At 42.0% G+C, this 213,333-nt stretch overlaps 10 protein-coding genes and 1 long non-coding RNA gene across 24 annotated transcripts; 6 read left to right on the forward strand and 5 right to left on the reverse strand.

Annotated features, from left to right (window-relative positions):
- Positions 1-7,746: 7,746 nt before the first annotated feature.
- Positions 7,747-11,301, reverse strand: mibp (muscle-specific beta 1 integrin binding protein). The gene is made up of 8 exons (XM_086223400.1): positions 11,088-11,301; positions 10,211-10,301; positions 9,645-9,693; positions 9,329-9,503; positions 8,789-8,860; positions 8,317-8,423; positions 8,143-8,228; positions 7,747-8,047 (listed from the first exon to the last, which is right to left on the reverse strand). The coding sequence occupies exons 1-7, from the start codon at positions 11,111-11,113 to the stop codon at positions 8,143-8,145; spliced, it is 606 nt and encodes a 201-aa protein (XP_086079526.1). The 5' UTR covers positions 11,114-11,301; the 3' UTR covers positions 7,747-8,047.
- Positions 11,302-13,564: 2,263 nt separating this feature from the next.
- On the reverse strand, positions 13,565-28,145 carry atcaya (ATCAY kinesin light chain interacting caytaxin a). 3 transcript variants are annotated; one of them, XM_086223248.1, is made up of 14 exons: positions 27,906-28,145; positions 25,565-25,719; positions 24,124-24,223; positions 22,421-22,479; positions 22,094-22,342; positions 20,327-20,500; positions 20,050-20,152; positions 19,833-19,964; positions 19,488-19,574; positions 18,873-18,971; positions 18,668-18,703; positions 18,389-18,457; positions 18,209-18,267; positions 13,565-16,307 (listed from the first exon to the last, which is right to left on the reverse strand). In XM_086223248.1, the coding sequence occupies exons 3-13, from the start codon at positions 24,198-24,200 to the stop codon at positions 18,234-18,236; spliced, it is 1,119 nt and encodes a 372-aa protein (XP_086079374.1). In that variant the 5' UTR covers positions 24,201-24,223; positions 25,565-25,719; positions 27,906-28,145; the 3' UTR covers positions 13,565-16,307; positions 18,209-18,233. The 3 variants fall into 3 exon arrangements, with proteins under 3 accessions (XP_086079374.1, XP_086079376.1, XP_086079375.1); XM_086223249.1 differs by lacking the exons at positions 13,565-16,307; positions 27,906-28,145 and adding an exon at positions 16,336-17,393 and having other exon boundaries at positions 25,565-25,818; XM_086223250.1 differs by lacking the exons at positions 24,124-24,223; positions 25,565-25,719; positions 27,906-28,145 and adding an exon at positions 23,448-24,102.
- zfr2 (zinc finger RNA binding protein 2) lies at positions 27,332-44,292 on the forward strand. Of its 5 annotated transcripts, none has more exons than XM_086223243.1 (19): positions 27,332-27,432; positions 30,864-31,119; positions 31,247-31,364; positions 31,615-31,860; positions 32,316-32,641; positions 32,822-33,010; positions 33,181-33,421; positions 33,513-33,700; positions 34,812-34,931; positions 35,398-35,543; positions 35,729-35,855; positions 35,944-36,149; positions 36,459-36,627; positions 37,846-38,020; positions 41,057-41,145; positions 41,321-41,416; positions 41,838-41,964; positions 42,517-42,614; positions 42,737-44,292. In XM_086223243.1, the coding sequence occupies exons 1-19, from the start codon at positions 27,380-27,382 to the stop codon at positions 42,908-42,910; spliced, it is 3,144 nt and encodes a 1,047-aa protein (XP_086079369.1). In that variant the 5' UTR covers positions 27,332-27,379; the 3' UTR covers positions 42,911-44,292. The 5 variants fall into 5 exon arrangements, with proteins under 5 accessions (XP_086079369.1, XP_086079370.1, XP_086079371.1 ...); XM_086223244.1 differs by having other exon boundaries at positions 41,838-41,949; XM_086223245.1 differs by having other exon boundaries at positions 31,633-31,860.
- Positions 44,293-54,905: 10,613 nt separating this feature from the next.
- On the forward strand, positions 54,906-64,042 carry rx1 (retinal homeobox gene 1). Its single transcript, XM_086224316.1, has 4 exons — positions 54,906-55,152; positions 56,216-56,554; positions 60,279-60,532; positions 61,341-64,042. Exons 2-4 carry the CDS (start codon positions 56,242-56,244, stop codon positions 61,797-61,799), a joined length of 1,026 nt encoding a protein of 341 aa, XP_086080442.1. The 5' UTR covers positions 54,906-55,152; positions 56,216-56,241; the 3' UTR covers positions 61,800-64,042.
- A 4,593-nt stretch (positions 64,043-68,635) lies between these two features.
- On the forward strand, positions 68,636-74,335 carry LOC147249832 (fizzy-related protein homolog). Of its 4 annotated transcripts, XM_086223411.1 has the most exons (15): positions 68,636-68,814; positions 69,648-69,714; positions 69,891-70,009; positions 70,103-70,225; positions 70,477-70,540; positions 71,052-71,185; positions 71,322-71,404; positions 71,492-71,675; positions 71,829-71,894; positions 71,974-72,076; positions 72,189-72,373; positions 72,451-72,684; positions 73,293-73,397; positions 73,487-73,579; positions 73,673-74,335. In XM_086223411.1, the coding sequence occupies exons 3-15, from the start codon at positions 69,941-69,943 to the stop codon at positions 73,712-73,714; spliced, it is 1,485 nt and encodes a 494-aa protein (XP_086079537.1). In that variant the 5' UTR covers positions 68,636-68,814; positions 69,648-69,714; positions 69,891-69,940; the 3' UTR covers positions 73,715-74,335. The 4 variants fall into 4 exon arrangements, with proteins under 4 accessions (XP_086079537.1, XP_086079536.1, XP_086079539.1 ...); XM_086223410.1 differs by lacking the exon at positions 69,648-69,714; XM_086223413.1 differs by lacking the exon at positions 69,648-69,714 and having other exon boundaries at positions 68,637-68,814; positions 71,055-71,185.
- A 530-nt stretch (positions 74,336-74,865) lies between these two features.
- haus5 (HAUS augmin-like complex, subunit 5) lies at positions 74,866-83,274 on the forward strand. Of its 3 annotated transcripts, none has more exons than XM_086223534.1 (20): positions 74,869-75,021; positions 75,104-75,231; positions 75,304-75,366; positions 75,916-75,948; positions 76,357-76,381; positions 76,488-76,620; positions 76,829-76,988; positions 77,075-77,171; positions 77,563-77,654; positions 77,758-77,812; positions 77,904-78,031; positions 78,111-78,192; positions 78,305-78,459; positions 79,388-79,550; positions 79,760-79,840; positions 79,997-80,142; positions 80,368-80,464; positions 81,417-81,555; positions 81,694-81,826; positions 83,014-83,274. In XM_086223534.1, exons 2-20 carry the CDS (start codon positions 75,134-75,136, stop codon positions 83,114-83,116), a joined length of 1,983 nt encoding a protein of 660 aa, XP_086079660.1. In that variant the 5' UTR covers positions 74,869-75,021; positions 75,104-75,133; the 3' UTR covers positions 83,117-83,274. The 3 variants fall into 3 exon arrangements, with proteins under 3 accessions (XP_086079659.1, XP_086079660.1, XP_086079661.1); XM_086223535.1 differs by having other exon boundaries at positions 74,873-74,918; XM_086223533.1 differs by having other exon boundaries at positions 74,866-75,231.
- On the reverse strand, positions 79,060-84,598 carry LOC147249834 (uncharacterized). Its single transcript, XR_015119160.1, has 3 exons — positions 84,372-84,598; positions 83,043-83,182; positions 79,060-81,823 (listed from the first exon to the last, which is right to left on the reverse strand). It is a non-coding gene; the product is annotated as an uncharacterized LOC147249834 (long non-coding RNA).
- sin3b (SIN3 transcription regulator family member B) lies at positions 83,585-97,589 on the forward strand. Of its 2 annotated transcripts, none has more exons than XM_086223530.1 (19): positions 83,585-84,058; positions 85,190-85,296; positions 85,663-85,816; positions 86,987-87,352; positions 87,879-88,034; positions 88,337-88,465; positions 88,605-88,694; positions 88,828-88,946; positions 89,025-89,238; positions 89,370-89,486; positions 89,610-89,848; positions 90,330-90,513; positions 91,998-92,925; positions 93,226-93,395; positions 93,630-93,803; positions 94,040-94,132; positions 94,251-94,345; positions 95,940-96,138; positions 96,217-97,588. In XM_086223530.1, the coding sequence occupies exons 1-19, from the start codon at positions 83,948-83,950 to the stop codon at positions 96,451-96,453; spliced, it is 3,882 nt and encodes a 1,293-aa protein (XP_086079656.1). In that variant the 5' UTR covers positions 83,585-83,947; the 3' UTR covers positions 96,454-97,588. The 2 variants fall into 2 exon arrangements, with proteins under 2 accessions (XP_086079656.1, XP_086079657.1); XM_086223531.1 differs by lacking the exon at positions 83,585-84,058 and adding an exon at positions 84,252-84,496 and having other exon boundaries at positions 96,217-97,589.
- A 940-nt stretch (positions 97,590-98,529) lies between these two features.
- Positions 98,530-163,408, reverse strand: xpr1a (xenotropic and polytropic retrovirus receptor 1a). Its single transcript, XM_086224949.1, has 16 exons — positions 163,354-163,408; positions 161,904-162,511; positions 155,384-155,435; positions 117,409-117,510; positions 114,281-114,501; positions 113,957-114,106; positions 113,793-113,876; positions 112,572-112,653; positions 112,243-112,430; positions 111,961-112,140; positions 109,199-109,367; positions 108,276-108,476; positions 103,221-103,387; positions 102,952-103,091; positions 102,611-102,835; positions 98,530-102,038 (listed from the first exon to the last, which is right to left on the reverse strand). Exons 2-16 carry the CDS (start codon positions 161,970-161,972, stop codon positions 101,981-101,983), a joined length of 2,088 nt encoding a protein of 695 aa, XP_086081075.1. The 5' UTR covers positions 161,973-162,511; positions 163,354-163,408; the 3' UTR covers positions 98,530-101,980.
- A 247-nt stretch (positions 163,409-163,655) lies between these two features.
- Positions 163,656-192,194, forward strand: acbd6 (acyl-CoA binding domain containing 6). The gene is made up of 8 exons (XM_086223781.1): positions 163,656-164,132; positions 164,291-164,355; positions 164,737-164,833; positions 167,409-167,485; positions 171,871-171,976; positions 174,648-174,737; positions 189,576-189,606; positions 191,416-192,194. Exons 1-8 carry the CDS (start codon positions 163,845-163,847, stop codon positions 191,568-191,570), a joined length of 909 nt encoding a protein of 302 aa, XP_086079907.1. The 5' UTR covers positions 163,656-163,844; the 3' UTR covers positions 191,571-192,194.
- Positions 192,195-197,687: 5,493 nt separating this feature from the next.
- lhx4 (LIM homeobox 4) lies at positions 197,688-210,365 on the reverse strand. 2 transcript variants are annotated; one of them, XM_086225016.1, is made up of 7 exons: positions 210,116-210,365; positions 207,100-207,555; positions 203,672-203,843; positions 201,832-202,034; positions 201,132-201,286; positions 200,524-200,698; positions 197,688-199,789 (listed from the first exon to the last, which is right to left on the reverse strand). In XM_086225016.1, the coding sequence occupies exons 2-7, from the start codon at positions 207,176-207,178 to the stop codon at positions 199,401-199,403; spliced, it is 1,173 nt and encodes a 390-aa protein (XP_086081142.1). In that variant the 5' UTR covers positions 207,179-207,555; positions 210,116-210,365; the 3' UTR covers positions 197,688-199,400. The 2 variants fall into 2 exon arrangements, with proteins under 2 accessions (XP_086081142.1, XP_086081143.1); XM_086225017.1 differs by lacking the exon at positions 210,116-210,365 and adding an exon at positions 208,073-208,170.
- Positions 210,366-213,333: the final 2,968 nt, after the last annotated feature.

The raw sequence follows: 213,333 nt of genomic DNA on the forward strand, positions 1-213,333 counted from the left end.
GTGGCGCTGGACGTTGTCTGCCCTTCATCCGTCCTTAATTTCTGAGTAACCCAAAACCTCAGGTTGGTCTTGAGGGAATTCAGTCCGACAGCTCCTTCAGTTTTGACACATTCCTAGTCTAATGAGCTGAAAAGATTTCTGAAGTGCTGGAACTCTGGGAAGAGATTTCTTCAGATACGGTACAAATATTCACTTGTAATCAAAGATTAAACAAATTGATTTTAATGAGCAAAGGTCAAAGAAACTGGCCACGACTTTAAACAGAATTTTCCACAATTAGATAGTAACATGAAACAATGACATGAAGCCAATTTGTATCTAAAAGGTCAAAGGTTAAATTCATTGAAACTTCTGGTTTCTCAGTGTATTGTTAGTCAATACAGACATGAATAAAAACTTTTTCAAAATAAAGCTTTTTCTAATTGGGTGTGTGGTGTACACAGATACAAATTATCAACGCAATTAACTGGTGGTCACAGGTGCATCCTGGTCTTAATTCTGCCCCGACGCCTGTCAAACAAAACCATGTACTAGTTGCACTAAACAACCAAATAACAAGAAAATGGTTACATTGAAATCTAAATGTTAAAAATAGAATAGAAACAGAGAAACCAAGAGTTGCTTCTCAAAATGGGGTGATAAGACGAAGTTCATGTAACACTTCTTCTGTCAAAGCAGTCACTTATGATTGCCTGAAATGTGACATTCAAAGTCTTTTTCTTTCTTTGAAGACCCAGTCATTTGTGTAAAGTGAAGATTCTGTGTGTGTGTGTGTGTGTGTGTGTGTGTGTGTGTGTGCGCGCGCACGTGTGTGTTTGTATAAATGAATGAGCAGGCCAGCAGAAAGTCTTCATTGCCCTCTTGTGTTGATGTTTTATAATAAAAAGTGATATGACATCATTCCAGTTCTGCCAACAACAACTGGTCATGAATCTCAACATCCATCCATCCATTTTCTACCTCTTATCCTGTTCAGGGTCGCGGGGGGCTGGAGCCTATCCCAGCGGCTTTTGGGCGAGAGGCGGGGTTCACCCTGGACGGGTCACCAGTCCATCAGGGCCAACACATAGAGACAGACAACCATTCACACTCACAGTCACACCTACAGTCAATTTAGAGTATCAATCAGCCTCGTCCCCTCTTGATGTCTTTGGACTGTGGGAGGAAGCTGGAGTACCAGAGAGAACCCACACAGGAACAGGGAGAACATGGAGACTCCAAACAGAAAGACCCTGTGCCCAAGCCGGGACTGGAACCCGGAACCTTCTTGCTGTGAGGTGACAGTGCTGACCACTGCACCACCGTGCCACCACTAATCTCAACTTGTTAATGGAATGAAATTCTCTCAGGAAGTACAGGTTTGCATTGAGGTTAATGGTGACTGATTCTGATACGTTAAAAATAGGACCGTCATCTGTTCCTGTCCCTGCAGAGTTTGCAGTCGGTCCTGGATGAGTATCATTGACTTAACGGAAGACACAAAAAAATAAACTTAATTCCCCAAGCAACCCTTATACATCATCCTTCTGGAACTTATATTTATATTTGTGACCTATTTTTACTTTCAAACGACAGCCAGAAATCAAAAGTTAGTTAAATGTGCATTAATGATCATCATCCTTAAAGACGTGTTAACTAAAAATGCAACATCCTGGTCATGTGCTTGTGACTTTGACCTTTGACCTTTGACTAATGGTACAGTGACAAAAAAAAAGTAATTTAAAAATATGTTTCCAAAAGAAAACTGTTGGTGTTTCTGTAAGTAAAATTCCTGTATATATGGATTTAGTCTGTGGAAAATGATGATGTATCTGTTTTATTCACATTTGACATGAAAAGGTTTGATCTTACTTGGAACAATGATCTTGGCAAATTTGTGTGTGTGTGTGTGTGTGCGCGTGTGTGTGTGTGTGTGCACCTGGTGAGGAAATGCTTCTCTTCACAGGCCCGCTAATATCAAGCCTGCATGTCCTTCTCAAGTGACCTCCTCAGTGACATGTGACAACATGATCTGATAGCACACACACATGCGCACACACATTTAATTCAAATACTACATTGAACTTGATAGTCACACGTTCCCTAAGCTCCAAAACAACAGTAATAACAGTAACCAAAAAAAAGAAATAGCAAAACACAAGAGAACATGAGTAAAATAATTCTGTTTTTTACAGTGTAGATTAAACATAAAAACATTACAAAAATTGATGACACTCTTCATCCGCACAAACAACTCAGTTTAAAATCTAAATTCAGTGAGAGCGAGAAGGCCTCACCTTTGCCCTTCTTTGGCCCATTCATTCTCTGACGCAGCATTTGGCTGCAGGGACGTGAGGACTGACTGGTAGCAAGAAGCATGGTGTCAATCCCGAGGGCACGCTGACAAAGACAATGAGGACTAACAGAGGTCAGTAAACCCTCCAGAGTTTGCTCCAGCACCAACACCACAAAACCCATCTCTATGTACCCCTACACCCGGGCAAGCACTCTGAGTCTCTCAGTAATCTACGAGTATAAAACCAAGAGTAAGTGTGAGAAACAGGAGTAGGGAAGTGTGTGTGAGTGTGAGTGTGTGTTCTCTATTAGAATCAGTGGGTCCGTGCAAACCAGGTCTTGTTGGCTCAGGCAGGCTGTAACCGGATGGATGTCATTCCTCCAGTATCAGGTGGTCTCTCACTGTGTAAGCTCTTCAGATCTCTGAGCCAGCACCGCATCTCTGTCCTTAACTTGTTGACACATGATGTAAAATCCCTCCTGGCACCAATGTCCTGCATGTGGGCTCCGACACCGTCAATGAAATGCCTACATGAACCAGGAGATACTGAGAAAATTGAATGAAGGTAATCAACCCCAAATCTGATCCATATCTAGCATCTGATAGTGGTTGGTAGGTAGGTTGGATAGTGGTGATAGTGGTGTAGTTATGTCAGACATATGTATCACTGAACACGGAGTCGTTTCCTCGTGTGTCATCGTCTCCAGGATTTGACTTGTAGAACACAGAAAACCTTCAACCTGAATACAAAACAGGATCCAGCTCCCAGCTCGTCCGGGTCTGTTGTTCAATGTGGTGGCCAACATCAGTGATGACATCATACAGTATGACATCCATAGTATAATAGTATTTATTTCTATATAATTATGTATATATTTCATCACACTGGCATCAGACCAATACTCAGTATTCTATCTACCTGTCATTGCATCGTATTTGGAAGTAAAGCATCTGGATTCTCCTAGGAATAATTATATGAAACAGTCATAGGTTTCAAATGTAATTGCACTCTGAAAAGGAGCTATTTGTTGGCTGTACTGGCAAAATTGTTCAAACCACTTGCTCTTTGTTGTCAGGCACACAAATTATAACCAGGTGTTCTCTGATTACTTTACTGGGGCTGCAAAATATGCAAGTGTTTATTCATTGATGATTCATTTTCCTAATTATTGTAAAAGGGGAACAGGTACAGCGACAGGTTGTTACTGCAGCATTTACTTTGCAGTTCAGACATTTCCCTTAAATACTTTTAACGTGATACAGACAAGTTGTTGCAACATACGGGTGACTAAGATATTTCTGAATCATATTTAAGACCAAAGGCCAAAATTTAGATCGGATTTAAGACTTTTAAAGACCCTAAATGAAGACGAAACAAATGTAAATATTCTTCATGATGTTTGTGTGCTTGGGAGCGTTCAATAATAGATCCACTGACCCACAGAGATATGCTAAAGTGGTATGTGTTCCAGTTATGCTGCTCAGGTTTGTCCTTTTGACATTGGCAGGCTTCAAATATTAAAGCCCACAACAGATGGGTTCAGATAAACAAAGCAAAAAGTCCCTTAAAATGCAAATACTCAAGTGAGATACCTCCACAGTGTTTTCACAAATCAGTGCAGTATTTGAGTAAAAATAGTTACTTAACAACACTATCTTCATACACAAAACAATAAGAACTACACTGGCCCTCTAAGACGGGTCTGAATGTGAATACGTGCACAATAAACTCATGATTACATGTTACAGTGTTGATTGACAGGTTTCTCATATGGGTAACAAACCTCAACGTCCCATGATGCACCTTTGGAGGAGACCTGTTAACCCAGAACAAATGTCAGACTTACTCATTTACCCAAAACATACATGTAAAATCTAAATATACTGTCTGAGCAACTAAAACGTGAAATACATGTGAGGTCAAAAATCCTATGTGTCTGAAATGCAGTGGTGCGTTACTGTGAAGCAGAAACAGTCCAAGTACCGCAGAATTGTTCTCAAGGACAGTGCTTGAATGATTTGCTGATCTTATTTCCACTGCACGCACACACAAACATACGTTTCAATGTACTGAATATTCTTCTCATGCTCGCACGCACTCTGAAGGTCAGCTTAGCGGTTAGACGTGCTCGTCTGAGCGAGATGTGCACTTATCCTAAACATGCCGCTCTGCATCGAGTTTACCTGCCATCACAGACGTCAGGGAGGCAGAGGGAGGGGCTTCAGTCACATGGGTCCTGGAGTAATGAAGTCAGGTCTCTCCAGGAAAATGTCTAGACTGGATTTATTTTTACTGTAAAGCAACTTGGGATAATGTCCCCTTGTTTCACACTTATGTGTGTGTGGTCAAACATGAATGTACACATGAACCCGATGCAGCTGACACACACGAGCTGTAACTGAATATCTACAGTGTTCTGTGTGTGTGTGTGTGGGGGGGGGGGGGGTGAATGTGTGCGAGTGTGACGACCAGATCCACCTGTGTGCTTGCGTCCATTGCCGTCACACACACTGTTGTCAGTTTTAGCACCGGGAGTCCAGGTCGGTGTGTTTTCATCCACATCCATCTGTTAGAGCGTCACAACAATCAGTTTGTCACTCCATTTCCACAAGACATGCACTTGTCAGGTTACATCTCCCCACAGCTGATGTCATGAGGAAGCAAAGGACTGGCTGTTCCTGTAATGTGTCAATATAACACAGCTTTAATGAGTTTATGAGTGTGATTTTCACAGAAACATTTATGAATAGTGAATAATTGGATGCTGCGCACATTGAAAGCAGCTCAGACTTAATTTAAACTGTATCGTTCAATCAAATTTAGGTTGAAGGGAAACTTCACCCTTCACCAAGATGTTTTTTCTCCACTTCATCATTTCTTCATGACTCCAGAATGCAGAAAGATCCAGACATGTATATTTAGCTCGAAGCAATGATGGCCCATAACCCATGTCTTCTTTAAAAAGCTGTGTGCTAAAAAAAAAAATAAAAAATTCTTTAAAAAACAACACACAACATAATGGGTGAACAGGTGGGGTTTTAGTGTATCTTTGAATTTAGCTCAAATCAAGGTGTTGGTAAGGGGATACTTTCGTTATTGTTGGAGGTCAGTCTCCATTAGCTTTGTGCTAAATATATTTGTGTGGGCGGCAGGGCTCAGGGGCAGAGTGGCTGTCGAGCAACCAAAGGGTCGCTGGTTCGATTTTCGATCCAGGTAACCATGTCTTGAGCAAGATACTGAACCCATAATTGCTACTGATGAGTAGGTTGGTGCCTTGCATGGCAGCCTTCGCCATCAGCGTGTGAGTGTGTGTGTGAACGGGTGAACGAGATGACACTGTATAGCGTTTTGAGTGCCGCTAAGGTAGAAAAGTGCTATATAAATTGAGTCCATTTTCCATTTTTTTGTCGGCTTTTTCTGCGTTCTGGAAATACAACGAAGTGATGCGGTCGTGTGAAAATGAGTTTGTGCACTCAAGCTGCCTATTTCTGAGTATTCACAGACAAAATACGCTTTTTAGCTCAAGTATCACTTCAACTTTTGTTGTCTGAGCCTTTCTAAAGTTTCCTCAAGAGGGCTTGTGACCTAAATCACATCTGGCTGCCTACGAGCAGTCACATGCCTCATAGGTTAAAAACACTCTGATTTTGATTCCTCTCAGTAAACAGGTCTTTGTTTTAATCCACTTCGCAACAGATAACCCCTAAATACACACACTCTCACCTGACCTTGGTCTATATTTACCTGCGGTGTGATGACAGGATATTCAGAGTGTGACAGGACGGGGTATTCCCTCTGAGGAAATGAGAATTTATTTTTATATGTGGAAACAAAGGTGACAGCAGCACATGCTTCAGGGTTCCTGTGCAGTAACCCGGTGCTAATAAGGCTAAATCTAGCAGTTTGTGACCTGCTCCGACAAGCGGAGTTATTTCAGTGTTGAGACAAAAAAAAAAAAAAAAGCAAGGACAGATAGAGGCATTGATCCTTTCCTGCTCAGAAAATATGTGGGTCATGTGCATTGTTTCATGCTGTACGTTAGTGATTCACTTGTGTTATGTTTAGCATGTCCTGTTGAATTTAGGTTACGTGTGATCCAAGAATGGCCCAGTTTTCAATCTCGACAAAAATAGTCTCCCTGTCACTCACTGGTTCCCAATATTTTAAAGCTTCGAAAGATCTGCTCTCAACACCGAGATTCTCCTGAGTCGACACAAATCAGCGCCTCAGATGAACCGGCCAGGTCAAAGAGCGGGACGCCCCGCTCCTCTCAGATGGACTCAAGTCATCAGAGGAAAATGTAGCACTTAAAAAAAAAAAAAAAAATTCTGGACAAAAAAAAAAAAAGTGGCGTAAATATGGACAGATTTCTTTCCTTTCCTGTAATGTTGAGACTACAGGACTTCTTCTGCCCTCATTGTTTTCCTACAGAGAGGAAGTTCCCCTGATAGCTATTCACAACTCATCGCTCACGTTTTTGTACCTTTTGTAACTGGCAAACACCCAGACTTTAGTGTTGCAAGAGGTACACAACAAAGGCTGTCATGGCTTTGCTTCCTGTCTGTAAGAATAATTTAGAGCTTAAAAAAAAAGTGTGTCCAAAAACATGAGTAGAGGCTGATTGTTAGGGTTGATAGAATGAAAAACTAAACAGCTAGAAATTAAAATTCATAGCCTGTTTAAACTGCAGTTGTCGCTGTTTTGATGTACTGAGATATCAGACACACCAGTACAGGTCTCGTTTATAAAATAGTATGGATGCGTCACCTGAAGCAAGATGGAGCCCGCAGATGACAATGACAGTAGCTGTGCGCCCCCCCATCCCTTTACAGTCGCAGGTTAGTGACATCCCCCACTTGTTTATCATTGGTTTCAGAACAGTTGAAAATTAACCAGCTGGCTCAAACTGGCACATTTATACAAAAAACAAATACAATGATATAACAGAGCTTAAACACAGCCTTAGCATGAACCTTCACTGCTGTGAGTTACACCACCGTTTGAGATCCATGCTGCACGACCCTTGGGACCAACTGCAGTTCTCTACTGTTGCCTTGGTCAGGGGGCCTGACCTGGTTACCAATTTACTAACATAAATCTGGTTGATGGTGGGTGGAAATCAGAACACAAGCAGGAAACTCACCAGACAGGACCTGGGATGGTTGCCTCAAACCCTCTTGCTGTGGTAACAGACCGGACCAAACCAGGCCACCCCGAAGGAGGGTTGGTGAGGACCGCCTGGATATTTTCAATTTAAATTCATAAAATTAACAAGGGAGGCCACTTAAGAACATACAGGCTTAAATCAGCACCTGCTAAATGATGCAAACATGTATCAAGAGGCTTCAGTCACCAGCCAAACAAACCATTTCACCAGTAAAATTTTATGTCAAATGACATCATGGGACAAACTCCCAGCTCTGATCCAAAGATGCTGTTGCTCAGGGCAGCAACACAACACAACACACAGAAACCACAATGAAGTTTAATGTTGGGTATGTCAACAACAATTCATGTATTTATTATTGGAAGAATGCAAATGGCAGACAAATGGTCCAGTATAAGCCAGTGGCTCAACACGATAATACAGCAACAATCGGCATCAGGCCAAAAGAAAAGTACTGATCATCAGAAGATGATGGGAGACAATTATAAATTATGTTGCTTCACTCTATGTACAAAAAAATAAAATTAAAAAAATGCCCTTAAAAAAAGAATCCTCTGTACTATTTACACATCAGACTGTACAGGTGCGGAGAGGAGTCTTCCTGCTGCAAGACACAGAAACAGACAGTTAGCATTCCCTCCGATGCACGTTTCCTAAAATATATTTCAGAAAACAAATTAAAAGAGGCATAATTCTCACCTATAAACGGTTAAGAAGGTTGTTCTGAATATCCTCATACACCTGGTTGTAGATCTCCTCTTTCGATTTTAATCCGTCCAGATACTCTGCGGATACACACAGTTCATCAAAATCTTTCACTCAAATGTTTCAAGCAACATCCTGCGAGGTTAAATCCTCTGAGCAGCTACGTACCAAAGTCCAAGCAGCTCTGCTCCATCTCTGTCCTGTGTTTGAGGTACATTGGCCAAACGTGGCCCTCGAACAGGCCGGGCGGGTCGGGCACAGTGTACTGCCTTGTACTGAAATCAAAAATGTTGATTTTTTTTTTTTGTTAACTGTCTCACCTTGAAGTAGGATGAATTGGAACTTTTTGAAGTGTGAATGGAGGTGAAAAAATATTAATTGTGAAAAAGATTCACTGGCTTGGAGGAATGTGACAGTCAGCAACCAATAAATGACAGAAGACTGTTTTCATGCATTTTGAAATAATTGAATACAGCAATATTAAGCTATAATTTTTACCATATTATAAAAAAGGTACAAATCTAAGTGAAAAGGGGCCTCTTATTCTAAACCTAACCCTTAGTCGAGGGGCCACCATGCCAGACTTTGAAACCCCCGCCTGAGGTTATGGGTGTTAACCTGAATGTGTGCACCTGCTCACCTCCTCCTTTTCTTGCATTCCTCACGGGGGATGGAGATGTAGTAGCGCTTGTTGAAAGCGTCCAGCAGCGGACTGAAGGGGAACAAGAAGAACGACACCTGTACATTAAATGCATGAAAATGACAGGAGTAGTTATGTCACTGCACGTGAAATCTTATCGGCAGCTCTGCAGCAGGCCTGGCACTCATACTTGAGTGCCGCCCCGCCACCTAGCCTTGAGGACAACTCAGAGAGCCCCCTCCTGCTGAAACTCTTATCTCCAACTGCAGGACCAGCCCAAGTCTGTCTGCAGGGCCATGTGCTCCTATAGTAAGCGTGTATAATGACCACATGGTGCCACCCCTCTGCCAATCTTGTTTTTCCAGGAATTGGGAGAATTTCTTAGAATTTTAAAGATGGCTTCATGTGACGGTGACATTCAGGTCAACACTACAGTCAACACTACAACAAAAAGCCAGGTGGTTATCAGTGTGTCTAAATCTATTTATAACCAAGGTTAAACGAGGAAACAACAACTTCTTTGGGGTAAAGAGATCTTACGGGTAGTTGTAGAGCAGGAAGCCTTCGACGATCAGGATGTGGATCTGCTCGTCGGGGTTCGCCACATCAGATGTGGACGACAACGTCACGCCATGAGAACGGGCAAATTTCACCGGGTTCTCAATCCAGCCTTTTATCGTGTTCATCATGGCCTCCATGTCCAAGGCTGTGATCACTGTGGGACAAGATTGGTAGAAGTAGACAGAGGAAGCAGTGGAATGTTAGAACAGACCAGAATGTAATGAAAAAAAGGGGAGTTGGGGTGGTATGGTGGGTCTGGTATGTGAATATCAGGTGGTCTCCAGTGATATCTTACCATCCCATTGTTTAAAGCCGTCCTCCCCGACTTCTATCTGATCGGGTTTCTGAAATAACAGTCACCAATAAAACATTGCTGCAACCTCACAGCCACTTAAAAGATCCCACTCACATGCCAGAGAAAGACCAAACACAACAGAGGAGGCACACAACAGGACAAAGGCACAAAATAAAACGGGCAAAAATCGACTGATTAAAGTCGGCAAAGAAGGGACATTTAGATTTGCGTGCGTTAATGGAGTTGAAGCAGATGCAGTTTTGTCCGAGGTAATAACTTAAGACTCTGAGGACCTGGAGTAAGTCACCTCTCTGTACATAAGAGAAATTATAAGAAGTCAGAATAAGACGCAAGAAAAGGAGAAGCAGGCTGGAAAGACCTCTGTATAAGACGTAAAAAATGAATTTCCGTATGTATGAGGTGAGCAGTGTGTGGGGGTGGGGAGCAGCCATAGCTGTGCTAACATGCAGTACTCAAGCAGGATAGAAATAAACAAAAACAACGAAATTTTTTTTTTTAAAAAAAGAGGCAAAAATGTAACCAAATAACACAGTACACACTCTCACCTTGAAGAAGTCGTCTTGGTGCACAACACAGCAGTTGGGCAAAGTCTTGATCAGTTTATTGGTCAGGGTGGTTTTGCCACCATTGGTGACTCTAAAAGAAAAAAAAAAAAAAGGAAAATTTAAACATTCTACATCAGTTGTTATCTCTATTTCAAGATTATTATTTAAACGGAAATATTTAGATTAGAGATGAAGCAGCCCTGTTGTTTAAGATAAAAGACGTGGTGTAAATTGCAACTTTTAATATTAAGTTGAAATGGTAAGCGGGACACACTGTTAAATACACGAATGGCAATGGAACATGGCGGCAGTGAACGCAGCACTGGGTAGGTAAACAAAAGGCGCTGCCGCCATAAAACAACCAAGTCAAAATCGCAGAAAATTAACTTGAATCAAACCGTGTCACGTCCTCCCTTCGAACAACGTACACGTCGCTGAAGAGAGTGGCGTTTCTGTTTGGAGCGACACTTGTGCTCCATCTCCCTCCACTTTCGAACGCGGTGTGGCGGTGAAATTTCAAATGTCCCGCTCGATTCACCACAACAGTCCAGCGCTACCGGACGTGACTTTAAACCGGTTTTACAACCGGTATAACATTTTTGGCGGGTTGTTGAGGGAACATGTTGGTCAAAGAATGACTTAAAAAAAAAAAAGAAAATCAGACGGGCACAACATCAGAGTATAAAACCCAATCCAAGCATATTGTCCCTCAGGATACACCCACACCTGCTGACACACACCAGTCGGTTTTAGTCTCGTACGAACTCTGTGCATTCATGTCAAATTACAAGATAACTTAATGTTTTGTGAGGATTTTATGTCACCTCCTGACGAGTTAGAAAATAGAGAGCTGTTCATATAATTTTTAAAAACTTACCCGCCAATTCCTATGATATATTTCATCTTCTCTTCTCTTCTCGGTGGTTCTTCTCGGAGGAAACAAACGTGGAGGTTATTTTAGTTTTTTTAGTTTGTCCTGAACACGAAGTTACAAATCCAACAAAAGAAAAAGTGGTTTAATTTAATCGCCGACTATCTGCTTCTCCTCTTACTGCTCCATTGACAGTGCGCGTGGACCCACTGCACTTTATAGGCGACTCGCGTCGTTCTGCGTCACCGCTGACGTAGACACAGGGCGGTCTCGTGCTCCACCGTGCTCGTGCTCCTCTCGACGCGGGCTACGTGCCTCTCGTCGCCAGCCAATCATCTCCCGCGGAGCCGGAGCCGTCAGCCAATCACAGCCCGCAAACTTTTACATACGTACATCTCCGTCTGCACCTGCTCGTGTCCATCTCGGTGACGAGGACCAACTCGGACTTTTCCGTCCGGCCGTTAATCCACCTGAGGACATGGTGGAAAACTACGTCCCGATTCATTAGGGACATTAATAGAAAAGCTCTTACCTGTTTTAAATAATCAGTAAACTCACAATGGTGGTTGATTGAACAGGAACACCGCCATCAAATAAGGGAACGAACATAATAACTGTGAATTTGTATTCGTAGGCATATTTATGTAACTGCAAATGTCAGATATTTTAGCGACTATTATTGCTGTCTATAAATACATGTATTAATGGGGATACTAAGAAAGAATTACATAACACATTAAGTAAAACAATGTCGTTATGTAAGCATGATTGATCGTCCGATAAAACTTGAAACAAATAGAATTATTAATATGAAAAATATAAATAAATGCAACCTATACAGTGTTTCCCTCTGAAATCATATTGCTTCAGAAAAACATAAACAAGATACAATAAATGAATGAAATGAAAAGTCAATGTTTGAATCCTACCTTGGTAGCAGTACTTGAGGAAATATACCATTCAGTATAATTTTTATTTAGTCACTATGATATGACCTATGTGGAAATGATGAAAACTCCCTCCTGATTTAAGTTTTCATTTTCTTTATGTCATTGATATTTGTTTTCATGGATATCTCGTCAATATAATACATCATTTTGAAGGTTTACTTAGAGAGCCATGCCATCTTAAGCTCATAAAAGGTTTAGTTTTCTGTAAGTTCACATGGCTTCAGTGTAATGGCAGCAATGTCGACTTTCATACTTCTTTAAACTAATAACCACACACTTTACATAATAACGATTACGTATTTTTCTATACAAATAAACATTCTGAATAGATAAATGAATACATATATTTTCAATATAACTGAGGATTTTGCGGTGTAACTGTGACAGATGGAGGTCAAAGTTGATTTTGCTCCGATTACAGGTTTGACTTTGTTCACAGACGGTTGCTGACTGTGTGTGTGCGCGTGTGACAAGCATGTTTCTATTTGTGTGTATGTGTCAATTTGCCAAGTTGATTCTGTCGCAGCAGTCCAGGTCAAAAGTCAGGAGTCGGGGGCTCTCTCTCTCAGTTTCTGTGTAAGGGAGAAGGGCATGATGGCCGACTCATGTGACGATCTTATGGTTGCAGTGACGACACAGGACTCCCCTCATCCAAGAAAAGACAGACGCAGTTCTTGTTCGGAGTGCTCTGGAGCCAAACATGGGTGGCTGAGGAGCTGAAGGTAGCACGGGTGATCTACCCGTCAGAGAGGTGGTTTGACCTGGCCTCTCCTGCAGACATCTTGAGTACTGAACCTCACGTTTGCTTGTAATAATAGAAATAATCCGGCTATGCAACCAGCAAAACATACTTTAAAGATTTCTTGATTAAGTTTTGATTGTATTCAAGTGATACTTCACCCCAAAAAGAATCCTTTGCCTTACACGTTCTCACAAATAGGTGTTTTAATCAGTCAGGAACAACTGAGCAAACCTGCTTGTCACACTCAGTCTTACCGTAAAAGAGTGCTGAGCTGCAGGTGTTATACAATCAAAGTGTAAGTGGATTATAGAAGATACGGCTGGATGAAGAGGTCATGGATGATGAGCTTAAGAGTTTGTGAACTGACATTTTTGGACAGTTTTTCTGTTACTTTGTTGCTGTAGCTGTTATTAGCTGTAAGTCGTCGTTTGCGTCAACATATTGATGTTTTCTGGAGTCACAAAGAAGTGCTGTGGGAGGATGAAGGATTTTTGAATCCCTTAGACGCTAAATTAATTTTTTGGGGGAGAAACATGATCTGAGTTGTCTTACTTAAACTACTTGATAAGTGCATCTTAACTTATACGACTAAGGCAGTTTTCCATCCTCCAGACAAGAAGATAGATTTTTCTTTCATCTGTGCATTTTGTAGGGAGCTGAGACCCACAGAGATGTCTGATGACCTGCTGGAAAATACATTATTTCACTCTATTTAGGTTTGGTTTCTGAGTCCAACAAAAGTAAATTTGAATGGTCGTTGGCTCTTAAATCATTTAGAACCTGAAGAGCACAAGAGGTGTAAGAACAAAAATACAAAATGGGTTTTAGACGGAACTATTTATTCAGGTATATTTACACGACAGACACAATCATGGACATCTATATCAGACACCAGAGCTGTGAATAACAGATGTTATCCAGTTTTTATCTGAGCAAATATTTTACAGCAGACAAATGGTAAGACACTGCTTTGCTATCATGTATTGTGCTTTTGTAGTCAAAATGAAACTTTTCATTTTGGGAAGGTTATATCAGTATGTATGTCTTGATTTGACATCACATTCCTTCACTTTTTTTTTCTCGGAATGACGTATCATCATTTGATGTGATTATAGGCACTCTGCAAAGCCAACAAACCTGAAACAGAAAAATTCTTCATACTAAGGATTAAATGTGGTTACTGAGATGAAATTGTTCCATTGAGTTTGACGGAACTGCTCAGGTTCGGTTTATTGGCATGAAAATGGTCACTTAAACGGTTTAAACTACTCCTGCGTTATACAAATTGCCCCTGAAAATAGCGTTGAGATGGCACTAAAAAACACAAACAGGCATTTCACAAGTCTCATTTGTCTGCACCACAGAAGCATAACATCTCTGACCTGCCCTCAAATACACAGCTGCACGGCTACAGTCGTGCTGCTATGAAACAAAACAGAAAATACATGATGGGAAGCCTTTTAACCTCTCATCAATCATAAGCTATTCAGAAACCATTCAGAGGTTCTGTGTCCAACGAATGCAGTCGTGCAAAACAATATCAAATGTATACAGGCAATACAATGATGCAGCTTCTACAAAAGTAAAAACTCTTCCCCTCTGCCCTCCTGCTACCCTAAATGCCTTTTTCTTTTACAAATGGAAGACGAGGAAAAACCCAATGATCTTCAGGAAACGTCATATCTATAATCCATCTTTAATAAAAGGCTAAACTTCTGTTTTATGTTGCCTAACTGTCCATCAGAAGCAACCACACCCAGAGGTACAGAGGAGGCTATAAACTGAAACAACAGCTACGCTAAACTAGCGTTTATCAACCTGACATATATGTTCACATGTCAAAAACCGCTTCACTGGGATATTATAACCGGTTTTCTTGCGTGGAAAGATTTAGAAGAGTTATAGAAATGTGCAAATTCATTGCTGAACATATGTGCAATATTTGTGTCTTTTGTCTTGATCGTGGCTGCTCTGATGCATTTTCCCCTTGGTGTTACTGTATATGTTTTGAATGATGGGCTACTACTTTAAAACTACATTGAGTAATGTGTACAGATAATATACTAAATATAAAGCAAGTTTGTTTAATCCCGTAATAAATTTGCCTATGAGACCTTGTTACTTAAATCAATAATCACAGGTGCTTTATAGACTTTGTATCACCTTGTTGACCACCATGACAAAGATGGCAGTGGACGATGTTGATTTAAAAGGTGCAGTTAATGATCGTTTTGTGGTATTTGTGCTCATTAAAACATTGAAAGGCTTAAAGACTTTAAACACACAAACATTTTGGGAAATATTCTTATTTGCCATCTTGTCCAGAGCCAAACAAGAGGCTTCTCTGTGTGCAAAGCTAATTAGCAATGACTTCAGCTATAAGTAAACTGGCATACGGTCTCAGCTCCCCTCTGCGTGCACAGAAGACAGAGGGGTATGTGTTTTATTATACAACTCAAGGAAGGAAGGTTATTAAGCACATTTCTCAAAAATGTAGCATGTTCCATTGAAGCAGTTCACTTATTTTTGTTATAATGACCTTTTTGTTTACCCGGCACAAAAGGGGATATGAATAAGAACAAGAAACCTATTGGTATCAGACATCAGACAATTTTCCACATCAGTGTCAACCCAGATTTGAACAATCGTTGCAGCCAAATGGACAAGTAGTACAAACATTTACAAACATTTACACTACATATAGTTCATGAGTTATTCTCTTCCCGCATTTTACACTGAAGACTGAGGCACATCAAAAGACGAAGTAACGCACAGATGAAGAGCAGAGCAAACCTCACAGAGTTGAACCCTGCATCACTGGATGTTAGTGCACATGGACATTCTCCCGAGTCAGTATAGCACAGAGAGAGCTTAAAAAGGCCTTAAAATACAGCAGTTATGGAGGAAAAATCAAGATGAAGGCAATGATATTTACAATATATCCAGCTTCTGTTACCGCTGAGAAGCTGTTTGTTCCACATCTCAGGTCTGATTAAGAGTTAAATCCTCCATAACACATGTAAACATTACTGTTCTCTTGTGATGAGATCTTCAGGAACACCCTGAGTGAACAATTCTGCATTTATCTAAATACTCAATATTTTAAGAGTTGCAGAAATGTATCACCCACAGAAAATCAAATTACTCTGCCGACAGGGTCAGTGTGTGTCATTTTCGAGTCCTCTCTCCCCCACAGGTCCTGGCCTTGCAGTGTCCCATGATGATATATCAATATGAGCATCTTAAAGATCACACTGCAGATTAATTAATCTGAGAAACAGGAAACTGTTTAAGGAGTCCAAAAGAACACCAACTTCCTTTGTTTATGTTTGATTTGTGATACGAACCCCTCCAGGCCCAAGGGGGGAGGATGTTCCGGCTGGGGGGGGGTATGAGACGGAGCATTCACCATCTTGATAAGAAAATGACGATGGCAACTGCATGTTGATCTTACAGGGAAGCAGATGTAGATTTGTTGGATAGCTGCTTCTTAGGGATACAGTATAAATTAAAAGATTCATGCTCCATGTTTCTCTGCAAAAAAAAAAAGAAAGGAAATATTTGCAATTGATTGTGTAACAAGACCATTCAAAAATATTTTTGCTGCTCAAAAAAAAAAATCACTCAAGTGCAACACCTACACTTTTAAATCAGTTCTATGTATTTCAATGCATTGCATGTTTTACTGTGTATTATTTGTATTTCATCATCTGTGTTTTAGAGTCAAGCATCTCATTGGAGTGACAAGACAGATGGCTACATGCACTCTTGCATGTCTCAACATCAGGCTCTGAATGCGGCTGTGGATTTGACCTGTTCTGTGGAAGTCTCTTTTTGATTTGTAGACTTCGTTTTGCTTCAGATGGCGGAGATTGACACTATTCATACCTTACATCGGCTGTTATAAGGGAATTCATGCAAAAGCTCCTGTCCTGAGTTTTAAAGAAATGTGCAAACTTTTTGGAAATGCAATTTTTTGATATCTTCTCCTGAGCCAGAGAAGAAAATAGATACTCATTACACCTCTGTGCATGCAATAGAGAGCTGAAACCCAAAACTGCTAGTTAGCTTAGCACAATGAACGGTACTGGATAGGTATGCATCGCATAGACCTGTTAAAAGTTGTTCACTGACTATCTTTGCCTGCATCATGGTAAGTAACATTGTAGCGATGTTTTTCAAAAAAAAAAAAGTTAAGCCATTAAGCACCAAATACATTGCCGGAACTACTTTTCTGAGGGGGCTCAGTGACAATGCCAAAGTGAAAATGAGAAAAAAAAACGTCTATCATCCGTTTTAAATGTAACAGAATAAAATCAAATAAAAACTATACATTTTTTGGTTAATTACTGTCCTTTGTTTGTTGCAATAAAGCGATCACTAAAGAAAGTGATATAAATATACAGTCAAAGGAGTGAGCCTCCATTTTAATGGAGACGACCTTATACAGTATAAGCTGTCATGAGCACACTGATAAGAAGAAGGCATCCTAACAAACAACAAACTAGAACACAAAGCGATTTTTCAGCAATTTCTTTTCAAAGTCTGTTTTTGAACTCCTGCAAGTATCCTGAATAACAACGGAGGACTTCAGTCAACTGGCAGAACATCCAAATGTCACTGAAGGTTAAAACAAAAAGAGAATGGTTAAGCACCCAACAAGTCAACTCTACCCTGCACAGGCAAGTTTAGAACCTTCCCCCTCAAATCCCCCCTGTCTGCACCTTTGCCCTGCAAGACACATCAAAACAACCTGACATCAAGAGTTGTTTTTCTTTACCTTCATGCTGTTGTGCTCAAGTAAATGTGTCTACACCGACGGCACAGCAGATTCACAAAATTCCCGGTTGCTGTATATATCCATAGACTTAAAATATTTAGTTCCGTGATAACTTTTGCTCTAATTAATGCATGTATTTTCCTTGTTATTTGTTGGTTTATTTCTTGTCTCTATGGCCTCAGCATGTACAATTCTGTCAATTTCAAGGATTTTAAACAGTTTCTTTTGTCCACAATGTGCCATAGCTGATTGAGTATACAATGAACGGAGTCTAAACCTTTTTCTATCTGCATTAAGTGTAGTGGGCCAATAGATAGTGAGCACATCTAGTATAATATTGGATTCTGATCTCATTCGAATATAATCTCACTTGCCAGTTGGAGGTTTTCATACTATTAAGGTGACAGTTATTCCTATTTGGTCAAAATATTAGGAACACTGCTCAGGAAGTCACAATTTACAGCCACTAACAAAGATCAGCATACTGCCATCTTCATTAAAGGAGGTTTTATTATTTTACTGCATTATTTATATTTAAGTCTACCGAGTACATTGTCATGTAAGTGTTCAGTATATGTTACTGGAGTATGTGTGTGGTGTGGCTGATCTATTTCAAATCACCCTAAGGATGAAATACAGCATCAGTTTCTGTTACCTTCAGCTCAAAAGCTCTGTCCTTCTCATAATCCTTGATCTACAAGCATGGACTTTGGCCTGGAATGAAGGGAGAAGACGTACTTTAGATACTTTTTAATGTAAAAATAATGAAGAGGAATGTCACAGATTACTGTTTAGAGCAGTCAAGTAGATTTTAACATCCGAAGGGGACCAGTACCTCTCAGAACTTTTAACTGGTTCCTGTGGGCCTGACTGCTGCTCCTGCTGTCTTTGCTCCTGTTCCATCCTACAAACACACACACACACACACACACACACACACACACACACACACACACACACACACACACACACACACACACACACACCAGTGTTGAAGGCCAATGGCTATTTGGTGCAGAATCTAAAACTAATCCATTGATTCGTTCAAAATTCTGTGGAGGCAACATACGAAGGAATTAAGATTGCAAATTGAAACAAAAAATAACAGTGATACCTTTCCCTCCGGGCTTTAATCCTCTCCTCATCAAATCTGAAAGGATTAGCATTCAGTTAGTCCTGACAAGTCATTTTCAATATATGGAGAACTAATCTTATTTCACATTTATTCAGCTTGGAGGACGTCAAACGTAGTCTATGCCTGCAGGTTCAGAGCCACTGCTGCAGCTCTTTTACTCTATCTAGTGGTCAAAAATACTTACTGCACAACACACTCGGGTACGTGGACGTGCTCCATAGGGACAATTTCTGCTAGTTCATCCAGGCTGTGAACGTACTGGATCTTATTCATGAACTTCACACTGCAGATGACAACATGACAACAGCCATTATAGCGGTTGACTGATCGTCTGTGCCCCTTGAGTGTGGCACTCCCCCACTCATATTGGAATTTGTGGCTGCTTAAAAGCCAACTCTTAAGGGAGCACTCTGTGTTTGTAATGCCTTTTGCAATCAACAAGCAGCTGTCTTTTAAAATATGCAGAAATTTCCTGTCTGCATGATTTATCCCTTGTCAGTGAACCCCTATTATGAGCATGTCTTTATTTGTCTGTGAATCTATCAACAGCTTAACAGGACCAATTCATTTAAAAGTTAGTGGGCAGACACATTGTTGCTGAGGACAAACCCGTTAAATTTTAAGGAAGATCAGCAGTAAAGCCAACATTTTTTTCCCTTTAACATTGCAAGATTATTATCTATTTTTCAGGAAATAGCACAAAAAAATCTATGGTGGAAAAAGAACCTGTGTGTGTGTGTGTGTGTGTGTGTGTGTGTGTGTGTGTGTGTGTGTGTGTGTGTGTGTGTGTGTGTGTTACCTGATAAAGGGCCTGGATATAGCCAGGACAGTGCGTATGAACCAGGTGGGATGAGCAATGACCAGAGACTTCAAGTTCTTTCTCAATCTGCCATCAAAACACAAATAAAAAGATCAAGTCAGGGTCATTTTAAAGCTTCTGTTGAATTAGAAATGCAACTGCAAAGTAACATCAGCTTTTTACATCATGAGCCAAATCAAAGTCCCTGACTGACAGCAAGCAACTAAGTTCCATCAGTCTGCTGTCCAGATCTGTCAATGTTAAAATGATCCGTATCTGTTTGCTGGATGGTGAGCAGATGGAAGCAGCTATAAACAGAAAAGCAGGTCACACTATCTTTCCAACCTTCTGTCAATCATTTGGTAACATTTCTTGAGCCAGCTGATCCCGGGCATCTTGCTGCGAGGAGTGGCTCCATTCATGTAGATGATCAGGTAATCCTCAGCCACCAGCATCTCAAGACTGCTCACGACATAGCTGCAGGAGCAGGGAGTTGTATCAGAAACCTCAGAGCAGGTGTAAACATAACAGGTGCACTCATCAGAAAAAGAGTCAGACTCACAGAAAGAGGTTTTCCATGATGTAGTGATAGTCTGGACAGCTGCTGTCAGGCAGGTAGCAGGCAGAGAATACAATGATGGCGTTGAGGCCTTCGCCATAATAACCTGAGGGGACACACAGGTTTATAGTTAATTATTCTGTCACACATCTAAGAACCTTTCTGACTCACACTGTGCTTTTTTATTTTCACATGTTATACGTTTTAACACTGAAAGCTCTTAATGTTTTTGCAAACTTTAAACCCCGCCGGACTGATTTGATTGGTTACTGTCACCAACCTCCATGTGTGATGACTCGGAGGTAGGGTCTGATGACCTGCATGTCGATGCGGTGCTCCTGTTCTCCAATGATCACCGTCCTCCAGAGGCGTCCATTGTTGGCATTCCCATCCTCGTCTACTTCTCCTGAGTCACCAGCAGGACCTGCTTTGGCTGAGGCAACCGGTGTGTCATCTGGACGCGCGCGCACACACACGCGCGTGCACACACACACACACACACACACACACACAGATTTTTTCTCTTTATCCTGCATAAACAAAACTAGTTTGCAAAGAAGCATCTGTGTATGTGAAGAAGTTGGTTTTTGTCCAAATCAAAGTGGGAGAGATTTGGACACCTCTCCAAGATCAACAATCATGACAGAATACTGGGACGACTTATTATCCACAAGTTTGATGATAACAGGGGGGAATTATAAGTCACTGATATGCTGATAAGTTAGCAAAGCCCAAATCACATTTTCATTTTGCTTCATTTTTCGTAAAATATAACAACACAAATTAAGTTTTCGATTTGGAATCTTTGAAAGCAATTTGCCAATTTACTTTCTAGATTAGGTACTTCTCATTTACAATTTGCCAAAATTTCTGGTTTTCATTGTATCAATTTATTTAATTTTGTTTTGAGCTACCTGACTAAGGGACTGGCTCTGTTAAATGAGTTAATGACAATAAAGGACTGAACCAACTGCTTTGGTTGAAAGGGGGTCATCTAAATCTTGTGTTTCATTGTGTTTGCCCAGTTAGTATATTAGCTGCCCTCAGCTCTCATTTTGGTTGGACTGATAAATGACATTTTAAGACTTGTTTTTCAGTGTTGTTATAAATAGCTGACTCTTTGGTGTCAGTTATTTCCTTGCTAATTAGTGTCAGATCCATCTATTATTTTGAGCTTTAATTCTGCGTCCTTGTGCCTTGATTATTTGCTCCAGAAGAAACTATGAAAAGATCTTCAGCGAATCAAATTATCTTAAACAAAGCGACACATATTTTTAATCTTGAAGAAGGCTTGAGGGCCCAAACAATATCAAAATAAAGATAAATGCAGATGGAACTGGAGCGTATAATACTTTTTCCTTCTCTGAAATCTACTCACAGTAATTAGCAAGACATTCCATAACATCACCAGAAAAAAAAGACCAAACAAACTCTGTACGGTCCTTGCACAAAATTATTTTAGGTAAAGCTATTGAACAACTTCAGGGGACTCAAACAAAAACAAATCATATTCATAATTTGCTCAACACTTCCTCATTTATAAGGAGTTTCATCTGGTGTCCTCTGTTTGAACTTTCTTGGTCTTCATCCTTGTAATTCCTCATTAAGGTGAAGAGCTGATCTGACCCCGGGCCTCGATCTGGGGCTGGGAGTGAACCTGTGGTGTCTTCCAAGAATTCATTTATAATCAGAACTTTGTTGTTGGAACACTTTCTGATGGTAAAGCCAGCATTGTCCAGATGCACAGCTGTGTTAGACTATGTGAAAGGTTTTTGTATGATGTTCCAGTGAGGTGTTACTGGTAGTGCCCGACGTTAATATTATGACGGTTTATAAGGGGTGGGACTCAGATGTTCGGGGGGAGCTGACTCAACCTCATCCCACATCATCTCTTGAACATCTGTTATGGACGTCCAGTACAGTGTCCAGTGTAGGCCATCTCTGAGTCTCCAGCCTATTCCTTGTGTCCAATGAATTCTTTCATCACATTAAATTCCTCTACACTCATCTACTCTGAATAACTGGGTCAGACTTCATTCATTTTTACCTTCCCACTCCAGGTCATTGCCATTGGTGATGAATTCCAGTGAGTCCGTCTCATCTGGCGTATCGATATCATCGACATTGATGTCCAGGTCGTCAGGTGTATCCAGGAGGTCATCGGACAGCAAAGAACCTTCACTTTGATCCAGCGACAGGTTCATGTCCGGCGCAACCAAAGTACGGCGTTTACGATGCGTTGAAGAGACACCGGCGCTTCCTCCAGGCGGGCTCACGTTCAGGGAGTTTGGAGGAGCTACAGCCAAGAAAGGGGAGGAGAGTTATGGTCTTTAAATAAATGGTCATAGATCCTCCACTTCCCAATGGTACTCACAGGCCCTGTTGTCTGCAAGACCACAGGAGGGGTCCATGTCTCCGTATTCTGGTAGTGGTCTAATAGAGCACACACACACACACACACACACACACACACACACACACACACACACACACACACACACACACACACACACACACACAGATTAGCAGTTACTGCTGAGTTTAGGGAGAATAAATGCGATGGCAGAATATTCAACCAAAGCTCTCGTGCCACAATCAAAAGCATTTTTAACGACATTAACTCTTCTCTGCACCAGGATTGTGATTAATGTGGCGTTCAGTGGACCACTCAAGGCGTAGGTGTTGTCACTAATCTGGCTGAGCACTAAAAAGGGGCGCAAGCAGAGGAGGCTAGAGATGGTAATTAACTTCTCTCTGGGGAGAGATGAAGATTAAAGGGCTGCCAGGCAACGCATGAAGCAGAGCAGAGAGGAATGGGTGGAGAGATCAAACAGAAAAGAGGCCAGAGAAGGAAGATGTGGAGTTTTACACTACTGCCTCCACCCAGGAGGAGCAGACCTGAGGGGGGGAATCTTGCATTTTTTGCAGGATTGTGGAAAACTGCATTAAACCAGATGTGTGTTTGCCTCATCAGCAACAAAAGTCAGAACAACCCTGAACCAAGAAGAGGATGATGCAGAGTGCTACTACGCAGTGTTGTTCAGGGTATTAGCATCTCTACATGCTGCATTCCTGTGAAATCCTGCTGCTGTTGTTGCTGCTGCTGCTGCTGCTTCACCATCAGGACAGTGCATGACTGTCCTTTTCCAGGGCTCCAAAAACACTAGCTTCTGCTCAGGACAACTGGTGAATGGTCTGCTTTGCTATCCCCTTGAGGACCCCTGCAGTGACTCGCAGTCTAACACTGCCTTTGTCCCTTTTTATAAACATGTTAACAGATTTATGAAAGTGATTTCCTTTTAACAAAAGCAAGGCAATGTCTTTGTTCCAGTGAGTGGTAGCTATTCCCTCCAGCTACAACAGCTCAAACATCAATATCATTATAAACCGATGATGCTTACCTTTTTCTGGAGGGGCGGGTTTGTCAAAGCTTGTGGATTTCACACTCCTTTCTATTCAATATGCTTATTCATTCCCTGTCCTCGATCATCAACAGTGTAGGGCACAGCATCCCTCAGAGGCTGCCTCGATGATAGATTTATTGCTGGTTAATCCTCCTCAGCTTTTTCTCCTGAACCAAAACCTGCCACCATTTTCCTGGCGATGCTGTGTTGTGCTGTTGCGTCACATGACGTAGCCCGAGACCATTTACAGAGAGAGCTGCACCTGCTCCCTGGCTTCCTGCCTCTGACAGCAGAGGGAGGAGGAGGAAGGGAGGAGGAATCCAGGGATTGCTCTCATCACACCTTTTGTTCACATTCAGTTTTGCATCCCCTCCTGAGACATCCCCCCTTTTTAACTTGGTTACTCAATTGCCTCCTCCGATGAACGTGATGTCACGTGTCAAATCTTCCCTGAATCAGCACATTTTTTTTCATGTTATGTCAAGACAACAACCGATAACCACCAGCAACAGCAGAGCAAAAACAAGAGAAAGTGACAATCTCTATTGAATCAATGTATATCATTACTACATATCAATAACAAGCAAAACTTGCATTAGTATGTGTATTTGTATGTGTACATGTATATGTATATGTACGTGTATATGTATACGTATATGTATCAAGATCTCACCTGGGGAAGTCTTCATCCTGCCACTCATCTTTCACCTCCATGTTCTCCATTCTTAGCGTAGCCTCAGTGGTGCCCATCCCTCAGAGAGGACAGCAGGGGCCTACACATGTGACACCACACATTTATTTATCAGTAACAGAGGAGAGCATCAAAACTAAATAGACAGTCAAGAGCATGTGTTTGACTTAAACTGTAAGAGAGTCAGAGTTCTGGGAGGATTTTGGCTGAATAATTATTATCATTACAGTTTGGGGGCTGAAACCAGTTTAGGTCACATGGTTTTTATCCCCATGCCCACAAGAGCACATGTGAGGGGCATGTGACTCGAACAGAGCCCGTTTTCTGAGCTCAGCTCTGCTCAAAGTCAAGTCTTTTGGGGTGAACTTCCTCCTGCGTGGAATTCAAGAGGTCATTGTTGAGGACAAGAAGTTAATTCTCCCTCAGTGCTTTCCGATTCGACTGATGTGCCAGCTACTGTTGCAACTGCTAAAATAATATTTCCCATGAAATGTTCTTAATTTGTGCTCGAGTGAAAGAAACTTAACCAGATAAATGGTTCCTGATATCATAGAATTATCAATGAAAGCACAATCACAGAGTAATCACAGGTCTGTTTTGTTGGGTAAATTGCATGAAACTAATACAATGTTGACATCGAATTGCTGTTGGCTTTGTTTTTCTCCACTCAAGTATGAAATCCAAAGTGCCTGAGCAGGTTCTGCTTAAGTGACAGAGGATTCAAAAGTATGTGTTACAGTCTGAGGGAAAAAAGAGAGTTCAGAGAATATTCCTACAGTGCAAAATCTTGAGAATAAGTACTTTAATTATGTTGATGACCATAAAAATAATCCATTAGCCTCCAGCATCATGAGAGTAGGAGGAGTGGAGAGGTTTTGTGGTTTTGGCAGCAACTCTTGTGGCTGTGCAGTTACTGGAATGGCGCCACATCTCACACTGGGGAAATAATTAATTTCTACAGTTCATACACGACAGGAACAAAGCAACGAGATGGAGTCACATTAACATAACATATGAAGCAGGTCAAATGCTCAAATGTGACAAAATTTCAAAAGAAGAAAGTGGTGGTGCATGGTTCCTGTTTGGGAAGAAAATAACTCGAGCCACATTGGGCTTGGCCATGTTGGAAAAACTGGGAAATTTCATTATAATGCTTAGTTAAACCATTGCAATGCTATATGGAGGTACCGGCTGTTACCTTTAGATTGCAGCATGATAAAAGCTAATTGTTGCAAGATCACTTTGCAATAAAAATACAAAACAATTTGCCACTAAATGAGAGGGACATTGCGATCACTGAATAGAATTGCCCTGTAGCGTGTCTAGTTCATCCCATGGTGCATATTCATGCGAGGTCAGTGCAAGCGTCTGCCATGTGCAGCAATCAGAAGCTGAAAAGCATTATGTCAGGGACGATACTCACATGAGACGAGCAGGATCCCCTTCAAAACCTCTCAGTGGTCTGTGCCTGTGTGTCCTCCCTCCTCCTCGTCACAGATGCAAAGATTTGCAGGGAGTAAGTCCTGCTCCTCCACACCATGCATGGGTCAGGCTGCAGTCTCTCCTCTTTCTCTTTCACTAATTCTCATGCATAAACACACACGCTCGTGCACAGTCATACAGTGTCTTCGATGTCACCGCAAGCCAGCAGCAGCAGGTGCCTGGAGACAGGGGGCACCTCTGTGCTGGACACCCCCCTCCCCCCTCCCCTCCGCCTGTGTCCACCTTTGTTGGGGAAAGACTGACCGTGAAGAGCAAGCTGACAGGCTGCCTCTCAGCTCCTATGTCCGATCCGAGACACAAAATTTCTTTAATCAGAATGCATCTGCTCTGGAATCATATTCTCTCTCCATCACCATCCTTCTCTCTGCTTGTTGTGGCTCCAAAATACCTATTCCACTCCCAAACGTCAATTCCAACCCTGCTTTAGGTGTGTGTATCCCAATTCCTCCATGGAAGCGGCTTATTTATTCCTACAGCAACTTGGATAAAAATGAGCAGCAGTCTCTGTGTGTCTTTACTCCATTAGATAATCCTGCTGTTGTTTTCAGTGGTTCTCTATGTGGCTGCTGTTCCCTGGCAACAGCATCTCTCTCCATCCATAGTCTCTCCCCTCCCTCTCTGTCTCTTTCACACCACTATCCCCTGACTCCCAGAGCCCTTCCACACACATAAATTATTCAGCCCCTTACTTCGCTGACATCCAGCCAATCATATATCACTCATGGACAGTACGCCGCTGACTGCAGATACTTTACATGCTCTTGTTCAATAATGTGGGGATTATGTGCTTCTGGTTGTTCTGCAAATCTCAATAATAATGCATTGTCATACATCTATAGCCATCTGATTTTCATTCCCTCTCTTCAATTGTGTTGCTCTTGAGGGTCCTCTCTGCATTTATTTATATATATATATATATATATATATATATAAACTTTTTCTAGGTAGCTGCCTGGCCGGCACTTTGACTGTCTGTATTAGAAGTGTGTTCAAATACTCAGCTGAAGCGTGACTGACAGACACAAGAGACAGTCCGCAGACACCGCGCCAGGCTGAACCAACGAAGCAAGACGGTTCACTTCAGTCCACTTCCGCCAAACCCCGGGTGGCATCTCTCACTGTCATCTAGGAATTCTTCCACGCAGGATGATGTTTGACTTCAATAATGTTTGACTTCAATAATATTTCTTGTTATTTTAAATGACACCAGCCAAACAAGCTTAGGTCAATGTGTCATGGATAAAAAATAAATAAATACATTAAGTAGTTAACGCTTTACCGCATTCAATTTTATTAATTAATTGTCTTGTCAACCAGATTAATAAAAATTAAAAAGTTTCAAAATAATTTTGACTTAAAATTTTCCGACATCAATTATATTTCTTAACAATTAATGTCCGTCTCGTGCCCTTACATTACTATATCATTTCATTGTGCCGTCATCTTTTTTTGACGCGCATGCGTAATACAGTTATATGGAAAATCGGGCATTAATGTTAAAATTAAACTAATAAATGTTAAAATATCTCAATAAAATGAGAGTTTGTCTTGAATAGACATGGTATTTTTCGTGTGTTCACTAACGGTACGATTATGTGTCAAATGAAGGTACTAAGCAGCTGGGACGAGATGTTGGGTAGAAGGGACGGGCGGGGTGGTGGGGGGGAATTATCTCGCCGCACACTTTCAGTGTTTCGGTACCGACTGTCAGCGCTGTACTGTACTGGATGCCAAGATGGCTGCAAGCAATTATTTCGGCTTCACACATGGTGCCGGTCCGCAGTACAGGTAATTCAAGTGATGCGGGTTGGTGCCAGCATGACTTTGGGGCCGTTTAATAAGTGGTCGGTGTGTTTTGCCAGAGATAAAGCTACCGCTGGAATTGTCGCTCCGTGGCGTTGCGGACATAAGCTAGCTTGACCTGCTAGTTAGCTGATGCTAGCTAGCATGGGCTCGCAGGCGTCCCGACTTGCTGCTTGACATCAGGCGAAACTCGGTTAGGTTACAGTCATCCCCGGCAAGGAATTGGATACGGATGTTTATCATATTGCTGAGTTACAGCCATCCTGACTATCTGAATGCATCACGTTAGCACCGGTCTGAATCTGCATACATAGCATCAGCGTTTGGGATTATGGTGGGCTAAATGGTTTGGCTTGGTTACTCGAGTTACGTGTGTGTCACAAACAGTGTATTTTATGTGGTTGTGAAATGGTGACATACTGCCACAAGTATACAAACAAAATGTTATATACACTCACCTTATTATGTTATTCTTGTATGTATGGTGTTGATCCTGACTGCATTCTACTGTCAGGTGTTGCCACTCTTTAGGTCACTATGTTGACATACACAAGACTGGCAGATTATTATTAACACTACACAAATGGGACATATTATCTAACTTCCCCAGTTCAGTAGTCAATTTTGGAGATGTATTAACCAAAATTAGCTCGTATGAATGGTTTAAAAGCTCCTAGTTACATCTCTACAGGTCATGACACCAGCCAGTATTGTCAGTCTGTCAGAAACAGGCTGTTCGGGCACCTGCCCCTCTCTGATAATCTCTCCCTGTTGTGATTGGGCATCTGTTTCGATGGGTCGGTAAAGCCACGCCCCTTACTATAGCCAGAGTTCATCTCTTGAGCCTTACATTTAAACAACTTTGTTGGAGGAGCATGCATATAGAAAGCTTCAGCGGTGCCCCTTGTGATGCACCGTGCCAGCGTGGTGCAGGATCTTAATTTGGACCTTTTGAGGCAGTTTGGCCTCCAAATGAAAAAAAAGAGAAAATTACAGTATATAAAAAAAGGGGGTGGACAAAAAAACGCCATCTGAAAATTTGCCTCGATGCAACTAGGTATTCAGGGAACACAACAAACTTGCAAACTCAGCTGTAAAGACCCTACTTGTTTCTGTTGAGTATCATGATACTATCGTATCGTGACCCAAATATTGTGATAATTATTGCATCTTGAGGTCCTTGCCAACACCTCACCCTGATGTTTACAGGAGGAAACCATCATGAGCAAATTGTGAAGACTTCCTTTCTTATCTGAATTTTATTTTACTGACCAAACCTGAAAAACACAGTGGTATAGCTATTAATGCTGACCAGTATGAGGTTTAGTATGTTCAATGGAACTGGAGACAGTAATTGCAGAGAAGCAGGAAGATTATCCCGTCTGAGTCTAGGTTATCACTTCATGACCAAAGATATTGAGTTTGCTTTTATAAAACAGAATGGGGACAAATCAGCAAATCCTCCCTTTTAAGAAGTTCAAACTAATATCTTTTGCATTTTTCTTTAAAAAGAGCAGAAATGACTAATAATTTAACAAAATCAGTTTACCCATGCTGCTCTTAATCCTGTTTATATGCAAGCTTTGTCTCAACACGTCAGTGTAATGCACATAAGAAAAACAGTAAAGACTGATTATACTTAATTTGTTTTAGCTATGTGTACCTAATAAGCAGGAAGACACATGGGTACTTCCCGTGATCTGAATTTGTTGGATGACTTTTGTGTTATGTGCTCTTATTTTCAGGATGACCTCATAGATGAAACACACTGAGACTCAGTGTGTGTCAATAGCTTGTGGCTGTAGATGTTGTCATTTTATGGTGATGATGTGATCATGTCTTTGGTATTTCCAGAAGTGAGAGAGCATATTAAGTGTTGCTCTCATTAAGAGTCTATGTGCTTTAGTGTTTTGAAGCACAGGCATCGTCTCCTGAACACTGGACTGAATGGACAAAATCAGCTGAGTGTTAAACTAAATGTATGAACTGGCCCATCCATCCATCCATTTTCTTCCGCTTATTCCCATTCGCGGTCGCGGGGAGGCAGGAGCCTATCCCAGCAGCTACGGGCGAGAGGCAGGGTTCACCCTGGACAGGTCACCAGTCCATCACAGGGCCAACACATAGAGACAGACAACCATTCACACTCACAGTCACACCTACAGTCAATTTAGAGTATCAATCAGCCTCGTCCCCTCTTGATGTCTTTGGACTGTGGGAGGAAGCTGGAGTACCAGAGAGAACCCACACAGGCACAGGAAGAACATGGAGACTCCACACAGAAAGATCCCGTGCCCAAGTTGGGACTCGAACCCGGAACCTTCTTGCTGTGAGGTGACAGTGCGAACCACTGCACCACCGTGCAGCCTGTATGAACTGGTTTTCTACTTAATTGAAATGATGAAATATCTGGATGAGAATGGTCTGAAATGTTAACATAAGAATCACTGCCAAGTACAAGTTGTACAATCTAGAAACTAGGTTTTAATATTTCATTCATGCTTCTTTAATCATTTCCACAGTAAGGGATAATATCTGAAGAACATGTTTTTGCACAATCCCTTCCTCAAAATGTCTGTATGCAAGTTAGAACAAAAGATGGGATTTTTTTTTTACTGTTCTTGATCAAGAGTTGTTAGCTGTGTGCTAATTAAACAAGCTTAGAGAATATTTTGCAGAAGACTATATGAATTTAATTTTATTGATGTCATTTATTTGTCTGAACTGATTTATGGGAAATGTTTCCTCTCACAAAATGCTTGCATTTAGTCTATACATAGAGAATGATTTTATAGAATATAGGAAAAAGGTAAAATATGATCTATAATGTCTTGCTTACAGCCGCTGGTTGCGACCAGGGCTCGAGTGGGTGCGGTCCTGCTGGGATTGGCTCAAGCATGGCTGAAACTATTTCAGCATGAACTCTACTATATAAGATACATCATTTGTAGTATCTGCAAAGCGTTACTGTTATACCTGTCTGAAGTACTGGCACTGGTCGTGAATAAGGGAGTATTAAAAAGTAGTGTTTGTAGTATTGGCGGCACAGTGGTGCAGTGGTCAGCACTGTCGCCTCACAGCAGGAAGGTTCCGGGTTCCAGTCCTGGCTCGAGCACGGGATCTTTCTGTGTGGAGTCTCCATGTTCTCCCTGTTCCTGTGTGGGTTCTCTCTGGTACTCCAGCTTCCTCCCACAGTCCAAAGACATCAAGAGGGGACGAGGATGATTGATACTCTAAATTGACCGTAGGTGTGACTGTGAGTGTGAGTGGTTGTCTGTCTCTATGAGTTGGTCCTGAGATGGACTGGTGACCTGTCCAGGGTGAACCCTGCCTCTTGCCCGTAGCTGCTGGCATAGGCATCTATGGGTGTGAATGTTCTTCCAGAGCAACTGAAGTTTACCCCCCCTCTGCTCCAGTACCCAGCCTCCACCAGCCTACTCCCATCCCTCCTCGGCCAGTTACAGTGTTCAGCAGGCTCCAGCTGTGGCTCATGCGGTGACAGCATCCTACGCTCCAGCTCCAGTCCAGGCTGCCCGACCTGTGGTCACTGCACCTTACCCTGCATACCAGAGCCACCAGGCACCACCAGACTATGCCTACAGGCAACCTGACCCCCCGGCTCCCCCACAGCCCACCACCACCCCACAGACGTACCAGGTGTACACAGAGACAGTGAGTCCTGTTGTGCCTCTCTGCTGCATACAGACACATCAAAACACTAGTGAACCGTATCATCTCCATGACCTTCAAGGTATATGTGCTTATGTGAATATTTTGGCTTTGACATTGTAAACTGCAGCAGGACAACTACAACTATGGGCGACCTGCTGTCGTGACCACCTATGACAATAAGCAGTACTACCAGACAAGTATAGCATCAGCTCAGAGGACGCCCACGGAAAACTACTACCAAACCAGTAAGTCACTTTATTTACAATTCACAGCTATTGTTTAGTGTCTTGTTGTCTTGATTGCATTGATAATTTCCACTAATTGGCTTAGCAAGTTACTGTTTCATTAACCCTGAATGTTTGCAATGTTATTTGATTCTTGTAAAAGGGGCTGGTTCCCATTTAACTAGTGAAATGAGGATCTTGCTTGCTCTGCCAAAAGTTTGTCCCACAAGATACAATGGTTGTATCAGTTCTCCTCCTCTTTGCCTCTCAGTTCCCCTTTCTGTATCAGTAGGGGTGAAGAGCGCGTACAGTCCAGCCCCCTCCACCGTGTACAGCCAGCTGCCTCCTCCCCAGAGGCAGGTAACGGCCCTAAAACCACTGGCCCCCTGCAGCTCTGTGTCCACCAGCTACAACATCTACCCAGTGTCCACCAGTGTCCAGCAGCCTCCCACTCCCATTTCCTCCTACACCCTTGGCTCCTCATTCAGCTCCACTGCTTCAGCCAACTCCTACTCAGGTAAGCTAACATTCTCCCTAAGATGCATGCAGACTAAAATGAATACACATGGACGCTGCGTCCGAAATTCCATACTTCCACCCTCTTGAGTGCGCCAAAACATTAGTATGTGAGATTTTTGAGCATGTCCAAAACATTAGTATGTACCCAATAGTATGCACTATCTATACTTATTCTGGAGAAATGTCTTAGTGTGGTTTGATGGACACTAGCCAAACACAAGTTTGAGTAGTACGCCCAAATTGATGCGTACTTTTGACATTTACACAAAACTGTGCCGAACTTAAGTATACTTTTTGAGTATAAAGTGTTTCGTATGCCATTTTGGACGGTGAGACAGTGAGAGTATCTTCTTTGTTTGGATTTGGGATTGCTGTTATATTTGACCAATATCCTGCTTTCCCCTGTAATAACACTTGTCTGTTCTCTTCTTCCTCCTTCTCGCTCACCCTCAGGCATCAGCTACTCCAGTTATGATTCAACTGGCTATACCTCTACATCCACCCCCTCCTATTATCAGCCTGCCCAGCAGAATCTCACCCAGCCCCAGCCACAGCCGCCGCCTCACCAGCCACAACAGCCCCAACAGCCACAGCTCCCGAAACAGCTGACAAGCTCCTCCTGGAGTAACTCGGGTAGCAACATGGTGACGGCCCCATCTGGAAACACCTACAAAAAGCCAACATTTCACCAGAACAAGTTGCAGAAACCCAAAGGACCTCCCAAGCAGCCTCAACTCCATTACTGTGACATTTGTAAGATCAGCTGTGCAGGCCCTCAGGTAAAAATGTATAATGGCAAGACTTTTCAACTGAGAGGCTTCTTTGTGTGGTGCATTAAAGGAAAGAAATGAATTTATAAAAAAGGTATATTTATAAAAGACAGAACTGTAAGTGTATGCCTTAGAAAATGAAGACATGTTTTGGTTTCTTTCAACTGACTATCTTACTTTGTGTATCAGACATACCGGGAGCACCTAGAGGGTCAAAAACATAAGAAAAAGGAGGCAGCCCTGAAATCCGGGGGGCAGACCGGAACTAGCAATGGGCCCAGGGGGGTCCAGACTCAGTTACGCTGTGAATTATGTGACGTGTCCTGCACTGGAGTGGATGCCTACGCTGCTCACATCCGTGGAGCCAAACACCAGAAGGTTTGCACAGCTGTGATGCTTTTGTCTTGATGTCTTTGAGTATTTGTTGTTGTTTTAGATCCGAAGGTCCTGACATGAAATACCTTCTTTATTAGACACAGAAACTTGTGGAACAAAACATTCCCCAGTGATTTAGATCGTATCTTTCTGTGTCTATCAACCTTGGGAAGGTGGTGAAACTTCACACCAAGCTGGGAAAACCTATCCCCTCCACTGAGCCTGTGTTGGTGAATTCTTCTCCAGTTATCACAACCTCAACAGCTGGGAAACCTCTGACCTCATCCTCCGCTCCCATCTCAGTCTCAACCACTTCAACTTCCACTGCTGCACCTAAACAGGTGGCTGTAAATGCCACAGTTAAAACGATAGCACCGGTCAAGAAACCAGCCCCAGCTAAAATCACTGTCATTTGTAAGTTAATGGACTCAAAGGCTTTTTATATACCGATTGAAAGGTGGCGTGAATACGTGCTTTTAACAGAGACGTGTCTCCTGCTTCACAGCCAATAAACCAGCCAGCGCTCTCACAGCAGTGACAGCAGCACCGCAGGTGGTGGCGCCTGTGAAGGTGGAGGAGCCCATGCAACAAGCATCCATTCAGAAGATGGAGCCTCACAGTGAGGATGAGGATGGTGACAGGGCCGGGGCTCAGGGAGACATCCAGCCAGTTGGACATGACTATGTAGAGGAGGTAAGCAGGAAGGAGAGGAGGTTGGATCCTGATGCAGTAAAAATAAATATTACCATGATTATTCACTCTATGGAGCAGTTTCTGTTGTATGGTGCTCATGAGTTATTTACACTGTTATTCTGTGTCAGTGGAATATTACCCCATGTTCACCAGCCATTCCCATTCTTAAGAATCTTATTCTGTTGATTGTATCAAAAGATGCTCAGTGTTTTGATTAATACAGTCTGTTTAGTCTCTAAGAAGCTTAGCATGCAGTTTGAGTGGTTTTACCAGGTTTGGGGGTACAAATAAAGAGAGCTAGCAGTGTCCAGAATACCAGGAGACTGATGGGATGGTTGTCTAGTCTCACACCGTCCCAGTCAACACGAGTCCTTGTTGTTGTTCTCACCAATGTATTGGTTTTGGTGATGCACTTTTGAAGTTGATCCGATAGCAACAGCTTTCAATTACCATTAAGTCACTGCTTATGAATGCTTTCCCTGCCACTGACAAGTTACTGGGTCCGATTAAATCATGTTGCACATATCAGATATTAGGATGTTCTTGATCAAGAAAATACGTGATAAATTAAGAGTAACCAATAAATTCCCTTGCTTTGTGGTATTAGCTGTGATTGCTTTTTTAAATGCAAATCATTAGTTAAAATGTGATGATTGATTATGTTAAGGCGGCACGGTGGTGCAGTAGTTAGCACTGTTGCCTCAGAGCAAGAAGGTTACAGGTTTGAGTCCCAGCTCGGGTACAGAATCTTTCTGTGTGGAGTTTGCATGTTCTCTCTGGTACTCCGGCTTCCTCCCACAAAGACCTCAAGAGGGGAAGAGGCTGATTGAATACTCTAAATTAACTGTAGGTATGAGTGAGTCTGACCCATCCAGGGTGAATCCCACCTCTCACCCGAAAGCCGCTGGGATAGGCTCCAGCCCCCCCATGACCCTTAAGAGGATAAGTGGAAGAAGATGGATTGATGATTATTTTAAATTTAGTGAGTGTTACACCTGTGGTTCCCTCATGGCCCACCAGGGGGCTGCAACTCACACTTTGGGAATCAAAAAGAACACAATTAGTATCAAAGTGGTTCTTACTGTGCATTCATCTTAACTATGTCTTTCAGGTCCGTAACGTTGATGGCAAAGTGATTCGATTCCACTGTAAATTATGTGAGTGCAGCTTCAATGACCCCAATGCGAAAGATATGCACCTGAAAGGAAGACGGCACAGACTTCAGTACAAGGTAGGAACGGTAAAGCATCACTGAGCCCATTCCTGTCTGACTGGTTATCTGATACAGTTCAGCTGTAAAGGATCAAAAGGTATTATGGATTATGGGGACTTAAATCAGACTTTGTATAACACTGTTCATACAAATACAACACAAAGTGTCCAATATAAATAGAAACAAGCCATACGTTTCATCACATCTGAGATACTTTGCTTGAAGTATCAACTGCTCTTGTCTTTCAACTCTTGTTTTTTTTTATAATAACTTTTTCTTCCCCACTTTTCAAATGAGTTCACAAAATTCTAATAAAGCCTGTCACAGCTACACAAATCTCTCACAGGATACTGAGTTCCTAAATCAGCTGCTCGCTAGCACAGGCCTGCACTGCCGCTGACACACTGGTGCAGCATGACATGTGCACTGACTCTGGAGCTTACATTCTCCTTGCATGTCTTCCTGTTGCTCTCTCTCTCTGTAGAAGAAAGTGAACCCGGAGCTTCCTGTGGAGATCAAGCCCAGTAACCGAGCCAGGAAGCTGCAGGAGAGCAAGCTCAAGAAGCAGAAGCAGAAAGCGGTGCTGAAGAGACAGAGAGATGATGAGCAGCGCTGGCACATGGAGATGAGGTTAGATAGATGTCCGGCTTCAGATTCTGCTAAAGCATTGCATTACACTTGAGCTATTTTCCTTCATCTGAATCAGTCATGACATTTCCTCAGCACCATAATTATGTTATGCATATTTAATTGCTTTCCACTGTGTGAATAAAAGACTTACCCTCTGCTGACATATGCATCTTGCTCTTCTGCAGGCGATATGAGGAGGACATGTACTGGAGAAGGATGGAGGAGGAGCAGATGTACTGGGGGGAGCAGAGACGCAGGATGGCTCCCCCACCTCTGATGAGCCGCCCGGGTATGCCTGTACCCCCTCTACTGGTGAGTTTTATAACTTACAAAATATAGAAGTAGAGGGAAATCTAATGTATAACACTGTATTTCATTGCCACTTACCTTTTCCATGAAGACGTGTGTGCGTCGTCCCGACTCCCCTGATGACCGTCACATCATGGCTAAGCACTCCACCATCTACCCAGTGGAGGAGGAGCTGCAGGCTGTTCAGAGGATTGTCTCCCACTCTGAAAGGGCCCTGAAGCTGGTGTCAGACTCCCTGCTGGAGAAGGACACTCCACCTGTTGTAACTGCTGCTAGTGAAAGTGGAGACGAAAAGGGGTAAAAATTTAAGCTTATTTGATTTGAATGAAAATGCAGATGAAATAAGTTGGTGCCATAAACAGAAGCGCCGCTACATCAAGTGTATTTAAGTACAATTTGGTCTAAATTAAAAGCAATGTATTAATAACATTTTTATTGTTATTCTGCTGCAGTTTAACATGCAGTTACTGCAAAAGAAAAAACACTCAAGCAAGCTTTATGTCGGGTATATATTCAGCCCAGCAGACCGAGGAGAGATTTACGAAGGGTCTGCTGAGGTCCAGAATTTATTGTGAGTGAACCTGGTCCTTCTCCATCTTCTGACAGTACTGAAAACTCAGCACGTCTGCTCAAAGGCGTGATGAGGGTGGGCATCCTGGCCAAAGGCCTGCTGCTTCGCGGGGACAGAAATGTTGAACTCATTTTGCTGACCGCTAAAAAACCCACCATCTCCTTACTGAAGAGCATCGCCAAGCAGCTTCCCAGGGAGCTGGCGGTAAGAAAACCTCATCAGTACATTTGTAGTGAAGTGCTTCATTGCAGAAAGGACTTTTAAGCCAGGACTTTGTCTGCTGTGCATAAGGCTGAGGGAGAGAAGAAATGTTTTAAATTTGGAATTTTTCAACCTTGAATGATTATTGTTCTCTTATGGGCTCATGTAGAGGAACTATAAATGCAGTCCTGACAAATAATGGGTGTAAAAAGGCTCCCTTTGCTGTTTTTTTGCAATTTTTTTTTTTTTAAACAAGAGAAGGAAGCCTTTGCTGGATTTCTCCATATTATGATGTCAGGTGCAGTAGGTTTTTAAAATGAAGATACTCTATTTGTCATCCTCTTGTACTTTGACTTGTGTCTGAAGATCAGAGGGACCTAAAGATTACTAAGTCAAATGGGGACAAATATGTTTCATTTAAAGTTGATTTGTTCAGAACAAGAAACACTTATTATTATTAATCATTTTAGATACAAAAATGTAAGTATTCCACTGCAAAAACATTCAAGATGGGTTTTTCTCATATCCCTGAGCAGTTAACTGTTCCTTAGTGAAAATCTGTACAGCCAGAAACACGAGAGCAGGTAACTTTACATCATTTATTTTAATGATCTAAGAAGTGAGAAACAGATTTGCTGCTCTGTGGTTATACATCATGTTGAATTTGGTGGCCAACTGGAATTAGTCTGCTCTCTCGTCATTGTTAGAGGCTGTACATTGTGTTAACTCTCCACCTTTAGAACAAGGCTGATCTTTACAAACAACCAAACCGCCTTCAGGCTAAAGAGAAAACCCCATATGAATGATCTGAATGACTGACACCTCTATCCAAGGATTGGTACCCAGTACAGCCAGGATGGCAGCGTGAAGATGGTGATGTGTTGTAATACTTCCCTCTTGCTCCCTGCTGCTGCTGTAGCTGTAACGAGTGTTTCATTAAAGGTGCTTTTCACTGATCTTTAGATTCACTGCCTGGTTATGACACCTGAATCCTACAGAGTGAGATGGGGCTTTACGACATAAATTATCCACTTTCCTCCCCTAAACGATATTCTTACAAAGATATTGTTGATGACCAGAGAGAAATGTAATCCCAGTAACCTTTGAAAAAAAAAAAAAACAATACGGCTGCGCTGAAACTTTGCCAAATAAGCATATTCTTTGCCCCTACACCCCACCTCCTCTGTAGTGAGTAATTCCAAGTGTCCTTTTAACCGGCAGACATTTTCTGAAGATCAGTATGAGGTGCAGGCTCACCCTGAGGAGGCGAACATCGTGATATTATCAAGCAAGGAGCCAAAAATGCAGGTGACCATTTCTCTCACCTCGCCGCTGATGAGGGAGGACCCTGCTACTGAGAAGGACAAGCAGGCAGGAGGAAAAGCGGCTGAGAAAGGTTAGAGAAGCCACAGCTTTCAGTACCAGAGAACCAAATGTTAGCGCTGTGTGTAATTACACTGATATATTTATATATATTTATATATATATATATATATATATACCCCCTACCCCCCGCTCCACCCTCCCACCTGTAGGCAGCCTCCATTATAGGCTGAGAAGAATTACACAACGAGAGGTGGGACTTTAAGCAAGCCCACATTCAAGTTTTCTCCTTAAAAACCCTAAAATAAGAAAATAACTCTCACATTCATGTGTCCCACTGTTTTTGTTCCCTCCCTTTTTTTTGCAGTTACACTAGCCCCCAATTTCTTTATTTCTTTTCCACAAACATGGGAATCAAAAGCCGGGCTCTCCGACCTTTCTGTGCCACTAGGGTGTGTGTTTATCATGTGAACACACACTCAGAATAACACCTGTGGTAAACTATAAGTGATGATCTCTGTTCAGATAATGCCCTGGGATGAAAATGCATTGAATAGTGATATTGCCCAATGAATCGTACCTTTTTTTGAGGCTTGTCTTTTAGGCCTCTTGATATATTTTTCAAACCATGAGGGGATTTTTGTGGTCCAGTGACTCCCCCTTTCCCTTTGCTCTCATCTGTGCATCATAATGTGGCATTATCAAATAGCAAGGTGATGGAGTGTCATTTTATCGCCTCACAATGATCTGTACTGCAATAATAAGATGATACCATTATCATTACCCTCCTCCCACCCCCACATTCAAGATCATTGTGTTGCAAACACTCCTCCACCTGCTTCAACAACTGTCAGCATTTGAATGTCTTGTTCCCATTCAGAAAACATGCTCCGAATGTTTTCTGTGGCTGCTGTCTTTTGTTTTCAAGTTTTGTTTGGGTTTGTTGATCCCTGATCTTGTATCAGCAGACTCAGACAAACCCACCTGAAGACCACACATACTGCTAAGAATGGTCAAATGAATAAAAGCAGGACAAGCCTCTTGTTCCATTGTCAGAGGTGTCAAGCTGCAAAATGAAAAGCGCCGTGTCATTCGGTCGTAGAGGTGCAGTAGCTCAGACAGCTAATGTCCTCTCTTGTTGCCACAGCTCTGGTGAACACAGAAGCGTCAGAAGGCTGACATATATAATATGTTACCTTGTTGCAGACATACCGATGTCCGTCCATACCGAACCATCGTTTTTCATTTGACCAGTCTTGGAAATGTGTCTTAAAGCTCTGTCCACAAACCAGTTACTACTTCATAAATGTCTGAATCAGACACAAGCATGTTTTTTTAAACAAACGTACCTTTGTCCTACAGTTTTTCTACTACTAATTAAGTCCATCTTTGTCATATTGTGTTTATTTGACTTAATTTAAGTTGAATTGGCTTTTTTTGATGTTGTTACCTTTAAAATCCTCACACATTTACCTGAAATGTTTCCTTTTAAACATGACAGATGTTTGCATGTCAAAGCAGGAAAAGCACGTCATCAGTGTTGGCTGAATCACATGTAGTCTCCGATACTCAGGACCCTGCTGGGGCTTTAACGATCAGCTGAAGTTCTACCTGCTCGTCATCTACTCTACCGACATGCATTTGATTGATAACTATACAAACTATGGACATGGCAGATTTGCATGGGTTGACAGTTGCAGATGACCTCCAAAAAAGGCACCAAATTGAAAAACAAAAATGTGTGTAATTTCAGAAGGGGATTATTCTTTCCAAAATGAAATAAATCTGCAGAGTCAGAAATTAAACACCAAAGATCAACAAGGTGGCTGCATGGCCGCTACATACCGACTTTAACCCTGATAGAAGTAAATGATCTCAATAATAGAAACAGGTCTGCCTGTGGGTTTCCCAGCCCCTGAGTCATGGATTTGTCCTGGAATGCAGTTGAGAGGGAACTTGTAACGCCAGCGATTGTCCAACCCAGCTGATCTGAACTGGCCATCTGACCCTGGTGTAGCTCATCTTATGTCTTCCTTTCAGTGTGCTTTCCCTGTTGTGACATGTCAAAAATGGCTGCTTCAGAGGATTAATGGATACCATCTCTATCTATGTCAAGTAGGGCATCTAAAAACATACAGGTATTGAATGTAAAACCAAAATTGAGTCTTCTGTAAGGAGATGACGTGTATGTTTCTGTTGTCTAATGCTCCCAGATGACAGACTTTGTTTGAAATAACATGTTTGTGGCTGTCAGGCCCTCCTGCAAAGCTGGTGATCAAATGCAAAAGCACAGGAAATCCAAAACACTTAAACTCTGACACGTATTTACTGCTGAAGTATTAAAGGGCATATTTTTAGAAAGCTTCCCAAACAAAGGTTGCAATCGGTAAACATGCTGAATATCATTGCCTGTTTTTGGAAATACTTGAGGGCTGAAACTTCAGAGTGAGACATAAGTAATTGTGAAAAAACAATGAGGAACCTTTCTCATCGAGGACATTTTGGCTTGTCAACAGGAGAAGTTCACGTTGGGTAAAATCTCTAATAGCTGTTCTTTAAACACCTCACAAAGCCGTGAAGGAGAGACGACCTGCTCAGTAAGATGAACATGAATAATGTTATTTGTTACCTCTGTGTTTTACAAGTGAAATGCCTCTTCAGAGAAAGGTGTAAAGGAGCAGTGTGTAGGATTTAAGAGGGATCTAACTAGATCATACACCTTGAACTAGAGATTTAGTGACTACAATTCTTCTCTCTGAATGTCTTGGATTTCCCTTTTTGCATGTGCCTATTACCCTCCAAAGAACACATTGGTGCTTTTTTTTGCTATTTATTTTTATATTTCTTCCATCTGGAAAATATCTGAAAGCATCAATCCTGTTTGGTGGTCAGATTCTTGCGTGGTCTTACATAACTACTCTCATTACTTTTTCACCAAACACACTGAAACAAACCACAGAATGTATAGGGATTCAAGGAAATGTTCTGTCACATCAGTTTAAAGGTTTTTGTTTTGTCATCCCTGGTTCAGCAACTACATCAAGAGTTGAGACTAATTGTCTTTTGGGTTTAGTATTACTCTTGAGCCGTTACCTGTTTTTTCCCCCAGGTGTGGTTGAGAAAGACCCTCCAGATCTTCTGAACAAAAGGAAATGTCTGGAATACCTGGCTGCTCTCCGTCACGCCAAATGGTTTCAGGTGCCTTTATCTTGCTTTGATTTTGCGTCACAAATCTCCACATTTTGCCAGTAACAACCAAATTTTATGTTGAACTAAAAAGCTGTCGGATATTTAGCCATTTTAATCTAAAGAATTGTGTTATGTCCACAATCCTTTCTCATTTTGTGATTTTTTTTTTCTTTTCCTTGTGAAGGCTCGCGCCAACGGGCTGCAGTCCTGTGTGATCATTATTCGAGTGCTGAGAGACTTGTGTCAGCGGGTGCCCACCTGGGGAAAGATGCCAGGCTGGGTTGGTGGTTTCCTCTTTCTTTTATAGTGACGTAAAGTATAGAAATTATCATGTAACACTCCTATCAGTTGAGTTTTTGACATAATTGATTATCCATCCATCCATCCATCCATGTATCCATACCACTTATCCTGTTAACCAGACTCCACACAGAAAGACGCCGTGCCCGTGCCGAGGCTCGACCCAGAACCTCCTTGCTCTGAGGCGACTGTACTAAGCACCGTACCACCATGCCGCCCCACATTTAATTATATGTAATCATAAGCTAAACATAATCTCAAATACAATACTCATAGCTCTCGGTCGTATCTCAAAGTTAGCTTGCAGCACTGGGGAGGTAAAAGCATTCATGCATCCACCGGGGTTCTTTTATCCTGTTGGGAGGTGGTCTCTCACCATCTTCCTGTGTTTCTTCCTTCAGGCGATGGAGCTCCTGGTGGAGAAAGTCATCAGCAGCGCTACAGGGCCGCTCAGCCCAGGCGAAGCCCTGCGCAGGGTGCTGGAGTGTATCTCCACCGGCATTTTGCTGCCAGGTCCGGTGAACATATGTATGTTAATAACATATCGATAAAGCCCCTTTCCCACTGGTCAGAAAAAAAACCTGCCAGCACCTGGCTTTTGTGTGCAGTGGGAACAGCTCACATTGGCATTCACTCCTGGGTCAAATTGTTTGTGGGAGCTGCACTACCAGCGATGTACACAGAGGCAATTACAGCTTGTCGCCTCCACTGATTACTTCTACACACTAACATCGTTCAGTTGATGTTGAGTTCGGAAAAAACAAACCGGAGCAAAAAATGCAACTTGACCACTGTCACTGTCCTCCTTGTACACAATCCAAAGATACTCACTCAGGTGCTGTTGAGGACTCCTTTTCTTTTCCCCTGGTGCTGGGGCTGTCGTACCCAAACCCAGACCCCCCCCCCCCCCCCAAAAAGTACAGGAATAATTGGCTTTTTGAAGCAGGTTTCTAAAGAAACCTCATGTACAGGTCTCTGCAGTGGGAGAAGGGTTTAAGTTTTCTTTGGATCAGGAAATCTCTCCTGTCGTTTGACCATTTAATGTTTCTGTCTCTGGTCTTTTCTGCTTCTCCCTCACAGATGGACCAGGTTTGCTTGATCCCTGTGAGAAAGAGCCAACAGATGCTTTGGAGAGTATGATGCTTCAAGCAAGAGAGGACATTACTGCCAGTGCACAGGTGTGCCATCAAAAAAAACAACAACAACCCCAATCAGCATCTTCATCATTTTCAGTGAATAAGAAGCTTTTGTCTATAAATCTGCTTAAAACTCTCTAACCTTTCATGTCTCTTTGTTCCAGCACGCTCTACGACTCCTCGCTTTCCGCCAGATCCACAAAGTTCTCGGCATGGACTCCTTGCCTGCATCCAAGGCAAGCGCCCGCAACCGCAAGCGACGACGGGACGTCAGCGACACAGGCGAAGGAGAGGGCGAGGGTAAAAAAGACAAGAAGGAGGAAGCGGAGAGTGCTTGACCTCTGCCTCCGGAACAGGGGGCGTGTACTAGCGTAGAGACTGGTAGAATGTCACCACTTTCTTACCTTGAAAACAATCTTAACACGCAGCTAAACACGTATGAATATAACTGACTTTACATGTTACATGTCTACCCTTAAACAAAGAGGAGGAGACTGAAGTGTTATAAACTGCACTGCTTCTCCCAAAATGATCCTACTGATGTAGCACATGTAAAAGTGCGCAAATTGGCTCAGTGAAAAAGCTCACTAAAGTTTCAGATTGCATCATTCCATCTCAGTATGTTTGCACACTAATTGCTGACCCTCCTGGTCCGGATTATACGCACTAGTTACACTCACCTAAAGTCACTTTGTTTATAAAGTCAGAGGCCAGTTGACCATCTTCACTCAGTTGCTGTCGGTGCATGACATATGTATACCGAAACGTTTTCATTCTGTTCTTTTAGAAGGTTTAAGTTGCTAAAACTGTGAGATCAGAGACGACTGACAGAAGGCTCTACATACAGTACTGTGATTCTGATTGTGCCTAAAATGACATTAGTAATAACATTCGTGTGGCGCTGTTGAGCCAACTCTTCCGGAACTCTTGCGTCTCCTAGAAAGCTGTCTATATTTCCCTCGTAATACATTTTAAAAAGGAGATAAAAGAGTTTTAAAATCCAACCAAAGGTCCTGCATCAATAAAAACAAGCCTATACACAGAAATAACTTGAGTATGGAACAGGTTTGTCACAGAGACTCTCTGTGGATGTGGAGGGGAACGCCGTTTTATGTCGCACAGTCTGTAGCATGCTGAGGGACTGAAGCACTTACTGTATGCAGCCATAATCATCTAAATATGCCTCATAATCTTTTTTTTTTCTTTTTTTTTCTAGAGTACGGTTAGCAGAGGAAATAAGCTTTAGCCAGAAAAAAAGTCCGACTGAATATCTACTGTATCGATCAAGTGGTTCCTAGTCTCTTCTTCCTTGTGCCTGCATCATGTGGTGTGTTAAAGAACACTGAGTGAGGGGAACATTTAGGGTAATGTAATCTTACAGACGTTCGGACACAGAAGGGTCAATTGCACAACTGTTTGGCTGAAAAGAAGCGTGAGGTAATTATCGTGCAGTTTGAGTTCATTCACGAGCATCATGTTTTGTCTCTGAAGGATGTTGGTATATATTTTGTATTGTTAAAAAGGAAAGTGTGGAGGTTGCTGTCATATTATTTGAATGTCGTTGTAGTGTTGCCTAAATTCAAGGGGGAGATATTAAAATCTTTTAAGCCACTTTGTCTCCTGGATTGTTTTGTAGTACATTAATTAATTTTGTAAACTGATTCTGTAAAATGTGTCTTAGATAGGCCTGAAAATGTGAAATACCAATTCTAATAAATCATTGGCACTCATTTTAACAAGCATTACATTTCATTCCTCATCGTTTCGGCACTGTCTTTGAAAATATTGTCTATTTTTATGAAACTACACCTAAGGGAGTTTTTTTTTGTCTCCTAAAACATCCTTAAATACTCCAGAAACAACAAAAACTCTAAATAAAAACAGAATCAATGTGATAAAACCTGGCACAACAGCTCGTACTCCTTAAAATAGCTCCCTTAGAAGGGTTCAAGAATGGAAAATATGGATTGTTGATTGGATGTGATGGAAAATGGTTGACCTGTGACTCGAAGTAGCCTGGATGAAGGTGCTTTGACACATAAACTCAATGTACGCAATTGGCAAAGCAGTGAGTAAGCATTGATGGTTTCAGAGATAAAGTAGTGCTTCAAAAATCAGGGAGTGGGGTGTTTTGGCCTGTGGGAATCAGGTTTTTACTGCTTTCATCAGTCTGAGAAATCTCAGTGTGGTGATTGTAGAAGTGTGTAAAAGTTGTGGCCGGGTATGATAGGTTTGTATTTCTCCTCACACCGTGGGAGAAAATATTGGTGGTGCGTTCATGGATTTTTATCCACTTGTGTCTCAACCTTCTCTATAAAAGGTTCCAACAGACTCTCAATAAGTATCCAAAAAGAAGCGACGCATTAGTTATCGAGGATGTAGTGTAACGCGATTGGGACTGTTGCCTCCGTCCGGCCGTTCATGAAGCAGAGGCGCATGAGCCAGAGGGTGGCAGTAAACACCATCGAGTGTGATGTCACATCTCAGGCAGGAGAGCGCGGTGATGGCGTGAGTCTGAGTGTGTTTCTACAAGTGATGACGTTCAGCTGGAGGTGAAAGCAACGCAAAGACACCTACACGATAGTCATTGATTCGTATCGATATTGGTCTGATCGGTATTGATGATTATTTTTCTGGTCATTGAAAATGTGGACATTTGATAAATGTAACTTTAAAACATGCAAGTTTGATTGTCATCAAAAAATCTTTTCAGAAGAATTAGATTCAAACTCTTTCACAGGTGCATGTTTAACTGGATTTTCAATTGACTATTCACTTCCTACAAGTTGTAAAGTACCTAAAGGTTTCTCTTTCAAATCCACAATATTTACATGTACTTATCAGTTGAATATCATAGGTTTTTTGGGGGGGGGGTCTTATTGACATCAGTAAACAAGAGCTATTGGCCGAATAAATGTTCCTATGGGTACATCACTATCCTAACAGCCAGTAAGAGAAGTTTTTAAAATACAAATGACCAAATAACAGATATAGAAAAATCAAGTCACATCAAATTGGAGCAGAAAATCACACATATTCACCTTATTTGAGGAAAAACAATAACAGGTGTCAGAAAGAGTCTTTAATGGCGATTCGGTTCATTTCTGGGGTCTGAATTTCTTATCAAATGGTTTGATGGAATTTCACACTGTGTTAATTCAGTAGAAAAAGCTTTTGTTCTTCTGGCTTGATTAGTTCATCTTAGTCCAACTTGGGGAGGCTTGGTAGCTCTTCAGAGAGAGACAGAGAAAGACTTCAGTTCCATCCCGATAAACTTTAATGATCCCAGTTCATGGATGAGCAGAGGCCACTGGTTTGGAGTGTGTGTTGATGCACGCATCCTCTACCGCTCACCCATGGGAAATGTCAAGAATGGCAACGGCTCTTTACTGAAGGACGTATGACATCATCAACCCAGGACCTAGAAAGACAATAATTAGAAGAGAAGACTTGCATCTCAGAGGGGAACTTAGTGTCTTCATCATCTTCCGTGCTAGCTTTGAACGTCCACGCCTGGACAGGTTTTTGACCCCCTCCTGGACCCAGGTCAACCACCATCACAACTTCAGAGCAGTGGCCCAGATTAGGATCCGTCACTGCCTCTAAGTAGGTCGGTGGATAAATGCAAGGTTACGTCAGGAGCCATAAGCAGTGGGTTTACCATCAAGAGGACCCCTCTAAGAGTGCTGACGTCCTACAACTTACAGGAGGTGGCATTAATAACCCGACTGTGTCCTTCTTTTACTTCAATATTTGATCTTCGTATGAGTCGGTGGTGGGTAGTCGAGTCTCCGTTTTGCGTTTAAAATATTTTTGTGAGCGGCATTTGTAAACAAATCATACTGCAAAAAGTGCTGCGTATGTTTTTATGAAATGACGTGCGCTGAAAATGATACAGAAATTAGTGTGTGTGTTCAATTTGGTTTTGCTTGGTAAAAGCAATTAACACTGATAATATTTTCGAATATTGTCCCAGTAAAAACCAATTCGCTCTCAATTTAATAGATCCCTTAATTTTTTTTTATTAAGAGCTTCATTTAGAAATTTCAGATTTTCTCCAGAATCCAAGTAAATCTCCATTGACATAAATTTATATTGCATATTGTGTATAAGTTCATTTACTGTTCATACCTTGAAGTAGAAACAGGAAGTAATAACAGACATGTTTAAAAAGTTCATTTTTAACTTTACCAGACATTTATTAGCATGTTATTTTCCCCTTATTTGTATTAATTCTTTGCTTGTATTTATCTCCTTTTAATTTCTTTTCATTATATTTCAAATTAAATTTTAAAACCCAAACCATAAGAGAATACCTGATACTAGCTTTTGGAGAGTTAGAGCTACATGCTACTTTTTGAATGTTATTTATGTATTTGTAGGTGTTGTGTTTGCTCTGAGTCTATCAGACAATGACTCAGTAACTCAGTTATCCGAGTTACCAGCATGATGAACCCAGAGCATGCTGACGCTGTAATGAGAGACATTATGCTACTTAAACGCAGCTCCACCTGACGCACTCGTCTCTGTCAGGTCGTTTCTGCCCTCTTAGGATTTGCATCTTGGCCGGCAGTTCAGTGAGGACAGCAGGATCAGGCGGTGTTGAGCGCAATGTGGGTTAGACTTTGTGACCTTAATGTGTCTTCTGCACCATACATCAGGTGGTGTCTTTTTAAATGCTGATAATTACCTCCTAATTACTGCCTGTTTAACATATACGCACTTTGATTTATTTTGGTCAAGTTGGCAGACGGCGCGTGTGTGTGGGTGTGTGTGGGTGTGGGTGTGTGTTTGTTTGGCCTCATTTAACTTTTTAAAACCGGAAGCTCAATGTACTACGTTATTGTGGAGCTTAAACGGTGAAGCCCAGGATGTTTAAGCGCCTGTTTGAGGGTTTAGACTTGGTAAACAGGTCAAGTTATGGCCAGGGTGGAGTTAAAGGTGCAGCAAGACGGACAGAGTGAAAGAGAGCTTGAAAAGTAACTTCGGTCTCCCCGTCCTCCCACTCCGCAGTAAAAAGAAAATCCATCTGTGGAATCCTCTCTTCTGATTGGCAGAAGGAGGGAACAGGATATTGTGAACTGCAGAGTTAAAGAAACCACATTCCTGACAAAAGACTGTACATGAGTCGTGGTTCTCATGACCAACATGAAAATTTTTTTTCATTCACTCGTAGCATGTTTAAGTGCTGGGTCGTCATCACTTTTGGAAACACAAACCAGATGTTAATTGTCCATATTGATACAAAGTTTGTCATTTTGGGGTTAGTGGTTAAGGTTAGTGTACTCCTTCACTTTAGTCTGGATAAACACTGATGGCCGCCGCTGCACCGGACTCTCAGAGAAGGATTGTCCACCTGGTGTTTACTCCTCGATGAGGATTTTCAGGGAGAACGCTGGGGGCCTGGTACGGACAAATTAAAGGGAGACATTTGAACAAGGAACCTGGAATCTGGGTCAGAGCATCAGGATGGAATCAGGTCTTGATCTTTTTAGTAAATCTGTAAAATGTTTGAGTAACGGCCAGTTATCCACAAGTGGAGGGTCTGGGGGGGCGTCAACGTTCTCATCACTTTTATCACAGCCAAATGTCAAAGATGGACTTTTTGATATATTTGAATCAATACTTTTTTTCAACCCCCCCCCCCACCCAAAAAAAACCTTTTTTAGTCACTTTTGTGGTCAACATAAGTGAATTTTGATGCAATTTGTTCAAACTGAATTTGCTTTTATGACACAAAATATCATTTTTAAGTGCTTTCGCTCCCATCTTTATTAGGATTTTGAGATTAAGATTAGATGAGTATGTGCTCCAGGGATTGCAGGCTTTTTGTAGGTTCAGAATGATTTATCTTCTCTTAAAGATTTACGTATGTGTTCTATTTATTACAGTACATGATTTTGCCGTGAATGAAACAGCTTTTTTTTTTTTTTTTTTTTAGCATTTACAATTCAATGATATTTTTTTTCAGATGATACAAAAACATTCTCACTTCAGACGTAGCGAATGAAGTCTATTTTCTAGGATTGTTGTCACATGAATACAAGACTAAATTGAAGATGTCATCAGCGTTAAGTCTGTGTAAGCCCGGTATTTGTCTCTCTGTCCCAGGAGATGGAGCCCAAATTGAGGCTTCATCCTCCGTGTCTTGTTATCACACAGTATGAGCGAGGGTCGTCAGCCATTTGTTCAATCTGCTGTGTGTTTTCCTCTAATGAGATGAGCAGCAATTTTCAGCAGAGGGATTTACAGACCAACCACATGAAAAAAATAAATAAATAATAAAAGATTTGCTGTTTTTGAAGGGGATGATTTGTATGTTGTCGAGTTCTCTGACTGGTGAATATGTTCTTTCCATGTTCTTTTTTTTGTAAAGCTAAAGTGTCCATACGCGATGAGGCTGAGCTCTCGTGATGCTTTTGTCGTATTTCTTTAGGGAAACGCTGATGTGCTGACAGACGATGACTTCTCAGCTCTTTATTAAAGAGGAGAGACAACATCTGCCAAGGTGACATGAAAGGATGGCTTCTCCTCTTTTGAGCTTAGAACCAAGTCATTATTTTTACAGGTCCCAAGTAAGTTTACAGCCAAGTCTCCAGCAAGTCACAAGTCTGAAGTCCAGTTCCTTGCAGAGGTAATCCATTTCAATAGTTTAGAGCCAACAGAATCTCTGTTGGGGGGGGGGGGGGGGGGGGGGACTGGAGCCTGTCCCTGCTGACATTGGGTGAGAGGCGGGGTTCACCCTGAATGGGTTACCAGTCTATCGCAGGGCCATCCATCCATCCATCCATCCTGTCATCCATCCATTGTACAGCTCATCCTGTTAAAGGTTGTGGGGGGGCTGGAGCCTATCTCAGCGGCTTTCAGGTGAGAGGGGGGGTTCACCCTGGACAGGTCACCAGTCCATCTCAGGACCATCACATGTAGACAGACAACCATTCACACTCACAGTCACACCTACGGTCAATTTAGAGTATCAATCAGCCTCGTCCCCTCTTGATGTCTTTGGACTGTGGGAGGAAGCTGGAGTACCAGAGAGAACCCACACAGGCACAGGGAGAACAGGGAGACTCCACACAGAAAGATCCTGTGCTGGAGCCGGGACTGGAACCTGGAACCTTCTTGCTGACAGTGCTGACCACTGCACCACTGTGCCGCCCTATTGTAGGGCCATCAGGAGCAATTAGGGGTTCAGTATCTTGCTCAAGGATACTTCCACATGGTCATCGGGGAAAGTGAGGCCATCGATCCAGCGGTTGCCAGATGACCACTCCACCTCCAAGCCATGCAGCCCCTCCAACAAAATCATAGTTACTCAAATAGAACATGTATGGCGAGAAAGGCACTTCTGGATATTTCCCATTTGACGGTAAAACCCCCCACCAAGTTTAGCCATAATCAGTGTCGTACTTTTTCATAATCCTGTCAACAATCACAATCAAAGACAAGCAAAGTCATTACCTCTTTGGTGAAGGTAAAGATCCTGAATTATTCATAAAGGAGTTCAATTGTTTCTTTTTGTCTCTTTTTTACATTTTCAATCACCAGCAGCTCTCTCTTTATTAGCTTTACGCGATCGAATCTTTAGGTATCAATTATGTTGAGCACTGCTGTCCCAGACTCCCATTAAACACAAACTCCACTGATCGTTATTTTTATAAAGTAAGGTAAACAAAGAAATGTGATGATGGATTTTGTCTTTATAAAATAAATTGGTCTTTTTTTCTTTTTTTTTTTGCTCTCCTACTAAGAAGATCTCTGGTCAAGAGCAAAGCAGCGGACCAGCCTTCTGAGCCAATGTGGGTATTACATATAACATGCTCGCCTGCTGACTGTTGGTTGTGATAATATTTCACCCCACCCCCTGCATTATATTGCAACCCCCCCCCTGATGTTTTGTCATGGTGGAGCTCTGACCTCCCTCCTAACCTAACATAATGTATTTTTAGACTCACCTTTGGTCAGGAGTTCATTTGGATCAATAGTCTGGCCAGTAGTCAACAGCTTCTTTGCCAACTTAACTCCCCTAAGAACAATATGAGTTATGTTTAGCCAGCGACACGCTGCACCGCACCTAAGCAGGTCAGCACAATGCGCAAGAGGCATGGATTTACAGTGTTAGTCTAGTCTGTTTTTAAACTTTCCTCTCTGTTTTGTACTGACATCTTTTGACTTCCTACTTATTTAAAAATACTAGTAATTACTAGACATAATTACTATGGCCACTAGATGGCATCTGTCATCACCTATCTAGGTCAATTTCACCTCATTTGCTTATTCTTGTGGGAAGAACATGCAAAAAAAAAAAATCTGAAATCTTTGTTTTAGTGTCACTGAAGCAGCTACAGAAAGTACGTTACGTTTTTTAAGATTTGGGACGTTAATGTGCCGGTTTTATGGAAACACTTAAAAAAAATGTAGCTTAATGTTTATTTTTTTCTTGGATCCCCATAACCATGCAAATGTTTCAGATTTAAAGCACGACAGGGTTAAAACAATGTATAGTTGGCACCTAAATCACACAACTCAGTACAAACAGGGAAAATGTTACACTTTTACATGCAACCTTCCAAGTTCCACTTGATATTAAATGTGATATGAAGTTGGGGATATCGACCATCCTACAGATGGTAACTTTATTCGTGTAGAGTATGGGAGACAATTTTTATATGTTTAGAAGCAACGCCTTGAACTACAAAAAGTGGCATTTAGCTGGCAGGATGATAGTGCTGACTATTTTGGCTAGCCAGCTAAGTTAGACCATCACGGTCACGCTATCAACTGTGATGGTTTTGGCTAAAGCTACACGCTACCTAGCGAGCGCTTGATACATGGAGGCCTGATGGTCCAAATGCTGTGGCCTTTAGTCATATAACAGGCTGATGGGAATTCAAGAGTTGAAGACTGTACATGGAGATGGTGTCAATGCTGCAACTTAACTTTGCATTTTGATTATATTTCTCAACCTGCTATCAGCCTACATCCAGGTTTAGACATACAATCAGCCCCCCCATACAATAAAAGCACTATACATTTGAAATAGACTTACATCATCAATCAAAATACCCCCAAAAGGGACTCAGGAAAGTATGACACAGATGTCCAGAATCGCACGATTCACATGATCGCAGCTACACCTCCTCACTCTTCCCTTCCTCCTCACCCTTTCTCCTCCCTCCTGCCTGCCCCTCTGATTCTCCCTCATCCCCCCTGACTTGTCTGTCCACCTCCCTCAGTAAGCTGACACTGCGCATTTACACGTTAGCTGCTTTTACCTTTAATAGGATTAGGGGGACTTAGGTTGTCATCTGATAAAACTAAGCAGCTTGATAACTACACCGCTCCCTCTTAACCAATTTATGCTCAGCACATCAGATGAACAGGAGAGGGACAAAAATACATTAACAAAATTATGAGGGGATAAACAAGCACCTTAGACTATCATGATTGTGTAAGCTTGTTGGCAGTGACAGGGATTACACCAACAGGCTGGTAACTCTAAATGGAAATTAGACACAATAATTAGTCATTGCAGCTGCGATTTAATGAGGTTATGTTGTCCTGAACTCGAATTGATACATTGAAACGAGGTTGCAATAAACCACTGAATCATCACGTTGTCTGTTATGCATCTCCCCCCAAAAAATGACATCCCTTTACAACAAAACTGAATTCTCGATGGTATTTTGAGTCAAAGTTATTCAGGCTCAAGTGCATAGGGGCAGTGTGAAGGTCTGTAAGGAGGCAGGTTGTGGAGGGGTTGAACACTGGACTTTAACGATAGAACAGCCCTGTGTCATGCACACATTTGTAACATCGAGTGAAAAGTGTGTTTGAGACAGAGCACGCAAGTGTTTCCTTAAATCTGTTACAGTGAACACAGCTGGTGAACTAGTTAACATCCATGGTAAGATGGAAAGACTTTATGATAAAGTTAACTATCTAACTAACTAGGATAATGCTTATACATGAAGAGTGTTGAATTACTGAAGCATATTTAACCATTTACAAATACTTTGCTGTACTTTGCGATAATAAGTAAAGTTACCATGAACACCATTAGTAGATGATGATTGGACACATTCGTAGGTTACTAAGCATTACTCACAGGTAACTAAGTATTAAGGATAACTAACCATTATCAATTTAAACTTTTGGTCAACTGCTACCAAATAAATTTTGTCTAGTACAACGGAAAACAAAGGTCTTCTCTGCCCCTCCTGCTTTTCCCATGCTGCCAACAGCAAGCAAGTAGATACCTACACAATGAAACTGACTAAGATTTTGATTGTAAAATAGGTCGGGCCTATTTAGTTTAGTTAGTTAGTTAGTTAGTTTTTTAGTTTATTTATTTAGTAATTGAATTGAAGAGGTGTAAAGGCAGAAACAAAGGGGAATATATTGATATGGTTTCCAAATAGAACATGATTTACCCCCAAAGTTATACTGCAAGAGTCCTGTTGCCGCATGCTGGTCCCACAATGATTATGATAGGCTGCCAGAATGTAAACAGGGCTGCTAACAGGTTGCTAATTTTTCCCCGCTTTTTTTGTTTTTTTAATAAAATGTTCAGATTTGGCTTCAAATCTACTGTTTATAGCAACAACAACAACAAAAAAGTCAGTTGTCTCTGATTTAACAATGCTGCAGGACAGGTGAAAAGAATATTTACAGTGAATACAGACCAACATCACATCATGGAGGGGAGGGAATCAGCTCATGTTTACATCATCGCCACCCGCCAGTGGAGCAGATAAATCTGTGACTACAGCAAAACCATCAATCATTTGATGCTGGAACAAAGGCCAGCTGTATCCTTTCCAACTGAAGACAAGAGACAAATATAAGTGTATTATTTATCCACTGTTGTACTGGTATAAGAAAAATGAAGTACAAGAAGTCAGTATAATCAGACTTACATCAGTGCAGTCGTTCCCTGCAGACCATAAAGGAAGACAGCAGAACCAAAGGGTAGGTTAGGCTGCAATGAAAAGCATCTCAAGGTGCTGACTGACCGCCACTTTCGTATTTCTAGCCACTCTGGGACCGTGTCGTTTTAAATTATTTTTTCACGAAACTTATCTTTAGATATGTTTGTTTGAGGTCACAGGAAATCTCTTTAGCATCTTTGGAGCTATGGGTGATTTTTGTGACACTAAGCTAAGGTGAACTTCGGACTCTGAGACCTCCACACACGCACATGTTATACACACACACACACACACACACACACACACACACACACACACACACGTGTACACATGCTAACGAACTGATTGAATAATGAAATGTTTCTATATTATGAACTGAATAATATCTCCTGACATTAACATTTTGGATTGCATTTTATTTGCGAATAATACCATTTGCCTAATTTATTGTGTAAACATCTCAGTGCATACTCCACATTATAAATAATAAGAAGAAAAAAACTTTTCATACTTTCACTTAGACAAATATTGCAGCTCTCGTCTTTAGAAAAAACAGAAAATAACATTAAAACATGTTAAAAGAACTTTAAAACAGTGAAAATAAAAGAGAATATAGAGAAGAGAATAGAACCAGGATGCATATGAAGAAGGGAAAATAGAATCACAGTAGAAATATTAAAAAAAAGACTAAAACACATAGAGTTCTTCATGCAGGCTTATTAAAAGCTAAAGATAAGACATATGTTTAAAGCTTTCTTTTGACAACATCTGGTGTGCTGGCTTCCCTGATACCTGCAGGTTTTGTCTTCCAGAGTTTTAGGGGTTTTTAGACCAAAGCTGCATCACTGATCTTCCTCCTCCTGCTGCTGCTGGAAACTTCTAATAATCCAGCAGCTGATGACCACAATGTTCTTGGTGGCACAGCTAGGGAGTTAACAATGTCATCAGAAACTGACAGTTATTTATAGTGTGTGTGTGTGTGTGTGTGTGTGTGTGTGTGTGTGTGTGTGTGTGTGTGTGTGTGTGTGTGTGTGTGTGTGTGTGGAACCCCATAGTTTCCTGGGGTCTGGGGTTGTGCAGAATGAAAACTTTCAGCGAGTCTTTTGTCTTTAAAACAATGAATTTATAAAAGAAAGTCTTCCTCAGGCTTCATTAGTCCGGGGCCTCCTCCTGTGGCTGTGAATGAAATTGACATTTAATACAATTACTTGACCAGAAAACAGCTGCCAATCACTCTTAAAGGGGAAGGATTCCAATTAATAACCCTCTCTTAATCCCCTTGTTTCACCCCCCCCCCCCACACACACACACACACCAACCAACCACCCCCCCCCCCCCCCCCCTTCAGCTTTGTCCACCTCTTTGCCTCTCTCCTCTTCCACTCTCCTCTCTGAGCTGCAGTGTGTGGCGTCTGAACTCAGTTGTGTTTCTACTTGGCGTCTCTCTTTTAGGAACTCCCTTTTTTTGGAAGTTTGTTTGTCACAAAAGAGAGAGAGATGATGATGATTTAGAGGGGTGCAAGAAGGTGAGCAGAGCGAGTGACTGCTAACGGTGCACACCACAGCGGATCTGGGAAGAGTGAATGTGGAGGAAGAGGTGGAACTCTGGCATCAGTAACCTCAACAGTTCTGCACATTGACTTCCAGGAGGTAGGCTCTGACACGGCTGCACTTTACTGGACTGAAGTTTGTCTTCATTACCTGCTATGTGGCTTTCTATTCAATCCGCTATATAATTGTTGGTACAAGTATTACCCTCCCATTTGAATCTTGATTTGTACTTCATTTTACTGGCTACTTTATCTATCAGGGACCTTCAGTATGATGCACTGTATATACGTAAAGTGATTTGATATTAAAGCTGCTGATAGGGATGTTTATCGCCATCAACCCCCAGGAAAACGTTTTCTACAAGACTGTGATTATTGTCCTAAATAACAGGTGTGTAAACTGCTGCAACAGAAGCAAATGTGTTAGAAACTTTACATAACAGTTTCATGAATAGTCTGCACGTCATACATGGAGGAGGGAAACAGTCTGAGCTGTGGTTATGAAATATAAAATGTATTAATGTAGCTATTTAATCATTCTCGGAACTCCACAAACGCAAACTTAAAGGTTGCGATATGTTCATGATTTTTATAAATATCTATTTGTGACATCAGTTTGCCAAATTTAGTGAAACAGGCACGTTTTCATCTACAGACTTTTCACGTTTTGGAGTATTTTTTTTCCAATACTGTTCTTCAACAACTTGTAACTTTACTCAAGGATTATACAACCGTGTAACCAGTCGATTAAAAAGGGCTTTCTGGCACCTTAGCTATTTCACTCCAGTTAAAACCTGTACCAAACAAGCATGATTCTGACAGCACAGGTACTCAGATTTTGTAGTGTGGCGCTCCAAAACGTCAAAAATGCCAATACAGAGTTAACAGTTACAACATGTTTCCCTTTACATCTGCATTGTAAAACATTTTTAAAAAATGCATTTTATCCACATCACTAGATAAGGTCAGAGTATAGACTCCCATGCACACATTATTTACTGTAGTCTTTAAAGTCTAAGGGATAGGCTCTGGACCCCCTGTAACTCTGCATGAGATAAGCTGGTTTAGATGTACCAGGATGGCAGAGTCATCTAAGGTAACCAGGTAATCTCTGACCTCCAACTGTACCTTAAATTCTTCAGACCTCCTTCCTCTCACTGCAGGACCGGGTGAGTGCCCAGACGCTCGAATGCATTTATCACTGGATACCATGAGCATGGTGGACGACAGCTGCCTCTCACCCAGCAACTTCCACGAAATGGGAAAAGGTGGGGGCGTTGGGGGCCGCGTCCACAGCATTGATGTCATTCTGGGTTTCAGCAAAGACCAGGATTCTCTCCTCAGTCCAACGGGGGGGCCGGGGCCTCATAAAGTGGACATAGATGGCCTAGCAGAGGCTGGGAAGCAGCAGGAGCCCTCATCACACCCGTCCTACAGTGGGCACCTTTCCTCGCTTAGAAATGGCAGCTCAGAGCAGCAGCAGCAGCAGCAGTACCACCACGGTGAGTCGAGCTGCTGGTGCTGGTCACAGAGCTGTAAAACACACGTCACCTGCTATTCACTTTGCTTGCAATGAACAACCTGTTTTTGAGGGAGTTAAGACAGAAAATAATATTGATTACACAACAGCGTCTCTGCAGTTGGAGGGCTGGCCTTGTGTGTTTGGTGTGATAAGATACAATTTGCTGCACGGATGCAAGAATGTTGATGCGCCTGAGCAAACATCATCTCACTATGTAATCACACTTCATTCTTTCAAGCAAAACTCATTCTAGAGCATGAAAACTGTCAAGATGAATACAAACTTGTGTTTTCAGACATTGTTTCCCAAAACACTGATATTTTACAACTGATTTTGCCATGTGATTAAGATAACTTTACTTGATATTCCCATTTTCTTGCTTACTGAAAACTACATGTAAACATCATGAATTTAAAAAAGTAACCTTACTCTTTATTTCTGACATATTTGGACAAGCCAATAATTTATAAAGATTGAGATACTTGAGCATACTTATTTAAATAAATGACCATCTGCCAATACCGATGACATGCTGATACTATTACACGTCTCCATCTCCAGAAAAACAGGATGAATTACACAATATGCAATAAAGTACTCGCTTTAAACATAAGAAGCTCAACAAAACTGTCCAGAGATTTCACAAAAAATTAATCTGGAACAAAATCATTCATAAAACATATGAGATTCCAATTTTTGTTTTTTGTTTTTTGCTGATGGTTGATATATGATGACATTTCAAATCGAAATGTCAATTACAAAGGCAATAAACTCAAAATTTCATGCTAATTATTTAACAAATGTTGGTACATCAATGCTATTCTCGATATTCTTTGTGGATTTTGTTGTTTGAACCATGAAGACGAGTAGTAGGAGTGGTGTCACTCGCTCTGGATCTTCCATGCAGCTTTTCTCCATCTGAAATATTCACAGGAAAATTTATAATCAATATGTTAGACGCTGTTGGCGTGTAGAGCCTGTTGCATTAACGGAACTGTGTAGGCTGAGATTGAAAGATAAATCACAGAACAAGATGGTGCAGGGGGTTTATGTCCCTGAGGCCAATCCCATCCCCTTATGGAATTCCCCTAATCTTCTCTTCTGTGCAGATTAGATTGTACAGTCGTTCATTCTGGTTTTATTGCTATTGCTCCCAAATTTAATCTGAAGCTATTTTCACTTGCAGGGTCTGACAGGTGGTTGATTTTGTGGTGGGAACAAAAAATAAAAGATTTCCATGACTTGTAGATGAATATATTGTTCTGGAAATGATCAGGATTGAGATTCAGTCACTGTATCCAGGAAGACATGAGTTTTTGTTAGATTAATGTGCATCAACACCAATGACATCACTCTTTTGTCAGTAACCATCCTGTGAAGTCAGCCAAGTTCCCCCTGAATGCGCAACTTTGCTGTGTTCGGTTTGGCTCAGCCCCTCTCTCTCTCCCTCTCTCTCTGGGCTGGAGATGTTGTGCTGGCTGGTAAACAGTGGGCAGCCTTCAGACTGCTGGTTGTGATGGGCTGACAGGCCAAGAGCTGGTCACTGAACCAGACCTGACCTCTGCCTTTGTCGGAGCCTGGCCTTTGTCATAGCTGCTTAATGAGAGGTGGATAAATGAACCCCGAAATCCAGCTTTGCCTTTGCCTCTGCTCCCATTTGCCAGTTGAAAGAGCACGATGACCCCCTCCTTTATCTCCATCAACACATCTCATTCACAGCAACAAGCTCACAATTACATGATGCACTAAGGTTTCGAGGCATTTAATGGACGGTGACGTTGTACAAGACAGACTATGAACAGAAACATTTAGTCATACTGTCGTTAAATGTGACCTTTTTGACTTTTTGCACGATCAATATGACATTGCGATGTTAAAATTTAGCTGGAAGTAAAAATCAGGTTGACTTGGTGAGGACGTTCATATTATGACATTTAGCAGACATTTGGCCTCTTTCATGAAATGTTCTTGCGCACAAATTTGTTGTTACACTTGAAAGGACTTTAAAACCCTGAGTTTAGTCCTAAAGAGATGAAGAAAAGCCTGATGGTTTATAGCATCTCCTTGTTCCTCTTATATACCGTGTTTTCAAAGTGATAAACAGTTACAAGAGATACACAAAGAGATCAAGACCAACAAGTTACCAGCAGCTAGAATTTACTTCCTGTCTGTAAGACTAAACTCAAAGGTTTTATAAAAAAAAGAAAAAGAGAAAAAGTTCAATATTGCACCAGAAAAAAAAAATCTGTGCGTAAGAGCATGAATGAGACCTCAGATGTTGTTGGCATGAGAGGTTTAGAGGATGGTTACTTAACGCTATTACACATTTATGTTGGCAGTAAATGTCCTGATATTGGATTATGGTCCCCTGTCTCAGCTCAACCACTTATCAGACGAGGAAGTGAACTTAGGGAGTGACAATGTGGGTGCAGGTGACAGAAGCAGCACCAAAAACAGCAGAGCAGGGCTGTTTGTTTGCTTTTCAACTGAGAAGTAAATTTATTGTTTTTTATGGAAATTCATTTCCTAATTATATTAACTTTCCAATGAGTCACAGGCCAAATCTGAGCCATATGATTGTTTCAGGTTACATAAATCTGCAGGTTATACACGCAGTTCTGGGTTAATTTGAAGGAACAAATCAGTTAGAACAATTCTTTTAAGTCCAATACTTACATGACATGACACAGACCTTTTGCGTGCAACTCAGACCGCTTCACACCCTCTCCTTGTTGGTTACTGTGTCCTCTGCCACCATGAAGGTGACAAGCAGGACAACATGAATGTGTGAGTCAATTGGAAACACTGATCACATGATGAATGAACCCTACTTTCAACCTAAAACATCAAAATAAGACAAATTATAAGCGTACATGAGGATACATTAGTATTAGAATAAGTATTTTAACCTTTGTTACATCTTTCTGGGATGTACAACTTGTTGTGCACAACCTGGCAAACATGAACTAGAGTAACTGTCTCACAACTGATTGTCATTGTCATCAATTAATTGCAGGTTAGGTAACTTGCTCACGACATTGTTAAGGACTTTGTTATTTGTGTTGTAGGTAATATATAAGGGTATTAGTCAGTCGAGAGGAAAGGAAGAGGCGGAAGAACAACTGAGAAAAAAAGGTTAAGTGGAAACAGAGGGCACTTGGTTTGAGAAGTTGGGATGACTTGTAGTTTATTGGTGTGATATCAAATGCTGACAGGACTGTGGACAAGATCCTGTTTAAGGTGTAATTGAAGTTCATATATTTGGAAGCAGAAGGAGTTGTCCACCATCGCTAATTACTGTTACACATCCTATTGTGTAAGCTACAGTGAGAAAGGCTAATGTGATTCACAATGCAGCCCATAAAAATTAAGGTAAGGCTTTTGTTACCCAACACCTTTGTGACGACAGTTTACGTCTAGAGAAGATAAACCCGGGAAACAAGTTTTATAAATCCGATTAGAAGTGTTTTTGAGCTCCATCGAAGTTTGGGGGATTGCCTGCTTGAATGATCTACAGTAGCCTATTGTTGCAGGTGTCAAACTAATGTCTGCTCTACTGGAAAGTCTGCACTCTTCTCTTCATTCAGCTCACTTTTCTCCTGTTGTTTTCTTTTTATGTTTGATTTATAACACAACGTATGCCTACATGTGAATACTGTGTTCATAATCAGAACTCCTACTTTTCTATCTCCTCTACTGAACAGATACCAGCTTGTTCACCAACAAGTGTGAGGAAGAACTGATTGAACTGAGGAAGAGCGTCGAGAGTGACGAGGGCAAGTCACCGGAACCTTGCAAGGACGATCAGCCCAAGAAAAAACACAGGCGCAACCGCACCACCTTCACTACCTACCAGCTGCATGAGCTGGAGCGTGCCTTCGAGAAGTCCCACTACCCAGATGTGTACAGCCGAGAGGAGCTCGCCATGAAGGTGAACCTCCCAGAAGTCCGAGTTCAGGTAGGACTGACACAAATCTTTAAATACATTATATCATATTAAGTTATAGCAGCACAATAATCTGACAGTTATAGTTGAAATGGCTTTATGGTATCAGGTGATAAACTTCACTGGCTGGAGAGGGTTAAATTGGAACACGTCCTAATCTTGGAGGTGCTCATGAGGACAAGCACAGCATGCCAAAGACACTCATAAGGACAAAAGCGTGCCAACTGGCCTTGTTTGTCAAGTCAGGAGACTATACTTACTAGATAGTTATGCAAAGCAGCGTGTGTGGTTCCAAACAAACATACTATAGAGGGCACTTTGAGGAGGGAGGGAGATGCAAGGACAGAGGCTTCACAAGAGGAGCAAAAGGGACAAATGAAGACGAGAAGCAGAGGAAATGGAAGGTTGAATTGTGGGTGCGCATGAGAGGAATAGGGTCCTCAGGATCTGTGGTAAATATTCTCAGTACATGTACACACAAATATACATCATTGGTGCAGTATAAGAGGTCAGAGGTACTCTTTATTAGTGAACAACAGTAAATAAGTGTTTCTGTCATTGCACTGGCCTGAAAATGTGATTTAGTTTGATTGTTGTTTACTAGTAGAAAGTAATTATGTAGACAGTTATTAGCTTACAGTTATGCTCAACGATAGCAAGCAACACGTCAGGTGAAGAATATTTCAGAACATGCCGATTCTTTTTCTTCTACTTTGTATGTATCTGCAATCTGGAAATCCTTGTATGACTTGTGAGTAAATCTCGGGTTTGATCAAATTAACTTTCTAAGCATGGATAACATCTACATTTTGTCCTCCAGGTGTGGTTTCAGAACCGAAGAGCTAAATGGCGCCGACAGGAGAAGATGGATGCCAGCACCATGAAGCTTCATGATTCACCAATGCTGTCCTTCAACCGCCCAGCACCTGTTCACACCAGCATGGGACCCATGACTAACTCTCTCCCCTTGGATCCCTGGCTGACCTCTCCCTTGTCCAGCGCTACACCGGTCCACAGCATTCCAGGCTTCATGGGTCCAGCTCAGGGTCTGCAGCCCACCTACCCCAGCCACAGTTTCCTCAACCCCAACCCCCATCCTCACCCACCCATGGGTCAGGGAATGCAGAGTATGGCTCCCCCTCCTTACCAATGTCCCGCATCATACCCTGAAAAATACCCTCTGGAGGACATGGACCAGCGCAGTTCCAGTATTGCTGCACTGAGAATGAAAGCCAAGGAACACATCCAGTCTATGGATAAGACCTGGCAACCCATGTGACTAAACCTGGCCGTCCATGTGAGTGACACTGGAGGACAGAGAAAGGAAGAGGAAGTTGGTCCTTACAGGGCAGGTTGACAGACATTCAGCGCAAGGAACCTCACTCATGACATGTTCTTATGCAAAAGGACCTTTTTTAGCCCCCATTGTTGTCCTACAGACGGGAAGCAAAGTGTTTACCTTTTGTAACTTTCAATCAGCCAGAATAAACTTAAATGCTATAACACAAAAGATCTCAAGAGCAGGGAGAACACATTTGTGTGTAAGAACATTTCATGAATGAGGCCCATGGTGAGTAAAGATGGAGCAACGTGTCTGTTACCCACAGTGCAGAGTGAAAGAGACGGTGGATTTTGAACTGTGGATTTTATGACTTTTCTTGGACACTTTTTGGACATTTTGTTTTTTATTTTCCCTCATCTCAAGGACATGAAGGGTAATTGTAAACCACCAGTCCTCCTCTAAGCTGTAGGTTTACCGTTTGGGGGGGGGGGCCTGCTCTGATCTAAGCATGGACCTCAAGTGGCTGCTGAACATGAATCTGTTCTCAAATCAGCCTCTTTACTGTTACTGCAATAATGTAAAGCTCCCTTCAGTTAAATGCGTGGGTCAAGCCAGGTCCAACCGCCTGCATGATGAACACCGGTCCCCAACAGACACATGCAATTTCAACAAGTTGCATCATCAAAATGAGCCGTTTTCTTGTTCCACTCAAAAACGTTTCCATTTATTTGAATTGACTGTCAGATTTGATTGAACCTTCTGCTGTTCACTCTTCCCATTTTCTTCATTAAGTTTGTGTTTTTACTAATGAATCCAATTGTTGAATTTTCATGGGTCAGCTAAGCGGAGTGTAAAGATACTTAGTGAATGAAGGTCCGGTCTTAGTTTAAAATGAGAGCAGCTTTTAAAAATCCACCATGTTTCTGACTGTAAATGCACATCTCTCTGATCGCTCCTCAGGCTGCTCTATTGGATTTAATTTGAGACTGTGGCTTCAATAGAACATGGTAAGACTGGAAGGACGCCGCCACTGATCTCAGTTCGAGCTCCCCCCCCCCCCCCCCCAAAAAAAAATCCCCCCCAAAAAATCAACAAGCTGTATAGTAGTTTGGAGGGAAAGTAGACGGCACCTTCTGAGTGGGAATATACCAAAAATAATGATGCACAACATTTCATACGTTTTAATGATTTGTGCTGTTATGCTTTAAAGGACAGAGGGAAGTGTAAAGAAAGGCGGGTTGGTAAGCAAAATAACCCTGTTTTTGCTTGAGTGGCTGTTGGAGGAGAAAACCTGTTGGCAGCTCAGTGTTGGGTGGTTGTGTGTACGTGCAGGGCAGCAGAAAGAGCCCTGTGTGATGCGTCACCCCACATAGTTTAGTCTTTGTTCAGCACAATCGATCCAAGTGTATCCTCTTTGTCTGGAACTGAAGGGGGAAACGGTCTCAGGCTGCGCTAAATAGGCCCTTGTAACCATTTAGGGTTTGGTGTTTTGTTTTTTTTCTTTCTTCAATCAGAGAAGGAGAAACATTGATTGTAGCTGCTTTGGTCATTAGTGACACAATATTGGTTTTGGCCATCTGTTAGAGAGTTAAGCTCCAATTGTCTGAAAAAACAAACACTTTTATTTCATTTGATTTGGTCAACTGGTATCATTTTACAGAAGTGAATATGTGAAAAGTGAAAATAATCATCAGGAAGTGCAATTTTATTATATACATTTGTAAAAAAGGATCTCCCCCTTCTGGTTGTGGTAATCAATTTTGATGAAATAATGTGAAAAGTTTAGTTTTGAGTCAAGACAATATTTAGTCTGGTTCATTTTGAATGCTCCGAGCATAAAACACAGTGTTAGATCTGCCGCTCCTTGTCTCTCATTACGTTGTCTAGTGTTTTTATGTTGTTGGTTTTTGTTTAGAACTGCCAGGACCTCGCATCGTAGGCAAAATGAGGATTACCTTGCACATTTGGGAGCTTTTCCACGATGTTACATACGTGTGATTTACAATCGAGACTAAGCCAAAGGTTATGGACAAAACTGCACTAGATATTTGACAGTTTTTTAAATGTGAAAACGCGCAGGGTTGTTTGTCCTGTAATGCTGTTTTGTTTCTTACGTGTCCTAGTTCTTATATGTCTTAGTGATAAAATTCTGTTCTTTCTTTCTGTCTGGAACACTGATGTTCGTATTTTTTGGAAAGAAATGAATGAACTTCGACTGAAAATAAATATAGTTTAATAGAAAATGCTTCCAGTGTTCTCACAGCGGTGCTTTCATGTTGACCTGTGCACTCATTCCCACACATTTTTTTACCTCACTAAGTCTAAAGAGCGATCCAAGATTACAACAGTATAATCGTTATCATCTGACATACATGGGCACAGACATTTTTCTCTCTTTTCCTTGTGCTTGTCACTTGTGCTCTCTCTGTCTCCCAGTCACCCCTCCCGATCCTCTCTGCTGCTCCATAGTTTGATGGCAGGGTGCCAGCCTGTTAGGAAGATGAGACTCCAATCAATCAGGGTTTCCCAGGGGGGCCTCTGGCCGCAGCTCCCGGCTCCCTAATTGCCCCCAGGCAGGCAGGCAGGCCGGCCGGCTCAGCCGCTGCAACACATGTTCACAGAGGGACCGGTGCCGCCGCGCTAACTGGCCTCCTCAGCATGTGAATCACTTTCTTAGACAGATGGGGAACCATATGGGTAGGCCAGGGGACGAACTGTAACAGGGAAATGTTTTTAATGTTTGTCTTTGCATGTCCTTGAAGACATTAGCCAGTGTGTTACGCACTAGCGACCTGGTGGTGGTGGTTTGCCACTACGCCTCTTGTGTCGGGCTACATTATATCTCAGTCTCAGGGAGACTTTGTCAGTTTGAAACATAAAGTTTCAGAACCCTCACCACTGCTCTGGAGGTATTACTAGAAATAATAATAATAATAATAACAATGATAAATAGTACAAAAACTATCAAAACTTCTGCACAATAAAGGCGTTTCAACATATATGTTCTTTTTCCTTGATCTACAATTTGAACGAGAACCCATTTAAAAAAAAAATCAACATACCAATGTTTCTCTTCAATAATATACATTTTGACTGAAAACAAAAGAATTTATGAAAGTTTCACAGGAGAACCTCAAATAACAGAATTTTTTTTTGGCCAAGATGGTTGAAAGAGTTGTTGATGATTTTGGAAACACCTTCTGAACAAAGGGTGTGACTCAAATGTCTGTGCTTTCTTGAGGAAACATTTCAGTGACTCTGAAATCAACCTAGTTGCTATTAAGCAGAAATAAATCACGGGACATAAATTGAAGAAGAATCAACTCAACTCGAGCCTGAATGAAAATAAAAATGGGATCAACTCAAAAAAGTTGAAGTAATCGATCACACAGCGTATTCTATGTTGACTCCATGTGAGTCGGCGCCAGATATTTCCTTCAGTTATGTCAATTTAAGTTGGTCCAAAATGCTTCCTGTTTTTTCTCAGTGCACTTCTTGCTGAATGTAACAGATGACGTGGAGCACTTTCACTACTTTTGCATGTTGATGTTTGTCTGTGGGGTCACATCTCACTGGTGTTCTCAAAGAGAGCGTCAAGCAAGAGCTGCAGCAAGGGTAGAGCGAAAAAAAATCTTATGATGAGAAAGATAAAAGAGAGTTTGAGGATGTCAGAGTGGGAGAAAAGAAAAAAGTTGGAAACATTAAGAAAGAGATTAAGAGTGTGGGAGTGAGAGAGAGGGAGTAAGCGTGGAGAGGAAGAGGGAGAGGGGAGGGTGGGGTGCCTGCTCATCAGAGTTAATGATGGAGAAAATCCCCCAATTAGAGCGTTTTCCTGTGTTGCAGGATGAGTTCAGAGCAGGGTCCTCTGACAGCCGGGGATTAGTACCCAGGCCGAGCCGGGCCAGGCCGGGCTGGGCCTGAACAGACACTAACTAACTGCTGGACAACTTGGCACTGCTCAGCTGGGGCCGGGTCGGGGCTACGGCTGCAGCCAGGGTCCTGGGTAGGCATGCGTTGAGCCGAAGTGAGTGGCACAAAGAAAAGCATGGGAAAAGAGCAGCAGTGGATCAACCTGGCCCACAAACTCTCAGCTGCAAACTTCTCTATATGATACAAAGTCTCATACAACCATTATTGTGCTGTAATGTTCCTCTGTTCTCTTAAAAGCCTGAATGTATCCAAGTCTTGCTTATTTTCTAACACCGATGAATATTTGTTGAGGGTTGGGTAGAAACAGAGCTATTCCTTCTTGTTGTTTGATTATTAATGTTCCCATTTGCACATCATGGCTGACTCGTCTAATTCACCACTCATCCAGAGCATGACTTCATCTAATCTAAACTTAGTTTGTAGAGAAAATCACTCCATCGCATATATTGCTTGATGTCCAACAGTACAGAGGATAAAATATGTATTTAAGTGCATAGACACATGGTCAAGCTGGTACATGGGACAAATACTCTACATATTTTCTCACATAGTCAAAAAAGCTGACCAAAATGTTGTCTGCCTTCAAACATAAAGCTTTTTGAATCCCTAACTGACTGTTATTGTGTTTATTAAGAACAACTAAGTCACTAATTACTAATTGATTAATTGCGTTGTCCATTATTTCGCTCCTGCGCCCTGGTAGATCTGAAAGAGCCGCGGGTGGAGTTAACAGTCTTATTGGAAGGACGCGCTCCTCGCAAAGGATAATAAGGGAAAATAGCGGAATTAATTGGGTTTGATTAAGAGAGCTTTTCAATGGGACACAGCTTTTTCGCATGACATAATTAGAGGTCAGTTAAGGGGGGGGCAGATTTGCTGGTTGGCGCCAGTGTTTCGTGGGTGTGTCTGTGAGAGAGGCAGACAGGCAGAAGGAGAGAGAGAGAGAGAGAGAGAGAGAGAGAGAGATGCTTCCTTCACACTTGTAGAACTATGTTGTGTGTCTCATTTCTATAGGCTCACTCACCAGAAAACACACAGTGATGTTCACAGGGGGGCCCTTTGTGCCATCAGTGTGTGATTATTATCACTACACTTGCCAGCATTAATCTTTTGTTATAGCTACATGGTCATTAGTAGTGCATGTTAAGGACTATTGTGTAGAATATGTTAGTGGCTGAACTTTTTCCTGCACCAGCTGTGTTTTCACATGATAAACCATAGAATTAAACTTGGCGCATAGTCAAACACACACACACACACACACACACACACACACACACACACACATATTAGGAATGTGTGATTTTGTTATGCTCTAATCTAGAACAGGAAGGGGCTAGTGCGTCTAAAAATACCTCAGAAATGTCAGGAACCAAAATCAGGCTTGACACTTGATTAGATTATCAAATATTTCATCACAAGTTCACATCTGCAGTTTTTCCCCTCAGTTTTAGTAGGATTTGAGCTCAAAGTGTTCCGTGGATGTTTAATCCCTCAACAATTCACCCCACTGAAGTGAAATGTTACAATAAAGTCTACAGTCTGACAATGTTGGATGAAAACTTCTGTCATACACTGTAGTTGTTGTACAAATCACTCTTATTTTCCACGCACCTTTGTCTTGGTTTGTACTCATAAACATAAGCACATATGTAAATACATGTACAATCATGACATAAGGATATAACTGAGCTCATATTTAGAATGTATCATATCAGATTTTTGAAGCATAAATACAAGCTGTAATGTTGTTGTGCTGTAAGCAGATACCTGTTGCTGTTCTAGGTATCTGTATAAAAATAAACTATAAATAGAAATATCCACAACTTGATGCTGATGTATTAACATTCAATGTAACAGTTATAATCATAAAATATATACCCATACTGGTTGTGTACACAAATACAGTGCACTCTGAAATACTTTTTTTCTCTTAAATTACAACAATATTCCAGTGTGTTATCACCTTAACAATTATATTGTATTTATAAATGCTATGATATGGAGGGAGGAATTTTAATAAAGGTAACTGGACTAAAATAAATGAACCAGGACAATTTACTTCTCCACTGCCGTGCTGTTAGCCTTCGCCAGGTATTTACATCAGAGCTGGGTTAGGACGCCATCTGTGTTTGGGACTTAGACATGACAAGAAGTTCATGTCAACTGGTTACTTAACGACACTACTGCCTTTATGTTAGGTTTGTTAGGCATTTTTAACAGTCACAAGTTTCACTCAGTTAGATCAATTTCAAATTATTATTTTACCGTAAATAGAATTTTAACGTAACAGTTGGGATTTTACCATAAAGTGAAGTCCTAAGAAAAAATCCAGAAGGCTTCACAAATTTGGCTCCGAGATAATTTAGTCCATATGTTTCCTGTCAGAGTTTGGATCAGGTCTAAATGTGTTCTCCCTGTGTGTGTGTGTGTGTGTGTGTGTGTGGGGGGGGGGGGGGTGCTTCCTTATTTGCATTTTCACAAGTAGAACTAAGCCTTCATAAATTTTAAACCATGTTCCTCAGAAATTTGAACCGTGCAGGGTTAACCTGGTCATGATTTCGCCTGTCATGGATATAGAGGATTTTTAAAAAGACCTGGGTCCAATGTGGTCTAAATCTGAAAAAAAAAAAAAAAAATAAAAATAAATAAATGAAAGAAAAAATAAGCAGGGAAACCTCGAAGTCTTTGCATTTTCTTTAATGAAATAAAGGTTTCAGAATCCGAAGCTGTTATTTACAGAAGCTGTAGCCTTTCTGCTATAAATCAGTCCACATCTAACCAGTGTAGTAGTTAATGGTAGTTTCTGACCTGGACCTGCTCCATTGTGGTCTCTCTGTGTCAGAAGGATCAGGGAAACCTCCCACTGTAATCAAATGTAGTATTTCCGTGTTTTGATTTGAGACGGCTACGTCACGGGGCTGACTAATATCCCACAATGCAACTTCCTTCTCGCCTCAGCTAAACTGTTATATTCCCGTTTGAGATTGAATTATTCAGATTATATCATTGATCCCAAATCCGCGTCCAGAGCTGATCCGGGTGTGAGTGTCGGTCTTCATCGGCTGACACGTCGCTGCAGGTTTGTTGCCTTTAGCCTGATGAGTAGATTAGCTACTAGCTAGCTTAGCTAATGCTAGTTTCATGCCTTGTAACACAAAAATGACGTTAAAAAAAAAACTACCCATCTGATGACATTCATGAAAGAACAACGCTTTGAACGAGAGACTTTAGTTTCTACGAGCTGATCTAAAGTTGTCCTTGACTTCTCGAAGTTAACTCAGTTCATGTGTCAGCCCACATTCGCCTCAACTCACATCATGAGGAACAACATTCCATGATTTTCACGGGTCAAAACTAGCAGGTAGGCTGTTAGATGAATGCCACTGTTTTAGTATAAAAAAAATAATTCTAACGCGGCGTGTGCTCCTTCCTCTTACATCCTGATTCGCACTCTTACTTTGTGTTTTCATGCACTGTCTTCTTAGTTAATTGTTTATTGTGAATCTTTAAACCAAGACAGCTGTCTATCATTTTGAGGACACATGTTGTTGTTTTGTTTTGATTTTTATGTTGTATCCTAACAAGCGACGGTTAAAGAATAAAACGTAAACCATCACTTCTGGTTTGTTTCACAGGTTAAATTCAGATTTACCAGATTGCTTTGTACTTTTTAAATGTAGCTTAATATGAGTCCCCATAACACTGAGAAACGGCAACAGAACCAAAAAAAAACCCCAAAACAAAACAGAATTATGACAATCAAAAAAAAAAAATACCAAGACCAGCATTGACATCATGATAACACAGGCAGTGGTCGTGTTTACATCATTATTCTCATTCTTTTATTGAAAAACCCATCGAAATGTTGATACAGTGACTTTTGCAGGGATCTTAATAATATATTTTTCCCAGGATTTTGGAAGATAGGGTCTGACCCCCTCTCTCCGTGGCTCTGCTTGGCGCCGTAGGAGATGATGATGTGTGTAGGCAGGACATCTCTGCAACACAACAATATTTAATTTAATATGGTATTTTGATGCACAGCTAGCCTTAAAAAATATTGCACTATCAGACTGCAGTGGGCCATACTATGATTTGTGACTAATGTGGGTTAAACAACATTTAGAGTTCCAAGTATTTTCTTGTATTGACCAGGTCAGCATACCTTAAGCTTGAGGCTGTGGGATCAGGATAACGGCCGTAAAATGGATCCAGAATATGAAAACCGTCTTCTCCGACAAATCAGCCCTGAAAATGACAACTTGAACCTTGTTGTGAGTTTTTTTGGGTCTTTGGTGTTTTGAGTTAGTTCAGGTTTGATTGGATGTTGGTACATGTATTAAATATTCAATTATTGAATTTTTCAGAGAACAGCTCTGCGTTGTTGGACACCGACCAGTTCACCGTTAACCTCCCCCAGTAAGATCGGAGACAGATTCATTCCCACCAGAGCGGGAGCCAACTGGAACATCAACTTCCATCGCATCCATGTATGAGCGGGCACGTGTGTGTGTGTGTGTGTGTGTGTGTGTGTGTGTGTGTGTGTGTGTGTGTGTGTGTGTGTGTGTGTGTGTGTGTGTGTGTGTGTGTGTGTGTGTGTGTGTGTGTGCGCGCGCGCACGCATGCGTGTTTTGAGGGAACCTGCTGAGGAGTGTGTTTGTACTGTTGTCAGAGAAAAGCAGTGTGTTCGTCACATGTACCATGACTGGTCATTGACAGCATCCATGTGATCTTGAAACAGGAACATGAGAAGTCGCCAAGTCAAAACAGAAAAACCAAAGAAGCTTCTTCTGATAATATCAAAGGTAAATCTTTTTTTGTACACTATACCTCAAATTAGGGATGCACAGATATACACGCCAGGCATCAGTATCGGCTGATGTTTGCCTTGTTGACCTTTGACCATCAGAACATAACCTGGCCTTCACAGATGACATGTTGGTCGTTTGGTGATCTTAAACTTGGATTCAGTTGTGTTCTATTGAATTAATGTTTGAAGATTATGTGATTAAGAGCTTTACGATAGTCTCGTTACTTTGTGTGATCGATTCTTTTGTTTACCAAACTGATCTGTATCGCTGTCAGCTGTTGGCCAGATTTAATATTGGTATCGGTATCGGCCCCATAGCTTAACAATCAGTGCATCCCTGCTTAGCAATTTCAAATAACTGAAATTCTGTTGTTGTTCAGGTGCTTGCAAAGACTCTATTTGATAAAAAAAACTTTGGTGAAATAAACCCTTATTTATTCTAGAAATTCTATTCCTTGGGAAACAGTTGAGTATGTCTCATGAATGAGATGATATCTGTGTGTCAGTAGCAGACGGACTGGCCTACTCTGCTCTGCTAAAGAACGAGCTGCTGGGTGCCGGAATAGAAAAGATCCAGGACCCACAGACGGAGGACAGGCGTCTCCAGCCAGCGACCCCTGAGAGGAGGGGTCTCTTCACTGTATGAACACTTAACCTCATACATAGGAAGTATAAAACTGTGAAGATGTTGACATATCAAGCTGCACACATACATTCTGCTCCCTCAGTGGGCTGAAATATATAGAAAGGCTTCATTCTCTGTTTGCTCCTTGCAGTACTCACTTAATGTCAAAAGGGAATCGCCAGACGACAGTACCAACATCTCCCCCTATTCTTTATCACCTGTCAGCAACAAAAGGTAGAATATTATTCTTAAAACTTTTGTTATTGTTTTATGTCTTAACATCCAGGTGACGAGAAAATGTCTGTCTTTGTCCTGTCGCAGTCAGAAATTGTTGAGATCACCAAGAAAACCAACTCGTAAGATTTCCAAGATTCCATTTAAGGTCTTGGATGCTCCAGAGCTGCAGGATGACTTCTACCTCAATTTGGTGGACTGGTCGTCTCTCAACGTGCTCAGTGTCGGCCTTGGAACGTGTGTTTACCTGTGGAGCGCCTGCACTAGCCAGGTGCTGTAGTCTGTGTGTGTGTGTGTGTGTGTGTGTGTCAGTGAGAGAGAGAGAGAGAGAATTTTAGCTATTTGACCTGTGAAAATGTTTCTTTGCAGCATTCCTGAGTATGCTTTGCCCCATTGAATCTCTGGCTGAACTGTTTTTCTTCAGGTAACGAGGCTGTGTGATTTATCAGTGGAGGGAGACTCGGTCACATCAGTCGGGTGGTCTGAAAGGGTGAGAAGATTACTGCCTTCAGGAGACTCATTTTCTTTGAGTGGGTTCTTGCTAACGAGAGGATTCTTCATGTTTTCAGGGTAACCTGGTTGCTGTGGGGACTCATAAAGGCTACATTCAGATATGGGATGCTGGTGCTGGGAAAAAGCTCTTTGCCCTGGAAGGACACGCAGCCAGAGTTGGTAAGAACATCTACAGGAACAAGATGAGTTTTTGGGGAAGATGCCTATTTTCCATCCTCCCTAGAGCCCAAATGACCAAGCATGAGTGAAATTTTATTGCGTCTTCTGACAGGAGCGCTAGCGTGGAATGCAGACCAGTTGTCTTCAGGGAGCCGCGATCGCATGATCCTTCAAAGAGATGTTCGGACACCTCCGCTCCAGTCAGAGAGACGACTGCAAGGTCACCGGCAGGAAGTGTGCGGCCTGAAGTGGAGCACTGACCATCAGCTGCTGGCGTCAGGTGGCAACGACAACAAGGTAGAGTTTTTATTTTTATTAAACCTTCCTTCTTTTTTTTTTGTGAATTCACTTAATGACTTCATTCATCATTTCAGCTGCTTGTTTGGAACCACTCCTCGCTGAGCCCCGTGCAAACATACGTAGATCACCTGGCTGCAGTGAAAGCCATCGCCTGGTCTCCCCACCAGCACGGCCTGCTTGCCTCTGGGGGCGGCACAGCTGACCGCTGCATACGATTTTGGAACACTTTGACGTCCCAGCCGCTGCAGTGTATGGACACCGGCTCACAGGTCTGCAACCTGGCTTGGTCCAAGCATGCCAATGAACTGGTAAGTGTCTTTAGATACACACTGTTCATAACTGTACTTTTAAAATACACCATAAATAAGAATATCATCATGATGGCACCTGCTGTGAGATTTAGTTGTAATGCGCCAGCGATCCTGACTTATCGTAGGTGTCTGATAGTAAATAAATGACTAAATATTTCTCTTTAATATCACTTATACCCAATTAGTTGATTTGTGTAAGAAAGACGCCTGTTCCACTGACGCAGTTATTCCTGCCTTATCCACTCAAATCAACCTGGAAAGAAATTGAACATGAAAAGTTCCAAGGGGTGAAATATTCCTGGAGGCATTTCTTTGGCTCGTAATTGACATTAACACGTAAAGCCACGGTTCAGACAATTGATCAACAATTGTCTCTATCTAGCAGTGGTGTTTCTAAAAAGAAGAACCTTTTGAATCCAAGCGATATGGATCTTTATTCATTACGAAATATTTAAAAGCTGGTTTGCACCGGTAGAAGTGGACCCTCTTAATGCTTCATCCCTTTTGCAAATGAATGCACTCACAAGACCAGTTGAACTGTCTTTGCAGCTATTACTAAATGCTATTTTTAGGGTTTTATTTTTAAAATACTAACTGTTTTCCAGGTTAGCACCCACGGTTACTCTCAAAACCAGATCTTGGTGTGGAAATATCCAGCGCTCACTCAAGTTGCCAAACTCACAGGACACTCCTACCGAGTTCTCTACCTGGTCAGTTAATATGTTTTCATTCTGTTCTTCGAGCCATTTTGAGTTGTTATCGTTAAAAAATGATAAAAGCTTGATGTTTTAAATTTTAGGCCATGTCTCCAGACGGTGAAGCGATAGTCACGGGAGCGGGAGATGAGACTCTACGGTTCTGGAATGTATTTAGTAAGACAAGGTCAACAAAGGTGAGCAAGCAGTGGGTGCTTACTTGTTTCAGACCCCCCCCCCCCCTCATATCTGGCACATAATTAACCTACTTCTTCTTCCTTTTTTCCCAGGAATCTGTATCTGTTTTGAATCTTTTTACCAGGATACGATGACTTTGAACAAATCTGAAAACTCTAGTGACAGATCAGAGTCAGCATGGTGTAAGAACTGACTGAACAACATAAGGATTCTCACGACATTTTTTCACAGAGAAAATGAGCACGAGAGCAAGTTTTTGTGAAGCAGACAGTTTGTTTTTCTTTAATTCTTTCTGAATTGTGTGCTAGCATTCTGAATGGTTTACTTTTTAAAAATGACATAAGAAGTTTGATTTATTTTGAATTTTTGTATTCACAACTAAAAAGCCTTACTTAAAATTTTGTGATTCCTTCTTCACTGTCGTGAATTGTGGAGAGATCCTTTTAGTTTTTGTAAACTCAGGTCTAATTTATTTAACACACTTGTAATATGAGAGAAGAATGAACCAAGTTGTCATCTTTCACAGACATCCTGGGGATTGTTTCAAGAAAAATGCAATTATATATGGGGATTTATACATGAAAGTAAGCATAATCACTTACCGAGGCCTTTACAGTATGTGCATCTTGTTTACTATTATCCTGAAGACAATAAAATTGCAGTAATGCAGTCTGCTTTGCTTCTATGGATGGGAAGTCTAATGCTGTGCATTTAGACATCTACAATGTAGTCGGTTCTTTGTAGTAAACAAAAAATAAAAGATGTTTGCACTGAACAAATAACATACTGTCTGTTTCTTATTCCCAATTGTTTCATTAGATAGGGTTCATCTAAAAGAAATGCGGAGTTCACAATATTAAATGTGAGTAAACATGTACTAACCACCTTTTTAACCCACTGGGAAACTCTTTCAGGCATAGAAAACGCTTATGATAGATATGACACACGAAAGAATTGAAATAATACTGCATGGTTGAAAACATGCATACATTCTTCTAAGTAGCTCCTCAACCCAACACGCTTTGGTTGTTATAATTCTTCAATGTATTTTTTTGTTATTAATTGTTTTGAAGAGGTTATTCAGTTCAAAATTCTGCATATTGATTGAGTACAACCCCTAATCTGCTGCATAAATGCAGACAAAGCTGTCATAAACGGAGGGTGGAAAAAATTGAAACCATCCTAAACATAAAAATACTCGGATATTACTTTGATAATACACTTTTTATTTGTGTAGAAAATCTTGAGTATGTGTGTCTCAATTTAGGTGCGAAGGCGACCAGAGGCGGCGCCACCTTAACGGAAGTGCAACCCGGAAATAGCGTGAACGGGCGGGAGGTTGAAAGTTTCAATATTTGAGGTCAAAATTTGTCATAGAAATGTACTTGTAGTTACGTTTTCATTTTTTCCTCCATAACAGCGTATATGCAGAAATACTACGGTACTAACCAGATTAACAAACTAAATTCAATGAACAACTAAAGCTAGCTATTTGAGCTAACGTTAGCTTGTCGTCTTGCTAGCTTGCTCGTTGTTTACTTTCTGTTGGGAGGATGGCGGACAGGAATCTTGTTCAGGAGTTGAAGCGTTGGGCGACAGATGAGTTTAGTCTTCCTCCGGAGAGCCTCCCAAATGACAGCTACTTCAAAACGTCAGTATCTGTTTGTTGTCTTTATCCTCTTGTCTTTATCCTGAAGTATATTAATGTTACTTTGCTCTCCAGGCTGTGTGTTGGGACGGGAAAGTCCATTTGGAAATACGTCATTCAACACATCTTTCAACAAAGGTTCGTCTTTATACTGTTTTATTATTAAAACAAATGGCAACTGCGTGTAGTAATGGTGGATGGATGATCCTAGTCTAGATCAAACTGAATCGACATAATGTTACTTCAGTATTATTGAAGCTAGTCTTGGCTTGTTTTCTGAGCAATGGGTACACTTTTTACTCCCTTAACCCTCAAGATTACTCCTTAATTACATTTGCCTTAAACAAGTGCATTACAGTATTATTTTTTATTAAAATCATCATAGATTTTTTTTATGTTCACAAAAGTGTAAAGTGAAAAAGAAATTCAGCAATTGTTGATGATTTTAATTTGTTATTTTTTGGTTCCAAAATACATGTGAGTGGTTTAACATTAAAACTTCTTTAAGTTCCCCACCTACATCAGTCGTTAAATGAATGTATTAGCTAGAGTGAAGGGTGTTGTTGCATGATGTGTCTGTTAAACCTTGTGGTCTTATAAACTACAGTCTCTGTCTCTGCACAGTGTCGGACAACTAAAACAAAATGATATGCAGCTTCTTAACCTGTCTCTTCTGTATCCTTCCAGGAATGTGAGGATCATGCGAGGCAATCTTCAATGGTATCTTTTTGACTCTGGTGTTCTTGTCATAGGCACGAGAGCCATTATTTTCATATTTAATGCTCAGGTTGATCTACTGACTCTGCAAACACTTGATTACTGTGGGTCTGCTCATTACATTATATGTCAAAGGAGACATAACTGCAGTGTAGGCTTTCATTTATCTGTCCCTGGGCATCATCATACGTATATGTAACCACAGCATTTTTTTGTTTTAATCCTGCTTAAGACCTCATTTTTGTATAGTACTTTCAGTTTAGCTATCTCTGTAAACATGTTTTAATTATGATTCGAAAATTATTGAAAACATAATTCTCACTAGATAGACTAGTTTGCATAAACTATACCTCAGTTTTTTTTCCACCATGACCATTTTTTTCTATTATGTTCTTTGACATTAACGTCAAGGTACAAAGTGCTTCAAGACAAAGAGGTAAGATATATTTTATCATCTCCAGAATAACATTTTTATTTTATAATCTCCAGCTCAGTTTTTACCTTGTTCGCGACATGCATGGATTAAAAATATGCATCCTCAGTTGAAGCAGACGGAGGGCCAGAGTGTTGCTGCCAAGAAGAGTGAACTTCAGAGGAAGATTGAGCAGCTTAGAGCTGAGATCAGTCACCTGGACTCTCAGCTCAGTGGAGCAGAGGAACAGCTGATAACTCAAGGTCCCCTCATATGCAGCCGGTGCTGTTTGCTATTTGTTTTGGATACATGCAAATGTTTCAGCCCAATGTAGCTATTGGATTCTGTTGACAGACTATTGAGGTATCCCTGTAAAAATCTCTGAATCCCAGAAGAGCTCCTTAAAGCAGTGATGCATGATATGGACCAATATTTGCACCCACACCTGTGTTTCTTACTTGTCACTAACAGAGCAGTCCATCGGCGGTACCTGGGCTCAGGTAGAGGACAGTCAACGCCGAAAGCTTCTTCTACAGGCCTTCAGGCAGCGCAGCATCTCTGGTCGTAGGGCGCTCTCTGATGACATACAAGAGGTCAGTGGGCACTGCCAGGAACTGGAGCAGATGGCCGGGTAAGGCACAGAGAACATTCACACTTGCATAATCATAATGTAGGACATTGGATCTGAAAACCTAATTGTGGTATTTTGTATTGCAGAAAAGCAGAGATTGAAGTGTTGTTTGAAAATAATTCGTCTGGTAGCTGCGACGATGACAACCTCAACTCCAAAGCTGCAGCAGAGGCACAGGTCTTGGTGAGAGCCGCCAAATTCAGTTTTAGTTGTAACTGAAAAGTGATCTTGCAGAAATAAAATAAAAAAGGAGACTATAGAGAGAGACAATAGTGGTGTGGAGGTTTGAACCTAATGAGCATGTTCCCTTGTGTAGGAAGTGATTTATTGGCCAGGGTAGTGGTCACTAATGAAAACATTTCAACTCCTGGGATTAAGATATTGAACTTGGCCATATTGTAAGTTTGATTAATTATGCAGCACTAATTTTTATAGCTTTATGGCTGATAATGATAAAGGCATTTCATTTTCTTTTGCTCACAAGTTTGAGATATGAAACCTGTAAACACTACATCACATCAAATCAGACAGCTGCTGAAAGAATCAAATTTTTCCTTTCAACCTCATCTATTAGCGTGAGGTGAGAGAGCTGTGTAACGACAGGATCCGCTTCTATCAGTCATTACAAGAGAGTGAACTGAAAATAACAGACACTGCAGCCACACGGTAAGCACTGCAGTGGAGACGATCAACAAGTCAGTCTTTCTTTTCGTTAACCATCAACTGCTTTTTTACTTTGATTAATTTCTTCTACTTGTTTTTTTGTCAGTATGACCTGTGAACAGAGGACTGCAGTGTTTCAGTACTGGTTAAGTGCTGTGGAGGTTTGTGCCTTTATTAAAACAATGTCTCGACTTGTGGCGTGTCTTAAAAAGTCACACTAGAATTACTTGTTGCGACTTGTCTTGTGTTTAGGAGCTGTTGTCTGGTTCTCCTCCCACCCATGTCCTCTCTGCATTGCAAAACTTGGCTTTCAGAGAACAGAAGGAACTGGAGGAGAAACTCTCCTCTCTGAATGTGACACGGGATGTGACAGCTCTACAGTAGGCAAATGCTACCTTTATCATATTTGATTTATAACTTCTTTTTTTTAATGGTATTTTGTTTGCCATTTCACTCCAGGTTCCGCTATGAGAGCAACCACCTTCTGGACATTTCAGCACAAGAGGATAATGAGTTGCCACCTGTTAAGACTCTCTTAGAGGTGCTGCAAACAAACACACATCCATGCTCAACACACACCTTGATAGAAAAAATAAAAGTTTGGGATGAAAAGGATGAAAAATAACTTGCAGTGTGTTTGTGTGTGGTTCCAGGATGCATGGCAAGAGGTGGAGCAGACTTTTGTTGAATTAGCTCAGACCCGCTCCAGAGTGCATCATCTTCGGAACCAGCTGCTTGCCCGCAAAAAGGAAGCTGAGCAGGAGGTGTCAGGTTTAGCAGATGAGCTCCACAACGATTCCCTGGCATTGTAAGTCTACTGGTTTTGGAAAATCTAATTTATAGAATTCAAGGCAAATCATGAAAAAAACAACAACTTTTCTACATCGTTGCAGTAGGACACCTAATAAAAATGATTTGATAAAATAACTTCTTTATGGAGGGTGGTGCAGTGGTCAGCACTGTTGCCTCACGGCAAGAAGGTTCCAGGTTCGAACCCCGTCTTGAGCATGTGATCTTTCTGTGTGGAGTCTCCATGTTCTCCCTGTTCCTGCGTGGGTTCTCTCTGGTACTCCAGCTTCCTCCCACAGTCCAAAGACATCAAGAGGGGACGAGGCTGATTGATACTCTAAATTGACTGTAGGTGTGACTGTGAGTGTGAGTGGTTGTCTGTCTCTATGTGTTGGTCCTGAGATGGACTGGCGACCTGTCCAGGGTGAACCCTGCCTCTCGCCCGAAAGTGTCTGGGATAGGCTCCAGCCCCCCGCGACCCTTAACAGGAATAAGCGGAAGAAAATGGATGGACTTCTTTATGAACGCATTTATTCAACAAATAAGACTTTGGTCTGAGAAATGTCTTATATAAATAGTTCTCATTTCAGAGCAGTGGAGAAACTTAATGTTAACTAAAACTTGGCACACATGGCAGGAGTTTTAAAATTTTGATAAATCTGGTGGTATCACACATTTTAGGACAATCATGAACAATATTCTTCCTTCTAATCTCAAATATACATTACAAGACCTGAAAATAATGCCTCACGCACACTCCAGGATCTTATCAGAATACTCACGCCAGAAGGGGAAGTGCACCGTCTCACATGATCTCATGAGGAAGCAGTTTTACTATAAAGCCAAAAAAAACTATTATCCTGTTGTGTGAGGCTGGGTTAATCATGGCAAATATCAAGATTTTGTTTAAATAATGTTTAATACCCTGGATTCTTTATTGTTGTCAGGTCAGCTCTTGATCTAGAGCTGCAGTGTGTGATGCAGGCAGCCGCCAGGGATCATATAAGAGACTTCTGTGTCCAGCTTGACCAGCATGCTAGAAGCCGACAGGAGGTGCTCCGGAACCTCCGCAACCAGTGGCAGCGTATTATGGACTTCCGACAACTAGTGGTGAGAGTGAATAGACAATATTGAGTTTGTCCCTTTTGAATCAAGTTTCTTTTATTTTCAGTTGTGTCAGCACTTTTGGAGTAGAGGAATGATTTATGCACCCTGTTACAATTTTGGAGACAAACCTGTCCATGAACTGACGTCACTGTGCCATCTGTCTTTTCTGCCACATGTATCCTTAAACATGTTGTGTTTGTGTGTTGCTCCAGACCCTCAGACAGGATCATATCAGAAGTCTGATAAAGGGGAACTCAACAGCTAAGACAGAATTGATCCATCTGCACAGAGAGGTGGGGATGTTCTCCATGTGTGACAATGAAGTTCAGATCACTTTTTTCAAAGGCTTGCTTCATGCTCTGCTGAGAGAACCAGTTTGGTCGTTTTCAAAGGTACAAAGGGGACAATATATGAACAATCAACCCTTCTTTCTGCCTGTCTGTGTTCAGTTACAGGACTTCCTGCAGGGCAAGCTGGTGCCACAGTTTGAAGATGTCACCAGTGCCGCCAAGAATCTAAGGAACGCCATTTCAAAGGAAGCCAGACAGTTGGGAACGATTTCACTTTATGCTCTGGATCACAGGATTGTTGAAGGGTAAGAAGTTGTGTTGGCTTCTATTACACATTCACAGCAGGAGACAGATGTGAAAATATTAATATTTGCTTGGAAATGAGCCTATTTCTACAACGACCCACCTGTGGCGTCAGCTGCTGGGGACTAAAGCGTCTGACTCACTAAGACATGTTTAATCATACTCCTATCAAGTGGTGATGATTGCCAAACCAAAATAGAAACGTGACTGAATGTCTGTTGTGTCAGAGCACAGAGAATCCCGGCATCATGGTTGTCTATCCGTCGCTTGCAGTCCCCGACCTTCAGCAGCTTGTGTCAGAGTTTGGCTTTCCCACTCTACAGGGTGAGTGTTGGCATGTAAATAGTTCTATATGTTGTCACCAAAGTGAGAACTTTGTTTTCCTCTGTGGCACAATACTCAAGCCATGTGTCTCTGATTGCTTTCAATTGGATCAATGACATTTTAGTTCCATATATTTAATGCTAAAATGAAAAAAATCTCAATTATGACCTTTTTTTTTTTGGTAGCAATTTGTCCAAAAAGTGTATTTTGCCTTTTAAATTACACACAAATGTGTTCTGAGACATTTTTTTCACTCCCTCTTCATTTTGAGACTCCAGAATTCAGAAAGAGCCACGTACATTCAACTCGAAATGAACGAATCCACACAGCCTCCAAGTACAAACAGCAGCAAACTGTCCAAAATCATAAGTTTATAAACTGTCTACAGTAAATCTAGAATCCACGTCGTTGAAATCAGCTGCATCCAAAAACACGAGTGTGTTTGCAAACATGTAAACAGTGAAGAGACAAACTCCTGCAGTCACTTATTGCTGGAATATGTATTTACACTATGTTTGAATATGTTCAAATTAAGTGCATTGCTCCTTATCTCTTCCTCTCCGAGACACATGATGACACAGTTGCACTACAAGGAGTAACTTTCAGAAAAACATGGCAGCGTTGCTAAAAGGAATTGATAAGCTTGGAGGCATACTATGTTGGCTCTCAGATTTGACGACACAGATTCTGGTGATTCCAGTTCTCTCCTCTCCTCATTTTCTTCCATTGAAGTTTTAAATTTTCCTTGAGCTGTCAGTCTCATTGCTCAAACCCTTCTGTTTGAGTAGTAAAGCTGATAAAAATGTCTTTCTGCTAAGATACCAACAGCTTTGCATTGGGTTTTGTTTTTTGGGGGGTTTTTTTGGACTGAAATCTGTCAAGTTGTGCAAATATTTCCCCTGCTGCTGTCTTCAACTCTGACAGAATTAACATTTGTCTCTACTTTCTTAAGGCTCCAGAAGATTTGTGTTCCCAGGCGCGTAACAAACAGCTGGAGTTGCGATTTCTCCGTCAGTTACTGCAGCTTCACTCTGTCACTCTGCAGAAGACACAGAAGGACACAGAGCTGCTGCCTGCATCTGATCAGAAAGGTGATCAAAGTACAGCAAAGAGAGTGAATCTTTATAATCTTTTCAGAGGAACAGCAAAAAGTGTTGTGTTTGGCTGGTTGTACACATGCGGGCGCTGATGTGGAATTTGTTTCTTCTGATCTTCACTGTGCTTCTCAGCCTTGCTGTCCAGAATCATGGAGGAGGACCAGAAGCTCCTGAAGTCTCTGATTCCCAGAGTGCGAGGCCTCACCCAACGTTGTGCGCAGGGTCTTTCTTGTGGGGATCAAGTCAAAACTGCCATCTCCTACTGGTGAGACAGATTTTGGAAGTATACAACTTACCAATGTGTAGAATGTCCTCTCAGTATTTTTTAATAAAAGATAATCATTTTTGATTAGATATTTGCAGGCTGGCCATATTTCAGAAATTTGTAAAGTTAAAGTAGAAATTAAATCTTAACGGACATTAGGGAGCCTGTCTTTTTTTACTCACTTCACTGTGTGAAGGTAGGATGGGAGTGCTGACTTGTTCATGTGTAAGGACCCTCTTCATAATCAGGTCCAAACCCTAATAATGGTCGCCACAAGGCAGGACTTCAATATGGCCCTGAGTCTGCAGAGTTTCACCTCTACTGGTGATGGAGACCTTTTTAACCTACTAGTTTCAGTACTGACAATAGGGGTTAGTTTGTTATGTGCCTTAAAAATTGCAGTTGTTAACAACTGTCAAAACAAGACTGCAGAGGTTGTCACAGACGTTGAACGTCATCATGCACAGAACCGATGTACTAAGCAGTGACTTTAAAGTAATGAATCCACAGTGTCGTCCACTGACAGCATAATAAGCTTTTTAAAAATAGTGAATGAATTCACTCTTCAAATATCGTAAAAGCGGTGTTCATTTGTGAAGATTATCTTTCAAAACAAAACATTGAAGTTCCAAACCTTGTTTGCTAAAGAGATTGTTTTCAGCAGTAATCCCTCATCCACTGTAAAAATCCCTTTGGTTCTTAGTCGAGAGAGCCTATGGCAACGCAAAAACTCTGGGATGTCCACAAAAAATGCCATCCTTGCGGCACTCTACTTACATAATATATGTAATACTATGTTGAAATTTCAGTATTTTACTCTACATGTACAATTTTAGTATTGATACATAAAATAATCTAATATTGTGAATGGTCAAACTCTATCCTGAGTAAATGTTATCATACATGGATGATGACCAGGAATTTGAATGTAGCAAAAGTAAACGTGGGAGCACAATTTCAATCCTTGAATTGCCTTAATGGCACAAGGCTACAATCTGTCCTTGTGAAAAGAAGAAGCTCTCAGTACCCTTTGTGTTCTTTTAATTAAGTGGGTAGCAAACATTGCCTGCCTTTTAGCAATGTGCTTTCATCAGCATTGTCAAGAATATGACTGAAATGGATTTGTTGGTATCAGACTGCTTCGATAGCACATTATATCTTGTGTTTTTGTGTTTTCATTCATGTAGGTGGGATCAACCAGGGCAGCATGTTTTACCTGAGGTCAGTAAAGGAGGATTGACTTATCAACAGTGGCTACAAAGGTGGAAACTGGCTGCCGCAGCCTCCTAGAGGATGCATCAAAGTTGAGAGGAGAAGAAGATAAAGGATATCCCTCCCAGCATCTGAACCACCAGGCTGCATTAGAAAGGAAATGCAGTACAAAGCACCATCACTACTCTGTTTCACGTTTTACTCTAAATTCTCTAACAAATAAATCATTTCATTTTAAAAGCAATTGTCATTTCTGTTTTCTGTGAATAGCACTCAAAATGTCAATGGAAAGTTGCTCCATGAATGAAGGGAAATAAACTAAATGTCCTATTGGAGATGTAAAATTGATATAATGTCTACTCATGGGAACAGATTGGGGTGTCCTGCTACGGTTTTACATGGAACAACGTTGCTCCTTTGTAGCAATGAGGGGGGAGTGGAGCAATCTGATTCTTGTGAACTCAGCTCCTCCCACCTTTGCGGCTGCGCAGTTCAATTTTTCACTTTTTTTTCCTCCAATTTTTCACTCCTACTCTGGCTTCCGGACGCCAAGACACACCGCTGCCGCCGAATTTAAAGAGACAGACGATAGTTATTTTAAATAGGATAAACGGCAACCATTGTCCCTTAGCTTATTTCCCGATGTCTCGGCGTGTTTAATTCGATGGGGATGTTGAGTTAAAGTCGCAGCTAGTAGCAGCTTTTCTGTCACCACCCTCCACTCTGCTGGATTTCCCGTCCTTTCGCGCTGTGCCGAGACTGTCCAGCCAGGCAAAGTAGGGTTGCTCGCTGGCAGGCTGGCTTCCCGACCGAGAGGAAGGTTTGTCGGCTAGCCAACAACTGGAGGTACAACCGAAGCTTCCCTCTCAAGTTGTGATAGTGGCTTTCGAGCCTCCTGTCGCCGGGATAATGGCGAAGATTCAGGCGCACAGCACGGCCAAGCAAATAAACCAAATTCAAGACAAGCCTTACGTTATAACACAAAAGCAAGTGCAGCAGCAGCACTTCCAGAAACTCAAGGTAAGAGGACAACGGCAGAGGGAAAAGTCCCTCAGAGTCAGAACCATTTTGTTCAGTCGGATCATTGGATTTGAGGCTTTTCTGTCTCCTCTAACGTCGAGTTAGTGAAAGCGACGGCTGGCTAACATTAGTTAGCTCGCTGGCCTATTAAAAGTAACGTTAATTCATTGCTCAGCAGCCGGACATTGACATTTCAAGTTAAATGTAGAAGCTGTGTTTTAATAATGCACGTTTGAGTGACAGTCGAACGACACAGTTAGCCGTAGTTTCTTATTTACGGTGTCAATAGCAGCTACTGGGAGCAAACTCAAACCTCGGTTGTGGGAAGTTCCTCCTTGTTCGTTTTTTTCAGCCACCCTGAACAAAGTGGAGGTCGTCAGGCAGGCTAGCCAAGAACGGCTGTTTCAGATGATTAGCAGCTTCATTAGACATTTCTTTGTAATGTTTGGATTTTTCTTTGTCGCACTATTGTTGCCAACACGGCACTGTTGGCGAGGGCTGAGCAGTGACTAACCGTATTGTATAAATGTGTATGTGGGTAGTAAGTGTTAGGGGAGTTATTATTGTCAGTTGGCTAACGTTAGCTAGGAGCAGCCCTCTAAAGATGTGGACCATTTGTGATAATGCTTTGTGTGAACACATTATTATCGTAACCTAACCTGGCTGGTGAATAAAGAAAAGCGGTGATCTAGTGAACAACAACAAAAAAGCTGCTCGGTGTTTTTATTCAGGCGTGTATTTATTCACTCGTACACGCCGTACTGCTAACTAGTACATTTGTTGATATAGCACTTGAGTTGGACAATGAAGATGCCAAATAGGAACCCGTTTACGTAGCTTTCAGAATCTACAAATAGCTTTAAGGAAATTCCGCAGTACAGATATGTGTTTGTTTGTCGCACTGCTTGAAATTTGATAGGACGATTTGATTGTTCAGCTCGTTTTTTAACAGGGGAGCCAGTTCAGTCATTGACGTTCTTGCAAGCCATTGTTGTGTTAAACAAGTTAATGCTAATTTAGAGCTGATTTAACAGGATCCTACTACGTTAACAGCAACAGAGGGTGATTGTCTAAACGCTTTTCCAGGCAGTGCTTCATGATCCTTTTTTTCCCCCTCTTCCCGTGTTTCAGGTTGAAGATGCCTTGTCATATCTGGACCAAGTCAAAATTCGTTTTGCAAACGATCCTGGTATATACAACAAGTTCCTTGACATCATGAAAGAGTTCAAGTCACAGAGGTACCTATGAGCATTTATGCATCTATTTAAAAAAAAAAACAAAAAAAAAACAAAACAACACATGGTTAAGGATGCTGCTCGCTACTATCCGTACCTTAAGAGTAACCACTTAGTGATGCATTTTTGATGAGATGATTCATCATATAAATTCTTGATGATGTTTGGAATGTGATTACTTTGCAACACTTACGTTTCTTAGGGATTTGCAACAGATTTTAAGGCTCCTGTTATCAAACTTCATGTGCCATGTTACTGTTATTATTGATCAGTTGATACCCTTGAGAGTGGGATTCATTATGACTGATTTGACGTGATAATATTTTTATATACGTATATATATGTCTGTTTGTCTGATTTTCTCAACAGTATTGACACTCCGGGGGTCATCAACCGTGTGTCACAACTCTTCCATGGTCACCCTGACTTAGTCTTGGGCTTCAATGCCTTCCTACCCCCGGGGTACCGGATAGAGGTACCCAAGAATGGAATGGCTTTCCTCCAGTCTCCATTCTCCACACAGGTGAGACCCTGACCCCAAACCTGACCCTGTACACCTCTTAGCTGTTTGAAGTACCTTTGTAAAGATTTTATAGTTTACAGATATACATCTATACCATTATGAAGCATAAAAATACTTACTTCGTATGGCACACACAAATATGTGGGGTTCTATTCCTGGCAGATAATTGGAAGAGTAATTATCCTGGACACTTTGTCTACAGTATTAAGAGTATTAATGGAAGATTTTGACACAAACTCGACAAGACATCACAGTTAAGTAGGATTTTTTTTTAATGTACTTAAAACACAAGACTTCAATTTTGACTGCAACTAAACAAAACAAAAAAACTAAACAAAAATATGTTTGTTTGTTTTTTTTAAATTTCAAGTATTAGCCAAGAATTAAGTGTGAGATTTTTGTGTTGAAGTAGAAGTGTAATGGTGATACTGGACTAACAGACGTTCATGTCATATACGGGTTCAAATGAGTGAACATAAGTGACTTTTGCATCATGAGCAATGAGCAATGTCCGACATCCTTGTCTATCCACCTATCCATGAGCTATTTACCAGTTTATCTTTCATTCTGATTTTTTTTCCTGTACACTGATGAATTTAAGTCTTGATAGCTCTGGTTTGGTTTCTTCATTTGTGGCTCTTAAGCTGCTAAGAGATCGGCTATTTGCTTGCTTGTGGTTTGTTGCTGATAGGGTTGTTTACACTTGAGTTTTCAGAGCCTTTTCATGGAACTCGACACTATGAGAGCTGTCGGAGTAAAACAGAACAGTAAAGCTATGCTCAGCCTTATAGTGAGCTGTAAGTCACTGTAAGGCCGGAAAGATGCAGAGTCAGGTAAAAAGGCTTGAGGGCTCATCACCCCGAGCGACACCTGACAATGCATGTGGTTGATTCTTTTATTGTTATAAAGATTATCAATAAGAGTTAACGTCCCTATGAATAATACATTTGTTCATTTATATGTTTTTGAATAATTGACCTTATATTGCAGCTATTAAAATGCCACATCTGTGTTTAGATGTCCGTTTAAGACTGGTGTAAGAACAAGGGTTGAATATTATTGTGGCAACTTGAATATTGAAAGAATTTATCACCAAATTTTAACCTGATATTTACTGGCAAATGTGTTCATCCAAAATCTATACTTTTCACACATTTGTCCTGTACTCAGGTATCAGCGGGCCAGCAGGAGAAGAGTGTCACCACCTCCACAGTTTCTGCAACCTCAGGTAGTGCCTCTGCCACCAGCACTGACGCTGGACCAGCCCAGACCGGCGACGTCAAGGCAGCCTCAGCAGAGTCGCTATCTTCGTCAACTTCAGTAGGACCTCCCGAAACTCCGAGCAGACTTTCTCTTCCCTTGACGAGCAGAGAGAGCCAGAATCAGGCCACCACCTCATCTGTGTCCCCGCCTGCCTCAGAGACCAGCCCCGTAGAGTTCGACAGTGCCATCAGCTACGTAAACAAGATTAAAAACCGCTTTCTGGACCATCCAGAGATCTACAGAGCCTTCCTGGAGATTCTTCATACGTATCAGGTTGTGTCTTACTTTTTTTTTTTTGCATGCGCCTCAAAGATTATCGATGCATTTCGGTCAAACTCTGGCGTAAGAATTTTTGTTTTCCGTGTGTTCAACTGATGTCTCTTTACTCAGAATCTCAGTTAATTTACAATCCCTGAGTTTTCATACCGTCTTAAGCACCTATGTCATAACAGTATCAAATGAAATCAGTTGTAAACACGGTACTGTTCATCCTCAATCTATAAATGTTTGCTATGGCATTTGTGTGCACCAAATACTGCATATTGTTGTTATCAAGTAGTGTTATTAACTACTGAGTCGTTTTCTTCTGCAAGAACACAGTCAAGTTGGTTGTGAGCGTTTGACTGCTTAATACTGCTAAGTTTTAGGAGTGCAGGTCTGTCATTCCTGTGGCTATCTGACTCCTTTAGCTGGTTAATGACATTTTAACAAGCAAAAAAGCTTCGAGGTGAGGCTTATTGTGAAGTATTGAATCTCCCTACACCTTTAGAACGTCATCTTACTCCTGTTTACCTCTTAGAAGGAGCAGCTGGAAGTGAAGGAGAGCCGCGGCAGTCGAGGCACCAGTGGTATGACGGAAGATGAGGTGTTTTCTAAGGTTGCCAGTCTCTTCAAGGGACAAGAGGACCTGCTGGCTGAGTTTGGGCAGTTCTTGCCTGATGCCAAGAGATCACTGGTCAGTCGCATGGTAGACAGATATCAAAAGTTTCCAAACTCAAAATGTGTTTGTTAAACAAGTAGCAATCAGTCTTGTCACCAGCCCTGGAATTGTTGTATGTTTTTTTTCTTTTTTTTTCTGTCGCCTTACAAATGAACTGCTACTGATCTTTTCATTTCCATGCTGCTGATCAGAAATGTCACTTAGATAATGTGATTGTTAAATGGTGACACGATATACCCTGCAAGCAGTAATTGAAAGCACATCAAAGCGTTATAGGTCAGTGCAGTGAACTTTTATCAATGTTCTCCCTCGTGTAGTTCACCGGAAGCTCCCTGACAGGAGGGAAAGAGCAGCTGAAGAGACCGGAGGAAGACGACTCCATATCCAAACAGAACAAGAAGAGACCCAGACCCATACTACTGCAGCACATGTCTCCACTACTCAAGGTACCGCAGTGACAGAGAAAAGGTTCAATTTAGAATTAATGAACTAATCAATTCCAGAGCATTTCTTGTGGTTTCCAAAGCAACAACTCAAATGGTTCATTCATTACTTATCAATATCTTCCTCTTTATTTTTTACTAGAAAAAAATGAAGTATTCTTGTACCAAAGATCAGTCCTTTGCTTCTGTCAGCAAACATGGAGTGTTACGAGAATTCTCCTTCTTTGATAAGGTGAGGCAGCAATGTTGAATTCCCCTTTTCCTGTTGCTCATCCTGACACACTGTCACTCCACTTTCTGTCCGTCTGTTTGTCACATATCTTCTTGATTTGTTTAATTTCTTTGTCAACCCCATTGACCCTCAGGTTCGCCGCCTGTTTAAAAGCCAGGAAGTGTATGAGAACTTCCTTCGCTGCATTGCCTTGTTTAACCAGGAAGTCGTTTCGGGAGCTGAGCTGCTCCAGCTAGTCACTCCTTTCCTGGGGTAAGTAGATGGAACAAGATAAATGTGTGAACTGGCCTGATTTGTCTGTCACTCATGATTTCATCCATCTCCTTCCAGGAAGTTTCCCGAACTGTACACACAGTTCAAGTCATTTCTGGGGGACAAAGAGCTCTCTCATGCTGTGTCAGGGCTGTCGGATCGCTACATGGAGGGAGGAGGGGGCAGGGAGGTGGATTACGCCTCTTGCAAACGCCTGGGGTCCAGCTACAGAGCTCTGCCCAAGACCTACCAGCAACCGAAATGCAGCGGGCGGACGGCCCTATGCAAGGAGGTAGTTCCATTTTAGGAGTTGCAACTGGATCAGTGATATGCCTGATTAAGTTTGGAAGGCAAATAAGTAATACATCCCTTGTTATTAGACCCTTCTTATAGATTGTTTGCTGCGTGTGTGTCTGTGTGTAGGTTTTGAATGATACCTGGGTGTCATTCCCCTCCTGGTCAGAAGACTCCACCTTTGTCAGCTCAAAGAAAACCCCTTATGAGGAGCAGTTACACCGCTGCGAGGATGAAAGATTTGAGGTGCTCATTTACAAACCCGTCATAGGGAATGTTTTTGCATCTTTACAGCTCTCGACAGAATTTTTTTTTTTTTTTTAAATAATCCTGCTCCGTTCATCTTGTTCCATGACTCTCCACCCCTAGTTGGACGTGGTTCTGGAGACAAACTTGGCCACCATCAGGGTACTAGAGAGCGTCCAAAAGAAGCTGTCCCGCCTTTCGCCTGAGGACCAGGACAGATTCAGATTAGACGACTGCCTGGGTGGAACATCTGAAGTCATCCAACGCCGTGCTGTTTATCGGATCTATGGCGACAAGGCCCCTGAAATCATTGAGGGGCTGAAGAGGAGTCCTGCTACCGCTGTGCCTGTGGTGCTCAAAAGGTCAGAGGCCAATTTAGTGAAGCATCATTACAAATTTGGAAGTCCACATGCAGTCATCATATGCTAGTGTTTATGTACACACATTCATCTTATATCAATTCAGCACCTCCATAAAATGCCTTAATGATTTGATTAAAAATATAAATATGCTTGCACTCAAGACACCACATTCATAAATGATACAAAAAACACAGTCATTGTTTTCATTGAAACGATGTGTGGACTTTGCAAGACTGTACGAACATGCTATGATCTTGACTTGTCCTGTCAACAAAGGCAAACCAGTAACAGCCATGTTTAAAACAAACAAACAAACAAAAAGATTGTATGTTGAATACTTAGACCCTCATGCATTCTGAAAAGCTGACATATTCCCCTCCATAACTTCTTAAGTCCTTCTTATCACAGTAATTATCGCAAGTTGATAAACGTGGCCGTCTTTTGTGAAGCATGAAAAATGAATGTGTGTCATCTTCTACAGGTTGAAAGCCAAGGAAGAGGAGTGGAGAGAGGCCCAGCAGGGTTTCAATAAGATATGGAGGGAGCAGTATGAGAAGGCCTACCTCAAGTCCCTCGACCACCAAGGGGTCAACTTCAAACAGAATGACATGAAGGCCCTGCGCTCAAAGAGTCTTCTCAATGAGATTGAAAGTGTCTACGATGAGGTAAAAACTTTCCTCTGGTCTCTCTGCTAATAACCAGAAATGCTTAGTTGGCTCGGACCGTTAAAGGAAGTCTGTACAATTATAGCATCAGTTGAACACAATTATATGTTATACTATGAATTATTACTTTGCGCTACAAGATAAACCAGTTCAACCTCTCAACTTACATCCTACCATATCCACAAATGATTAACGACACAAAGTAGCATTTATTTCATGGGATGTGCACTGGTCTGTGGAAGAGATTGGAATAAAGCCAGGCATGGAAGTCGTTTTAACATAGTTGCAAAACTGTGGAATTATATAGAAAAATGTACTTTTTATCAGTAACTTATTGTGAGAGAGGCTATAAAATGGTGTATTTTTTTTAACATCACAGCACCCAAGTAAGAACAAAATGATCAGTTTGTTTGGATAGTCCTAGTCCAGGTAGCTAAGCCAGCAGGTAGCTCAGCTAGCCAGCAGCTCCGCTAGCATGTAGCTCTACTGCACTAAAAGCATACAATGCAGAAGACTAGATGTCACTTGTTTTGGGCTTCACGCACCACTGAGCAACTTTTATACGAGTCCCTGATGCTGTATACTAGTTCTCTTTATACATCAATGCTCAAAACATTTGCTACCAGGGTCATGATGATTCAGCATAAAAAAACAGACTGTGATTAAACAGATTTGGTTTTTGGAAATTTAGGTTTTAATTACATTCAACCTGGCATAGTCTGTTCTGCATTTCCCCTCATCCCCATCTTCCGCCCTCGAACACGCTGATGGTTCCCATTGGTTTTTAATAAAAGGTCAATGAGTTTCATCGAGTTCCTTGTATTTACTGTTGCATGACCGTATGCTTTAGTCAGAGGGAGTGAATGAAAGGAAATTTGCAGAGAAGGAAAGCTAATTGAAAGCATAAAGCGCCTGTCTCCATGATATGATGGTCTAAATGTCTGTTAGCTATTTATTTCTGCTTGACAATTTAGTAGTTATGCAACAACAGTGGTTTTCTTTTTAAAAGTTTATTTTGTGTCACGCACATAATTCCACTTTCTCTTTCTCCTTCGTTTTAAAGTGAACAAATGACAAGAAATGTCTCATCATATTTTTGATAAATCAATAGAACAAGGAAGTACACAAGTTGAGGCAGCTGCACTGTCAGTCTGTAATCAATCAGCGGTGCTCATCCCTGCAAACCATACCTTTTTAAATATCTAAGAGAATGGAAAGCAGTACTATATGACTTCTATTTGCAGCGATGAGAACTATATGTAATCTCTGCAGATTCTTGACTTGTTAGATGTTTTAGTTCCTTGGATGTTTTATAGAAATTTAAAAAAAAAATTGTTTCTCCCTTTCACCTTAGTTTTAGATTTCCTCTACAACCCTGACCTGAAGTGTCACGTCAGTGTTGATCTTTTCCAGTTAATGTTGGTTTCAGGACATTTATGTCTGAGGTCAGTTCAAAAACTAAGATTTTCTCATCTTTGTTTCAGCGTCAGGAACAGAGCACAGAGGAGGGTGGCGTGGGCCAGCAGGGTCGCAATGGCTCTAGTTCGGCCTCACAGAGTGAACCTCACATGGTGTTTACATATGAGGACAAGCAGATCCTGGAGGACGCTGCCTCTCTCATCATCTACCATGTCAAACGCCAGCCCACCATCCACAAAGATGACAAGGACCACATCAAGCGCATTATCCAGCACTTTGTCCCCGACTTGTTTTTCTCCCGACGCGGCGAACTCAGCGACACTGAAGACTGGACGGACGAGGAGGCCGAGCCGGAGGATGGAGGAGAGAGAGGAGAGAGAGGAGAGAGAGGAGTGGGAGGAGGAGCAGCAGCAGCAACAGCTGCAGCAGCAGCAGCAGCAGCAGCAGCAGCAGCAGCAGGAGGAGGAGGAAACGGTAATGCTACGAATGCATCAGGAACAGCAGCAGCTACAGGTAGTCAGTCTCAAGCCCAGCCTACTCAGACCCAGTCCCAGGCCCAACCCCAGCAGCAACTCAACAGTGAGTCCAGGCGGAGGCGCTGCAGCCCATCTCAACCTGCACCAGACACTGATGCCTCCAGCACTTCAGGCAGCGTGAGCCAGACAGCACCGACCGCTGGATCCACCCCGGGATCTACACCTCTGGAGGCAGGTTCAGGTGTAGTCGGGGAGAAGGTGGACCTGCGTGACCCTGAAGCAGAGCACCAAAAGGAGCTTGATGGTGTCTACAATCTTTTCTTCGTCAACAACAACTGGTACTTCTTCTTGCGGCTGCACCAGACCCTGTGTTCACGGCTGCTGCGAGTTTATCGACAGGCAGAACGCCAGCTGCTGGAGCACAGAGCTGAACAGAGCCGGGAGAGGCTGCTGATGGCCGAGGGAAGGAGGGAAAAAGCCTGTGACCTCGCCATGGAGCTCCGCCTCAAACAGCCCAGTGAGTTCAGCTGCGTGTTGGTTATGCTATTTTTTTTTTTTTTTTTTTGAAGGAGTCTTGGTCAGCAGCTACACAAGTCATTTGTTTAACAGAAGATGAAAATATAATGATCAGTTCTTTGGCTGGATTCTAATGAAATAGTACAACTGCATTTCTGCAGGTTGAATTGATATACTCACTGACCACTGCATTTATTCATATATTTTCATGGTAAGCCTTCCTTCACAACAGATTGCCAGACATACTTAACATCATAAAACCTGGTTTTGTAACTAATGTGACATCTGTTTGCATCCCCAGGTGAGGTGGAGTTAGAGGAGTACTACCCGGCCTTCTTGGATATGGTGCGCAGCCTGCTTGACGGCAACCTGGATTCAACACAGTATGAAGACACGCTGAGAGAAATGTTCACCATTCATGCCTACATCGGTTTCACCATCGACAAGGTCATTCACAACATCATTCGGCAGGTAAGGACTTCCACAGTAACGGATAATTTCTGGCTGTGATCTCTGATGGGTTTGCAAAGCTCCTCCAGACAAAATGAGCCTCTCACCTCGTCTAATCAGTGGCCGTACGCCAGGATATTATAGGAACTCCAGACATTCATATGTGGAAATGTGATGTATGCCCACACAAAATGCTGCAAAGTGTTAATGCATACTGCTTGTATATTTCTTTGCTCCCTCCTTGTGTTATTGCAGCTGCAGCACCTGGTGAGCGATGAGGTGTGTCTGCAGGTGGTAGATCTGTACCTGGCTGAGAGGAAAAGGGGGGCTGCAGGCGGGAATCTGTCCTCGCAGTGTGTCAGAGCGGCTTGGGAGACCAGCTACCAGTGGAAGGCTGAGAGAGTCATGGCTGAGGAGAACTGCTTCAAGGTTGGTGCATGTAGCGCTGCACAAACATGTTAGCGCTTGAAGCAGTGAATTATTTTGTGTCATCAACGTTTATTTTTGCTGCACTGGAAGTAAGCAGTTGACACTCGTGCAGCACCAGCGGGAGACGGTATATGCGTCCACAATTGGAATCTGACTGTTTCCTTGAGCCTGTTTTTGTGTTGTTATAATCAGAAATAGATTTGTTTGATAAGTGTTGCTTTGCGTTGCTTCATCAGGTGATGTTCATTCAAAATAAGGGTCATGTGACAATGACCATCGAGCTGCTGGACACAGAGGAGGCCCAGGCTGATGACCCCTTAGATGTACAGGTGGATATATATTCTGGACCCTTTAAAAAAGACCTTTCCACTGAGACTATTAAATATCACTGTGATTAATGGGATCAATTTGATTAATCTTGATGTGTATGTGGTCGTCCCTTCCCAGTGTTTGTCCAGCTACATGGAACAGTTCGTAGGAACCGAGTCCAGCCTGTGTTCTCAAGCAGAGGGCTACTTCTTCAAACCCGTATTTCTTCCCAGGTACGATTTCTTCTTCTCCACAGTTCTATTTCAGTGCCTCGTTTTCTTTTTAATACTTGTGACAAACCTATTGAGAACAATAACCTGGCTTGTCTTTAGCTATGTAGTGAGTTTCAGCTCACTGCTTTGCTGTCAGGCTCTTACTGTTACGGTTGAGTCTCAGCTCATCTCAGTGGAGATGTGCTCTCTTTGATTTTTTTTTTTCCAGCTTATTTGCAACTGATAATTACTTTCTTCTCCTGGGCAATACCAATTATTAATTTCACATTTTAGTATTTTAAAAACACATTTATCACTTGTTGATAAACTACTGAGGGTAAGAAAGGCCCAGCTGGAGAGAGCAAAAATGGGTGATTTAATAGCTCTGACCAAATATAACTGATAGCACTTTTGTTAAACTCAACAAAAACTCAATACTTGTGACTTTTCTATCTACTTTTCCTTCGTCACCACACTCAGTTTTTGTGTCAATCTGTTAATGCTGGTGCTCTGTATTTTGTTCAACACGTCTTCGTTGCCATGACGACCTTTCAGTGGACTTATACAATTTGTTATGTTAAAACTCTTTTGTAGACTTTTCCCCTCCTCAGGGAAACCTTGAACCACGTTTTCCAAGCAACCATCTCGTTTTTTTTTTTTTTTTTTATCTCTACTTCAGGTGCAGCAGTTTTATTTAATGAACCAAATTACCTCCCCTTTCTTCTTTAGGTTTGATTGTGGGCAGCAACCTGATCATTTCATTATTGGAATTATACAGTTCGTAAGAGTAAAGAATTCCCATTATCTATTAATGATTTATCAAGAAAGATGTATGCACCCTGCAACCTCATCTTTTAGAAAAAAAACTGGCTCAGTCACATTTATTGACTCGCTGGTGAACTTGGAGCAGCTTTGGCAGCAGAAGAGACGGATATTTCACTTTGGTCTTATAGAAAGTCTTTCATGTATCTAAAGGGTATTGAATGTCCAGACAGTCACCAGGTGGAGGGACACATGACTCCAAATTAACAATAATGTTGGTTTGCCACCTCTGGATGCTTAAATAAAGGTACTTCATAGCAATGTCAAAGGTGAAGAGTTCATCTTCTGCTCACAGGAGATATCTGCTGCCCCCAAGTGGTCTTAAATGCAGTTACTTCAGGTTCCAACAGGCTGTCTCATTTGAGTTTGTTCATCTCTGAATAATCCATGTGTGACCTCTTTATTTACTTATTCAGCCTCTTTCAGCAGAATGATAAATGAATAACGCTCACTCCAACATGCTGTCCTGACCAATGTAACATTTCCTTGAATGAAATGCCTCGATGAGCACTAACTTTAGAATGAACAGAAACCAGCAGTGAATGGCCAGTGTAACTCTTAAGCTCAGTGCAGCTTTTATATGTTCATAAGAATGCCTCATAATGTCTAATTTCCCTGTTAAACTGCACTTAAAAGTGACAGTAAACGTGATTGTGGTCAGTGATTTCTGTCTGCCGTGGTTGCTATCTGTATGTCTGTGTCGCTGTTGTATCATTTCAGGTCTGCTCTCGTCTTGGTTAATGTTTGTAAAAGTTAATCAGCTGACAGTCTACAATTAAATGTCTCGTTTCAGGAACCTGCGTCGTTTCCGTCGCTGGCAGGTGCGGCAGGTGGAGGCAATGCGCTGCAGGAGAGAGTGGCACCGCCAGCTGGGAGTGGAGAATGCCGGCAGCTTGGACTGCCGCTTTAAACTCAACACTCACAAGATGGTGTTTGTGATGAACTCTGAGGATTACATGTACCGCAGAGGGGCGCTGGTCAAGGCCAGGAAGGTGGGACGGGATTGTGTTCTTCACTGTTGTGGTTTATCTTCAGCTCAACACTGACAACCTCTTCCTCTCCCTCTTCAGTCGCAACACAGAGTGGCAGCGAACCAGCACGAACGCTTCGACAAGTGGCACCAGGGCTGGCTGGCCAATCACGTCGCGGCCTCGGCTGAACGCTCAGTGCAGAATTGGCTCATGGGGGAGGAGGAAGAAGACATGATCCCCTGCAAGACCACCTGCCTGTCGACGGAGGTGAAAGGTCAGATGGTCAACAGATACCAAGTTCATTACAGTGGTAGCAAAGCCCCCGCCTCGCCGTAGAGCTGGGCGCACGCACACAGGTAAATGCATGGACGTACCGGATATTCGCACACTAAAACACTGCAGTACCAGTTCTCCACTTTCCTCTGTAAACATGTTCACTCACTCACTGTCACTCGCTGATGAAGAAACTGTCAAAAACCCGGCACCGCCTCTGGACTGTTTACATCAGCACGGTGAACAGTGAGTGAGTGCACAGTGAGGATGAGGAGAGAAGCACCAGGACTAATGGTGAAGTAACAACGGAGAGTTCAGTCAGCGCCGACTGAACGGACGATGAGACGCGGCGGCACAAAACGGAGCTCATGGCCCTCAGCAGCAGCAGCAGCGGCAGCAGCATGGAGCTTCTCTGGTGGCACTAAAGGCTGATGAGACTGATGATCAGGTGGAGTTGCGAGATCACAAAATTTGTTTCAGAAATGTGAATGTCTTTTTTTTTTCTTTCTTTCTTCTTCTAATTTTTTTTTTTAAAAGTCAAGTGTAGTTTTTAGCTTCTAAAGCCAGAGAGCCTTCTGCTTGTTGGTTGGTTTCTGCGTGTTTATATGGAGAGATAACGGTAAATGTGTGTGTGTGTATGTATGTGTATCCTGCTCTCTTCATGTGTCTGTTTGTATGCTCAGTACAGACGCCACCACTCTGCGTTATTACCGTAGGTGCATATATACAACAGTATTTTATATATGCACCTACAACAGTTGATTGGGAAAAAAAAATCATGTGGTTCTTTACAGTGTTTGCTGTCAGCCAACTCTTGATGTTTGCATTTTTTTTTCTTTTTGTATTTTTCTTTTTTTTTTTGTGTTGTAGCTAAACAAGTTATCACCAGGGCAACAAGGAGTCCTTAAAAAGAATTGGTTTAATAATGATGAAGCATTCAAACTATGTATCATATTCATGATTTCACCAAATGTTTTTTTTTCTTTGTGTTGTCTTCTTTTGCATACTGACATTGAAAATAAAAGCAAAAATATCAGTGTTAAAATAGAATGTATAACATTTATCCTGTATCAGTTATCATGAAATAAACAACCTAGTTGTGACCTTCTTAGATGTTGATTGGCAGCTCTTCTCTCTGACATCATTGAGAGGTACATGAGTAACATCTCTGGAGCTTTCTAGTCAATCTCATGGTCCACCTCAGCTCGTCAGGTCCAAGTCTGCTACGTGTCGGGTGATATTGTGGATTTAAATGGCGATGCTCTCAGGCTGATTTCCTCCGCTGCAGAAGAGCATGAACGCGCGATAACAGTTCGTCATGGATACGACTACATTTTCCTGACACTCTGGCTTTTATTTGAAAAGGGAACGATTTATGTTGGAAGCTGATTTGTTATTTTGTGGGTTTTTTTATTTGCCAAGAAGCAAGACTTCCAAGCTCTTCACGATGATTCATTCATCCTGGTTGACCGCATTAGACATAAAACCTGCATCAACATCCCACCACTCTGCCAATACTTTTGGATGACTTCCTCCAACTTGTCAGTCTCGTCAAAACCTGAAGGATGTGCAGTACTGTCTTTCACCAGCAGGGGAGGTGCAAACAACTATTTAAAAGTCAAGAACGTGAAAAGATCTGGAGCAGACAGAGAAAAAATAACAGGAATAGTATTTGAGGCCCAAAAAAATAACCTGCACCTTCAAATAATTCATAGCCATTGGATATAACTTATTTCTCCAAAACAGCCAAATGGAGGGGATGTGTTATATCTTGTGAACACTAATTAATTAAACTGAGGGAGCAAAGTATACCAGTCACAGAATATCCTAATTTTAGGAACAACTTTGACCTCTAAATACATAGAGGGACCAAGTTCTATCTTGTTGCCTCAATATAAATCTATACTCTGTCTGTGGCCACCCAAGGGCTGAGTACTGAGGTGCACATGACTCTAGTCTCAAGTGCCCTGCAGTGTGGCATGATGCCAATGTTCTGTCCTGCCATGTACTGGAGGAAGGAATCTGCGTACGCGTTAATGTGAGGACAAAAGCGGCTCAACTTGCTGCAGTTAAAAGATCCAAGTAGACAACAAAAAAAAGGGGTCAAGAGGCTGGCTGAGTTTTAAAAATAATCGTGGTTTATAAAACCCAGATATGACAGGATCACCAAAGTGTGTACAGAAATACAAATACAATCAGGAAAGCCATCATTGAACAGTGCTATACACTCGACATGTACAAACTACTCTGTAAAAGGGTGTGTGTGGGGGGGCGGGGGCGGGGGCGGCATGAGTCAGACTAAGACCTTTTCCTTTCTTAAGTCCCTTGAAATCACATTTAGCCACAGTCGATTATATATATTTTGTTTGTATCTTATCAAAGTAGAACACCCATCTAACAAACTACAGGAACTATCACATTTAGCTAGATTAGTAAGAGAAGGGTACAAACAACAACATGGGGGGGGGAGGGGGGGCTGCACACGTCAAGCACTTGAACATCATGAGGTTTCAGCAAGCGGTGAAGCTAAATCAATCATGTGACTCAAATGAACCCGCTGCTGTTGTTGTTGCAGGGTCGTCTTGATATGGTTGGGGGGTCGGTTCCTGTCTATGCATGTCAAAGTGCTTCTGTCCGCAAGGCGCTTTACAACAAATGTAACACAATATCTTCATGCACATTCACAAATGTACACTTGACAACAGTATCACAGCTTCAGGAGGACATACACCTGTCCCCACCTCCTCCCCTCCCCTCCACTCCCCGAGCCTTGAATTAAGGAAGGAATCATGAACAAGATACAAACGTCACCTCTTTTTTTTTTCCTATCTTCTGCTGTTTTTTTTTGTTTTTTTTATACAAACACATTTTCAACAGATTTACACATGAAAAAGAGTGCAGGATTGTGAACAATAAAAAAAAAAAAAAAAAAAAACAAGCTCACCACCTACAAAATACTGCTTGTCTCGGAGCAGAAACGGCAACGTATGACATCATCAATCATTGTCACGGTGGCTCCAACGACCGCTAATATACACATCATGTCCAATAAATTAACATCTATGTACAATGTAGAACAAAAGCAGCATGCAGGTAAGACAACACAGCTTTTTATTATTTTACAAAACTATCTGCTGCAGTGTTGTGCTCTCTGACACGGGACAGTGGTAGAGAGAGGCTGAGTGAGTGAGTGTGCGTGCGTGCATATGTGTGTGTGTGTGTGTATGCCCTTGTACAAAACATGGCGTGTATTTAAAATGCACAAGGAAAGCTTTTCTTTAACAGATGAAGCACGTCGTACTTTCTGGTTAGCAGTAATACGTTTAAGAGAGCAGAAGTAGCACAATCAGTACTTTCTATCACATTTTTCTCGTAGCTTTCTGGTCTTCATCCGATGACCGGTGATGCAGCGTAGCCACGGGGGAGGAAGAGTGAAACACACACCGGCATTAGAGGTCGTATCCTTCCTCTGCTACTAAGAGATGCTATTTTTTTCCCCTCTGGTGATCATTCCTAACAGATTAGCTTTGAAAAGAAAAAACCCTCACATGAAATAATTATGTTTTTGTTATAAAAGACCTTAACAGATAAAACAACAAATGCATGAACAGTATTTATCTGATGATGGAGAGGCTGAATGCAGGAGAAGCTTGATTCAGGAATTTTACAGAGCTACAAATGAATTTTAGTCGGGAGAAGTTTCGAGCGATCACGCGAAGCATTAAAATACTTCTTCGTAAGCAGACATTAAGGTTTACTTTGCCAGGGTTCCTGCAAGGTCTCAAAAGGGTCTAGCACTTTTCTGGGATTCTATCATTGGAATTTCAGTCCTTAAAAAGTCTTGACTCTAATCTAAAAATTCACACTTGGGTCTTAAATATGATTTTGATTGGTCTTAAAAGGATTAGGAAGTTGAGCAATATGGCAGTCTCCCATAATAGCCCCCCACCCCATCACCACCCCCAGCAATCCATACAGAAATAAAGAAACAGTGCTATAAATCTACATTTGGATCTCTGATGTTTCTACTAACACACAAGCAGTAAATAAGAAAACATTTTACTGAGGGCTGACTCTTCATGGCTCTTCAGTGAGCCTTTCAGGTTTGGCGCCGCTTAACGCATCACAAGGGACATAATATGGACCCTTTAAATTAAACCGGTTGAAACCTGCAGAAACCCCGTTTTCTCAGTCGGCATAATTTATTTTCAACGTCTGAATAAATTCTACCAAGCTGGATCTCCATCATGAATGTGACTCATTCAGATTTTAAAAACACGAATCTATTCTTCCTCTGGTCCCAGTTTGAGAACCAGATTGTTATCTGCACAGGAAGTAGAACACATCCATCAGTTCTGCACCAAAATTGACATTAACACTCATTATTCTTGTCATATTACTGGGATTTCCTACTTTAAGGGCAAAATAAAACACACACTTGTGTACAAGAAGCTTCGGGCTTCGTGTGGACAAAGCTGCCGGAGCTGTGACACATTCATCGAACTAAAACTGTGGCAAAGAATAGCCATGCACGTAGACGTAGTGAAGCTGATCGGCACTTTGAGAGGACACAGGATTTGTTTTTGCACTAATCTGAGATTGAGGCCAAATCCAGGTCTAACTATAACTTCAGTAAAAATTAGTTGAACCTATAAAAACATTCCAAATATTAGAAAAGACATGAACAATCATTATGTGGAGGCTCAAACTATTCTAACTGGTAGAAACAACACATGTAGAACTACAATAACGCACATCGATATACATACACACACATATATATATATATATATATATAAATTAGAAAGCAACTTCAGACTAGAAATGTTTGAATGAAAACATCCCATTTGTGTTTCAGTCGTTTGTATATGAAACGCACTTTTCCTGCAAGTGCCTCCAGCAGTTGTCGTGATAGGACACATAATCTATTACAACACAAAGCAGTCGGAGACAGAATGGGAATAGAAAAAAGAATCAACGAGTCCAGACCAGTTGATCTGATATGCAGTGACGAGTCCTTCCTCAGGTTTCCCGGTGATTCGTTATTAGTCTTTTGATTGTTTTAATTTCTTCTCCCTGTTGATCCTATTGTAGTTAAAAAGGCATGTAAACAGTCGTCTGTCACCTCTCTATGCAGCTAAATAAAACCACGAAGTAGAGAAAAAAAAACCCATCTAAACAAAAGTAAAGAACACTAAAAGAAGACATTAATCCCAGGGGGCAGTGTGGTCTGTTTGTCTTGGCATCTGTACGACTGTGTGTGCGCGTGTGTGTGTGTGTGTGCGCGTGTGTGTGTGTTTGATGTGTGAGCTCTCTCCTTGACTGTAGCGATGTTACACTTTGCTTGTGCTTCAGCAGGTTAGTGTGTTTCTATACTTATAAGGACCGGACATGACGATGAGGTAACTTCTCTTTGTGAGGACGTCCTCACTGGTTTAAAGGTTTAGACTGAAGGTTGAATCTACACTACAGGAGAGGTTGAGGTTAGTGAATGAGGTCAATATAAGCATAGAGCGGCAATGCGTGTGTGTGTGTGTGTGTGTGTGTGTGTTGTGTGTGTCTGTGTGTGTGCGTCTACATGCTTGGGGACTCAGCTGAAGGCCTCGTCATCCGTGTCCTCAATTAGCACCTTTGTGTCCTTTTTCGATCTGCAACGGAAGATTGAAAGAACTTATTATCTGGCAAGACTTCAAACAATTCATCCATTCAAACTATTCCTGCCGAGTGATGTCATACTGCTGTTATTTTTAAAGTGAGTCTCTGCTTTATCAAGGCCACAAGATGTAAAAACACAAAACAGATGTCAGGCAGTTCAACTTGTCTTGAAAGAACCCATCTTCATTTATGCCTCATTAGTCAGGAAAAGCTGAGAAATGTAATATTTAATCAAAATTCTAAAATAAAATTCTGCAAAAAAAAAAAACGGTTTACATTGTTATGTTTGACTCAGCTAATACCTGCAGTCATGTGACACAAATTCAGCTCAACTGCAAGATGTGAAAAAGTCCAAAATGGCTGAAAACACCTATATTCTAAGTTTAAAATATCAAAAGTTTTATATATTCTATTTTCTACAACTGGTAACACTTACTGGTACTTGAAATTCTGTGTACACAGTAATTCTCCTGTTTTTTTTAATTTTTAATTTTTACAATTTTTAAGAATTAAATTATCAAAGAAATTCTGATGATTGTTAAAGAAAATGAGACGATGTTCTTACTGTGACGATGACAGTAGTGGACGGCGCAGCGAGAGGCTGTAGGACCTCTTCCAGGTTTTCTTGCCTGAACGGTTCCGGACGCCATCCTCGTTGTCCATCATCTGCTCCAGCAGCGTCTGGTCGTCAGCGTTGAGCGGTGCCACCGAGATATCTCGGACGGCACGAAACTCACCGCAGTTATTCAGGTGCTCGTTCTCCAGACGGAAGAAATTCCACACGAAACGCCTACAGACATGAAGGTTTTGATTATTTTGATTTGAGATTTGTTTCAGCACTACTGTGGGAAAAGTATGTGAGCATCATTGTGTGGAAGAAATAGGCGTCATGGCAATCAGACCCACCTGAAGACTTCAAGGGGAGCCAGCACGGTCGCTAAGATGTCACCCATGGAGTGGATTTTGGTCATAGTGGTCAGAGAGATCTGGATCGTCCAGGCAAAACGTAGGATCACGTCCTCAATGATGGCACAGTAGTAGTAGGCCTACACACACCCACACACACATACAAACACACACGCAGGCATACAAACACACACAGAGAATATAGACTTGATTAGAGGAACAATGTGTATGTATGTGTATGTCTAGGAGGTTGTTCTATGAGGTTCTACCTTGTGTGGGTAGACAATCTCTTCTCTGAGGAAGGTGTTCTCTCCGGCACCACGGTCAAACAGACCCCAGTCCATTCGCAGGTCCCAGATCAGTGTGTACAGGGAGCTGATGGCCGAGAACACGATCAGCAGGTAGAAGAACATGTCCGCGTCTGTGTGTCCTTGCTCTGCAATGAACACACACACACACACACACACACACACACACACACACACACACACACACACACACACAGAGTTGTTGGTCAAAAAATCTCACATGTAGAATTAAAAGAAGAATTATAAAGCCTGGCATCTCGCTAATGTTGCAGTCAGTGCAACTTTGACAACAACACTTTCACCACTAGAGGGAGCCCTGTCGTCATAAATACAACATCTGCTCTCTTCAACTGATTCACAAACTTCAGGAGAACATTAACACCAAAACTAATTTATGAAAGCCCCGAGATTATTGTTTAGTTACGAATCATATTGAAATACCTTCTCTTTATTTATCAGAGAGGTTATGAATTACCAGATCCTGTCATTGTTTTGAAATCGTCTGTCTTCAACAAATGTCCATTTATGAGTTTCCTTTCTAAATAAAGCAAATGCAGGGAGATCTGCTTGTATTTAGCTGTTTAGCTGTTGTATTTAGCATACAATACATCATACTGTATGTGTGTGTATGTTAGTTCCAATACTGTGTGTGTTGTGTGTGTGTGTGTGTGTTTCCTAAACCTCCAACAATGATGATCCAGGAATTGATGTTAGACAACATATCAAGCACAGATCTATTAAAGGGTCAGTCACAGTGTATGGAGAAATTATCACATCGCAGCACAAAAATATGTGTGTGTGTGTGTGTGTGTGTGTGTGTGTGTGTGTGACAACACTGTGGATGTGATCTGCTTGTTCCTCAGTGGCTGCTGATATAGTTTAACACAGTGACTCAGACAACAGCCACCAGACGGGGCCCAGCCTCGTTCCCATTTGTCATAGTCACTGCTTCTCCTCGCTAGCAGCCAACGAGACGCCAGGGAGCAGAGCGGAGACATTTCTAACAGAGAATTACTGCTGCGCTGCCACAGTCCTGCTCTGATAACGGCCGGCTCCTTTTTTTCAAGTTGTCCCTCTGACCAGACATAGATTCAGCTTAGTCCCTGACAATAGACTTCTTTCGCTGCCCGACTTCTACTGATGCAGTTTAAGTGTTAACCCTTCCGTGTCTGTTCAGGATGAAGGTGAGTTTACCACCAGACTTGTGAGCCAGTGGACTATTTAAAGGTTACGTGGGCTGAGATGGACATTGATCGGATGCTTAGTTGGGGCTAGCTGTGGTCACTGACTCCTGTCGCACGCAATTAACTAACGCACACTCTCTCTCTCTCTCTCTCTCTCTCTCTCTCTCTCACACACACACACATACACACACACACATACACTCAGACACACACAGAGGCAAAGCTCTCTGTCTTCTTGTCAGTCTTTGTGCCTCCTCTCACCTTGAGAGGCAATACGAGTCATGACAGAAGGAGCAAGATCTGGAATGTGGCTGGTGTCTCCCTCCAGGAGAGAAGATTATTCATCCGCCATGGACTAAAGAGTTGAGCCGCTGGTTGTTTGTGTACAAAGCAGCCAGTTGGTGGTTCAGGCATATAGTTTGGATTCCACCTGGGTGGCTCCTTTGGGAGGTGTTCCTGGCAGCGATGAATAGGCCCCAGGGAGGCTTCAGGACCAGACCGGGCACCAGGTGCAGGGACGAGATCTGCACGCTGGCCTGGAATGCCTCAGGATCCCCCAGTCAGAGCTGGTTGATGTGGCCAGAGAAAGAGAAGCCAGGGATTCATGCTGAAACTGCTACCTCTGAGACCTGACTTCAGCTATGTGGTTAGAAAATGAATGGACTGGCTGGGACACACACACACACATGCACACACACACATGCACACACACACACACACACACACACACACACACACACACACACACACACACACACACACACATACATGCGCACGTGCTTGCTGTAGATGTCCAGGGAGCAGCCAACACATAATCAACACGTCAAACACTATCAGAGCACAAAGCAATAATCAGTCCCTGATTTTGAACTGATTGCTCATTTGCTGCCATGGTAACCATATCCTATCATAATCCTGGACACGATGCCGCCCAGCCACAAACCTCTCCTAATCAAATGTAATCTCTCCATCAATCAGGGTGTTACAACAGAGTCCTCAGTCACATCTCGCTCCAGATGTGAGTACATCAGAATCTGCTTAGCCTCAGCAGGGGCGAATTAAAGTTCAGGCAGACAGAAGAGTGTCTTATCTTTTTACTGGTTAATGTGTGATTGTGTGTGTGTACATGTGTGTGCGTGCTTGTGTGTGTGTGTGTGTGTGTGTGTGTGTCCTCAATGAACGACGGGGTCAGTATGTGAAATGAAGTTACAAAAGCTGTCAGCTCTCAGCTCATCTCTATTCCAACAGAGTCCAGCAGACATGTGTTCAGCCCCGGGCTGGTAATTACACATCTCTCCTCCCCTCTCCTCTCCTCATCCTCTCCTCTCATCATCCTCTCCTCTCCACTCCACTCCTCTCCTCTCCTCTCCTCCCCTCTCCTCTCCTCATCCTCTCCTCTCCTCATCCTCTCCACTCCTCTCCTCTCCTCTCCACTCCTCATCCTCTCCTCTCCTCTCCACTCCTCTCCTCTCCTCTCCTCCCCTCTCCTCTCCTCATCCTCTCCTCTCCTCATCCTCTCCACTCCTCTCCTCTCCTCTCCACTCCTCATCCTCTCCTCTCCTCTCCACTCCTCTCCACTCCTCTCCTCCCCTCTCCACTCCTCTCCTCTCCTCATCCTCTCCACTCCTCTCCTCTCCACTCCACTCCTCATCCTCTCCTCTCCACTCCTCTCCACTCCTCTCCTCCCCTCTCCACTCCTCATCCTCTCCTCTCCACTCCTCTCCTCTCATCATCCTCTCCTCTCCACTCCTCTCCTCTCCTCCCCTCTCCTCCCTCTCCTCTCCTCCCCTCTCCTCTCCACTCCTCTCCTCATCCTCTCCACTCCTCCACTCTGGTAATTACACATCTCCTCATCCTCTCCTCTCCTCATCCTCTCCTCTCCTCTCCTCATCCTCTCCACTCCTCTCCTCTCATTTCTTCTCCTCCCCTCCCCTCTTTTTTTGTTTTAGGGTCACAGACCGGAAAGTTTTTTTCTACCTTATGATCTCCACTGGCTTTATGCTGGTCTACCATGCAACATTCTGCTCCCCTGACCTCACCTCTGGATAAAATACATTCCTGGGGCTTAAATTAGCGTCAGACCTGTATCCCTTGCATCTAAGAGAGCGTCAGGTCTCAAGCCACTGTGCATATTGCTGAGCCTATATTGATCCTGACGAAAGCATCTCACCCTCACACTGTATTGTTCAGGGTTTAGGAATCTTGCCAAACCAGGAAATCCTCCATCATGTCTCTGGTTTCAGGCCACTGAGTACCTGCTGAGTTTCATAACAGTGTTAGTTATTCTCAGCTCTCAACCGATAAGAGAAATCTCCTCTATTTGCTGCTGCTGCGCATCAAAAATGAATAAAACTTAAATCCACAACACAAAAAGAACGTTTTCCTTGAGCATGACACAAGATAGACTATGACTGGAATCACACGGCTGCTCCCCGAAAAGCTCACGATTTCTTCATTCCATTTTCCAGTTAAATCAAGTAATTCCAGGAAGGAGTGAGGTCACACAGAAACCATCAGGGCCGTGATCAGGTTAGTGATGAAGGTGACACATCCTCACTGGCAGACTGGGATGTGGGCCAGATGCTGACTGACTCTCCAGTTTTACAGCTTGACCCAGCGGCGTGAACACGACAGGACCCAGCTGTGTCCTCGTGCAGATGGAGCCAGGCATCGTCTGTTCCGTCACTGAGACTCTAGCGGACATTAAGGGAATTCAAGGTAGTTTATTCATCATTTCGGAATTTGGTGCGATGAAATCACGATATAGGCGTTCAAATTTGCCCATTAAAGGTTTGAAATTTTATCAGGAGAATCATATCTAGAGGCAAAAAATTCCACAGCAGCCCTTCCCTCCACCACCATCTATCCTTGTGTGTATGTGTGTCTATCTTCCTACCATCCTCCTTTCACTTAACCAGCAACCGGCTAGGGCCTCCATTATCCTGTGGGATGAAAGACAGCTTCATAGAGAATAACACATGAAGAGAGGCCATTAGTCGACAGGCTTTAGACCAGAGGAAGAAGGAGGATATGGTTTAATGGACACCTTTCGAACTGAGCTGTGGGGGGAAAGACGGAGGTCTGTCTGTCTGTCTCTTTCTGATTCATTCAATATCAGATCACAGCTGCTTCGTTTAGGTAGCACTGATATAAACTATATCGGAAAAGAAGAAAGTCAAGCTGGGAAATAACATTTAGCACTGCGGAAGATAGAAATGAAGTTTCATATCTGGCATTTGCTAGTAAATAAATATAAACTGGCATTAAATATCTCAAAGAAGGCTTTGAAATGAGGCCAGTTGACAAGAATCTGGGAAAGTGCGATGGAACACAAAGGGAAGCTTTTATTGCCTGAGTGCTTTGAACACAAACTCCTTTGTGATACGGCGTCTGAATCGGAATAATTGCAGGCTAATTGAGAAGCCGTCAGACCAAGTGTGACTTGATTTTTAATGGTAACCACGTTCTTCCTTCCAGTGTCGTTCTCTCCAGTAAAAACATCAGACATATTGTGGGGGCACATCCGTGTTAAACGGTGTTTGACAAATCTTTCCCATTTCCATGATAGCAGCAGTGAAATCGAGGCCCGCTTCCAGCATACTGGTTCAAGGTCACCTCAGCTTCCTGCTTACACTCACGACTGCATACAAACGCCTGTATGCTGACATCTTTTTTCCTTTATCAGCAACACATCAATATTGTTGCGAGCTTGCTGTTGTTGTTTGGGTGTTTGTTCATTTTTCTGCTCAGCTCGGATGAGCTCACAGCACATGACAACATTGAGGTTTAACGTCATATACGTTGAGATTAGTCGCGTGCTTGTGTGTCCTACCTCTGTGTGTGGCGTAGAGTGCAGCGAAGGTTACAACAAAGAAAGTGGTGGAGTATTTCCCAGCATTCACCAGGTGAGGAAAGGCCCTCTTGGTGTCACGGTAACGCCTCAGGCATTGGATGAAGCGCAGCCAGGCGGGCAGACACTGGATGATGGCGCGTAAACCGTACGAGTAGCTGTGGCAGACGAAATCACCCGGGTCTGGAAAAGAACGAGGAAGAGTTGTCTTGTTTAGGTGTCTCGATCCCCTCCAGCGTATCATTATGAGAGTCACACATCGACCTCTGAGTGGCCACACATTTCCGTTCCATTAGTTCCATGTTAATTGGCTGCGTGGAGGCCGAAGTGTCGCCGTTGGAGGAGAGGATGGTCAGTGATTAAATCTTTATTGATATCATATTTCCTGAAAGCAGAGCTCAGCTGTCTGGCACTCTGTCAACAACCAAAACCTTGAAGATTTGTGTTTTTAATCAACAGATCTAACATTTGTGTTTCAGTAACATGGAGATATTTTGTATCTTGACCGTGTGATTAAGTAAAATAGGTTCGTCATTAAAAAAAAGGATCTGAGAGCAAAACTATTGACATTGCAATGAAAAAGATGCATTATTGCAAGTCCAGGAAATCTATTGATGTGAATCCAAAAATTTTGCTTGCAGTTGACCTGAGTCTCATGGGTGGGACTCAAAGATGGAGGACACGTATTTATTGGCCAGTCTCTGTCTCAGCCAGGCATTATTAGCCTACCTCAGACATATCGGTGCCAGTTAGGGGCTGGCCAGTATTAGCTGATGTTAGCTGTCGTTAACTCTTTTACGTATAGAGATGCGTGTGTGCTGCCCACATGACTCAACAATAAAAAAAGCAACAACAACAAACAACAACAGCTGTGGATTTTCGCTACTTTTTGCTGATGACCTCACCTTTAAACGTGGGCAACAGGCCCTTGCTGTTGCTCCACTGCAGCTCAAAGATGTAGAAGCAGATGAGATACTCGAGGTCCATCAGAACAAACACCAGAGAGTTGAGCTGATCTGCCAGCCAGAAATCTGCAAACTCCACCCGGTGGAACGGTGCAGTGAACACGCGGAACTAGAAAAGGGACAAGAGTGGAACGAAAGAGGGTCAAACCAGGGGATGATGCAAAGGAGCAGTATTTTATATGAATAATATTCATTTAAGAAGAAATCCCTATTGATGTTATAAAGAACAATGTCTGCTGCACCTCATCTCAATCCCTTTTACTTACATGGTTTCACCAAACTGGGAATGAGTAAGTCAGCAGTGAATCAGCGTGTAATTGTACTTCAGTAACGAAGTGTAAAGCAGCCAACAAGCTCTATTAATGATCTGCAACACACAAAGGGATAAAGCCTTTCGACGGTCTTATCACCACACCGCAGGACCTCCTGATGAGTCACGCTTAGTGTCTGTGTGCATGTATTTGTTTATTTGTGTGTCCAAACACACTGGTGAATAACAGGCTTGTGAAATGACCTGCTGGCAGTGTGTTGTGACTTGCTCCGGCTTCTATGGGGATGTTATTTGACTTTGGCAGGAGCACAGTTATTGACCATGCTTTGTAAAATGATACAACCCTCCCCTACCCGGTCCATTTACCTCCCCCAGGCTACGTTTGACATTCAGGAGCGACTGTACGACTCTAACCGTGGATGAAAATGCGGTTACAAACACAAAACCTCCCGTTGCTTTAAATGTCAAAGAATGTTTAACACCTATCAGACCATTACACAGTTCTCTTCACCTGTCAATCAAGTGTGTATTGATCAAGCATCCATATCCACTCTCGGAGTGTCAAGGCTAAGGCCGCTGCAGTGGTGCACTTAGGATTTCATTTCTAGAGCAAACACTAATAATCCAGGTGTTTGTCCCATAATGAAATATTTGTCTTTGCCTACAGTTTGTTGTCTGAGGAAACGACCATCGCCATCTCTGATAAATGTTACAACACAAGAAATCTACAGATTGCTTGCTCCACTGAACTATTCGATTATACTTCATGTTTGGCAATTATGAAAACCTGTCTGATCTAATACTGATTCAGTTGGTCTTATTATGGTGGACAAATCAAGACTGGGGGTAGCAAGTCACATCGGTGTGAAGGAAAGGACGAAGATATGAGGGAGGGGTCTAAGTGCTGGAAGAAAGGTAGCGAGGAAGAGGAGGAGGAAGAGAGTGAAGAGAAGAGGAGGAGGAGGAGGGACAGAGGAGCTCAGGGCTTCAGCATACTGATAGATCTATGCCCGTAATGATTGCACAGTCACAGCCTCCACCTCCCCCGGGACCAGGCTGCATTCTATTATCCCTCGACTCTCTGCCCTCTGTCTCACTACACCCCCTACACACACACACACACACTTGCACACACTCACACACACACGCTGTACTGCAGCCCTGTAGCGCAGCTTAGACAAAGAATAGAAGAACATAGGAGGATTTTGTAAACATGAGATTTGAGATGCACATCTGAACAGAACATGAATTCCTGTTGGAGGCACACACACATTCACATGAAGCATTAATATTTAAATCAAGTAAGCAGCACAATAACAAAGTACACAGTTATAGACACAAAAAAGCAAATATCTCACGCAAAAGTTGTTGTTTGACTTGAATTTGTACTCTTTTGCAGTTGTTTTGGTTAGTATATCATCATTAATACTACTACTATTATTATTATTATTATTATTATTAACAACAACAACAACAATAATAATAATAATAATAACAAATCCTTTATATTACCATAATTATAATTGCAACATTAAAACTGGAGGGTACTCAGGGAGCGCATTTACCTCCCCCAAGGCTACATGGCGTCATCAATTCTGGATCATTTCCAAAATCAAATTGATTGTTCCTCAGTTCTAAGTTCTAACGTTCTATCAGCCATCACAGTACATCCACAAATTCTTGAGTTATCCTGCTCACAGACAAACCAACACTGGAGGTCACATGACCTCCTCGGTAGCGGTAATAAATCAATATCAGTAACAGGCCAAAACAAAAATATCAACCTGGACTCAAAGCTGCGTCAGAATAATGGGAAGCTTCCAGTCAGTAAAAATAAGAATACTATGATAGCAAAAGAGATTGAAAGCTGCAACGTGCATCGATTTCTGATCTTTTTTTAATCGTGTCAGTCCCCTAAAGCGTCACACACTGCTGGAAGTCAACTAAGGCCTCATTCAGACTGCAGGCAAACCTTTTAAGGAACAAGGTGATGAGATAAGATTTGTTGTTTCCAGACATAACTAATCTATCCCTGATAAAACTTAAAAAGGACATTTTGAGGGAGAAACAGGTGGCAAGTAACACAAAAGACATTTTGAAATCTTATTTTGTAGATATTTTGATTCAAATCTGATGTAAAACCGATTCCAAATGTGGCTCGGCTCAGGATTCGTGTGTTGTTGTCTTTGTTTTCTTGCTGTTCACATCATCTAAACTATTTGGATACACCCAAACTAAAGTTTGAGCTGGAAGTCTGCACAAGGTCGTACTCATTCAGAGTACTTTCTAAATTCAAACTAAATAACTGCTGTCATTTCCTTGGCACGTATGATTGGTGGATGGCAAAGTTGAAATTACACAGCATTTGTTATTCGGTCAAACAAGGTGTGAACCAAACACTCCATCAAATAAAATAGCTGAGTGGACTGACCAGTAGCTTGAGGAGCCAGAAACGTGATTTGTAGTAGCAGGTCTTGAAGGGGTTGATGAGGAAGAGTAGCATGAAGCCGTAGAGGATGAGAGGGTTGATCTGCATGGGGAAATAGGTGTACTCAGAGTAGAGGCAGGAGAGGATGCTGAGACACCACAACACGCCGAGGAAACCAGCGATCTGCAGCACCGACAGAGAAAACAGATCAGCATGAGCACAATCGACATGACAGATCATTCAGAGTAAATAATTTAGTGTTTTGTTTGTTTTTCCCACTCTGACCTCAAACAGATGTTGGTGTGAGAGGTTGTTTCGAGGGTTGATCTCGAAGATGAGGACATGGTTGACTCCCGCCTGTCTCCATCCATAGGTGTTGATGCCCAAAAGGAAGAGGAACTGGATCAACAGAAACCCACCGCGATAGATTCGCACCAGAGGCCACACATTCTCGTAGCGGATGAACACTGCACCTGATAAAACAATAGATTTGCCCTCCTTTGAGCGTTTGATAAAATTTCCTAATCCTAATTTCATAATCTCTGTCATACAGTGACACATTACAAACTGAAGGATATGAAAAACTGATTCATTCAAATGCTAATGTGACATACCGGTAAGAATAAAGGCGATGGCGAGGATGATAAACACGCCGCAGTAAAGCCCGACACGGAAGGTTGTCCAGGCCAAAGCAGGCTGAAGCAGACGGAGAGGAGGACACAGAGACATGTTAGCATCAAGCAGCTCACGGTCTCTACTGATGGTCTATGTCCATGCCTGTCAGTGAAGTACATACCCAGACACATAATTCTATTTCATTTTATTAAGCTTATTTACACGTTTTCTAAGTAATATATTCTGAGAAATTAAGGAAGAAGTCACGTCTTCACACAGACTACTGTCACACATGATGCCATTTGTTCATAATATCATAAACGCTGAAAATTGAATTACATCCGCATTTTGGTTTCCCTTCGGACATGATTGATAAAAGGTCAATAAATCTTTCTGATTCTGAAAATCCTAATCTCTCTTAATATCGGAGTCTATGGGGCAATCGGAGGTAAGCGTGGAAGACAAATGTGCCTACGATGCAGGGAAAAAAATATTCCTTGGCACATTAAGTCACCGCACGCCGTATTTTAAGAGGCATTTTGTTTTGTACGTCTGCCCCATGAATCAGATCTGCTCTTAAATTCACTGGGCTCCTTCACAGCCCAAAACCCACCATTTTAACACGTTTTTTTGAAAATAGGCAAGACAGTTTTCAACACTTACTGCTTAAAGGTAGCTCAACAAACCACGCTGAAAACAAAAAAAGGAAGTTGATAATCCGTAAAGAGATGCTTTGACCCCTTTTAAGCACTTGAATATACAACATTGTTTATCAGACTCATGCCTTTGAGGATGTGAACCGGAGAGATTAATAGTCACGCTGCATAACTCAAGTCAGACATGACTGTAATTAATGCAGTAATAACAGCAGAAACATATCCTGTCAGTGGAAAGGCACTTATAAAATCAATACTGAAGGCTGATGCGGTTTCTTTTTCTGTCTCTCCTCCCATCTCTCTTCCTCTCTCTATTTCTCTGACAAGAAGCCCTCACACATTTTGTTTTTGATCTTTATTCCCCCGCAGTAATGAAAAAAGATGATTACAGGAAGACAGACGTAGAGGTAATCGTGAGTAGAATATGTGTGTTTTTAGGCTGCTTTAACAGTATGGGTTGCTGGGTTCTTAAAAACACAGTCAGTGAATCTATTTTTATTCAATGCATTGCACATCCAGTAAGAAGGGAGATTGCTGAAGCTGACATTGTGACCTAGTTCTGACCTGAGCTGCCCCCAGTGGAGGAACTCTCAACCTCTTCATCGCCCGCTGACGGTCTCCTCCCTCCAGCTCCGTGGTCACAAGCGTCTGGACACACAAACATTGAGTTTATGTTTTGTTTCAGTGTCTACATACTGGAGTGTGTGTGCGCATGTGTGTATGTGCACCTCCGTCTCTGTGATGAGCTGCGTGATCTTCTTGCAGGTGTAGAAAGGCGCCACCTCCACGTGAGCCACACGCCAGTCGGCCCCACGAGAAGTATCCAGGATCTTGTCATGTTTCTTCAGGATCTTGCGAAAACCAGTGAAGTTCAAGTTCTGTGGACAACAAACAAAAATATTGAAGTGTTCACCTTTCTCTTTCATTCATGTGTGTACGAGCATGTGTACATGCGTGTGTGTGTGTGTGTGTGTGTGTGTGTGTGTGTGTGTGTGTGTGTGCGTGCGTGCGTGCATATGCATGTGCGTGTGTGAGCCCATGAGTGTTCCTACCTGGTAGTTCTGGAGCAGGATGAGGCTGAGGTAGAACTCACTGAAGGCGAGCTTCAGGTCCTTGATGTTGTGGTGTTTGCAGCGCTCCTCCTGCGACAGGTGGAACATTGTCTTGCGTTTCCGCAGGCCGGGCGGAGCGTTGCTCTCACGCTGAGCGTCCAGTGACGACTGCAGCTCATTCTGCAGAGTAGCAAAACGTCTCTGGGCTTCAGCGAGCTTTTCTGTAGAGAGAAAGACGAGAATACAAATTCCAAAGAGGATTTAAGAATTTGGATGGCATGTTATTTGAGGAAAAAAGATACACATGCGACACAGTTACTTAGCTTGATACTCCTATTCCACTATTCCATGTAATATTTCATGAAATAAAGTAAGTTTGAATTAATATTCCTGGAATGTGAACATTTTATAGTTAATAAATACGAGTTGTTTATTAGCATTGATGCTCCAAACAGTTTTTGCTGTTGAGCTTTTTGGTTATCTGATCATTCAGCCTGCGGGAGGAAAGTAAGAAGACCCTTCACTTTGGCTCATTCCTGACTAACCGCTGGCAGAAGACCAGTGATATTAAAGCAGGACAGGTTTCTATAACAAGATGTTACAGGAAGGTGACAAGTAAAAATATCTTTTTATACATCCTGTCTCCGCTCCTCTTCTCCTGTCTGTAGGAGGAAGCAGACGCACGGAGACTATTAGGCTGAACTGATATTTCACTGCTGCTGAGTGAGGAACCATTATCTGGGTCAGAGTTAGGTTAATATACGCAGGAAGAGAGATGAGGAGGGAATCCTACAGGGTCTGAGCATCAGCTTGCCACAAATATCATCCTACATTTTTGACAGGAGATATACATTTTTTGTGTGTTTCACCACGGTTTCCTGGTCTCGTAAGGGCGGTGAGCGGTATCTTCTGAGGACGAAATACCCTTGTGGGTATGTGATGACCAGCATGATATTTTAGATGACATTCATAATTGCACATACGTTCCTTCTCTAGATGTCACACTACCTGCTTTGTAGGAATACAGAGCTCTAATTCTTCAAATGGATGAAGGACAGTCGGTTTGTCACAACAGTGACAGTCAGAGGCGTGAGAAAGTCAAGACCTCGCCTGCCTGCACAACTTTTTTGGATTTGGTTTGGATCAAATCTGAGCTCTGGGAACGCAGGGGCACCTCACATCAGATGATATGGCCGACCAGTTAATCTGTGTGGGGTTAATGAACCTTTAACGGAACAGGTGGTGGTTTAGATTTCCTTTGGTTGAGATAAAACGACAGCCTAGAAAAATTGCCAAAGCCCTCCATAATAAGAGGATTTTATTTTGGTGTGTGTTTAACCCATGGTGATGAAAGTGTTGTCCAACAGGCTGGATTTCATTGCAATGCAGCAGAACAGCTTTGAGAGGTCGGGACCCCTTTCACAGGGAGATAGGGAGGCAGAGAGCTGTGGAGGCAAGTAACTTGTAAAGTCAGCACACAATTTATCTCTTCACACACACACACACACACACACACACACACACACACACACACACACACACACACACACACACACACTGGCACCAGATAAAGCTGCCTGTCAGACTCAGCTCTATAATTTCCTACCTTCCCTTCCTGGGTGCAGAGGATAAAGAGGACAGCTGAGAGCTGCAGGGAGACACTGATGTTTTCATATACAACAGGGAAGTGACAATTCAGCCAGTGTTCATACACAACTGGAACTGCATCACAGGGGGAAAACAAATCAATGCCTTGTATTGATACATCGGGATTAAATGCACGTGTTTTATTTTTGGCTTTACCTAACTGCCATTTTTGTTGCTTTCACGTTTATATGATTTCTCTCCTCCTGCACCTCTCTCTCTGTAACTGACAAAACACCTTCTTCCTCACTGAAATAAAACAACCCGCTCTTGTCTTTGCTTCCTCATTCATTTAAAACAGTCCAAAGACATCAAGAGGGGACGAGGCTGATTGATACTCTAAATTGACAGTAGGTGTGGCTGTGAGTGTGAATGGTTGTCTGTCTACATATGATGGACTGGATGGACTGGCGACCCGTCCAGGGTGAACCCCGCCTCTCGCCCAAAGGCAGCTGGGATAGGCTCCAGCCCCCTCCCATGACCCTTAACAGGATAAGTGGTAGAAAATGGATGGATGGATGGACCACTGTATTGTCCCTTCCTCTCTCTCTCTCTTTCCCCCCAACCTCTCTCTCCCTCAACTGACATCTATTACATGTCTTCTGATAAACGTTCAGCATCAGAAGAATCCAAACCTTCAGATTCATCCTGTTGTGTTGCATCACCTAACGTCATGGAAGGGTTGAATTTTAATGTAGTGAATCTTTAGCTGCTTGAAATGAATCAAAATGAATCATGTCACTGAATCAAGCTGCGTATCAAATCGTTTCCAAGTGGTGACGGTTCACATTCTGAATATAGAAAACTGGAGGAACCTCACACCTACGACCTGACAGCATATCACCGACTAATTTATTCTGGTTTTTATCCCAAAAAGTATTTAATCATGTCACCATCATATGCACACATTGCTCTTCCATAACCAAATAAATGATGTCATTTTCTCCAACAGATAATGGGTAACAATAATGATGGGCAGGAGACTTCTGGCATACATCAGTAATCCAACTAATGATGATGATGTTGTTAGAGAGGAAAAATCACATTTTCTTCAATGGGTCACTGGCTCAACCTTGTGCTTTAGGGACTGCAGTGATTTATATTCCATTTCTTTACTGCTCGATCATCTCGTCTCATCATTATGATGTGGAACAATCCTGCCAGTCAACCTTGGCCTGCTGCTGACCCGGAGAGCCTGTAGTTCCATGAAAAGCCTTTAGAGGAAGCACAACCTGTCTTCTCCCTGAGCTGAAGTTCAAGACCAGCAGCAGCCCTTCTGCTACCAGAATACCAGAATATGTTATGGCTTCCATCTCATGTTACACTTCACACACATTCTCCCTCACAGCCTGAAATACACACGCAGGCAGGGCGTGCACACCAAAACATGACCGGCTACTTCGGTCAAATAACAAAGATTGGGCACAATGTCATTTAGCATGGAAATTGTGCAGATCTGGAATCAGTAAACGGGAAATACATGCCTGAATAAAAAGTATTGATTTTCAAGAGTTCCTTCTCGCAGGTCTGGAAGAATCTCTCCTCAAACTTAGCGTAGTATCTCTTCACCGTGTCTTCATCTGTGACTGAAAACAGAAAAGAGGAAACATGATAATTAATGGTGCAAAGACCCAAATACGGCATGAATGGCTTTGGTTCCCAGTCATGAGCAAACGCAGGAAAACACCTGTAATGTACCCGCAATTAAAATAATATGAGGACGATGTGGGAGAAAAATACATTCCAAATGTCTTTTGATTACTTGGATGCTGAGTAACAGAGTAAGTGTGTTGGCGGAGGATGAAAGAGGAGACATGAGAGGAGTTTGTGGGCAGTAAAATGACCTTGCACCCCTGCCTCTTTGACTTCCCGCTGACCAGCTATGGCTGCTCTGAAGGATTTTTTGGGGGGGGATTCACTTTTGTCCTTGATTATATGTTTACACACACTCAAATACATCTGTGAGATCAATACGAGAAAAGCAGGAGATAGAGCGCCGCTCTTAATGATGAAGGATTGACTTGCTCTAAAAGGCTGGTACAATATAAAAGAGCACGCGCACAAACACACACACACACACGCGCGCGCACACACACACACGCACACACACAAACATTTGAGTTGATACTAGTGTGAAGTTGGAGGATACAATTGCTCATTCATTAACACACTAGACATCCCTCCATCTAATCACATTCCCAATCAGATCAACAGCTTCCCTCCCTCTCTCTCTCCCTCCCTCTGTCTTTTTCAGGACCAGCCGATACAAACAGCATTCATGCATCATCCTGAATGATTACGTCCCACTCACAGCAGGAGACCAAACACCAATCACCTGTCAGACAGGCACAGTTACACATGATGAATCCCACGTGTCGTCATTAAAGTGGTCACCTCTCAGCTCAGCACAAGTCATGTCAGTATTTACCTGTATGGAACACAGCAGAAGTCTAATAGCAACAACCAGGTATGACAGTTCCCTCCGAAGTCATTTTATTAAACAAACGAGAGCATGTCTTATTCTTTCATAATAACAGTCTCTGCGCCTCACCTGTACCTTAATGTTTCATTTGTTCGGATCAAAAGAAGCAATATGGTTTTGGGGACAGATCCAGCGGCGATGTCGCCGCTTCATAAATATTAGCTTTAACACAAAGTAAACCCAGTCAGCAGCTGAGAGATGAACAAGCTCTCTTTTCACCAAAGTAATAAGAAAGAGAAGCCCCAGGCAGCAGTCTGTCAATATCACTATATCACTGCTCCGCAGTATAGAGATGTACACACACACACACACACACACACACACACACACACACACACACACACACACACACACACACACAGTTGTGGGGTATATAAGCTGCCCTGAAATTATGAAAATTGGCAAACAACTGCTTCAAAGTTCAACAGCTTCACCAGAAAAACTAAAAGCTATAAGCAGCTATAACCGGAGCCCCTGCCCCCCACTCCCCAACCCTGCAAGTGTGTGGCTGTTCAATGGAGAGAGAGGGAGGAAAAAACATGCGTGCACTGTGGTGAAATTATCACTTCCTGCGTCCACTACTGGTGCTTGAGAACATACACTTACTATGGATTGTGTTGGCTTAGGCTACATCAAGTGGAAACAACACAACACGTACATTTTGATGTACATCAATCAAATTTTTGTTACATCAGGCTTACTTCCTGTAACCTCTAGGTTGCGTTATGACTTAAATTCAGCAACGAGAAACTTAGGAAATATGTGATCAAGTTCAAATCCTTTTCCTGTTCTTAGGCCAAATATCAAAATTGATCACATCACCGTAATTCAAGCTCTTTAGGAGTTTTGGACCAAATTTGAGTTGAACCTGATTGACCCACGTGGAGGAGAACAACAGTGTGAGTGAAACCGTGTCATTTCCTGTTGCCACTAGGTGGTGCAATGACTAATCTGGTCCAAATTTAATGGGCTCTTCGCCAGCCCATTCTACACACCTGCACCTTCTTTGGTGAAAATTGGCCTGATAGTTCTTGCATAATCTTGCTGACAAACACAAAAGTAATTTAACCCCCATTCTGCAGCTGCAAGTACAAAGAAGACAAATACAATGAGCAATTTAAGGGAAACTTCCTACAGCAGATAGAAGCGCTCCAAATTTCCCTTTGCTGTATGTTAGTCAGATTCTTTGACATGACTCAAAGCAGCACTCATTAAACATCTATACCAAGATCATTATAGTGAAGACGATGGTTGCACAATGGGACAGACATACAGATAACTATGCTTCATGAAACAAAATGTGCTTTACAAACAAGAAGAGAGTTCCATTTAACTCAAAGTTTAACTTCATCTGGGGTGGAGAAGAGAGAAACCGGAGAAATGACAAAGAAACATTAACTGTGGTGATTCATTAGCTAAAACAGGCAATGTGTAATACTGATAGACCTGATATGAAGCAACCATTTTGAGCACAGCCAGCACGTGGTAGGTACAGTGCTAAACCATGACTGTAGCTGGTTGCCAACCCTCTAAAATCAAGGAAAACATGAAAAGAGGGACACAAGATTTGGCTGCTGAAAGAAGGAAAACAAATGTAAATGAACAAAGGAGACTGAGGGAGGCAGAAGATGAAGCAGATGGTCCGCAATCTGCCTCACACTTCTGCTCCACTGCAGTCACAACTCTTTCAGCCCTGAAAGCCTTCGAGGCTCAGGCACCTCAGCACCTGCCCGCTGTATGACTGACTGACTGCTGATGCTGCTGCAGACGGATGGATAGAGGGATGGATGACTGGTTGTTTGGCTGGAGACATGTACACTTGAGCTGCTGACCACTCAACTAGCTGACAGGCTGGTTGAATTACTGAGGACCAGGCAAGTCAGCGAGCCATGATAGCATGAGTAATGGTCCTGGATAATGTTAACACCTTTTCCATCAGGCTTTATTTGAGATGTCCTGTAATTCAAATTAAAAAGGTTATGCTTCCAATTAACTCTCTGAAAGAATAAAAGAGACTGAGCAGTAAATAACCCAGCACCGAAAGATGGATTTGAAATAAATCTGACATGCAAAGAAATGATTAGTCAATTACTGGATCCTTGTTTTACCGCTTATAGCAGCGATATCATTTGTCTCTGCATAATTTCTTTTGTATATTGCAAAGACGGCAGAGAGTTCCTGCACTTTAACTCCAAAAATTATGAAAACAGCTCTCGAACTAAGACCTGTGAGACCTGTATGAGGCTATCGTGTTTGATTTTGAAATGTTTATTGTAATATGAGAATAGTTTCTGTCATTATTGTTCTTTCAGCTTAAAAGTAGACGTTAACAGTGACTGTTATTTATAGAAATCTGAAACCCGAAAGCCAAAATTGATTTAATTATTGTGCTAAAAAGAAGTGCAGGGAGGAGGAAGGAGTGGGGAGATAGAGTTGAGAACACTTAGTTAAATGTCTCAAAAAGGTTTAGAACTGCTAGATTATAAGGGAGTAAAAAATACCTGAACTGGTCGGATCTGAACTGATAGACTACAGCGAGTCTCTAGAACTGCTGAATGATCGGTCACATAAGTCTTCAATCCAGGAGGGTAAAACAAGATTTTGTATTTTTTGGGGGGGACTGACGAATGAGTTTGGTCACGAAATTCGAGGACAAGCTGGAGACACGTACCTTCAAATTAGCGGTATGTAGCTTATCCTTCTAAATTTATTCCGTGATGCTGACTAGCAGAGTGTGTTGGTGTGAGTGGAGGATGAAAGAGACACTTGCAGGAAGAAAGAGATTCTGAAATGACCCAGCAGAGTCACCCCTGACTCTTTGTCCCCCTGCTGACCCAAGACACCGCTGAACCCCCCCGGCGGAGATGTGCATCTCCTTACATTGATGTGTGTGATGTGAAAGAACAAAGACCCTCTTGATTCATCCTAACCGCCACGAATCACAGACGCTTCACCAGCGCTCCACTCTGCTACACGCACTTCATTGTCAACCGGCATTAGCGCACATAAACATCATTAACTTCCCGTAATTACATTGTCTCGACTCTCTACTGCCTCTCAAGCTAAACTGCACTCCAGTGTACATGCAATGAAACATAATTACCAAAATTTTCTGAAGTCACGCGGTGGTTTTGGCATATGGCATATCTTTTATTCAATCACCGGTGCTGGTGTTCATGTAAATCTGACAGCTTCTGGTCCAGCATCACAGTGTGGCTTCTCATTATCTGGCATCTGGGTGGCTGATGGCAGAGATTTCTACAGTCCAACATCCTCCACCCAAGGAGGGAGAGCACATAAAAGCTTGGACACTATGAGATGGAACGCACATAAAAATGCTGGTTTATTTCAGGACACCTAAAAACATCGAAACTTCAGCAATCACCAGATTTTAACATTCACAACACCGTGCAAAAACCCCTTTTATTGAATCGGTTTTGTCTTTTTCTCTACTGTCATGGCTTGTTTGCAAAACAATAACTCAAATATTAGCCCCTCCAGGAAATGGAGGTGAGAGAAGACTACATTAGTTACTGAATCAGTTAACCACAGTATAACATGTAGAGCAGCCTAAATGTAAGTAATGCTTGGAGCTGAAGTAGTTTTACAGTTTTCAAGACTAAAAAAATGATTCAGCTTCATACTTTTATTTTTTACTTCAATTTGATAACACATCAGACTTTCCTCTGTAGCCTGAAGTTGCATTGAAATATATTAGGCTACATTTGCTCAAATATTGAGAGATAAAATAAGCTTATGATTCCACAAGCATCCAGGATCCAGCTAGTAGAGTAACCTATTTTGTTTTGACGACTCAGGAAGCTGTATTTTTGTAAAGTCTTGTTTTAAACTCTGAATTGCTGAATTTCCCATCTGCACAACAAATGCACTCCTGGATAGTAAAACAGAAACCTTAATCTTTTGTTGGTTTATCATGACGCCTTGTGAAAGTTATCACACTAATAAATCCATTAATTCTCTCAAACCTCCACTCAGGAGTGTTTTATCTACATCCAGACACACGCAGCTTCCTCTCCACCCTTTGCGCCAGCTAATGTTTAAAGGTCCTCTGCAGTCCATGGATACGTTGGCATTTGTTTCATGGTTTGTGCGTGTGTGTGTGTGTGTGTGTGTGTGTGTGTGTGTGTGTGTGTGTGTGTGTGTGTGTGTCCCAGTCAAAGAGATGATGATGGAGAGTCTCAGTGGGGAACAATAATGGCTCTGTCCCTTGAAGGCTTTATAGTGACATACGCCTCGGTTTACTCAGTATGTGTATTTAAACTGTGTTATGGAGAGTCGGTCGGCAGCAACACTTGAAGTGACAGCAATAAACACGTTCCCACTCTAAACACACCTGTGTTCAGTATTTGTTTTAGTGAGAAATGTCTCAACCATCGAATGAAGCAGAGAATTTACAGCCTCTGGAATGCCTCTCATTTTGCTCAAAACTGCTATTGGATCAGATTTATTTATCCCGAGCTGCAGAGAAAATCAATGAGTGCTCTGATTAGCTTGAGGAACGTATAGCTGCTGTAAATCCAGATCATAGCCTGAGAATCTCATAAACTAGTTCATAAATCTTGAAGAAAAATAAATGTGTCATCTTTATCTATTTATCTTAATAACAAAGGATAGAGTGCACATGGGGATCTCTTTCATATCTTTTAACTGAACTGCTTTTAAATGATTTCATTATCAGCATTATTTGGTGTGAACTTCGTTCTCCGTTAATCCTGGTAAAACCCAAACCACTAAAAGCAGGTGCTTCAGCTGCTGGTATATCAGGCCATGAGAACAGTGGATCATTCCAGTTTCTTGGCTTCACTTTTCCAGACAAAGAATTGTGCTGGTAGCTAGAAAAACAACTCTTGACCTGCAGTATTCCCAGGATGGGTAGTAGACGGCAGCAACCCCCCTCCCTCTCCTCCCACCCCCGCTAACCCCTTCTTCTGTAGATTGTATAAATAAATGATGAGACCGCTTCCCCTGAACCCTTCCAACCCCCCCAAAACCCTCACAAATACACACACACACACACACACACACACACACACACACACACACACACACACAGTATATATACAGTATACACACTCAATACTCCCAACTTCTTACATTTCCATACAGGAATTCTGTGACACGACCCCATAAAACCAGCAAATAAATTCTTCATGGAGACACTTAAATGCTATCAGTGCTGTGATTCAGAGACAGCAACAACCAGCAGAGACACACACACACACACACACACACACACACACACACACGCACACACACACACTTGTCACTCTGTACCAGCAGGGACGCTTCGTCCGCTGTTACAAACTTCTATTAGTCATTTGTTTTTTACTGCTCCTCGGATAGTTTCTTTTATAAATGTTCTGATGTGAGAACGCTGATGCAGTTCTTTCACAAATGAAGATCCAGGTTTCTGCCTGTTCCTGGAGACGAACATATCGGAAATAAAGCTTAGATATCATCTGTCATTAAACTGCAGCCATAAAAAAACAACAACAAAAAAACAAGGTGAGGACATGATATCTACCCTGCTACACAACAAAAAACAAGCCCCCCCCCCCCCCACACACACACACACACACATTTTATGTCCGTCTTTTTAGGCTCCATTTAGTCCATTTAACGACACCTCACTGCTGGATATGAACTATATTCTGATAGTATTGCTGTCAGGGGAGAGAAAGAGGCCATTACATTGTGATTGTCATTGTTATCTCGATGCTTCAAGCACAGAAGAAGAAAAAACACAAAGTGGGCTATAACTGACTGAGTTAACGCTCTGATAATATTAACCTAGACAGACAAAAAGACTGAGTATATAGCTACAGCTTTAAGTTCCTCCAGTACCGGGTGTTAAGGAAGGAAACACAACACAAAACCAGCCAGATACCCCCCCTCCATTCCTTCATCTCGTCGTTTTTCCCCCCACTTATTCCCATTCGGCCCTCCAGCCACAATTAAATCTACCAATCATCTCCCTCATCGAGGCCAAGGGAGCATTAAGAATGCACACTCACTTGGACTTGACTGCCAGCCGGGGAGGACCAGAGGCAGGATGAGGAGGAACTGCTGCAGCTCCCAATCTATTGTGCTGCTATTTATACAGGCACGCTGCGAGCGAAGCAGCTCCAAAATAATATGAACGAGTCTGGCAACGAGCGGTGAAATGACATGAGCGAGAGAATCGCACATTCAACACTTTGTGAGAAGTGTTAATATTTGCGGCTGTGTGTGTGTGTGTGTGTTTGTGTGTGTGTATGTGAGGAAGACAGTGATACAGAGAGAGAATGATAGGCACATGTGGTGGGTATGTCACCATCAGCCAAGTGAATGCTTGATGAGAGGGAATGGGTAAAAGCAAGAGGCCAGATGGGGTGTGAGATGATCCTGGGGACCAAAGGGAAAACACTCTTCATCCAAACACACTGAAGGATGGTGTAAGAGAATCACATGGAGTGAGAAACACTACCAGAAACATGAAATGAAAGCAGAAACCAGCAATGACGGATAAAAGAAAAGTTTAAAAAATTACCCAGTGTCTTTAATTATGTATATACATTCCAGATGTGTCTTTGTAATGGGGAACTACAGAAGAAACTGTCGTGTATTAACAAAGAGGTAATAATGTCCAAAAAAACCCACCCAGAACTTAAAACTCACAGCATACTGGACGCTGATTTATATCAACATATAAACTTCCGGTGGGGCAGAAGTCTACGTTAATACTCGTCAGGCTGTAGTGAATGTGAATTTCTCATATTCTTCATATAAAACAGTAACGCACATTCCACCATGAGGCCGCACCGACATCTGCTACAATAAACCTTCTTCTGCTGTTGCCAAACATGAGAAATCTATAACTTTGTCCACCCCTGTGATACATAATGAAGGGTTAAACCATTTTTACTGTTACAGTATATTGCTATTATATAGTGGCTCCTCCAGGGTACTGAAATTACACAAAAGATGGTTGTAAGAGTAAAAAAAAAGTCAATTATTCAATACTGAATACAAAAGATACCTTATTAATATATATTTTTCATTTTATCCGTGTCAAAAAAATCTTTTTTTGCAAATACACTTGAATTATTCAATTGTGAACACCACATAGTCCTCAACATCTCTGAAAAAAAACCCTGTAGTTTCATAACAGTAACAGGAGGGATAAAACAAAAGACATAACTTTTGACTGTGCAGCAGTCGATACAGCAATAATGAGAGTGAACCATTAAAAACACGGTCCACATGTTGATCCAGGAGGTTACTGGAAAGAAAGAACCTAATGGTGGAAGTTTCTGAGAATCCCGTTAAGTGGGTCATGTTTATTTGTTGTCTTTCCTGTAAAATGTACGCACGGCGCATCCGTCAAAGTGCTCGCGGATGTGCGTGAGGATGTTTCATGGGTAAATTCAGCCCCGTTGTGTCCTTCCATTGATCGCGCACGCATGGAAAAAGGCCCTGCTGTGGCCCTGTGGCCCTAATAAGCTCAGTTGTAGACTCCAGAACATGTGGGACAGCTGAAACTAAAAGCACTCAATTTAGAGTTCAGCGGAGGGGTAAATGGGCAAGGCTGAAAGCACAGAGGAGGCTAAACAAGAACAGGGAATGGAGGAAGTTAGACGAGGTGGAAGAAAAGTAGGGCCGTCTATCCGTGTAATCAAACATCCCCGGAAGTTTTATTGACCAAGAGACCGATGTTATTCATGCTCTATATTTCTCAGAGCAGAGAAGCAATTCTTTTCCCTCATTTATAGTCTTTATCTGTCCTCTCTCTCTCGCTCTCTCTCTCTCTCCTTCGTTCCAGCTTCCCCTTATAAGCTGCTGCTGTGAAGTGTTATCTCTGTCAGTCAGCGAGGGAAAGTTCGGCCCAGACCGCTCACTTCCTCCTCCCAGCGCCACACCGGGCCTTGAAGATCAGTATAGTTTCTGGGAGAGTCTCGCTGCCTCCCTGCAGCTCCCTATAGGTAGATAGAAGCCGAGGGAAAAAGGCAAAGCGATAACAGAGTGAATTAAAAGCTGCTTTCATCTCATCTGCTGAAATGTTCATCTGGACTTCAAGCACGTCCCTCAAACTTTGTCTCAAACAGTTTGTCTCAAAGGGCTTCACATGGTATCATAACAACATCCTCTGTCCTTAGACCCTCACATCGACTGAGGAAAAACTCCATAGAAAACCCTTATAACAAGGAAAAATCTGAGAAACCTCAGGGTGAGCAACAGAGGAGGGATCCCTCACCCAGGACGGACAGACGTGCAGTAGATGTTCAGACATCTTTAGTCCATTAAGTTTATGACTATTTGGTCTGCAATGGTCATACTGAAAAACAATTTCGGTTGTTGGTTCGAGCTGCAGTGTGGAGCCTGAAATTTATTTTTAATCCGCATGATTTATTATTTTTCTCATTCCAGTCTCCTGGACATGATACTTAATGTCAGGATCACGTTTCGAGACACTGTCTGGCACAGCTTGGATAATACAGATATAATTCTTCTGGCTGCAGTCAAATAAAGGATGCGGATAAGTATCAATGTCTCAGTATGCAAACTCACGCTCTGCACAGATCCCTTATACAACATTAATTGAAGCAAATCAAATCAGCTCTGATTTCATGTCAGCTCTAGTGAGAGAGAGAGAGAGAGAGAGAGAGAGAGAGAGAGAGAGAGAGTCACAGCAGAGCTAGAGCCATGAGATGACTTTTACATGTAAAATAAGCTAGAATACCACATATTTTGTTTTAAAAAAAAAACACTGGCAAAGGAAACTTGAGGATGCAATTTACTACGACTGCAGAATAACTGCAGAGTAGGATTCTCCTTGTCTGGCTCATCTTTAATCCATCTTTAATCATGTTAAAAAGGTTTACCGTCATGTCTAGGACAGCATCTTCAGGAGGAGGATGTGGTAGGTCTGGCAGTCAAATGAAAGCGATACTTAGCGTTAGGCACCTCATCAATAGAAAGAAGAAAATGGAAAATGGTAAAATTTTATTTACGACAGGGAACTCCAATTAAGCAAGCGCCATCCCTGGCGCATAAACATCATCACGTGACTTGATAACCAGTGACATGTAATCATTTTGACAGCTTCGGCAGTACAACATGTGACACAACAACAAAAACAAACTGGATTGAAAAGAATGAAAGTGAGGGAAACAATTTTTTAAAGTTTTTTAAAAGTTTTTCTTCCAAGCATACCAACATCAGAACAGCATCGTTTGTAACCTGTGCAGGAAAACCATCCCGGCCAAGTGGGGATACAACAAATGTATTTTATCACCTCAGTTGCTTCCAACCTTTGGAGTTTGCAGCATGTCATCAGTTGACCTACATCTGCTACATTTAAGGAATAAATAAATAAACCCAAAGGCAGTGTGTTTGTTTGTCTTCATCATTGCTGTGTTAACATGAAAGTCCCCCACCGGTCAAAAAAAAAAGAAGTTTTTATTCTCATTCCAGGTTGAACGTTGGAGCTTCACATAATTGCTTCAGCATTTTTGACATAAAGTGAAAGCATAATTTTTCTCTGTGCTCAGGGAGAATCTAATTTTAAGAGGCGGTTCTATGAGCATGATTGGTACCATCACAAATATTTCAGAATCTGGTCACAAACAATCTTAACGAAACAATTACATGGTATTTAAAAAAAATGAGAAAAACAATGTGTGTATTCATGTGTCTAATTTTTAAATGAGGGGGAAGAATAAGAGGTGTTTTAAGGATTTTATTGAAATGTAATGCACATGCATGTAATGCACATGCATGTGTTCATACACACACACACACACACACACACACACACACAAAACAAAGGTTTATATTTGACCGTCTAAGCTTGGACATTTCAAAAGCACAGCACATCAAGTTCATAGTACACACATTTGCATATATATGAGTGTGTGTGACCGGACAATATGGCGGCTCGGGACTCTGGAGGCAAAACCTGGCAGGTTGTTCTATTCACTGATTCACTGAGCTGGAAAAATGAGTGTAAATGAAGCAAAACCTAATTAAACTAGAGCCACCAGCCACAACAGCAGTCAACATGTTCCAACCCAAGACTGTGCCATAGTCGTTACTATGTTATTACACAAGTATTCATTATTACATGAAAACCCAGTACTCACTCTGCGGTGAAGCTCTTTGGCCCCACCCACAGGTGTGGAAAGAGGCTTAATAAATAAAAAATTGCGTGGGGGGGGGGGCTGCAGGGCGACTGACTCGCCTGTGTGTATGGTTCTAAATCTGCTCTGTTCAGAAATCCTCACAAGGTAAATTAAAAACATTTCAAGAAGGTAAAAATGTGTCTGACATGTTCTCATATTCATATGCTCTCTATATACTCAGTCTTGAAGGATCAAAGTCGACAAAACTAATAATCTGCCTAGTGGGACCCCAGTGAACAGATATAGCGTCTCTTCTCAGGATTGCTACATTATAGCTTAACCCCATTATTCAGGGCTGGTTGACATGGTCACGCCTCATTAAGAACACAATAAGGTTTATGTTCTGCTTTCAGCGTTAGGCAAACATGATGGATATTAATTGTCACCCCGTCTGTGGGGAGAGCGTCAGAAATGCTTGACTGTGCTGCTGATGTCTCATTTCGCTGCTGCACACTGAGATAGAGGACAGTCGTCTTTTGCTTCAGTGGCTCTTTTTCTTTCTTTTTCTTTTTGCCGCCTCGGTCTCGTCTCTTCATCACTTACAACCCCATCTCATCTGAACGTATGCTCACTTCCTCCCTCACCTCTCTCCCTCATCTTTCCCCTTCACCGAGCTTGTTCAGTGGATCCATATGCAACCAAGTGGAAGGGATAAGGGCACCATCTCAGACTCACTCTGCATTCATACGGAAAATAACAGGGCCACGTCTGTCCTGGGAGGCCACAGATGAAGTCATCAAAGTTCCTTGCATTTCACTACATACCAGCACAGTAAAATACCGTCCTTGTGTGTCCATTTGAATTAAAAAAAAAAAAAATCTTAAGTACATAGGACCTCTAATTTTGTTCAATCTCTCCTCATTTATATTTTCTATTTGCATGCACAGTTTACTGCACCCAATCATAAGGTGTGAACATGCGCACACGTGCAACTGAGGAACAAAGCATCTGTCCTGTTGATTTTTGCACGACCTTGCGTCATCTCCAACAGCTCTATTGTCAAGCTGGTTGTTGGCACTCGGGTTACACTGGAAAAATCCAGCCTGTCGTGAGAAAGAGAAATTCACTCTGGTCAGTGTGAATTCTAAAATTTGATAAAACTAGTCTGGTGTGGATAAGTTAAGAATGAGGCATTGAAATGTGGTGTGTTACAAGAGTGATAAAATTGTTGCGCAAGACGGTCGTGGCAAACAAACCGGTGGATGAAGCCACCTGGAAACGTCACAGTGATGGACCGAATGAGGAAATGAACTGTCTAACATGTGAAGCGCCAATGATATGATGATGAATATGATGTTGGCGGAGGAGCTAATTAGAAGGGCTCACGCAAACACACACACACACACTTTAGAAGAAAAGAAACGTGAAAGAAGATGGAAAAGACAAAAAGGAGAATTTTGTATTTTTAGAGAAAATAAGAAAGTTGAAAAAAAAACATTAATTGCTAGCTGACCTTGAAATTGAATATTCATGGTGATCACGTGCATGAATAGAGTGAAAAGAGAAAGAAAATCCTTTATTTAAATAGTGGAAGCTTACATGTCTCACAGGAGCACGCCGATTTTTGACGGCTATAATAATACACAGCCTCCTGGTTGGAAGAAAATTGTTCTGCTCCATTTCAGCGTTTAAGTGTGTGTGTGTGTGTGTGTGTGTGTGTGTGTGTGTGTGTGTGTGTGTGTGTGTGTGTGTGTGTGTAGGTAAATTTACCAAAACACATACATGTGTTAGAACAAGTGTGCGCGCGTGTGTGTGTGTGTGTGTGTGTGTGTGCGCGTGTGTGTTTTCTGTCCTATTTTTAAGAGCTGGTTGGCTGGGAGTGACATTGTCATTATCGACATCTCTCCACGCTCCCCTGGATCCTGTAGCCATTAGCAACCAACTCCGGGAGTTGGCCTCTCCGCTGCTGCAGCCAATTGCTCTCCCATCACTGTGTGGCTGTGTGCATGCATGCGAATGAGCAGGTGTTCCCTTTTGTGTGTATGTGTGTGTGTGTGTGTGTGTGTGTGTGTGTGTGTGTCTGGATGTGGCTCTTTGATGGAGACATGATTTCATGTGTTTTTCTTGATTATTTGATCAAATGCAGCCTCACTCTTACTCATTTGAACTCCATCTATTCCTTTAGATAAATGCCCCATGACAGCATTATATCTTTACAGTGACAGAACAATATAAACCGCACATTTCATAGCAGCCAAGCTGTAGCTGCACACCAGAAGGAAGCTGTAAATGTAGAATAATCAATAAGTGCTGATGAGGCCTACTCAGGACATTTGTATTGCATAGCAAGCAACAGCCTTCATGTGTGTGTGCGCTTGGAGATCAATACACGGATCGCTGATTAGGCCGGTCGACGCACATCACTAAGCAGAGGAAAAGAGAAGCACATATCAATTGACTGTGAAATGAGACCGAAAAAGCAAGAGTCCAAGACAGATGGAAAAATAAAACGATGTTGCAGGCCTCGTTTCCCAGAACACGTTTAACTGAAAATGCATCTGAGCCCCGAGCATATGCACGATTAGGGCTCAATACTTTTAAGGCAGCAATAATAATACTTAGATACCATCTTCTTTCTTTCTTTTTTTCTTTCTTTTTTTTGAAAAATCATGTCTCAAACTTTTTATGTCATATATCTCTTCAAATCTTAAAAACAAATGAATTTGTCAAAGGACAGCCGAGGCCTGCGTCAGCATAAAATGTCTGAGTGGACCTTCACACATGGACCGGCAACAACATCAGATTTTAATCTGGATGCCACGCCAACAACGCTGTCCAAAAAGTGGAAGATGCTCTTGATGAAGAAGAAAGGGGCGGGCGCAACTTTCACGGTCGTGCTCTGCGCAAAGGTGATTAAAAACAAAACTGAAGATTAGGAAAAAATGAACAATCACAACATCGCACAGTTGTTATCCAGCCCTGTGCATCACACAGGTGGGAATAAAAGCGTCACAAACCCCTCAGAAACAACTGAGACATGAGCAGATTCTCCAAAAGACTCTTGTAGATGACCCGCGAATTTGGTGACTAACATTTAGGTTGACACCGACCTTTGGTTCTGATCCTGAACCCAGTCCTCAAACGTTTACAAATTCTGCAGACATAAAGTCTGACCCAGTTCGTAAAATGTTGACGAAATATTTATATGTCACGTTGAAATAACAGCTCTGATAGCGACTAAATCAGACGACATATTCATGAGCTTTTAGAACCAAATGCAGCAAGTCAAAAAAATCTTACAGTGACAAATACTTCGCAATGATCGGATCGCTTTCCATATTCCTCTGAGCCGAGCAACTCCCAACAACACAGGGCACAAAGCCTTAAGTGAAATTGCTATAACTATGCATGTGTGATAACATGGTTTGGGTATAGCTGTCTGTGTGTGTCAGCGTGGAGGGGGGACGAGAAGAAAACAGCACTAATTATCATCGAGTCATGAGCGCAGAGAGGAAATTCTCCAGTATGTGTCGAGAACGCCATCATTCATAGAAACTGTGCCTAAGAGACAGCCGTCGTAAATAGTCTTCATGTGAAAATCAGGGGGTAGAAAATGTGTTTTCACCTGCCAGTGTGACTGGATCTTCTCTTCTGTCCTGTAAATCAAATCCTTATTTTCCTGAGAGATTTCAGGCCCGGCAGTCAACATTTACTTCATAATGATAAGTTAACGACAAGACAGAGTGTTCAACTGGGAGAATGTGACTCCTGGAACTGAGATAATCACTCTGTTGGCATTTTTGGAAAAATGACAAAACACTTGTAACTGTACGGCGATGTAACAAATTGAAGTTTCTTCCCTCATGAACAGTCTTTGAATGAGTGCAGACTTTGGCTGGCCAGAGCACATGAATTCAAGTTTATTTATGGCCTCTCATTAAATTACTCTCGCAAATCACATTAATTAGCGATAGTTGATAGGATCTGCATTTGGCAACGTTTGTCATTTAAACCGGTTTGAACTCAGTCCCTCTCTGCTTTCCCATTCATAGCCCTGCTTATCTGCTGTAAACACTTAGGCTGAGGGGGTCTTAACACAGCGAAGAAAGGATCGGCTTTACTTTAACCACCGATCCATTAAAATATGCCAAGATCTGCTGCCCATTCTGAGCTGTGGGATCAGCTAGAACCATCTCAAGCATTGACCCTTTAGAGAGAGAGAGGTATCAGCACTCTGGGAACTTATTGGCACAGTAACATGAAAACCCTTTTATAAAGAAGGCCCCACTGGGACAGAGTGTATATAAAACTCTCCTCCTGGCCTGGAATTTCTGCCTGTGTGAAAAATCACGGTTGTGTTAAAAAAAAGGAAAAAGAAGTTAACAAAAGTAGTAAGTGACATGTGAATGCTGAAGAAGACAGTCACACCCTGGAGGGTTTATTATTGGAATGAAATCACTGTATATTAAAAATGAGGCAGATTAGATGCAGTTATCCAGAATAGATATACATCATTTATCAAATATGCTAATAACTCCGCCCTGCCATGTGACAGACCACATGAGTGCATCCATATGGATTTAAGAAAACCTGTGAGAAGCTGTGAGGGGGGGGGGGTAGGAGAAAGAGTGAGAGATCATATATTATAGTTGTATTACTGGCTGGTGGGTGAATTTAATCAGGCCAGTAATAAAAGCAGGGTGTGCTGATGGAGAGGAGTCCTCTGGGAGCCGCACCTCTTTGTGTCTCTCAAACCCCTATGGACCAGGACAGCCCCGCACCACCGTCTCCAACCCCCCTCTCTGAATCCCATTTCATCTCATGTCACCCGTCCCCTCGCAACAGATTGTTGTTTAATAGTAACAAATGAAAGGTCAAATCTTGATCTGATCCTCACAGCTCTTTGGTCCCATGATCCTTAGAGCAGAATCTACAACTTTCCCCCTTTTGTAGACACACACCTTTACTCTTTTGTCTAAGCAGCCATCCCTTTGTGGCAAGCAGCCCCCCCTCCAACGGCAGATGATGGATGAGACAGGAAGGGCCCTCGTGGCGGCGGGTAGCCCCAGAAACACTGATGGGTTATTCATTACAGCAGACTGCAACTGTCCTTTAAGGACCCTAAAATGCCACAGAGCAGCGCTTTGCTCTGCACAAACACCTTTATTGTGATGGATGGGACAGCCCAGGCCTGGCTTAAATCTACAGGTATCCCTGCTGCTGGCTGTGCAGGAGGGTAGATGGTGCTCTCACACAAGGGTGGAAGGAATTAATTACACTTGGTTATTAATTACACAGATATCCAGCAGCCTGCTAGCATACATAACGGTAGTTCAACCAAAGTCAACTAAAAAAGCAGCAATAAATAGCCAGAGATGTTACAACAGTTAACCTCGTGTCTTAATTTCAACATAATGTGACTATCGTGACTATTATTGAGGAAAAAGCAAAACTTTTACAAGTCAATGTCACATTTTGGTAATTTCAGTTTCCTTAAATAAAGCAGGATGACAAGCTATTTCTACTGGTGACGGATCGTTAGCTCACGAGAAAAAACAGCATGTATTTAGGTTTTCTTTGTGCAGTAATCAAGACATTAATGTCAGCATCAGGACTCGGGTCTGTTAATATTTTACAGAGGAAAACTACGATGAACTCAGGGTCACTGCTTGGATGTCATTTACTTTTGAGACACTTCTTATGCCTGATAGACATAACATGCACATCTGAACCTGTTTGTGAAGCTGCATCATCCTTTAAGACTCCAATAACGAACCCATTTATAGTATAATCTAAGTATGAAGTTGGAATTACACAAATGTTTGCTTTTCCAGCTCAAGTATGTAGCTTTAAATGATTCAACAGTCTTTGCCTGTACTGTGCTTCAGGCAAACAGTCTTTAGGCAACAAACATTTCATCTGAGGGTAATTTCTGTCTGTTGTATCCGTCTCCACAGCAGCAGAGGTTTAACACACATATGCATAACAGTTCCCCCAGCTGTCTGCCACAAAACATCCAGCAAAGGAGCCCAAAGCGTCTCAGTCAACAGTAGCAGTGACAGAGCAAAGTTCCTGTGTCAGCTGGCAGGCTAAAGAGGAATGATTGCAACTGAGTGGACTTTGGCCCCGGGGCCAGCAGGAGATGGATACAAGCCAGAAACCAGAGCAAGTGACAAGCAAGGCCACTGCTGAGAAAAAGAAGATTTAATGTTGGGAAAGGCAGACAGAGATTCAAGGCTCTCGTCTAGTCTTTTCCCATGAGAGACCTCTAATATAATCCAAAAGAAGGACAAATTCCCTGACACACTTACTTGATGGAAAAAAACCCAACTGGTAATCACCACTCGAGCAACCAGAGAGAAATACCACAATACTCTATTTTAACGATGTGATTCGAGTCTATTCAGCAAATAAAGGAAGAGGATTTCGCAACTCATTAGAAATTCCTAATGACTCTGAGTGTGTCTCATTATGTGTGTGTGTGGACATTACTGAACGTGCAGTTAATAGGCAGCTGCATCATTGTATTACCATGGATACGGCTGGATGTCCGTCCAGTGAATTCTATTATGTCCCGTTTGTCCCTCTGGACAATGCTTAACAAGGAAATCAGTAGGTCAATTTCACATCTAATTACACACATAAACAGGCCTGTCATTCATTTTAGTAATTTCAAGTTCAATCTTGGGCCTAATTGGAAAATGCGAACATATTACGATTTCTACTGATGATTACTTGGCTGCTAAATTGAAAGATTAGTCGATCAGAAAGTATTTCTGAAATTCTCTTCCTCATACTAAGTCATAAAGAAGTGCCAATTTTCTTCTGCGTCAGACACCTAAATATAATTCCTTTGTGTCTGTCTGGTACTTTCAGGATCAACCCTTTCACATCAGTATGAAGCGCACATTTGAACCACAACAATGATCTTTCCCTGTGTCTGAACTAAACCAGAACTTGTGATTGTATGCGTTTATGGTCATGGTCCTTGTTTACTGTCTGACTCATAGTTGCACATGAGAAAAGAGGCTGCAAATAGGGAGAGCCACGACCTATCTCATCTATTGTTGACTGCATGGTCCTTCTTGCTATTTTTCACAAATCAAGCGCATCTCTAATTGACATGAATGAGTTTCAGTTGGTTTCTGTTGTCAGTTTATTTCTCTCTGATATAAAATCAACAGCTCAACCTATAGGGACTAGCCGATGTTTGTCATTTTTGCTTGATCGGTGCACTTGCACAGTCCATGGTTGTAGATATTGGTTGTGCTTTGGTTATATAGTCCCTGGATGCCTTCAGCTGGGTTCCAGGACCCTGTGTTTTGTGTGACACCCTCCACCTCCTGCAGTGAGCTGTCTATTCATAGTGACCTTTCTGAAGCTGATATTGTCCTTATTGGTATTCCAATGTAATTCTGATGCAAGTTAGAAGGATGCCAGGGGCAAAATTGATCTTTCTCAGCTTTAGTGTGTGTGTGTGTGTGTGTGTGTGTGTGTGTGTGTGTGTGTGTGTGTGTGTGTGTGTGTGTGTGTGTGTGCCTGTCATTTATAAGCAACAGCAGCCACAGCAGGATTCTGCGAATGTGAAATTGATGGACCAACACACGAGGTGAAAGGTCAAATTCCTAAAGATGAAATATTCTGCTCATTGTTTACCTCTTGCATGGATCTACACACAAGGATGTGCACTCAGACACACATAGACACACACATCCTCAATCCTTCATTCAACAGAGGATTGATGAAAGAGCCTGTGGCTGTTTGGAGGATAGGAGATGAGGAGGGTGGATGGAGGGATGGGTGGGTGTTGGTTGAGAGGAGCTACAGTGAGTATGAGTGACTGACAGACAGACAACAAAAGGCCAGCACTGCCCCAAAGTTCAAAAGAGCCCTTTCAACTGAGCATCTGAATACACACGTGCACACTGACACACACAGTCTCCCCCAATCATCCCACATCCACAAGCACAAGCGGATCACCACACGTTGTTTGTGGGTTTAGGGGTTATAGGCAACATTTAATGGAGTGTATGTGTATGTTTATGAATGGCTGAAGTCACTCATTCATCTGTGGTCAGTAATCAGGAGACATTCCAGAGTCAGACGAGACCGCCACAGCATTAGTTTTCCTTTACAAAAGCTCTTGAGGATATCATAGACATATTCTTGCACTCCCCACCCACACACACACACACACACACACACATACACACACACACACGCAGATATATAAAAGTGTGTAAAAGGTCCCAAACTGAAGAACAGACACGCAGAATAAAGAAAACACCCCCACAATCTTTTCCTCCCTGCTGTTCCTCCAAGACTAGAGCTTTCTTCACCTCCATTATTTATCTTTGAGTTTATGCAATATCTGAAGTTGCTTTTATCATCTATAACAAGACACAGTTCACACACAACCTTGTATTTAAAAAAAGGAGTTAGTGACCAGGAAAATTCTTTAAATAACTGGAGAAAGAGCATATATTCACACTCAAATATCAAATATTCTCTGTCATCAAAAACATCACGGCTGAAGCGCTGTAGGTGGGATCGGCTTTGTTGTCTCCCTGTAGTGCACTATCATCTGTACTTGGCCATCATCGAGACCATTTCATTTACATAAGCAACAAACACAATTTCTTTCTAAAATATTACAGCCTACTACCACAGTTTAGCATTTTAATTTCATCCAGGAATTTAAAGACGCATTTATATTTGGAATGGTGTTCTGAAAGAGATATAAAGAGATTCATAAACCACAGGGAAAAGACTGGCACCACACCGACAGACCTTAATTCAAGCTTCAGGTCTCTAAGGACACAATTGTACGCTTGTACCAAAGCCAAACTCTACTGCGACACTGCTATCGTAACCGTGTCAGCCCCTGGGAGTTTGTCTCTTAGTGGCATGGTTGTTACTGGAAGTGAAAACAAGACTTCTCTTCAAAAAGCACAAAAGCCTGTGCTGGCAGGAATAATTAAAGCAAAACTTACAGGATCATGGAAACAACACAGTTTGGTTGTAAAAACATGATAAAGAGAAGGAGTGCAAAGGACACAGAGGGATAGGTTCAAGAAATGTTCTGTTCCATCAAAATGAGGGTACTATATTGCAAAGTAGAAAAGAGAATGAAAAAAAATGTCCTACATCCCTATTGTGACAAAAATCAAGATTTCCTCTGAAAATGGAACCAAGAGAAAGGCAATAAGACCTGTTGAGCTAAAAATGCTGTCCTTTTATCTGCAAGCTTATACAGTCCAGAAATGTTCTCTTTGTCAGGATCTGTAGTGTAATATTAAGTTAAAAAAATATACATAAAAATACTGGAACAGGTTTGTTTTATTAAGGCTGTAGTTTTTATTTTGAATTTCATCATCATGTCTTGACTAATACAATCAAATAATTTGAAAATTATTAATTTTATTAATTGAAAAATTAGCAGTTGTTTTGTTTTTGCAACCAACAATCTGTGACAAAAATAGTTTGGTTAGCTCTGCAATTATGGAGTAGAAAGTAAACAATAAATCTACTAATAATATGATTTCAATCTCCTTTCGAACCCCTCTATCAGATATATATCTACATAAAAGTGCTTATTTATATCTACTATTGCATCTATTTATATAATTTAAAAACCTGTTGCAGTGTATTTCATCAAGAAATGTGAGAGTGAAACTAACGTGTGACAGGGATGACAAACATGGAGGATAAAGTACGGAACCAAAGAGTTCAAAGCATTGGACCGAGAGCTTTTCAGCTGCCTGTATTTAATCTGTAAAAACACTTTGGTTGGACCTAATTTACATAATTGTGGCACTTATCGCACCGTTACTGAGAAAGTGAGCGATACCCCACCCAGTGAGAGAACAGTTGTCAAGGCAACTGAGGCGAGGGTTCAATGGGAGCGTGTCACTGGCCTTGAGAGACAATCAGGGAAAGGAAGGAGGGGCTGGAGGCAGTGGAGGTGATGTCAAAGACTCAGGGCTGCTGGGAAGTCATTTAGTTTGGTGCAGAGTACTATGTAGGTAGGTGAGGTCAGTCTAAATAATTAGATGGAATACATACACATCCTGGATGCCTCTGTTCACTGGACAAAACACAGCAGCTTAATAGTCATTGTAATGGTGCCTTTTAACTACAGTCCAGTTGTGGAGAAACATATATGCTCTACTACCCACTCAACTGGCCACTGAGTACATTAAGTTTAATGAGTTAATGTAGTTTCTCTTTCCACAGATAAATGACTGACAGAAGTCTCTCTCTCTGCCTATCTCCTGCTCTTATTCAGAAATGTCTCTGTTTTTCAAGGCTGCAAAAGATTTAGCTTGTGTTTCTCATCAGTTCAGAAAAATGTGGCGCTTATGTTTGTGGACGTGTGATATGCTGAAATACAAATCAGCACCGGGAAACGCTCACAGGATGGCAGCGATCTGTGGCTGAGCTTCCGGAAAGGAAAAAGAAAAAAAGAAAAAAGCCACATCTAACTTACTGTTTAGAGCACTAACACACAGAGACCACAAGTGTTGAGGAGAATGTGCAGTTCCCTACACACCAGGAAAACAAATTAGCAGGCGGTCAGCTAGGTTCAGTCTGGAGAGCAGCCAGAGCATGCAGCACGGAAGTTGGAACTACATGATCAGTGATGGAACTGGTTTTAGAAATGGGGTAGCCAAGGCTACTTCAGAGGGACCATGTGAGAAAAAGGGTGTGTAATGCAATGCATGCGCATTTTTGTCCAAGACACAAAAAAAAAAACTTGCTTATTTACCCTCCTAATGCTGTTTTTTGCCTGCTTAATGTGATCAAAAGTAGCACAAATAGGGGGAAAACCGCCTGATCTGGCAACACTGGGGATCATGTATTTGAAAAAGGTATCAATCAATGAGATGCATCAAAAGAGCACTGACAATAGCAAATGCAATCTGGGGGGAGCCAAGCGCTGCTCTGTCTCCATCCCCGCACAGGATGCAGATACAAGGGCAACAGGACTGCTGTATGTCCCTCGTGGTATTAGGTCTAATAAATAGACACCACAAAACAATGATGAAAGCTACACCTCACAAACTCTTAAAAAATGAGATCCCAGCAATTCTGTTTGGATAGCCAGCATTTGTCTGTCAGATAGCCAGTTACTGATGTGTCACGGTTCAGCCACACACCAAAGATGAGGGTTGGACCAAAATCATCACATCGTCATCATCCGAGGATGAGGGATTTCATCAATCACTCAGAGAGAGCATGCCTCCCTTCTGGAGTCTGTGTGGATACAGAATATGAACTCAGCGTCATCAAAATCTGTTAATTTTTCAGCATATTTGCTGTTGGCGATGTTCTTCTTTCTACCATTTCAAATAAGTTCAAGGAATCTGACAAAAATTCATCTATGAAATTTCCAGAAAAATACAGCGAATCATTGTATCCTGCCTGACTGACAGAGGGAAGCGTCCGGAACCATCACCATCCACGGACTCCGACTCAGGAAATTTTAAGAAACTAGTATTAATTTAACAAATATAAAATTGAGAAACCTGATCTCTTTGTTCACTTGGTTGCGTATTTACCTTAAAGCAACAAAAAACACAATGATAAGTAGAAAAAAATATGATCAACCAAAGGGATGAAGAGCTAAAGTGATACAGATGAACTGCATGGACACGATTCTCAGCATCAACAGATTGGCAAATTCCTCTGCAGAGCACTTATGCTGTCCGTCACTTTGCCAAGGCCACTAACACACTGAGGGATGGCTGTATCCAGGCAACCAGGCGGCTTGCATCAGCAGTCCATATCTAACCACCATCAACCAATCGCAGGCATCAACTCCCACCTTATCCAATCATGACTGATGTCGAGCAGCTGCTATTGAGCAGAAGGCTTTTATCACAGCGAACGAGCTCACTATACAAGCTGGACATCTGACAGGTTAAAACCAACAGTGTACTTACCTGTGCTAAAAGAAGGAAGGAGAACAATTACTGCAGATATACTTGTGGTTTGTTGTTGTTGGTTGTTGGACCATTTCAATCTAAAATTCAGAAAATTATTCTTTTAAAGTTACTTTGTTTACAATCCGGATGGCTACGATTGAAAACAGTTGCTAATGCTCCCAATTTCTGTTACTGGTTCAGAAATATCAAGGGGATTATCTGTACTCATTTCATTGACATCTTTCTCTCAAATTGAAGTGATTGTCTTTTAAATAAGCTATCCCTGTGGAAAAATATAAAAACATGGTCTCAAAGCTGTGAGGTGTGAAAGAGCAAGACATGAATATTTTCAGTTTTTAAAAACATTAGAGGATATTGGAATATTTCCATTTTGGTCTGGCGGGACTTGACAGCTTGCACCGAGAGCTATCAGGGTCTGTCAGATGAAAACACTGTTCTATTATTACACACCACTCACACACATTATTATTATTATTCACCACTCATGCGCAATATGTGAATGTGTGTTTGTGTGTGTATATGTTTTTGTCATCTGCAAACGCTTGTGCTGAGGAAGGTTGCATGTGGTATAGATGTTTATATTACACCACCTCCTCTCTCTCTCTCTCTCTCTCTCACACACACACACACACACACACACACACACACACACACACACACACACACTATCATCCCTCTCACTCTGACAGACACAAGTTTGGGCAAGGCAATCTGTTATCCTAACTGTGTCTGACGGTTCCTGTGATGTTTGGTTCACACCAAGTGTTTGATCCTCCAGGTAGAGAGGAAGCGGATCCTACAGGGACATCTCACCTGCTCGTTCTCATCCTCAATCTCTGTGATCTGGGATCGGCTGCAAAGCTGCAAAACAACACAAACATTATCTATGCACACACCTTGTTCTTCCTGATCAGTGACTGTACTCAGCATCTTGTGTATTTTCTCTACGTTTGATCCTTGGAGTCTTTTCAACTCAAACCAGAAACGGCCACACTGATGATGGCGCTACATGAAATCTCAAGTCACAGTTAATTCTCATCAGCATGAATTTCTGTTCAAAATATCACAGCAATCCACTCAATAACTTTAAACCATGAATAAACCCGCTGGTAGGGACAAGGATTCATCCTCTGGGCTCCATGCTGATTATTAAGCAGATTTACTCACTCTTCTACGAAAACTAGCATCTCTCACCTTCCACACCTCCAAAGGTTTTGACATCTTCATGATACTGAGCTATGATGCATCCGTAACCAATAGAAACTGCAGGGGAACTTGATTCTAAACAATAAAAACACAATTGTGTAACTTTTAAAGAGTGTAAAGTTCCCCCATTGATTGGACAGCCCTCAGTCAACCAGCCACAACTGTGGACGGCACAGAAAAGACTCAATGCTTTTTGCTTTACACTTTTCAGAACATCGAAGAGCCTGTACTTCTTTACTTTTACACTGGTGAACAGGTTGAATCATTATCTCTGCTTTTAGAGTCTCTTTTACACGAACACTTGTGTAATGAATGTGTGTCCTGCTCAGACTGGTGAAGTGTGAACGTCAAGTATTGCTGCGATCACAATACTAAGAGGCTGATATTCAACTGACAAGCAAGGAACAATGTTTCAAAAGCTCATATGTCACATCAACACATGTATGTAATAAGTGTGATGAGGAACAACATGTCGGACTAAACAACTGACAGGCTGGCATTTCCATCCCCAGAGCCGAGCCACGAGGCTGCTGGGGGGGTTGGTTGTTAACCTTCGTTTCCATCTCCAGAGCATCAAATATCATTATCCATCTCTCTGCAGTCTGCTCCTTGCACAATGGGATGGGTGAGCTATGTAAAAGGCCTGCTCCGCTTTATCTTGAGCTCAGAGCCATTACGAATGGACTGGAAACATCAATTGAGTTATAATCAGTCAACGGAATTACCTGCAGGAGCCGCTGTGAGGTGTGTGTCTTTGTGTGGGACTGAGAGCGCACACGTGAGCCTATATGGTTTACAGATAGAAGCCGCTGGGCTCGTAAAAACAAGATAAGCGTTGTGTCAATAGTCCAAACCGAGGCCATTAATCTAAGCAGGATAAAAACCCCGGCTGCACCAGTGTAAACGACACATACGCGGCGAGGACGTGCAGAGGTGCAGGAAATCCACTCTCCATTAACCTACAGGGTGGCTATGCCATTAGCAGAGAGGGTCAGAGAGGCAACGCCGGCACACTGACAGCATGGATGAGGCCGTAGCTTGAAATACATCATCGTATATCACAGACAGGCTATTCATGCACATCACACTTCAACACAGCTCCCCTTAAACTCTTAAGCAGGCCCCCGAATTGAAGCTGTCACTAAGGTTATTGGTCAGAATCCTGCATGAACAACAATAATTACCACTGTCATCATGTTCTGCTGCTCAGCATTGTGTATTTTATATGTACACATTAAAAACAGCACAATTAGCGGAGCTGCATTTACATATTATTTTAGAAGTGTGTATCCTAATTAGTGCAAAACTAAATGAGATGCTCCCTCATTCCCATGAGAATCCATCAGCTATATAACATTACAGTTAATTATATTGCTCTAATTCATGCTTGTTTTGAAGCACATGCCTCAGTCACCTTGGTTTGCGTAAACCAAGGTGTGTGTGTGTGTGTGTATGTGTGTGTGTGTGTGTGTGTGTGTGTGTTTGTGTGCATGTGTCCCTCTAGGCTGCAATGGCATTCTCAAAACAGCAGCTGCAGCTTCTCGATAAGAGTCACAAAAAAAAGAGCTTTATTTTGTAGGGTGAAAAAAATGAACTAAAATATAAAAAGAAAACATTTCAAAAAAACACGCTGACACAAACATTTCTGTAACATGGCAGATATTTAGACGCCAGCAGATTAGCGGACATAGAACAAGGCGTTTTCCTCAGAGAACGGAAACACATTTTGTACAATGTCTAGAAACTTCTCAGTATTCAGAGCATCTTGAACGTGTCTTCTGAACAGCCTAGGTTTATAAACATCAACAGTCCCAGAAGATTCCTGCAGTCACATTTTGCAATATTGTGTAAGTGTACAAAAATATTCTGTTATTCTCTTTCTATAACTAAAACTGTACTATATCATAACTGGAATGTCAGTCAAAGTATTTTTGTAGGGGCAGCAGCAAAGATGGCAATTTTTTAGTTCCACATTTCCCCTGAAGCGTATTTTTCCATCCCTGTAGTAAAACTGTATCTCTTATTTATGAATGAGCCATCATACTGTCCATTGACCATCTTAAATGATGGAGGAAGGAATTCAATACATGAGGATTTTATTAGATTAGAGGCAATTTCCTGACACAATCTGATTAGGAGCATACTGACCTTGTGGTGCTTGAGGATAATAGAATTAACATTATGAACATGAGCAGAGAGAGCCCAGGTCATTTACACTCAGATGCCTGAAAAGGTTGACCTTTAGTAACTAGATGTGAACTTTAACAAAGTAAAGCTAAATGCAGGTGACTTTATTACAAACCAGTGTGACCAGTGACTGGCCACGGCAGCTTCCTGTTCGTGTTTGATCTGTCAAGGTTTCATTCACAGGGTACAACCACTTTTGAGTAGGAAAAAGAGTTTATGCCAAGAGCGTCTTATTTAATTGCAGGTCTTGGGAATAACATTTGTTTTTGCGTCACCATATTTCCCAAATCTTTCACATCTCTTTTGATGAGCAGGATTCTCAAGCAGCAGGTGGGCCGTTTGCTGGGAATGCTGTTTAGAGTATGTACATGTGGCAAAAAAGCTGAAGGACGTGAGCTATGATTGGTGTGTGTGTGTGTGTGTGTGTGTGTGTGTGTGTGTGTGTGTGTGTGTGTGTGTGTGTGTGTCACTCAGCAACGTGGGGTAGACACTGGCAGAGTTTAAAGCAAAGCACACAGAGAGGAGACGGCCTCTGTCTGTCAACCACCAACAAGCACTGGGGCTCTGACTACCCATTCATCCCCCCATCCCATCAGCACAAACAGACAAATCAGGGATGGAGATTTCCTGTGTGTGCGTGCGTGCATGTGTGTGTATGTGTGTTGTGAGAGTGTGTTTGTGTGCCTGTGTGTGTGCCGAGCTTTCTAAAGCCCTGCAGCTAACATTATCTAGCAGACAAACTAACTCTTGGAGATCAGACCTGCTCCTTGTTTGATTGAACACACACACACACACACACACACACACACACACACACACACACACACACACACACACACACACCTTGAGTCACTGAGGATGTGTTGCTGTTACAGGACAACTCAGAAAAAAGACACATTTTAAATTGCCTGTGCTGTTTGTACACCAGCGTGACTCAATAGTTCTCACTCTATTCTCACATGACATGTTGTAACATTTTGACAATTGTCACTGAATACATCAACCTCTTCGCAACCAAAGCAAGCCTTGTTTGGGTGAAATCTACTTGGTGATTACCCGGTGTGAGGTGTTTTGATGACACACAAAAGGTTAAAATAAATTCTCAATCTCATTCACCTCGGTGAAATCCAGCCGACGTAACACAAAAATGAAGGCATCAAACGGGGACAGGTGCAGAGGATCCTGCTTTTTTGTATGAATATTAATATAGCAGGGGGTTGTGTGTATGTTCCACAGAAGGTCCTCTATGATGCATCACATTATGAGGCTGATGAGGAGGCAACGATAAACCTTAAATGGCAGAAAAAAAATCCACCAATCAATCATATTTAATGAGAAATTTTCCAGGCACCCAGATTACAACTGACAGGTTCAATCAAAATCAGCACCACCATGCAACTGAACATGCCAGTAGACATGTTAGGCAACACTGACTGATGCAAAATCCACCTTCACGTAGCATTTCAACTTTCTGTAGAATATGGCATTATCCTGCAACGTGCAGCACATTCCCATTGTCACTATGAATTTTGTGTCTCAGCATCAGAATGAATGCAGTTCATTTCCTGTGTTGTGAGGAGGTTTAAGCTCGCTTTCACAAGAGAAGACAGTATTAAAATTCCCCCAAACACACCAGTCCTTAGTTCTGTGGTCATTGTGTTTGGGTTCTGAATACCACAGGAGCCAAACAGGGCTCAAGTGATTCTGGTCTCTTTCTTTGGTACCATGGTAACTGTGATGGAGGAAGTTCAGCTCAGCCTCACGTCACAGCTGAAAGGTACAGAAACAGAACCCAGGTTTGTCACACTTCCGAAGTCATTTCATGCTTTTAAGAATATTAATAACCAATTCTTATGGAGGATGAATCACCATCGTTATAATTTATGCAACTTGACTTGGCTACATTAAAACAAATGATTCAAAGATTGAAGTCAATGCACATTTGATTTGCTTTCATAAAAACCACGAAGAAATTTACAGTAATCCTCTTACAACTGGCTGCTGCTCTTGCCAGGGGAACAATAAGCTGTTCCCTGCTCAATTGAGCTGCATACTAATAGGGTGATTAGGAGGCCTAATTATCAGATGGCACTTGTCAAGAAGAAGCCGTGCAGTTTGCCCCGAGGACAAAATGCAAAACAGCGACAAACTGTTGTTTCTACCGAAAAGCCATGATGGACTTATTCTCTATAATTCAGTTGGTTAGAAGTCAAGAGGCCACTTCTTTCGATTATAATCCTGACAGAGTGTCATCCAGCATTTCATCAGGCATCTATGTAATAAATACATGCAGAACTTGGTTTTAACAGTGAGCAAACCCTTCTGAATTCTTATTAACACATCGCATGAATAAATTAGTCACATGTTGTGGATATGAAATATGTATATTCTCTGAGGCCTGAACATGGCAGTGAGTATCTCTATGAGGAGTTGTTAAGATTGACAAACACTTTCCTGATGTAATACAGTCAATTCTATAGCAATAATGTGAGTACTTACTGCTACTCTTCGATATTCAACACCTTCACAATGGTTCCTGAACATTACTTTCTTCGATACCACTTAAAATGCTTTTAACAGAATTCAGAATAAACATTGCAAATCTGGGTGGCACGGTGGTGCAGTGGTCAGCACTGTCACCTCACAGCAAGAAGGTTCCCGGTTCAAGCCCCAGCTCCAGCACGGGATCTTTCTGTGTGGAGTCTGCATGTTCTCCCTGTTCCTGTGTGGGTTCTCTCTGGTACTCCAGCTTCCTCCCACAGTCCAAAGACATCAAGAGGGGACGAGGCTGATTGATACTCTAAATTGACTGTAGGTGTGAATGTGAGTGTGAATGGTTGTCTGTCTCTATGTGTTGGCGACCTGTCCAGGGTGAACCCCGCCTCACACTGGGATAGGCTCCAGCCCCCCCATGACCCTTAACAGGATAAGCGGTATAAAAAGATAAATAGATGGATGGATGGACATTGCAAATCTCCTTTTTCTGTTTTCACACTCAAAATAACCTCTTAAAATGAAAATATAAACCATGGAGAAGGAAACTTCACACTACCTAAGGTGAAAACAAATACACTGGAAAAACTGTCGTACACAGAGCCATGGTTACACACAACACTCTGCTTGGATCTACAATGAAAGAAAATAGTGACAATTCTTTCCCGAGAGAAAACATCTCCTAGCTGAGAAGCTCTCTGTGTCTGCTAATATTTAATTTGTGCTGCCACTGATATCAAGATTAATACACCATATACATTTTAATTGGTACGATCTAACCATTAATGAATGTTATTAACATGAAGTAAGTCCTATGTTGTTAATTGTTGTGGCGGAAGGTTAGAATGTGATTATTTACCACAATGTTTAGTACAGTGTTTCTGTTTAGACTCCAGGGGGAATTGGATCCAGCTAATGGTGATCTGTAGAAATGAAATTAACTCAAATTAAACGGCCAAAATGTGGTTTAACTTCATTTCTTTTGTTTCAACTCTATTTCTATGTTTCAACACATTGGCATTTTCCCACTTAAAGTAGTTTTACAACGTAAAACAAAATTACTTTTGCAGAAACTGGGCAGCCATGCGAACTGATATTTGCATCATTTAAGTTTTGAATTGGGCTGAAGCGAAATGATCACAATTGACCGGAGGGTTTTTTTTGTGTTTTTTTTTTAACCTCCGTAAACTCTGAGTTAACAGAGGTACCCTTGTTGTAAAACACAAGGCCAGACACACACCAGCCACCTGGTATGAGCCAACCAACAGTGAAGGGGCGTGTCAGGATGTAATCGTTCATCTTGCTTCTTCTATACCATAAAATCAAAAATAACTCTGATTCTGCTTTGATTCACATTCTTTTTCTGCTCCTGTATTTGTTGCAGGCAGCACTTCTGTGGCTTCTACTTACCACACAGTTTTTGAAGAGTCATTCACATTTCTAGTCTCATACACTCTTAATAATTCAACATTTAATATAAAAACAGACAGACAGTCCGGGAGGGGACAATGGCTGTGAATTATTGATATTGCCCTCTCCTCTTGTCTTGTGTAAATTAGTCAAAGAAAAAGTATACGTTCAACAATATTAGCCCTAAAAAGGAACCCCTGAATTTAAATGCATAAAATTTTTATTGTCATTTTTGCAAATGTGTGTTGAATCCCAATGCACTGAATCAGGTGCTCGTGTGTTTTCTGCCTCCAGGTTTTGATTTTCACACATCATTTCTGTGACTTGTTGCAACGTTTGGGAAAAGAGGCTCCCTGAGGCTTTAGCTTCCCATTCTCCAATTACCACCAATGTCACCTCTCTTTTTTTCCCTTCATACGTCCTCTCTCTTCATTTTATTTCATTTTACAATCCCTCACTTCCCCTCACTCTCCACTGACACTTCTTTGTCTTTCTCTGAGGATGTCTCTCTCATCCTCCTCTCAGGTACAGCGAATACAAGAAAAAACAAACATAAACAAAGGCTACTTCTTACATTTGGTCATGACAACTGGCACTGACACCCCCCCCCCCCCGAAACAGAGACATGGAGAACTGAGACCCGTATTATGAGGGAGACGGTGCAGCACAGTGAAGGACACTGCGTCTTCTGTAATACTCTACTCACCCACTAGCACATAAATGGGACAAGCCCACCCGCACACCTCCGCCTAAGTCAACCACAGACAACTGCACTTTGAATCGTCTCAGAGAACTGAAAAATATCTCACTTTGCAATGAGGATTCTCTCATTTACCCCGTATCACAACACTGCAGTATTTACAGCAGATTTTAGAGTGGTTCTGGTGTAAATAGTAGTTGTGTAATTGCAGCACCAGAGAAGAAAAAAACAGAAATGCATACAGCATATGGCACCACTGTCATCACCTATAGCTCACAATCACACCCACACCTGCTGTAGCTCACAGCGTGCCTCTACATGAGTGTGTGTGTGTTTGTCTGTGTGTGTGTGTGTGTGTGTGTGTGTGTGTGTGTGTATGTGTTGAGTAACCCCCTCTCTCTATAGTCAGTTGCATACGGGTGTGGAAGAGAGCAGCTAGTATAAGATAAAAACATCAGAACACACAAAGCGGGGACAAGGTCACACGTCTGCATTCTTGCCTCTACTCGTCCACCCCCCCCCCCCCTTTTGTATTGTTGATTTTTAACCCTTCAACTGCTGGTTTTCTGGATTTAAAGAGTGAAGAGTGTGAAGTGTGATTACCTTTTTTCAATTTAGAAAACTTTGACGCGTCCCGAAGCCGTCTGAAGACCACGTAGTCAGCCATGACAGATAGAGTCACTGACGTGTGCTGGCTGGCAGCCAAAGCTGTTGATAGACGTCTCAGCACCGATTAAAAATACAAGTGAGGTTAAGATTATACTTTGGAAGCCTCGCTAATGCTAAACAAATATACCGAACCCTTGAGACCCCGACAGCTGATTCCTAATCCAAAGAGACAGATTTCATTACATTCACATGCTTCCCATGCTGGAAATTGTATAGACTGCTGCTAGTGATTTATTTACACGATCTCTTGGTGTACACCTGGCAAACCGCCAGATCATATGTTTTCTGTTTATCTACCCATTATGGGATTATTTAGAACATTTAGCTTCTGTTAATGTTTTGAGGATCACAGGTCAGTCTGGTCATCCCAGTGGGAGCATGTTCACGAGGGACAAAGACCTGAGGATCCTCGCAGAGGTGAGAACAGGTGTGCACATGTATGTAAATGCTGACATACATACAGGGGAGGAGAGGCACAGTCATGACTAACAGGTGACTACTGGATGCATAACCTTTAGTCGCCCTCATAAAGAGACACCACAGATGATCTGAGCGCCACAAACCTCGCGGCCTCTGTTACCTCGCAAGGACACACAAACATCATCTCTCCACTCCTGCACCTCTTTCCCCTTATTCCTCAAAATCTGTTCCCCTTTTTACCAACACTTCTTTTTCACCAGGCAAATCCTCATCTGAACTGTTCACCACAACAGTGGCTAAGCACTCTAAACCCATCCATACCTTTCTCTCTATATCCCCCCCTACTCCTCCTTGCTCCTCTCCTCTACTTCATTCAGGCGAGATCTAATTCACCAATGAATAATGGATGGATGGATAGAAGATTTCATCTATCAGGGATCTCTTCTTCTGTCTGTCTTTCTCTTGCGGGATGGCTGTAGTGCTAATGCAGGGCAACATGCATTGGAGATGAGCCAAGGGACCTCCCATTCAGTCTGTTTGTCTCACTGCTGCCTGAAGGATCTCTCTCTCGCTCTCTCTCTTTCTCTCGCTCTCTCTCTTTCTCTCGCTCTCTCTCTTTCTCTCGCTCTCTCTCTGTGTCTTTCTCTCAGCCTATGTCTTTCTCCTCCACACTGCTCACTGACCAACCCCCTCTACTTCTTTATCAGTGTTTTCTTTCTCTTTTCCCGCTTCATTTCATTCATAATCATCACAGCTCTTCTCTTTGTCCAGTGAATTATCCCCTTTTTTTAAAGATCATTAGCTTGGTTTGATTAGTTCCTGACCTTGAGAGAGCAATCCTAGACTTGCATTGACCCTGACCAACCCCCCCCAACACACACACACACACACACACACACACACACACACACACACACACACACACACACACACACACACACTAAACCCTCCTATCTAATACCCTAAGAAGCCCCATCAAAGACCCAACCACATCAAAAAAGCCACCTCCCTCATTTACAGCTTTGTTGGACCCACTATTGAACCTGTACCTGCGCTGGAGAGGTGAAGCGCACTCTATAAGATTGCCTGAGCTCAAGAAGTTAGACATTTGTTAAGACTTCCACACTGCATCATCGTTTCTAAAACAAAACATCTAAAAGATCTAGATTGAGCAGTTCATTCTTCTACCTACAGTCCCCATATTACTCTACTTTTGTGTGTGCACGCGTGTGTGTATGTGTGTGGGTGTGTGTGTGTTTGGTTCCAAGATTAAGAAAGAACTGGACCAAACCTGAGGCAAACAAACAATTAGCACTCGGGGCTGATCCGGGGCAGCAGCTTGTCAAAGATCCCATCAATAATGCACGCTGGCGGGTGACCCTGGCTGACACATTGCTGTCCTGCTGAACCCTCCTGCCTGTCTACCTGGCCCCTGCCGGTCCATCTGTCTTGCCCCATTCCCTCCAACCTCTGGGTAAAGCTGCATAACCTCCTGCAAACATCTGTACACAAACGTCTACACACGCTGGAGAAGTCAAGAGTTCTGAATCCTTTAAAAAGCAATCGCTATATTTCAACAAACAGAAACAAAACTCACTTAAAAGTAAAAAAAATCCTGACAGTAAATAGCTTAATTAGGAATAAAATAGCAAGTGCTTCGAAGAAAATAAATACTTCAATCAGCACAACATGGCAAGAAAATGACAGAAATCACAATGTTTTTCCACAGGGGGGTGACTGCCTCCAAAGGGGGCCAACACCAGTAATAACAGCTGCTGTTCCATCATCTACGCCAGCAGAATAACAATCAGCGCTGTATTACCAGCCTTCTTCTGCTAACCTCTCATCATGTTCGTCAACAACAGCAGACAAAATGGCGGCTGAGCCAGCAACATGGTTAAAAAAAAACAGAATAATCGCTGGTTGAAAGGTTTGGTAGGTGTGATGGCGCACATAGACACATAAATATCAATTTAGTAAATTATTGTGACTTAAAAAGGTGCTGAGAGAGTAGAACCATGTGCAGTTTCAGTCTTTGCTCTCAATATTTCGACAAGGATAGGCGATTGCCCTGCCAGAACTGAAACAAAAGAAAAGTTGAAATGTTCTCTCATATCCTCGAGGTTGCGACGACTTAAATGAAAGAAGACACAATAAAATGTAGAAATCCAATAAAAATAAATAAATTATATATATATATATATATCGTTGTATCAACTTTCGTTAAATGCCATCACATTTTTTGATAAAAAAGAAGTTTATTACCACACAAAGCACTGGGGGCATCCTCTTTCCTACATTCACTTCTTTTTATACTGTTATTGATTAGACTGCATAAAACATGAAGAGCCCTAAAGGAATCATGACAGCAGAGCCACAGGAGAGGAATGAACACAAGATGGAGATTTACTCATGAAGGAGTTTAGCGATAGAGGAGAGAAAGTGTGTGGTTAAAGAAACCATACAATCAACATATGTTCTTTAAATCTTTTACTTATCTTTTTTTTTGGCTGATTCATTTATTTGTCACATCTAGGACCCTTTCATTCAAGTGAACTTCATTCCCTGATCCCCTGAGCTGTGAGTCAATAATGTGGCACCATTTCCTCCTCATCGGACAGTGTATGCGTACGTGCATACGTGTGTGTGTGTGTGTGTGTGCATGTGTGTGTTTTTCATGGGAGAACATATGAGCCCCACCTCACCATCTACCCACAGTCCTGTACAGATAACATCACAGTAATCCACTCTTGCTATTTCCAGTAACATGATGACACACAATGAATGAATGAATAAACTGAATGAAATAGGCAGTGATTACAAAACCATTCTAAAACACACGCTTCATCTCGCTATTTATGGCAGGGGTAGCATGTGAACGTAACAGGGAGTAGTGTGATGCACTCACACGTGCTCCTGTTAAAGATGTGTGTTAATTATCCAAAGCAATTGTTTCTGTTTCTGTTATAAACAGCAGGCTAATTGAATTACATTGTGATATAACTCATTTTAATGGTTGGAACTGAGGGAACCAGAGATCCAAGCAGCTGATCTTCCTTTGCCCCCCATTGGCTCTTCTCAGAGGAGGGAGACAATGAAGGAGCGGAGAGATTTTAACGAGGGGTGAAGGGTCACATGCAGCAGCACCATGAAACCAGCCCTCTTCATTACTGTACATCCATCTTGCTGAAACTGAGTGATTAACTTGGTGTTTCACGAGTGCATGTTCTCACAGAGGAGAGAGCGGACATACAACAGCATGGAAGACACGTAGAAAGATTTTTTCCCTGTTGAGGGCCATGATTTTTGAGTGTATTACAAACCTATCAGATTTATCTTACACTCTGCTTGTAGAAATAACTCCACGCATTAAAACCCCATGAAAAATTCATCTGGGCTGTCAACTTCCTTTGATTCTTTTTGTTATGATTGACTTGCCATTGCTGTAGTAACAACCTCCCACCTCACACACATCCAGAGGCTCAGACGGAGGCTTTGAAGTGCTGCTTGTTCGGTGCAACGTCTGTAACAAAGTTCTGTCTGATACATCAGGATGTTCAGTGAGAGCAAAGCGGGTGAGCAAGTAGTTTTAACCCAGTTAACTGTCTCCTGAGTTGTGTAAAAGAAAAGGAAGGAGGGAGGACTTCCTGCATCCTTGAATAAAAGTCTCTTCGTCAATGATCAGTGTTGGATTGATGCATGCATGCTTTTTAAACAAAGTATGCATGCACAGTTGCAACATAAACTGTGTACAAAGGCAAATTGGACCCAACAGAGTACATTAAACATGCATTTTACTGGTTGGTAGATAATGAAATCTTTTTTATGATTATCTGCAAGAGAAGTACTTTGCTCTTAAAAGAGATCAGTGTGACTCACAAGAGAAACCCCAAAGACTATAACAGTACTTTGGTCCCGATACTAATAGTATAACAATGCAGCAATTCTGTGGTATTGCAAGACAGTTCATCTACAATAAATCACAGTATCAGTTGTATGTAGAAGAAACGATGCCAAAAAAGCAGGAATTATGTATTTCTGTACTCTATTGTGTTCAAATGCATATCATAGTGCAAATCTTAGACTGGAGCCTCTTGAGAAGCAACACGTCGAACAAACAACTCAAACGGTAACATGAAGAAGCAACGGGTGAATCGGCATCAGTATCACGATATAGTGCACTACATTTCTATTTTTTGTCCAGGTTGTGGCCAAGTTTCAGTTCATCGGATATAATCGGGTTGAGAGGGCATGTAGGGAGAAAATGCTGCAGTCGGCTTCTATTTTATAGCTCCGGCTAATCTTGTTTCTCTTATAGAAAGTCAATAAAATATCAGTCACAGGAGAATCCACTTCACAGGGCTCAAATCTGTTTCTGATGTGGTTTTCATTACAGCTTTTCTTTATTTCCAATAAAAACCTCCACTAGATAGACAGATACCCGCCTGATGCGCTACAAAAATCCTTTCTCCTACACACTGGTAGGCCTCTCTCGCCCCTCTTCAGCAGTTTGCTAACTCTCTGAATTGTGTATAAAAGAACTCAACAAACCCATTTGATTTAGCAGGCAATGTTGAGATGTCAGAACAAAACCTGACCAACGGCCACAGTAGAATAATTCACTGACTGATTGATCCTGTCTCTGTTCATAAGACTCTCTCACCGATGTGGAGACAAGCTGACAGAGGAAGAACAGTGGCCTACGAGCACCACGCGGACCTGAGACAGGAAGTGATTTATCATCCCTGCTGAGCTCCTTCACAGCCTCTGGAAGGAAGCTCGTATGTCATCACAGAACAAGACGTCCTACAAGTGTCGCCATATTTAGAAACCTGAATATGAGATTTAAATGTTCATAAATCTCATTTGATGGTTTATTTTGCTTAATAAACCCTCAGCTGGAAGACAAATGCCTGAAACTAATCTTTGAGCCTGATGTTTACTCACACACAGGCAGAGCTCTGTTACCCACCCGCCCAGTGGCTGCGATACATCTTCACCACTCATGGATTCAATCACATCACACACTTTTCCATATCAAACACACTCAGCTGGAACACTGAGAGTCGCAGCTCTGTCAGGGGGTGTGTTGCAGAACACAAACACACACACACACACACACACACACACACAAAAAAAAGCCATGACACACACAAATATTTGGGTGCAGGAGAACAAGCTCATACACCCACAACAAATGTAACGTTCAGTTTTGTGCAGCTAACTTCTCATCATCACAGCACAAAGTCTGGAACCAAAGAAAGTTGTTTACTGTAACAAAACAAGTATCTAAAATTAAAACAAAATGGTTTAAATTCTTTCCCATCATACATCCCTTGCTGTCTGATGCCAAAAATTAATTATATCCTCCTTATTTTTGCCGTGTTGAGCAGACGGTTGGCAGCTTTGAGCGCCACTCTGCCTTTCCATGTTGACTACGAGGCTATAAGAGTTGCAGGATGTTGTTTTAACCTACTTCTAAGTTTACTGCATCTAGACAGTGTCAATAGCAACAAGCATCATTTCAACCACAGCGGGTAAGCAACAAACAACTTCACCTCTCAGCGTGTTTTCTCCTCACATATCTGACTTCATATACATGTTGAGAGTCAAACACAAGTTGGGCAGTAATGATTTGTTTCTTGGCCTCGGTCTGTGAGTCAGAGCCTGCAGAGTGAGTGGCAGCATGTTTGCAGTGATTGCTGCCTATTTTTAGAGGAGGAAGGGCGGTTATTCTGGGGATGCCCAAACAGGCTGGAGTGTGCAAAGGGGGCAGTGGGTACAGACGTGTGTGTCGGTAGGGGTGTGTGGGAGTTTCTTTACCTTCTATAGACGGGGCTTGGTCCTGGGCAGCGTACAGCATGTCTTTGAATGCCTAATGAGGAAAAGAAAGACATTGTAACTCGACATTTCCTCCCACAGTCCAAAGACATCAAGAGGGGACGAGGTTAACTGATACTCTAAATCAGGGGTCACCAAACTTTTTGAAGCTGAGAGCTACTTTTTGGGTACCAATTCATGCGAAGGGCTACCAGTTCGACACACATATATATATTGTATATACAAAATTTGTTTTTCATCTATATATAAAAACCTGTTTTATATATCGATAAATCTGGGACAGGCCTATTGTCATTTTTAAATTCACACCAATGGAGGTGTGATTAAAAAAATAGAAACAAAAAAATTAGATGCAGCTCACTGGTGAGTAGCGCTATGGTGATCTATTTTAAGAACAGGCCCGCGGGCGACTCATGTGGTCCTTGCCCGCGGGCACCATGTTGGTGACCCCTGCTCTAAATTGACCGTAGGTGTGGCTGAGAGTGTGAATGGTTGTCTGTCTCTATGTGTTGGCCTGTGATGGACTGGTGACCCGTCCAGGGTGAACCCCGCCTCACGCCCAAAGTCTGCTGGGATAGGCTCCAGCCCCCCGTGACCCTTAACAGGATAAGCGGTAGAAAATGGATGGATGGATACAGCCAGTAGCTATATATATTCCACTCGTATTTTTTGGAAGGAAGCAGAAGGAGGTCAAGAAAAGTCCATCTATGAACTGGTGTGTCCAACTTTTGAACATGCTGTCAGTTTTAGTCAATCTGGCACGTAAGGTAAGGTAGCTTAACAGTGTCAATCAAAAACAAATCGATGATGTAAACGATGTATTTACAATACACAGTGAAATCTAGTAGAGAGAGGTGATGAGGGCGGAGTGAACGCCATCGGTCTATTGTTATGACCGTCCTCTGCTAGAGGAGCATCTCACCAGCTAAAACCATTTGTGAGCCATCAACTTAACTCATGTTCCATGTACGGGAAGATTATACCAACGGCTGTTAACATAATGAACACCCCACAAAAGCTGGCAGTTTAATCACCTCATTAATTAAACTCATACACAGAGACAGCCAGAGCATGGATGTTCAAATCATAGAACATAATATGATGATCGTAGAAAGAAAAAAAAAATTAACAAATGCAAACCTATTCACTTTAAAGGCTATAGCAGCTTTAAAAACACATCAATTCAATATGGATTAAAAAAAAACAACTCAAAACATTCTATGTAGAAAATGGAATAATGAGCTGCATATTAGAGGAATATAGATTTTGAAGTGTTTCACAGTGATTTCATGGTAATTTTCGGTTTAACAATATAAACGGTGACATGAAACTCGGACCACTAAACTTTATTCTCTTTGTCACATCAGCTTACAGTTTTAAGGGTTGTACAGACTACAAACATGGATCCCAAAAATCAATCATGAAACACTAAATGACTCCATTCATATCCGCTAAAAAAAATGAATACTATATTTGAATCACAAAGTGAAGTTCCAGTGACAATTTAAACACAGACACTGACAGGATTCATATCTAACCCCAAAATAAACAAATAGAAATGTGGTAAAGAATCATAAAAACAACCTTTTCTTCTGTAAGAGTGCAAATAAGCGGAGCAAATATGAAGCAATATGGACAATATGATAAAACGGCTCAGTCCTACTGTATATGGTGTTTAGACAACAGACAGACAGCCATGACTTTTATAACGCAGTTTGAGCTTCCCGTCCTTTCACAGGTCGAGTCTTTTTATTGAAATATTTCCTCAAAGGAAAGAAGGTCTTTCCAATTAAAACAGAAGATTTAGGAAACTTCCCGACAGGCAGACAGACACGAGAGAGAGTGAGAGTTAACTGCTTGATCCTGGTGATAATGGAAACTGGCAGGCAGTAGCACGGTAGCCCATTTGAACATATCAGCGGTAATCAGAGAAAAGACTGTAACCGGATCTTTCTTTGATATTAAGATGTCTTGGAACTGAACTGACCCAATAAATTGAGAAAAAGAAAAGAAAGAAACTTTATAATGGTCTCCTCAGGAGTACATCATTACAACTGAAATCAGCAAAACATGCATTTGAATCATAAGGTTCATAAAAAAAAAATACACATATAAATATAAAGTTTGGTGCAGTACTAATGATCCAGCATGAGTAATCCTGTTACATGATGTGAGCCAGGTACCGAACCTGAGTCCTATAGCACATGCTGCTGTTTTTAACTTAGAGAGTGGTATGAGTAATCCTGTATGTGGGTGGAAACCACTCAGAAACTGCTGTGCGTTAGTATCATGGTGGATTGTTTCTACTTAAGTTCCCCTGAGAATCAAATGCACAATGAGAACTGAACACTGGGGTCACACAATCCACATAAGTCTCTTTACTTTGTCTGATTTAGACAGCAGTGCTAGCTAATAGGTGTAAAATAGACATTCAGATTCAGACAGGGAGGTGTTCATTAGGATGGAGGCATCGCCATGGTGATGGTGCTGATAGGAAGGTGGGGGCGGGGCTGTTCTTTGGGGAATTGGGATAAAGCCACAGGCGTGCCAGTAATCATTGGTGAAACCTGTAGACAATGGCTAAACCAATCTAATGAGGTTTGTATGACTATGCGTTAACATGATGGTAATACACACGACATGTTGGACTCTGCAGTGTTCAGTGAATTGAATAATGGCTGAGACATTCTGAGTAGCCGGCAACCCAAATATTTGAGCGCGAAATGGTTGAATCATTCATCTAAGGTGCTTGAGATAGTCGTCCCAGTACTCCAGGAGATCAGACAGTGAGCATCATTAGTGTGAAGAGATCTCACACAGACAGCCATCGTTCTGTGTCTGAGTGGATCCCCGTGTAGAAGTAAGGGTAGGGAGGATGGGAGGATGGGAGGATGGGAGGATGGAAGGAGAGGAAGAGGAGGAGGGGAGCAAAGGGCAGGACTGGTCGGGGACCAGATGTCCTCCCAGTGGGGGGAGGAATGATGAGGTGAGGATGGAGGGACAGAGAGAAGGAGTGGGGGGGGGGGGGGGGGTTCTCAGCAGTTGCCTTGCCATGCCTGTTGTAGACATAATGTTCATATTGTAGAACATGCTGATGAATCACACTCTCGCTGCACAGAGTGGACAATCTGACCAATGGTTTATTTACATAACAGCCGTCTTAGTTTAGCTTAGCTTAGAGGAAACACATGCATTAATTTGCACAAGACAAAGCTTCACCTTTGAACAAACAACCATCACTCACTGGAATGACAAATGTACCTGTAATTCATCCAAATATCACCACTTCCCTAACATTAAGCGTGAGTCTCTACATGCACGCTCCTCCTCCTCTTCCTCCTCCTCCTCCTCCTCCTCTTCATCAGAGCTTACATGAGTGATTCAACTGCAGAGGTAAATGCATAAGTGGCCTTGTTCACTAGCTCGCCCACACACAGGCACCTGCATCTCTCTGTCTGTCTCTCTCTCTCTCTCTCTAGAACTTCAGGGTTCAATGCACATTAAACAAAACATATCTGAATTCAAAGGTTTCCATCATACATATCTGTTCTTACATTTGCTTTTGTATGATTTCCTTATACAAACTGAGAGGACAACATTTTACAGTAAGTCAGAGTTCATAAATAGCTTTTTTTCTCCTCAACTCCATTCTGTAGAACTCCCCTCCATCTCTTGCTCTTTGGCAGAAGCCTCTAGAGTTACTTGGACATGCACATCCTCCATACCAATCAGCTATTTAGCATATAGGTTTATAACTAAAAATCCCACAGGATCAAGCGCACACCTAATTTGCTCGATCGCTCAATCGCCCTGTCAATGCCTCCATGTTCAGATGAGCTACCCCACTCACTAAAGCTGGAACAGTCGCTTCGTTGCATCCCTCTTATCTGCGAAGAAACTGTCTGACCATTCTGAAAAGAAAGCGCCATTTTCCTCACAATAGTGTGAATGTGAAAACTGGGCAGCAAGTTAATTAAACCAGACATAAAGGCAAGAATTGTTCCTCAATTTGAATGTGGGAGGTTGTATTAATGCATAACGGCATACAGTTACGATGTAAGTGGCATAATAAGTGTGTGCACGGAAGATTAAAATGACCTCTGCTGCAGGGATGATGTGTCAGGGTGTCATTTAATAGACAAACAACTTCATTACAATATAGCAATTGTGTGGGCTGCCATGGCAACTGTGACACAAACTGAAGAATGTATTCTGGTGGGGCGGCGTATGATGACTACTTTATGAAATGACTGAATGTTTTCATGCATTTTCAGAGGCTTTGCTGGTCCTGCTGAAAAGTTGAGTGTTGCTCCACGGACGAAATCAAAGCCATAGAGGTAAGACGACCCGCTGCTGCAGGTGTGAGCTAGGTCTCTCTGCCCCGCCCACTCAGGAGGTCATGGCGTTCACAGCAAAGCACACACACACAATCACACACACCATCCTTGCAACACACAAACTGTTAAATAATTAAAATATATGGAAGAATAAAACTCTAAGAAAGGGAGAGCGACCCTCATGTTCTACATAATTCAAAAATCAAACAGGCTGGCTGTTTGACAAGCTTAAAAAAAGAAACAGCATTGTGAAAACATAAATATATACCAATCATAGTTGGGCTTGCATGGCATTTATTTAAGATGATATGACAGTATTCAAATATGCCCACGAATCATCCATAATCCAGTTATTCTGGTATTAAAGGATTAGTATGCACCATTTCAAAAAACACAGCAGTGAATGATAATTCCTCTATTGATTGCTATTGGTGTACATATATTACTAAAAAGCTGTATAACTCTATGAGATTGAATGCAAGAGTTCCATATCTGAAACACATGTAAATAAAAAGCCACCCTAAATGCTGATGACAGGGAAAATCCATCAGCATCATCCATCTCAGGTTAGTGACTGCTGTGCTGAAGACTGGAGGTGTAAAATGGCCGGTATGGCCATGCATCTGTCCCTGGGCTCACCGTGCGTCACCACACAAACCCAATATAAATATATACAGTATATATACAGCATATATATATATATATATATATATATATATATATATATATACACACACATATATATATGTATATATACTGTATGTGTGTATGTATGTATGGTAGAAACAAATTCAGATAAATCGGAAGTAATGAGCAGTTCATCTCAGAATGTTCTCCAGATGTGTCAAATATTTTCATATTTCTCTTCTTGAATGCTGTGAGGATGTTTTACTACACAATGTCATTCATGTCAAGGCAGACGGATGGATATGTCTGCTCCAGCGCTTACTCCTCCTCATAATAGGGTCATGTTTCCAAAATAAAACAAAGTACAGTTAGCTTCTGTTGAGTCTGGGGCTGCTGAGGTTGAGGAGAACAGGGTCTTTGTTCATAATTCATAGAGCTAAATGGAACGGAGAAGCCTGTCCTGTCACTGCATGTCTGCACCAAAGCTCTTAATGTACAGGCAGAAAGAAGGAGGGTGTGAAAATAAAATACTCCTTAAGTAGAATACACCACATAACAAAAGCCATGTGTGCAAACAAAGATCTCAGTATAATAACAGACATCAGCAAGCCGAACCCAGACAGAATATCCCCCTGGATGAAGGTGGACTCCAGGAGGCTCTGCTTTTAAAAGGTGCGTGATCGAGAAGTATAGAACAATTGATGTACACTATCATATATCTCCAAAACTGTTGTGAAAAACAATTCTTTGATTTTATTTTTTACACAAATATTTCTTCAAACATTTGCCTCATCTCTGATAGGAGTCCTGCAAAAAGATACGGAAATAATAATCATCTTAAAAAAAAAAAAAAGCTCATTTTTAAAGTCCTTTGATCAAACATGGTGGTGATCAATGAACACATTTTTTTCAGTTATTTTCACACAGACCCCTTCAATCTTATGATAAACAAATTAAACAAAAATTGAATATATATACATATATATATATATATATATATATATATATATATATATACACACACACATGTATATAACATAGGCTAATTATCCTACAATCAATCCGATTTAGTGTCACTAAAAATAAGCACACATAAAGCTTGAGACATCAATTATTCATACGATACGATGAAATATTAAGACTGTGAGGTGTTTAAATAAAGAACATTATTTTTTTTCTAATCATTCCAGTCTGGGATGAATCCATTTGTTAATTCAACTGTTTTTAAATGAATAAATGTTTAAAAGTCAACAAACAGTGATAATAAACCCTGTCTGATCCCTGTGGCTCTCACACCCGCAGTCAATTTCCCCTCCATAATCAACAATAGGGCATCCCTCATTTTTCTCTTCTTTCATTGCTTTCAGGACTCAAACTAAAGACAGAAAATGACATATTTGAGAAGCATTTATTTTTCTCAAAGATGGTAAATACCCCTTCACTAAGTAAACACTGAGAATAGTGTGCTTGTGAATGTTTCCATGCTAACATTCACTAGAAGACATATATTTCCTAATAAAGAATAAACGAGACTTTACCTCATACTGAAGATACTGTTTCCTCCACTCTGGAGTGATGTGGGACGAAAGATGCTCCGCGAATTTCATTTTGCCGGAACAACCGTCCTCTCAAAGCTCCGTTAAATCCGAGAGTGGCTGGACCCTTCCGCGTCAACGCGACTTTGATATCAGTCAACTTGCAGGCTCAACATGCGGCGCGTCCGCCCGCCGCGCTCCGCTCCTCTTCACTCCACTTCTGGCTCGTCCCGGTCAGTGCACTCCGAGCGGCTCCCGTCCCACATACTACTATCTCCCGGGAAGGCAACGACGAGATGTCTTTAACAGGTGGTCGGACGGCAGGACAACGGAGCCGGTGACTGTCAGTGACTTTGCTCCGTCCCTCCCTGGGCAGGTCTGGGGACATTGCGGTCCGCCATCGCATTGAGCCACAGTGACGTGGTTGCGTCAGCAGAGCGCGCAGTGCCACCGGGCGTTGTTGTTGGGACCTCCTGTGAAAACTGCAGGCACTACAGCCAGGGATCTCCCTCACTTCAGACACTCAGATTTTGTCTTTCGCGATGATCACGATAGTCAGACCAAAGTTTCAAGAGGTCCCACCGTCTGAGAAGCTTCTAGTTGCTGTGTGCCTACAGTGAAAGAGAGAATACAGTAAAACATTAACACTTTATCATAGAGTGACTTTTTTATAATCAGAGTCTGTCCTTTAAGTAAATAACGCAAATCTCATTCAAAGTTCTATAATAAACGTTTCTTTAGTCTCCTACGGCGACCATCGCTGATAAAGGTTCCAGCGGTACCACGGATGACAACGCCACTGTGTTCTAATGATTCTGTCTCATCCTGACATTCGGTGTTTTAGAAGATATATAGAAAAACTTTCTGGTTCAGAAACGATTTTTCCATTCAAATTATTTCTTATTGTTTTCTTTTTATAAAAAAAACTATTATGCTCTGCACACTCAAAAGAGCCTCACGTTAATGCAATACAATGGAATGAGAATAAAACAGACCCCAAAAAGGCACTTCGCTGGATTGCTAAGAGTGATTTAAAGTTGTGTCCTGGTTTCAGTCTGAGTTTGTTCAGTTTCAGTGAATTTAACGAGCGCTGATGGTAGAGACCCCCGGCTCAGGACCTGCTGAAGGAGGAGTCGATCATTAAAATTCAGACAGCGCTATCTGCTGGACAAATTGTAGAATTGTTCTTTACCGCTAATATGCAGTGGCGCATAAAAGTCCCAATAAAAACTCACATAGCCATAACAACTTTTTTTTATTTTTTTTTTATTTTACTGCAACTGCTGCTCAATAGATATTTCGAAGTGGTCCCTGAAACCAAATGTGGGCAGACATATTAACAGCCCAATAACTGTTCAAAATGCACCTCTTAGCTGTCATTTAAAGAAATCCAGGCAAAATGAGCAACAAGCCAAAATAGATGTCACAGCTCCCTTTGTCATGAAATACTCACGTAACAGCTGTGTCCAATGACGATATCCCACATTTATAGGGAGGATTCTTATTAGCCAAACAATCGAAGCATGACTTGTGCAAGTTAATTAGCTGAGATTTTAGTTAACATTAAAAAGAAGCCAAACGCCATAAAGCAACTCTCTTCTAATGTCGACTTTTAACAAATTAAAAGCATTGTTCGTTCCGAAAATAAAAAAAATGTATCGTTGTCTACGTTCCCGTTTTTTGTTCCTAAACTTAATCAAATGGAAGTGGAGCAAAGCAGCCGGAACCTTTCTTTCTAAACGCAGGTTTAGACGGTACATATAGTTGATAGTACCAAAGACGGACCTAAGGTGGAAACAAATCCGACTGTCACGAATTGTCATCGATACCGGATTATAAACGAAATAGCCGCTTACAAATACCTATCACATAGTTACTCCGTGTTACTCTTTGACGCTTTCATACAAATCTCTGGTGCACGTCGTCCCTGACGTCACATTGTTAATGATAACAATGGCTTCTAGGTCGCCGTCGTCCTCCCCGGACACTGCGACGGGTTCGGGCACGGACCCAGCTCGGCCCGACACAGGGGAGCCCCTCGGTGGAGCAGGCTCGGACTCGGACTCGGACCTGGGCTTGGGTAAATTTGACTGCAGTGCGATGGAAATGGGGGACCGGCTGGAAGGCGAGGAGCTGGAGAGAGAGTTTGAGTCAGCAGCAGACCGCGTAGGTGATCTGGTTCAGACGGCCAGCAGGGACCAGCTGCTGTACCTGTATGCTCGTTACAAACAGGTGAGAGTGGGATTAAATGTCACTGGTGTGTAAAAGCCACATTCAACCCGTCGGTAACTATCACAATGTGGCTTTTGTATCCAGTCCACCATTGCTTAGTGATTTAATGAGGGCTAGTAAACGTGGGATCAGGTGACTAAATTGCAGTTGTTTTGCAGGTCAAAGTGGGAAAGTGCAATACAGCAAAGCCTGGCTTCTTTGACTTTGAAGGACAGAGAAAATGGTATGTGATTATGTATCATTGGTTAACCTGCACATATGAAAAATGTGACAGACATACACAAATGTTATCTTGGTATAATATGTAAGACATTATGTATTATGTGATCACATGTTATTAGAAATATTGCTTTCTATGACACAAAAACCACATCTCTCTAAAGAGTTCAATATAAACAATATAATAATATACTAATACTAATAATAACAATATAAACAACCAATATCTAATCGCCCCTAAACTCCATTTTCAATTTGTAAATAATGAAATGTGTTATTTTGATACTCCTCTCTCTCAAAGTTTTCGGAAGCATTTGTACAGTTAAAGACACACATCCTTTGTGCACAGGCGTAGATAATGATGATAATTTTTATATCGTTACAGGCAGGCCTGGAAGCAGCTCGGGGACATGGAGCCAGAGCAGGCGATGCAAGAGTACATTTCCTGTGTCAATGTGTTGGACCCTGAAGGCAGCCAGAGGGTAATACAAACTCTTTCATATTAATTGTGATGCTAGATTACAGTTTTGCTACATAGTTTTTCCCCCCTCAGTGGACGCAGTTCAACACTGAGCTGAACCTTCATTAGATCCAATATTTTTCAGGAGTGTCCAAAATGTTGCTCTGTGAATAATATATCCCCATCTGACCATGACATGTTGGTAAATGTCACAACCTGGCACCATATGTTTGTATAAATATTTCAATATATTTCAAATAAACACAACAGAGAAGAAATAACAAATGGCAGAAAAATCCATTTTCAAATGCAGTGCATTAAAATTACCAGTAGAGGTCAGTGTTACAGTGTTGTTTTGTTCCAGGACCTTCTATGGCTTTCTCTTTCGTACCTGTGTCCTGAAAAATACATGAGGAAATTGTGTCACCTCTAACAATTGTTATTTTTAGGGTATGAATAATGCATGAAACATTCAGGGTGGCAGTTTTGTTCCTGTGTGTGTGTGGTGAGAAAAAAGTGAGACTGTTTACATGTGGAAGGACTTGTGCCATTTGACTGTGTCAGGATGGTTGTGTTGTCATGGAAAGGCTGTCATTTTGGGCGGCAACAAGAGCATTCAGTTACAACAACAACTCTGCTCAGCAAGGGACGCCATTATTATTATTATTATTATTATTATTATTATTGATAACAATAATAATAAAATAAAGAAAAAACCTTTTATGCAGTCTGATGTAGATTTGCTTTGCATGGATTTAAGGCATATTCATTCATCATTAACCTTAAGATGTCAAGTTCAAGAGAAAGCTTTATTCAAAAAAGGATTTAAATGAATGCAGCAATAAAACAGTCGAGTCCAGAAGTTTCCTAGAAGGAAAAATGGGATGCTCAGGTCTGAGGTTTCTTCAGAATTCCTCTTCACAACAGCAAGACGTGTCAGTTAGATTGGTATTCTACAGATAAAGTCAGTTCTGATGTAAACGTGAACATTTCAGTGCCATCAGAAAATAAATGTAGTCTGATTTGTTTTGGGGAAAAACCCTGCAACTTACTAATGCTTCTAAGATGCTAATGATCACCACACACACCCTGAAAAATAGAAAGGTGGACTCTACTACCATTTTATCAAAGTCTAGAGGCTGCAGCTTTAAACATAAGTAAAAGCGTTGATTTAAAAGCCTCTTTTGGTACGATTGTTCGGATTTTTTTTATACTCACGAGCCGCTGAACTGTTGTTTTTAGTAATCACCGATCATAAAAATTTAAGAATATATTTGAAAATATGTGTAGATATTATTATGTACAGTAGTGGCTGAAGTAACAGAGGTACATGTTGCCATACCTTACAATTAAGGGAAATTGGACAAAAGAATGTCTAAAGTGCCTGCCATGTCCACAGGAGGCAGACGTTTGATTGACTAGATTCCCTCACAGACTGCTCTAGAGACCCAGAGAAATGGGATTAAGTTGTTTATTCTGGAATTGAAAGGCAAAATAATACATTTATGTCTGCTTTAAAAGGCTTGTCAGATGTCTTGTGTGACCCACTGTAATGTCTCACTACATTGCATTGTTAGTTTCCCTCTGGTTTCCTTAACATTCTCATTACTGCTCCTTTCCCTCCTTCCACTTTGTTCTCCACCTGTTCACTGCCTGAATTTCTTTTGCCCCAGACATCATCTCTAACCCCCCTATCCCATTCTTGTTCTACCCCTTCCTTTACTCTCCCCCCTTGTGTCTCTATAATAGTGTCACTGTCAAGTACATGTCCATTCCTGACACATTCTTTTCTCTCGGGCCATGCCACAGTCCCACAATGCCAGGCGGGAGGCCAGCAAACCCACAGATGCCCCCCATCCTGAAAAGAGGCTGATTGTATTAGTGTTAACAAAGCACCTCAGTACGGTAGTGGCTATTATTTTGGAGGCACAGTTAAATAAGTAGGAGTGTATAGGCGGAGAATAATAGCCAGGATTTGGCCTTTGTTCCGTCCTCAATTGTTAAGCAGGCACTGGCTTTAAATTACATTAACCTGCAGAGGCGCAGGACCAGTGCATCAGCGAATATTCTGAGTTTCAGAAGTGAATTAGGTTGTCCCAAAAGTGCCCCGCACAGTTGTTTTGCTTCGCTTTTCATGTTCTCCCCCACTCGGCCCATTTTCTGAAATCAGATTTGTGCGACTTCTTTTGTGAGTCAAGGTTGGTCTGCAAAGAATAGGCTGGGTAATAAAGTCTTGGCCGAGCGGATCATAATAAGGAATTTCATGGAAAAAAAGAAAGAAAGAAAGCTCACAAGATTTACTAGAGTAAAATGAAGGCGCTATAATGTTATATTGCTCTTGTGATTGTTGTCGCTCATTTATTACCAGTGAGGTCATGTCTAAAAACTTTTCTGAAATGTTCACATTTTCACTTACTTTGCAAAGACTATAGGTAAATAAATGTAGCTGTTCACGGTGATTGCAAACAAAGAACAGCCGGATAGAGGGAAACAGAAGTGAATCAGTACACTTGTCTCTGTTCTAACATAAGCGTGTTTAGTCAGCACATTTCAGTTTCAAACGTGTCCGACGTTAACAATGTTCTTCCGTTTGACAGGAAAGACGAGGTGCAGAAAAGAGATCAGGCTTCGGAGGAGCAGCAGTCAGCTCTTTGTACCAAGAGGAGAAGATCAGGTATTGATTTGATCAGAAACACAAACAAACACACACCCAAAGTGTCTAATGTCACACACCCTATATCCAATTCTTTCCCAACTCGCGAGGGTGCTGCAATAGACTTTTCCTCCTGTTGTGAATCGCCACTTATTCAATGCTCAGGTCAATTCGGTCCGACTCTGGCATTGTTCACCACCAGTCTTGATGCTGTATTTGATTGTGTTCAACAGACTGTAAACTGCAGTTAGAGCCTGGAGACGTCATACAGTTCTGATTTATGTTAATGGAATATATTCTCCATTTACTCATGCCTGGCAGACTTACTCAAGCTTAAAAACCTCATCTTCATTTCAATGAAAAAAAAAAAGAGCTCTTTTGGAGAAGAAAATGAGATGTGTGAATCCTGCAGGTTTTCCTCCTAAATGGCTCCATGTGATTAGTATGCATGGTCTTGGAAAGCAGAGGCCAGATTCTCCCTTTTTTAATTACGCTACAATTCAGGGGGGCTGGTAATGAAGACATGGCGGGTACAGCAGGGGCCTTCAGGTACAGCAGATTCCCAGAACGATGATCCCCTCACCGGTACCTAGTAGCGGCGTGCCCCACGGGGAGCTAGCAAGAAGGAAGTCATTAACACGTCTTCTGCACACATGTGCACACTTGAACATGCACTTGCTGCTATAAGTCGCCACGATTGGATCGGAATCCATGCAGAACCTGCCGGAACTGTCACATTCACTGCTCTACTGCATTCCAATTTCCTCAAACATAAGCGCACACACACTTACACACACATGCACACTTTAATATTAAACAGCTAAGCACCTGTTAACCAGTCAGAGAGTTAATTGCATTGCTTACGACTCATCTCGCTCTTAAAAGTGTGTATGTGTGTGTATTGCTAAAGCAGGATTGATTAGCAGTAAACCAGTGTTACTGAGCTGAAGGGTGTGTGATTGAGGAGCTGTTGAATACAACATTTTTAATTCTCTTGTCCAGCTTGAAGAAGGATTCTGACAAATATCAGATGCTTTGTTGTCTGGCGCTGACCTGACTCCTCTACTTCCATGAAGCCCAGCCATGTTGAGAGTGTAACCCAAGCTCCTATTGAGCATGCGATGACAGATTGTATAAGTGTGCGTGTGCGTGTGTGTGTTTGAGTGTGTGATGGATTGTGTGGCTGTGGTGTTGATCAGTGAAGCTTGGGCCAGGTAGATGAGTGTTCTCCACCACTGTGGCCAGTTTAGTCTGATGGATGAAGGACATATATGCCAGTACACAAGACTGGACGCAGGCTCTCACACACACACACACACACACACACACACACACACACACACACACACACACACACACACACACACAAACAATCCTTGTTACCCCAGCTGTTGTGATGACAGAGTAGCTTGTGACCTTCCCAGCATGCATTGCGGCCCACTTGATGTCACGTCATTTATAGGAGCCACATTAATCATTGTGTTGGTTTATTGCCTGTGTGTGTACGTGGCGTGCATGTGCATGCACGCGTGCGTGTGTGTTCTTACTGAGTTATAAACTATATACAGGTTGTGTGTGCCCGTGAGGTTTTTTTAGCATTTGCATTATATAACCATGTTTTACATACTTAGCTAGGTATGTGCCTGTGTGTGCGTGTGTGTGTGTGTGTGCGTGCATGTGTGTGTCGCAGCACCCCTGTCCCACCAGCGACAAAGACTGATGAGCTGGCCTATTGATTAGTTGCTGGGGGAGACGGATGGCGGCCACACATCAGGGACACTTGGGGTCACCATGGCCATCAGAGCAGGAAGTGGGTGTGGCTCAGTGTGGAAACTCATGAATAAACATTGCAGCGGTAATCAGGAGTATGTAAATGAATGTGCTCACACATAACATAGCAGTGATCAAAGTGTAATGAGTTATTCGTAATTCATCACGGACTGATGAGCAGACGGAGGAGAGAAGGAGGGAAGGAACAAGAGGAGCGGGAGCATGTTGATGAAACGGTGGGAAAGGGGAGATTCAGGGGTTCATTAAAGAACAAAGAACAGACAAAACTTTGTTTGTGCGTGCTGGCGGTGTTGATTTTTGAACCGTATTTTCCCAGAGCAGTAAATTGTGTCGTCAGGTGTTGTCGTTTGGGGTAGTTAGCTGAAACATCAAGGGATTGAGGAAGGGGTCGCGTCAAAGGTCAGTGGATCTCTGACTGGCAAATTTTGTTTTCCTGATTCTTTTCCTGATCTCCCTGATTCATGTTTTATTCTACTTTTGTCGCATTCATTTTGCATTTTGTTTGTTTGTTTGTTTGTTTTACCTAGAACAAACCCATTCAATATGAGTAGGACAAAACAGTGATGTTGCACTATTGTGACAATTCTGTCCACTTGCACCAAAGATCCACGTATTTGTTAAAACAGTTGTTAAAATAAGTGGATTCTGCCATCTATTTTTCTTTTTACGTGTATGTGTGTGTGTGTGTGTGTGTGCGCGCGTGTGTGTGTGTGTGTGTGTGTTGAAGAGGCATGACGTTATACAATTTGCTGTTAGATCCAAGTTGCCAAATTGTCAAATTCTATGAACGTGGCACAACAATGTAGTGAAAATAAACACATAATCCCTGGGTTTTTTTTACACATTTTTGGTGGTATTTTCTGAAGTTACGTAAATATGATGATGTACCAGTATACACGTGTGTCACAGAGGAACTGCCTAACAACTTTTAGAATTTCGCCAAAATGCTGTACTATGATTCCGTCATTATCATGGGAAAAGACTCCTGATAATATCCTGTCGGGAGTTACTGCATGATTCCCACCCTCAACCCAATTCCAACTTCAGTCTCTGGACACTTATTGGTTCAATACTTTACTTACTTTGAAGTAAAGAAAACACAAAGAATATCTGACGCTTATACACAGATACACACACACACACACATAGTCACTGGAGTAACTGCTAAAAGGTGTAAAAGATCCATGACAAAATCAAAGAGCTCTTACACAGTATATTTGCTAGTCACACCTGAAACCGGCTGCTCCTCTGCAGGTTGGATAATGAATGATTTGAATTTCCCACCTTTTGTGTACAATGTCTGGTGGAAATCATGGGTGATATTTTAAATCCCGAGAGTGACTCTCTGGTGGGGCCTCTTATTGGTTTCTCGGTGGGAGCAAATCCATCTTCTCAGGTAATTATTTAGCAGAGGTAATAATCCACTCACAGCCTGATGAGTTATAACTTCAGCTGAAGATAGACAGTTCTAAACTATGGTTAAACACATTTGTTGTTCTTTTCCTCCATTATTTAATTTTGTTTTGGAGTAGGTCCTCCAGAGTCCTCCATCTTCTGGTTCCTCTTTCTTTTCAGTCTAACTTTTTATGGTTGAACTTTAACAGACAGATCTTAACTGACTGTGTGGAGGCTACTGTCTCCTCACTAAGAACCTCACCACCACCCTGTGTTCACGGTGGAAGAGCCTGGGGTTGCAGCTGAGGCCAGGTGGGTGCTGTGGGATGTGTAGGGTGTCAGAGAGAGGAACCAGGGGATTTGGCCTTGGGGACGACTGACTCACTGCATGACTACGTGGGGCTTCTGTCAGACAATAGAGCACTAAATTCAATTAATTTGAATGCCCGGCATGGATAAGAGGGAGGGGAAGGCGTAAAGCTCTAAATGAGACCCCCCCCCCCCCAGTCAGCTGCCCTCCACTACTGCAACCTGCCCCCCCCCCCCCCCCCCAGCACTCATTCCTGTCCCCAATGCCAGGAGGTGATTAGAGACACAGAGATATAATCAGAGGTGGATAGTGTGTGTGTGTGTGTGTGTGTGTGTGTGTGTGTGTGTGTGTGTGTGTGTGTGTGTGTTCCCAAGAGATGTGGCAGCTGCTACTATCACAGTATGTATTATCTATGTATTGATGAAATAATGTATTTAAATTATTTTTTCCCAGTGTGTGTAAATGCAAGTGAAGCACTGGGATGACACACAGTTCAATGGTGGTTCATTCAAATTACACTGAACATATTTTGCTCTAAACTCACATTTTAGCTTTGCAAGTGGTGGTTTAACCAAGTTGTGCTTTTAGGAATCACATCACAGACATGGAATAGGAATTGACAGAATTCAGTTTCTGATGCCTTGAAAAGTATCAGCGGTAACATTAATTTCAGTAGGGAGTCTGTGGAATATTAGTAGGTTAGTATTATAGCAGTAAACTTGGGAAAAGTTGCTGTTTTTTTTTTTTCTCCAATATAATTTTCCATAGCTGTGAGCAATCTCTAATCTCAGAGTTAAATCTAAAAAAGAATCTCTGCAGGGAAAACCAAGGCAAGCAAAGTCATTTAAGTTTTTAACCTGCAAGTGATGACTGATTCTGGCCCTTTTTCTCTCTCTCGTGTGTCTCTCAGGGAAGAGGATAGGAACATCTTTGATTACTGCAGAGAAAACAACATTGACCACATCAGCCAAGCCATCAGCTCCCAGAAAGTGGATGTCAATACTAAAGACGAAGAGGTAACGAAAATCGGAGCCAAGAAATATGTCAAGTAACAAATCGATTATTAGCATGACGACACTGTAATGTCTATAAATGATGTAAGTGACGGGCTGAACGGACCCGAGTAAAGTAGAGAAATCAAACCCCATGTCAGGAGGCATTTGCTCAAGCTTCAACAAGACATTCAATCTGCTCTCCTGCAACTTACGTCTTCTGATGGAAGATGGATGGAAATATTTTCTTTAAAAAAAAAACGAGCCCTTTCTATTATCACAAAAACGACGGTTTCTAGGATCTTCAGCCACAACCACGTGGTCCTCACACTGCAATGTGTTAATTGTGTCAGGAGTTGTTACCATTTAAAGTTTGTTTCTCAGTTTGCCCTGAAAATGTCTTATCAGTCAGGATGTATAAGGTGCTCTTCAGTTGAGGTTGGCTGGTAGGTTCCACTCTAAGGCCAGATGGTTGATCATCTGACCACTGTTGTCCGTGTGCGTTCAGCTGCAGTTTGGCCTGCTCAACAGCAGAGGGCAGTGGTGAAGTTTCACACCAGCAGCTCAGCAGAGGCTCAGTGTCAGTGTCAAATGTTACCTGCAGACACACAATTGTGTTAGACTTTCAGGTTACATCCCAAAGTACCAGAGGACTGCTTTACACTGAAGGTTGGTAAAGGACTTCAGAGCTCAGATAATACACAAGATTATTTGTTAAGCATATTGCTCATTGATTTTTTTTTTTAATATTACAAATTGCCTTTTAATATCATATTACACTCAAGCAACATCAATAGAAAAAAATCCAAACCATTTATACGTCTTTTGAATATTGTATATAACTCAGATTGTAGCAGGAAATTCACCAAGGCCAAGGAAATGTTGGATTCTGCTATTTTGTGTTTTCTTTTACTTTTAATAAATATATTAATGTGGGTTTGCTTTATTAGTAACACAAATCCTGGAACTAAACCTGGCAACACATGAATTTGAAGACTTTCAAGGTGCATCTCTCCTGAATGAACTGTTGTAGTTTCCTCAATATCCTTCACAGCTAAGCAAAGTATCCAGCTTGGTGTATTTATAGACTTTATAATCGTTGACTCCACACAGGAAAGATAGGATACGCAGCATAATGGAGAAGAACATGTGAGTGTGCTCTGAATCCTAACAGACGAGGTCCAGGACTACCACACACACTTGTGCACTCCCTTGATGAGGATTATTTATTGAAGTCTAATTCATATAAATGGGAATAATGAAATATTAGGAACCACAAGTGTGTTTATGGGGGGTTAACCAGGCTTGTTGGGTTCTAGAGATGTCCCCTCTGTTCCCAGTGCTCGCAATCCCTCTGTCCCCTACAGTGACCAGGAGTTTTCCAAACTACTTGAACAAAAAAAAATGCTTAAACCACTCTTGCAGCCTGGATCTGAATTTGTTCTTATCCGTCCTGTTTGAACTAGCAAATCCTGCTCTTCTGTGAAAATGAAGCAGCACACCTGAGAGAGAGAGAGAGACAGAGAGAGGGGGGGGGAGTGAAGGAAGGAACAAGCTATTTGTATTCCAGCCTGGCTCATATGTATCCATTTTAACATGCAGCCGTGGTGATCAATATGATTTAAGCAACAGAATTGGACTTGTAGAGTTTGCTTTACCTAATTGGTCTCACTGAAAAATGAGCTTGTGTCAGAACAAGGATCTAGGACATGGTATATGTGTGTGTTTAAGTGTCCGTGGCGTGTGTGTCCATGTGATGTAGAGTAGGGGGTCGCTCTTTTTTTTTTTGGGGGTGTACGTCCTCCCATCAATCAAGATTTACCAACGGCACAGGTTGCTGTAATTTGTCCTGGAGCCTCTCTGATTCAACATGGAACACACAGACCACATAGGCGGTCTCTCTGTCTGCAGGTCATTACAGAAGTTCCCAAGGTTCTGAGTTCTGAACAGTTGTGCATCATCCATTTTGTCTGGAAGAGAGTGACATCCAGTTAACTTTGAGGGAGGGGAGGAGGATAAGCTGATGTACGCTGCCTGAATTGAAACATGCACTAAATTGCACATGATGCTAATTTAAAGCTCCCCTCTAGACATGAGCTGTCTGGATATGTTTTCTCACTAAGATTCTAACAAAAATTCCATGATTTGTATTTCATTATCAAAGCAGAAAAAACATTATAATAACCCCTTTTTTTAAATCCTTAAAACTCCACCTACTTCTCTCCATCATGGAAAATTCCAGATTACATGAATACATTATGATATTTTTCATTGGAAAAATGTAACTGCCGGACACAAGATGCCTCCTTCTTCTCTATAAAGTCCATTCACACTGTTTTCGACCTGGAGAATTTAAATTTCCACATTGTGTCGTGTATGTATGCTGAATTTTGGACCGGGGTAATGAAAATTTCAAAATATCTGTGATGTCACAAATGCTGTTTTTAGGACTGCCTCTTAAAATCCCATCTTCACTGAGCACTGAGAAAGTTTCTACTTTCACCAGTGAAAGTGCGAATAGCCTCCCGGTGTTAAACGCGTCTTCTTACACTCTGAAGGTCAAACAATCAACTGTGGGAACAAGAGGAGGGACACATTTTTGCCTGGAAGGGGATATCAGTACCATTTTTTTTAGTTTAAGTTCTAAACTTCTGCGCATTGTTTTGGTCTAACTGGTGTTCGCTTGCGTTTGCAGGGCCGGGCTCTCCTGCACTGGGCCTGTGACAGAGGACACAAGGAGCTGGTGTCTGTACTACTGCAGCACAAAGCAGACATCAACAGTCAGGTGAACAACATTTTCCTCTCTCTGAAAATATGGCATGTAGATTGTGCCTGAACCTCTGAATTTAGGGTAGCGCCTGGTGTGACAATTGATCTGACAAAGAGCTTCTCTTATTTTGGCGCTTCTCCTCAAATTTACCTATAACGGGCCATTTTATCTAGTTTTTATTAAATTATGTGACAAACATTAAACAGTAATTGTGTTAGCAATCAATAACTCCAGCCTCTGGGGTTTTTTCATGGATGAAAATATAAGTATTGTGTTTCGCCTCATCCCAAAAGGGGATGAAAGAAGTACTTCAGGGAACAGTCACTCAGCTAAACCGGAGCAGCACCTCAGATCTTTATAACGTAATTAGATTTCACTCTTATAACTGTAAATTATGAAACTGGAGAGGTGCTGGCTTAACTTTCAGGCACGTTCTACTTAATTTGCACTCAATCATGCAAATGATATAATTCACACTGTCGGACTGTTTGCTCCCAGAAACAGTTTGGTTTGACTCGTTCAAATCAATCAACAATGAGATGCGTTGAATTGATTTTCCCAAATCAGGACAAGAGGCTGTCGTTTGTTTTAGGCCTGTGTTCGGAGGTGCTTGATTGTGCGTATCGCATCAGACAACGAATATTTTGACATGTTCAGCATCCCTATTGCCCTTCTCCTTTGTCTTTCCATCCCCTACAGAAGGTCACCTTTGATTCATTTTGTGCTACAGACAAATCCTCCTGAGCTTTAGCCCACAGAGTTGGCTGGTAGCTAGCCGCGTGTTTAGCCTCTCCAAGGTTTAGCAGCATCCTGGAGGCTTTAGCTTTGGCTGTAAGCTGGCTCAGCTGCGCATCGGAGAAATTACTCCTCTGTCTGCCGGGCTGCACGACATAGTGCAGTTCTACACACTTAGGCTTTAACTGTAAGGCCGAATCAATTGGAAGTAATCAGGCAAATTGTTTTACGTTGCACAACCCACATAATCAGGACATTTCACAAATGACTTTCCCTTTTGTGGTCATACGTGGCCCTTTTGTTTTGAATGCTGCAGGGAGGGGGTGGATTTGCGGAGAATGGTTCATAAAAGACTTAACAGTGGGATAACTACAAAACACTTCACTGATGATTTAGGGCCGTATCAAGATAATGACAGCAGAGCAGGATTGATGTATAGATGGAGGCTTTTGTCCTGTAAGATGCAGCATATTTTATATCATATATCTATCATTGAAGAATAAATTGGTATCTCCGCGTTTTGTTTTTTTTTCTGTGCAAAGACGGAAACATAAATCTTTACCGAGGCAATGACATTGCATGGCTGACTCTTAATTAATTTTTTTCCCCCCTCACACTTTGTCTGGTTCTACTTCTTTCTCTATTAAACTCTATTAAGAGGAATACTCCCATGTTTCTTCATCGATACTGAATCATTTGTAGCCAATGGAGGAGGACCAACAGTAATCAAGACATTTCAGATACTTTTTGATTATTTAAACTCTCTTTAAGCTCTGTTTGAAAGTTTTTGTGGACTTCTTGAAGAAATATTTGCAATTTCCCTCCTTATGAGTTGATATTTTGAGCTTGTTTGTCCTATTTCACAATGCAACATTATAATTTATCTGAAGTTGAAATCAGAAATCTCCTTTTTTATTCCTCTCTTTCATAACCCTGAAGGAAACATTGAGGTATTTTGCTGCACCATCCTCTTCAGCTAATTGCTAACTGTGTGTGTTTTCAGGTTAGTGCCTCTCAGGTATTGCACGATGGCGATTTAGAGCTTCATGTTTGAAACGAGCTTTGGCTAAAAAAAAACAAACCCTAAAAGCTTATTTGAGTCAACCAAAACACTTCATAAGCAGTCAAACAGCGAAACGGTGAACTGGAACTTGCTGGAATGTTCCATTCCGCAGAGAGGAGCGTCATAGTCAAATGATGATTAAAGCCTCTTTTAACCTGTGAATACCAAGTGGTTTCTGTTTTTGTTTAGTTTTTTTTTTATTTGTTTTTTTTTGTTGTTTTTGCTCCTGTCACCAAAATATAAAGTCTTTTCCATATGAAGAAACAGCTCACGAAGGCAACTGTACAAGTGCTACAAATAGTGTTGATCAAGTGTTTCTGTACCTGTACGTACTCTCTACAGGTGTTTTCAACTACTTACATGTTATTCGCATCCTGCTGCCCGCAGTTGATGTTCACTGGCTTTTTATCATTTGACTGTTAATCTCAGCTGAATCAATTATGGCTTCCCAGTTGTGCTGAGGAGAGCAGAATCTTTTTGAACTTTTTTTGAATGATCTGGTTAGCCAAAAACGTTTATTTTTACACAACCATATTTTGATGAGAAATCAAAATTTGAAGCTGAGGTTTGGTTACTTTGACCAATGTCAAGATGAATACAATCAAATCAATGTAACGCGTACCATCGGAAAGCTAGAATAATTTGCGTTTTTCTAACTTCTGAGCGTGATAAACAGGGTTATACGAGACTTTTCAATCCACAAATTGGTTTTAGTTTGGAAAATTAAAATGATGAGGAGGACAGCCAGCTGTGGGGAGGTTTTAAATCTGAACGTTAAAGAAACTGGAACTCTGAACCAAATTTCAGAGGTGGCAAATAAACCTGAGAGAAAAATATAGTCATTTAAATCCTACCACACTGTCCGACTGTCAATTTATCTCACAATGTGAAGCCTGTAATGTGTTTTTGAGTAGAACTTGCTTGAACGTTATTTTGTTTGTTTGTTTGTTTGTTTTTAAAGAAAAACTCATTTTTGTTAATGGAGAAAAGAATGATTGCTTAAAAGATAGAATAAGAACAAATATCTATCCTGAAAAAAACCTTGTTGGCAGAAAACTTGTCTGACAGGAGAGAAAGCGTCTGAGAGTTCCTGTGTTGGTGAGAGAAATAGAGGAATGTTTGGGTTGTTCCGAGCGACCACCGGTAATCTCTCTTGACCTCCACCAACTGCCGAGTTACCAGTAAATAAAGATCAAACATGATTTATGCTTAATTTGTTGATTAAAAAAAGAGGGGGAGGGGGGGACTTGAGAGTTAAAACAAAAAGTATTATTTGCTTGGCAGAGGAGGGAAATCGTTTGAAATTAATCAACTGATTGTTTTAGTGAATTGTTCCCAAACCCTGGTAACCTGCATTAAGGGCTTGTTTGATAGTTAATCCTGGATCAAGGCAGGACGTACTACAATGGATAGCTGTGTGTGTTTGAATACACAGATCACGGCTCTGCCACCTGCCAACTGTAGATCAGGCCCTGGTGTTGCTACTGTACGTTAAGCCCTCCGTCCCCGTCCTCGCAGTATCACCGCTCCCTCAGCTAATACACCGAGGAAAAGTGGGGCAGACGGCACAAACTGTGGGAAATAAACCCTCACTTAACGTAATAATGGAAATTAAAGCTTAAACACTGGACTTCAATTCTGTGTGCTAGAATGTATTTAAGAGCCTTAATGAGGCAGAAGCTTAAGTTTGGGACATTCCATCGTATCACAGCCTGTAAAAACAGAGCAGACCGTTGACTTTCATGAGTTATTAGCTTTGGAAAAACTTCCATATTTTTTGTAAAGTTTCTTAGTCCCGAAAGCTGAATTTAAATGTCTTTGGTGAGGTATTTCCTGTGTCTTGATTAAAAAAATGCTTTCAGGAAATCATACATGGCAACACTTTACACACTGATAAGTGCTTTGTGTTGTGGTCTTTCCCCTTAACCCAACTGTTCGAGACAGATGGCCACGAGTGTGAGCCTGATCCCGTTAAAAGGTAGTTTTTTCCTCACTTCTGTCACCAAGTGGTTGCTCACAGGAGAATTGTTCATAAACAACGCAGCCTAGACTTTAATTGAACCTCTGCTGATTTAGAAATGCAGTTTTTGTTGTCGTCTGCCTCAAAATTGAAATGGTTCTTTCAATTTCTGTGAAATAAATAAATGAAAGAAGTAAAGCTCATTTTCTCAGCGGGTGACAAGATCTATTGAAGGGATCAAACTTTATTTTTTTCTCAATCCCATTTACACTGACTTTAGTCCATGTCTGAAAATAATCCCCAGCAAACCCCTGTTTGTGTAATCTTTGCTAAAAAAGAAGAAAAAAATCATCTGTTTTAGTAAATTACTTACTCCCTTTTCAAAGATGAAACTGTCCATCAGTATCTATAGTTGTAAAAATGGGCTGTGGTCCAAATAACACACACCCACACACACATGCACACAAAGTATTAAGAGGCAGACTGACCTGTTTTTGGTGCCGGCCTCCTCATGGGATTTGTGGATAATAATAGAATAAGCATTAGGAAAAAGATGATCGTCAATCACATTAAAAAATACCTCTGAACTCCTTATTTTGTTTTATTTTATCTTATAATATCCAAGAGGAGGGTCTCCTCTTCGTATTATCACTCTCTGTCCAGACACTGCAACCGCACACCCACACCTAAATCTCATCAACACACACAACGTTGGGTTTCAAGTGTAAACCCTAAATCTAAACATTCCACAAAGCTGTAACGTTGCCATGGAAATGTACATTTCCAGAATTGATCCGCCTATTTGTGGAAACTTGAGCGAAGCTTTGGTTCTGAGGTGCTACAGATAATAAAGGTCAGAGTATATTTACACAATGTCAGATTTAGAGGGGCATTACTGAGAGTAAGTGATGGGGGGGCGGGATTAGGCTGACAGGTGAGGCAGGTTAACACAACACAAACACAATAGGAAGGGAAGATTTAGAGGAAGAAGGGATGTCCCACATCACACGACTCACACGATGGCCGGTCTCTCCTCTTCCATCCTCTCTTCTTAACCCCCCACCCCTCGTCTGTGTGCCTTTCACTCCGTCCCCTCCTTGCCTCCGCCTCTCTGCTTTGTATTAAAACAACATGATCCATGAGGCAGAGAGGGCAACGCGCAGCACTGCTAATTCTAATTAATCCAGCGTGGTAGCACAGCCACGGCAGGACCCACGCGCTCCCAGTCTATCAGATAGAAATTCATAACTTAATTGAGGTCAGAGACTCGAGCCGACAGAACAAAAGTCTCCAGCCAGGACCAGCGGGATCAATAGTAATAAATATCTGACTGGGTGGCCCACAGTTGGTGGCCAGAGAACAGAAAACAAGTCTCGCACAAGGTGGAACCTGCAGGGTTGTTAGGTGTGTGTGTGTGTGTGTGTGTGTGTGTGTGTGTGTGTGTGTGTGTGTGTGTGTGTGTGTGTGTGTGTGTGTGTGTGTGTGATTATGACAGCATAGTTTATTTGTTACGCCAAAGTCTCTTAAATTATGGATCAATTGATTTTAGAGTAAATTCGTGACAGTATTTGATTCATCATTTAGTGCTGAACGATTTTGAGAAAAGATTACATAGCAATTCACATTGATGAGTTATTAATATGTATTGAAATGACTACGCAGGGATTTTTGCAGGGATCTTTTCGATGCAAAGATGCTTTCTTCAGTCTGTCCAGCATCTCTGACCCCCAATACTTCATTTCGAATGGTATTTTGACACGTATCTGACCTTTAGTATTAGGTGTATTGCACCTCCAGCAATTTTGATACTGCACAAAGCCACATTGCAGTTTCAGTAAGATTTTGATATATTGTTCAGTTCAGTTTATTTCACTGTGGCATTCTATATATTTTCTTATATTTGCAACAGTCATGTTTTTAAAATAGCTCTAGTAACTCCTGCTCGTTTTTTGTTTTGTTTTTTGTTTTTTTTACAGAAAAGACACTTGTGTGGAATAATAAACTGTAAAACTGAACCCAGAAAAATGGTATTATTTCATCTGCCACAATATCAGATGATTGGCTCTGTAGAGGGACTGGTCAGCCAATACTTGTCAGACATCTGATATTTGTGGAAATATGATAGTTAACAAGGATTCCATGTTTGCCGTGTCGTTCAAAGAAAGTGGAACTAAAACCAAATGGTCAGTCTCCCGGACTGACGGGAACAGTCCCAATCAGTCTGCACTTTTAGTGGACCGACTTTGACGTGGATGTATCTTTCAGGTTTATGTCGTAGCCGTATCCATAGCATTCTGGCTCAGTTTTGGTCCAATTAAAAAACAGTGGAATTTTCCTTTCAGCAATACATCGACTATCACGTTATTTCTGATTGCTTTTTTTTTCCTTTTTTTTTGGATAGATTTACCGATTCCATTGAGTAGGGATTTTAGCTCTGCCATTCACCACTGCTGAGTAGATTGATAATCCAGTGTTACTGTGATGTACTATGAATGTATCGGCTAGCAAATTGATGGAGAAAAGTATAAAAAAGTCAGACAATCGATAAAATACTGACTGCTGTAATTACTAAATAGCAGAGTTAGGTTTTGGACAGCTTCCTAAAAATCTGTTAGTCACAAATCAAGTTGTACGTCTGAGGAAAAAAAAAATGTCATTCAAATCAGCTCTTGAGCATAAGCATCTGTTCACGGTCATTTTTCATGAAAAACTATAATAAAACCTCTATCAGTATTTACTACGTTTCAGACTGAAGTCGCAGCATTCAGCAAATATTAAATCCTGCATCCTGGGGTGTTTCTCTTCGCCAAGTCAAGTTCAGGCGCCGTTGTAGCACACAAAGAAGCCTCTCATCTGTGTCCTCCACTGTGGTGTCAACTACTTGTGTGATCAAGCTGGTATACACACGCACACACATACACAAAAACACACAGCAAGGTAGCTGATTGAAATTCTACGGTGGAGGCATTATTACACGTTTGTGTCCCTCCCCTTTCCCAGCACTGCCTCTTATAACTAATGGCTCAGTCAGCCCAGTCATAACAAATATCCAGCTAGATTCGTCATAATTGTGTGTGTGTGTGTGTGTGTGTGTGTGTGTGTGTGTGTGTGTGTGCGTGCGCATGTGTGTTTGTGTAAATGTGCAACCCTCTCCTCCAGAATATATAGGGTCAGTGAAGAAAGCATAGGCAGCAGTTTGGAAAAATAAGAAAAAAGGAATATTTGGATGATTTAAATGATAAAGATGGAGAAGAAAGTTGGGAGAAATAGAATTTTGACACTGCTGGGAGGTGTATATGGGGACATAAAGTTACTTTTGATGTGTCCGCGGCTTGCAGAGCTCCTCCATATAAATCATGAAGCCACCTTTACACTTTCATTTACTGCACACATTAGCACGGATATTTAGGAAGGCTTTCCCCTGCCTCCTCTTTGTAATAGGCCCAGAGACATATTGCTCTCGCGTCTTCAAGTGTGCATCTGCTGGCCTATTTTCCTCTCCTGCCACCATACCTTTATTACTATTGATGCATCTGTTAATGTAGGGGATGGCAGTATTTCTTTTGGCATTTCTTGCTGTTTATTTCTTTCCTTTGGAAGATTAAGTCTAGTTTAATGGATACAGAAGAGTCTGACCAACAGGTTTTTAACATTTTCAAGCAAATAGAAATAGACACAGTAACACACATATACACACACACCAGTTAGGTTTTTATAAAGCACACTGGTCGTATAAGATTCATATTTAGTACTTGCTGTACATCAGCCTGACTGGATGAAATGAAAGCTGTTGCAGTGTTAAAAGGGCCAATCGGACATAGATACAGTTATGAATCTATAATATGAGCACTCAGAAAAGAGCCAAGCGACTTGACAGTAATAGTGCTGTCTAAAGAGCTATTCCAGCAGGTAACAGTCCTCTTTGCCATCATCAGCTGTTGTTTCTTTCTTATTGGCCACTCACTGGGCCTTGCCTACACTCAACTATTTGATTTCCATCGTTCTTAACCATCCACATAAATTGCCAGGAGCATTAAAGCTGTCCTCGACCGCTTCAGACAGAAGAGCGGAGGGAGGGAGGGGGTGCTGGATACACAGTGAGCTGGGGGGTGGGGGGCGAGGAGAGAGAGAATAAACAAAGTAAGTGTTTTGCCTTCCATCAGTCTCCCGCAGTACTCAGCTTTATGAGTCCCTCACTCCAAATGCCTCAGCCGCAGCCCCGCTGCCTGGCCATTGATTTTCATATTACACTCTTTTATGCATTTATTTATTTCATATATTTCTTTTTAAACATCATCGATGAGCCGCAGGAGGACGGACGAGGAGGGGGGCCTCTGGCGATGTTAATTCCCTGCTTCAACCTTATCCTCCTCTCTGATGGCTTTAATGGAGGCTAAGGTGTCCCACGGGAACAAGCAAGCTTGGCGATATGGAGAGGGGAGGAAGACATGAGCAGAGGAGGAGAAAACAGATTTAGAGAAAAAGGAGGTTGGGTGACAAAGAAAAGGTGAAGGTATGTTGAGCCTTTTTGTCCTCGACCCTCAGGGGTTGTTGTAAGCTGCAGTGTAAAAATGTCCTGCACCTTTGTGTCTCCTGACAAAAGCTCTGACACATCTAGAATCCCTGGCATCCTCCAGGACCTCCTCTGAATCATGCAGGGTTTCCTCCCATACACTGATGATGCTGATGATAGTCATTGGTGTGAAGAAGAAGGAGGGGGGGGGGGTCACTGGGCACCTGAAGGACACTCCCAGTCGGTGTGAAGGGCAGTGAGTTTGGCGTCAGGCTAATTTGACCGTGGGTGGCAGTCCTCACACGCTGAGTGACAAGGTTACCTCTCCCTTCTCAGAGAGGAGGCCCAGATTCAATTAGGGCCGGCCCCGCTGTGCAGATCCTTTTAACACTGGGGCCTTCCCAATACACACACACACACACACACACACACACACACACACACACACACACACACACACACATCTGAGGGTAGGTACACACACAAGGCACTGGTAGCTATATGCAAACTTAGTTGATACTGAAATGTGATATCCCAAACATGAATGAACAGATTGGGTTGATACTTGGTGGAATTATAGACAGTGCTTTCATGAACACACGATAACCTTTTGGAGAGATCTGGATCAAATTGTAGGTCCTGGATCTTGAACACTGTTCTATAGGCCTTTGGCAGGATTTAATTGTAGGTATTCAAAGTATTTTTCTAGATAAAGGTTCAATCCAATTTCCCAATCCTCTTTTGGAACTGCGATACCCAACCCTTTTTTGTTTTAATATTATGATTAAAAATCCGAGCACATTCTGGTTACTTTTGTTGCGGTGTTTATTTTCATTAGGAGGGCAAATATTACTCTCTCGCAGATGGATTGATTATCTGGAAGAACTATTTCTGCGGTTTAGGAAGAAAATTAATGAATTGATTTTCACAATTTAACGTTCGTGTTTTTTCTTATCGTAAACTCCCTGGCCAGCCAAACTATGGACTCGCTGAGTGTTCACTAGTTGATTTATATTCATATTTCAAAATGTCATCGTATAGTGATGCAAGGTTCATCACTTTGTTTCAAGAACTCTTCATTGTGGGTGTTGATAATGATACTGTGTATTTGGGAGCTTTGGGAGGTAAAACAATCTGAGAAGATGCGCCGGGCAGAAATGGACGCGTGATGTGGAATTGGTTGATTTTCTCATTTATAAAATGGAACAAAAGTTATCGGTCTGCACAACCACGAAAAGGTACATTTTATCTCAAAATAATCCAGCTAATTGATTGTGACTGAGCTTGAGGTTGATCCTGAGTAGTCCTTGGTGTTGTTGGGGGGACCTGCTGAAGGGTAGAGAGTCTCCACCTCCTCCATCTTGCTCAGACCTGCGTGTGCTGTCTTTTGATTAATGGCACCTGCTCATCATAATGCTATCTGCTGGAATCTGCATGCCGATGATCCCAGCCGCGTATCGATTCACCCCTCATCTTTCTAACACACAAACCCTGGACGAACACACACACACATACACAGAGATACACCCTCGCTCCCCCCCCCCCTCCCCCAACCACTGTCATTATAAAAGTCAGCAGCTGCTGCATGCATTGATCATAAATCATAATTGCTTGTCCATTTTTCCCCACTTGTTTAATGTTGCTGTCAGGGGCGATATGGGTGGGTGGGGGGGTGGGGGTGGGAGAAAGCGGGTGAGGGCCCCAAGAAAGTTTACGCAAAGAGAAAATGTGAAGTTTAAAGCACAGAGAGAGAAGATGGAGTAGAGTATCTTTTTTCTTAATTGTTTTCACGGCATCTTAATTTTAAAGGTAAAGCTTTCAAATGTTGTTTTCTAAATACCAAACACATTTTCCCTGAACAAAAAATGTCCTCACAACGATGTCATACTGCCAGTGACCTGGTGCCCATCAGAGGAACGGCATCTAGGACTAATCTGCACATATTCCACACTGTTTTCTGATGCAAATTAATAACTACGTTGCGATAACTGCCTATAAAACTAAAAATTACAATAACATCTTAAAATATAAGTCATGATTTAGTGATGATAGATTCTAGCACATGGCATCTTTAAGTTTTATTTCTGTTTACAGACAGTGATGAGGTCTGACAACGAATGCTACATAACTCACTATTCGTATTAATCAATATTAGGAGGACTGACTGTCAAATTATTCAAACTCACTGACCTACAGTCAAACTCTTAAGGGTAGAAGCATGAGGGAAAATTGGGAGTGAAATTGTTGAGTGCCCTTGAGAGTGCACTGATGATATCCTCTGGTAGTCAGTAGAGACACCTCAAACGCATGCAGGCCCGCACACACACACGCTGCCGCCCTTTTTTTTGTAATGTACCATCAGATTCCACAGCTGGTGGTGGATTTTACAGACCAGCTTTAACCTCAATGAAAAATCTCTCCTTTGACTCGCACACAGAAAATCAGACCGAAACCTAGTTGGAAGTGGACACTCAAGGGACCTCTGTGCCCTATTTTGTATCCCTGAATGAGTTTGTTTGTCTGCCCTTGATGCTTCCACTTAAACTGGTGTGTAAACAGTTTGGAGTATTCTTAGCCAGCCATCTGAGATTTGTGGAAACAGGGTGATGGATAAAACCACTTCAGGCACTTTCCAGAAATGAGCACATCTGCTGCGGATAAGTCGAGCTACAGTGCAGACGCGGATTTCATTTGTTACTGGTCGGCCTCACGGCCTGACTCTGATTCATCCTAACATTTCTATATTCTGATCTTCAGGAATCTCTCTCTATGGACTGAGTCTGTGCCATGTCTTTTTCTTTTGTGCTTGATTCGCCCTCCTTATCTTTCATTTTTCCTTACATCTTTTCTGTGGTAGGAATGATAAATGGGTGTGATTTCAATTCAGCGAAACTGCAGTCGTACTAATAGATCAATCCCTTTCCATGCTGCTCCTATAAGCATATTGGTCCACCCCATTAGGGTGATACACGGCTCTGTGCTGGATCCCTGCTGCTGCTATTGTGCAAGCAGCTACTTTATTGAACACTCTGCTGACATCCAGCCTGGCATTTCTGCACCGCAAGGGGAAACTTTGGATGACATGTAAAAGCAGAGGTTTGGTGCGACATGCCTCCATAATGGGATGGGAACAGGGGTGCAACAGAGATGGGGGGGGGGGGGGGGTACTGTAGCTAACTGCAGGTACTATGATGATGGGGTGGTGGTGCGGGGAAAGGGGGGGGGGGGCGTCCAAGCTGCTTCCAAAGCAAATGGAAGACAATCCAATTTCCTGTGATTCCATCAAGCCTCCGTCCTACATCCAGGGGCATTAGGGAATGCTGAGAGGACAGGCCGCTGACCCCTCACATGAACATGCAAGACGCATGTACGATACGCACACACACACACGCACACAAACAAACACACACACACTAATCACAAATATGCATGTATACAAAAACATACTGCGGAACCCTTTTTTATTCCAGTGTTGCTTGGCTTAAATGGTCCCACTGATTGTCAGAGTTTGTGTTGTGTTGTGTTCCAGGCTTGTGACGGATTGAGCAGACAACCTGGAGTTGTGTTGATCAGCAGGGAGCAAATCTGGCTAATTACACTTTTACTTTCTGTATATATGTGTCCTAGGACTAGGATTTGGTTCATATATATGAGAGTTTGGACGTTCACAAAACTTTGTCTGTCATAACAGAAAATCATCTCAGATGCAGCTCAAAAACACTCAACATTCTCTTCACAAAACACAACTGAAATCAGCACTGAAATCAGCCTGAACAAAACAAAACAAAATGCGATTTTAGACTAATAATTGATCATTCTCATTGTTTGTTTGAAATGTTTATGGCAGTGGGTATAAAGGAGTTTCAGGAAGTGTATTTCTTGGCCGTGACTGGACAGCCTACAACCACAACGACTTAGCTTATGTTGGGCTTTACATAGATAAATCTACCATGCTTGAGGTTTACGTTCTTGCTTAAAAAGATGCGTAAATAAACAGAGGAGGTCAAGGTGGTTTTCCGACCGATTTTTCAAGCCATTCAGTGTCAGAGGGAAGCCCCGATATTTGTGCGTTAGGGTTCTTCATTTGACTTGTCGCTGTCCCCATGTGTTGGAGTAGTTGTACGTGTTTTTTTTCTAGGTTAAACCATGGTAATAAAATTCTCTCCTAGCGACTTTGTCTTTGGAGTCAACATGATCATGAGAGACAGACATGATGTCAGCAATACATCACAGGTTGTGATTTGACTCGCAGACAGACGGCATTGTTGTCTTGGGCTAACTACGGCACGCTTTCCGCTGGTGGCGATTTGCATCTGTGTTCTGTGATCCACCCAGAGGGAATAGAAAGCTCTAATCCAATCAGAAGGTCCCCGAAGTGCTGCCCCTGAGATGGGGAGGGGGGGGGGGGGTACAACAATGGGATCACTCTACACTGGGCCTGGTCAGGAAGGGAAGGAAGGAGAGGAGAGAAAGGAGGGAATGAAAGGGGTGGGATGAAGATTGAGGAGGTGACTGAATGGGAAAGAGGGGGAAAGGTGGATGTGGTAATGAAAGCAGAGAAAAGAGGAAACGAGAGGAGTGAATGAACAAAGAGAGAAACGACGGCGGCTTCGGTAATGAGAGGGAAGAAATGAGGGAGGTGTGGTTTGCAGGAAGAAGAGGAAGGACATGGAAGTAACCGAGAACATGTGCTGTTAGAAGGGCAAAGGTGGAACGACTAATGAATAATTTCACCATAACAGTTTTAATAATTTGGAAGTATTTCCACTGCAGTGACATTTTGCAGTTGAGCAGGAAATGTCACCAAGGCTGCTGGCTTTTAATTTGTCTCTGAGCATTTGAGAGCGTTGTAGTGAGCATCAGCAGTGCTCTTGTTCTGAGACTGGAGGCAACACTTTGACCATTCATCATCATTATGAGGTGCAAAGGCAGGTTGGAGCAGTGATTAAGACCTGAATCTCCTGTTGATGATGCCTGTCATATATTGGGTCTTATTATACTTACACACACACACACACACACACACACACCAACCCCTGGTTCTAACAAGAATTATAGCTCGACCATTGACCTCTGATCCTCAAGTATCATTTTTACTGTTCAAAACACACAGAAACACACACACACAGGAGACCACCGCGGACCTTTCGGTTTTCTCTCGGTTTTCCCCAAACTGTTTTTCCAAACTGTCAGGATCTTGTGTGATTAATGAACTTGAAGGATAAGACTGGTAATGTTTGCCCAAAAATCGAACCGTAAACACCAAAACCAGCGATGAATTGATCCTGGTAACTAGAAGTGGACAACCCAGGATACGACGCTGCCGTGATACTCCAGCAGTATCACAATGCAGTCATTCTGCAGTAGTCGATATACTGCAAGACATTTCATCTACTGTGCACAGCAATATTTGTGTAACTGAAGGCTTGCTTGCTGGCTGAAACTACCAAATTCAGTTTGACTGTGCAGTGAAATATCCAGCCAGCTGTGTATGGCTGCTCCATCCAAACCCCGACTGTGAGATTGGCAGTTCTCTCCAGCCCACCATGGCCGTTAAGACCAAGCATGCTCTTTTTTTGTTTTTGTCTGCTCAGGAAATTCAAACTTGTTCTACATTCATTTAGCTTCAGGCACAGAAGCAGAACGAGCCTTTCTATGGCAGGGAAAACTAAATCTGTTAGCAGTTTGTGAAGAGGTTGGATCTGATCACCGCAGACAGGGTAGGGAAGCTGAAAGAAATAATGTTGTGTGTTTGTTTGTTTTTTACAGCATTTGTTGACATGAGCATAAATGTACACAGGGTTTACTGGCTGACTGCAAGCTACGATGACAAGAAGGTGTTCTCTTAATAACACCTTACATCATCTTTGACATCGTTAGTAACAACTCAACATGGTATGTTTCAGTGAAAATGATAGTAATTTTGGAAAGGCTCTTCGTTTCCATTACAGCTCAAGTATACCTGATGTGCGAAGTTATGAGCCGATTATTAATAAATGGGGATCTTACACACTTAAAGAGCATTTTACAAAAAAAAAAACAAAAACGGTACACAAACAGTGACTCAGTGCATTCATAATAGGGTTTTTTTTTCATTATTAGGACTGTTTTGTTTAGTTTTTTTGTTTTGTTTTGATTTTTAAAACCTGGCGGTTCAATTCAAACCACACGATGTAACACCGTGCTAGCCTTCATTTTTTTAATGACTTTTTAAAAACAAACGCGCCATGAACAGCCTGGATGGGGCGAGATGTGCAAACATGGGTTGGTGTTGTGGGCAGGTTTGAATCACCGATCAATATCAGATCTTCCCGTAATCCTCCTGTGATCAATGAAAACAAGGCACTCTTAGTCCGACACGTAGGAGGTCACTGGTTCTATACTTCTGGTTCTAACAGCTGAAAAATAATTCATTTTGACTCCTGTGAAATTTGAGCAAATATAATTTAGAACTTCGCTGACGAATGTCGTCAGCGAGGACGTTGTTACTCCTGGTGTGATGCTGGCATGTGCTCTCTTGTTTAGGTCAGTATTCCCCTCTTATAAGTTTATTGAAGGAATGATTGTTTTTGTCTTTCGCAGGACAACGAAGGACAAACAGCGCTACACTATGGTAAGGAGGCGTTCCAAAGTGTTGCATCGTCACTTTGAAATATAGAATAATTAATTATTTTCTGCTCTTGAGCGTTTTTGCAAGCACTCATGACTGTTTTTACACACATTTTGAACACAACTTTCCGTTAATGATACACTGACATCATTATGATGTTTTCTCTGTCCAACTTCCTCGTCTTTCATGTTATTATCCTTTCATCTGAGTTTCCTGCGTTTCATCTCATGGGTGCGTGCGTGCGTGCGTGTGCGCGAGTGTGTGTGTGTGTGGGTAATAGTCGCCAGGCCTCCCAGAGGAAATCAGCAGTGGTCCTCAGACTCCCCTGACCCTCTCATGCCCCAACACACGTCCCTGAGGGGCGGTTCCCTTGTACTCAGCGCGCACGCACGCGTGTGTGTGTGTGTGTGTGTGTGTGTGTGTGTGTGTGTGTGTGTGTGTGGCTGCACCATCTGTCCCTCAGCTTGGTGGCGTTGGAGTGGGCATGTTGCATCACCCATTTGAGATCCACATACGCACACATACAAACACACACAGAGGAAGAACTGAGGATGGGGCATAAAAAGATGACTAATAAACATAAGCGATGAACTCCAAGAGACAAATAGCAGAGAATGAAAATTCATTTCCACCTCTCTTTGCACAGGGCCACAGTGGCTGGCAAGTGATTAATTGAGGGTTTACTGCTCACCATAAATTGTTCTCCTCCTCTACGGCTCCCCTGAGGGCCAGCCACTTTTTACAGCTCAAGGCCCAGTCCAGACACTCGCCACGTTCACACACACACACACACACACACACATGCGCGCACATGCACACTACAGCTTAATAAAACACTATTAAGACTAACAACACGACTGCGAGCTTCACTGGAAAAATGAGCCAAGCGTGTGTGTTTTTTAACTGATCTAGGTTAGTGATTCTTCAGGTATTTAATGCCAACACACCTCACAACTCATAACCTGAGCACACGCATACACACAGTCTGATGTATCATCATCATATCTCATGCGCACACATTCCCACCAGCTATCCCTGGACTGGAGGTCTGCCTGTCAATCATGGAGGCTGCTGACATCAGCGATCATGGCGGAGCACAGTCTGCTCTTTAAAAGGAGTGAGCGATTGACACTGACAGAGAAGAGTACTCCACAGCAGAGAGGAGACAGAGGGGCGAGAGGTGCATCGGGAACGCAGAGACTCACTAACTGGGTTAAGAAAGTGCAAGCCCCCGCCCCCCACCCCACCCCAGCCACCCCACCCCACCCCACCCCCCTTAGTAGGCTAAGAGGAATAGAGAAGACCCTTTTAGTGGGACACAAATTGCCAATGGGGCAGAAATGAAGTGTTTGAGAGAACCACAGGTCCAGGCTGGAGGCAGGGCCGAGCCTGCAGATGGGCTTTTCATTAACTGCAAGACTGGATGTGATGTGTTAAACTACAGAGGAGGAATGAGGAACGTTTTTCTAGACCTGATACAAACCATCAACTCAGTCCAAATGCAGCTGCACCCAAACCACCATAGGATGCTGTGGCAGCATCCGGCTCCAGAACAACACGTAAACATTCAGATGAGCTCCGAGAAGAAAATAAAGGGAAAATATAATATTCTACTCAGGAAAAACAACCAGATTTTGGCTTCAGCCTCGAGCCAGGCCCAGCTCCATCTGCAGCTCAGTTTGCACTAGTTTGCACTCGTGGTTAACAGATTCATTCCTTGCAGAAAGGTTGCACCAAATGCTGTCCGTCCTCGTACTCGCCGTATTCCACTCCGGCTAATTCATCTTTTATTTCCCGCTCTCCTCCCGACAGCATCAGCATGTGAGTTTGCCGACATCGTGGAGCTCCTGCTGAACGCTGGAGCCGACCCCTCCATCAAAGACATGGAGGGTTCTCTCCCGGAAGAGGTCACTGAATCCAGTGCCATTTCCTCTCTCCTGCGTCAGTACACTTCTCCAAAAGGCTAAATCTACCACCCACCTGCCCGACAACCTCCTGTGTCCCAGTCTCATCCCCGCTCGACTTCATACTGTAAACCCCAGACATCAATCCTCATTTTCCCTGAAGAGACTATTCAACTCCAGCTGTTAATAGACCGGGATTGCGATGGTTTTATTTGATTTTATTCCTAAATACTTGAGGTGAGTTTGTTTTCTTGGGTTTGACCTTCCGATGTAAGGATGTAACCATTCACCTGATCGTTTGACAAGACATAAGACGCACTTTCATCTGAAATAAACTATGTTGACTAAATCTGTGCAGTAGGGTTGGATGAAATGAAAATAAGTAAATTTCAGTGAGATCAAGTGCCTGAAATTATCAGGTATTCGAGCCCCCCCCCCCCCCCCCAAAAAAAAAGACATTTTAATGTGCTAATTTATCTTGTGACAGAATACATTGACAGAAATGTTACGATAGGCAGCTGTCACAAGGTTAAGTAACATAGATTTCATACGTGTCGTCCTCCCCTGCTGCCCAGGTCTGTCAGCCCCCCCTCCCCAGCGGTTCATTACAGACGGTTTGATCATAATTCAGTTGTGTTACATTCCAAGGAATGCTTTTAACATGTACCCTTTATCACTATTAAAGTCTTCAACAAATCTCTTCTCTCTTTTTTGCCACATTTTTATTTCTCTGGTAAATTTAGAAATAACACTAGTGGTCAGTTCTACCAATAACATAACCTACTGATAGTTGGAAAACTAAGAAACCATCTTTAACCCACATCACTGGTCACCACATAGAAACCGTCCAAGGTGGTTCAAGGTAGTGAGCAAACTGTACTGGCTCTCCCGGACAAATTGTAGGAAATTTTAGTCACGTCTTGCGTGCTGTGAATAACATTCACTCATTTAGCATCAAGCAAAATCACAGGAGACATGATGTAAAGCGCTATATCATGCACTGTAGTTTAGGCTAGTCACATATTCAGCACTCCTGATAAATGAGGCAACAAAATATAGAAACATTGTAACTTCAGAATCAAGCACAGAGTCAAAATCCCTGGGCGTAGCGATGTCACGCAGCACGTCTTCGTAACCAACAAAATAAAAAGTGTATTATGTCGAAGTGTCGAAAGCGAGAAGAGCAACTGTTGCTACTACTGATGGCTGACTTTGTGAGAGAGAATGAGGAGGATTCCTTTTGAACAAACCAAGACCTCTAACTTTATCCATTTGATAACTTTTGACAGAGGTAACTTCCTACCCAGTACCATAAAATGTGCTAAGCTAACTAGCGGTCAGCTGGTTTCCATGGATCTCAGCTCTCTAATTCCCAAACACAGGAGAGACATGTATCTGTCTTCTTGTCCGACTCTGGACTCTATTTCTCGAAATGACTGCTGGATGCAGACATACTGAACATACTGTACAACTGCAGACATTTGTCCATGCATCCTCATGGATTTGTTTCAAACATTCGATCCAAACACCAGCAAACTGAACAGCATTCTCTGAACCCAACAGTGTGTTCACAACTTGCCTCTGTTCTTTTATGTCATGTAGGAGATGATCTGTTGTCCAAAAATAACCAGCGCCTGGTCTTAGTTCAAATCTGCTTTACTTGCCATCAAGCTGCTCCGATCAGCATATTCTCTCTGCCTCAACTTGCACACACACACACACACACACACACACACACACACACTCCAGTAGATGAGAATACACTAAATCTGGATCATGGTTCTTAACTACAGCTTCATGGAGATACAAATACACATTTTGTGTACAACAGCTTAATCCTTTACTCTGTAACGCAGTCTCACTCCACTCTTGTCCCCCTGCAGCCTCCCCGGCGTTTTTTACTTAACGGTAAATCTGCCTTGACACCAGGCGTTAGATAACGGTCTCAACTTGTCTGATTGGAGTCTGTCAGTCACTCACAGATACAGCATTGGTAGTCATCACCAGGGACACCGCTTCACATTCAATTTTTGTCTTTACAGTCGTACATTGTCGCAAGTCGTACGCAGTGAATTGAAATGGAAGACAGCGCTGCAATACATGAGTTGAATTAGAATATTAAGAGTACATTATAACTGCATTCATGTCCTTCCCTCTTTGTGCACTTTTTATGGAGTCCAACCATTGAGACTTCTTCAATGACATTTCTCCCCTTATGAAATTTTAGAAGAATCAACGGAGGGAGTCTTTCATGAGTTGAAACCTTTTGAGTATTCAGCCCGGGTCTCAGACAAGATGCGCTACAATCCCACAAAGAGACAACCAGCAACGATCTCGTCGTTATGGATTCCATCCGCATGCAGCCATTAGGCTGTTGGTGTATCTCTAAAGCCTGTTTGGGGCCGAGTGGTGTCTCCTCGTTGCTTCCTAAACCCCGTTATACTTGCTTGAGGTAAGAGAGGGTGACGGCAGCCATGCGTCCCCCTCCCCGACTCGTCTCCAAGACTCTGACACTAAGCCCATTATGCTTCCATTATGGGGCTTCAATTTTCCTCTGAGCTTCTCACTTTTGACACTGCAGCTCCTTCCCTCTCCTGCACACTCACACACTACATGCTTAACACTGCTCAACTGTTTTTAAAGTTATGCATATTTGTCATTTGAAAAGAAATATATATGTGCTTAACTACTCTGCTGAATTACTGAATTATCTCTAACTAACTAGTTTTTAACTGCTTACTCTATCAAAAGAGATTCAGCCTGGCTCTTTTTCTGCCAACAACTGCAAACGTGCAAAACTACTTTTAAAGAGGCAAATTAGCACGAGTTAATACACTACAACTAGTAAACACACCTAACTAGTAACTTGGATCAAATTTTTCTTTACACGTTGTATTATTTTGGCAGATTTAACTGACACCGAAACACAAGGACCAATTTCAAGTGTACGTCCTTCCGTCTGACATCTGTTGTTTACCTCTTGTCAAGCTTGGATGAGTGACTGTTACAAGAGGTACACAATAAATGTCAAAGGCAACAAAGTTACAAATAGCAATCATTTCTTGTATGTAACCTCAACTGAGGGGTAAAACTACAAATATTGCATTGTGATTATAAGCTTCCACAATGTGTGCTGACACACTGACCTTGACCTTTGACCACTAAAATGTTTCAGGTCATCCTTTGACTCCTAGTAAGCTTTTGAGCCAAATTTGAAGACATTCCTTCAAGGCGTCTCTTAGTGCACGGCTGCTGCTGGCACGGAGGCGTAAAAATACCAAGAACAATGGGCAATATGGCTCTGAGGTGGAGTGGCCATCTGGTAACCAAAGGGTCGCTGGTTCGATCCTCACTTCCCACAGTGACCACGTCAAAGTGTCCTCCTGAGGAGCGGGTCAGTGCCTTGCATGGATTCCTCCACCATCGGTGTGTGTGAATGAGACGACCTTGTAGAAAGGCAGGAAAATTCTCCATAAATAGCCCCTTTATTTCTCACATTTCTGCGTAAGAACATTTCCTGAATGATGCTCGATGTCTTTAGATGAATTGACATCCTGTCAAGTTGATGGTAAGGTGAAAAAGGTTATTCTGGTTTTATTTATTCTTGGTGTTTCCAAGTACCTGTAGATTAATTAGGATGCTTTACCGCACTCATTGCACCTCCTGCCATCTTTACCTTTGCATCGTTCTCCTCACTCGCTCTCCTCTTTTACCTTTCCTTTTTCCCTAAAAGCAATACTGTGTTTTTGCTTTGGCCACCTCTTAATGCACCTCCTCCTCCTCCTCCTCCTCTTCACGCTGCATCATCCCACCCTAGGCAGTGTGGCTGGGAACTCAACAGTAAGCAGAAATCTCTGCTGCTGAAACACTTCCCACTATAATATCAAAGAAACTCATGTTGTGGGCACATAAATCTGTTTACTCTGTCACATCGTTGGGACTCAACTCCTTTTTGGGAGATTTATATTCTCATGACGTAAATCATCAGGCTACATTTTAGGGTGAATACTTGGTGTGAGGTAAGGTTAGCAAGAGGGTAAATGACGATAAAGCTTAATGTTTGGCGTAGTTTATGGTGATGACAAATGTTTCTGCTGCACACTGATACTCTAATTCTGAGGTTTCAGACCAGCTAATGGTCTAGTTTGCAGCCTTACAAAGACCATCAATGTCATACACATGAAAACTTCGACAAACATACTGTATCACCAAAGTATTTGTCATGTTTTCCAAGTGCACGCCATCTATCCGATAAGTGCAGGCGAATGATTACCGAGTGGGAAAAGGCCCAGTTTCACATTAAAACAGCATTGAGCTCACAACCTTGAGGGTGTCATTGAGAGGCCTCTGTTTGACTCCGGCGGCTCTTTAAGACTCACTCCGTCATCCTGCAGATCATTGTTCACTGCAGCGAGGATGGAGTCGTTTGGGAAGAAAAATGTCTTGTCTTGATGCTGTAGATTGACTTTCAAGCCAACACAAATCTTGTCTATTTTGCATGTTAATTTATTCCCTTTTGCTTCGGACATTTAAAAAACTGTTTCCTTCAGGAAGTTTGTAATAAAAGCCTTGCGATCGATGATAATGGCATTTGTGCTAGTGTTTGTCATCTTCGCAAAAGCAACAGTGGTGGGGTTTCCACAGATTTATTTGTATACTAGTGCTGTAAGTGGCGTGTAAATTATCCTAACTGTCTGTGTGGCTCTTTATCTTTGTAAGGCAGTACTATTAGAGCCTATCCATTAATGCCCATAGCCAAGCCAATCAATGCTTAAATAAAAATCAGCTCAATTTGCTGCGTTTTATGCAAACGTGCAAACTCCAACCAGGCTGATGCTTTGCTTCTTGTTTGTATAATGCAACAGGAATAGCTAAAACACAGAAGAATCGATAACACTTAAAGTTTGGGTTAGGTTTGGCCTGCTCTCAGACAAATGCTGCACGTTACCGCATACAAATGAGTTTCATACAGATGTACAATGTGGTGTAATTTCATTATAATTCAACATATGGTTAGCCAACATCATAGTTACTGGGAATAAATCCACTGAGATGTTTTCGTGATGTAGAAACTAAAGCTAAGAACGGTAGCCGTGTAATACAGTGTTGCCAAAGCTGCTAGTGAGGACGCGGAGGTCATTTAGGTTCATATTTTTATGCTAGATCTTGACAATTTTTAAATGCCAGGCATTTGCTAAATTACAACATTATTGACTGCAAAAAATTGGATTTAGAGTCCTCAAACTGAAAGGGTACAAATTCCAGCAAAATCAAGGTTGACTTTTGCATTTAACTCTTAAATTTGCACCAGTAAACACACAAACCTATATGCTAAACATTAGCATGTTAGCGTTGTTGACGTCACTACCTGCTCTTAAGCTTTTTTTTATTTTTCTGAAGCTGAATTAAAGAGGACTGCATTGTTGTGGTGAGCACGTTAGCATGCCTACATTCGCGTTATTTCAAAGTCGCTAGTTCTTTATCGAGACTTTTTTTTTTAATTCTTAATTTTGTGAATAATGAAATTCAAATTTTGCATGGGAGGGCTTTGAAAAAGACAAGATTATTTTTAAAGTTAAATCATGAACTAGTTGACGCATTGGAAATCAGTAGTTTCATTTGCTTCAGCTGTACATTTAGCTTATTTACCAGATCAGCTTTTTGACATACAAAATAACTTCCTGCGTATGAGCCATATTCTCTGTTAACCACAAAGAATGAATTTCACAAAGCCCTCCACAATTAGTCAACAGTATGGGAATTAAGCAAAGATTTGACTGTGCAGCCCTGCAATCTGCTGCTGTGTCTCCTAAGCACTGAGAGGATCAGGAAAGCCAGCAAGGCAGCTGTTTCTCCACTTGTTTTATTTTTTTCCCCCCTCCCTCTATCTCTTTTCTCGTCATGTATCTTTCTTGTCACCCCCGCCCTGAGAGCCAGAGGGGAGAGCCGCATCAATCACTGTTAACTGACTGACCACTGTCTGCTGGTGGTACTAAATGGATCTCCACAATTGAATAGAGGCCTAAGTGTGTGGTAAATGCTCTCAATGGGTAAATGAATTTGCGCGTTAACTCTCTCTAAAAGAGCGTTTAGATAAGACAAAATCATAAAAACACCTACAGAAGATATTTTTCTTTTGATATGGTGAAAACAAACGTATATTTAAAAGAAACGCAGCCAAGTGTATAACCCAAAGACAATTCAGCTTTATTTCCTCATATAGATTTGACTGTACACAGTTCATACCATTACACAGAAGGCATAAATGAATAAATTCAGTGCTCTCTTTTACATCTTTTTCAAAGACACATGGCAATAATAAATAGCACTCATGAAACAAGACGATCAACACGGTTTTCAAACTGTACAAAATTTACAATTAAGATGCAAACTTCTGAGGCAATGAAACAAAGTGTGATGTTTTTGTATGCAGTTTTCAAAATGGTGTTGCATTCTATGTGTTGGTTTGCATTCTGGCTTTAAAAACAAAACAAACAAAAAAAAGAAACAGGACTTGGCAAATTTTTTAAAAAAGGTGACTACATAGATTTGTTTTCTTCAGCAGATAAAACTGTAGATAAGATCTCAACTCCCTCGCCTGTCTTAGTGGATTCAAGATGATGTAGCTTTGAAGTGTAAGATATCGGAGCCCAGCAGTCCTGCCAGCTCTGATGCCGGACTATCAGCCCTGATAGTGGGGGGACTCTGTGGTAATCCCTCTGACACGGAGGCCAGACAGTTGGAGAACAGGCTGACGACACATCTGGGGGTTAGTAAGTAGGTTGATAGCAGGCAAAGCTAGATCTCTACTGTACTGAGTAGATTACTGAGAGAAGCCTGGCTCAGACTGAGGAAACAACACAAAGGACCATGTTTTCAGCCTTCCTTATAGCAATAATAATAGTAATACATTTTGGCATTTTTAATGTCAAATAATCAAAAGTATTGAAAGGAATCAAAAGAAAAAAATGGTTCTCTCTCGACTTCTTGACTGTCCACCAACACAAAGCCCTGATTCCTCGTGAGAGTCTGGAAACAGATAATTTAATACTGACAGATGTCTGCTCTCAGCTCAGGGGCTGACAGCTTTACACAGACAAGAACAAGTCAAGCACCGATAAATACAGAAGAGAGACCTGCTGTGTAGCAAACAGTGTTCGCCCTCATTCAAACAGAGGAAATATCAGCTTCTACAGAGACGGACAGACGGACAGACAAACCAACGGCCATCTAGTTATGTAAGCTTCAGCAATACATTAAAAAAAACCAAACAAACATCAGCATGGTTCAAAATTCACACTTGTGCCACTGTTCTTGTAAATTTCTCTCCCAATGAAACACTGTTTTTGCCTTGTGCATATGTCTCTCCTCCTTTTCTCTCTTTCACTCTGCATTCCTGTCCACATGTGCAGAAAAAGACGAGGAGAGTAAAGTGCATCGCCAATGTAAAGGCTTTAGAGATGGCCAGACAGCAGTTCTACTCAATCAGAAGCATGCAGGTGCCTCTCGGGTCTTACAAGGGACTTTGATCTACCGTAGATTGTAGCCCTACTGTTGTAGCTGTGAGATGGTTTTATTTTGAAGGGGGACAAGACAATATTACCTCCCCTGTGAGCATGACCCTCCAACATATTGGAAATCCAGTCTCATTTTCAGAGAGTGAATGAACAAAATGAAGTCAGTTGATAACAAAAATTGTATGATACATTGTTGAGATTGAACATTCAGAGGTGTTTATTTTTTCCCCAGTCAGCGATGGCGGAGGTGTTCTTCACTGCTTGGACCGGCTGCCGCCTCACAGTTACAGCTGCTGAGGGACGTCTTTCTCCTCTACACCCAACGTCACAAAAGTTTCAGAGGGTGGGAGAGAGAGAAGTGTCTGCTCTGTCCTATTCAGAACTGGGAATGGTCCATCTCATCCAGCCAGGAGGCAGGGCTGGTAGGGAAGTCGGGGTATCCTGTACTGCTTCCTGTGGAGAGGTCTGATGTTGGGCCTCCCGCCATGGCTCTCAGAGCCTGTCCCACCCCACCCGGACCGCCCTGCACCACTAGACTGTCCATGCTGAAGCCTAGGTTGTTGAGGAGAGGGGTGTGACCGGGCAGCGAGGCGATGGAGGAGGGTGACTGAGGGAGACCATAAGGACTTCCTGCCCGGATGTCGTGGTAAGGTTGCCCCGCTGCGTCCACAGAGAATCCGCCATTCAGCACCGCACTGTTAGTCACGTCGCCGACGCTCCCATAAAGTCCGTTGGCGTGGCCAAGATCTGATAGGACCTGGTCGTCTGTGGAGGAGAGACCATTGCTTAGCATGAGGGTGTAAAAACTTATCAGGAGTGTTGTGTGAACATTATAGAGTTGTTATATTTCAATACAGTTAAGTGGTTTTATGCGTGAGATTTATTATGCGGTTTCGATGGAGGTAAATGGACCAGTCACTGTCTAATAAGCAGTTCAGCTTTGTTGGTGGAGAAGTGAGAAACAAAAGACGTCTGTGTGTGTACAATTACTGCAGTACAAAATATATTGTTTCCATCTCAATCCCTCCCCCGGGTGGCTTCAATAACAACAATGCCCCAGAGCGCTTTCTCTCTAATTGACTAAAAGCCTCACATACTTTATAGAGTTTCTGTCACCATCTTTTCATTTCTCATAAAAATAGCCTTCTTTTTAAATAACACAGGGATGTCTAAAATGTCGTTTGCGTCTCGCTAAAGGCCCTCAAGCTTTTCCAATAGGCTCCATCGTGGTGACAAACAGACGCAGGAGGAAGTGGCCACGGGGAGGTGTGAGGGGAATGTGAAATGAGAATGCCATTTTGGATTTGCCAAGCACAGAACAACTCAAGAAAACAAATGAATTGCCACAAAGACACATTCGATTGCTGCCGCTCTCAGACCCGCTTCATTTAGCAGCTTGTCGGCTCCTTTAATCCCATTAGAATGACAGCATGACTGACAACTCCCTTTCAGGATTCTCTTTTTAAAAATAATCAGGTGAAGTTCTCCACAATGGCTACCTCTGAAGCTCAGTTCGCTGTCACTGAGTCCTGCGTCGTCGGCTGAACTTTCCTTCTCCACCTTCGGTCCACCTCCTCTGCTGCGTTTAACACTTTTATAAAATTGAGTCCAGCGATGACGACCTGCATCTTTTTTCAGGCGCTTTTCCTTTGCTCGCCGGTTCTGGAACCACACCTGACCAAAAAAAAAAAAAAAAAATCCAAAATAAAACTGATGCATCAAATTTATTGTTTCTGTAACAAAAGAACAAACACTTCACCACAGTACACAAACGTGGCGGTGAACCTGAAACTGAGGCAGCCATTGCTCGTGTTACTGTTTACACCTGCGTTTTTGTTGGAAAAACCCATCATCACTCAGAATTACTCATCGGTAAAAGTACAATAATTAAACAAGCAGTCATTTAGAATGAGGGTCATCTAATTTTCTTGTGAACATTTCAAATCTGGCAATGTAGACTTTAAAAACACCAATTTTACATATATATTTGAGAGAAAAAATAGTAAATCCTCTCAGATTTAAAATATTTGGCTTGATTATGACAGAGCCTGCAGGTTATTGTCTGGAGAAATCAAGCAGAGTAAATACTAGGAGGTAAATCCTCTACCTGCACTACTCTCATGTCCAGCCCAGTCTCGGAGGACAGCTGCTCTCTGACGTGGCGTGCCGGCTTCGGGGAGTTTTTGTAGGCACTTTTGAGGGTCTCCAGCTGCTTGGCTGTGATGGTAGTCCTTGGTCGCTTGGTCCCCGCCTCCGAGTCGTCTAAAACCACCATGACAAGTGTGAGTGACTTCTTCTTATATTTGGATTAACAGGCAGCGCCCTCGGCCTTGTGTGGAGTATGTGTGTGTGTTAAATGAAGTGAATGGTCGTGTATGGAAGTGCATTATTGTCCTTGTGCATCTGTCTCACTCCTACAGCAGAGGACATAAATCTACTGAAGCAACGGAGTTACTGGGGCCGTACTATACAAGAGCATTGCTTCACTTTGCATAATCAATCAGAGATGCATGGAAATGTCAGAGGAGCGGGAGGGAGAGAGACAACATACACACCCAGACACAAACACCATATATCCCACAGTCACTTCACTGCATTGAACAGTGGAGAAGTTCATTCAGGATCGTTTTAGCACTGAATCAACAGTGTAAAGCCTCCTGAGGTAGAGATTTGTGAATTCAGCCTATAATTTAACTTTACTCGAGTACTGAAAATAGCAAGAACGAGTCACGAGTGTTTGCTTTCTTTGTAGCAGGCATTTTCATGTGATTTAATTTGATATACATTCTGGACATTTGCAGACCTACCATTCTGTTTTGCAGTCTCATAATCCACCTTGCACACCAGTCTCCCATCCTCCATGAGGTAAAACTCATCCCCGGTGGCCAGCTGTCTGCTGCACATGATGCAGGCAAAGCAGTGCAGGTGATACACAAAGTCCTGCGCCTTCCGCACAACCTGCGTCGGAGGGATCCCCTGTTGGCATGATGCACATTTTGTTCCAAAACGCCTGCAGGGAAGATGAAGAGAACTGCCATTAGATGCATTTAATGCAAAACACCGGAAGATGGAGTGATTTCCTTCTCCTATTTATACCCCCTTTGCAGGCAGATGGAGAAAGTGAGACCAACCGAGATTAAAATTTCACATGCTAGCCAGCTACATATTTCTTCAACTGAAGCCAAGAATGATTTCACAATGTCTGTGTTAATAGAAACTCCAGCTGTTGAGGAGGGAAAAATCAGCCCTGGAATGCATTTCTGTTAACGATAGACCTGTCCACAGGTTGATGGATGGAGAGGATCAATGCACTGGCTGCATTGTGTGTATGTGTATGTCTGCTGTGCACGCCTGTGTGCATGTTTATGTGTTTGCAGATGAAGTACTGAGAGCTAAAGAGGAGGAGGAGGTGAAGGAAGAGGAGGAGGAAAAGAAAAAAGAGCAAAAAGAGAGGAGGAAGAGGAGGAGGAGGAGGGGGTACTCACAGTAAACACACCCTGAGGAGAACCAATAAAACACTGACTCAGGAGAGGCTTTAAATCACACAAGCAACCCACAGAAATAAAAAGAGCAAGGTGAAGCCTCCAAATCACTACTGGAAAGCACACACACACACACACACACAAGTGAGTGTATGTGTCTTTGTACTTCTATGGTCATGTATGTATGTGTGTCCATCACCACAGTTTGACCATGCCAAGCCCCCCCCCCCCCCCCCCTCGCCGCAGTCCCGTGGGTCAGCTAACACAGTTAGCTCTCAGTGAGCCTCCAGAGCTCTTTAGGTCTCATTCAAGCTTTAAGCATTAAAACCTTTCAAACATGATTTAGTAAAAAGCCTGGAGCTGCTGATCCTGTTTTGGATAAAAGTCAAACTCAATTTTCCTCTGTAATGTCTCAGAAATCCAATCGCTGAAAGAAAGAAAGAAAGAAAGAAAGAAAGAAAGAAAGAAAGAAAGAAGGAAAGAAAATCATTTATAATAAAGGGGGTGGGTTATTAGATGGCTCATATAAAATCATGATAATAATTACACAAAATAATAATAAATGAATATTAAACAATAGTGGTTTTCAAAAGTTATTCACAGAATAAAAACAACCTCCTCTTCCTGGTTTTATTTTTCAACTGTAATTGTGGGATAACCAACTGTTGATTAGATCAAACCTTCCTGCATCAAACATTTTACTGAAAATAATGATACATTTTATTACATTTTTTTTTTAAAAAAACTGTTAAAAATTTCAATTAATAACATACAAATTAGTAACACTGTCTTTGAGTTGCTACACAAAGAGAAAGGGGCAGGCTAACAACTCTTGCTAGCAACTTTTTCCGCCATATTGGATAGTGAGCTTGTTGAATAAATGTCAAAGAAAACCCATTAGTAAATTTATCTGTCAGAATAAGAAAGTAACCTCTCCTCACACTAGCCCATGTAGTGGTGGGAGCGACTAAATTGTTTATTTCTCACTTAACCTTAGTTATTTTAATTTTTTTGAAAGTTAGCATTTTCAGGATAGCTAATTGCTAACGTGTGTGCTTCCTCTCAGCCGCCATAATGATCGTTGCTAGTCCAGAAAAATCAGTGATAAACAGAGGAAAGCAAAAAAGAAAAAAAAGAGAGAAGAAAAAAAGAAAGCGCCACTAACTTGAAGAAATCCTCTTTGCAGTAGACGCTTCCTGCCCGGGAGAAACATTTGTCTGCCAGCTGGGTCTGACAGTCGGCGCACTTGAGGCACTTTGAGTGCCAGTGTCTGTCCAGCACCTTGAGGATGAACTTGTCCAGGATGTGCTGACTGCAGCCGGCACACTGAGGGATCTCTGCGGGGACACAGCAGCACCGGGTCACACTCAGGTCACATTACTCACACATATCGAACTAATAAGCAACCTCTGGTCATAATAGTCCTATCCACGTGTTAGCTAGCTAGTGAGTTAAAAAAAAAAAAAAAAAGAACATGCATGCGCATGCGCGGTTTGGGTCATTAAAAGAATATTGCACATGAAACCATCAATTCATTAAAATATCGCATTAGACTGGATTGTTGTATTTTTCGCCGCATGCAAAATAATGTAGCTGCTTTCTTCATCTTTTTATTGTAAAACATCCGTATTCCTTCAGATTTTCAAAAGCTTTTCTACATATTTCAACTCTAGCTTATTTTATTAATATTTTTTTTAATTTAAGTTTGTTTTATAACCCAATTTTTCGTGGTAATCCACTTCAGTTAATGCAGGATTATTGAATGTGTTGCTAAACATAACACTCGCCATGCGAGTATCTGAAGCGCTGTCCATGGTGCTGATAGTTATGCTTCATTACCGGAACACGCTCCGTCCTCCTGAAGCCTGTTTTACATGAAGTAAATGATCGATGAGACTCTGGACGGGATTAAATACTTGTCATTTTTTGAGTGTGTGTGTGTGAGTGTGTGACTGTAAAAAAAAAAAAAAAAAAAGCTATTTTGTAGGCTATCAGATATTCTCATGAAGAAACAGAAAACGGTAACGGGGATAACTTAAAATCATATTATCCTTCCAGCCTCGACAATAAAGGCGTTGATAATCAATTCAAAGGCAAATTTCAAACAGTAACATTAAATTAATCAATGATTTGATGCTTCATTAACAACAGAGGACATAGCTCCAAAAACCGACCGTTTATAAACAAAACAAACCAACAAAAACGTGACAATAAATATAACGAACAAATATAGATCGAACATATTCCGGGACACGTTTATGATCGCTCGTATATTCGAAATGAAATAAAATATCAAACATCCTTTGAATAAAGCTCGTAATACGCGGCGGATGCTGTGAAAAAGGCCTCATCCTAACATCTCAACAACAATAATTACGGTAATCGTTCCATTATTTCTCGCTTTTTTTAAATTATAAACAAGAATGTCTGCAACATCACGTGGTCTTTGGCGGCTTCTCATAGTCACACACGCGATCCACATGATTTCCGATAATGAAAAATCGATGTAGAGGAAAAGGGGCCAATGCTGAGACGTCAGAGAGCATCAGTAAAAAAAAATTTAATTAATTAAAAAAAACCTACGGCACACACACGCACTCACGCACGTAGGTCTCCGCTGAGCATCTCATAATAAACCTCTAAAGCTTCAGATGCTTTTATCTCATCACAATTGCAAAACGATGGTTCTGCTTCATGGAGGCGGGCTGAGCACAGCCAAGACCCGCGTGGAAGGCATCGAGCCCTCGACTACAAGCGTGGACCAGTGGTTAGTAATTTGGGATCATTTATATTCTTTGTTTTAAAATACATTTTAGGTTTGGTTTATATCTTTTATGACTTTTCTGAATAAGAAATTTAAAAAAAAAAGTTCAGCCAGTGGAAGCAATATACGTAGGGAGGGGGGATATCAGGAGAAAGAAAGTAAAAGAAATTATTTTAGATTTATATATTTGCTTTGTGGTTTGGCCGGAAGACAAATTACAAAGTTGTTTTTTTTTATCAAGAGAAAAAAGGAAAATGAATCGAAAGGTTGGTGGTGGTGGTGCTGAAAGGAAAGCAGCAAAATTACACAGCGTCCAGTGTGTGCGTGTGTGTGTGTGTGTGTGTGTGTGTGTGTGTGTGTGTGTGTGTGTGTGTGTGTGTCAGAAGGTCTTCCTCATATCTAGGTATCTCTAGTCGACTCGTCGCCTCGTCCAGCCTCATCACCTCCGTCATCTCACACAGGAAGTGGACCGAGCACGTGGACGCGTAGGGTTTCGTTTGGGACGAGGCGCAGTCAGCCCACCGGCCTCTCCCCATCCCAACTGTCTGATCAAACATGGGCTAAATACTCCAGAATACTTGCCTGCAGGTGACGGTTTTTCTGTAATTACCCTGAATCGCGAGTGTTTTCCCGTCCACGAAGAACAAACGACCATAGCTTTTATTCCTGGAAAAATCCAGGTTTAAATCCAGGATGAATGCTGGCGCTGCGGGGGGCTGAGTGGCAGGATCTTTATCCAATCTGTTAATCTGCTTCGATTTATAAAATTAAAGAGCATAAGCCGACCTCATACAGGCTATTTTCCTTGAATACTTTACTGAAAAGGCAGCGACAGACTAACATAGTTCATGTTTTATTTGTAAATGACGCTTTTAATTTTGACCAGTAATTATCTAATTGGATTATCCTATTTTATTATTATCATTGTTATAATCGTGGATTATTATTTCAACTGGGTCCATCTGTATATTTTACTCACTCGCCTCTAAATAATTAGGTCACAGCAGCAATCTTGTATCTCGATGGCACGATGAGATTATAAAGGGCCTGGAATAGATTAACACGCCGGGACGAACAGACGTAATCTCGCCTTTGATGCTGAAAAGTGGAAAATACATACGGGAAAAAAGTGTGATATTTTCATCCTATTTAAAAAAAAAAAAAAAAGCCTAAACGAGGCATTTAGCTTGAATCGCCCCTTATTTTCTAAAAGCTCTTGGCTCTGATGGGGGAAAGGAAGATGTATGATCTATTTGAGTCAGTAATGAGTGTCAATCAAAGTCAGCGTGTGTTCGTCCGGCGGGTGATGACAACCGCGTCTGATCTCTTGACCGTGCAGCCTCGTTTACACATTAACAGCTGAAGCCTCCCAACAACCTGGAGGATGGAGGATGCGGAGGAACTGCAAAGTTTTTAGGCCAAACAGCATCACTGGATGCTGATATTGATCCCCTCCCCTTCTTTTCCCTACGATTGTCTAAAATAACCAGGGGTATTTGCATTAATATCTCCCAGTCCTGCTGGGAGGTGGGGGTGGGGGGCACCTGGACATCCAGGCTGGTCTGTCTCAGCTACAAGAGGCCAGGGGATGATCAAATCTCCACTAAAATCCTAACCGGACATCTTTGGCTTGTACGTGACAAGCTTAGATGTTCAACCCCCTCATCCTCTCGTAAACTCAACCCTGCAGCACAGACCACCCTCGCCAGCCAGCTTCACACACACATACACACTCACTCACACACACACACACACACACACACACACACACACACACACACACACACACACACACGCATACACACCAAAGAGGTAAGAAAATGTATTACGTTGCAGTGGCACTCCGAGAATCTCCGGTAAACTCTTCACAGGACTCTCTGTCGGTAGGACCGCCGCACTTTGCATCATCGTGATCCAAACCGGGAGTCAAACGCACGCACATACACCCGCAACACGGTGGGCGCACTCCCCCGTCCCGTCTCCTGGAGAAACCAAAGTATGATGCTGGTGATGTTGCGGCCTTCCTCCGCCCTGGTTGCTCTCCTCTCCGCTGTCCCGTCAAGCCTCTATTCCTGATGTTCCTCTATTCCCGGGATGATGTCCGTACCGTGCTGCGTCGAGCCGTGCCGAGCTGTTTTGGAGTGGATCAGACAAGCTGCTTGTTCCATTCAGCGCTGCAGGGGCGGCAGGGCCTGACGTCACCGAGGCAAAGACTCAGCGTGGGCCAATAGGACCGCAGGAAGAGGAGGCCCCCGGGGCGGAAGCATCCTCCATAGGTGTACAAGCTAGGGGAAGACGTGAGAGGAGGAGAGGCGTTCAACATGGTAAATGGAGACGTCTCCGGAGAGGCGGGACCTTGTTCCTGTGGAGACCATAAATAGCTCACTGCAGTGGCTCCCGGTGGGACCCGGGGCCAGCAGGGCGATGAGCAGCACCACAGTCCCAGCCAGGAGGACGAGGAACACTCTCATTTCACTTTTGCCTCTCCTAAACTCCGGGAAGACTGGGGGATATTTCACTGCTGCCTCAGTTGTGCAAATTCACACGCATTCACGAACACATCACACTTAAGTCTCCCTGCAGGTGATGCTTAAGTGAACTACATCTTAGATATTGAACTGGAACCCAACAGAGAACTTCAAAATCAACCTGATCAGTATTATAATTCCGTTCAAGAACTGTGTCCCGCTGTTTCATTTTCATGTCACTGAAACAATGAAAACATACATTTTGTTAAGAAACCGAATGGCAGCTGCTGACACTCCATCAAAGATGTGATGTCAGCGTGTAAATCGGATTCACCTGTGAGAGCTGAACAGCAGCAGCTTGGATGTGAGAGGCGGCAGGATTAGGAGTCCGGACGCAGTCCCCCTGACACTGTTCATTTCAACTCCACCATCTGAGACTGCTCTCCCGGATAAGATATTCCCCCCGGAGGGCTGCTGGTTCAACCAAGATGAACTCAATCTTCGCTTCCAATTTACTTCAAGCATGAAAAGAAAAGCACACAGTGCAGGCGCTTCAAACCAGGTTGTTTCCATCAACCGCGCGTCCGTCTGCAGGTCCCAGGTGAATATCTTCGGCTCACGTACCGCACACGCTCGCGCGCGCGCGCACACACACACACACACACACGCACACATCTGGAGTACCACTACAGATTCAATGGATATTTCCTTCATTTCTATTGAATGCTATTTTATTGGGTTGGAAGGTGCCGTTCATTTAAGTCTACCCATTTGAATGTCAGCTTTATCACAGCAAATAAATGCATTATTATCATCACCGTCATTTCAGACATTTTACAGGATTTTTTTTGTGCGTTAACTGAAATATTTCCGGCAAATTATACAAGGAAAACTATTATTAATTGAATAAGCAATGAAAAATGCAGCATTTATCTATTTATATATTTATAATATATAAATTTATATATATATATTATATATATATATATATATATATATATATATATATATATATATATATATATATATATACACACTGCTCATATGTCTTGGAAAGTCGGATATTCTTTAAGAAAGAAAACGAGACTGAAGTACATTTTCCAATTTCACTGATTTATCCTCATATCTTTTGTCTGTTTAAAACTATGACTGCTTAACACACAGCTTATATACTAGGAGCACCAATCCCTTAAGCCCTTTGTCTGTGTGTTTAATGTTTCAAATGTAATTTAGTAAAAATGAAAACGCGCATCAAGCTGATTAAAAAAAAAACGAAGCTGGGATATCACTGGCATTTTCTCCAGTGTCCATCCATGTTGCTCTTTCTTGGCACGAGGCATTCATCTCGTCTTCTTTTTATTTTCATATATACACTTTTCCCCGTCAAGATTGAATTTATTCAACTATTCAATTACTCTGATTGTTGGTATCGAGGGCCTTTAGCTGCCCTGGAAAACAATGCAGATAAAAATGCTCTTAACCTGTCAGCAAAGGGCAACACAATTAGAATAATTGACGGATGCAAAATCCAGAAGGGGGGGAAAAAAAGAAGATATAAAGTCGCACATCTGGTTTGATGGTGCGTTTACTGTCCGTTAAATGGAGTGGAAGGGAAACGAGAAAAATCATGCCAGAACAGTCCACATCTGTTTCATCACACATGATGAATGACAACATGTTTGACTAAAGTCAGAAACGACAAATATTACGTATTGATCAGTCTTGTAATTCATGTGATATCAAACAATTCTTTGAACATAAACATAGCTATTTTTTTAAAATGAAATAAAAATGCACATGATGAGAGGTGAGTCTGAGTCGCACGTGAGCAAGGTGTCACTTTAAGAAAAGAGGGGGGGGGGGAAGGGCAGTTAAAGGAGGAAGTAGCTCGGGGCAATAATTCAAACAGAGGGCGACTCCTTTGCCACCGCCGCTGACCCAGCCACCTCTAATTAGATCTAATATTTCAGTGGACGAGTTTATTGACATCTGCGATTCACAGATCCATCTCTCAGAGCGAGGAGTCAGAAATAAAGAAACACATCCATCCCGCACGCTGAGGAGGCTGATGAGCAGCACAATGCAGAGGTGAAACCAGTGTCACCCGCGTTCACATTTGTAGTACATTCACACCGAATGTAAAAACACCACATAGAACCCCACCAAAAAAAAAAAAAATTAGGCACATACACGGGACACACACTGACGGAAGAAATGCGTCTTTTATAAAGAAGGAAAACAGCAAGAATTTATTTTGGTGTGCAGATGATCGCACACCAGCTGTTCAAAGTTTCGGTCCTTACTGGTTTGTGTGTGTTGAATCTGGAGCTGAGAGAGTGTGCAGCAGCAGCAGCAGCAGCAGCAGCTGCAGACCTACCTAATCACTCCCCTCGTCTTCTTCTTCTTCTTCTTCTTCTTCTTCCTCCTCCTCTCCGCCATGTCGCCCAGTTATAATTTTACTTCTGCAGGACGAGCTGAAGCTTGCAGGGAAATTAGTCCACACTTCTGCGGCAACATTAGGCATCAATGGCGCCGTGTCCCTAACCATTTGGTCCGAAAGCAGGAGAGCAACAGAGAAAGGGAGCGAGGCAGAAAGCGGGGGAAACCTTCGGAGAGGGCGCGGAGAAAATTAAATTGCACTTGGGGGGCAAATTCTATTAGGGAATAGTTATTGTCTCCTGACAGCTCCTGTCCATTTGGGTAATTAGTAGAAGAGATTGGTTGAACAAACCAAATCTATTCCCGTCAGAAATGATATTTTCCAATTCCCTGATTGAACCTGACCCTGTCGTGCTAAGACGAGGCGGTAATAGGCTCATTTGACTCAACTGGTACCAGAGTTCAGCCAAGTCCGCCTGATAAAACACTCAGCTGAGATCCTGCAAATAAGATGAGGTGTTTAATTATTTTCACAACACACTGGCAGGGCTAATTGAGGCTGCACTTGACACTGTTATTGTGTATTAGGACATTTATTGTTGTTGTTATTATTATTATTATTATTATTATTATTACTATTATTTTATTAATACGGTGTACATATGTTAATTACTACAAAGAGAGCAAAAAATATTGTGGCAAAAATGGGTCTAAACCCAGCACGATGACCCCAGATTTCCTCTGCTTTCTGCTAAAGGAGTGAATAAATACACACAACATGAATACACATCTAACAACAGCAAGGGCAATAAAGTGTACGAGCGTTTGAGACAAGCTTGTGGCCCTGCATGAAACACAGTACTCTCTGACCTTGATCACACAAAGCTGGAATGGATGGAACATTTGAATAACAGTTCATTCTTTTGAGAATTCCGTCAGACCAGTACGATGCTGCTCACTGGTGCTCAGCTGCTGAGAAAATAAATGATGTTCAATCATCAAATGGCACAGCTTTAAAAATCAAAAATGAATAGTATGCAGGAAATAAGCTACTTTCCCAACATGGAAAGCGGGAAGAAACAGAAAATGAATTTTGTCAACAAAATCTGAGATGTTATGTGCTACGGATTTGATGATATATTTATTTACTAGTCAGATTGAAGATAAACGTTGTTCACCAGCTGATTCATGAACTTCGTATAAGCTTGGAAAGGCAGGAGTGACTCTTCCCCCGTTCAACAACAGGAGCCGTGTCAGCTGAGTGAATTAAAACAATGTGACTGACAAGTATTGGATCTCCTCCAACTTCATTACCTGAGCACTTCCTGTAAGCTACGGCTGCCCTGGAAGGGAGGTGAGTATACCAGAACAGAGCAGACCAGATCAGGGGGAGAAAAAAAAAAAAAAAAGAAGGTCAGATTTGTGTTGAAATTAAAACAGTGCAGTCCAGCGTATTTTCATGGTTTAAATGCAGGTTATTGATTTCTATGGTTTCCCCTCCTCCCTGGTCTGACTTCCTCCCTCTGCTCTGCACAGATGAACTTCCAACTGGCTCAAATCACAGATGCTGTACAAACAGCAACCAGGCAGCAGCAGAGGAGGGGAGGAAGCTGTTGGAGTCGGTACCAGATTTGTGAAGAACCGGCAGCGTCGGCGCCTCACTGTAAAAAACAATCGGTAAAGCGACAATCTCCTCGTGCTCACAAGCAGCTGTTTGGTGGTGAGCAGCAGACGACATGTGAAAGGGGGAGGAGCAGTAAAATGAGATGGATCTGACCCTGCTTGACTCCTGCTTTTAAAAGGCTGAATGTTGAACCTGAAAGGGGTTCTGGCTTAGTTTGGATGTGACATAAACCAATACCGTATATTAACCTCTTTTTCATAATTTATGCACCCCCCCCCCCATCTCTCCCGCCTCCTTTTGTCCACAGCGGGAAGCTTTATAGTATTATTAAAGTCAGAAAGAGAGATGACAGAAAAATGCCTTAAACCCTTCCTGCATTCTAATATCAATAGCTGAGGAGCAATAAACATGGAGGCAGGGAGCGCGCAGCAGAGGAGCGGCTATAAAAGCCTGCATTGTCTAATTTATGGAAGACAACAACGGGGCAGCAAGGTGAAGTTTTTACCCTTCAGTCGGAGCTCGCATAACACAGTATCGCACATTTGTTTTCAACATTGCAAACACCCCAAAAAGTTTTAAAAGAAAGTGTGTGTGTGTGTGTGTGGGGGGGGGGGGGGGTTGGGGAGAAAGCAGCTTCACCCCTGAACCCGGATGAGTGAAAATAAACTCATCGATTTCAGAATGCGGGCAATTTTTGGCAGAAAAGATGTCAAGAACTGTATTGGAATTTTGAATTTCAGGCTCCTTCCAGTAACGTTTTGTGCTTTTTTTTTATCAAATAGTTGAAAAATATAGTCAACATACGAGAAAACGGATTCCACCTGTGTTTATTTGAGCTGGGAAGGACATTTTCAATTAAACAGATTAAACAGAGACTCTATTTCCTCTTGAATGAATACAGTTCTTCTGCGTTTCTACTGTTTTCATTTGCTCAGCCTCTTTGCCCTGCACCAGAGTAAATGAGCATTACCTGATCTGCAGGATCCAACAAATTTTTAATTTCTTGAGCAAATAAACTGCTTCACTAAAAACTCACCAGAATGTTTCTTCTTGATTTGGATTTGTCAGCCTCCGCTCCCTGTGTGAACCGCGCCCCTCGGCCTTGGCAACGCTGCAGAGCAATATAACATAGCTGCCATTAACCATCATTAGTCATCATTAGTTTACAGCTGGCTGGGGCTCAAGTCTTCTGATAAAGAGCTTGTGTAGAGTCAGAGAGCACAGGCTGACTCCAGTCCTGGGACAAACACAGGTAACCATTTAAACAGATTAACAGATCAACTGTGCAGGAGGAAAGTACTTAAACCAAAAGACACGATGAAGTCACAGGAAATATGAACGATTACCAGCTTTTAATCGTCATGGTTTCTGTCTTTCATTTCAAATCAACAAAAGCAAACAAAAACCAGCACAGATGTCAAGCAATGTTTGAGAGGGTGATATAATTCCTCTCTCAGTGGGACGTTTCCAACGAAAACAAAACAAAATCAACCAAAAAATAGATGAGATGAAATATCGTTATGAAAAGTCTGGCTCTCGAATTGAGGCTGTGATTCAAATAAAAATACGTCTGTGATTAATTAATTGATCAG

The sequence above is a fragment of the Aulostomus chinensis genome, chromosome 14, assembly GCF_037954235.1.
Source record: "Aulostomus chinensis isolate RoL2024-O1b breed Wild chromosome 14, RoL_Achi_v1.0, whole genome shotgun sequence".
Classification (NCBI taxonomy): domain Eukaryota; kingdom Metazoa; phylum Chordata; class Actinopteri; order Syngnathiformes; family Aulostomidae; genus Aulostomus; species Aulostomus chinensis.

Coding starts and splice junctions, on each gene's coding strand:
- mibp (XM_086223400.1), bottom strand. CDS start 11,113: ATGAAATATATCATAGGAATTGGCGG. Junction 10,302..11,087: donor TATATCATAGGAATTGGCGG/GTAAGTTTTTAA, acceptor TTTTTCTTTTAG/AGTCACCAATGGTGGCAAAA. Junction 9,694..10,210: donor ACCAAGACGACTTCTTCAAG/GTGAGAGTGTGT, acceptor CTGTTATTTCAG/AAACCCGATCAGATAGAAGT.
- LOC147249832 (XM_086223411.1), top strand. CDS start 69,941: ATGGATCCAGAATATGAAAACCGTCTTCTCCGACAAATCAGCCCTGAA. Junction 70,226..70,476: donor TCAACTTCCATCGCATCCAT/GTATGAGCGGGC, acceptor ATCTTGAAACAG/GAACATGAGAAGTCGCCAAG. Junction 72,077..72,188: donor AGGACACGCAGCCAGAGTTG/GTAAGAACATCT, acceptor GTCTTCTGACAG/GAGCGCTAGCGTGGAATGCA.
- zfr2 (XM_086223243.1), top strand. CDS start 27,380: ATGGCTGCAAGCAATTATTTCGGCTTCACACATGGTGCCGGTCCGCAG. Junction 27,433..30,863: donor GGTGCCGGTCCGCAGTACAG/GTAATTCAAGTG, acceptor CCTCTGCTCCAG/TACCCAGCCTCCACCAGCCT. Junction 32,642..32,821: donor TCAGCTGTGCAGGCCCTCAG/GTAAAAATGTAT, acceptor TTTGTGTATCAG/ACATACCGGGAGCACCTAGA.
- lhx4 (XM_086225016.1), bottom strand. CDS start 207,178: ATGATGCAAAGTGCGGCGGTCCTACCGACAGAGAGTCCTGTGAAGAGT. Junction 203,844..207,099: donor TCTCGGAGTGCCACTGCAAC/GTAATACATTTT, acceptor GTGTCCCCGCAG/AGATCCCTCAGTGTGCCGGC. Junction 200,699..201,131: donor TGGACATGAGAGTAGTGCAG/GTAGAGGATTTA, acceptor TTTTTTGGTCAG/GTGTGGTTCCAGAACCGGCG.
- sin3b (XM_086223530.1), top strand. CDS start 83,948: ATGGCGAAGATTCAGGCGCACAGCACGGCCAAGCAAATAAACCAAATT. Junction 89,239..89,369: donor GGACGGCCCTATGCAAGGAG/GTAGTTCCATTT, acceptor GTCTGTGTGTAG/GTTTTGAATGATACCTGGGT. Junction 89,487..89,609: donor GCGAGGATGAAAGATTTGAG/GTGCTCATTTAC, acceptor CTCCACCCCTAG/TTGGACGTGGTTCTGGAGAC.
- xpr1a (XM_086224949.1), bottom strand. CDS start 161,972: ATGAAATTCGCGGAGCATCTTTCGTCCCACATCACTCCAGAGTGGAGG. Junction 114,502..117,408: donor AATCAATACTTTTTATTCAG/GCATGTATTTCC, acceptor TTCTCTCTACAG/AAAAGCTCGCTGAAGCCCAG. Junction 102,836..102,951: donor GCTCCCCTTGAAGTCTTCAG/GTGGGTCTGATT, acceptor TCATGTCTGTAG/GCGTTTCGTGTGGAATTTCT.
- atcaya (XM_086223248.1), bottom strand. CDS start 24,200: ATGGGCACCACTGAGGCTACGCTAAGAATGGAGAACATGGAGGTGAAA. Junction 18,458..18,667: donor ATTAAAGCCCGGAGGGAAAG/GTATCACTGTTA, acceptor GTGTGTTTGTAG/GATGGAACAGGAGCAAAGAC. Junction 18,268..18,388: donor CCAGTTAAAAGTTCTGAGAG/GTACTGGTCCCC, acceptor CCTTCATTCCAG/GCCAAAGTCCATGCTTGTAG.
- acbd6 (XM_086223781.1), top strand. CDS start 163,845: ATGATAACAATGGCTTCTAGGTCGCCGTCGTCCTCCCCGGACACTGCG. Junction 164,133..164,290: donor TGTATGCTCGTTACAAACAG/GTGAGAGTGGGA, acceptor GTTGTTTTGCAG/GTCAAAGTGGGAAAGTGCAA. Junction 171,977..174,647: donor TCAATACTAAAGACGAAGAG/GTAACGAAAATC, acceptor TTGCGTTTGCAG/GGCCGGGCTCTCCTGCACTG.
- haus5 (XM_086223533.1), top strand. CDS start 75,134: ATGGCGGACAGGAATCTTGTTCAGGAGTTGAAGCGTTGGGCGACAGAT. Junction 76,621..76,828: donor GGAACAGCTGATAACTCAAG/GTCCCCTCATAT, acceptor TGTCACTAACAG/AGCAGTCCATCGGCGGTACC. Junction 80,465..81,416: donor TGGCTTTCCCACTCTACAGG/GTGAGTGTTGGC, acceptor TACTTTCTTAAG/GCTCCAGAAGATTTGTGTTC.
- rx1 (XM_086224316.1), top strand. CDS start 56,242: ATGCATTTATCACTGGATACCATGAGCATGGTGGACGACAGCTGCCTC. Junction 56,555..60,278: donor GCAGCAGCAGTACCACCACG/GTGAGTCGAGCT, acceptor TCTACTGAACAG/ATACCAGCTTGTTCACCAAC. Junction 60,533..61,340: donor TCCCAGAAGTCCGAGTTCAG/GTAGGACTGACA, acceptor TTTGTCCTCCAG/GTGTGGTTTCAGAACCGAAG.